We start from the raw sequence: 243793 nt of genomic DNA on the forward strand, positions 1-243793 counted from the left end.
TCGCAGAACATACCAAAAATAATTGCCTACCTTACGGATTTCAAACACGATTCAAGCAAAAACGATTCAAGCATCAACCTTTCGTGGTTTGATACACCATTTTATTCATAATTTCGCAAATAGATGATTCAATTAGTGTAAGAATATTTAGTTTTATCATCTTTCGCACGAATCCATTTCTCATTTAATAATGGAAAGATACAATGGATCGTATGTTTCATTAGATAAGCTTTCAACGTCATTTCATGTGAATAGGTAATTTCAAGTCAAATTACTTGACAAATACCTTCATCATAATTTAGATTTATTATTGCTTGCAAAAAGTATTTTGATCTGTAAAATGATACTGAAAAAGTATTCTTTCAACTCGGGAAGTTGAAACACGTGAGAGTTTTGAGAGGATTCACAACAGCTGATCGATATAGAGAGGAGTGGAATCAAACGCACGTACCAATCATGAAATTTCAATGCAGGCAGAGTTAAAAACAAGCATCCAATAATTGTATTTATGAATAATTGTGTAATAATATCAGGTAGTTGGCACAGTTATAACTGTTTATGCACAGTACAAAGCAAGGAATTGCCTAGAATAAGTTTTACAATTGGCTTTCATCAGTAGTGCGTTATGCATCATCCCCACCTAAAGCATTGTTTACGTTTTGGAAAAAAGTTTCTTTGAGAGTAACGCGAGAGCGAAAGCAACACAACTGCCATGGTTTCAACTAGCAGTAAATCTCAAAATTATGCGGCAGCCAATAATTAACGTATGCAATTTGTTTGAAGGCACAACATGAGGGCTAGAACTGCAGTTTTTAATACAGTTTTCATTTTTCTAAACTTCTTCACGCAAATATGGTAAATATTTGGGAAATAAACGATTCATATAATAGTTTTTTTTTTTTTTTTTTTATTGACTTTATTAAGGAGACTTTCAGCCCGAGGCTGGCTCGTCTCCGACATATAATAGTATTTTTGTTAGCATGTCCTTGGTAAGCGTTCTATTGAGGAAATCTGAAACGCACTCTCACAATCAGTGTGGTAGTATTTTACATGCAACCAATTAGAATTCACGCTCAATAAGATGATTTGATTTTCTCTGTTTGTTTGCATGCTGCCTTTATTCAACGCAAGTAAAATGACTGGTACTATAAACAGCAACCCATCTTTATCTCTCGTATGTTCGAAACCAACAATCACTCGCCCCAAGTGGGCTGAAAAAATATCCACCTGATAGGGACAAGGATGCCGACGTTTTGTCCATTTCTCTCGAGACTTTCGCTGGTTTTAATGAGATATTGCGGACATTCATCGTCGTTTTTTGCTATTTGGCGTCAAAACCAAATGTAAGCAAGCCGGCTGGTGGAATAATTCTGGTTGGAAATGCAATATCTGAAGATTTATAACAATAAATGTGCTCAACCGTAGCATAATGGGCCAAGGTTTGAGCCGTTACCCCTATATAATTAATTATTTAACTTTATTATAGTGATTTAATTAAAATTAGAGCTAAACATAAATTGAACTGATTCTGAAATAATAATTGAACTTTACATATTGTGGATTTACGTGACCAATGGATTCGAAGATCGGTTCAGTAATCTAGTTTAAACATTCGTTTTGCACCAAGGTTTGCAAAAAAATATTGTTCGGTAAATTGACTTGCTTCTTAGTCCTTGACTGTCAAACCCTTATTTCAGGTGGACCCCAATTACCCAATCAACACTGCACCCGGTATTGACTTCTCCTAGCGAATAGTAGTGTGCGTGATTCCGCAGTATTCCGCTCAACGTGTTTGTGATAGTTTTGCTGTAACTGGATTAGCACCCACTTTTATTTTATACATCCTACACAAAGACATTAGTGTTGATGACTCTGGCTTTGTAGAAGTAAATTATCAAGCCACATGTGTGAATCATAACTGCCGTGAACGCTATCACACACCCCATTAAACCGGCTGTCATCGCTGGAATCAAGATCAGAAGGTAAACAATAGTACCAATTAGAAGTTCGTGTTAAAATCTTGAAAGTTACTTTCTACCTTCCCGATTAGGGAATAAAGTTGACCCGTGCCAAAAAGTGAAGTGGAAAAGTGCGCCATTCGTTTCCTCAGCATTCGCAAGGACGTGGCCAGGACAGATCTCCACTATTGGATAGTGCATTGCTTCCATCTAAGATGTGGTGATTAGTCCTAAATCAACATCTGTGGTAACGGAAGAATGTGATGCTACTCTCATACAATAGTCTTGGCTTGTACCACCTACGAATTTGTGCGAATGGCCCAATTCTAATGCTAATGCTAAATGTCAATGGTCCGCATCTGGGAGCTGCGGATAGAGTCAAAATGGTTGTCAAAAAATCTCCACCGCAAGCTGTCAAAAAGTATCCATCGCATCGAGAGAGCTTGTGAGCATTTTGAGCAACGCTGGGAGAGTACTCGTGTAAATCCGCTTATACTAATTATACTTAATTGAGCATGAGCATGAGCATGATGACCGTGCATTTCGTAGTTGCTACTCCGTGATCGACCAGAACAATCGCAATTGCACAGGGAACCAATGGATGGAAGCATGGGATTTGCTCTCCAACCTCAATGTGCACAGTCCGAGAGCTCTAGTATTTTGGAAGGTCGATAACGGCGCTGGCCACGTCCTCACGGTCATCGGGGATGGGAAGGAATTGATGATGCAGTCACTCGCCTACTGCAAGCCGAGAACACCTCTGCACTCGCCACGAGTTCCTGCGGAATTTTATTGGAATTTGGGGGTTAGGTTTTATGGCAGAGGTTCGTCTTGGTTAACGGGTTGCCAATGTGATAGTAATGAAGGGGTGGTGAAGTATTGTAAATTGAATGCCGAAACGAACTTTTTTTCACTCATTTCGAATTCTAACAGTTACCTGCTAGAACTAATCAAGTTGTAGTTATAGAGGATAAAGGATAGAAACGGTATGAAAGCCCATTTCTAATTCTAGCGGTTGCTAGAACATGAGAAATATATGAAAAGATACAAAGTAGGAGAATGGAACGGGCCTGGGATTGAACCCACGACCTCCTGCGTATGAGGCAGAAGCGGTAGCCATATGACCACCAAGCCCGTTATTTATACTAATTATAGTTAATTTCTAACAAAACTCATTTTTCTGGTATCATTTTAAATCTATCGAGGAATTCTATAAAAGTAAACAGCATGGAATAATTTTACAATCGTCACAATAATTTATGCAATGCAGTAAATCGACGAATTCTTTGCAATTCATTCAAAAAAAGATAAACATAATAATAATTCAATGTGAGAAAACCGTAACGTGTACATAGAACACTGAGAGGAAATTCGCGGGTTTCAAGCAAAATATCTTGAAAATTAGAATCGATTGAGTCCGCAGCTCCCAGGTTCGCATTAATAACAATGTAATGCACTGATTAGTTGCGAAACAGAATGAGAATCCTGAAGTGAGAAGCCTAAAGTGAGAAATGAGTGAGGAGAGAACTGTAAGAAGTGAGAACTGATAACTAAGAACTGAGAACTAAAAACTAGTAACTGAGTACTGAATTGAATTGAGAATTGAAAACTTAACTGAGAACTGAGAACTGCGAATTGAGAACAGAAAACTGAGAACTAAAAACTTAAAGCTGAGAATAAACACTCAGAACTGAGGACTGAAAACTGAGGACTGAAAACTTAGAACTGAGAACTATGAACTCAGAACTGAGAACTGGAACAAATTTTTAAAATGAGAACTGCGAACTAGGAACCGGGAACTGTAAACTGCGAATTGGAAACTGAGAACTGAAAAATAAGAAATAAGGAGTGAGAAGTGAAAATGAGAAGTGAGAACCAAAAAGCTGGAAATAAAAAATTCGCAAAAAATTAAAAATGAGTATTAATAAAAGATAAATTTATCTTTATCTCTCTCTTTTTTATGGTCCTTATTTGTTATTCCTTCGTTCCCTTCCTTATTTGTTCATGTTCCTTATTCTTTATTCCTCTGTTCCTCTTACTTCTCCCTTCTTCCTTCTTTCGTATTCGTTCTCCTTTCTCTCGCATTCCTTCTTTCGCCTTCCTACATCTTCTTCCTTTTTCCATCTTCCATCTTCCTTTTTCCTTCTTCCTTCTTTCATCTTCCTTCTTTTTTCTTCGTTCATCCTTATTCCTTATTCCACTTTTCTTCCTTCTTCTTTCTTCCTTCTTCCTTCCTCCTTCTTCCTTCTTCCTTCTTCCTTCTTTATTCTTCCTTCTTCCTTCTTCCTTCTTCCTTCTTCCTTCTTCCTTCTTCCTTCTTCCTTCTTCCTTCTTCCTTCTTCCTTCTTCCTTCTTCCTTCTTCCTTCTTCCTTCTTCCTTCTTCCTTCTTCCTTCTTCCTTCTTCCTTCTTCCTTCTTCCTTCTTCCTTCTTTCTTCTGCCTTCTTCCTTCTTCCTTCTTCCTTCTTCCTTCTTCCTTCTTCCTTCTTCCTTCTTCCTTCTTCCTTCTTCCTTCTTCCTTCTTCCTTCTTCCTTCTTCCTTCTTCCTTGTGACATGATTCCTTCAGGATAAATCTTCGATATTTTTTGCTGATAATTCGGATCCTCGGAAGCAAACCAGATTTTAGTTAGATTAAGCACAAATTAGGTGTAGTAACAATATTTTAAGTCTTCACTTTCCTGTGTTTTGCTCAGTAACAGAGTAACGGTGGCCCACAAGCGGAGACATTCCCCTACTATAAATTTATTCTCTTTATTCAAAAATATCCATCGAATTCATTATTGCCATTTGTATTTGTCATTATCCGGATCATATTTATTATATTATATTTAATTTCATATTTAATTTATTGTCAATGAAATAAAAATTCTGAATCTTCTTATCAAACTCATCAACACCGGATTGGAAATCATAGGCCTTCGCTTGCTTTTGGAGACATTATATTAGCTTATATTAGCATTATATTTATGACCTATTCATCATATTCATATTCATCATAAATATTTCCCGGGAACAAAGTAAGTAATACTTATCATACAATACTTTCTATCTATTTTGTCAGATGGAGGCATTTTAAGTAAAGTAACAAATACGTTGGACCCGATCTCGCTCCTGATTTTTTATCTAACTGTCAATCGTTTGTTTGATTGTAGCGTCGCACTCTAGATCGATTGAGCTGATGGATTTCTTCTGAACTCATGTGCTATCAAAGGAAATGCTATCTCAATTTTATATATAGAAGAAAAGAAGATGATGATGATGATGGTCCCGCCACATACCCCTACAAAGGTTTGAGCTAGACGATTTATCTTTAAGATAATTAATTGAATGATAGAATAACAATTTAATCAGATTTGCAAAAACAAAACGATCTGATTACCATCACAGATATGAATTACATAACTTTTCATTACTATCCAGCAAAAATGTAAATTAAAAAAACTGTTGTTTTCATCTACAGATTCTCATAAGCATCGGTAGTGATACTTCGAGTTTATACTAAAATGCAAAACTTGTGATACCTCTCGCACAGATTTCAAAAGTTCCACCAAGAATCGCGTTTCATGTTTATACAAGACCACGTTTATCACTCGTAAGCATCAATAAAATTAATAATTTAAGTCGTCAACAAAACTAAAACTTGTGTTACCGCTCCGTCGATATAAAAAGTTTCGGTATCAACCACAGCAACAAAACTCTACCAGATTGCCCATTACTAATCCGAAAAATCATTCAAACAGTTGAAAATGCGCAAGTCTGTACATAAATTTTAAAAATCATCCATATTCGCTTTGCGCGCGAGACTCAAACTTTTGTAGACTACACAAAAAAGGTCAGATTACAATTACGTCAATATATATAAAATCCATCATCATCATCGAGGCGAACAAAACAGTTTATCATGGCCTCAATAAATATAAAATACAATTGTCCAAACAAACAATCCGTAGGTCAAACTTCGTCAAGATACAAAATTTATTGAATTATAAAAGTCAACTAAGTAGCTGCTTAAAAGGCAGCTTTACGTGTGAAACACAAAGTCTCTTAAACTGTGATAATGTCGTTGCATCGTTTGATATGTGTAGGCATCGAATTGAAATAATTGATACCTTTAAAAACAAAGAATTTTGTGAAGCTCCATGCAAAAAGTATGGTGTTCTTATATCTTCCGCGTTTCTAGTGTTATATCTATGAATGTCACTTCCTCTTTCAATTCGATCACACAAATATCGAGGCAGCAATCCGTTAATTACTTTAAAAATGAACACCATTGTCAAATACACAATTCTTTGCTTCACCGAGAGCCACTGCAAAGCATCCAACAAAAAAGTTGAGGAAGTGAATCTGTTACATCTCAAAATCAAACGCATAATCTTATTCTGCAAACGCTGCAATCTCGATATTTGTGTCTGATTTGCTAAAAACAAAATGGAAGGGCAAAAGTCCAAGTGAGGAGAGATGATTGATTTGTACAACTGTATTTTGCTAGCAATATTTAATTCGTTTTTCAGTCGACAGAGGATTCCATACTTCTTGGCTATTTTCTTGATGACATTGTCAATATGTTGGTCAAATTTCAATTTATCATCAATAATCACGCCAAGATATTTAATTTCCCGTACGCGATCAAGTGCCTCTTCATCAATTTTCACCGAGACATTATCAATTGAACGATTTCGCGAAATAATCATGTACTTTGTTTTACTAATATTCAATTTCAACTGTTTGTACTTCAACCATCTACTTAAAGAATGCAAATCTTCATTCAAGCGTTCAATCGCATCTTCTAAGTCTCTAGCTGCAATGAATAACACAGTATCATCTGCGAATAAGTTTATATCACAAAACGTAAAACCCGTCGCATGTCATTTATATACATAATAAACAAAAGGGCCCCAATACACTTCCCTGTGGCACTCCTAGGTGTTCTCCATGGGACGAGATACAGAATCATTAAAAGCAGTCCGTTGAGTTCTGTCAGACAAATAGCTTTTAAACCAATTGTATGCAGAACCTGAAATTCCAAAGCGCTCCAAAGTTTTCAACAATAAGGGCCTAGAAATTGTCTCAAAAGCGCGTTTAAGATCCAAGAACACAGCAACAATCGTATCTTTATGCTCTATGCTTTCTTTCCATTTAGCTAATACCAAGTTCAAAGCGGTTTCGCAGGAGTGACCCTCCCGGTATCCTGATTGTTCCGGTATCAACAAGTTATTAGTATTTAAATACATAAGTAGCTGGCCTTTAACAACAAGTTCTAAAATTTTCTCTACTGTGTGCAACATGTTGATGGGACGAAACTCTTCGGCTAATCGTTCCAGCAACTTTTGAATTGAATAACTAAGATTCCTTCCAAACTTGCGGCACGTGCCCAGTTTGCAATGATTCATTTATCAGGTCCAGCAGGTTGTGTCCGATGACATGAATGCAATCTTGTATAATTTTAGCATTAACATTATCAATACCAGTCGTTTTTCCTGATTCAAAACAAATCGTTTCAAGTTCGTGAAATGTAATGGGGTGAAAACCTTCGAATCTCAAGTTACTGTTAACTGGCTGTTTTATTTCGTCAGGTTCATCCACTAACTCGATAGATCGGTTAATGGTTGAAACGCTTTCAATAAAATAATCATTGAATTTAGACGCGATTACTTCTTCCGACTCTTCTAATGTGCCATTAAAAGTTATGGATCGCGGTTTACAAGAACTAGGTTTTAACAATGATTTTAATATTTTCCATAACTCTTTGCTGTTGTTTTGATGCTGATAAATTTTCCTCTGAATATATTCGCATCGAGTATGCTTTAAACATTGCGAATATTTATTCCGCGCAACCTGGTACCTATTCCAATGATTTTCATTATTACTTTTACGACCTTGCTTGTACTACTTATCTCTTTGGCGTTTAAGACGTAAAAGATCTAGATTGTACCAGCTGTTTGAATTATTCAAAGTTACTAATTTCTGTTCAACTAACTGATTGGTACAGGATTTTAAGACGCTCGTGATAACAGCTGCTCTTTGATCTAAATTACCAATATTTTCTCGAAAATCCACGTTTGTTTCGATAAGGCTCGTAATTGCTTGTTTCGAATATTTTCTCCAGCACTTAAGTTTTACCAAATCGTTATTATTACTACTGTCATCTGTAATGCTAATGACTAGTGTTTCATGATCGGTTACTTTTAAATCACAATTCGTAACACTAGTGACAGAATCAAAGTTAGAGTAAACATGATCAATCAAAGTTCTACTGTGCCGAGAAATACGCGTATACTCATTTACTTTTGTTTTAAATTAAAAGTCAACTAATCGCTTCAAATGATTCGAATTTGAATCGTCACACCACTTGGTATTAAAATCGCCAGCAATAACATTTAATTTACTAGGATCCATAAACGACTCTAACCAGTTTTCAAAAATTTCCAAAAATGCTGGTCATTAGCACTGGGAGAGTGATATAAAATACCGTAATTACCCAACTTCATGCCACGTACAACTGCAATGCCTAAGAACCAATTGCCATCGCAAACTTCGTTCAATTGAAGCTTGAACTGAACTGATTCTTTGACATAAATAGCAACTCCGCCGGTGTGTCTCGAATGTGATAGACAAGCAGCAACACTATATCCCGGAATACTATATTGATCAAATGCTTCTAAGTTAACAATATGAGTTTCAGATAGAAATACTAAAAGTGGACGTTTATCTTCTACAATCTTACGTAGTGCAACGTAGTTTGTAGACAAACCAGCAATATTCAAATACAAAATATCTAAATTATTCACATTTCTACTGGAACTTGGTTGCTATTCATTGAAACGTAAGCTGCTCTTTTTACGATCAAATAACCTTTTATAAACTTTACACTCAGTACTAAATGCTCCGTGGTTTACGTCCAGATTCATTTTACGTTCTTTATTCATTTTCAAACAATTGATACATTTCAAAGCAGTTGACGTGCAATCAGATGTTTTGTGACCTTCACTGCACTTAGAACACGCAATACTATTCTTACATTCCGTACTCATGTGCCCAAATTCTCCACATTGGAAGCATCTTAGAACACTAATTTCGGGAACTACAAGGCACCGATCAAACCTTATATTCACTTTCTTCGCGGTCAGCAAGCAACTATGAGTATCCTTATCGACTTCAATCACAACATTGTATTTGTTGTACTTGAAACGTGGATTTTCGTACGTCCTGATAACCTTTACTTCATTTATAGCGATGTCTTCATTTTGATTTTTAAAATCTCGATGAAGTCATCGGAGGATAATTTATCACACATGCCCATCACTTTAAGCCTTGGCACCGATGTGGGAACAACAGCATTGTAGCTTTCACCCAGATCGCTTTGAATGCCATCTTTCACAACATTTACATTGTATCCTGTTGCACACTCAGCAATAATAGAGCCGTCTTTCCCGTTCCTAAAGTTACTGATTTTGTGTGTTTTGGATCTAATTTATCGTTCAAAATTTCCGAGTAGCATCACTACTCTGGTTGGACTCTTTAGGTTTAATCACAATAACCGGGCGAGCCTTACGTTTACTTTTCGCTTCCTGCGTTACAGCAATTTTTTTCGTACTTTTAACTTTATTCCCAGTTTTACTTTTCACAACATCCGCGAAACTAACGTTTTCTGTCAACAAATTTTCCGACGCATCGCTAACGTCATCAAGAACCTTACGCTTTTTAGGTCTGGGATTCTGACCAGGCTCCGAAGCCGTGCTAGATGTACCATGCATTATATTCATTGCAGCTAAGCTCTTATTCGAGTTAAATTGAAAAAATGAACTTTTCATATTTTCCAACTCTTGACCAACTGATTTTTGGAAGCCACTAATAGCCTCACCCAAAACGCAATTCAATTTACTTGCCAATTGTTCCATACCGAGCTTCAACGCGCTGTCTATCTGGGCAGTAATGTGATCTCGGATGCCACCAATCGATTCGGAGAGAAGAAATTTTCTTCATCTCTTCCTCAAAACGGGTAACGTCCGACACCTTTACATTCTGTCCGTCGCAAAACCGACTCGACAGACAGTCCGAACACTTGAATAGCACATTTACGTTCTCCGTTATCAGCCTCGCTGCTGCCTTATTCTCGATAGGAGAACAGCGGGCGTGAAAGTGCTTATCGCACTGACAACAACGCAACGGGAAATCGTTGATAGCGATCCCACTTTACACTTTTCACATTCCATATCGTCGCCACACCGCAGTGGATGCAAACATGCAACGATACACTACACAGCACACAGAGACAAGCAAAAATAAAAGGTGTAAAACGACAACGACAGCTTGCCGCACGAAACTATAGGTTGTACTGTGACTTCGCGGGTTGCTGTGTTGAGTAATAAATTACGAAATTATATGAAAAATGGTCACAGAGGTATTATATCTCTTACTTATCCTGATTAAAAACACTATAGGCACACGTTAAATAGATTTTTCCCGTGGTACAAGCACAATTTTACACGAAATAATTAACTTTTTAATACCGCACAGAGGCAAACAAACTATCATGTCCACCATCACCACGTTGTACTCGATATACATATTGACTAAATTCATTTTTCAATTATATTGGCTATACTGCCTGTAATTGCATAACTGTCCCATATGAATAGGAAACCCAGCAAAGATGGGACAACTATGCGGTTACAGGTAGTATATTCGTTGTGCAGTTATTCAATTTTATTATTACACAGTACACTCATGAATATCCATTGCACTGGAAATATTCTTGGATTAGAGTAGTTTATTATATAAGGAATAGTTTATTATAAAAGTTTTGCTCTGTATTCTATTCCGAATTTTATTTGCAGACTCGATATAGGGAAAATTGAAAAAAATAATTCTTTCTGATAATCGGTCTTTCCGGAAAAACAAGCCACACAAATGCCTTTTTTTCGTGCGCAGAAAAAAGATTTTGAACTGAGCAATAACGGAAGCCTGCCCTTACGTTTTTCGCATTGACTTCCATTCATTGGTCAAAGTTATTTTGAACTAAGGAAACTGGGGTTGTTGATACAACGGAAAAACATACCAGAAGCTGAAGGAACGGTTGCGGAAGAAATTGTTGAAATAGAAGAAGAAATTATTATGAGCAGGAGGCCCGGATACAACTGGAGGAAAACTTCGAAGAACAGGAGCTCGAGATTGACGATGATTTCATCCAGCAGACCTATGGAATCCCAAACTGCTCGCAGCTGGTGAACGATTTTAAAGTCGCAATGAAAGAGAAGACACGGAAATTAGAAGCAAGCCAGCATCGGACCCAATTCGCCTCATCGGGGTCTAGCGAAAACGCTTCTAGGCGAAAAAGCTCTCGCCTAAACAATAAATAAATATTATTGTAATCATTCATTTATATTCAACGAATTCGGCTCTGTAAAGTTTTTAGAAAACATCTAAGCTTTAATAAATAAATAAAAAATAATAAAAAAAAATTAACATACTCTTTTCATACATTACATTCGTTTCTTTCGCAATTTTCATTAAATCATGTACAGTAGACGTTCGATAACTGCAAGTCATTTAACTGCAATGCTTTTTAACTGCAATTCGATAGTTGCAACAGTTTTGCAGTTATCGGACCGCTAAACTTCAAACTGATGTCAAACTCAATGACAGCTGCATTGCGCTAGAAGATTGCAACGATTTTTGTCTAAAATTGGAAATTATTTTGTTGGACATTTGTTGCAATGTCTCAATATTAGAAATTCTATGAAGTTCATTGGTACTATACCACGGAGGCAACTTCAGAATCATTTTCAAAATTTTATTTTGAATCCTCTGGAGTGCCTTCTTTCTGGTATTGCAGCAACTAGCCCATATTGGCACAGCATACAACATGGCAGGTCTAAAATTTGTTTGTAAATCAAAAGTTTGTTCTTAAGACAAAGTTTTGATTTTCTGTTTATAAGTGGATATAGGCACTTAATATATTTGTTACATTTGGCTTGAAGGCCTTCAATGTGATTTTTAAAAGTTAATTTTTGATCTAGCAGAAGTCCTAAATATTTAGCTTCGCTAGACCAATTAATTGGAACCCCATTCATAGTGACAGTATGTCTGCTAGAAGGTTTCAAATAAGAAGCTCTCGGCTTATGTGGGAAAATTATAAGCTGAGTTTTGGAAGCATTCGGGAAATTTTCCATTTTGCAAGTAAGTGGAGAAAATATCCAAACTTTTTTGTAATCTGCTACAATGACACGAAGGCTTCGCCCTTTGGCTGAAAGGCCCGTGTCATCTGCAAACAAAGATTTTTGACACCCTGGTGGTAAATCAGGTAAGTCAGAAGTAAAAATGTTATACAATATGGGCCCCAGTATGCTGCCTTGGGGGACACCAGCCCTTACAGGTAATCTATCAGATTTAGTACTCTGATAGTTTACCTGCAGTGAGCGATCTGATAAATAATTTTGGATCAGTTTAATGATGTACAGAGGAAAATTAAAATTCATCAATTTTACAATCAAACCTTCATGCCAAACACTGTCAAATGCTTTCTCTATATCAAGAAGAGCAACTCCAGTCGAATATCCTTCAGATTTGTTGAGCCGAATTAAGTTCGTAACTCTTAATAACTGATGAGTGGTTGAATGCCCATGGCGAAAACCAAATTGCTCATCAGCAAAAATAGAATTGTCATTAATATGAACCATCATTCTATTTAAAATAATCTTTTCAAACAGTTTGCTTATTGAAGAAAGCAAACTGATTAAGCGATAACTAGAAGCCTCAGCTGGATTTTGTCCGGCTTCAAAATCGGAACAACTTTGGCGTTTTTCCATTTATCTAGAACGTATGCCAATTGAAAACATTTGTTGAATAAATTGACCAAAAAGGATAAAGAGCTCTCAGGTAGTTCTTTTATAAGTATGTAGATAAGACCATCATCATCTGGTGCTTCCACGTTTTTAAGTTTTCTAGTAATAGATCTCACTTCATCCAAATTGGTTCCCAACGAAGGGTCAAAAACATTCTCTTGATTGAGAATGTCTTCGAAGCTCCGTGTAACCTGATCCTCAATTGGACTAGTGAGACCTAGACTAAAATTATGGGCACTTTCGAACTGCTGAGCAAGTTTTTGAGCCTTTTCGCCATTTGTTAATAAAATTTTATTTCCCTCTTTAAGCGCTGGAATTGGCTTTTGAGGTTTTTAAGAGTTTTTGTTAATTTCCAAAAGGGTTTCGAACTGGGATCCAACTTCGAGACATTATTCTCAAAGTTGGTATTTCTCAGAATAGCGAAACGTTTTTTAATTTCATTTTGCAAATCTCGCCAAATAACTTTCAACGCGGGATCGCGAGTTTTTTGGTATTGCCTTCTTCTCACATTTTAAGACGGATCAGTAGCTGAAGATCGTCGTCAATAATAATGGAGTTGAATTTAACTTCACATTTCGGAATTGCAATGCCTCTGGCTTCGACAATTAAATTTGTCAAAGAAACGAGAGCATTATCATTATCACTTTTGGTATCGAGAGGAATATCAACATCAAAATTCCTATCGATATACGTTTGAGAGAATCCCAATCAGCTCTATGATAATTAAAAGTAGAGCTGATTGGATTATAAATGGCTTCTTGTGAGATTTCAAATGTCACAGGAAGGTGATCAGAGTCAAAGTCAGCATGAGTTACCAATTGGCCACACAGCTGACTTGAATCCGTTAAAACTAAATCAATTGTAGAAGGATTTCGACTGGAAGAAAAACAAGTTGGTCCATTGGGATATTGAATAGTATAATATCCCGCAGAACAATCTTCAAATAAAATTTTACCATTGGAATTGCTTTGAGCATTATTCCATGAACGGTGTTTGGCATTGAAGTCACCAATTACGAAGAATTTTGATTTGTTGCGAGTCAGAATTTGAAGATCAGCTTTCAACAAATTCTTTTGCTGCCCATTGCATTGAAAAGGCAAGTAGGCTGCAATGAAGGAAAATTGTCCAAAATTTGTTTCAACAGAAACTCCCAAGGTTTCAAAACTTTGGTTTCAAACGAAGAAAATAATTTATGTTTGATACGTCTATTAATGACAATGGCGACCCCACCACAGGCGCTGTCAAGACGATCATTTCTGTAGATAAAATAGTTTGGATCTCTTTTAATGGAGAGTCCTGGTTTTAAATACGTTTCAGTTATAATGGCAATATGCACATTATGAACTGAAAGGAAGTTGAATAATTCATCTTCCTTACCCTTTAGAGAGCGGGCATTCCAATTTAGAACTTTCACACAATTATTTGGATCCATTGAAACGGAGTCCGATAACAATTTTTGTGTGTACTTTATACCAACCTGAACAGCTTCTGGTATGGTATTTGCTTTGAACATTGCATCAATCATGTGATGCAATTGTTCAGTTAAAAATCAAAATCGGAAGCAGTCATGCTACCTGAATCGGTAACATGACCATTATTTTCCGTTGGGACATGGGTATAAACCTCATTTTGAGAAGAGAAATTTTGTCTACCAGCAGCGATGTTTGCATACGTAGGTACATTGGAAAATTGGAATTTACTGAAGTGCTTGCTACCCGTTGACGAGCGGCAAAATTTGTTTGTGAATTGTGGTGAGTATGAATTGCTCGACCGGTAACCGGTTTCGAAATTTGAGCGTTTGGGATCCGATTGGAATTTCCCGTCATCAATTTTGCACGGGAATTCAAAACTTTTTGCGTGAAGGGCATTCCCAGAAATTGGATTTATGATTGCCCCCACAGTTTGCGCACTTAAATTTATTGGAATCTTCTCTCACAGGACATGCGTCCTTGGCGTGAGAGGTTCCACCACAAATCATGCATTTAGCATCCATGTGACAATGTTTGGTTCCATGACCCCACTTTTGGCACTTTACGGCACTGGGTAGGGTTTTGAAGTTTCCCCAGGCCTGCGGAAATGTTCCCATGTAACACGGACATGAGACATAATACAGGCCTTTTCCAACTTTTCATATTATTTAGTTCACTTTTGTTAAAATGAACTAAATAAAATTCTTGAGAAATGCCCCTCTGGGAAGTTCCAGAATGGGATTTCTTTTTTTCATCTTAATTACTTGGACTGGTGAAAATCCAAGTAATTGAGAAATTTCAATTTTAATCTCATCCAGTGATTTGTCATCACTGGGGAGACCTTTCAAGACGACTTTGAACAATCGCTCAGTTTTGTCGTCGTATGTGAAGAATTTATGGCGCTTCTCAGATAAATAGTGAAGAAGACGTTTGCGATCGTCAAAGCGATCCCGGCAAAACGCGGCAGTCACCCTTCCTAGCAATCTGAAATGAAACCTTGATCCCCTGAAGGTTACTCAAAATCTCATTCCGAAAGCCAGAAAACTCGGCAACAGATACCACAATTGGCGGAATCCTTTGCTTTTTCGCATGAATCGAATCACCTGGGCTAGAGGTAGATTCGATTTGCTCAATTTCATCATTAATCAAATCGAACTGATTGCTCAGTTCGATTGGAGAAGAATTATTTCCGATATTAGAGTTTGAAGGAATATCTGAATTCTCCAGCTTCCTTCTATTTTTTCCGCGCTTGGGCAGGACGGTCTTGAAACCTTGTTTCTTTGAAGGAAGTGGAGAATTCAGAGACTCTTCCTCTTGTTTTTGTTAATACTCATTGCTGAGCGTGGAGACGTGACCTTCTAAGAGGTTTTTTCCCAGAACGGTGTCCCTGCAGGATTACCACCGCTTGTCGGAATTTTACTTCCGCAAACGGGTCCTACGTAAAACGAAGGTACGGGTCCTGCAAAGATCGTAACGGGATCAGTGGGTACAAATAGCGCTAAGAAGCACCGTTGAAAATAAAATAGCTTCGGGTAGTATTAAAAACTTCCTTCCGCAAAGAGAGAAAGAACCGCACAGCACGAAAGCACGATGCGGTCTGATTGAATTAAGGTGTTTACACGTTCAGTTCGCGTTCGATTCAAGCGACTTGCTCAATTCACTTGCCTTGTCTAAACGTAGCATTAGATGCACTTTGATTGCATCTGACGTCGATTGACAACCGTTTGACGTCTAGAATGCATTGCAGTTATCGAACGGCATTCGTTAACTGAAAAGTAAACATTTTGCAGTTATCGAACGGCTACTCCTATTCGTTGGAAATCATTTTAAATATTATAACAAAAAGTAATGCAACATTCCACCATGTATTCCGACCGGAATAGAGAAGGATTCCAAAGATAATTCTTTAGTGATTTCGACGGATATGTTCCGAAGATTCCTACGGGATCCGAATGAGAATCTTCTGGAGATTCCGAATGGAATCCCCCAGGAATTCCGACGAAAATATTCCAGAAGCAATTGGCAATGTTCCAGGGATGTAGAAGCGAATCGTCGAAGGACTCTGAATTAATCCTCCAGGGATTCCGTAGAGAATGCTCCAGAGATGTTGAAACAAATCGTTGAGGGATTCCAAAGCATATTTCTGAGGGATTCCGAAGGTAATCATCGAAGGTTTTCAAAGCAAATCGTCGAATGATTCCGAAGCAATTCGACAAGGGATTCCGAAGTAAATCGTCGAAGGAGTCCGAACTAAATCTACGAGGAATTCCGAAGCAAACCGTCGATGTATTCTGAAGTGAATCGTTGAATGATTCCAAAGCAATTAAAGGATTTTGAAGCAAATCGTCAGAGGGATTTCGAGGTTAATCATTGAGGGATTCCGAGGCCAAACGTCGAGAGATTCCGAATTAAATATTCAAGAGATTCCGAAGCAAACCGTCGAAGTATTCTGAAACAAATCGTTAAAGAATTCCGAAGCAAATCTTCGAATGATTCCGAAACAAATCTTCAAACGACTCCGGATAAATTCCGAAGAAAATCAAGGCGAGATTCTGAAGAAAATCTTCCATGGGTTATGAAGGGTATCTCTCGCAGATTCCCGGGGGTATCCTTCAACGACACCAAAAAGAATCCAGTGTGAATTCTTCTGGATTCCGGTTGGCATACTTCGATGATTCTGAAAGGAGAATTCTTCTAGGATTCTGATGGAAATCCTACTCGAACGCTGATTAGAATTGTGGAGATTATCATGCTGCTAGGCACACGGAAGTCTGCTGATAAACTGTCACTCCAGTCCGTGATGGTTGACTACATGTTTTTGAAGGCTGTCGAATAATTTTTGGTGGCTCTCCGTTGTTATTCATATCAAGCTTACTTCGATGCTTTCAAATGAATTAGATATTGCCTTTTCATAATTAACACAAAGTGCAATCTTACTACCCCACATGAATCTTTCTCAGAAATGAGGCAAAAGCTCATTTGTCTTCTACCCATTTCATTAGGGTGAATATGGGAGATAACTTTAATGTCTTCAAACTTTTTCAGTAATTCATTATGCTATATGTTGAAACATACCAACTTTTAAAATCCTAGGGGGGCTATTTTTTTTCTAGGGAGGGAAACGTAGTGGAATTAAATGGAAAGTACTAAACTCGTCTTAGACAGTTGTTCTAAGGAGGACTAAGCACACTTGTATACGTATGCATTACTCCATTTAATCATCAATATATCAGGGTGATAATCAAATTTTGATTGCGTGAACGCGGCATGGATGCAGCTAAAAAAATCGCTTTGTGGACTTCAGCCCTTAATTGCATAACTTCTTACCGACCAATGCAACACAAAAAATACTTGCACAACAGAACAAAAACTGTAGAGTAGCAATATGAAAATCTTTCTTCCTGCCTGTAGCGGATATTTTCTGGAGTAAGCTGAGCAAAAACGACGAACCTCTTCACTAAATTGTGTTTAATAACCTACGCGAGTGTGCCAGCCGCTCACACAACAGGTCCTCGTTGCAATGTTCCTTATTCCAGCAACATGTGCAACAACTTCAACGCTGATGATAATTTCGAATCGTTTCCTGAACCTGCTTCCTTTCCACGTTAGTTTTCGAACCTGGTTAATCATCAACACACTCCATCGTGTGATGAGCTAATATTTCCTCGTCATTGCATTCAGCGTAAATGAAGGCGGTACCTGCATGAAGCATTTTTTTTCTTCAAAGCAAATAACATAAATGACTTCGAAGAACCGGCATCTTACTTGGTGCTATAAAAATCGAACAATTCTTACAACCCTGAAAATTTATAGAAACACCCAAAACAAATTTACCTACATTCAATTAGTTATTTCGCTCGACGAGAAGTGAGAGAATTTCGGGTGCAATTAGCGAAGTCAATTGAGTCCCTCCATCCTCCTGCTTGGCTATGAAGTGCATCTTTAAGTTTCTCTTATAGAACTATCTTCAAACAAGGTCACCTGTCCTTCTTTATGTCAGTGATCTTTACACTATTCCAGAGAAAAAAATGCTAAACAGTCGTAAAAATGTATTAGTCTCCAAATCGCCCACACCCGAACGTAACCGGTGAAAATGGACGCAGTTTATGGGGCAATGTGCTTGCAATGATTATGGTCCCGAAGCCTCCACGTTAGCAATAGGCAAAGCAACGAGAATCGCGCGTTTTGACTTTTACAGCGCTTCCCAACCCATGGAAGATTTACTACCCTAGATATGTCGGACGACGGATCGCTATCCGATTGGGACGAAGAGAAAACTGTGACCTGTGTGCTGCTGCGCATTATAGAGCTCCTAAGCTCCACACCATACTATATCGACATAAATTATGACCAGGTAGGCATTAATGGGATTAGGTGATCGCAAAATGGTTGGATAAAGCAAACAAAATTTTAACTTTCTTCGGTGTTTATGGGCTTGGGCTCTGCCTTTCTTGGGAAAGCTGTAAATATGCAAGATTATTGAACCTCTATATGTACGGCTTCACTGAAATTAGAACCTCATCTAGCATAATGGAGGCACAAGGGTGTATATTACGGTGAATTCGAGAGGCAACTTTAATTGTGGCACTAAAATTCTTACAATATAGAGAAAATCTGATATTTGTTAAATTTCGTGTTCATCTCTGTACCTTAAAATTCATTAAGGATATTTAGCATTTTTGTTGCATTATTAAGAAGTGTAAAATTAGAAGTGAGAGTTGAGTAGGGAGAATATACCAGAAGGCTATAATTACACTATGCCTACAAAAGCCAAATTTTGATAGGAGGCACGGAGATCCATAGTGTTATATACCAATCGATTCAGCGAGGCAAACTGAGCAAATGTCGGTATGTGTGTATATGTGTAGCCCCGGGAATTGAGAATGAGAAGTAAGAACCTTTAAAGCGTTCACGTGAGGGCCAAGTGCCACAGCCCGATATATCAAGCTCTATCTGGAATAAGGGCGAATGTCGCAAGAGAGGATTCTCTTCGTCGACTTCCCCTCTTTTAAATAAAAGTGACAAGCAGCTGATTTCTTTGTGGTTTATCACCTTAGAACAATAGCAAACAATGCGAACTTGCATTCAGAGGTGATAAACTGCAAAGAAATCATCTGCTTGTCACTTTTATTCAAATGAGGGGAAGTCGACGAAGAGAATTCTCTCTTGCGACATTCGCCCTTTTACCAGATAGAGCTTGATATGTAAAGACATAACATAAATACATTCTTACGAGTGAGCGTGAGGTGATCAAAAAGTGGCGGCAGCACTATCCAAGTAACCAAAAGTTCCTTTGAGTTGAGAGTACGTTTTACGCTTAAGCAGCTCTGTGAAGCTGATTAAGCGAAAAACATCATCTTAAATGAACTTTTGATTACTTGGGTACGAAGAGCACCTAATAGGCGATGTGGCAGACAACCTGTGGCGGTATAGTAACTAACCTGGGAGCACGCGCGCAGGACATACGACTTCCGGCTCCGAATCTCCAGGAATTCCAAGAGGAGATCGGCCGATTGAAAAACAACAAAGCCCCTGAAGTTGACCAGCTACCAGGAGAGCTGTTTAAACACGATGTTGAGGCACTGGCTAGAGCGCTGCACTGGGTAATTACCAAGGTTTGGGAGGATGAGGTTCTGCCGCAGGAGTGGATGGAAGGAGTCATGTGTCTCATCTAAAAAAATGGCGATAAGCTAGATTGTAGCAACCAAGGATGTTATCGATCATTTAGTAATCGGCCTTCGATCATTTAGTAGTTTGGCAATAACTCATTCCAGAGGCTAAATTTCAAAATGTGTTGTATGGTGGACTTCTAGTGCAAAGGTTTATCTACAAATCTGGCTAACAGTTAGTTGTTTAATTTTAAATAATAACGGAGCTGTAGCGCTAGTAGCAGTAACTTAGACTAAAAGATTGCATATTTTGTTATCATTTAGTATAAGTATGACAACTAGCACCGTAACTCCTTTAATAGTGGAATTCGAACATCGACCTGTTAACAAGAGTTGCAGAAAACCCTTCGCACAAAAAGTCCACCATACAATACATTTTGAAATAAGTCTTCTGGAATGCGTTATTGACAAACTACTAAATGATCGAAGGCAGAAAACTAAATGATCGATAACATCCTTGGTAGCAACTACCGCGCAATCACATTGCTGAATGCCGCCTACAAGATACTCTCCCAAATGTTATGTCGCCGACTAACACCAATTGCAAGAGAGTTCGTGGGGCAGCACCAAGCGGGATTTATGGGTGAACGCTCTACCACAGACCAGGTGTTCGCGGTACGTCAGGTATTGCAGAAATGCCGCGAATACAACGTACCCACACATCATCTATTTACGTACTTTGGACATCGCAAAACGCTCCGATCGAACAGAGTTCACCGTCGTATCAAACTGACCTTCCACAAACGAGCTGAATGGAGAAGACTTTTGGGCTTTTTATCACTCTCACTCACTCACTCAATATCACTCACTCAGTTACTCTTTTTCCTAAGCAATGGAGGGGGCATGTGCTCAACAGACATCCTGGGTTGTCCAGGAAGTGCGGGGTTAGGGACCACCTCCAACAGCAAACGAGGGAGGCAGGACTACATCCCAGACCCGCTAATCCGTTTCGATTGCCGCCAAGCCCATCGTCGCCCCTCGGTACAACCAGAAAGTAATGCTTCAAAGGGGGGCAGTGCACAACGCGCCCTCGAGGTTAGCTGCGTGTCCTTGCAGCATCGAACATCGTGACTCGCTTTTTTAGAAGAACACCATGGTATCGTGCCAGCGCATTGCCGGCTTTCCAGGTGGCCTTACCACGCCCTATGTCCTCGGAAGGTGGGAAGGGTCGACTTCGCGCCTGCTTCCCTCTGCACGACTGGTATGAAGAATGATGATGCCACGTGCACCCCAAATTGACCTCTCTGCGATAGGGTCTATTCACCAACACACACGTGGTGCCTACGCCTGCCCCAGCCTTGACGAGGACCCCTTTCCGTCCTCGGGCTCGAAACCCGCCCGGTTGACCGACACCGCGAAAGCGACGATACCATGTTGTTCTTCGCGCGACCACTTGGTCGATAAAAGGATCGAGTTCGACCATAGGGCATGACCAGCGGTATGACCCATGAAGTCGACTCCGATCCCTTGGACCACCTCTTATTTTCACCTGAACTAGCCATCCTTGAGTCCACGCGCCAACTTCTGTGTAACTCCGAGACGATTTGGACGATAGCCGATAAAACGGCGCTCCAGTCAACTTCATCTTTACACATCCTCCGAACTAGGTTGTCCGGGGTAGTGTCCAGACCACATGTGGCAAGCATGTGGTCACGCATTGCGCGAAAATGTGGGCACACGAACAACACGTGCTCGGCCGTTTCCTCTAAACCTGCGCACACCAAACACTCGGGCGAGGCCGAGCAAGCCAGCTGCGTTACCTGAAATGTGATTTTGCATCACGCTTAAACGCCGGGCACTTCGAACCCCCCATGGGGTGCTTGCTGTTCACAGCTTTGCTGGAACAAATCAAGCAATTGGGAGGGTTCGTGCAGCATTGTGCCTTATGTCCCTCCAATCCGTAGCGTCGGCAGATATTGCTTATGTCAGGGCCTTTGCAGTCCCATTGCTTGTGCCCCGGTTCCAGGCACTTGAAGCAAACTTCGGGTTGCACAAGGCACACCGACCATCCCACCTTGACGCTCCCTAACTTGACTACCTTGGAGGCTTTCACTGCAGATAGCCGAACCAATGCTACCTGCATCCCTGCCGGACCTTTCCGTATCCGAACGGCTGCGGTGGGCGTCTCCACTTCACACTGTCGCCGCAGTGCCGTGACGAGCTCTTCGACTTCGGTGATCTCGTCCAGGTCTTTAACCCTTAGATTCACCTCCGTCGTGAGTGCCCTCACCTTGACCGTCTCGCTAAGGACTTCCTCCGCCAACTTTTTGTAGGCGGCGCCCTTTTGCGAGACGCCCCGCTTCAGCTCGAGGATCATCTCGCCCATCCGGGTACGTCTTATTCGACGTACGTCGGCGCCGAGTTCACCGAGCTTGACGTCACTCCTCATCGCCTTCAATACGTCCGAGTACTTAGCCTCGTCCGTCGTGATGACTAGGGCATCGCCCCTGGAGCGATTGGCGCCTACCCTAGACTTCTTGCTACCCTCATTCGCCTGGGCCTTCGTTTCGGCCCTTGACGTCTTCGGTTTCCTCTTGTTGTTGACCAGGGTCCAGGAGGCGTCATCCCTCTCTATTTCCCTGGTCTGGGGCGGCTGAGAGCTCTCAGCCTGCCGTAACCCTTTAACACCGTCTTTCCTGGGTGGACGGACCTTTCCAGGTCCTTCCTCCCCCAGTTTTGGAGGTACCTGGCCGGGGTTCAGCATCTCAGCCCCACTACCCTTGTTCGGGGTAGTAACCCTCTTCGTTTTAGAGCGGCCCCCAGGGAGCTCATCCCCTGGAGACTGTCTCCCCCGTTTTTGTGTCTGCTCCGTTGGAGCAGTCACCCCCGACGTGCCCGCGAATACTTGAGCCTCAGTCTGGTTAGACTTTGGCACCACCGTCTTCACTGGCACGCCCTCGGTCGATTCGACCTTGCCCGAGTCCGCGAATCCTTGGGCCTCAGTCTGGCCTCGACTCCACGGATTTCACGGGTTTAGACTTGGCCGTCCCGACCGCCCTCTCCAGCTTGGCGTTCAACATCGACTTTTCGAAGTTTCAGCAAGCTCCTCTTGAGGTCCTTACTGATATTATGCTTCGATGACGCAAAGTCGATGATGGCGTCCAGCTGTTCCGTCGCCACCTCGAAGGCCGAATGCCCATCGCGTTTGCGAATCATCGCCTTCACAAGCCATGGGCCGTCCATAACCTCTACCGGCGTAGCCTGGGAGATGGTTAAGTGACCCACGCTGGCGCTGCGCACCAAGCTGCCGACTATTGCCTCTGGCCTCCTAGGCGGAGACCTGATCAACCCACCTCTTGCGAAGGGGTTGTCGCCTACACTACTACCACTAATTGAAGAATTGACTTGGTTTTCCATTTTGGTCCCACGACTTGCTCGGGAAAAGAGGTCAACCACGCCAGATTCCAGCATGACGCGGTAAGGGACAATTACTGTGGAGGGTGCCCAGGTACCCCAGAGGCTCCGTTAGAGGCCTAGCTCATTATTTCACCCCCTGGCCATGCATCCCCTCGGCACGGGTCGCTTAACGCCTTGGGATTAGGGGTTAGGGACGATGGTCCCTTTGGTCGCACCCTCTCACTCTAGCTGATGTCAGAAGAACAACAGTGCCCAGGCTGCACTGAATGTATGAATGTATTGAATGTATTTTAATATAATATATGCAATTCATTTATAGATTATGAAATGAAATTACATTGTTTATTGGATTCTATTGTTATGTGATGTGGACATATAAAATAGTGGATTGTGAGATATCTACATAAGCCATTTCTTTCTTTTCATGTGTTCTTTGATGAAGAAGATTGGATGCAGTGTTGGCAGAGTCATATTTTCTATCCGCGTTTCCCTTATTCAGGCCTCTAGGTAGGATTTGTTGAAAATAATATGGGGGACACACTTGTGGTATTCATACCATGGTACAAAAATCTTGAAATGAGTGCCATACCAATTATTGTCTTAATTAAAGATAGCTTTGAAATTATTTTCTTGTCGCCTTGTACCATGCGAGGTACCATGGTACGAATACCACAAGTGTGTGCCCCATATAATACTAAGGACACACCTGTGGTACTTTGTACCATGGTAGAAGAGAACAAGAAAATTATTCCAAGACTATCTTTAATAAAGACAATAATTGATATGGTATTCATTTCAAGATTCTTATACCATATGGTACTTAAGTACAATTGTACCACCAGTGTGTCCATAGACCAATACATAGACCGCAATGTCCAGTACAAAAGCATTAAAAATTCGGGCACCATGTCTTCTTCTTTATTTTGAGAAAAATACCCCTCGTGGGTGACGAATTACATTCCGTTACATTCAATTTACGAAGCCTTTGACTTACCCCTCTCGACGTTTTGACAGTTTGTTCGTTTGTTTTGCTCCTCTGCAGAGACGTTGTTTATAGATAGAGACCCGCAAACAGTGAAGCCGAAAGTACCAAACGAACCGTCAAACGCGGTACCAAACGAGCAAAGTAAACAAACATTACCAATCGGTACTAAATGCAAGATAGGTATTGTAATCAACATTATAGAAATCATAAAAAAGTTTGAAAAGTTCAGTATATGAAGATGTTTTCAGAGTTCTCATAGCATATTTATATATGGTATTTAATCATATTTATTGTTGAATATAAGGAAATGGTGCTAAAGAAAAATAAATATGTAGTTGGAGCAAACGAAATAACTGCTCACACTGAGAGTCACTTCAAGTTCTCACAAATTTTTATGTTGCCGATCGCACAGATTTTTTTGTCTGCTGGCCGTGAAGCCAGAAATGATTTTATTCTCTCCGCGTGTCTCTATATAATACCATCGTCTCTGCTCCTCTGAAGTGATGGTTCGGTTCGAGTTTGAAATAGCAATTTTGGAATTCCTCCGAATGGAAACTTCCGCTAGTGCCAATTCCGCAGATGCCTCCAGAAAGTAGGTGTATTGAATAAGATGTTTTCAGTGGTTTGCCACCTATGCCATCACTACCACCGCCACTATTGTCTCCAGGACAGCTGGGACGGCCACCGGAACGAAATAATGTTTATTCAAATGCAAGTTTCATGGACGGAGGATTCGCACTGTCAGCTTCAGAGTCTGAATAAAAAGGAACATCTGACATGCGACAATGCAAGTTTCATGAATGGAGGATTCACACCGTCAGCATTAGAGTCTGAATAAAAAGGAACATCAGACAGGCGGCATACCAAAACGCCACCTCATATGCATTATACGTCTCCGGATTATTCACCATCGACGTTCGTCCTGTATATAGATAGTAGAATCTATAGATGAGCGAATGCATGGCTGAGTCGATTTTTTGCCCGTGCACACGCGTATATGACGTCACAGCCCTTAACGTTTCCATTGAAATCGTGACGTCATGCTCGTTTGGAGACACGTTTGACAGTTCGTTTGGAGACAGAGGATTTATCTTCGCTCATCTATATATTCCACTATCTATAGTCCTGTACAAGCGCAAATCTACACTGGCGTGGTGACCATATATGACCTATTATCATCGGCACATCGACGTATGTTTTGATTCCATGCTCATTGCTTTCGATGTTTTGATCGGATAAGCATCACCAGCAGCAACTACGTCTGGAAGTGTTGCCTCTATCGGACCAGAAGCAACATCGTTAACAACAGCTGTCACATGGGGTCCCAGAATCGCTAAAGGAGGAACCGGATATAAAAGCGAAAAATCGATAATCAGAACAGCATAAGAAACGATCAGAACAGAAGCGCCGTCGGTGAGTTGACTGGCAGCAGCTGTAGCATTCTAAGTATACCGACAAAGCTCCAAGCAGAAGCATGGCTCAACACAACAGCAACAGCAAGAATAAATCTTTTAAACAAACATATAACATAACAAAAAATAAAATAAAAGCATGTTAGCTTAAAAAACCGACAATGAATAAACGTTATTTTATTAGGAGTTGCCTTTTTATAGTATACCTATTTCAAATATGCGCATTATCACATTTATTGATTAACCCTTAAAGGCGCAAGGCGATTTTTTTTAGAAATCGTCGGAAATATTTTTACGGTAAATAACCATTGAAATTATTAACATTAAACGTATTTTCGGTTTGTTGTTTTAAAACAACAATGCGCATTTAAGGGTTAATTGATATAAATAAGGTTTACTTGAATATAAAACAAAAACCCTGAGTAATCCACCTAGCGGTAATACTGCCTTTCTGATATATTATAAAACATAGTTTTTTGGTAATACTATATACATACTATTCGGTCATAATCATATACATATTTTGATCTGGCCTATTTTTAATAGGAAACAATGGATTCCCATTGGAGCTACCCAGATAAGTGCGAAAACAATTGTTGATTGATAATTGCGCACATAGATAGACACCACTTCAATTCGTTGGGCTAAGTTGATTAATATATAAATATCGGCCTTCCCGGCCTTTTATGACAAAACATCGTGTCTGGTCTGGAGTAAACATAATAATATTAATATTACAGACTTACGTTCACTTTAGATACACTCTGAAAAAAGTGTAAAGATCAGTTTAATAATGTTTCATTGTGGAAAAGAAATCATGATCACACGTGTGCTTCTTCTTTTTTTTTTATATTGGCATTACATCCCCACACTGGGACAGAGCCGCCTCGCAGCTTAGTGTTCATTAAGCACTTCCACAGTTATTAACAGCGAGGTTTCTTAGCCAGGTTACCATTTTTGCATTTGTATATCATGAGGCTAACACGATGATACTTCTATGCCCAGGGAAGTCGAGACAATTTCCAATCCGAAAATTGTCTAGACCGGCATCGGGAATCGAACCCGGCCACCCTCAGCATAGTCTTGCTTTGTAGCCGCGCGTCTTACCGTACGGCTAAGGAGGGCCCAAACACGTGCGCATTGATTCCGATTTGAAATGATGGACTTAAGGACCTTGATGATCTGACACGGTGGCCCGTGTTGGTGATGATAGAAATACGGATCAAGCGATTTGCATAGACTGATACGGAGTCTCGTTAAGCCATGAACGTAGGATTTCTCAATTAGCCCATATATTTCCTATAAAATCCTGCCGTTACCGTTGCATTCTATTGCATTTGACTTGTTCTTTTAGAATCTATAATTCCTGAATGCTAGAAACGGTTACTTCGAACGAGTGCGTCATGTGAGATCGATAGAAATTTAGGGCAAACGTCACCAACATGATCAACAAAGGGATGAGGACTATGCATACATGAATTGGGATCGTCAAATTTGAACCAGCACAGGGTGATGTAGCCCAAGTATTACACCACTGTATTAGCCTAAGCATATCAAGAAGGCCCATGCCGTCACAATGTACCAGTAAAGCTGCTCACAAGTGAAATGAAATTGTCTATCCTTAGAGCAAGCATGTGAACAACCAGGAGAGTGGTGCAGGTTGCGAAATTATTCAAAATACAATAGCGGTGTGCCCATAAAGTTGTGTTCCATGGCAACCATAACAGCAATTTATTTTTCTTGCTTATTTTTCACAAACTGGATTATAAAAAACACAGATAAAAATAACTTTTGATAAAACATAGTTGTTACAGTTCCACGTTGTTTGCAGGGGTTGGTACTTGCAGTGTTAAATTTGACTGAAATTAATTATAACGGTGAAACTCATTTCCGTTGCAATACCAACCCATGCTGATAACTTTTTTAAGTTTTCTTCTATCGATTATATTGAATTTAAACTCATTGTTTTTTTTAGTATGGGTAGACTATTAAGCACATATTATAAGCATTCGAGGATATCGATTTTTTCAATAAAACTATTCCAATAAAATATTCCACATTGTTTTTCTATTATGCGGGAAGGAGAGAGAAATCTTGAGAATCATTCAGCACTATTGTATGTAATTTGAAATTGTTTATTTATTTATAAGATTGTATGTCATACCCCAGAAACCCATTGCCCAGAAAGTGATTCCCCTGAATGCACTACTCCCCAGAAAACCATTCCCCAGAATACCACAATCCCCAGAAAGACATTCCCCAGAATGCCCCTATCCCCCGAAAGACATTTCCCAGAATGCCTCCATCCCCCGAAAGACATTCCCCAGAATGTCCTAATCCCCAGAATGCACCATTTCCTAGCTTAGTCTTAATACTTCGTAATTGCTTCATCCCGAGCAAATGCGTATTTTTAAAGAAGGAGTCATGTACTCTTTTGCCTTATTCCGGGCAAATGCATACTTTTAAAGAAGGAGTCATCTACTCTTTTGCTTCATCCCGGCCAAATGCGTACTTTTAAAGAAGGAGTCATTTACTCTTCTGCCTTTTCCTGGCAAATGCGTACGTTTGAAGAAGTAGTTATCTACTCGTTTGCCTTTTTCCGGGCAAACGCATACTTTTAAAGAAGAAGTCATCTGATATTTTGCATTATCCCGGGCAAATGCGTACTTTTAAAGAAGGAGTCATCTACTCTTTTGCATTATCCCGGGCAAATGCGTACTTCAAAAAAATGAGTGATTTACTCTTTTACCTTTTCCGAGCAAATGCATACTTTTGAAGAAGTATCCGAGCAAAGATGGAGAGCAAATCGATAACTAATTTTGTTGTTGTGAAACCGCCTAATTTTGATAACTCAGCATGATATCCTTTTGGTCGTTTTAACGGTTAAAATAACAAAATGTATAGCAGAAAAATCTTACTGTGACATCAAATTGAAAACTATTTCTGCTGTCGATGAGAGCAAATCGAAAACTGATAGGGGAAGTGTACCGGTTTTGGCCACCTTAGTGCCTAATTTGGCCAACCCTGAAAAACGAAAAATTTCCTAAAAATTTCAACCAGTTTCAACAGTGAAGAAGCATGAGGGATATATCTCCTGTTAGAGCTAATAAAACCCTCGAAAATTGCTTTATTTTTGGAGTTATGCGAGAAACTGGCCAAATTAGGAACATGGCCAAAACTGGTACAGTTCCCCTATTGATATTGGTTTTGGATAACGAAATAAGTAATCAGTTTAATATCAGTTCATATTATTCAGAAATCAACATCAATTTGATACCTAAATAAGTTATCAATCATGAATATCAAAGTTAATGTTTATGATGTGTTGTTTATGTTTATGTTTATGATATGATTTTTATGTTTATGATTAAGTTTATGATTTCAATTTGATGACGATATCAAAATATGTTTTCTTTTTGCTCTCATTATGATTTCAGGCTTTGCTCGGGTAGTTAACTACTCGTTTGCCTTTTTCCGGGCAAACGCATACTTTTAAAAAAAGAGTCATCTACTCTATTGTCTTATTCCAGGTAAATACATACTTCTAAAAATGGAAATCATATATTCTTACGACCCATTGCATTTCATACTCTTTTCAACGATTATGCCAAATGGTCATTATGCCAAACGGCATTATGCCATATGGGCTTCCCCCAATATGAACAACGAGTATAATGGATTATATGCTCCTTCGTATTATATGTGAGCCCTAACGAACATATCAAATGGGCTCCATTCCGGGCAAATGCGTGCTTTAAAATAAGGCAGCATATGTCGTTTTGTCTTATTCCGGGCAAATGCGTACCTCAATATAAGTATTTTTGCATAGAAATATAGTACCTATCTAGTATTTTTAATTTATAGAAATGACAGCGAAAAACATAGTTTCTTAGACTGATACCTTTTTCTGGGGAACGGGTCATTCTGGGTTTTTGGTTTCTGGGGAATGGGTCATTCGGGATTTTTTTCTGGGGAATGGGTCATTCTGGGGATTTCTTTTCCGGGAAATGGTGCATTCTGGGGAATATCATTCTGGAGAATTGGTCGTTCTGGGAAATGGAATTCTGGGAAATACCATTCTGGGGAACTGATTCTGGGGATTGGTATTCTGGGCATTGACATACAACCATTTATAATATATATTATTTATTGGTAAAAACAGTTTTGTAGCTCAAACAAGAATTTGTGTCAGTTGTACGACAGCCAAAAAGGAACAGCGGTCTCCAAGCGCCCGCGCCTCAAATCCGCATATGTTGTCCAGTGCATGCTGAGAACTGGTTGGAATAGTGAGGCGAGCAGTGTAGATGTTGCGCTTGCTCATTAACAGTAAGTCCAGTTCGTCGATGGCGATATGTATAGCATTCGGCTGGGCACAAGCTAATAGCCCATGATTTTCTGCCACAGGAAACGTATATCCCCTCCATCCAACTTTGATGCAATTCTTATGAGACAATTCCGGACATACTTAAAAAAATGATCACCTAGCTGCTGAATTATTTGAATCATAAAATTGTTCCGATCTTCAGACGGTATCTCCAACTTCCAATCCGCAGATGTCATACCACTGGCACAATCGATGCGTAGTGGAGAATTCTTGTTGTATAGATTGTGTTGAGTGCGCTTACGGTGTTTAGTTGTTTGGGTGTAGTTGCGGTCGAAAATTTAGGACCTCATTCTCCAAGGGTGACATGCTTTCAACTTCTGAAAAACATAGTTCAATTGGAATAAATAAACAGCAATAAAAACCAAAGATTATTAACTACTACCTGAGTTTCCTAGTTGTGAGGCAAAGTAATGCCATACGAGTTTGCAGAAGGAATGCATTTTTGTAGCAGACCAAGGACGAAGCCACCGGCGAATGCAGCTTGAAGAATCATTTCATTCGGAACTTCATTTGAAATCTTGCCTTTTTCACAAACGGGCAGCTTCTCTCGGGATCAACTTTTTCATAATCCAGAGCCGCAAAGCTGGGGGCCGGATTGGCTCAGGATGGCTATCTGTCGCTTTTTCCTTTGAAGTATCTTTTGTTCAAATGTGTCGGAACAAAGGAACTTCTTTGTGAATGATGTTAACGTTAATTCAATAACGTCTTATTGCTTCACTTTCTCTGGTGAACTACTGTATTTGTGGCTCCCGTTTACAACTCGCACAGACCGATTTTAGTTTCCACGAACACGAATCACCAAGTGAATTACACTTTAGAGCAATAACTACGCTGCACGAAGCGAACGCGAAACGCGAAATTATCTCCGGATTTGATAATTTCGATTCCCAACCAAACTGACTGAACCAGAACCAGAGGTAAACAAAAATGTGTAACTGACACTACTGTTGTCAAACTGACGCGGTTCGAACTGAGGGGCTTCTCAACGGACAAGTGGTTGTAATAATTGTAATGCTTCACTCCCCAGGGGTATAAAGTGGTGCCCGGAAAACTGGCCACCACTCCGTCTATGTATTGGTCAATGGTGTGTCATTAGATAAGTCACGCAAAAAATATGATCGATTTTTTCACACATCGCCCAAGCCTTTCAAAAAACAGAAATTAAATTACGCACAGCTCTATCTTCAATGACATTTCCTAACGTCAATAGGGTCTCGCCGACATTTCTCACCAACACGAACGCAGGTTCGTGGTTGCAAACAATCCCATTTGATTTTGCCGTGACAGCTGCTCGTGGTTGCAAACAAACCGAGTAAAAGTGTGAGTGAAACGTGCGTGTACGAACACGATCGCTGAAAGCCTAATAGCTGAAGAAAAGTGTCAGTGCGAAGTGATCCGGCTGATTCCGCTGATTCGGCTCGCTTCTTCGTTTTTGTTATGATTGTGTATCGTTTATTTTGCCGGGATATTTTTAGATTTGGTAGAGCATCCTGTGGTCAGTAAAAAATATGCATTTTACTATTAAGAACTTAACATTTTTCATTCTTTGCAGTCACTTCATCAGTTCGTTCGTTTAACATCATGGTAGATGCTAAATTGGAAGCAGTCCCGCCAGTGGAGATCGACGAGGGAATCTTCAAATACGTGCTGATCAAGGTCTATGGGAAGGAGAAATCTGATGGCAGCGAGCCAAGCAAAAACATTGTTCGGGGATTCGCTCGTGCCAATTGGCATTCGGATATCTATGATGAGGTGAGCTCCTCGCTCGAAGGACTGGGCCTGGCAACGGAGTGCCTTGGAGGAGGCCGAATTGAACATCGCGCCGACCGGAAATGGATAAAAATTTATGGATATTCGCAGGGCTACGGCAAGGCGGACCACCAGGAAGCGCGACGAATACTTTTGACTCAATACAGTGGATATGAAATTGAAACATCGGACGAGGGTTATTAGTCATAAAATAAATGAAACGGGTTGACTGAATCAATTTTAGACCATTTATTTAAACATGTTCCTATAATAATGTTTTTGGAAACTCATAAAGCTATAACCAAATTTGTTCAATATTACTAACAAAGTGTTCTCCTATGGTCGTTGAGAACTTGTTCTATTTTAACGATAAACCCGTCTATTTCTTCTCGGCTAACACCCAGAGCAGCACTCGCAGTTAAGTAAGGCACCGTCGTTTCATTGCGATGGGAGCCCCATGCTTTAAACGCGACACCGGCAATACATTTCTGTTCAATTCCACTCACCACCCGACAGCCCGATACTCCCCTGCGATGCAGCATTGATCCAATCAATTGCTGGTTACTGCCGAATGTTTTTAAAGTAAACGCAATAGAGATAGGATTCTTCCCCGACATGACTTGTTCGCCAAACTTCTCGGCTGTTTCAGTCAATCTGTTCAACAGATATTGATGCAGTTCTTTTCTTTTAATAACCAGATTTGTGTAGCCGGTCTTTCCCAATGACAGGAGCGTCATGAGCACATCTAAGGACTGCGAGCTTGATGCTCTTCCGGGGTAGAATTTAGAAACTCGTTCAACAATATCCCCATCAAACCCCGCAATAATAGCACCTCCCACTGGAACCAGTAAGTTTTTGTCAGTGCTCTGAATGAAAGCATCAACCCTACCGATTCGGTTTGCTTGCTCCAGTTGGTGAGTGAGATAAGTACTCTGTAACCCATAAGCGTTGTTAACCACGTGAGGAACGTCGTATTCTTGACATAATTTTCCTAACTCTATAATACTGTCACATGTTCGAGGAGCAAAACAGCTGGTTGTGGAAAGTATGCAGCAAATGTTGCAGGCACCTAACTCGACTATTTTATCACGAAAAGTACCAATGTCAGTTCCAAGGACACAATCTCCCCTTTCTTCTACCGGAACGGTATCAATTACAACCGGAATCAAACCAGATGATTGAACGCTTTTAAAGCACGATTGTTGGTCTATTCTGGACCATAACACGTACCTGCCCTGCGGTCGACCCGCCTTCAATGTCAACAACGTCATCAGCATAGCCATCCCGGTTGCCAATGGGACCAATATAGCTTTCCTGCAGTTGTTAACGCCTGCTTCCCGAATCAGATCCAGCAGCAAAGCGTTTGTCAGATTGTTCAGAATCGTGGATCCGGCTGCTTTGGGTTGGGCATCGGTCAAATTGCCCGATCTGCCGATACCGTGAGCAAAGTTATAATGACGTCGTTTGACTAGATCTGAAAGTATGTATTACGAATTACGCCCTGGTACTTCATATAATGTTAAATAAAACAACCGCAAATGACCCTGGCTTCCCGTTCCCCAACGCCACAGCGGCTCGGAAAATTGTTACTGTCCATCAAGGCTAGTTCGTTTACGAAGTACTCGATCGTTGCATTATCCCATCCATTTTGCGGTAGCTTTTTCTGTAGGGAGGACACATTAAATTTCATTTAAAGCACTGTGGGATCGCGATACGCATTTGGAACCAACCTTTTCCAGCAGAATCTTAATCTGTTTGTCCCGATTAACTCGAGCATTGTTGGCCACGGATAAATAATTTGCCGGTACTAAATCGGCCGCTATCGATTTTAAAGTAAAATCATTCATAATCCTTATAGAATATATTCATGAGTTTTGTAACCAAAAGTGTTTAAATATCTCGTAAAATTTATTTAATAAACTTTATGAAACTGAACTAAGTCTTCGTAAATTTCACATAATTTCATAGAACTGCATGTCAAAACAAAAGATATTTTAGTTACTAGATAAATATTGTCGCTGTCGTCGCTGTCCGGAACATCTTTTGCTGGCGAGGATAGGGGAGCTAAATGTCAAAGAAGGAAAATCCATACGATTTGACAGGTATGTACCACACATGTTTCGGACAGCAGAACAAAGGGAACCGAAGCGACAATCTTTATCTATAGATAAAGATTGTCGCTTCGGTTCCCTTTGTTCTGCTGTGACACTATACTCCATTGCACAGTGACGTCACGCATGACTTTTGACAGGTACTGGTCCTGTTGTTTACAGTCGATTCAATTTTAATTTTCAGATTCTTCTGTTATTCTCTGGATTACCTGGTCGATTATTATCAATAAGCTCATAAACGTTGTTGTATTTCAATGCGGAATGTGCAGAAAGTAACATCGTGAAATATTCATATTTCATTTGGAACAAAAAAAATCTAAGTCTGAAACGTAAACAACAGGACCAGTACCTGTCAAAATTGTGAGGTTAGGTTTGCCGCGCGCAATGATCTATAGTTACTATAGTAACTAAAATATCTTTTGTCAAAACCGTCAAAACAAAAACATTTTTTAGGGCTGTGCGATTTTTTCGACATCGCCGCTCTACTGTAGTCCGGCGGATATAAATAGAATATGGAATCTAGAGGCCTGAATCAGAGTGTATGTATAATTAAGAGTGGCGACACTGTCAGAATTGGAACAAAATTCATCTGTCATTCCCATACAAAATCGTGTTCCAAACGAGCAGGAGACCTGTCAAAAGCGGCACATGTCGCCACTCTTAATTACATACACTCTGGCCTGAATAAGAGAAACGCGGATAGAAAATATGACTCTGCCAACACTACATCCAATCTTCTTCATCAAAGAACAACACATGAAAAGAAAGAAATGGCTTATGTAGATGAAATCTCACAATCCGCTATTTTATATGTCCACATCACATAACAATAGAATCCAATAAACAATGTAATTTCATTTCATAATCTATAAATGAATTGCATATATTATATTAAAATACATTCAATTTTGTTTATTTAAAAATTGAAAAAATCGAATTTTGTAGTTTTCAGTATTTGAGCCAACATTTTGGCTGCTTGACAGGTCTCCTGCTCGATTGGCTGCTGTTTTTTGACGGTTCGATTGGCGGCACATACCTATCCGCGTTTCTTCCGCGGCCTCTAATGGAATCCAATTAAAATAATAGGGGTAATAACGGCTTTGGCAGGTTTTGTTCTATGGGCCTTTTCACGAGACGTTTTAAAACAGCTGATTTTACCGTCAATTGACAGTTCTTCTATGAAAGTGACAGCTTCGGGGTTGCGGGCCTGTTCAGCGGTTGTAAACAAGTGCAGTCTCTGCAGTGTCACATGAAAAGGCCTATTATTGTCAGGGGTTTTTTTTATGACTGATTATGCTCAAATTTGGCCCAAACATTCTTTGCATATCAAAGAATATTGTGGCCAAATTTCATAAAATTCGGTCGACAACAACCCCCCTGCCAATTCCCGGATAAAAATGTATACTATTGGTTCAATAGTGTTAACATTTGAATTACCATACAATGTACGGTATACAATAGGATACATTGTTTCTTGATGGTTGTACTATAGATTTTAGGGCGACTTGCAGACAACCATGAAAAGACACGTCTGATCAGTTGAAGAGCTTGTTTATTAATAATCAATGTTTGATGAAGACGTTACCAAGTGAAAAGTGATAGCACAGTCAACAGCTCCTTCGATTGCTTTTAACACCCCCTCTTGTTGACTTGCTTGAAATATTACAATAAACCGATCCTTTTTCGAAATTCTTGAAATATAGCTGAAGGCAAAGATTTGGTCAGCATATCTGCCTCCTGATCGTGTGTTGGCACGTAATTGATCTTGATTTTTTCTTGTTTCACAGCATCACGGATAAAATGATATTTTACATCAATGTGCTTAACTCGTTTCGTTTCTTCGGTTTTGGACATAGCAATTGCACCTTGATTATCCTCCGAAATTGGTATTGGAAAGATTGTTTTAGTTGGCAGTAAATCGTTCAACAGCCCTCCCAACCAAATAGCTTCACTGGAACAGGCACTCATGGCCACATATTCTGCTTCTGTTGACGACATCGCAACGGACTGCTGCTTCTTCGATGACCAAATTACTGTATTTCCATAAACCTTTAGTAAATATCCTGAAACGCATTTTCTGTCTACTTCATCACTTGCATAATCAGCATCAGCAAAGGCATGAACAATAGGCTGATAGTTTCTTTTGTAGTATGTTAGTTTCATAGTTTTAGTTCCTTGCAAGTACCTCAAAACACGTTTTGCTTGTTGCCAATGTGGTTCGCCAGCTGCATCTTGAAATCGAGCCAAATATCCAACAATATAACATAAATCAGGTCTGGTTCCCATCATTATGTACATCAAACCACCAATTAACTCGCGGTATGGATTTTTGCTGTTACCTTCATATTTGTTTAACTGCAGGTTTGGTTCCGCTGGGGTTTTGACTGGGTTACACTGCTCCATTCCAAAACGTTGTAGAAGTTTATCAACTTGACCCGTTTGAGAAAGTGACAATGAACCTGCTGCTACATTACGCTCAACCTTGATGCCCAAGAAATGATGTACTTCGCCCATGTCAGCCATTTCGAATTCTTGTTTCAATTTATCTTGAATATCTCGCACGGCTCCAGTGTCTTGTCCAGCAATAAGAAGATCATCAACGTAAATGATAAGATATACCGCATCTTTTCCTCCACTCTTCACATACAAGCAATAATCATGGCGGGAACGACGGAAGCCAAGGCTGATCAAAACTCGTTAAATCGATTGTTCCAACACCTAGATGATTGTTTTAGACCATACAATGAACGTTTCAAAAGACACACCTCTCCTGGAACTGCAGCTACCCCCTCTGGAACGGCCATGTAAACCTTCTCACGTAATTGGCCGTTTAAGAATGCTGTCCTGACATCCATTTGGAAAATTGATAAATCCAATTCATTAGCTAATGCCAGTAAAGTCCTAATCGTTGCAAGCTTTGCCACCGGAGCAAAAGTTTCTTCGTAGTCCAAGTGCTTTCGCTGCATGAATCCTTTCGCCACTAGTCTCGCTTTGTACCTCACAGGATTTCCATCTGCATCTGTTTTGATAGTAAAAACCCATTTACATGGAACCAGCGAAACAGCATCAGGACATCTAACGAACTCCCACGTGTTATTTTTCACAAGAGACATCAATTCCTCCTCAACGGCACGTTTCCAATGAATTTGGTTTAAGTGACCTTCAATTTCCGAATATTTTGACGGAATCTGTGAATCGTTAACAGCAGCAGAAAAAGCTCGATAGGAAGAAACAAAATCATGCAACCAACCTGGTCTCCGGCACTCCCGACCACTAGACCTCGGAACATTCTCCTCTTGAGAGTTCCCATTTAATTGTGGTGGGAGTGCATCTTGTTCTTCCTCGGGTACCGAGATATTTGCATCTACATATTCTTCGTCTGTAGGGACATCATTTTGCTGACCGTCTATCTCGTTCGTTACAATATTTACTACAGGAACACTTATTGGTTTTTGTTTCAATGTTGGAAATTCATCAGACACAGTTATTATAGATGGCCGCACATCATCTTCTTTGTATGGAAATGCTGATTCGTTGAACTTCACATCGCGGGCAACAAACATTTTTTGATTTTCACGATCCCATAGTCGATAACCGTTTGGAGCGTACCCCAACATTACACACCGTTGTCCTGTTGGATCGAGTTTTCCGCGTTTCTGCTTTGGAATCCAGGAGAATCCGAGGCAACCAAACACTCTTAGTTTACTAACATCAGGTTTCTGTCCATTCCAGTACTCCGCAGGCGTGGCCAGATCTTTCAAAGCTTCACAAGGACTTCTGTTGGTTACGTATACTGAATTCAAAATGGCTTCTCCCCAAAACGTCTTTGGCGCACCAGATGATACTAACATAGCTCTCATCTTTTCTACTATAGTACGATTGAATCTTTCTGCTACCCCATTTAACTGTGGTGTGTATGCGACTGTGGACTCCACCTGTACTCCTTGTTTTTCATAAAAAAATAACTGTTCATTTGAGAAATATTCGCTACCCAAATCACACCTCAGAGTTTCGATTTTCTTTCCAAATTTGGCAGTAACCATAGCTTCATACACTTTGAAATAATGGAAAACTTGATTCTTGTTACTCATCAGAAATACAACAGCGTAATGAGAAAAATCATCGATGAAACTAACAAAATATTTTTTATCGTCGTATGTAGGAGGTGTTATCTTTCCGCAAACATCCGTGTGAATTCTTTCTAAAGGTCGACTCGTCGCCGGTCTCGATCCATTAAACGGCAATCGCACCAACTTACTCTCCATACAGGGCTCGCAGAAAAATTCTTCACATTTTCTTAACGAATCTAGACCAACGACCATTGCAGATTTCTTCAGCTTTTCTAAGTTCTTGAATCCTAGATGTCCATACCTTTGGTGCCATAACGCAGTTTGACTTTCGTAATTCAATTTTGACATCAGAGCAGTATCTTTCTTATTCTTCCACATCCGAAAATAGTACAAATTTCCTCTAACTTTAGCTTCACCCACTAAACGATTGCCTTGCATCATAACTGCCTTTTCAGCTTGAAAATCAACCGTCACTCCAGCCTTCACTAGCTTCCTCAGTGATAAGAGATTGAACGTAAGATTCGGAACATACACAACTTCTCCTACTTTAAATGCTATAGTCTCTCCATGAATTACTGATCTTCCTGACACAGTGCCACCTTTTGTAGCCCACATGCTTTCACCATCCTTTGCGCAATCGATCTTCACAGGTTCTGGTAAATCTTCAAGTACATCAAATAAATCTTTTTCATTGACCATATGCCGACTGGCACCGCTGTCTATAATCCACTCCAACTCGTTTTCAGTTCCCGCTTTCTCGCTTTCTGTCATCATCAGTGCAACTTCCCGATCTATTGGTATCTCAGCTACATGTGCTCTGCCAGTTTTCTCAATCATTTTGAACATTCGAATCGCCTATGTCCAAATTCCCCACATCCAAAACACTTTCCCGGAAACGCTCTATTTTTACCTCTGTACAATCCAGACCTTGCTTCACCATGACCGGTTCCATAGTCTTCGTCTCTTCCAATTCGCCGTGACTTGGCGGCCAAAACAGCTTCACTATGCCGCTCATGAACCTCTTCTCTTCCAGCTCTCTTTTGCTCCTCCGCCAATAATCTAGCTTTCACAACATCTATTTTAAGTTCTTCGTCTTTCAGATTTTCCAAAGCAGTTGTAACTGTATCATACACGGCAGGTAGTGTCATAAACAGCTGACTGATAACATCCTTTTCACACATCTCCGATCCTGCGTTCTTGAGTTGGCGAATAAGTTCATCAAACTTGCAAAAATGCTCCTTCAAAGATCCTCCTTCTGGCATCTTGAGATTATGTAGGCAACGTCGGATGAAATTCAAGGCAGCAAATCCAGTTTTTCCGAAGGTCCTCTTCAAACTTTCCCACATCTTTTTGGCCGAGTTCATGTCCCGAACATGTTCTAGATTACTGTCAGCATTATAGGATACAATCGAGGCTTTGGCTTCTTCATCCCGCTCCTGGTAGGTAGCTTGCCTTTTCTTCCACCGTAGCTTCATGGTGGTTCGTCAACGATCGGCTTTTTACTCAATGCGCTGCCAATTGGGTTTCAACCCGGAATAGCCAGGTATCAAAACCCTCCCCAGAAAACTACGTAATTCCTGCGTTCTGAGCTGTAGACGCCACTTCCACTTCTTTAATCGGTACAATATGCTGGGCCCACAACCTATAGAATTTAGGGCGACTTGCAGACAACCATGAAAAGACACGTCTGATCAGTTGAAGAGCTTGTTTATTAATAATCAATATTTGATGAAGACGTTACCAAGTGAAAAGTGATAGCACAGTCAACAGCTCCTTCGATTGCTTTTAACATGTACAGATTGTATCAACACTGAGGATACAATACATCAACATATTTCTTTAATGTAACAATACTTGCAATTGTTTTTGAAATGTTTTTGTACATAAGATTCATACATTTTGATAACTTTTGAAACGTTTCTTTACATTGCATATAAACTGTATAACAATATTTGCCTCATAGCGCCAAATATGCATTTTTCCCTTTAAATTATATTGTTGAACAGTAAAGCTGTCACAACTGAGAAATCAAAAATCGTATTGTTTTACTATACAAATACAATACAATCCATTGTATTTTGAACAGTTTTGTTCGGATATTTCAACAATATATTAACCATAAACTCTATTGTGTGACGAAAAAAATGTATGGAAAAATCTCAAATTTTGTATAGTTACGATACTTAACAACCCGTACATTCTATTGCGAAAACTTCATTTACATTTGAGTAAATGGTTCTTAACAATTCATTCTAATGTATTTCTATGGTTTTATTTACAATATAATCTATTGCCAACTTATTGTTATAAATAGTAGTGTTACAATAAATTGTATTGTTATTCTACTGTATTTTTTATTCGGGAATAATAGAACAAAACCTGCCAAAGCCGTCTGTTCCCCTAATTGATTTTTCCCATCAAAAAATGTTATCTTATTTTATATCTCTGATGAATCTTTATTGTGGGAACCTATCGGAACCTTCTTCCTGTTCAGAACAAATCTTATCCTTCTATGCTTGCAAGAGAAAGATAATTAAACAAGAGCAGGCCTTTAAACAGTTTGTCAGGGTTTGCCAACACTGACTGCAGGTTAAGATGCTGATGGGATAGGAATAATTCGAATGTTACGCTAGATCGTTTGAAAATACGAACAATAACAAACATGAAATAAATTCCGTCAACAAAACTGCGTGGTCAAATTTATGCAATTTGTGTAACTAGAATTAATATCTGCGAGTATTTTTCATTAGCAATATTTAAGTTTGTAAAAATAGTTTCGAGGCTAAAGTATGTCACTCGTAAAGATAAAAGATGCCCCTACTGTTTGGAAGTACCTAAACGGGGTAGTCAATTTGTATAAGCCAGCAGGCCTCACGGTCCAACAAGTCCGCCGCACAATCATTGGAAACCTTTGCCGAGGTAAGTACATAATGATTCGGCACATATACTTGAATATTATATATTTTTGAATTTGTTAATATACAAGGATGTTTTCGATCATTAAATGATTAGTAATCAGAGTTTAATTATTTAGTAGATTGTCAACTCATTCCAGAAGCTTTGTTTCAAAATGTGTTGTAGGCCTGTGATTCTAATTTTTCTACAGCTCTGCCTAATAGTTCGTGGTTTCAATTTCACTAATAACAAAGATATAGCGCAAGTTGCAGTAACTTAAACTTGTAAAAATATGGCCATACATCGAATAAGAACACGTTCATCCATTTCAATTTTCCTTCCATTCCTCGATGTCTCCTTATCTCGATGGTCTTTTCAATATCGACATGTGGAGGGAGAGGCGACTGTACTACATGATCAAGCCCAGATTACTTAATGATCAAAAACAGGCTTGCAAATATGCGTATAACAGCAGTATATAAGTATAGGCAAATCTTAGTATGCATTACCTAATTAAAAATGCGACTTCCAAAAAGGTTTAAAAGTAATGACAATGCCCGTCCGTTACAGATCTCAACCAACTCACAGTGCGACCACCTTTGCAACGTATTGCCATCGAGAGTGGTTCGGATTCCGCTTACCATGTTCGCACCATCGAGGATCTCTCCGATAATGTTCTTGTGGTGGGACCGCGCTATCAAACAGACGACATCAGAATTAGGATGAGCGCCAACCACGGTCGGCTGACCAGCGGAGTTTTGGGTAAGTGCAGTTTTCCTGGGCTTTGTAGGAAAGAAATTTAGAAGGTATTCGGCGACCCAGCTTTAAAATCTTTTGGACGAACAGAATGATTTATTTTTGTACACGAAACAATTGTTCAGGGTTTGAGTAGGTTACCATCGGCGTGTGGTTTAAAAATTACCACCTCAGCATGAATCATTTAAAAAGTTTTTAAACTATAACGAACTCTATCGTTGCGATCCCAAACTGTCTAACCATCTATCATGTATATAAATACAACGGCTTCTATTTCTAATAAACAACCCTCCTCTAATAAATAGATTCCATAGCATTCTAGTGGATGTAGTGGTCTACCACAAGCCTCGGATAACTCGGATGGAATAAGTTTTCCACGTCATTGTCATGTTGAAAATTTAGACCAGTAGGGTAAACGTATTCCCTAGTGTCCTACAACATAGATTGGGGACGGCCCGGGGATGCAACCACGGCTTCTAAGCTGCGGAAGACGACGGAGGTCCTTCGTAGCTTAGAAGGGAAAGCGTACTGGTTTCGTGGGATCAAACCCCACCGAAGGAAGTGGTTATCCTCCAATACATTTTCCGAACTTAATCTTTCACATGTTGTGCAATTGCACAAATTGAGTTTCAGACATATTAATTTGTCTCGGAAGTCAAATATTTCATTTGGTTTGATCAAAATAGTTGTTCTAAAATCAGTGTAACGCCACTCTCCCATATAAATTGTTCAAAGCGCCCACGAGACGGTGGCCTTAATTTAAAAATAATAATTTCAGGTTTAATGAAGCAACTAGAACTTGACTAATTTTTGGAAATAATTTTCATCTCTAGTCGTAGGTATCAACGATGGCCTTACGCAGGCTTACCGAGTACAGCAGAATCGTCCCTTGCGAGTATACCGTGTTACCGGTTTCCTAGGCAAAGCTACCGAAACGCACTTTGGTGATTCGCGGATTATTGGCAAAGCGACGGTAAAGCACATCGGAAGCGAAAAAATCGAACGGTTGTTGGCCTCTCTGCAAGCGTCCCACCAGAAGAAAATGTTCGAGCTCTGCGGGGTGGATGTGCAGTCGCAGGCTGCTTACGATTTGGCTGTGAAAGGAACCATTCGACCGTCGGATACATCACAGCCAATGATTTACGGAATCCGGTTGGTGGAATTTAGAAGGCCATTTTTCATCATAGGTGGGGACTGGAGTTGGTAATTTATATCATCAATTGATTTACGATTTTCATGTTCCAGAAATGCACGCCATCAACGAAACGGAAGCCTACGTAGGGAATCTTATACATGAGATCGGCCTGAATCTGAAATCCGTGGCTCATTGTGTTGGTATTCGCTGCATTCGTCATGGGCACTTTGAGCTGAAGGATTCGCTGCTTCGGAAGGATTGGAACCTGCAGTGCATCTTGGATAGCATGGCTCAAGCGAATCAACTATTCAAACGGCACCCGGAAATGTTGCAGCAAACCAGTTCGGAACTTGTTGATCTTGCCCATACTGACCTGGACCAACCAAATGAGTTCAAATAAAGATAGGAACGTGTGAAGTGAATCTTGTACAAACTACGAGATAATTTATCACCTCCCTGCTTACCCAGACTGATTTACGATGGTCGTTCTTGAGGGTCAAACTCGTTTTTCCTTTTTTGGTGCGTCTCGATCTCGTGATGGTGGTGTTTTATGGCAGTTCGGTGTTTGCAATAATTGGTCTGGATATACACCTGCTTAGCAAGGGCCGATTTTCAAACAAAATGGTCAACTTTGACATGCTTTAACTTTGTTTCCCGATGATCGTTGCTGAGATTTTAATCGGGAACTGCAAATGGTCCGAGTTCTGCCAAATCGCACCAAGCGCCAACAAAAAAATGACCCACTTTTCTTCCGAGATTTCATTTAACATATTTATTTGATCACATGCCTCAAACGCTCAAACCCATAGCTGAGGAGTGAGGATATCCCAAAACAAATGTATGTATGAATTGATATGAAACAATTTATCGAAATATCTTAAATCTGTTCATCCTGGTGCGTTTTAGCAGAACCCCGATGAAATATGTTTTTTACTCATCTATGACCGCAGGTGGCCACCAGACGGCCTTCCGAAAAATCTGAAACATCCGTTAAAATAGCTATATTAAGTTCGTCCCAAATCAGCGCATTTTTTCTAAATTTTCCCACTTCTTTTTCAAATCATCCCACTGTGACATTGCTGCATCGCTTCTATTTAACACATCTACAGTTCAGAAAAAATATTTTCTTTTTAGTGGAATGTATTCAACCGTCTAAGACGAGTTAAGCACTCTCCATTTAATTCCACCAATTATTTCAATATCTTTGCAGATACGTATTTCGACCACAACTGTGTGGTCGTCTTCAGTGTCTTGTACTTGACTCGACTTAGTCGGTGGTGGAATTAAATGGAGAGTGCTTAACTCGTCTTAGACGGTTGACATCTACACTGCCGTAATCTGAAAAAGTGACGTATACGCCATTTCCCAAAAATGGTGTTAACGAGTACTACTCATCGAGCTTTTTAACAGAAAAATGGAAAAAAAAATGCATGTTGTAACATGGCTGTTACGTCACTTTTCCAGATTACGGCTGTACAGTTGTTAATTGCCAGGTTTCTTAACCAAGTTGTCATTTTTTACAACCGTATATCAAGATTTTAGTTCTTTTTATTTATGTTTGTGAATACCGCAAGAAATAGCTTACCGCCTGTGGTTTATTTTTTTGCCTTTCCCACCCATAAACTGATTCATGTGAAAATGTAAAATGAAATGAAATATTGAAAATGGCAGCTTCGGCAGGTTTTGTTCTCAGGTCTGGGGGTTTTCTAGAACTAATTATGCTCAAATTTGGCCTAAACATTCTTCGCATATCAAAGAGTATTGTGGCCAAATTTTATATAATTTGGTCAACCCCCTGACAATAATAGAACAAAACCTGCCGAAGCCGTCTTTTCCTCTATTGCTTTTTGTGTTTGTCACATGCCCTATTTTAACACCCCAAAATTCATCAGGGGGTGATAAAATCTGGATTATAACTGTACTACCAAATGGACGCATTCCACGATTCCATCCGAACGAAGTATATAGTTCTTTAACATATTTTTTCCCGAATAATTTACAACTATGTTCCGTTTTTTATCAACACGGTCCGTGAGTTTCAGTTGATAAAATCGGAACAGTGACAAAATCGGAATAATTTTATTTGACGATTTTTTTTAGCAAAAATTTTAGTTAAAATGATATATATTGCTGGAAAAATGTTAGATTTTCAGATTCTAACATTTTTAAATGCTAAAGGATTGTCTACGTGAACCACGTGAACATGTTAGTGGGAGGCAAGTGTTATTGACAAGATACTAAAATTATTATACCTAGGAAATGTATGTATATTGATCATCAATGGTGATCGGTTGAGGTTCCTGGCAAGTAAGGAGTGCATCAAGGGAACGTCCATAAATTATGTCACGCAAAAATAGCCTCAATACGAGGTGTTGTTCGAGTACAGTTTAAACTTTAAAGTACCTACTAGATCAATCATGACCATCCAATTCAAAAAGCATAGGACCCTAATTTCCATGAACATAAGATGTCCAAGGGGTCTCCAGTTAGCCTTGCGTGCATAGGCAGCGGATTGCCATAAGCCGGCCAAATTCCAGTTGGAAAGTAGAGCCATAGAAAAAGAAAAAGAAGATGTCCAAAGCCCTCCAAAATGAACCTTGAGTTAAGATCAAAAGGTAAGGACCCATTAAAAGAATAGTAAAATAAATTTTTTAGAATTATGGAGACAAACCTAAAAAGTGTTGCAACTGTTATTCCCTTTGAAGGTAAGCATTTCTCTTCTAGGTTTTTCAACCCACGACCAACCCCCTCCCCTAATCAAAATTCTTATCACTCTACCTAATCCATAGAAACCAGAGAAATAGAATGCATGCTATTTATCATATCTGCTCCTCACAGATGAAGTGATTTCGGACTACAAAAAAGGAAAAAAATAGCTCAATTTTTTACTCGTTTTCATTCATTTTATTCTTGTCAGTTCCCGCTGCTACGCAGATTGGTGGCGAGTCGCTTAGTCGACTTCCTCGATGGTTGGTCCGGATCCGGTTCCGGCACCGGGGGCAGCACCAGCACCGGCTCCTGGAGCACCGCCTGGGAATCCAGGCATGCCTCCTGGGGCACCACCAGCACTCTGGTACAGCTTGGTGATGATGGGATTGCAGACGGATTCCAGCTCCTTCTGACGGTGTTCGTATTCCTCCTTATCGGCCAACTGATTGGCATCCAGCCACTTGATGGTGTCGTTGCACTTGTCCATGATGAGTGTCTTGTCGCTATCGCTGAGCTTGTCCTTCAGCTTGTCATCCTCCATGGTAGCCTTCATGTTGAAGCAGTACGACTCCAGAGCGTTCTTGGCGGAAATGGTTTCCTTCTGCTTCTCGTCTTCGGAGCGGTATTTCTCCGCTTCGTTCACCATGCGTTCGATGTCCTCCTTGCTAAGGCGACCCTTGTCGTTGGTGATGGTGATCTTATTTTCCTTGTTGGTAGACTTCTCCAAGGCAGTCACATTCAGAATACCGTTGGCATCGATATCGAAAGTGACCTCGATCTGGGGTACACCGCGAGGTGCTGGTGGGATTCCGGACAGTTCAAACTTGCCGAGCAGATTGTTGTCCTTGGTCATGGCACGTTCACCTTCGAACACCTGAATCAGCACACCGGGTTGGTTGTCCGAGTAGGTGGTGAAGGTTTGGGTCTGCTTGGTTGGAATGGTAGTGTTACGCTTGATCAGAACGCTCATGACACCTCCGGCAGTTTCGATACCGAGCGACAGTGGGGTAACGTCAAGCAGCAGCAGATCCTGCACTTCTTCCGATTTGTCTCCGTGCAGGATAGCAGCCTGGACAGCTGCGCCATAGGCGACGGCCTCGTCGGGGTTGATCGATTTGTTCAACTCCTTTCCGTTGAAGAAGTCCTGGAGGAGCTTCTGTACCTTGGGGATACGAGTGGATCCACCGACGAGGACGATGTCGTGAATGCTAGCCTTGTCCATCTTGGCATCGCGGATAGCCTTTTCGACGGGTTCCATAGTGGAACGGAACAGATCAGCGTTCAGTTCTTCGAAACGGGCACGGGTGATCGAGGTGTAGAAGTCAGTTCCCTCGAACAGCGAGTCGATTTCAATGCTGGCCTGGGTCGACGAAGATAGAGTACGCTTCGCGCGTTCGCATGCCGTACGGAGACGACGCAGGGCACGCTTGTTTGTCGACAGATCCTTTTTGTGCTTGCGCTTGAATTCCTGGGCGAAGTGATTCACCAACCGATTGTCGAAATCCTCACCGCCAAGATGGGTGTCACCGGCGGTGGACTTGACCTCGAAGATACCATCATCGATGGACAGGATTGACACATCGAAGGTACCGCCACCAAGATCGAAAATCAGAACGTTGCGTTCACCGGCGGTCTTCTTGTCCAGACCGTAGGCAATGGCAGCGGCTGTCGGTTCGTTGATGATACGCAGCACGTTCAATCCGGAGATGGTACCGGCATCCTTGGTGGCCTGACGCTGCGAATCATTGAAGTAAGCAGGCACTGTCACAACGGCGTTGGACACCGTCTTGCCCAAGTAGGCTTCGGCGGTTTCCTTCATCTTGGTCAGCACCATGGAACTGATTTCCTCTGGGAAGAAGTTTTTGGTTTCTCCCTTGTATTCGACCTGGATCTTTGGCTTGCCCTCGACCGAGACCACATCGAACGGCCAGTGCTTCATATCGGCCTGGATGGCTGGATCGTCGAACTTGCGACCGATCAGACGCTTGGCATCGAAGATGGTGTTGGTTGGGTTCATGGCGACCTGGTTCTTGGCGGCATCTCCGATCAGACGCTCCGTATCGGTGAACGCCACGTAGGACGGGGTCGTGCGGTTGCCCTGGTCGTTGGCAATGATTTCGACCTTGCCGTGCTGGAACACACCGACGCAACTGTAGGTGGTACCCAAATCAATACCGACTGCTGGTGCCTTGGCCGCCATCTGTGGAAGTAGAATAAAGGATAGAGGCGCGATGAGTCAATTGACAACTGTTCTGTTGAAATGGTTGAAATGAACTCATAACATGATTCTCTGAAATCTCATTTACGTAGTTTTTTTTATTTGAATACGAACGACCGACTCGAAGTGAAATGTGCAAATATGTTCGTTCATGGAAGCAATCAAACAATCGCAAAAATAAGAATGTGGGTGTGTTACCACAATCAACATAGAAGCTGTGTGTTGAACATTACCATTTAATCTAAATCAAGTTCTAAAAAATCAAAATTATGTTTTTTTTCCATGATGGCTGATATCAAATTTTGCCTTCTTCTAACTTTCATCGAATTGTTTGAACTAAAAATCGCAATATTTGGCACAACTCTATGATTTCATTAGACTGCTAAAATAATCAATAATTCTGTGTTTAAGTAGTGAAATTATTTTAAAACAATCAAATTTTGGCTAGGTCAGGTGTTTTAGATTTTTTTTATCAAAGCTGACTCCTTCCTAAAAAATCTTTGGAAAAAAAGTCTTGAATAATTCTCCGATTTAGACTTATTTTCTATTTCATCATCCCAAAATTTAGCTGAGGGTGATAAAATCGGGATTCTACGTACACATTGTTCCCAAACAGATGCGCAGTATTACAACCTGTGGCTAACTGTAGAAAAAAAAAAGTAGAAGGTTGTATTGAAGACACAATCGCAAATTGAACGTAGAATTACGATAGTTCGATAGAGGATGCAAAATTCTATTATTTTTGCATGTTCATTGCGGATGAATATAGCCGAAATGTATGCAATTTAAAGTAAAAGTGAAAATCGGATTTTCAATAATTAAATGCATTGAATCAGTTGTTTACAATAGTTATGAAATCTTAGAGCTAACTGACCAAAATCATCAGAATCCGTTGAAAAACTGCTGAGTTATTGACTCTTACTTCCTGACCTCTTTTCGTGACGGTCCCAAATTAAAAATATCCCGACTGTCAATGTAGTCATTTACCCAGGAAGAAAGCTCCATCTGCTCGATACGGTTTTATAGAACCCGAACAAAAGTAAAATACAATAAACGTGAAAGACATCATAACCGCTATCTGTTTTTTATGTAGGTATTTTTAATAGGAAATGTGAATTTCTAGAACATCAATATGCATATTAAGCAATATTGCATCACCAACATTACTCACTTTCCACGATTGCACACTGTCAACCACATGGAACATGCAAAGCTAACTATTTCGACCCTTAACAAAGGCTGACCATATAATCGGTAATAAATTACCGACAGCAAACGCTTCCGCAAACCTTGTAATTCAACTGAGCATCATGCAAACCCATAGCAAAAAATCGTGATTCTTTACCTTCTCGAAACTACCCGTACCATCGCCATTTCCATAAAAGGGATTGTGACGATAGTGCAGTAGTTTTATCAAACCACATGGAGATTCATTTTATTTTCTTGATTTTACACAAGCAGAAATGCGAAGTTAAGTAAACAATATTAGAAAATGGTAATTGGAAAAATTATATAAGTTCAATTCGCTTAATCATTCACTTTTTTCCAGCCCGTCAATAATCGATTCTAACAAAATGAGGTTAGGTATTCCACCTCACAATGGAGGATGTTCCAGAAAATTCTTTCACGGAAGCATCTAAATCGATCCACGTTTGACAATATGGGATTTATTAGCCTCGATTACACTAATTTCGTGCAATTATGATAGAAGTCGAGACTTTCAAATAAAATACCTAAAAACACGCTTTTAAACCCTTACAGGAAGGCCATTTTGTTTCCATGCGGACAACACTTTGCTCAAACAGCAAGCATGACTCATTCAATTTCCCACTCCGGGAGTTCCTCGCCCAATCACCATAATCACACGCTGTCGGAAAAACTTACCTTTGTTTATTGATGTTTTTCACACGAGGAATCACTAAATTTTTTTTCCGGAATGAAAATCTTTTCCACACTCACTTCTTGGAAAATCACTATCGCACTTCAGGAACTTGGAACTTTCTTGACGAGCTGTTTGCTCTCGTTGCTGTCCAGTAGTATAATGTGAGCGAGTGGAAGGCGGCATCTGGTTTTATAAAACTGCTTTGTTCGAGACGTTTCCGTGCGCGCCGGCTGCGGCTTCGGTCCGCGGCGGAGCATCAGCGATGGAAAACGAGCGCGGGAAAACTTCCAGTGTCGGTGAGAGAAAATTCTCTTCACCGTCACACTCTCTCAATCAGAGCACGCTAAGCTGAAGTGATACAAAATAGTGTGGTATAGGTACACAGAAAAAAAATCCGTTTTAAAACCTGGGTGGTGCGGATAGAATATTGTCTATGCGAGTCATCGCTGGAACGTCGCTGAACCGTCGCGTCGCTCAACCAGCGAGCGCTTTCCAGTTTGGTGCTGCGGCGACGCATTAAATTTGCCTGCGTCGCTGGAGCACTTACTAGAAAGGGTCACCAGCGACCAGCGACGTTTCAGTCGAGCGACGTACACGTAAAAAAATAACCTTATATGTTATGGCAAAAAACCATTCGAAAATACTCTTCATTATGCCACCTAATGAATGACCCAATATCAAAAAGCTAATAACATTCATAAGTTCATGAAAAGTATAAAGAGCTGAGCAGAATGGATACGTTTGCGTACGTTTTGACAGTTTTCCCATGGTAAAACTGTCAAAACGCACGCAAACGTATCCATTCTGCTCAGCTCTTCGGAATGTATGTGACTAATGCGATGTATAAGTTTTTTCTTATACCTATTATTAAGCGCCTGCTTTGGCAAAAAGGTATTAGAAATATTAATAATAAATAACATTAAATTTTTTTACGTGTAGTTGAGACAAGTTCATACATGTTCTTGATTTCATCTGTATTGACCGTATTGACAATATCAAGGAGAATCGATTTTGGTTGTCAAAGTCAATATTTTCGTGCCGGAGCCAAACATTGAAGATTGTGGTTATGTTCTTTTTAGATCTTATATTGAAAAGTATTGTTATTATTTGGGGAAAAAATAAAAATAAACTTAGTTTGGGTTTTACATTCTTTTTAACAAATATATTCACATTATATTTCGAGTGGAAAATTAGTAGGAATGCAGGCTATTCGACATCCTATTGTGCAGCCCATCCCCAGATCGTAGCCAGGATGTCCTGGGCTATATATTTTTTTCAAACTGCGTTTCAATGATGATAGGGCGGGCTGTTTTTTTGTTTTTCTCCTTTGTTTTGGCACAGACCTATTGATCCATATTTGCCATATACCTATATTGCCATATACATATATTGTTGAGGTTGCAATTTCAAAAAGGTAGCCTAATGTTTTGAAGCAGAGGTTTAGGCGAAGACGCATCAGGACCATTATAAATACTTGTTCCTTTGTTAATACTGGCGAAAGTATCAAAATTCCGCCTTGGACGTACTCGTAGACTATCTTAAGCACCATAAAATTTGATAGTCCAGTAAAGTGATGTGTCTTATGGGCTAAACACAATTGATACGTTTGCGTGCGTTTTGACAGTTTTCCCATGGAAAAACTGTCAAAACGCACGCAAACGTACCAATTGTGTTTGACCCATTACTGTCATCTCCTTCAAAATATTTCAATTCAAACGGCCTTCCGTAAACATTCCGTCTGGATTTCGCTTGCACATAACCATTATTAACTAATAACCTTCATGTGGATTCTCCCATAGCGGGTGGTTATTAACGCACACATAAAATTTATTGGTAAATTTCTTTAGATTTTTGCCAATAAAAATGTGTGGATTTTTATTAGTGTACATTTTTATCCGGGTTTAAATTGGTGAAATCGGCAATATATTGTATACGAGGGGGTGGGGAATTCATAAAAACGTTTTTTTTTTGCGTTACGTAATATCTGAACAGGCCCTTAAGCCCCAAACGCAATACAACGGAACGGCGACGGAAACGGCAAATTTGACAGTTAGCCCATATGTTAAGGCTCCGTCAGACGTTGCAAGCAAATCACTCGTGCGAGCGAATGATTTCTGAGAGCACTCGCAATTGCAGTTACACGTAGCAATTTTTACTTTAAGCAAATGACAGATTTACTCTCATGCAAATATAAACAAAAACGAAAAACTTGTTTTTCGGCCACAAAATCTAATTTCATTGAATTTCATTCCTATTTTTGCAGTGCGACACTGCCATCTGAAAACGTTTTCACTTTTGCGAGCGAAAAATTTGCTAGTGCTGCACTAGCAAGCGCAATTTTGTTTCTGCGAGTTGAAAATTTTTAACGCTTAGCAGTCACACATTGCAAGCGAGCGTTTGCTTACGAGTTGTCATTTGTTTGCATGCAATCACTTTCAGTGTAGTCAGACAGGAAATTTTTTGACAGTTGTCACTTTCTGCGAGCAAAATGCTCGTTGCGAGTGATTTGCTTGCAACGTCTGACGGCGCCTTTAGATGACTTTACCCATTAATGGGTACTATGTTATTGTTGATATTATTCCCACCGTGAAAAATTCACCCATTTTCTTGAAAAAAGTCCACTACCCATTTTAATGGGTAGTGGACTTTTTTCAAGAAAATGGGTGAATTTTTCACGGGAATAATATCAACAATAATATAGTACCCATTAATGGGTAAAGTCATCTAACCGTGTTGTGACGAAGTCGACGCAGTCGTCACTGGAGTTTCGGGTGTAAGAGCTACTTATTTCTCCGTGTGAGGAGACGTTTTTCGCAAATGCACGCCGGCTTGGTGATTCCTCGAAACTACTTGTTTCTCCTGTTAGGGAGAGACCTTTTCGATCCAAGGAACCGGGTTGTGACGACCTCGCTGGACTGTCACTAATTTTCTGGGTGCAGGAGCTACTTCCATTGACGAATACATAGACCGAAAGGTCCGGTACAAAGCCATCAGAAAATCGGGCACCATGTCTTCTTCTTCATTTTGAAGAAAATACCCCTCGTGGGTGACGAATTACATAAATATTTTACGAGCGCTGACTTACCCCTCTTGACGTTTTGACAGTTTGTTTGTTTTTCTCCCTCACCTTGTGACGTCGTTTCGGTTCGTTTGTTGTTTGTTCGTTTCGTTACTCAGTTGGAGCGTGAGTTCGACCGTTTTGGTGCCATCAAAAAGATCGAATATAACAAAGGGGACACCCAGGCCTACATTCTGTACGATTCTATTGATGCTGCTACGGCTGCTGTGAAGGAAATGCGTGGATTCCCGTTAGGGGCACCGGATCGTCGTATTCGTATCGATTTTGCTGATAACGGAACAACACCATCGTTCTCAAAGCGCAGTGGAGGTTTTGAGGAAGGCGGTGAGTATCGTCGCGCCCCCGACTACGAATATCCGGAAGGTGGTGCATCATACGAGGAAAATTCATTGTACGGCTATGGTGGAAGCTCGGGTGGAAGACCGTTCCGCGGCAGAGGAGGATTCCGCGGGCGTGGTGGTTTCCGTGGCAATTTTCATAGTGATGGCCCACCGCACCACGGGGACAATGATGAATGGCGTCGATCAGGAGCCGATGGTGAATCCTAACGGACGGAAACAACGAAATAGTGGACAGCCTGATGAAGGACGAGGAAGGTAAACACCACCTTCGTATTACTCTGCTACTACGCCTCGATCAACCCAAGTTGGAAGATGTGCAGTAGCGCATATCGACGTCATCGTCGCACGCAATCTTCCTCGGCATGCCGGGATCGACGTCATCGGTAGCATCATCGGATGATGTCAGCGTTCAGACGCGTCCACTGCGTAATCTCGTGTCCTACCTGAAGCAGAAAGAAGCGGCCGGCGTTATATCCTTACTCAATAAGGAAACGGAAGCAACCGGTGTGCTCTACTCATTCCCGCCATGCGATTTTTCGACAGAATTGTTGAAACGAACATGTCACAACCTCAACCTCAGGAGGGACTGAAGGAAGACCATCTGGTAATCGTAGTGGTCCGAGGAGGAATCGCCTGAGTTGCGGATGAGGGCACAGATAACACATAAGGTAAGATGATGAATAACGAACTGTAGAATAATTAGAAAAAAGGTTTAATTTTAATTTTTGTTATCAAAGACTTTTTCGTTGCTGCAGCGTCTATCTACGGTAGTTTATTGTTTTTGCCATTTGATATAGGAGTGATCGGGGCAATATGGGCCACCCAAGGAAATCGTTCCGAAAAGCGCTGAAAAGCTCAACAAATCATCATTCAAATGTAGTTGACTTATACTAGGGAGTGTTACCTTTCATATTACGTCGATGAATGGTGAAAATGCGTTTGGAAATTGTTGGAATGCATTTTTGAAAATGTATTGATTTTAATGTGTGTTCCCGACTATACGGGGCAATATGAGCCACCATTTGGGGCAGTATAGGCCGCCCATCCAAAACGTGTTTTTAGGAGAGAAAAGTGTGGTAATATGGAAGGATATGATATTCGTACGCTGTTGTATATTCCATACCAAATAAAAATAATAAACCGCACAACAGCGGATCGAACCGATTTGCCACTATTCACCGTTTGAATAGCCATATTTTAATTGATCAATAGTCATTTTTTTCTGTTTCAATCGCAGTAATGCGGTGTTGTAATTTTTTCGTAATGAATCTTACATAGATGATAATATTCTTGTATTTGGCAACTGAAATTTGAACTTGTTCGCATATTCAGGTCTGATATCTTGCTCTGTGCAGGTATGCCCATGTTGCCCCATAGAGACTGGTTTTGTAAAAAAATATTTGTTTGTTAAATTCAGATTTGTATCAGTACAAACATGTGTGCACAATATTCAATTAAAATATGTAGATCTTTTTGTGTCAAAACCTTATTTATAAACTTCAAATCTTATAATAATTTTGCACATGCTGCAAAAATTTACATTTTCAAGTGTATTCTTAGGGACTCTAACAAAAGGCGGAAACACGAAAGGCGGAATCACAAAAGCCAGAATCTCGAAAGGCAGACGTTCTTATACGTGTAACAAAAGGCGGAATATATCATAAGGCGTAATTACAAAAGGCGGAAATACGAAAGGCGGAATTTCAAAAGGCAGAATTCAGTCATTTCTTAGTTTTACACAGGCACCTGCTTGAGGTAAAGGAGGACATGTTTTATTCTTTGAAGGCTCGCATCTGCCCGGTCTAAGTTGAAGGAGGATATGATTCCTTCTTTAAAAGCACGCCCCTCCGTATTTTTTTTCTATTTTATCAGGGTAGGGGACCAGGGTGCATTATGAACACCCGGGGCAGATTAGACACCCCCAATATTCTTGTTAATTCAATCAATTTTCTACTTTCAATGCAGCGAACTCTATAATCCTTTCATAAACAACTAATTTATAGCGTAGAAGCCATTGTTTTATTTTCATAGCGCATAAATTTGACAAAAAAGTTAGAATGTCTTCCAAATGATTAAAAATTATAAGTTTCACTTTCCATAAAATAAGCTTTACTTTACCATAGAAGATGATTTCTCAATTATTGGTCATCCCATAGCAACATTCTGTTATTTACAGTGCTCTGGCATGCATTTGTGACAAGTTTCCTTGATTTTTACAATATTTCCAACAGTTTTTAAATATGTTCACCTGTTGGGGCAAACTGAACACTCTATATGGGGGTAGAACTGACCCAAGTAACCATGGAGCTATATATGCTTGCAAATAATACAGCCATTAAAGTTGACTTAAAGTGGAAAAAGGCCCTTTTACGATTGAAATAATGCTTCATTACTTTGACATGTTGAAATAAAACATAAGTAATGCATTTCTGCATTCGTAACGCTGAACTAGTGTATCGTTGCTTGACAGGCGATGAATAAATGCATCTTTACATCGGTAAAACTGATCTAATGCAGTTAGCATTTAACATGCTGATCTGTGATTGATTACATGCATTAATTAATGCTTGGTGGTTACTTGGGGACACCTTAAAAATTAAAAACATAACCTCAAACTCATCGAAATAGGCTTTCATATCGTGTTATTTTTGTGTTATCATGGTGCGGAATTATAAATGGCTGTAAAAGTTCCAGTACATGAAATATATATACCATAGATGCATATATATACCATAGAAGTCGCTGAAAGTGCAACAAAAAAAGGAAGTGTTTTGTATAGATTTGGCAATCTCTTTGGGAAGTTGATCGGTACAACCCATTGGAAGGATTGGTTCAATGCCCATGGGCGTAGCCAGGATTTCGAGCAGGGGGGCGGGGGGCAACTTTTTGGGTCTTCTAATTCGTAGTTTTATAGTGGTTTTATGAAAACACATGAATATTAGTGCTTGGTACTATTTCCTTCTAAGTTCCAAAAATTTTGAAACGAAATCCACAACCATCAGTAAAGGCTGGATCACAATAGCACGTTGCGCTGGGCGTTGAAGTCAGCGTTTTGTACTAGAACGCAACGCTAATAAACGTGACGCATTCATGCCCACAATGCAACGTTCGCGATGTGCGTTTATTAAACAGTAAAGAGAAAATGCGATTGTCGCGAGAGCTCAGTTCGGTTTTCAACTGGATCTACAATAATGATATTTGAATTTCTAAACAAATCCCCTCTGAAATAATATTTATTATCAAAAAGGGAGAAAAAAAAACAATATGCAAGCTTCCTCCAGGAATTCCTTCGACAATTGCTCCAGTCATTCTATCCGAAGTTCTATCAGGAATTCTTTAAGAATGCCTCCAGCAACTTCTTCGGCAATGTCTTCAGGAATTTCACCATTAATTTCGCCGGGAAATAATCCAAAAATTTCACCATTATTTACTCCAAGAAATCTTACACGAGATCCTTTATAAGTTCTGCAGGGAATTCTTCCGATAATTCTTCGTGCTGTTTCTCATAAAAAATTCTGATAAATTGCACCGTGAAGTTCCTAAGACTATTCCTTGGAAATTCCGCACAACTGCCAGTAAACATTCCTGAGAATTTCGAAAAAATCTTCGAATTTCTGGTGTAAATTCCATAAAATTTTCCCTGAAAGTTTCAAATAATTTCTTGTGAAAATTTCAAAGAATTTTTCCTGGAATTTCACCGAACATTTATACAGAAATTATACCGACAATGAATTTTCGGAAGAGTTCCTAGATTAATTCCCAAAGTAATCCTGACAGAATTCCGGTGAAAACATCAAGATTTCCACTGGGAGATCCTCCAGGAGTTTCTCCAAAAACTCCTCCGGGAATTCTTCCAGGAGTTCCATCCGGCAGTTCCTCCAGGATTTCCTCCGAGAATTATTCCAGTAGTTCTATCGGCAGTTCCTACGGGGGTTCCTCTGAAAATTCTTCCGGGAAATTCTCCAGAATTTCCTCTGGGAATTCATTCAGGCTTTCTTTCTGGAATTCATTTAGTTTTCTTCAGGAATTTATATAGATATTCACCCAGAAGCTCCTCCGAGAATTTCTCTGGGAGCTCCTCAGGGAATTCTCCGAGATGTCCTCTGACGATGACGATGGTCCAGCTATATACCCCTTCAAAGGTTTCAGCTAGACGAGATTTGTCTATAAGATGAATTTTCCACGATTTTTTCCGAGGATTCTTCTGATAGTTTCACTGGCATTTCCTCCGGGGGTTCCTTTGAAAATTCTCCCGGGAGTTTCTTCTGAACTTGCTCCGGAAGTTCCTACGAGAATTTCTCCGAGAGCTCCTTCGGGAATTCCACCAGTAGCTCTGCCAGGAACTCATTCAGGCTTTTTTTAGAAAATCATTTAGGCTTTCTTCAGAAATTTAAATGGAAATTCTTCCTGAAGTTCTTCCGAAGTTTCTGTGGGAGTTCCTCCGGGAGGTCCTCTAGGAATTCTTCTAGGAGTTCCTCCTGAAATTCTTTCGAGAGTTCTTACGGGAGCTCCTCCGGCAGTTCCTTCGGGAACTCCTCCGGGAGATACACCTCAGAAGAGGAATTCCCAGAGTAATTTCCGGAGGAATTCCCGTAGAAATTATCAGAGGAATTCTAAGTCGCTAAGTTAACTAAGTTATTAGGAAATGCTAAGACAATGTAACAATAAAACCGGACTTAGTTAACTCCTTGATAGAGGTACAATATATGTAACCGAAAAGTCGGATAAAAACCCAGATTAAACCACCTAGCGGTGATGATGCCTTTCTCGTGCAGTAAAAAATAGTATTTTGGCCATAACTTCTGAGCCCATAGTCCGATCCGGCCAATTTTCAATAGGAAACAATGGGACAGCACTATGCGTCGAATGCAACTTGTTGTGAGCAAATCGGTAAAGGATAAGTGCCTGAAAAATGAGTGACATTTTTGCATAGTTTTGCGCACACACACACACATACATACATACACACATACACACCTTCGAGGCTTTCGAGGCCTTCGAGGTGGCGACGGAACAGCTGGACGCCATCATCGACTTTGCGTCATCGAAGCATAATATCAGTAAGGACCTCAAGAGGAGCTTGCAGAAACTTCGAAAGTCGATGTTGGACGCCAAGCTGGAAAAGGCGGTCGGGACGGCCAAGTGCGAACCCGTGAAATCCATGGAGTCAAGGTCTACCCAGACTGAGGCCCAAGAATTCGCGGATTTGGGCAAGGTCGAATCGACCGAGGACGTGCCAGCGAAGACGGTGGTGACAAAGTCTGCCCAGACCGAGGCTCAAGTATTCGCGGGCACGTCGGGGTGGCTGCTCCAACGGAGCAGACACAAAAACGGGGAGACAGTCTCCAGGGGATGAGCTCCTGGGGCCGCCCCAAAACGCGGAGGGTTACTACCCAGAACAAGGGTAGTGGGGCTGGGAAGCCGAACCCCGGCCAGGTACCTCCAAAACCGGGGAGGAAGGACCTGGAAAGGTCCGTCCACCCAGGAAAGACGGTGGTAAGGGGTTACGGCAGGCTGAGAGCACTCAGCCGCCCCAGACCAGGGAAATAGAGGGGGATGACGCCTCCTGGACCCTGGTCAAGAATAAGAGGAAACCGAAGACGTCAAGGGCCGAAATGAAGGCCCAGGCGAATGAGGGTAGCAGAAAGTCTAGGGTAGGCGCCAATCGCTCCAGGGGCGATGCCCTAGTCATCAAAACGGACGAGGCTAAGTACTCGGACGTCTTGAAGGCGATGAGGAGTGACGTCAAGCTCGGTGAACTCGGCGAACAAGACGTACCCGGACGGGCGAGATGATCCTCGAGCTAAAGCGGGGCGTCTCGCAAAAGGGCGCCGCCTACAAGAAGTTGGCGGAGGAAGTCCTAGGCGAGACGGTCAAGGTGAGGGCACTCACGACGTAGATGAATCTAAGGGTTAAAGACCTGGACGAGATCACCGAAGTCGAAGAGCTCGTCACGGCACTGCGGCGACAGTGTGAAGTGGAGGCGTCCACCGCAGCCGTTCGGCTACGGAAAGGTCCAGCAGGGACACAGGTAGCATTGGTTCGGCTACCTGCAGCTGACGCCTCCAAGGTAGTCAAGTTAGGGAGCGTCAAGGTGGGGTGGTCGGTATGCCCTGTGGGCATATACGAGCAACCCGAAGTTTGCTTCAAGTGCCTGGAACCGGGGCACAAGCAATGGGACTGCAAAGGCCCTGACAGAAGCAAGCTCTGTCGACGCTGCGGATTGGAGGGACATAAGGCACAATGCTGCACGAACCCTCCCAACTGTTTGATCTGTTCCAGCAAAGCTGCGAACAGCAAGCACCCCATGGGGGGTTCGAAGTGCCCGGCGTTTAAGCGTGTTGCAAAATCACAGTGCAGGTAACGCAGCTAAACCTGAACCACTGTGATGCAGCCCAGCAACTGCTGTGTCAGACAGTTGCTGAATGGGGGAATGAATGCTGAATCCGTCGGCATATAGACCAATATGCCTGCTTGATATGGCGGGGAAGGTGCTCGAGAAGATCATCCTCAACAGGTTGTTGATACGCACGGAGGGTGCGGATGGTCTATCGAGTAACCAGTTTGGCTGCCGAAAGGGTAAGTCGACCGTAGACGCTATCTTGTCGGTTACCAAATCCGCGGAGATAGCTATCCAGCGTAAGAGGAGGGGAGTTCGCTATTGTGCAGTAGTGACTCTCGACGTGAGGAATGCTTTCAATCAAGGTTGTTAACGATCATTCAGTAATTTGCGTTCGATCATTTAGTAGTTTGTCAATAACACATTCCAGAAGCTGAATTTCAAAATATCTTGTATGGTGGACTTCTAGTACGAAGGTTTTTCTACAACTCTGCCTAATGGTTCGTTGTTTGAATTCCACTAGTAACGGAGTTATAGCTATAGTTTCAGTAACTTAGACTAAATGATAACAAAATTCCAATCATTTAGTTTGAGTTACTGCAACTAGCGCTCTAACTCCGTTATTAGTTGAATTCTAATAACGAACCATTAGTCAAAGTTGTAGAAAAACCTTCACACTAGAAGTCCACCATACAACATATTTTGAAATTCAGCTTCTGGAATGTGTTATTGACAAACTACTAAATGATCGTTAACATCCTTGCTTTCAATAGTGCCAGTTGGGCAGTTATTGCAGATGCGCTCCTGCGTCTTGGAATTCCCGAGTACCTGTACAAGATTCTCGGAAGCTACTTCCAGAATCGAGTACTGGTATACGACACGGAGGCGGGTCGGAAGTGTGTTGACATAACCTCAGGGGTTCCGCAAGGTTCCATACTGGGTTCGGTGTTATGGAACGTCATGTACGACGGTGTCTTGAGGTTGAAGTTCCCGGTGGGCGTGGTAATCGTCGGCTTCGCTGACGATATTACGCTGGAGGTCTACGGCGAATCGATCGAAGAGGTGGAGTTGACTGCAGCCCACTCGATCGCAATTGTGGAGGAGTGGATGAGTTCCAGGAAGTTAGAACTGGCTCACCACAAGACTGAGGTGGTTGTTGTTAACAACCGAAAGTCGGAGCAGCAAGCGGTGATAAGGGCAGGCAACTGCACGATCACCTCTGAACGCTCAATCAAACTCTTGGGGGTAATAATCGACGATAAGCTCACCTTTGGTAGCCACGTCAATTACGCCTGCAAGCGTGCCTCCACAGCTATAGTGGCATTGTTCCGGATGATGTCAACCAATCAACCAATCAAGCAACCAGCCAATAAACAAGCAACTAACCAAACAATCAAGCTACCAACCAATCAGCCTTTCAAGCAACCAACAAAACAACTAATCAACTAACCAGCCGACCAACAATCAATCAACCAGTCAAGCAACCAACCAACAATGAAGCAACCAACCAAGTATCAACCATTCAATAGGTCTACCAACCAGCAAATCAAGCAGCAACCAACCAATCAATCATTCTACCAACTAACAAATCAAGCAACCAACCAATAATCATGCAACCAACCAACTAATCTACCAATCAAACAATCAACAAAACAACCAATCAGCCATTCAAGCAACCAACAAAACAACTAATCAACTAACCAGTCGACCAACCAATCAATCAACCAATCAACCAAATAACCAACCAATCAAGCAACCAACCATTCAACAGTTCTACCAACTAACAAATCAAGCACCAACCAACCAATTAATCATTCTATCAATCAACCAACCAATCAAGCAACAAACAATGAAGCAACCAACCAACCAATTTAGCAACCAACCAACTATCAAGGAACCAACTAATCAACAGTTCTACCAACTAACAAATCAAGTAACAATCAACCGATCAACCAATCAAGAAACCAACCAACAAAACAACTAATCAACCAACCATTCAATCAAACGGTAAAGCAACCCATCAACCAAATAACCAACCAATTAAGCTACCAATCAATGAATCCAGCAATCAGCCATTCAAGCAAGCTACCAATCAATCAAGCAATGAATCAAGCAATATAATCAACGCAAATTCTTAGATCTCATCCAAAGTTCAAATCAAGTGCGAGTCAAACACCACCCGACTCATGGCAGAGAGAATTGTGGACTTGTGGTTTGAATCATTGCTTGATTTCTACGTATCATTCTCCGTTGAATTAATCGAATTTACTTTCTTTGCTTAAAACATTGGAAAATAAATCCATAAGTAACATAAAATACGCTTCTATTGGGTTTTGGTTCTCTTTGAAGCGAAATCCTTTTTGGCGATTAAGCGGAACGATGCGATTCTGCATGCAAAACTCAAGCACGATGCTCCCCCCCCCCCAGAATCGCAAGCGATCTGAAATGGGACGCAATTTTTAATTTTCTGAGCAGATATCTATTCAGTCTCACCTGTTTGGAATTAAATTGGAACAATAACCGTGGACCTGATTCCTGAAGGCAAAAGCTTCAACCAGAATAGACTTTTAGGAAAATATGATCTAATTAATTAATAATCACAGTATCTACTTTTGTTAGGTATTTTAGAAATAGTTATTAAGGTTATTCAGGAAATTTTTTTCGAGATTCGATATCATTGCTTCTATCGCTCCAAAAAATTCTAACAAAATTCTGTACACTAGACGATCAACAGCTGAAATTCATTTAATTGCAACGCTTTTTAACTGTAATTCGATAGCTGCAACAGTTTTATAGTTATCGGATAGGTAACCGCTAAACTTTAAAATTATACGAAATTCCATGGCAGCTACATTGAGCTACAAAATCAACGTTTGAAGAAAGCTTTGACTTCTAAAATTAGTAGCCGTTTATCAAACAGTTAGCAAACTAAGCCTTGTCTTGTCTTGTCTTAGCACATGAACACTGCACAGCCAGTATAAAACAGTTAGCAAACTAAGCATTGCTAACAAACAAAAATTGAAAGATTTGACTGAAGCGTATTACTAAAACGTATTAAACTATGAACTTTTTTTTGTCCCGCGTTCACACAAAATTTATCTGGTCACATTATTCTATAATTAAGTCGAGAATTCAGTAAATCCACAAATAATTAATACGAGATTAGCAGTACCGCGATTTAAGATAATCTTTGGGAAACGCATACAAGTGAGAAGCTGCAGAAAATACTGTAAACATCTCATGAATATAATTCTGAATGAATCCGCTGGTTGTTTCCTCTCATGATTCAATTCTTTCACAATTTTTCCACGGTTGTGTTTCAAAACAGTAAACTTTTCAATAAGATTTTCGATCCTTTCAGATCAAACGAGTGCGACAACGGGCCGTGGTTGGAGGCAACAAATAAGAAGCTGCTGACCTTTTCCTTCCAGTCCAATCCTTTCATTTGATGGCTATGCATAGTGGTGCGAAACGTCAGCTTTCCTGGATTGTTCAACACTAGAGTACATCTGTGTCCTGTTAATACTACACCACAGAGATTATTCAACACGAAAAGTGTATCTCCTGATGTACGAATCCCCGAGATAGTAAAGTGTGAGAAATAAAACCGTATCGGTGAAAGTAGCCTTGGACCACTTGTTTGGGATTTGGAGTACGTATGATAAAAAAAATTAAGCCTGACGACGGATGACAAAAGCTATATTTTTCCCACGGGTCAAGGTAAGTTCGATTTAAAATATTCTATTGCTTTACATGATTATATATATTTGCTTCTATTCTAATCTTCAGAAAACGATTCAGAAATGGAAAAGCTCGTGCTCCTTGCTGACAAGGAATGGAAAAAAAACTCAACATTCTAATTCATTTTACTCCGAACGAGTCGATTCTGTATTGGCTACAATAATAGTCCGGCTGATGGGAACAGCTGATAGGGAACAGGCAGTAAGCATGATGGCGTTATGGTTACGAAGTTTAGTCAATGTAACTGCTGCTCAATCAAAGCGATCGAGAAATTATCAAGCAGAATGTGATCCAGAAAGAGAGCGACTCAGAGTCACATAAATAACCTGGAGATTCCAGTACTTTGAGCAGTAGGATAAAGGATTATCTTTGATAACTCTTCTGCTTCTACTGCAATCCATACGTGAGGGAGGAGCAAAGCAAGCGGACCAGTAACGAAATCTAGAAACTCCCAATAGCTGCCAACGAAGCCAATGGTGATGAAACGGGGGCCGGCGGAGGAGATCAAATCCCAAGTTGGGGCTCAGCGCTCTTGTGATCGAATTTGGCCCTCTATCGAAATCGAGTACTTTTGTTCCTTTGAATTGGTGTATGACATATGCTGATGCCAGTAGTCGTGAGTATGTGCACGATAGAGGAAGGCCTGTCCTGGTGCTGCTACTAAACTTCTTATCAAACTTGTTCTATGCACAAAATTGAAAGCCAACTTTATCCGGAAGAATAATGGAGTAAGTTTGTGCTCTTTGTTCATATTCAAAATATTCTAGCATTCAATATAAGTTACTAAATTAGCACTTTAACAACAGCGGACTAAAATAAAGTTGAACGATAAATGGCTCATTCACAAATTACATAACGCAAAAAAAACACAGATTTGAACCCCCACCCACCCCTCCGTGACTTGTTTGTAACATTTCCTCTATACCCACCCACCCCCATCTGTGACGCATAAAGTCTTACTAAGATTTCACATAAATGATAAATTGGTTTTTCAGTGAACTTCCTCTTCATTCATAGTACATAATAATACTATCAAATTTGAATTTAATTAGAAAATTAGTTTTTTATATTATTTTATTATCTTAAATGTTTACCCGTAACAAAACTAAACAAACCCACCCACGCCCTAGACAAACCGTATCATTTTGTAACGCAATATTGTGTACCCACCCACTCCTTGATGGGTTAGGTATTTTGTGAATGAGCCCAAATAGAGTGCAATATATTTTGATACCAACTTTGAAATATATTCCGCTTCTGTATAAGCAGTTGTCTGCCTGTAATCGCATAACTGTCCCATATGAATAGGAATCCCAGCAAAGATGGGACAACTATGCGGTTAGTGTAGGCAAAAGCTGTTTCTTTCAATTTCTTCATTATTGTTAATGGCAAATGCGTTAAGCTATAACTAACTTCGGTAGTGGTGTGGTAATAATCTAATTATTAAGCAAAGAGGTTTATAGCGCACCACAAGCGAAGTTGAATTTACGTATTAAATACGAGAAAAACCTTACTTCGTTAGTCTTAGGCCGGTTTTCAACTTAACTGAGTATATAACTTAATTTGATACAATTCAATATGATTTAATTTGAATTATACAGAGCAGTTGAACTACAACTACACCTACGAGTCCTGGATGTCTCTCTAAACATTCTTCTTCTTCCTCTAACACTTATTATGATTTTTTTAAATTTTAGATTCTGGTGGTGAAATATGGACAATCTCAGGACAATCAATATTTAACTTTCTATATAAGTTATATGAACGCTGAGTTTGGCCTAAAATGCACCCCGTGAGGTACCGTGAGAGAAAAAGCAGAGCGACTTAATATCTAAAGGTTTAAACATCTGTATTCTTTTCAATCCTATGGCAATAAAATTAATTGTATATTTGAACCTGTGTTTACACTATGATTATGCATTGAAATAATTTTATTTCAATTTGATTGAGATATAATGGATGAATTGTTGAAACGAACATGTCACAACCTCACCGAGGAGGGACTGAAGGAAGACCATCTGGTAATCGTGGTGGTCCGAGGAGGAACAATCCTCTGAAATGCCTTTTTTCTGGTATTGCAGCAACTAGTCCATATTGGCACAGCATACAACATGGCTGGTCTAAAAATTTGTTTGTAAATCAAAAGTTTTTTCTTAAAACAAAGTTTTGATTTTCCGTTTATAAGTGGATATAGACACTTAATATATTTGGTACATTTGGCTTGAAGGCCTTCAATGTGATTTTTAAAAGTTAATTTTTGATCTAGCAGAAGTCCTAAATATTTAGAATTCTGATAGTTTACCTGCAGTGAGCGATCTGATAAATAATTTTGGATCAGTTTAATAGCTAGTTGGTTGTTTGCTCATTGTTTGTTGGTTGATTGATTGGTTATTTAGTTGATTGGTTGGTTGGTTGATTGTTGGTTGGTAGAATGATTAATTGGTTGGTTGCTGCTTGATTTGTTAGTTGGTAGAACTGTTGAATGGTTGGTTACTTCACAGTTGGTTGGTTGCTTGATTGGTTGGTTATTTGGTTGATTGGTTGTTTGACTGGTTGATTGATTGGTTGGTCGGCTGGTTAGTTGATTAGTTGTTTTGTTGGTTGCTTGAATGGCTGATTGTTTGGTTGCTTGATTGGTTGATTGGTAGCTTGCTGGAATGGTTGATTAGTTAATTATTCAGTTGATTGATTGCTTGATTGGTTGGTTGATTAGTTGATTGCTTGATTAGTTGGTTGGTTGATTGTTGGTCGGTTGCTTGATGGGTTGATTAGTTGTTTTGTTGATTGCTTGATTGGTAGATTAGTTGGTTGGTTGATTGATTTGTTAGTTGGTAGAATGATTGATTGATTGGTTGGTTGCTGCTTGATTTGTTAGTTGGTAGAACTGTTGAATGGTTGATAGTTGGTTGGTTGATTGATTGTTGGTCGGCTGGTTAGTTGATTAGTTGTTTTGTTATTTGGTTGATTGGTTGGTTATTTGACTGATAGGTTGGTTGATTGGTTACTTGATTAGTTGGTCGGCTGGTTAGTTGATTAGTTGTTTTATTGGTTGCTTGGATGGATAATTGGTTGGTTGCTTGATTGATTGATTAGTTGGTTGGTTGCTTGATTATTGGTTGGTTGGTTGATTGGTAGCATGCTTGAATGGATGGTCGTTTGATTGATTAGTAATTTGGTTTATGGGTTGCTGCTTGATTTGTTAGTTTGTAGAATGATTGGTTGCTTAATTGGTTGATTCGCTGGTTGGTTGGTTGCTTGATTGCTTGGTTGATTGGTAGCTTACATTAATTGTTGGTTGGTTGCTTAACTGGTTGATTGGTTGGTTGCTTGATTGATTAGTCGGCTGGTTAGTTGATTAATTGTTTTGTTGGTTGCTTGGTTGATTGGTTAATAAGTTGATTGGTAGCTTGCTTGAATGGTTGGTTGTTTGATTGGTTAGTTGATTGATTCATTGGTTATTTGGTTAGTTGGTGTGTGGTGCATATTTTGCTGTTTGATTTGTTAGTTGGAAGAATGGTTGATTGGTTGGTTTCTTTTTTGTTTATTGATTACTTGATTGGTTGGTAATTTGGTTGATTGATTACTTGATTGGTTGGTAATTTGGTTGATTGATTGCTTGACTGATTGATTGATTGGTTGGTCGTCTCGTTAGTTTATATGTTGTTTTGTTGGTTGCTTGAATGGTTGATTAGTTGGTTGGTTGAATGATTGCTTGGTTGATTGGTAGTTTGCTTGAATGGTTGGTTATTTGATTGATTGCTATTTGATTTGTTAGATGGTAGAATAATTGATTGGTTTGTTGATTGCTTGCTTGATTGGTTGGTCGGCTGGTTAGTTGACATGTTGTTTTGTTGGTTGATTAGTTGATTCGTTGCTTGATTGATTGGTAGCTTACTTGAATGGCTGATTGCTGGATTAGTTGGTTGGTTATTTGATTGATGGGTTGCTTTACGTTTGATTGAATGGTTGATCGGCTGGTTGGTTGATTAGTTGTTTTGTTGGTTTCTTGATTGGTTGATTAGTTGATTGATTGATTGATTAGTTGATTGGTTGGTTGTTGCTTGATTTGGTAGTAGGTAGAATTGTTGATTAGTTAGTTCCTTGATAGTTGGTTGTTTGGTTGATTCATTGTTTGTTGGTTGATTGATTGGTTTTTTAGTTGATTGGTTGCTTGATTGGTTGGTTGGAAGATTGTTGGTTGGTAGAATGATTAATTGGTTGGTTGCTGCTTGATTTGTTAGTTGGTAGAACTGTTGAATGGTTGGTTGCTTCATAGTTGGTTGGTTGCTTGATTGGTTGGTTATTCGGTTGATTGGTTGTTTGACTGGTTGATTGATTGGTTGGTCGGCTGGTTAGTTGATTAGTTGTTTTGTTGGTTGCTTAAATGGCTAATTAGTTGGTTGCTTGATTGGTTGATTGGTTGGTTGCTGGAATCGTTGACTAGTTAATTATTCAGTTGATTGGTTGCTTGATTGGTTGATTGATTAGTTGATTGGTTGATTAGTTGGTTGATTGATTGTTGGTCGGTTGCTTGATGGGTTGATTAGTTGTTTTGTTGATTGCTTGATTGGTAGATTAATTGGTTGGTTGCCTGATTATTGGTTGGTTGCTTGATTTGCTAGTTGGTAGAAGGATTGTTTGGTTGCTGCTTGATTTGTTAGTTGGTAGAACTGTTGAATGGTTAATAGTTGGTTGGTTGCTTAATTGGTTGCTTCATTGTTGGTTGGTTGCTTGACTGGTTGGTTGATTGTTGGTCGGCTGGTTAGTTGATTAGTTGTTTTGTTGGTTTCTTGGTTGATTGGTTAATAAGTTGATTGCTAGGTTGCTTGATTGGTTAGTTATTTGGTTGATGGGTTGGTTGGTTGCTGCTTGATTTGTTAGTTGGTAGAATGGTTGATTGGATGGTTGCTTCATTGTTGGTTGATTGATTGATTGGTTGGTAATTTGGTTGATTGTTTGCTTGACTGGTTGATTGTTTGGTTGCTTGATTGGCTGGTCGGCTGGTTAGTTTATATGTTGTTTTGTTCGTTGCTTCAATGGTTGCTTGGTTGGTTGATTAGTTGATTAGTTACTTGATTGATTGGTAGCTTGCTTGAATGGCTGATTGCTGGATTAGCCAATCAAGCAACCAATCAACTAAATAACCAACCAAGCAACCAACAAACAATGAAGCAACCAACCAACCAATTAAGCAACCAGCCAACTATCAAGGAATTGGTTGGTTATTTGGTTGATCGGTTGATTGGTTGCTGCTTGATTTGTTAGTTGGTAGAATGGTTGATTGGTTGGTTGGTTGCTTGATTGTTGATTGGTTCTCAATCTTACCAACTAATCAGGTTATTTGGTTGATTGGTTGCTTGACTGGTTGATTGATTAGTTGCTTGATTGGTTGGTCGGCTGGTTAGTTCATATGTTGTTTTGTTGGTTGCTTCAATGGTTGCTTGGTTGATGATTAGTTGGCTGGTTGCTTGATTGCTTGGTTGATTGGTAGCTTGCCTGAATGGCTGATTGCTGGATTAGTTGGTTGGTTGCTTAATTGGTTGGTTATTTGGTTGATTGTTTGCTTTACTGGTTGATTGAATGGTTGGTCGGCTGGTTAGTTGATTAGTTGTTTTGTTGGTTGCTTGAATGGTTGATTGGTTGATTGCTTATTTGGTTGATTAGCTTGTTGGTTGATTGGTTGATTAGTTAGTTGGTTGATTGGTAGCTTGCTTAATTGGTTGGTTGCTGGATTAGTTGATTGATTGGTAGCTGGTTACTTATTTGGTTGATTGGTTGCTTTACTTGATTGATTGGTTGTGGTTATTTAGTTGATTGGTTGCTTGATTGGTTGGTCGTTTCGTTAATTGGTAAGTTGTTTAGTTGATTGGTTAATTAGTTGGTTGCTTGCTTGATTAGTTGGTTGGTTGCTTGATTGTTTGGTTGATTATTTGGTTGATTGCTGCTTGATTTGTTAGTTGGTAGTATGGTTGATTGGTTGGTTGCTTAACAGGTTGATTGATTGGTTAGTAAGCTGGTTAGTTGATTAGTTGTTTTGTTGGCTGCTTGGTTGATTGATTAATAAGTTGATTGCTAGATTGGTTGGTTATTTGGTTGATTGGTCGTTTGATTGGTTATTGGTTGGTTGCTTGATTGGCTGTTTAGCGTCCCACCTAACACCAGGACTTGGGCTTGTGCGCTTTGAGCGGCACACGGTCGCTTTGGAGCCTACATGCGGATACATGCAGCTTTTTATAGAGGTTAAACAGGGCCTACTGTCAAACCCCACCACATACTAGTCAGGCGCCATAACTCGCAGATGGCCTGGGGAGGGATCGTCAAGCCCTTGGACATAGTCCCTGCTGCCCCCGACCAACCAACCCATCAACCAAATAACTAACCAATCAATCAACTAACCAATCAAGCAATCTAGCAATCAACTTATTAACCAATCAACCAATCAACCATACTACCAACTAACAAATCAAGCAGCAATCAACCAATCAAGTAAGCTACCAATCAACCAAGCAATCAAGCAACCAACCAACCAACCAACTAATCAACCACCAAGCAACCAACAAAACAACATGTCAACTATCCAGCCGACCAACCAATCAATCAACTAGTCAAGCAACCAAATTACCAACCAATCAACCATTCTAACAATTATCAAATCAAGCATCTATCAATCAAATAACCAACCTTTAAAGCAAACTACCAATCAACCAAGCAATCATTCAACCAACCAACTAATCAACCAATCAAGCAACCAACAAAACAACATATGAACTAACTAGCCGACCAACCAATCAATCAACCAGTCAAGCAACCAAATTACCAACCAATCAAGGAATCAATAAAAAAGCAACCAACCAATCAACCATTCTTCCAACCAAGGATGTTATCGATCATTTAGTAATTTGCGTTCGATCATTTAGTAGTTTGTCAATAGCTCATTCCAAAAGCTGAATTTCAAAATGTATTATATGGTGGACTTCTAGTGCGGAGGTTTTTCAACAACTCTTCCTAATGGTTCATTGTTTGAATTTCACTAGTAACGAAGATATAGCTATAGTTTCAGTAACTTAGACTAAATGATAACAAAATTCCGATCACTTAGTTTAAGAGACTGCAACTAGCGCTATAACTCCGTCACTAGTGAAATTCCAACAATAAACCATTACGCAGAGTTGTAGAAAAACCTTCGCACTAGAAGTCCACCATACAACACATTTTGAAATTCAGCTCTTGGAATGAGCTATTGACAAACTACTAAATGATCTAACGCAAATTACTAAATGATCGATAACATCCTTGCTTCCAACTAACAAATCAAGCAGCAACCAACTAACCAAATAACCAACGAATCAATCAACTAACTAATCATACAACCAACCATTCAAGCAAGCTACCAATCTACTTATTAACCAATCAACCAAGCAACCAACAAAACAACTAATCAACTAACCAGCCGACTAACCAATCAACCAGTCAAGCAACCAACCAACAATCAAGCAACCAACAATTCAAGCAAGCTACCAATCAACCAAGCAATCAAACAACCAACCAGCTAATCAACCAATCAAGCAACCAACCAATCACCAATCAAACAACCAATCAACTAAATAACCAACCAATCCAGCAATCAACTTATTAACTAATCAACCAAGCAGCCAACAAAACAACTAATCAACTAACCAGCCTACTAACCAATCAATCAACTTGTCAAGCAACCAACCAATCAACCATACTACCAACTAACAAATCAAGCAGCAATCAAATAATCAACCAAGCAATCAAGCAACCAACAACTAATAAACCAAGCAATCAACAAAACTTATCAACTAACCAGCCGACCAACTAATCAACCAATCAACTAAATAACCACAACCAATCAATCAACCAGTAAACCAACCAGTCAACCACTCAAGCAACCAACCATTCAAGCAAGCTACCATACCAATCAATCAATCAATCAATCAAACAAGCAATCAACCAATCAAGTAACTTAGCCACTTAGTCGATTGATGTGTAACAATATGGATCTTCGGGCCTCTCAACAAAAGTTCGTTTTGAAGTGATCTTAAAATAGGTATGTATTCGTAATCATTACGGTAATTTATTACACATTACGGTAGTGTGGGCAGCAATGCGATTCACCAAGTTATGCAAATGTATCTCCGTAAATATAATCAATGATTCATATTGAATAAATGTCATCGTGTATTTCCGTCGTGCGTCCACAATGTGGTCCTTGAGGTCCGACAACTCAAGCAGATTAAAAATCTCGGCATGACGGCATGCCATACCGGAACCTCGACCGGAACTGCAATAGGGTTTCTGACGGTATGGCCGTTTGAAGAAAAACTCTCGGCTGGTACAAAGATCTGAAAAAAAATAACAAATCCTAAAATTACACTACACTGGATTCTGTTTTTACACGATTTATATTTTCTCAATTTTCCACTCATCCTAAATGTTTAACGCATATCAATTATCATGTGATTTTTCTTTGATTTATCCTGGATTTTTTAAAACATGTTGCGAAGTGTTTGGTGGTAAATTGAAGTTACACGATCAAAAACACGAGCGAAAAAAAATCGTGTAAAAACAAAATCCTGTGTATTCCGTTATAATTTTTTTACTAAATAACCTACCTTTCAAATAAAAATCTGCGATCCGATCGTTATTTCAGCAGCATATCAAAATAGCTCTTAGAACGAAAAATAATAACAGGATCCCATTTGTGCCCATGCCCTCTCTATGCTGAACGACTCCCGGACTTTTCCCGGCCTCCGTCATGGCCATTTCCTATAGATGACAGTTCCGGATCGGCAAGACCAGGAAACATACAAATTGAAATGAACGTAGGAAAGTTGTTTTTCTGTACATAGTTGTCCGGATGTTGTCGATGTGTGTTCGGTTGAAGCTTTTATTAACACACGGTATACCGCACTACTTTGTCACTCGGCCATGGGAATTTCGGGAATTTCGCAAGTTCCATTGATATGTTGCGTGCCGTCCGAAGTGCCGTCATTGTATGCACCATTGCAAGTGGTTGTAGGATGATGAACGGTTTTGTTATTTTGCTTTTTATCGGATGAAGCACCAATGTTTGCCTATTCTTGAGGAGTGCTAGAAGCTGCCAAATGGGAATTGATCGGCCATGCGCGGTCTCATGGGCGAAACTATGTCGATTCCGCTGCACTAGTAAAGCTTCATAATATGTATGTTTGAGAGTTTGGAATCAGACGTCACAATTTTTTGGTTATTTAATTCACAGAAATAAATATTTTTACCTTTCGTACGAATGGTCATCGTCACATTCCAATGATGTGGTTGAATCCCTTCTTATTAAAAAAGACCGAAGCCCCCGACGACCGAAAGTCGTCCTCCGATTCCGACTCTTCCTTCTAATTTTCAGCAGGAGCGGCAGCAGCACCAACGGCAGGAGCACAAGCATCGTCAGCTGGAGCGGCTCTACCAGCTGGTATCGACAAGAGCTTCTCGCGACCGGAGGCCATCAGTTCCTCCACCGACTTGCCCTTCAGCTCGTTGACCACCTTGGTGACGTGAGTTGAATCGGCCTCGATACCAACCGAGCTCAGGATCTTCTCGATGTCGGCACTCGATGGGCTGGCGTTGCCACCGAGGACAGCCAGGAGGTATACAGCCTTTATATTGTCGGATGCCTGACTATTGCTGCATTACTAGCAGCGAGGGAACATCATTCATGGCACCCAATGTCAGAACTGATAGAAGCAATTCCATTCCTATCAGCTTCTAATCTGTGAGGTGGATGAAACATCAATTGTAGCAAGCCCAGGATCACAACTGGGTGAACTTTTGATGGCAGGCAATTCCGGAACTGGTGACTTGGCTGAGGGTACTGTAGATGGTGGAAAGATTGATGGAAATGGAACAGTTGCGACTGACCGCACCGAGACCTGAAAAATATCAAAATAAATTCCTTATTAGGTATTTCATTAAATTGTAAAATTTCAACTAGGGTAAGACTGTAAGTTCAAATATTTTCACAATATTTGTTTAAAAATAATTATTTAATAACTTTATGAAAATACGGGAACTTAAACTGTTTTTAAGAAATGATTTTAAACGAGGTGGGCCAAAAATTGGGATCAGGGTGATTGTTGGGTGTTATACCCTACCTATACAACTTACCAATCCGTTGACAAATCTGTGATCCGGATGTTATTGAAACAGCAGCATTGAATAGCAGCTTTTGGTTCAAAAAGCAATAACAGCCTACCTGGCTCACGTTTCATTTCTCCTCTGTCTTGAGCTGTGCGCCGTCTGTTCTTCTTGTCGGCCACTTCCGGGAACAACAAGACTAGGCCGCAATCAAATTGTATCCAACATCGAAAAGATCTTCACGTTATCCGGGAATGATTTTTTACGTCCGGTTGGATCTTCCAGACCGGACCGCGCGATTTCATCGGTCTTGGTTCCATTCGTCTTAGGTGCCGTAAATGTTTGCACACGCACACCCTGTTTTTCTTATTCGTTAAAAGACCACTGGTTTACTGTTGGGCAATTGGGCCTGTCGTGTGGGAATCTGTAATATTCTTGGGACATCCGTGGAGCTCGGAATTGTAGAACTGCGACGGTTGCTGGCGGATTAATTGATTCCGTAGCTGGTAAAACTGCGACAGTTTCTGGTGGATTAATCGATTCCGTAGCTGGTAACTTTCGATAATGTCTAGGATCAGCGATTCGCAGAGCTGAGACAATACCCCACCGATGGTTCGGGAGCTAGTTTACCTTTTAGCCATCCGTCAATCGTCGCCTACGAGGTTGATGTCCGACAGCTGCTGATGCTGGTTTTGATTCTTCAGAAGTTCCAAACGAAAAGCTGTATATACAAAATCAATGGCATTAAAATATTGCAATTCTACTGAAATACAACAAATAATTACCTCATATCAAGAACTTCACTGGGAACTATTTATATATATTAATATTTGTCGACCGTACCTGCTTACACTGTATGGAGGATAAAACATTAAACAAACTCGCCTCGATTCATTGATTTTTGAATCAGAAACAGGAGGTAAACAAAAATGGAAATGACAACTGTTGTCAAACTGACGGGATTTGAATTGAGGGGCTTCTCAATGGTCGAGTGATTGTAATAATTGTAATCCGTCACTCCCCAGGGGTATATAGTGGTGCCCGAAAAAATGGCCACCACTCCGTCTATGTATTCGTCAATGCTACTTCTTTCTCCGGTTAGGGAGATGTCCTTCGCAAATGCACACCGCGAGGTTACTTTCCCAAGGAACTACTTGTTACTCCTGTTACAGAGCAACTTGTTTCGATCCAAGGAACCAAACCAAAAAGTCCTTTTTGATACTACTTGTTTCTCCTTTACGGAGAGACGTTTTCGAGTCAAGCAGGGAAGTTGAAGACCGGAGTTTCGAAATTCTAATTAAAGAATCAGGAGTAAAACATCGAACTTAATTTTATTTGAAACATTCACAGGGGTAAGGGTCTTACTTCTACATGATACATTAGTGATTTACAATTTAGAAATATTTGGGTCACATGTTTGCTCTCTTTTGGGCATTAGTGATTAATCTACGAATATTTTCTATTTCACTCATTACAACTATTCTTCAATGTGTGGTGATCTTCCACGTTGCGCCTAATGTAACTCTTGAATGTGTGGTGATCTACCACTTGTATAATAGTATTGAGCTTATTAACTAACGCCCATCCAGATCTGGTAATTATCCTTATTCGATTCTCTTTCGCTTGCTCTTACGGCCAGATCGGGAAGGGCTCACAATTTAAGGCGCGGCTTATCTTCTATGATTGCATAACATTAGCTTCTTAGGATTGAAAACATTTGTATCGTTCCTGCCAAAGGACTGCATTCTGGCAGGACGAAAGAGAAAGGAAAAATGTTTATTGCCACATGCGCCTACGCGTGGGCGTGTTTATCGCCTAATCTGTGTGCGATACTCGTTCCTAGCTGTCCTTATGTAAATTAGTTATGCCTTTTTCCGCTCTACTTATCACTTACAGTTTCTTAATATGACATCAACATCGGTATGGCTTAGACCAACGCGTTGCAATGCTGGGTGCAACGGCGTGATTGATTTTATGATGAACTAATTTTGTTCGCGCAGCGACATTCCGGAGCCCGTAAAACGCTAGGTTTACTCAAATTTGCTCATTAATCCGCGAAAATAAATTTGGGTAGAATGGAGCGCTGGGCTTGTCAAAATTTTCTTGAACGACTTCTACTTCGTGTTGCGGTGGATTTTCATTTTTATTATTTTGTGTTTCTGTTCTTTTCATAGCATTTCTATGAGAAAGAAAACTTGTTAAAGAATCCCAAAATGATGCAAGTAGTTGCCATCCCAAACCATATATGTCATATAATATGTGCCCGTGCATAATAGTGTCAATCGTAAATTTAATTATTCTTCCTATCATGTATATACCAATAAAGGTAGAAGTTATGTTTCCCAACCAGGTTGACCATGAGAGTAACTTAGACCAATATTTTTCAAAAACATTTTCAATCATCCGATCCGATATCAAAGCATCAAAACGGAATCCTTGAAAATCAGGTCGCTCTCCGCCCAAAATTTTCTGTAAAACATTAGATGCTGCTCTTTTATCACCCTGTTCATAGATCATGTTTCTCATCTTGATCACGCTTTCTGCGTCATAAACACCACTTTGTATTAGGTTTGGAAGATGAGTATAAGTCCACGTGGTTATTAAATCTGTAGTTAGCTTTAACGGCGACGTGGTTTCTCTTATCCGTCCGTCGGTGGTGTACCATCTTCCACCTATTTGAAACTTGGCCGGAAGAAGAGGTGTACAATCAATCTGTGTACCTCTATTTTGCAGTACGTGGCTTACTGGTGCTATAAACATGGAAAGATTGTTATAAGTTACAGGTATTTCCTGATAACAATTCTCGTCAGACCTGGGAGTTACATAAACTGGTTTGCATTCCAATACGTGCAAAACTTCTCCTGCCACCACAGCGGTGTATCCAGATCGTTTTATGATACTGGTTACAAATTCTGTAGGGTTGAGACGTGCCAGTGTTAATTTGGTTTCCATCAGTGTTTTGTCTACTTTACACATTTCGGTCATAACCGTGCTGTAAAGTTCCGACATGCTTTTCCCAATATAGTTTTCTACTAGGGTTATTTTGGAATTGAAATATGTAAATAAATCAAAGTTTCTACCCGTCGTAGATTTCCTTTTGAAAGGAGAGTTGAAGCCTACCACTTCAACAATAACGATACGAGGATGATCGGTCATAAAACCTAAGTGCCCACAAATTTTTGTCTTTTCTCTAGCTCTAATAGAGAACAGATGTGTGTCTGAAATTGTGCTATAGACGGCGTTTGAGATTTTGTTATGTTTATCCCTTTTTTCGTTTTGGGTTCGATTTACCAAACCCTCATAAATTACCTCGTATTCTGATTCTTCACATCCGTTGTTGGAGACGGCGTCCCATGTTATGTATCCGTCTTCCGAATCTAAACATTTTCCTTGAGAAAATCTGCATGTGAGACCGTTTCTCAAGTGTATAACATCATTTTCATGATCTACAACTGCCATGTAATCTCGCAATGTGATCTCATACTCGTAATAAACCAAGGCATCTTCCCAAGTATATTTTGGAGTTCGGTAGGTGCCTCCTTTACAGTGGCTTCCCCAAACTGATCCCACTATCAGTGCCTCTCCGCGAGTGGTAGCATTGCGTTTCAATTCGCGCAGTTGATGATCGTAAGCTAATTTAATTATGCCTAGCTGATGTGATAAATGACATTCTTCGGATGTGAACTCTTTCACAATGTATTCATAGCCGCGTTCATATTCTGAAGTGTGAGAATGCATTCCGCAATGCTTAATCCTCCTCTTGGCTATTACTTTACATTGATAGGCCTTGACTTCACTTTTAACACTCCTCTGCAATACTTGTATTTGCAATTCGCTTGTCGACAAGTTGTTCGAGGGTGGTATACATGAAGCTACATCTAACAGGGAGTAGCTCGTAAGATTGACCTCCGGATTTCCGCAATCAAAGGCTATCAATCCAGATCCATCGAAGGATATCGCGCTTCCCAAAAGAGCACATACAAAGTACAATATAACCATCATGCTTGTCCAATTTACGGCTCGTATCCTTTTCTTTTTTATCTTGGGCTTTGGTTTTGCGATAGCCGCAGCAATTTGTTTGACCCTTTCGATATCAACGCATTTTCTTTTACCGTACTCGTACCCTTCCGGTAATTTGTTAATTGCCCTGACAAATTTATTGCACTCAGAAACATTTTCAGAGGGCGCTTTCCTCTTATTTGACCTTTTCTTTTTCGGCTTGTCTTCGGAGGTAGTAACGTCATCTGGTGGTAGTACATCCAATACCGCCAGTTTGGCTACCGGACGAGTAAATTCGCCCGTTGCCGTTTTAACTACCGCTGATCGAATTTGACCTTCTTTCGATGGGTGGACTTTAATGATCATTCCCTTTCGCCATCTTGCCTTTTGATCGTCGTCAGCGATCATAACGATGTCGCCAACCTTAATGTTGTTAACTTCTTCAGCCCACTTTGATCTTTTTGGCCAGGGAGGAAGGTATTCGTGCAACCACCGATCCCAATAATTCTTTGCCATATGTTGTACCCTTTTCCACTGCTGTCGGTTCGCTTCAGGTTTAGAAGTATCATTTAATGATGGTTCCGCTCCACCAGCACATCCAATCAAAAATGGTTTGGAGTGAGTGGTTCGTCATCGGTTGCATCCAATGATATAGCGGTAAGAGGTCTGCTGTTTATGATACCTTCAATTTCGGTTAGCAAAGCTCTAAATGCGTATTCTGACATGGTTTCATTAGGTAAAAGGCTCTTGACTTCCTTTACCATTCTTTCCCATGCTCCACCAAAATGTGGTGCTGCTGGGGGGTGAAATGGCCATCTTATTCCTCTGATGCTAGTCTATGTTGGATTTTTGCCATCTCGTTATTAGCTCCTACAAAGTTGGTACCATTATCGCTATAAAGGAATTTAATTCGTCCCCTTCTACTCTGTATAGAATTCAGGCTTAGCAAAAAAGCATCCGCGCTTAGATTATGGGCAAGGTCCAAATATACCGCCCGCGTAGTCATGCAAGTAAACAAGACTCCCCATCTCTTTTCAGTACGTCTCCCAATAGATACGTTATAGGGTCCGAAGTAATCTACTCCGGTATGAGTGAAGGGTTTCACATATGGTTGTAGCCGACATTCTGGTAACGGTGCCATCTTTGGTATATTTATCTTGGCATTTTCGTTTTTGCAATGTTGGCATTTATTTTTATTCTTTTCATCCCAGAATCAATATTTACTATATGGTACTTTTGTTGTATGGCTGCCACTGCCGTTTTTGTTTTCTGGTGTTTGAATTCCTCATGCTTGTTTTTCAATATGAGGTCCGATACAATATGTTTAGCCGGTAAGATGTACGGATACCTGGCAGAATATGGTATGCATTCTGCGTTTTTGTATCGTGTTTCCGATTTCATGGTGCCATTCTTATCCAAGAATGGTGTGAGCGTACGAATCGGACTCGATTTATCAACTGTTCGCTTGGTGCTTAAATCCATCATTTCATTAGGGAAAGCTTCCCATTGAGTTTTTGTATAAGCAATATCTCAGCTTCCTCTAAGTCTTCAGCTGAGATGATCATATCAACGGTGACTTTTCTAATGTTGGCCTTTAATTTTCCCAAATATTTGAGTGCTCCACTCACGGCTCGTTTTAAGCGTGTCCAATCAGAGCACCATTGGATATTTATCCAATCCAGATCTGGTTTAAAGGTTTGCATTGTTGCAAGAACAGGACGTAATTCCTCATGGCTTAAATCGTCCGAGAAATCGTATTTAGTCACGTGTCCCCAATTTTCTTCCTTAAGCGTTAGAAATGAAGGACCTTTAATCCATGTTGTTTTCGCATTAGTAATTTTGGTACCTTCATCTGCGGGATTAGAATTCGATTTTATGTACTTCCATTGAGATCCCAGCGTACTCTCTAGTATCTCTCCTATCCGATATTGTACAAATTGCTTGTACTTGCGAGTTTCTGATTTTATCCAGCTAAGTACAGTTTTGGAGTCTGACCAAAGGGTAACACTATTAATCTCTACTCTTATTTCCTGTAGAACTGTATTGTGAAGTCTTGTTCCTAATACAGCCGCTTGAAGCTCCAAACGTGGTACAGACATAATCTTAGTAGGAGCTACCTTGGATTTACCCACGACTATTGTTACATCAATATCGTCGCGACATATAGTTCGCATGTAAATAACTGCTGCGAATGCGTGTAATGATGCATCGCAAAATACATGACTTTCGCTTCTGATGGGTTTTTAAAAAGGAGAGTAGCATCTTGGAATTCTGATGTTAGTAATGGAAGATAGTCTATTTAGCCAAATATTCCATTTTTGGATAAATCGTTTGAGATTTTATCATCCCACCCTATTCCGAGTCGCCAGATATCTTGCATTAGTATCTTCGACTCGATTGTTATATGTGCTATCAAACCCAACGGGTCGTACACACTCATTATAAATGATAAGACTTGCCGCTTCGTAGGTTCATTAGTGGGTTCACTAGGAAAGTTTATTCTGAACAAGAAGTTATCTTTCCGAATGTCCCAATACATTCCTAGAATTTTATCGTAGTCGCCTTCTTCATCATCTAATTTAATCTCCTTCAAAGGCGACACTCTGTCGCTTGGTAATTGATCGAGCAATGATTTTGAATTAGAAATAAAATTTCATTCTGAAATTACCTTCGTCATGAATTCTAATAACATCGGACACGATGTTTACAGCTTCACTTAAATCATCGAAACTGTCTAAGTAATCATCTACATAGTGATTCTTTAATATCGCGTCCACTGCTTTTGGACATTCGTCCTTATATTTTGGGCATGATTATTCTTTACGAATTGCGCGCAAGCAGGAGAACATGTAGCCCCAAATGACATGACTTGCATTTCGTAGAATTCGAGTCTAACATTGGATTTTCCCTGAGATAATTCTTTGGGACCCTCGATCCTCTTGTCTAATTCCAATGCGATGGAACATTTCTTGTATATCCCCTGCGACGGCAATGCTTCCTTCTCGAAATCTGATTTTTATCCCGAGAGATGATTCCGTCATATCGGGTCCAGAAAGTAACTGAGAATTTAATGATACGCCGTCGACTTTGGCAGCTGCATCAAACACCATTCTCGGTTTCGATTTGTTCTTATTTATAGTTATAAAGTGTGGTAGATAGAAGGTCTTACTATTCTCAATCATGTACTCTTTTGGACTCAACTTTCTTAGATATCCCTTTTTGATATATTCCTCAATTTTGTCATGATACCAGATTCTTAAATCATTATCACGCTCAAGTTTCTTTTCTTACTGTAAGAATCAACTTAAAGCTGTTTGAAAGCTACTAGGAAGTTTCACATCATCAGTCTTCCACAGTAAACCTATTTCATAGCCTTTATCTGTACGTGTGAGAGTGTCGTTCATAATGTTTACGGCTCTCTCATCGGACTTTGAAACTAATTCCGTCGATGGTACTTTTACCCCAAAGGCCTCTGTTGAGAAATATGCGGACATTATTTCTTTCATGGATTTTTCCTCTTCCTCCACCTCGTTGAGTACAAAGACATGGTTGAGAGCCGAAAAATTATTATTATTTGTGCAACCGTACAAGACCCACCCTAGTCTAGTATTGGATGCCAGTGGCTCGTTGAACTTACCAACTCTATCTTCGATGCTTCTAAAGAGATAAGCGTGTGGAAGCCCCAATAATATTGTGGGAGTTGCGTTATCGTAGGATTCTATGTCTAATCCTTCAATATGAGGATAACGTCCCTTTAATTGTTCATAATTTAGAGATTGCTTTGGCAGGGAAAGTTTTCTTACTGTGCAAAGATCCTTCAAAGTAAAATACCTCCCGTTTGATCCATTAACTCTAAGCTTGGTAATCTCACTATTATCATCTTCTTGAACTTCTCCGTTAGTCCAAGCCAAGGATATCTTCTGTTTTGAACCTTTCGCTTCTAATTCATCAGCTGTTCCCTGATGAATTAGACTAATAGAAGAGCCTGAATCAAAGAATATGTGAGTATTGATTTTATGCTCACCATTAGATAATGTAACTGGAAGTATAGGGTAATATACCTTTTGGGTTCTCCTCGAGTGATAATTTATATTTCCTTTCACAGTTTCGACTTTATCTTTACCCCTGGGTTTTCGTGAAGCAAACGATGGTGTCTAACAGCACATCCATCTATATTGCATACGGTTTTATTTCGGCAATCTATTACTCTGTGGTTCGGGCTGCAACAGGAGAAGCAAAGCTTTTCTCCACTGCGAACAACCTTCGCTTGTTCACAGGCATCTTCTTAAAATCGGTACAATCTACCAATTTATGGTTTTTGTTACATTTGGGACATTTCCGTGGCGGTAACTTATGGAAGTTTACACGATCGGATTTCCCGGTTTGTTGACTCCTCATTACCCTTCAACTTTTCCGCCAACAACATAGTGGCTAATGTTTCATGTGGTTTCAACCAATCATAGAAATCATTAAGGGTGAGTGCAACGTATGGGTTCATTAATGAAGACAATTCTTTTCTTCATTTACGTGCATCAACCACTTTTGATGCAAATTAGAAGGCAATTTATTTGCTAAGTCTCTAATTAACCGCTGATCGTTCAAGTATTCTGTACGATTTAATGTAGTCATGTTGACAACCAAATTTCCCACTGCGGAGATGAAATCAATCATAGTTTGGGGATTTTCAAATCTAGGATTTCTTGTCGTAAGAACATCCTGCAGTAATCCTGTGTATATAAGTTCTATATTCCCAAATCGGTTTTCAAGTTTATTGATTATGACCCCACATTATCGGGGTCTAACAAGAGCGCATTGACTGCACGCAATGCCTCTCCCTTTAAACTCTTTTGGAGCCGTGTTAGATTCTCCAAGTCCGAGAAGTTGCCCTGTTTAGTGGTCTCTAAGAAAATCTTCTTAAATCTGGACCAAGTCTTGTAGTTACCATCAAAATATGGTAACTCTATCATAGACTGTCTAGCAATATGCTTTTCGATAGCCGTTTGCCCATGGATGTTGATGTCGTTAACCTTTCGGATTAGAGCTTCAAAAATTTCTACTTGTGGCTCTATTTTATTTATGCCTTTCAACTGTTGGATCTGATCCTTCAGTGTTTGGATTTCTAATTTTATTTTGGCACATTTGGCACAAGACCAAGGTTCTTCTTTTAACGGTCTATGTTTTAAATTTACGCACATAAGGTGAAACCAGCGACTACAATCGTCGCAGGCCACCATTACATCCTTATCATCCTTACCCTGACATAAGCCACAATGGCCATTCTTGTTAATCTCAAATTGGAAATCCATTCCAACGTTTGTATATAAATTTTCTTTAGTTTGACTCACTTGACTCCTTTCCTGGTTAACGAATGTCCTCTTGGTTGGAACTTGATGGTCTGACGTGCTCCTTCCTTGTACCGTCCCAGACTAGGCCCTATCGGTCGGGCGGTTAGTCGACAGTATTGATGAGCTGGTCACACCGGTCAGCTGGCCTGCTCCGAGGCGGGAGCTGATCCGATGGTTTAAGGTGCGCACCCGTATAGCTAGCCTAACGCCGAGGCGGAAGCTTACACGGTTGCGGTTTTTCTTTCTATGTGATAACCACTATCGTCTAGCGGGCTGGCCTGCACCGAGGCGGGAGCCCGTTACTGCTACTATGTTGCGTGCACCGTACGACGGACCTTCACCTGAAGTGTCGTTAAGGATGCGGTTCCGACGGATTCCGAAGGCGTACTCCTCCTGTGCTTTTGTTCCAAGTGCACTGTTGTTCACCTTCTGGCCCAGCGAAGGGGTTTATACTTCGTGATGTTCTGCCGGTGTGTCCTTTCTTCGGTAGTCCCGGGCCACAATGTAATGGTGTATGTTCTTGTCTCACTCAGAACTTCTGCTGACAACGGTATCCGCATCCACCTTTGGTGCGCTGGAGTTTGTCTTACAAGACTCACTTGACGATCTATCTCGTTGAAATATTCGATCATGTAACGAACCTCGTCTTCCAACGTGGTCATTACTCGGTTCACTTGATTCACTTGGCCCAACTGGCCTACCACGGTTCACTTGGCTTACTGCCTACACGACTGATTCTTATGGCGATCAGTACACCGTTGGCGCGAAGCCTGCTTGGCTTATTGACTACACTTGGCCCAACTGGCCTTCCGCGGTTCACTTGGCTTACAGCCTACACGACTGATTCTTATGGCGATCAGTACACCGTTGGCGCGAAGCCTGCTTGGCTTATTGCCTACACTTGGCCCAACTGGCCTTCCGCGGTTTCTCAGTTAGATTTCGACTAACTGGAAGCTCTTGGCTTACTGCCTACACTTGGCCCAACTGGCCTTCCGCGGTTCACTTGGCTTACTGCCTACACGACTGATTCTTATGGCGATCAGTACACCGTTGGCGCGAAGCCTGCTTGGCTTATTGCCTACACTTGGCCCAACTGGCCTTCCGCGGTTTCTCAGTTAGATTTCGACTAACTGGAAGCTCTTGGCTTACTGCCTACACTTGGCCCAACTGGCCTTCCGCGGTTCACTTGGCTTAATGCCTACACGAGGCACGAAGCCGACACTTGGCACAAAGGCCTGTCACTTGGTTCACGGCTGATTCTTTTAGGTGATCAGCACACCGTTATTCACTTGTTGTTGATTCTTTAGGTGATCAACACACCGTTCTTGTGGCACAAAGGCCTACACTTTTGGCACACAGGCCTACCGCGGTGTCTCAGTTAGATTTCAACTAACTGGAAGCTCTCAATTCCTGACGATGATTCGCCCTCCGAGGTCCTCTCTGGAGCCACCAAAATGTGACGAAGTCGACGCAGTCGTCACTGGAGTTTCGGGTGTAAGAGCTACTTATTTCTCCGTGTGAGGAGACGTTTTCGCAAATGCACGCCGGCTTGGTGATTCCTCGAAACTACTTGTTTCTCCTGTTAGGGAGAGACCTTTTCGATCCAAGGAACCGGGTTGTGACGACCTCGCTGGACTGTCACTAATTTTCTGGGTGCAGGAGCTACTTCTTTCTCCGGTTAGGGAGATGTCCTTCGCAAATGCACACCGCGAGGTTACTTTCCCAAGGAACTACTTGTTACTCCTGTTACAGAGCAACTTGTTTCGATCCAAGGAACCAAACCAAAAGTCCTTTTGATACTACTTGTTTCTCCTTTACGGAGAGACGTTTTCGAGTCAAGCAGGGAAGTTGAAGACCGGAGTTTCGAAATTCTAATTAAAGAATCAGGAGTAAAACATCGAACTTAATTTTATTTGAAACATTCACAGGGTAAGGGTCTTACTTCTACATGATACATTAGTGATTTACAATTTAGAAATATTTGGGTCACATGTTTGCTCTCTTTGGGCATTAGTGATTAATCTACGAATATTTTCTATTTCACTCATTACAACTATTCTTCAATGTGTGGTGATCTTCCACGTTGCGCCTAATGTAACTCTTTTTGAATGTGTGGTGATCTACCACTTGTATAATAGTATTGAGCTTATTAACTAACGCCCATCCAGATCTGGTAATTATCCTTATTCGATTCTCTTTCGCTTGCTCTTACGGCCAGATCGGGAAGGGCTCACAATTTAAGGCGCGGCTTATCTTCTATGATTGCATAACATTAGCTTCTTAGGATTGAAAAACATTTGTATCGTTCCTGCCAAAGGACTGCATTCTGGCAGGACGAAAGAGAAAGGAAAAATGTTTATTGCCACATGCGCCTACGCGTGGGCGTGTTTATCGCCTAATCTGTGTGCGATACTCGTTCCTAGCTGTCCTTATGTAAATTAGTTATGCCTTTTTCCGCTCTACTTATCACTTACAGTTTCTTAATATGACATCAACATCGGTATGGCTTAGACCAACGCGTTGCAATGCTGGGTGCAACGGCGTGATTGATTTTATGATGAACTAATTTTGTTCGCGCAGCGACACGTGTATATTTTGACAGATTTTCCGTTTGATGGGGCTTTATTGTTTTTGGGTTCTTTCGGGTTTCAGTGTATATTTTTTATCGTATTTTTGTCCATCCCAATTTTTATTCATACTTTTTATCATTGGGCCGGAAGGAGAAACAAAGCAAAGAAATCAAAGCAAAAGAATCTGTCAAAAATGTTTCGCTCCACTCATTTCCACTGCTTTTTCATCTGTCTTCCTTCGTTATTTATCGTCAACTTCGTATGCACGTAATTCGACACAGTTGTTTCATAAGGGCCAATGTCGCAATGAGCTCGAATGGAGAAAAATGGGTTGGAATGTTCCATGACATATTTTCAATTATATTTCAAAGAGTAGATGTTATTTTAAATGTTAATAGTTTGCATGAAGTTCATCCATATCTAATCATTGAATCCACATATAAATAAAATTTACTTCGGATTTATTTCGATTTGAAAATATGATTAAAGAATTAGTCGTCCTTTTTTCTAACAGTGTACACTTGCGCCCTTCAGAAATGCGCCATAATGTTTTTGACAACATCCTTTTCGCCCAAATTCCACGCCCGGCTGTCAACCTGTTTGTCAGTATCGCCTGTTTGCATCGCCCCGTTGTGTTTTCAAAGTACCGTTTAGCCCTTTTGCTCACATGTGTTTTTGATGCAAGAACGAAGTGTCATAATGCAAAAATGAAACACAGTTTAGCCCTTTTGCTGCCATGGAGAAAACGGGGCGCAATCGCGCCGAGAAAAAAATTCCAACGGAAATGTAATATCGCCCTTCTGTATTTCTCTGTTTTTACAGCAAAAAAACAACATTTTGTACCATTTTGAATATGCTACATATAGTACATTTCCAGGAGGTTCGATCTATGACATAAACTCGATTTGTTTACATTTGCGACTTCGGCCCTTATGAAACAACTATGTCGAATTATTATTCAGTCGAATCGAAACCAAAAGCAAAAAAGTGTGCGTTGTTTCCCGAACTACAGAGGAGAGGAAACCATTGTCAGCAAAAGTACCTCAGCAACGATTCCTTATTTTCCGAATTCAACCCCCTAAACTGAATATTGAACGATGAGCAACTGACCGCCACCGTGAGCCATCACTTCCTGCGACGATGAATCTGCAATCCTTGTTCCAGGATTTCAATCCGAGGTGAGCCAGTTTTCTTTAGTATACTGATCTGTTTTTGCTGTCTTCGTGGTGGTGCCTTGCTTGCTGTTGCTGACGACGGTAGCTATAATGTATTTACCTCGGTGCGATGTGCACTTTTTCAAGGTTTAAACATCGATCGGTGATGTTCGAATTATAATTAACCTACTAAGTTTATGATAGATTGCGGTTGTATGCAACTGTCGCTATAGTACAAAGTAGAGAGCCATCACCGTTTGACGAATGGCATTTTGATTATGTTCCGATATTCTATTGATAAAGCTAATAAGTAGATACTCGAAAATCTAGGCTGATGGGTTCACGTTCCCGTAGAAAACCATGTCCTACTCAGGTTAAATGTGGAAAAACTATCACAGAGAGATTTGGGACTTCTCAAGACTAAATCGATGATCTTAATTTAGAGACAGACATATGATATCTAGGTTCAATATTTACGATATTAAATCAGTATGACAAGTCATAAAATATTATTTTTGTTCTTTTTGCAGTAAATTTGTGGTACATTGCTGTTTATTCACATTTACGGTCCTATTTTGTCTACGCTTAGACGAATTTATAGGCAAGTATAAAATTACATTTTTGAAAAGTAATATTTAGAACTAATATACGATTCTGTTTCAGACTGGCCCTACTGGGTGATATTCATACCGCTATGGGTATGGAAGTCAATAGCTACTCTGGGAGCAATTGTCGGAGCCATAGTATGGTGTCGATATCCACACTACAGGTGAGCTAAGTTGCTATTTCGCTGTATCTATACAACTTTCGTAATATATCCATCATTTATTTCAGAGTCGAAGGAGATTCCTATTCACATTTTAAGGCCATGTTGATATCACTATCGCTGCATCTGATACTGCTGATGTTCGAACTGCTGGCTTGTGATAGACTGACCTCCGGGAGACACTTGTGGGTGCTGGTGTTCATCCCGCTGATCTTCGGTAGCGTTGCCAGTGTAGGTGCCTGCGTGTGGGCCGTAAAGCACGATCGATCTTTTGAGGTATAAAACAAGCTGAGTAATAGCGAAACAAATCTTTCAATTGTTCTTTTTGAAAAAATATAGCTGGAACTGTTTTGTGCAGTGAACGCGCTGCAGTTTGTGTTTCTGCCACTCAAGTTGGACGGATTCGTTTCCTGGAGCTGGGAAGTGGTATTCGTACCGTTGTGGATCGTTCTGTGCCTTAGTCTGGTAGCAGTACTTTATAGTATAATATTCTGCGGAATTTTGCTTCGAACTCCGGAAGTTTCATCCCAGCAGAAGAAATCAGCCATCAATTCTGCGATCGGCAACTGTGCCACCGTGCTTCCAATCCTAGTGTTTCAGGTGCTGCTTGCCGATAAACTGGACGAAGACCTTGACTGGCCTTTCATAGCGGTGGCTGGACCACTGCTCTTGACGCTGTTCGTGTTGATCCTGTTGAGCTTTAATGCCAAAGGCGGCAATAAATGTAAGTACATATAAAAAGATCGGCGGTAGATCATTTGGCGTAAAATTGTCGTAACGTTTGCAAAATGTGTTGTTTGAGTCAGTGGTTTAAACTGTGATTGCTGATTGGCATACAATTGTAACTATCCAGGGGCTAGATATAAGTTTCTAAGATTTTAGAAACTTGTCTCTGTAGTCCATGCTTTTACAATCAGTTTGAATCCGGGGGTTACAAAGTGCTAGCTCTATTGTAGCCCCAGGTACCCCAGATTCTGATGTGGTGGAAATATAACAAATGAATGTTTTCATTGGTTGCAGAGCCTATGGTGGGAGTTAGGTCATGGACGCAATTACCTGCCGTAGCCCTAGTGAAACCATAATGAAACAATTTCACCAAACCAAATCCATTTACTGAGCACGCTCGATCCGTGTTGCGCTTGAGAATTCTAATTTCACACACGGTGCCGACTCTAGCGTTATAAAAAATATGAAGTAAAAAAAAGCTTGAAAAAGAATTTTGGACAATTTAGTCAAATGTCACGCATTGGTTGGAGATATTATAATTGTTCGAGTTCGATGGCAGTGTTCAGTGCAAGAGATGTCAGGGGCAGTCATGAAAGGATGTTGTGCTTTATTTTAAAATTGAAATTTCTAAATTATTTTAATGGATAAACGCGAAGAATAGTGACTAGTCGATAAATTAATCATATTCCTTTAATTCACCGGGTTGAAAGTGGTAACAAACACAAAAATAAAGCAGATATTGCACACTTTCATGCCCTGTCACGGGACAAATATTTTTTGAGATTTTTGTAGCATGCCATTCAACTTTCGCATTTCTATAGATATTGAAAGGGGCAGATATGTAAACATCGCGTGACATCTCTCATTGAAAATGAGAAATTCCAGTACTGGTCAGGAGTGGTACCACTTCCAGTGTGTCAGTGTAGATGAGAGCGTAGCGGAAATCGTCTGGTACTGCGAGACCTGTTTGGGAGAGGATAGAGAGGATCCTTTCCTCAAGGCAGTTGGAAACCGGATGGAGGGAGGAGCAAGAAGAACACTACTTCAAATAGCTAGTGGAGTTTTGGTACCAAAGCTATTGTTTGGAATCAGTTTTGTGAATAGCGGTAGCACCACAAATATGACAATGCTACAACCCATATATAATGCAGGAATACGAGAAGCAAGTGGAGTCTATCGATCAAGTCCCGTCGAATCGATAATGGCAGAATCAGGACAATTACCTTTTAACTATTTGGTTGTCTAAAAATCCGTATTCAAATCCATTCGTTTAATAGAAAGGGAGCTTCTTCTCGGTGACAGACGAATAACAGCGTAATAAGAGGAAGTAAGCGACACAGCTAATTATCCCTCGGTGTATAGGACAATATTGGATTACGAAAACCTTACAGGTAAACTTTTCCCAAAAATCGAACGCTGGGTTAGTGCAAGAGGAAGATCCTGGAATACTAAGAAACCAAGTATCGACTGGTCGGTAAAAAACGAAATTTACCTGCACCTGACGCACAACAGATACAAGCATTATAAGAAAATATTCACGGACGGTTCTGTCAACTCAGGCAATGTCGGTGATTGTGCCAAAAGTTAATGAAATTAGTTTTTGAATTTATGTTGCGAGAGCCACCCTAGCATGTGGTCACTCATTCTCGCAGTTAGAATGCCCGACGGTCACCGTACCGTGATCGCCTCACGATCGTCTGTTGCTCTCATCGACACCACCTCTACTGCGTAGAGGCAGCAGAACAGCAAACAGCTGATAGATAGTTAGCAATAAACCTCCGCCGCGATCGGTACTTTTATACGGAAATAAACACCGCTCGTACTTAGTTCCCCAAATAAAGTGTGTCGTTCGATTGCAATAAAGTGCAGTTTTGTATCGCCGTAAAACTAGTGTTTTCGTATTGTGCATATCACCGCGCACCTTTCAACCGGGTTGATAACGCGTTAATCGCTCTATGTGCATGAACAGTCGGTTTTGGCATTGCTTCCGAATCAAATAACGTTTCTATTGGGTTACCTAAAGAATGTTAAATTTTTTCGGCCGAAACAATGGCAGTTCTTTATGCTGTCGAAAACCTCATAGATGATAATGAGCATACGGTATTTTTTTCGGATTCAGCCAGTGTATTAGAGGCTTTGGAAAATGGTCAGTCTACACATCCTTGGATCCAACGATTGCAGTCCAAACTAGAAACAACACGTGTTGTGCTTTGTTGGATACCCGGCCATGTGGGTATAGCGGGGAATGTAAAGGCAGACACTTTAGCTAAGCAAGGAACTAATGCAGAAATAATGGATGTCCCAATACCAGGAGACGATGCCCGGCAATTCTGTTAAGATGTTCTTCGACTTCAATGGGAAAATGAGTGGCACCAAAATTCAAGTTTCCTCCGAACCATAAGAGCTTCTACACTTCCATGGTCAGATCGCCCTTCATCACTTGAACAGAGAGCTCTAAGTAGACTAAGGATAGAACACACGAATATAACACACAAACATATTTTTAATAGGGACTCAAATATCTGTGAAACATGTAATATTCAATTATCAGTACAACACATACTTGTAGATGGTAGGAAATACGAAGAAAAGCGAAAAGAGATAAATCTTAAGGATAATCCTTGTCAGATCCTTAGTTTTTAAAAATGTGAGGAAGATAAACTTATTAGATTTTTAAAACAAACAGATTTGATAAGTAAGCTATGATATAAAAACCCAGATTAATCCACCTAGCGGCGATGGTGCCTTTCTCGTGCATCATAAAATGTACTGATAAAATCACATAGGAAAGGTCAAAAAAGCACTTTAGGGGGATAGATCGCATATTTTCTATCATTTTGCATGTTTTTGCATTAATTACTATGCATTTCCACCATTCTTGAAAAAAAAAATTTTTTTCGATTTTGAAATTTTTTTCCAAGGGGGGACCCTTGGGAAAAAACAATGATTTTTCAATAATTCCGAAATGCAATGTCCGATCAGGCCAATTTTCAATAGCAAACAATGGGACCGCATTCCCCGTCGAATGCAACTTGTTGCGAGTAAATCGGGTAATGCTAAGTTCCAAAAAGTGTGTCTACAAAATTTGTACACATACACACATACACACACACACATACATACATACACACAAACAGACATCACCTCAATTCGTCGAGCTGAGTCGATTGGTATATAACACTATGGGTCTCCGAGCCTTCTATAAAAAGTTTGGTTTTGGAGTGAAATTATAGCCTTTACGTATACTTAGTATACGATAAAGGCAAAAATGTAGTAATGTAAAGATGTAATAACGAGAGGATAAATAACTTCAAAGTTAAAATTGTTCATTAAAAAAAAAAGAAAAAAAAATAGAGTGTCCGTACACCAATGGGTGTTGCAGGTAAAACAGATATATATACCCACTGAAACTTGAGCATGCTGGCAAAATAGAGAGTAATAGCTCGGGAGTCGGTAAGTCAGCTAAGGCGAATTTTACAAAAAGAAGTCAGCTGAGAAGGGCTCAAGCGCAGGAGGTCGAAAGATCAGGCGTACATATAGAGTAAGGCAAGAAGCAAGTGGAATGCGAAGAGAAAGATTTGTTGCATGCACTGACAGAAGTGTTAAGTCATTATCGTAAGCGTGTTTAGCGATCCGAGTCTGTTCCGGTTCAGAGAGCTAGTTGTGTTCGTAAGCGTGTGAAGAAAACTGTCAGCGCATCGACTGCAGAGTCGACTAACTCGGGCGCTGAAGGAGATAAAAGAACTAGACGAATGGAACCGTTTGGAAGAACTTGAGGAGGATAATCAATGAAATATACTCTTGAGCTACAGAGGAAGGAGATTGCTCGGCTAAAAAATTTGATGCAGAGACGTCTGGAATTGAAGCAGATAATAGAAAATGGAACTGGCAAAGAAGATTTGGGATTGAGCGGGGATGAATTTCCGGAATTTGTCCAAGAAAGGCCGCAGCTGTCAACTACAAATCTTTCGCATCACAGTTCGATTCGTCTACCAAAGTCCCAGAGCAGTCTGAGACCGTCGAATAGGGTAGAACGTTCAAGCCTCCCTAGACCGTCATTCGAGTCTCATACACAAAACTATAGTTCGCATTTCGACTTTGATGAAGAGGATTTCGAGCGGAGTTTGAGTGGTTTTGAGGAAGCTCCAACGCAGTTGCAGATTGCATCCCGCTAAGTGTTTCCTGAAGTCTTCCGAAGTTTGCCGGTGCTGCTGAAGAATGGCCAATGTTTATCAGTGCATACGAGCAGGCGAATAAGTCATGTGGATTTACTAAAGCTGAGAACTTGGTCCGTCTGCAAGAAGCTTTGCAGAGCAAGGCATTTGATGTAGTACGAAATCGCCTCTTACTACCTGAAAATGTGCCGTTGATATTCAAGAAGCTGCGGAATAGATTCGGGTAGGTATCCGGAGATTTAGTCGTCAAGATTGTCTAACCAGATAAAGGAATTGGGAGGACCCAAGGGAGAGAGCCTCGAGTCGGTAATCGAGTTTCGGAGTGCAGTTGAGGAATTTACGCAGCATCTCAAAGCTGCGGGGTTAGCCGATCATTTTAAAAATCCCATTCTCATGCAAAGTTTGCTCCAAAAGTTACCTTCGTACTACGCAATGGAGTGGGTGGAATACAAGCGACGCGCACAATCGGTCGACTTGAAAACGTTTGGAGCTTTTATGGAGAGAGTGTTCGAAGCAATTTTCGAAAAGACGGATGTGGATGAGAAGATCAAGAAGAAAGATAAGCCCAAAGCAAAGAGATTTTTTCACACGATGAATGGAGGGAGTTTTCTATGGAACTGTCAGTCCAGTCAGAAGGGTGTGGCGAAGAACCCGGATCAGTCAACCGAAGCACAACATCGGGACATGAAATGTTCCGTCGAAATTGTTCAGAGTTCGTGTCACAAAGCATTGAAGAACAATGGAAGACGGTTGAGCGGCTGGATCTGTGTCCGTGTTGTATGTACGACCACGTGAGTGGCCATGTCGTTTAAGAAAGCGTCATACAGTGGATGGCTGCCCTGAGTTTTACAATCCTTTGCTGCACAGTGGATCTGGATCAGAGTGTACGACGCTAGAGGTTCAATGCCACAGTCGTCGTTATCTGAATCCCACGGTGTTGCTCGATACAATGCGAAAGGGAAGGGGAGATTATTCTTTCTTTCAAATTACGCAATAGTTCGGGATAATAGAAAAGAGTTGATGATGCCTCCTTTTAAAGCACGGAGCAATGCAAAAGGGGAGATCATGCCTTCTTTTAAATTACGCGATTGCTCTGGATAATGATGATGCCTTCTTTGAAAGCATGCATCTTGCCTTCTTCATTAAAATATCAAGAAGTCTATGTTGAAGTCCAGTTTTAAGTTGCGTAAAGAATATAATTATTGAAAATAAGATCATTTTCATTGCGTTATGTCAAACGAACATTTTACCAAATGACCATTATGCCAAACGGCTTAATTTTTTTCGTCTTCTTTATTAAAGAGGCTTTCAGCTCTTGGCTGGTTCACCTCTGAACGGCTTAATATCAAATGACTTTATGCCAAACGCCCCAAAGCTCCCTTTTATCTATTGAAATCTCATCTCACAACTGAAACACCAATAGTCTCTTAGCTTAGTATCTATTAAGCACATCCAGAGTTATTATGTACTAGTCGACCCGGCAGACGTTGTCCTGCATAGTAGGCGAAAATGTGCGTTGTGAACTGCCCATACGAAAATTCCATACGAATCCTCATTTTAGTTTTTCACGATTTACTCCATCTTACCCGTGATTTTCGCATAAACAAATATCATATAAACCCGTCGGAAACTATAATGATCATATCTGCTGAAGGAATGAAGAAAATCCATCCAGCCGATTTTGAGTTATGCTGATACGAACACAGACCATTTCATTTTTATTATATAGAAGAAAGATATGATTTCCATGCTTCGGAAAGGCGTGAAAATTTGCAACCCAAAAACAGACCGTATAGAGATTCGATTATTATTTTCGAAATTTTCAGTCACCTTCAGCATGGTATGCTTCGTACAAAGCCATATGCCTTATTTCTGAGCTACGGAAGGTCTCCACACTAAACAACAAGAAAACATGCATCTGGCCGATCAACGACCAAAGTATATCTTTTTATAGCGAAAGGAGAATCACGCCATTTGATATGTTGGTTCAAAATGTTCCGCATAAGTTAAAACAGCCTAATCTAATGCAATTCTGCCTTTCGTGATTATGCCTTTTGTGATTCCGCCTTTCGTGTTTCTGCCTTTTGTATCGTTCTGCCTTTCGTATTCCGCCTTATGTGCTTTCCGCCTTTCGTAGGACACTTACTTACTTACTTATGGATCCTGTACACCTCCGGTGGTGCAAACCCGATCAGGAATGCATAACAAAATTATAACTCAATTCTATCAATTGTTGTTATTTAAAACAACGTGTGTTATAATTAGATAATTCGATAAAAATGTGTCTTCGGCCAGTTTTATTTCATATCAAAATTATAACAACATTAGTTATGAATATTTTCACAAAATAATTGACTACATTTTTTGTAGACATTGGAAACAAAATCTTAGGTAATCACCATCAGTATAACTTGAACCCGCTCGATATTAATACATAGCTGCAACAAAGTTAATTGCCTACATTATGGATGGAAATCCGGTGTGGAAGCGTACCAGATTTCTATCCGTGATGTAGGCAATTAACTTGAAAGTAGATTTTGGTACAGAAAAAATATATCAACGTTTGTTATAATGTTGATATGAATGTATCAACCTCTGTTTTAATTATGTTACGGCTTGAGGTATTTTTGTTATATTTTTTGTTATTTTAACAACTAACCAGCCAAATTTATAACACATTTCGTTACAATATTTTTCTGAAATAAATAACTCCCCTTGTTATAATTTTGTTATGTATTCTTGATCGGGAAGGGCCGACTTGAAAGATCTCCATCCTGAGAGTTGCCCGGCTATCGCTTTAACCTGTTGCCAGGTTAGATTTCGGTCGACTTCTTTTATTTCTTTATTGAGGCTTCACCGCCATGAGCCTCTGGGTCTGCCTCTGCTGCGATGTCCCGCTAGGTTCCAGTCTAATGCTTGTTTACAGATTTCGTTTCCGCCCTACGTAGAGTGTGGCCGACCCAGCCCCACTTCCGATCCCGAATTTCTGTTGCTATCGGCCTCTGGTGACAACGACGATGGAGCTCGTTGTTTGAGATCCAGTTGTGAGGCCACCAGGCCCGAATTATATACCGCAGGCATCTATTAATGAACACCTGCAGCCGTTGAGTGTTCTCCACTGATACACACCATGTTTCGCTAGCGTATAACAGCACAGATTTCACGTTAGAGTTGAAAATTCGTATTTTGGTGCGTTCACTTATCTGCCTGTTTTTCCGGATATTTCTTAAACTCGCAAAGGCAGCCCTTGCTTTCTTTATCCGTGCGATATTGGAAGCTTTCAACATTCTCCACTGGTTGCCCGGCTACTGTGAAACTGGAAGGAGTCACTGTGTTTACATCCAACGATTTGGTTTTGTTGACGTTGATGACTAAACCTGCCGAAGAGGAGCGCTCGGCAAGGTCGTTGAGCTTACTCTGCATATCAGAGCGCCGTTGCGCGAGGAGTGCAACATCATCCGCCAATGCGAAGTCATTTAGGTGCTCCATGGTTATAGGCTGCCATAACAGCCCGCGGTTTGGTTCACGGTCAATCGCATCTACCAGAATCTCGTCGATTACGATGAGGAACAGTAACGGTGATAGAATATATCCTTGCCTCACACCAGCTACGACCCGGATAGGGTCGGACAAGACCCCATTGTGCAGCACTCTACACGAGAAGGCCTCGTACTGTGCCTCGATGAGGCCGATGATTTTCTCAGGAAATCCCTTGCGTCTCAGGGTGCCCCACATATTCTCGTGATTGAGACGGTCGAAAGCTTTTTCGTAGTCAATGAATTCCAAGTAAAAGGACTCTTGGAATTCGTTGACCTGCTCCAGAATGATGCGGATCGTGACAATATGGTCTACACAGGATCTTCCGGCACGGAATCCGTCTTGCTGCCGCCGGAGAGATCTTCTCCTGAATCCGGGCTAGGATAATTTTGCACAGAACTTTGAGAACTGTACACAGCAACATAATGCCTCGCCAGTTATCGCATACAGTCAGGTCACCCTTTTTGGGCACCTTCACTAAGATACCTTGCATTCAGTCGACCGGGAAAGTTGCGGTGTCCCAGATATTACGAAATAAACGATGCAGTAGTTGAGCGGATGTCATGGGGTCAGCTTTGAGCATCTCGGCTGATATGCGGTCGACCCCTGGGGCTTTATTCGATTTCATGCTTTGGATGGCTGTTTGAATCTCTAGCAGTGATGGAGCTTCGGTATTGACGCGTGTTATACGTCGGATCCTAGGCAGATCATGCCGAGGTGGTGATGGCCTCTGGCACTTGAAAAAGTTGCATTCATCTTCGCCCCGCTTAAGCGTCGTGAGATATCGTAGAGGAGGCGAATGTCCTCGGTTGCGGCGGCTCTCTCTCCTTCGTCGGTAAGAGAGTCTGCCCACGCTCGCTTGTCCCGTCGACATGAGCGTTTTACACTGAGCTTAATTACCATCTAAATTGTATGTGCAATGCACATATATTTTTGCAATCAAGCTTTGCGAATAATTTTTATCAATCATGCATATAAAATTGAAAATTTTTTGGCTCTTCAATTTTATGTGCAACGCACACATAAAATAAATGCACATCTAATATAATTTATCTAACTTTTTCAATATTATCTAAATGCAACTGCAGATATATTTCGTGTGGGCAGCTTCATAAATCAAATGCATGCTTAGTTATTTATTATAAAATAAAATTCACCAATGAAACACAATGTATTAACAAAAATGTTTTTAATTTTCTACTTGATGAATAAAATGATAATGCAATAATTTAAGATGCAGCACAATTTCTATGATTGGCATTAGCAACCGAAAAAACTCGCCGTAGTAATCACTACAAGGCATCTCTTGTAGCTTTGGACGATGAATACTATCCACTGGTTGAGGACGGATATGGGTAATGCTACCTGGGCTGAACGGGAATCGACCTTGAAGGAGAGGTACCGTGGCGTCGATGCGTTGATGGTGGTCCGTGGTAAAATATAGATGGGAAAGGTACGGCAGGTGCAAGGAATTTTCCGTGTTGATATGTTTTGGTATCGAATTCGGTGGACATATCTTGGAGGATCCGATGTTTTCGGCGACGGATCATTAATATTCAGCAAGCTTCTTTCCGATACCGACGAAGTATCAGCGCGTTTCATCAGTGGCGATGACTCGCTCGGTGGCAACTGCGGCAGACTGTCAGGAGGTGGTTCTGTGTTTGGTTGCTGGAACTCTACTTACTGTACTTACAGATCAAACTTGATCGTTTTCTAAATTATCCACTCCAGGGTCTTCTCCAAAGGATGCGAAGTTTTCATGTTCAAACGGGCACCATCTTTTCTAAAGCGGCGCTCTGTCTCAAAGTTGACTTGATTCCGGATGCCGGAGTTTTCTGAATGCTGACGCTGATGTGGATAAAAGTGATAAAACTGTAAATCCATGATGATGCACACACACCTAAAGCAGGAATTAGATTAAAACTGGAAAATGGAAACTAATTAGTAGACATTTTGGATTTAAAACAAAATTTACTTACATTTTGCTGCCAGAGAAAATTTTCATCCGACCATCAACTTTCTATACCAGAAAAATTATCTATTAGAGTTCGCTAATGAGATTTATGTGCAGCTATAAATATTTATCAACTATCGACCATTGCACATAAAATTCATTGTTAGGTCGTATGGCATGTAAATAGACTACCTTTAAATTACATTTAGTTAGCTATCAAATATTGTTGTTGATAAATTAATTTCAAATGCTGCACATGAATTCGTGATAACTTCAGTCGAATCTTTTTTATATGATTCGCGCACATAAAATATAAAGGTGGTTTCATTTCAGTGTACTTCCTTCTCAAGAGCCGAGTATCGTTGACGGGCTAAGACTTTGGCTCCTCTGGTTTTCGATCGCTCTATCGCCGTTTTGGCTTCTCTTCGCTCCTCTATCTTTCTCCAGGTCTCATCGGTGATCCATTGTTTTCTCTGGGTGCGTAGGTCGCCCAGATTGTTCTCGCTGGTGGTGATGTAGGCATTCTTGATGGCGATCCATTGGTCTTCCACGCTGCCACCTTCCGGAATATCTGCAGCACGCGTCTTCAGTTCTTCATCGAAGGACCGTTTCACCATGGCATCTTCCAGTCGGCGTGTGTTGAATCGTCGTCCAATTTTTTCCTCCTGCCGACGAATCCGCGCAATGCGCAGGCGTATTTCGCCGATGAGGAGGTGATGATCAGACGCGATATCGGCACTACGTTTATTCCGTACATCAAGAAGGCTCCGTTTCCATTTTCGGCTGATGCAGATGTGGTCGATTTGATTTTCTGTAAAGCCGTCACGGGAGACCCACGTGACCTTGTGAACCGGTCGATGAGGGAAGAGCGATCCCCCGATCACCATGTCGTTATTACCACAAAATTCTGCGAACAGCTCTCCGTTTTCGCTCATTTCTCCGAGACCATAATGCGCTCATGGTTCGAGTTGTCGGATCCGATCTTCGCATTGAAGTCGCCCAAACAGATCTTGATATCACCCTTCGGAATTCTATCTACGACGGCATTGAGTTGACTGTAAAAGTTCTCTTTGTCTTGCAGATCGGCAGCATCGGTTGGCGCATAACATTGGATTATAGTAAGGTTTCGGACCCGTGTTCTAAATCTGGCAACTATTATCCTTTCACTTATAGGTTCCCACTTCATAACCGCAGAGTGTGCCTGAGCGTAGGACACCCTTCTTGAATATATTTATTGTTTGGCATATCTCTGACTCCCATTTATTTTCCACTGTTATGATTGATAAGCTTACTGTGTGCTTTGAATAGAGATGGAGGATAAAATAAGCCATCATGACACTGCAAAGTGCAAAAGCTCTATATCCAGCTTTCCACGGTAGCCATAATGGCGACTGCTATAAATAAATGTGACAGTAACTGCTTCCGACGCTAAACTGTAATCGACGCTCCATGTATCTTAGGAACCATTTTCACATTGTTTATTTATTGTTCTCAGAAAAGGCAAGACGCGAAGAAAATGGGGAAAATTAGTATATCAAACTTTCGAACGATTTTATAATACTTTCGCATTTTTCTTTTAGGTTCAAACTATCGTCCCATACACTATCAACTCACCTGTTGATGTGGAGTTAAATTTAATGAAAAAAAAAATGCAGCGTAGTACCGTATTACTGACATTAAAATATTATTATATTCAATTATTAGCTTTTGAATAGAAAAAGATCCAAGATATGTTGGCTTAAATTAGAAAAACTACTGCACTCGGCTAAGTTTTGGATGCCACGAATATTCACCCTGAACTGTTATAAGTTCATTGTATTATTGGCCCATCATCAGTTGTCGAGCCAATGCAATCGATAGCCATACGTTTGAATTCATGTTTTCAAGTTCATACAACGCGTAAGTAGATGATAAAACAAATACTATGAACACTCCAGTAGACGAATCATTGCTCGACTTTTTAAATTCTTTTACTTAGTTCTGAGCTTACGATTTTTGTACTTCTGGAGCTGAGAGAACCGTTTGTTTATTATGGCACTCAAAGGGCCCTACGTCAATTCGGCCGATAGTTTAGCAAATCAACTCCGCGATTTGCACAACTGGGATCGGTGAAAAAGTTAAATTTGAAGGATGTACTCATACGATAACATCGATCTAAGATTTGGCAAAGGTCCTGATGGTGATGGTGAATGAGCAATCGTTGACCTTGCGGAAATCAATTAACCCAAGAAAAGATAATCTTAAGCTAAAGGTTATGCTTATTAAATTTTGGATCTAGCACGAACATCTGCGTTTAATTTTTAAAAAATCCTGCACCTTCATACTTTAACAACACCTCAAATATCGAATTTTGCTGATGATGGGTGGGTGATGGCTATTAAGCTTGAATCAACACATAGGTACACCATGCCCTACGCAACGAAATAAATGAAACAACGGCAGCTTTTGTTTCATGGATCTTAGCATTATAGCTGTTTCTTGATATGGATTAACATCTGCAATCATCCACACATCTGATTTAAATCGGAACACATTACAGCTTCTCGCATCTGAATATGCAGTAGAACATCTCGTCGGAGTTGATGTTTGCATGAGAGTTCTGCTCTGCATATAGACATGCCTAGGTTTGGAATCTTCTTAAAGTTAATATCGACGTCAACGACCAAACGGGGAGAATTACTTCTACCTAAAATAAAAATACGAATTAGATTTGAAACAACAATAATTAGTTTACAACTAGTTGCAACAATTTTTTCTCCATTTTCCTCGTGTTTGGCCTTTTCTGAAAACAATAAATAAACAATGTGAAAATGTGAAAATGGTTACTAAGACAACAGTTTAGCGTCGGAAGCAGTTACTGTCACATTTATTTATAGCAACCGCCATTATGGCGAACGTGAAAAGCTGGATAGTTTCTATTCAACAAATATATAACCTTTTCATGTAAAAGTACGATTAAAGGAAACAATTACCCTTTATTTTGCAGGGTGGTTCGGCATTCGAAAGAACTTCTGTCAGTTCCTGCTAGGAGTGGTACCGTGCCTGCAGGAGTACGGTAACATATCATATCACACGGAGAGCGCCGGTCAAACACAACCACTGGACACGACGACCGCGCAGTTGGACGAATTCGAAAAGTACGGCAAAAAGGGCAAGAAGGCAGCGATAAGCAAAAAGAACGATCACCTTAAACCGGTGGTACCGATCATTAGTATCGACCTGCCGGATTAGCCAGCGGAATGGGTGAAGCTGTACGCAGACACCGTTGTCAGGTTCCTAGTTTTGGATTGCAATAGCTTCCCACTTCTGAAGCTAAATAGGCACAAATTCTATGGAAAGTGATTATAATAGTTTATAATGGAGTCGTATATGAAGCTAGGTGTTGCTTTGTATGTATCCTTTCGGTTCTGAAGGCGGAACTACTATTAGGCATATGTGTAAACCATTATGCCCAACCTATATACATATGTGATTTTGTGATCTGTAGGAAACTGATTAGTTCACATGACTTTGAACTCGCCATATTTTTTCATTACTTTCAAAAAAATCGTATAGTCAATACAATGGACCTTTACCCCTTCGAAATGATCATTTGAAAAATTTTATTCGACACTCGGAAATCGGATTCCGGTGTATTCATAGTTTATCAAATCACTCTATTTATTTAACCACCTAGAATTAAAAAGGAAATCTTTTCATATCAGCCAAACGACAGCTGCTGTGATCGCTTGATGATCGAGAATTATAGGATGCGTATTGAAAAAAAGGCTTTTAAATTAATTCTACTAGTATAGAATTTAGATAGATAATCCGCTGGTAATGAAATACATGAAATCCAGACGTAATAATGTGTATCATGTTTGTATTTCGTATACGTTGTTGTTTAAGCATCTTGGTGACAATATCTCTTTGCAAAGAGGAAGATGTAGGTATCTTATCGCAAATGCTAATTCGAAATGATTAAGGAAATGAGTGAATGAATGATTGGTACGCATATTGTGGCTGTTTGTTTTCATATTCATACAGTAAAATGTTAGCCACATTTGGTAAAACAAACTGCAGCGCAAAACAATGTTTAGCATGGAGCAAAGAGAAGTAAGTATCCACATTATGCGAAAATGTGAATAAAATTTGTAAATAAATATTAACATAAAAAACACATCTATCAGTTTGTTCTTGTTATTACCTAATTATTCATTTGGACGCAAATCGAAAAGACGCGCGATTTGTACTGATTGCGCCCACTGTGGTATGTAACGTAACAAGCGCATGGAATGGTTTCTCCTTTGAGATATGCACTCATCAACACTAGTGATAGTGAATCTCACAGTGGAGGAGGCTTAACTTGATGATGGTTTTATCTTGGGCTTATCAAATTACTCCCAGACTGCTTTCGAAATTGAATGATAGAAATATCGCTGGCGGAATTCAGTTAAAAAGGCACCAGAACTTCAGATTGACGACCTTCCGTTTATGGCTGATGCGATAACGATGAACACTCCCTTGTTTTCTACTGAATTTTCCTTATTTCGTTTCTCGAGGTCGTTTGCATAACAGATCAAGAAATGTGTGGTAGACTTGCTATCATGGCTATCGCCATTACAGTCGGCATCTGCGAACACATCAAATCAAAATAATCTGTACCAAGAATCATTATTTGTTCAGATTAAGGCCTGAGTGGCCTTTGTAGCACATAAAAGTCGTCTATATCCAGCTCGGACTATGGCTGCACGCCGCCAACCACTTGGTTTACGAAGGGTCCACAAATCGTCTTCCACCCGATCGATCCGCCTTGCTCACTGCGTACTTTGCCTTCTTGCGTCGGTCGTTTCACTATCTAGAACCATTTTCGGCGGGTTATGATCCGAAATTCAAGCAATGTGCCGACCCACCGTAGACGTCCGATTTTCGCGATTTGAAAATAACTTTTCAGTGTCCTCCACAGGTAATCCGGAAATCTCAATCGGCGCAGGGAGTCAGCAATAGCTGCCCAGCTAGCGTTTTTTACATCAAGTGTAATCAATGCGCAGTACCTAATACCTCGCCTGTTCAAACCTCTCGCTATCTTCGCCGTATCCGTTACCGATCGAATTGCTTCGATGGTAGAACGGCCCTTACGGAAACCTTACTGGTTGCTGGATAGGCCAACAGCACACTCTGTATAAGCCGACAATCTATTCAGGATGATGGAGGCAGCTCCTGAACATATCTGGATCAGCAAGAATAGCGTGTCTAAGGACCAGGATTGGAATATTAACCGGGCCTGGTACCTTGTTGAGCTTAAGTTTCCTTGCAGCTACGATAAGCTCCTCGTCAGTCACACGGGGTAGCGAACCAGTTCGATGATTCATAACTCGGAAACAACCCTTCGACTTTTTTGGCCAACATCTCCGGAAATTTCTTAGGTGGCGTGCTGTTAGTCCTAGCCATCACCATCCTGTATGCATCTCCCCATGGATTGTCGTTCGCCACCCTGCTCAGCTGCTCAAAGCAGGCTCTATTACTACATTTAATCTCGTAGTTCAGAGCTCTGCTCGCTGTCTGGAACGCCCGGCGTCTCTCGACCTTTTCAGCGTCTGTTCTGGAACGTCGCAACCTTCTCTTAGCTCGAAGACAGGTTCTACGAAGGTCTGCAATTGTGGTCGATTTTGTGATTTTGGTAGACTTCTTACCTGAAATCACTGTACATTGCTATGCGAGAAATTTTTTTTACCGTGGACAGCCCTGGACCAAAAATTCAAAATTCGATAAACTGCTCGACAGCACAAAGAACATGAAAGATAAAGATGCTGCAACTGCTCGACTTGGATATCAATGGATGCGAGTTTCATCTGTCATCCGCCGTCATCGCTCTGTGAATGGTGAAAAATCAATATTTTCGCATTTCTATTTACAGCATCCAATCAATCGCAGGAAACATACAATTTTCTCAAATTTGCGATTAAATATTCTCAAAAAGTAAATCTTTGTGCGAATACATTGGTTGGGATAAGGTAATTGCGCCTAAATTTAGATAAGACAGTGCACACATCACAATGGCATCGAAACAAAAAAAATCCAGCAACGCTCGAGATGGTAAATTACTTCCAACGCTCGTTTGCTCTTCATATAATGCCATAGTTCGATTTAATTATACCCAACAGAGGACCTATCGTCTGAATCGGTGGAAGTGCTCCGCGAGCGGTTGAACCAAATGAAGCGGTTGATTGCCGAACGCCAGAATACGACCCCCAGCGGAAGTGCGTCGGACCTGTGGTCACCCCAAACCCGGTCCAGCTGCAGTGGCATCATCGACGGAAACTTCCTCTCGATGGCGTTCGGCGGGGCGCTCATTGTGATCCTGTCCGTTTCGGTGTATGCATTCTACAATCTGTACCACGCCGTGCTGAAGAAGTTTCCCTCACAGCACACGGAGCTGTAAATACCTAACGATATACCAACATTCCATTGTGCACGAAAATAGTTTAATCATTAGATTGGTAATGGCATTTTTCTTAAGGCTCAAGACTCCATCACAATATTTTGAAAATTAATGACTGTATCGCTTGTTTGTAATAGTGAGGCAATTGGTACGGAAAAGTGCAGCAGCAATAGATAAATTTTGTTTACAACTGTGGTGGGTGGAAATGGGTGTTAAAATATGCCAGCTGATGCATAATGTTGCCAGACTTGACGAAATGTTTATTCTATATCATAACACATGTTCGCGATGTATCAATTATATGGGTATTTATCGGTTTAAAACATTTATTCACCACTTGGAATGCAACAGAAACTTACATAACATGTTTAAATATTTATTTCTGGTATATTTGTTCAGTCCGACAAACAACAATGACTTTTTTCAATAAATAAATCTGGCAACGGAGAGGAGATGATTATTTTCTTTTGTATGCACACCTTTGTTTGCGTGCTGGCTGGCGTATACGTTGTATTGTTCGGATTGAATGAAATTGCATCGCGTAGATTTTGTTCTCACCATTTCACTTATTGCGCTAGTGAATTTGAGTCTTCCGCATTTTATTGCATTTACAATACGGTTGTCAAATTTGTCTCTCACTTCGATTTTCAGAAAGCAGTTTTTGACAGTTTTTGGACGTGAAGTAAATTAATCGGTAGTCAAGATTGAATAAAAAGGTGAAACTCAGTTAGTGAATATGTTTTAGGAGTGATAAAATCAAGGAAACAGTGAAAAAAGATCAAGTGAAAAATCAAGTGCGTGTGTATGTGTTTGCTCCGAACGTTCGAAAAAATACGAATGCCGGCCCAGGAAAATAGGCAGTTTTCAGCGTTTTTTCAGCAATTCCTCAGTAATTGATAATTTAGATAAGTGAAAAATTAATATGAAAATGCAATGAATATGCTATGATGGAGGTAAGTCGGCAAATAGCCCCAAAATATTGAATTTAGTTCAAAACTTTATTAGTATTAGTGCGGATTCGAATAAAATCATCGTCATTATCGAATTGATTACGGTTTATAGAGCCTTAATGTGTAATCTCATTTTGAATCATTGATCAAATAAATTAGTCGCCTAGAGGTAGGCAGGTTGTTTTCTTCACCAATGAATTCTTATTGGAAAAAATATTCTAATGAAATGAATGTGTTTACGCTCGGGATGAATTTGAGTGAACGTGAGTTCCAGCAACGTTGAGCTCCGCTGAACGAAGAAAGAGGAACGTCAAAGTGAGAATCAAAACAGCATGCTTTCGAAGTTTTTGATACAGTGCGGTGTGCTTCGGAATGGGTTTAGTAATTTTTACATAAAATTTATAGTACTTTTGGTTTGAATCGGCAACACATTTGTAGTAATAGCGAAACATGGGCCTCACTAAACAATATTTGGCCTTCAAACCGGTGGCAAATTTTAACATCATCGCCAGTGGGCGTGCCAATGTTGCATTCGTTACCGTCGGTGGCGTGGATGGCCGATTTGTGGCCGTAGCTGGAGCTGAGCAGGTTCTGATTTGGAACACTAGGTGTGTAACTAATAAATGTAGTTCAGATGTAGCACTGTTCTTAATTTTCATTGCTTGCTTCAGACTTGGTGAAAAGGCGCTAGAGTTTTCGCGGGATAAACAGGAGGTAACCTATCTTCGACCGAGTCCCGATCGTAAACATCTAGCCGTGGGCTACACAGATGGCGTTATTGAAATATTCAGTTTTGAAAACAAGCAGTCGGTTTGCACATTCCCTGCCCATCGATCCGCGGTTAGCGCTATGAACTACGATCTTATAGGATTGAAGCTGGTCACCGGTGGGCTGGACAATGATTTGGTTGTGTCGGACGTAGTGGCCCAAAGTGGAAAATGTAGGTTGATGGGACACAACGGTGCGATCACCGAAGCACGTTTTATGGAGCGATTTCACGATGTGGTAGTGTCCAGCTCGAAGGATACTCAAATCAAGTTCTGGAACATTGAAACTCAGAGCTGCTTTAAGACTATCGTTGATCACAGGACTGAAGTTTGGGGGATCGTTTTGATGCGCAACGATGATTTTTTGATAGCGGGTTCAAACGATTCGCAGTTATCCGTTTATAAGATTGCAGAAAATACTTCCAATCCGGTGGATGAGCCAACTGGGGATTTAAGCAATTTGTTGCTCGAGTCGGAGAGTACAAGCCCGTTCAGATGCACACAGATTGGTAACATCCAGCGATCAGGATTTGGTCGAACAATGAATTTAGTTGTGGAAAACAACGGACAAATTCTGGGTTGTCACGGAACCGACAAAAAGATTGAATTGTTCTATTTCTATAATGTGGACGAGGCGTTGGCTCGATTGACGAAGCGTTTGAAAAAATTGGACGCAAAATCAAAATCCGAAGATGGCAACACCAATAACAGGACTGCCGATCGCCAGCTTTCGCTAACCGATGAGATCAAACGTCTTCCGACGGTGGCGGTTCCGGAGAAAGTAAAGTCGTTTGACTTGCTGTTGGGAAGCAATAACGAACTCAGAATATGCGTCACCTACGTAAAAAATTTCATCCAAATTTATACTCTAAATGTGGCTGAAAAGCATGCCGAGGCAAACGCTATCCATAACATACGCCAACAAGGCCATCCGTCCGAAGTTCGCAGCGTGGCCTTCAGCTCGGACAGCTTGGCAATTGCTTCTGGCAGTGGAGAGTCCTTGAAGCTATGGAGCAGGGCATCCCAGTCTTCGTTGAGAACGGTCGAAACAGGATACGTCATCAGTACTTGCTTTGTACCGGGGGATCGTCATGTTCTGGTTGGTCTGAAAACCGGCCAGTTACTTATCGTGGATATCGTTACGGGAGAAATTATTGAGCGAATAGCGGCCCACGAAAAGGAACTGTGGAGCATTGTTCTGATGGCGGACATGCGAGGTTGCGTTACAGGTGGTGGCGATACGACTGTCAAATTTTGGAGTTTCGAACTAATCGCAGATCCGACAAAAGACGATAAGAGTGAGGTCAAAGTTCTTTCCTTGCTGCACAAAAATGTCCTGAAGCTAGAAGAAACTGTCCTATGTATTCGTGTTTCTCATAACAGCAAATATATTGCAGTAGCATTGTTGGATTCTACGGTAAAAATATTCTTCCTGGACACGCTTAAATTCTATCTGTCACTGTACGGCCATAAACTTCCGGTCCTTTGCATGGATATTTCGTATGATTCGACTATCATCGTGACAGGTTCGACTGATCGCAGCATCAAAATCTGGGGTATGGACTTCGGCGATTGTCACCGATCTCTCATCGCGCACGACAATTCGGTTATGGGCCTTCAATTCATCCCCAAGACACATCTATTCTTTTCCTGCGGTAAAGATGGAAAACTCAAACAGTGGGATGCAGATAGCTTCGAAAAAATCATAACTCTTCCAGCACACGTTGGGGAAGCACACAGTCTTGCTGTCAGTCCCAATGGGAAGTATGTCGTCAGCTGCGGTTCCGATCGAACTCTTCGTTTATATGAGCGCACCGATGAGCCCCTCGTACTCCAAGACGTACAAGAAGAAGAACGAGAGGAGCTGGAGAACAACACTCTTGCCACTGGAGAAGATTCTGCAGTGCCTGGCCTTCCCGGTCTGAAGCTGCCTTCCAAGAAAACAATAGGATCGGAGAAGGCTGCCGAAAATATTCTCGAATGTTTAGAAGTGAGCAAAAAATTCGAAGAAGAGGAAACCAAGAGCATTATACCGCCGTTGATGTACGCCTACGATGCCACCAACACCGATGATTTTCTGTTGGCAGTGCTCACGCGTATTCGCGCCAGCGACTTAGAAGAGGCTCTTCTACTGCTACCTTTCTCCGCCGTGTGCGAGCTGCTCGAGCGGATTCCACAGCTCGCCGAGACCCGAAAAGATCAAACCGAAATCATATGCAAAGTAGTTCTCTTCCTGTTCAGAATTCATCAGAAACCGATTGTCAACAATCAAATTTTGCTACCGGTTATCCAGAATATCATTGATAAGCTGCAGGGAGCGATCGTTGAGCTTCGGAACATGATAGGAGTTAACTTCCACGGAATGCAAATGCTGCAGAGCGAAGTGGAAGCCAACCAGGGGATAGAGCTGTTCCGGGACGCCACCAAAAGCCGACGGCAAAAGGATATGCGCCGCAAGAGGAAGGAAGCGGCTGCCAAGCGAACGTTTGTACAAATAAGCACTTAGATAGTAATGATCGTTTTGGAATAAATGAAGATATCTAAGAGTTTAAGCACCTATTGTTCGCCCCTATTTTGCCGATCAAAGAAAACAAGATGAGGCATAAAGAAATTTCTCTCCTTCCTATCTCAAGTAATCCACCTATTCGCCTTGTACATTTTTGTAATTCAGATTACACACATCAGGAAAATATTAAAAATAATACATACCATTTATCGTCTCCTTCGATCATACTCGCGATCGTAATCCCGATCGCGGTCCCGCTCGTAATCTCGTTCCCTTCGGTCTCGATCTCTATCGCGTTCCCGATCTCTGTCGCGATCTCGCTCCCGTTCCTTTTCAACGTAACGTCGGTCGCGGTCACGATCTCGATCCTCCATTCGATCGCGATCATGCCGCCTCTGACGGTCTCGATCTTTCTCTCGTGTCTCCCGTTCCTTGTGGCGGTATTCTGCCGGAGGTCTGTAAAATCCCAAACAAGCATAAATTTGTGCAATAACCTAATGCGTCGCAAAATACTTACTCTCGTCGCTCGTAGTCCCGCTCCCGGCCCCTGTCATAATCTCTGTGTCGATCTGTGCCACGTTCCTTATGCTCCCTGCTGGATTCCTTCGCTTTCTCCGCCGGTTGTCGCTCTCTAGACTCCGACCGGTCTCGTTTTCCTCCACCGTCTCTAATTCGGATAGTTTCCAACTTCTTCTCCTTCTCCTTGGCTTTCAACGCTTCAGCCATCTCCTCCAGATTTTCATCATCACTCGGCATTTCCTCATCCAAATCGTCATCCAGTGCAGACACCTTCGGTTCCAGTTCGCTGTTTTCCTCCAATACATGACGCTTTTGAATTCGGGGCAAAATTATGTCACAAGACCGTTCCTCCCGCAGCAGTTCGTCGATGAATTCGTCCATGTGAACCAATTCATAGTGACCCATCCGGTTTTGCCTTCTCAACTTTCTGTTGTCGTTGTACAGTGGCTCCAGGTACTTATAGCAATCTAACGAAGACCCAGTCAACCGCAGATAGAATGCCCCCAGCGCACGTACGTACTTGAATTCTTCATTTTTGATGAACTCCACCACAATGTCCTTCTCCGGCTGGATCTGAAGCATCTTGAGCGTGAGGCATAGGAACGGCGTCGGCTTAATGTTGCCACCAAACACTCCACCTAGGTAACGAATGTCCATCGCTTTGTCCACCAGAAGCTCCGCCGTCAGAGCGAAACATTGCTCCTTCCAGTACTTGGAATCGTAGATGCGCGACCGGATGATTTTCTCAATCAGATACTGCGGATTGGTACCGTGTACGTTTTTCGCGTCTTTAACCGTACGGTTTGCCATCGCAGTCAAGCCAGATGGGACCGAACTTTAGTGTGGAAACGAAAGAAATCCGTGAAACTGCGAAACTAAAACCGGAAAAGTGTAAACAAATTCCTCGGAGCGGTTGACAGCGTTGACAGATTAAAAATAGCAGTGAACGTGAGTGGTCCGTAATGAGTGCCATGGGCTCTCAATTTGATTCTAGCGGCACAGTGTGATCACGCCTGAATAATGATGAACATGTTTACCTCGGGCGAAAAAGAGTGTCGACTTGAAAAACCGATCCCTTTCAGGCGAATAGTTTGACAGATTTCGAGTTTCAACAAAAATCTTCAAAATCAGTCGGCATTTAGGTGACGCTACTTTCGTGTGATACAAAAAATTGCGATTTTGACGATTATATTTAAATAAATTGTTCATTTCTGTGGATTCCGATCAACCCGGCACCAAGATGTCTCTCAAAACATATGGCGACCGACCGGTCAGCTTCCAGCTGGAAGAAGGGGGTGAATATTTTTGCATAGGATCCGAGGTGAGTACTTTTGTTATGGCTACCGTGGTATGCCAGTCGGGGGTGTTACGCCCTATGCATTTTATGAATTTCTTCCTCGTTTTAGGTGGGCAATTATCTCCGCTTGTTTCGGGGTGTGTTGTACAAAAGATACCCGGGAATGTTGCGTAAAACACTCACGCCAGAGGAACGCAAAAGACTTCTAGAAACGGGCATCAGTAATCAATTTTTGGCCAGCTCGGTTTCGCTGCTGAGGGCGTCGGAAGTGCAGGAAATTTTGGACGGTAATGACGAAAAGTATAAAGCAGTGTCGGTGACTACCACCGAACCGCCGGCTCCCCGTGAAAGCAAGTCCAGTAAGAAGCAACCACCATGGGTTCCAACCATGCCCAACTCCAGTCATCTGGATGCTGTACCGCAAGCAACTCCTATCAACAGGAACCGGGTTCACAATAAAAAGATTCGCACCTTTCCAATGTGCTTCGACGATACGGATCCTACTTTGAATATCGAAAATGCCGCACAAGCGGAAGTCCTGGTTCCGATACGCTTGGATATGGAAATTGAAGGGCAGAAGCTGCGCGATACGTTCACATGGAACCGTAACGAATCCATGATTACTCCAGAACAGTTTGCGGAGGTTTTGTGCGATGATTTGGATCTCAATCCGACACCATTTGTTCCGGCAATTGCTGCCGCTATCCGACAGCAGATCGAAGCCTACCCCAGCGAGCCAATTGTTCTCGAAGAGGGTTCCGACCAGCGAGTGCTGGTCAAGTTGAATATCCACGTCGGTAATACATCACTGGTGGATCAGGTTGAATGGGACATGGCCCAAAAGGACAACAATCCGGAAGATTTTGCTATAAAACTATGTGCTGAATTGGGATTGGGTGGCGAGTTTGTCACAGCCATTTCCTATTCCATCAGAGGACAACTTTCCTGGCATCAACGTACGTATGCCTTCAGTGAGGCACCATTGGCCACAGTGGAGGTACCATTCAGGGCTCCGAGCGATGCTGATCAGTGGGCACCGTTCTTGGAGACGCTCACCGATGCCGAGATGGAGAAGAAGATCCGTGACCAAGATCGCAACACGCGACGTATGCGCCGGTTGGCCAATACTTACACATAAGAATCTGAATGTCAACATTGATAATATTTAGTTTACGTAAGCATATTAAGGTAAGTGTCGATTTGTATGTTCTACATTAAGTGTGATGGAAACATAGTGTCTCTAAATTGTAGAATGGTTGAAGTTAATTATTCAATGCCGAAACCACCTTTATTTCAATTGTAGTTCATAAAGGTGATGCATAGGTTGCAAAGCGAAAAGCATAATATTATAAGGAGGACATTTTGAACGGCCGTTTCATCTACTGTTTCAAAATTCCCACCTAAGTAAAAACAGTCTAGTTGAATTCTGCTTTTCGTGGTTCTGCCTTTCTCTATCATAAGATACAAATAAACTTTCCTTCGCTAAACAAGAAGAAAAAGGTTCACCAAGTTCCGCATTCTTCCCCTGTAACACCATTTTGCTAGGCTGAACCATGAATACAAACGGTTAAGTAGTTTCTATTTTCAACGTTATTATGCCTTGCAACAAAATGACAACTTTTGTAATCATTTTCCAAGGCTTTCATAGTCATTTTCCAACTTTCATAGATGTGAAAAATTTCTACGCAGTACAAAAATCACCTGCTATCAAAGCATTCATCGCCACAATCTACCTCGTGGCGGCCAAATTTTGAAAAAATCAGTGTTTTTTTGCATGTATGTTTTCCGTATGCGGGACGTCAAAATCGTCATCGACGACACGAACGCAGGTAGGTAGGAAGGGAGGAAATGTATAGACCGGTCATCGGACCAGGTAGTCTGCACACCGTATCGAATGACAACTGCCAACGATGCATAAACTTCGCAGCCTCCCGCGGAATGGTAGTCCGAAGCACCTTTCCCCGCAAAATATCCACAAGGCCACATGGAGATCACCTAACCAAGAAACGGAAAACCGAATCGACCACGTTCTAATCGACGGTAAATTCTTCTCCGACATCACGTCCGCACTTACCGCAGTGCTAATATTAAATCCGACCACTACCTCATTGCAGTATGCTTGCGCTCAAACGGTGTACAACACGCGTCGAAGTCGGACGCCGCGGCTAAACATTGGGCGGCTACAAGACGGTAGACTGGCCCAAGAATACGCGCAGCAGCTGGAAGTGGCACTCCCAACGGAAGAGCTGCTAGATGCAGCGTCTCTTGAAGATGGCTGAAGAGATATTCGATCCGCCATCGGTAGCACCGCAACCACTGCACTTGGCACGGTGCCCCCGGATCAGAGAAACGACTGGTATGACGGCGAATGTGAGCAGTTAGTGGAAGAGAAGAATGCAGCATGGGCGAGATTGCTGCAATACCGCACTAGGGCGAACAAGGCACGATATAAACGTGCGCGGAACAGACAAAACACGATTTTCCGGAGGAAAAAGCGCCAAAAGGAAGATCGAGACCGTGAAGAGACGGAGCAACTGTACCGCGCTAATAACACACGAAAGTTTTATGAGAAGTTAAATGAGAAGTTTTATGAAGAAGTTAAGGTGTCGTGTGTCCCATCTACAAAAAGAGTGATAAGCTGGATTGTAGCAACTACCGCGCAATCACATTGCTGAACTCCGCCTACGCGGTACTCTACCAAATTTTATGCCGTCGACTAGCACCAATTGCAAGGGAGCTCGTGGGGCAGTACCAGGCGGGATTTATGGGCGAACGCTCCAGCATTGACCAGGTGTTCGCCATTCGCCAAGTACTGCAGAAATGCCGCGAATACATCGTGCCCACACATCATCTATTCATTGATTTCAAAGCCGCATATGATACAATCGATCGGGACCAGCTATGGCAGCTAATGCACGAAAATGGATTCCCGGATAAACTGATACGGTTGATCAAGGCGACTATAGATCGGGTGATGTGCGTAGTTCGAGTTTCAGGGGCATTCTCGATGCCCTTCAAAACGCGCAAAGGGTTAAGGCAAGATGTGTGTCTGGTATTCAACATCGCTTTGGAGGGAGTAATACGAAGGGCAGGGATTGACACGAGTGGTTCGATTTTCACGAAGTCCGTCCAGTTATTTGGTTTCGACGACGACATTGATATCGTGGCTCGTAACTTTGAGAGGATGGAAAAAGCCTACACCAGACTGAAAAGCGAAGCTAAACGGATTGGACTAGTCATCAACACGCCGAAGACGAAGTACATGATAGGAAGAGGCTCAAGAGAGGTCAATGTAAGCCATCCACCACGAGTTTGCATCGGTGGTGACGAAATCGAGGTGGTTGAAGAATTCGTGTACTTGGGGTCACTGGTGACCGCCGATAACGATACCAGCAGTGAAATTCGGAGGCGCATAGTGGCTGGAAATCGTACGTACTTTGGACTCCGTAAGACGCTCCGATCGAATAGAGTTCGCCGCCGTACCAAACTGACTATCTACAAAAGACCGGTAGTTCTCTACGAACACGAGACCTGGACGATGCTCGTGGAGGACCAACGCGCACTGGAAGTTTTTGAAAGGAAAGTGTTGCGTACCATCTATGGTGGGGTGCAGATGGCGGACGGTACGTGGAGGAGGCGAATGAACCACGAGTTGCATCAGCTATTGGGAGAACCATCCATCGTTCACACCGCGAAAATCGGAAGACTGCAGTTGGCCGGGCACGTAGCCAGAATGTCGGACAGTAATCCGGTGAAAATGGTTCTTGACAACGATCCGACGGGAACAAGAAGGCGAGGTGCACAGCGGGCAAGGTGGATCGATCAGGTGGAGGACGATTTGCGGACCCTCCGCAGACTGCGTGGTTGGCGAAGTGCAGCCATGGACCGAGCTGAATGGAGAAGACTTTTATGTGCAGCACAGGCCACTCCGGCCTTAGTCTGATAATAAATAAATAAGGAGTAGTGTCCTTTTTTACGGTTTTTGGCAAAGTTATCTTCCAAGATATATGGCGATCGGGAATAAGATGGGACGATGAGATACTGATAAATATTCTGGAGCATTGGAAGATGTGGACACAACTATTTGCAGAACTCGACACAGTGAGTGTGGTTCGTTGTTATTTTTCTGTTGCTAAGGAACCAACAGTAATTGAACTACACATGTGTTCGTGGATGCGAGTGAATTGGCCTACGCTTGCGTCGCCTACTTCAGAGCTGTTGTGGAAGGCACAGTGCAATGCACCTTTGTTGCAGGAAAATCTAAAGTATCCCCTCTGAAAGCAATATCGCTAGCAAGGCTAGAATTACAAGCCGCAGTTTTGGGCGTGAGATCGGCTAAAAGTATATGTGAGAACCATACATTGCGAATAAACAAAAGGTATTTCTGGAGTAATTCGCAAACGCTATTGGCACGGATACGTTCGGATAGCAGAAGATATCGACAATTTGTGGTCTTTCGCATCGGAGAAATCTTAAACAAATCCGAAGTTCAGGAATGGCGATATGTACCAACTACGTGCAATGTGGCTGACGATGCAACGAGTGGACCAAGGTACCAGCTTTTAACTCAGAGAGCCGATGGTTTACAGGGCCGGATTTTTTTTTACAACAGACCAATCCCAAATCATGGCCAATGGAAAAAACCCGACTTAATCCACCTACAGTGAACGCAACCCTTCTTACACTTTTGAATGGTTGTGTGTGCCCAGTGCATATTACAATTTCTATGCATATGACCTTCAATTGAATATAAAATAACTGATATTATCATGCTTTTATCGATTTCAAAATAAAAAAAAGGAATATTTCTGGAAATTGGCCAATTTTTAAAAAATACAAAAAGACTGCAGATTTGATTTGCCGCCTTAAATGGCAATATTACAGCTTCTGTTTAAGCTCAAAAGAGTTCAAATCGGGTCATAGACGGCTGAGATATTGGTGTGACAATTCTTCATTAGTAGTCTGAAAATATGTCTCATATTCGTATTTCACAGATATCTCTGAAACCGAATTTCCGATTGCAGAAAAAAATTAATGGGTCCAATGACATGAAAATAGCTTTCGTTTAAAGATAAAATCGCACAAATCGGTCCAAGGACGACTGAGATCTTGATGGGACATATTTTACCAATGTGTGAAGTTGATACGTCTAATGCTTTATGTTCGTATTTCAGAGATATCTCCGGAACCCAATGTCTAATTGCAAAAACAAAATACAATGGGTTCAATGGCAAAGTCATAGCTTTCGTTTAAAGATAAAATCATGCAAATTGGTTTACAGACGGCTGAGATATTCATGTGACATTATTATGTTAGTTTTCTGAAAATGCACTTCATGTTCGTATTTCTCACATATCTCTGGAACCAAATGTCCGATTGCAAAAAAAATTGAACTCGTACAATGACAAAGTCATAGCTTTCGTTTAGTGTTAAAATCGTGCAAATCGGTCCACGGACGGCTGAGATCTTGATGTGAGATTTTTGTAACGCACACACATACGCACACACGCACACACGCACACACACACACATACATACATGTGCTCAGTTCGTCGAGCTGAGTTGATTGGTATATACGACTTGGGTCTCCGAGCCTCGGATAAAAAGTCGGTTTTTCAAGCGATCTTTATACCCTTCTTAGGGTGTAAGAAGGGTAAAAAGCACAGTCTACGAAGGAGTCCCAGAAAAAATTAAGAGTTTGCTTTGTCCACCAGGTGAAAGATGCAAGTGAAGTAATCGATTGCAAAAGGTCATTAATAAAGTCTAAAAAAAAACTCAAATTAATCCACCGGTGACGGTGACGATGCCTTTCTCGAATTAATCAAGATATACTGAAGGTGGTAACTTCGTTTTTGCCTTTCTCGTACAACAAAGTTGTACCGAAAGGCTATCATTTCACTCCGAAAACAAACTTTTGAAAGAGTTCCGGAGACCTATAGTATTATATACCAATCGATTCAGCTCGACGAGCTGAACAAATGTCTGTCTGTCCGTGTGTGTGTATGTGTGTGTGTATGTGTGTGTGTATGTGTGTGTGTATGTGTGTGTGTATGTGTGTGCACAAAATGCTATAAAAAACATTAGCCAATTTTTCACATAGTAACTCTTAACCGATTTTCTTGCAACAAGTTGCATCCGACAGAGACTAAAACGCTGTTGATCACTATTGAATTTCATAACAATTGCGAATCGCATAAAAAAGATAATATTAAAATAGTGATGAGACATAGTCACATAGAACAATAATGTGGTATGAAAAATGCCTTGCATCTACGAATATTTTTGAAGTTTATCCGTGGCTTGCTCCCATTAAGAGTTTCATCGTACTATAAAGATGCTCATGTTGCACGCATTTAGGCGTAAGTATGCTCTTCGTTCAGTTTCATAGTACTATTAAATTGTCCGAAAGTCAAAATTCGAACATAGGAAATTCGAGAAACTTTTGGCAGCGCCATCTGTCGTCTACTAGTGTAAATTTTCTATCATAACATTAGACGGTGTAACTGTTTTGCCTTTCTTGTACATCATCGAGGTGTAAGCGTAAAGGCTACATTTATTACCTTTTTGCGCGAGAAAGGCGCCATCACCGCTAGGTGGATTAATCTGGGTTTTTTTTCCAATTCCTATCTACCAAAAATGTTGGCAATTTTGTTTTTCTGACAATCGCGAAATTTTCTTTCATCCATTTTTGACAGAGAATTTATAACAAAATTATTTCAAGTATTGTTATTTGTAACACATATTGATATAATTGTTATGACTAACTGGTCGGGTTGGTATATAACATCATGGGTCTCCAAGACTTCTATAAAAGGTTCGATTTCAGAGTGAAATGTACATGAACATTTTGAAAATTAAGCTAAGGCCGACTTAAATATGACGTCAAATACATTTAAGATAGATTATTCAACCAACGACACCCCCACCTCCTTCGCCAAGGCCCCGATGCCATTTTTGAACGATTCCTAAATATAAATAGAAGACAAACAAAACCGCATACATAATATAATATGGAAATAAGGAGATGTATAAAACGAAAACTATATTCAAATTTGCCCTTGAAATCACCCAAACTTCACCATAACTCCATACCACCCAAACCAAACAGCACGTTGAAGCATCAATGAAACCCCTCTTTTCCCCTTCCAATGTAGGTATGACACAAAACAAACGCAAATACCACCATGGCCACGAGCGTACGAACCAGCAGGTAATCGTGTCGTTATCGAGTGCAATTTCTGTTGCCAACGATGAAACTTACAACTGTATTGGTGCGAATGCTCCGATAAAGTGTAATGGCAATAGACCAATGCAAACTCTAACTTAACCTCACTTATTTTGACAGTTCACAGAGCTTGTTTACAAGGTGTTAGAAGAAAAATCGATGAAGGGAAAATTAAAATTCATATTTTTAGTTCGAATTTGCTGTGATCCGAATATTCAAGTATTATTCTTTGCATTCAGCATGAAATCAATCGCAAAGGACATCTACATGCGAATAATATGACGAAACAATTTTATCGGAAGCTGCGCCGGAGGCTAAGTCCCGGAGAAAAAGCTCTGTGAACTGTCAACCTACGTCATCATGCACTGGTCTATAATAGTCGACTCGCAATTTAGAAGCGCGTGCGTTGTTCGTCGAGTAGTTTTCGTGTTCAACACGTTCCACATTACAAGCTTTGAAAAGCTTTGCTCGTTGCGTTAGCGTTAGCGTTATCGATAGCGAGGATTCTAACCCATCGAGCGAACGTAATTTATATTATAGCATGGTAGCTGCTCAATGCTCGTAGTCCCGATTATATGGGAAAAAATGAAAAACTGCCTAAACCATTTTCCTTGTCAGCTGCGAACGCATTAATCAATCTTGATGAAATTAAATAGCATGTAATTAGAAGAGTGGCTCTGCGGAATGCAACTTGTTACGATAAAATCAGTTAAGTCTAAGTACATGAAAATCGTGTGAGTTTTTGAGGTTGAAAAAGTGACCATACAGACACACAAACATACACACACACACACATACATACACACACAGACATCACCTCAATTCATCAAACTGAGTCGAATGGTATGAGAAACTTTACTATCAGATGTTCCTGTAAAAAGTTCGATTTCAGAGTGAAATGATAGCCTTTCGGTACAACTTTGTTGTACGAGAAAGGCAAAAAGAGATTGCAAAAGGTTTTCAAAGTGGGAACGCATTTGGCGAACGATTGGATATGTCTATCGTTTTGTTACCAACTGCAAGAAAAAGTGTAAGAAAGAAGCAGGAATGAAGGGACCCCTGACCCAAAAAGAGCTTTGCTATTCTGCAAATTTTCTCTTAAGAATGGCCCAGAGAACTGGATATCCAGATGAAGTAACAACGCTTACACGTGAAACAGGTGTCCTAGAGAAATCAAGTCAGCTCTATAAGTTATCACCGTTTGTAGATGAGAATGGACTCATTCGCGTGGATGGGCGCATTGGGAACGCACCTACTCTGATGAAGGACACCAAGTTTCCAGTGATACTTCCAAAGGATCACGCCGTAACAGCATTGGTTTTAGACTATTCTATTACCATCGTCTTTAGCTGCATGCCAACAAAAACACAGTTTTAAATGCGGTACGACAACGTTATCACGTGTCAAAGCTAAGGTGACAAGTCGACGTTGTTAAACGTTGTGTTTGGTGCAGAGTATATAAATCGGTGCCGGTCGTACCGAGAATGGCATCCTTACCGGTGGTAAGATTGACTCCAAATGTAAGACCGTTCAGTTTCGTCGGTATCGATTATTTGGACCGATTCTTGTGAAAGTGGACCGACGTAACGAGAAAAGATGGATATGTTTATTCACCATCACTCGTTGTCTACGGCATCATGCAAAATGGCAATCAGGCGCTTCGTTGCCAGACGGGGTGCGCCGTTGGAATTTCCGGATATTCCGATAATGGAACTAATTTTCGTGGTGCAAATAACGAATTGCTACAACAACTGGATCAAAACGAAATCGCCGAAACATTTACCAATGCAAACACCAAATGGGTTTTCAATCCTCCCGAAGCCCCTCATATGGGAGTGATCTGGAAACGCATGGTTCGGTCGGTTAAAACTGCACTTGAAACTATGCCAGCATAACGGAAGCCAACCGAAGAAACCTTAGCGACCGTAATAGTTGAAGCTGAGTCCATTGTCAATTCTCGCCCGTTGACATATGTGCCGTTGGATACAGAGGACCAAGAAGCAATTAACCCCAACCATTTTTTGTTGCTCAGCTCTAGTGGTGTTAGGCAACCACCCAAAACATTTACAGAAGACAGAATGGGCTTAAAATGCGATTACGAGCTGGCACAGTGTGTGCTGGATTATTTTTGGAAACGTTGGACGCGGGAATATCTGCCTGATCTGACTCGACGAACCAAGTGGTTTAATGACGGAAAACCAGTTAAACCTGGAGATCTAGTCGTGCTTGTCGGTGAGAAGAAGCGCAATTAATGGATACGAGGTAGAGTTGCCAAAGTTGTGAGGGTGAGATATGTTAAGAGTTGGGCAATCCACGTTTAGAGTGCATTGATAACAGATATGCAAATATCGTATAACGATCCGGTTGTCAACACTAACTAGCAAATAGCAAGCCATGACTTTGCCTCTTCCCTCGTGGGACAACCAACGGAGTCGCACGCGCGATTAGTGAGCACACCCCGTGATAGCTCGTTCGGCAGAACACATTTGGCGATCCTGCCAGGTTGTTCCTGGTTGGAAATAATTATTTTGTAAGTATCCTGTGGGCGTGATTGGGACATTTTTTCATCGGTTTCGACTTATAATGCCGAAGACGCTCTGGAAGACCGTCGGATTGTAAAATTTGCTCATCGGTTTCGACTTGTAGTGTCGAAGACGCTCTGGAAGAGCGTCGGATTAAATTATTTGCACATCGGTTTCGACTTGTGATGTCGAAGACGCTATGAAAGAGCGTGGGATTGATAAATTTGCTCATCGGTTTCGACTTGTAGTGTCGAAGACGCTCTAGAAGAGCGTCGGATTAAATGATTTGCACATCGGTTTCGACTTGTGATGTCGAAGACGCTCTGGAAGAGCGTCGGATTGAAAGATTTGCACATCGGTTTCGACTTGTGATGTCGAAGACGTTCTGGAAGAGCGTCGGATTGATAAATTTGTTCATCGGTTTCGACTTGTAGTGTCGAAGACGCTCTAGAAGAGCGTCGGATTAAATGATTTGCACATCGGTTTCGGCTTGTGATGTCGAAGACGCTCTGGAAGAGCGTCGGATTAAATGATTTGCACATCGGTTTCGACTTGTCATGTCGAAGACGCTCTGTAAAAGCGTCGGATTGAATGATTTGTTTATCGGATTCGACTTGTGATGTCGAAAACGCTGTGGGAAGCGTCGGAATGAATGATTTGCTCATCGGTTTGGACTTGTAGTGTCGAAGACGCTCTGGAAGAGCGTCGGATAAAATGATTTGCACATCGGTTTCGACTTCTGATGTCGAAGACGCTGGATTGACAAATGTGTTGTTTCTCAACGTTTCTCTTACTTAAAAAAGTTGAAGGCGCTTTGGAAGAGCGCCAGCATAAATGATTTGTTTTCTCATCGGTTTCGACATGTGATGTCGAATGGATTGAATGTTCTGGCTTGTGACGTCGCAGACGCTCTGGAAAAAAATGCCGAAAAAAAAAGTTATTTGTTTTCTCATTGGTTAGACTTAAACGAGTTGAAATATTGAAAGAATTCTGGAGTAGCGCTGAAGCAAATGATTCGTTTTCTCATCGGTTTCCACTTGTAATATCGAAGGTGCCAGATTGAATGATTTGTCGTTCTTATCGATTTCGACTAAACATGATTTTTTTTCGGAATGAATGATTTGTTTTCCCATCGGTTTTCTGCTTGTGTTGTCGAAGGTGCTCTGGAAGAATATCGGATTGTTTCAGCTTTTGATGGTGAAGGTTGTGTAAAAGAGGGGCGGATTTTCGCGTCAAACGTTAATGCGGATCAGCAGAACACAACTATTCAAATTTGAATTTCGGCTGTTGTGTGAGAGTACCGGACTTATTGGCTTGAGCTTGAAGGGTATAGTATGTTTGGCAAACCACCTGTGTGGCCCAATTCCGCCGAACGAGCTATCCGTTGTGTGATCGCTAGTGTGCTGTATTATCGAGCACGTTTTAATTTTTCCCATTGGATATGGACTGCCGGATCGAATTCTAATGGTTTTGGGTTGCAATTCTGGAAATATTCACCCTTATTCTTGTTTACGGACGAACGATACTTTCGAACGAATGCGATTCGTTCGAACCGTTTCTCCATTAGATTTTGCTGGCGTAAACGAGAATGCGCTTCAACTTTCGTTCGAAAGCGCGTTCGTACGTAAACAAGAATATGGGTGATTTGCACAAAAAAAAAATAGAAGGAATACAGCTGGAGGATCATTAATCTGAAATAGTTGACATTTTCAGAATGTTAATAAAAGGCTGAATTGATTTGCTTAGTAAATATGTATTTGCGTATTTGTATGTGGACTTTGAATTGAAATATTGAACTTGGAATGTTTTTGGTATTGGTTTTCAATGAAATATTTGATTTTTGATAATGGGTGAGGTAACATGATTATTAGATTTGAAAATTGGAATTGGCTTGGTTGCAAATATTTAATATTATTTTAGAATCAACTTTTGGTTATAAGCTAGAGATTGTATTTGAAAGATGGAGTTGGATTAGAATATTAGTTGTGAAAATTGGATGGACAAAATACATAACCATGCAATGGCAGGCATAAATAAAACTTTCAAATAATTACTGTGGAAATGCTAAAGAACACATAAATAGTAAACCGAGAACTAGTTGTAATGCAGAGCCATGGAAGATGAGGAGAATGAAAAAAAAACTTGATCATTTTATATGAATGTTTGATTTTAGTATTCCATTATAAAAACGTTCCAATGTTGGTCTGGGAATAAAACTTTGCTCATGGAATAGGAATATTGGATTTGCTTTTCGGGTTCATTCATTGGATTTGAGTATCAGATTGGAAAATCGGGAAAATCACATTAAAATATTTGAATTCCAATTTGAATTAGGATGATTTTGAATATAGGAATTGAGTACGGACTGGATACTGGATTGTAAAATTAGAAAAAAAATGCGATTTAAATAGTTGTTTATGAAAATCCCACGTCAATGGTTTTTTTTCTTTCTTTTTTAGTAAGACAAGAAGGGGAATGTGAGGGTGAGATATATTAAGAGTTGGGCAATCCACGTTTAGAGTGCATTGATGACAGATATGCAAATATCGTATAACTAGCCGGTTGCCAACACTAACTAGCAAATAGCAAGCCATGACTTTGCCTCTTCCCTCGTGGGACAACCAACGGAGTCGCACGTGCGATTAGTGAGCACACCCCGTGATAGCTCGTTCGGCAGAACTAGGCCGCACAAAAGTGATTGCAGTCGTGTTAGACAAGTGGAGGTGCGGACGTCATCCGGAATTATGAGAAGGTCGGTTTTCCAAAGTGGCGGTGTTAGATGTTATTGGTAAAACCGGAGCCCCTGACCAGTGTTACGAGTCGGGGAATGTTGTAACGAAATGATAATGAAAATGCCCAATGTTAAACATTTGTTTGCGAGGATGCCCATTGCTTCGTTACCGAGAGCGAGGTGAACAGGAAGTGAAGAAAATTCGCCATTTTTTTATTTTATTCAAATCAATCTTTGTAAATGAGAAGTCGCAGTTAAGTTTTCAGTGCTTGAGGACGATTCAAGACAAAATTTTCAAAACGACCTATCTGCTTTTGTAAACAAAGATTCAAACGACGATTTGACGAATCTGATAGCTCTCCCACGCAAACTAACACCATCAACAGGAAGCGGAAACCTTCACCTACCTATTGATGGTGTTGGTTTGCGTGGGAGAGCTATCAAATTCGTCAAATCAACGATTGAATATTTGTTTACAAAAGCAGATAAGTCGTTTTGAAAATTTTGTCTTGGATTAAAATAGACTGTATGGAAGAAGGAACTAGAATGTAAGATTTTATTTGTAGCGTAATGTAACTATTAAACTATGTTATTTTTTTAAATGAAATATAGCTTTGAAGTAACTCCAACTACAATAACGAGTTTGACTAAAAGAGTTTCTTAAATTCCAACACTACATATGTATTATTATTGAAGTGTGAAAAAGGCAGAAATACATCAGTTCAAATTTAAAAGTTTATGTGTTTATACAGATTCTTGAAGCTACAGAACTATAATAGTCGCCTCTCCACAACTCGACGAAAAGAAGGAAAATTGAAATGGATACTAGATCCATAAAAGCTTATTGCTATGAAAAACGACAGCAAAACAAATGTCGCTTCCTGTTGTTTGTTTGTTATTGTCCAAAAATGGTCTAGTAGCCTAAAAATTTTAACATATCGATATAAAGAGAGTAATTCCTGAACAAAATATGATCAAAACCCATCGAGATAGGGAAGTTATCGAGATGTAGAAAGCCCAAATGTATGTAGATTGAAGGGACTGAGAACAGCCCATCGACATAGGGTAGGGAGAGATTTCGAGATATAGAACATCGAGATGTAGAGAGTCGACTGTATTTCTGATTCGTTTGATTTTCGATGAACGACTTTCATTTTGCTAACACTTTGCTAACCATCTTGATTATGATATCCATATATTATGTCAGAATACAAGATCTACGAAGCAGAAGCTGCTCGAAATGAAGAAAAAAAAACTATGTAACCCGAACACTGGACCTCGGAACATTATCCTTAAAAGATTTTCCTTTTTTGTCTTTTTATAGAGACTTGCAACCTGATGCTGGCTCGTCTATTAATGTAAATAACAAAATTACGGGTATTAAACGAATTATTGTAAAATATAATCTACATCTGAATATTCCTCATCAGTTCAATAGCAATTTGAAGCATATCCTAGCATCGTTGGTCAGTTGGATCAAGCTTCTAAGCTTGTCACGTTTTATCTTCGGAAACCAGGAAAAAAGCCTAACACAATTTTCACGCACATCGGAGTTTTCTGCATTTCAGTATTCCACAGGTTTTTTGTACTGTTGAGCATCTTCTCAATGCTAAATTTATTTTCATCATTCATGCGTTGATAGATAGCGGATTCTGGATAACACCTTGTACCCTCTCTATCAAAAGTATGACACCTAGTTCCGTTCCTAATATTCCATTCCCTATGGCGGTAATTTATTTATTAAACAGCTGTTAACAGCTAAAATATACGCAATCAACTAATTGAAGAGATTTTGACGGTAATATCATCGATAGGAACTCGTTTTCTAATTTGCTATGCGTTTTCTCATTAAAATGATGATTACATACTGTGAGTGTCGGCTAATATCAGTTCTGATTATTCTTCTAGTCTGATTGTTCTAACGTTATGGTAACATACCTACTATTCTTGCTATTAATCGTGGATGTCAACACAAACAATCTATTCAAGCGTTTTAACGGGAAAAAGCTAACCGCTCTATTAACTGTAGCTTGGTTCCAATTATGGAAGCGTTATCAAATCAGATTTCTCCAAACAACTGAATCTCAATCTCTCAATCTCAATCATTTCTTGTATCAACATTATTGTGGCCAGCAAAGTATTATCTGAACAATTTATTCACAAAAATTAATTTTATTTTGAACTTGTTATGTTTTGCCGAAAGTGGGTGTTTCATAATTGTGGAACTGAGGGTATAACACTGAAAAATGACTAGTTTTCTTATAATCATGCTTCTATCTTCCAAAAGCAGTGTTATTTATTCCAATAAAAATCGTTAAAATAAAATAATACCCATTCGGTTGTATTTTAAGGACCGGGGTGCACCGTAGTATTGCTTGGTACTCGCTGGCTCGCACTCGAGTTGTCATTTGCAGTATCGGTGCTTTGCTGCGACGGCGAAGCTGAAGCAGATGCCAACTGGGCCAAGTATTCACTTTCATCCTCGTCGACGAAATCATCTCCAGCTGTAGCCTTCTTACTGGCTAGCAGGCTAATGACATCCACCGCATCGAACGTCTCCGGTGGCTCCAGTTTGACTTTTTTGGTTGGTTGCTTTGAGTGCAACTGCTGACTAGAGGAGAGTGGCCGTTTTGGAACTACCGAGGAACGTGATGCGGACCGCGACGACGAAGACGACGACGTTGAAGGGCAAGGAGTTGTAGAAGACGTGCGTTGCAACGGTGGCAGTTTGGGTTGCTTAAAAAGAGCATCCAACAACGAGAGAGCTTGCGTTTGAACGGCGTGCCGTTGACGTGGATTAACTAACGTGCTTTCACGAGGCGGTCTTTTCGGTTTTCCGACAGATGGGTTAGTTGACTGTAGAACCATTTCAATACGATGTGTTTTAGAATGCGCTTCAAGTAGAAAAGAAATAAAATTATTTTCAAGAACGAAATAAATCTATCTAATTTACGATTACCTTTTTTGATTAATTTGGGTGCCTGTTCTTTGGCCTTCGATTGGATTGCTTCAGATTTTCTTCTAAATGCGTACGTCTTGATTTTGTCAAGTGTTTGTTGAAATGTGGATGGTATGGAGGTTGTCGGCGGTTCTAGGTTTTCCAACGCCGCTATTGATCCGGAAGACCTAGTTTCTATCTGATTTTCTTCAATCTGATCATCCTCGCCGTTGTATATAAAATAAGTTGAGGGAAAATTAGAAGATGTCATAGAAGATCCCATTAAGGAAGCCCCATCTTGTATTTCATCAACGTAATAAAAGCAATTCGACTCTTCGTCAAAAACTCTTGATGGAGTTTGAACTACCAAAGAATCAGTATCGGAATATAATTCTAACATAGTTTTTTGTGATGACACCGATGGAGATGGTGCAGGTGGTAGTTCTGGTTCAGATTCAACAACCGGTTGATTGGCATCTTGAGGGTTCAGAACTTTATATTCTTCAGATATTCGAAGAATTTCACTTGCCGTTTCAATTATTTTCTGTATTTGCAATGCCTCGTCGTCCTGAGTTTCTTGGTGAGATTCCACAATTTCTTCGGGCTCCATTTTGACTACAACTTCATCGTCATCTATTACAATAACCTCTTGCTTTTTTGGTTCAATCGCAAATGTTTCAGTGGAGTTGTTGAAATCACCTGACGTGAATTGTAATCGGAAAGGATCGCAACCATCCCACAGATTTTGATGTAAATCGACGTCGTCATCATCGGACTCTTCTACATGTACCCAGCGCCAGGCATGGGAGTCAACTATCTTAAGCTTGTCCGGTGGATCGATTAAAACTGTTTCTTGCTTTCTAGTACGACCGTAGGTTCTTTTCGGCGCTTTTACAATTTCCGATCTCCATTCCAACTCATCTGATTGCTGCGTGCTCAACTCGGTAGTTTTCTCAGTACAAGCTACTTCATCAGAACGTCCAACATTCGCACTTTGTTTTGGACTCGAGCAATTTGGTTCTCGGTCAGTTTCATGCAATTCTTGAATCACAAAGTCACCTACGCTAGTCACGCTTTTCACTTGGTGAGCAGGAGTCCGAACATCGGTAGAGCGATTCTCTGTTTTCATGAAGTCGTCATCATCGAAGCAGATTGATATCATAGAACTGCTAATATCAATTACCGGGGTCGAAAGGATCGGTTCATCCGCGTCCGAGTTTGGCAGTAAACTGTCATCCGAAGTTTCCATGACGGTGGATGCGTCGATTACTCTCGATTGGACGCTCGCTACCGAAGGTGTGGCGTCAACTGGGGTGAAGTTTTGTGAATCTACTACAGTGACCGGAATTGCATCTTCGAAGTCAGTTTGATCTGAACAATTTTGCGATTCGGTTTTGCAGATCGGCGTGGCGTTGTTGTTTTCCGATATTTTATCATTAGGACCATTGGGATCGCCGATACTGGTACCAATCGCTGCAGTCGATACGCTTTTAGCTGGTTCATAATACGTTGTCTCATCCGAAGGCTCTGAAATAAAAGTTTTATATTTTTAATTGTTCATAGGACCATATTATTTAAAAACAGTAAATATAAAAAATAATCCAATGGTGGCGGCAGCACTACGAAGGGCATCTGAATGGCAATGTGGTAGAAAATGAGTATGGTGACGAACCTGAGAGCACGCGCGCAGGACATACGTTTTCCAGCTCCGGAAATCCAGGAGAAGATTGGTCGGCTGGGTCAATTACCAAGAGACCTGTTTTAATACGGTGGTGAGGCATTGGCTATAGCGCTGCCCTGCGTAATTATTAAAATTTGGGAGGAGGAGGTTCTGCCGCAGGAGTAGATGGAAGGTGTCGTGTGTCGCATCTACAAAAAGGACGATAAGCTGGATTGTAGCAACCACCGCGCAATCACATTGCCGAACGCCGCCTACAATGTACTCTCATAAAATGGAAGGCCGTCGACTAGCACCAATTGCAAGAGAGTTCGTGGGGCATTACCAGGTGGGATTCATGGGCAAACGCTCTGCCACGGATCAGGTGTTCGCCATACACTGCCCACACATCATCTATCTATTCATCAACTTCAAAGTCGCAACTAATGCACGAACACGGATTCCCAGATAAACTAATACGGTTGGTCAAGGCGGTTATGTGCAAAGGTCGAGTTTCAGAGGCATTCCCGAGTCCTTTCGTGCCTGCTTAGGTTGCTATTCAACATCGCATTGGGAAGAGTAATACAAAAAGCACGGATTGACATAAGTGGTACGATTTTCACGTAGTCCGCTCAGCTATTTGCTTTTGCTGACTACATAGATATTATAGCACGCAACTTTGAGAATACGGAGGAAGCCTACATCAGACTGAAAAGAGAAGAGAAGCTAAGCTGATCGGACTAGTCATCAACACGTTGAAGACAAAGTACATGATAGAAAAAGGTTCAAGATTGGACAATAATGTAGGCTTTAGGGTTTTATACGATTTCTAAATGGCCGGGGTTCAGCCAAATCACACCAAGCGCCAACCAAAAATATCTCATTTTTCTGCCAAAGCGTTCGTTTAGCAGATTCAATTGATCACAAAGCGTATCGAATATCTCTCAGTCTTATAACTAAGGATATCCTACAATAAATGTAGGTATGAATTGACATGAAATGATTTCCGTTTTCTTTTTACAAACAAAATATCACAAGTCAGTCAAAAAGCCGCTTGGTGCGGTTTAGCTGAACCCCGACCAAATATACGTTTGTTAAAGTAACGTTTAAAACTTCATTCAAGCATATACAGATAACAAAGTAGCCAGGGATAACAAATTACGTAACGCTAAATATGATAATTTTTTATCCTACTATCATCTTCGTATACTACTTTTAATTTTGTTGTTGTATGAATCGTAACGCTCGGTCTGACCCACTTCCTCTCCCTACGCAACTTGTGAACAGGACCCCAGAAGAACTTTGAATATAGGAACTGTCAGAAGTGTAAAGGGAGCACGGTGCACGCAAGAGCAGATAACATTGTTTTAAAACGACGAGTGGGCTGATTACCAGGCTGTCTTCCGTTCGCTCGGCGGGCTACTACCCGGTATGCGGATGGTCTTCGAGCAACTCTGAGCCCAAGACAGAATATCAGTAAGGAACTGAAACAGAACTTTCGGATGCTCCGCCAGGCTGTTCGAGTCGCAACACAAGAACAGGACACGTTTATCAGGCGGGTGGTGGGAAGAGAAAAGGCTGACAAATGTACCCAAATGTACCTTTGAGGAGCGACTATGGCCCAAGAGGCGATTGATTTCGTCCTGACGAGCAATGAGGGAAACACTGCACCCAACCCGAAACGGCTCAGGCAGCAATCCGCCGAAGACGCTCATAGCAAAGCAAAACGAAGTGCGACCATAAAGTCCAATCTTCTGCTGAGCGGAGCAGATCGGGGTACAGAGGAGCCCGAAGGGCGTCGACCTGTAAAAGCAAATTCTCGGCCCAAGAAAGGCACCAACAGAGGCGTCGCGTCCACATGTGCAACCTGTGTACTGCACAGTAGGGTGGTTCAAAAAATCGATTTTGCTCCACAGTGCTCATATGATTCTTTATCATGTTCAGAGTGTCCTCTGAAAATTTGAGCTCATTTGGATTCAAACTGATTTTGTTTTGTCGTGTTTCTGCTCAGTAAGCAGATAGTTCGCGCGGCCGAGTGAGTAAACAATTGGTGCGTGATCGGACGTGTTTCAGGTAGGATTTAGAGCATTCGTAAAATCCGAGTTTTTGGTTCTGATTTTAATGTTCGGTGAATAAGTGTGCGGTTGAACGTGTTTTGTATATAATACGAAACATTTGTAAAATCCAGGTTACTTTGTCCTCCTTTGGACGGTTCGTAAGTAAATTGATGAATATATTTTAATACTGTTATTGACAAACGCTCTATATTGTCGAATAGAGCTCTCTATTATTCACCTTACCCACTAACAATAATTTTTCTTCCTGACACATCTATGAAGGTAGTATGGGTTCCCTGCATCTTCACTAGTAGATGTTGGACTAAGATTCCTTCCCTTCCTTCCGTGTGATTGTAAGGACGTGGTCAGGTATACAACCGCTACTGTATAGGAAAAGGTACTAATCCCAAGTACCAATTTGCGACAATATACAGTAGATTGCTAAATTGAGCATTGTATAGCCACCCACGATTTGTACAATCACATATGCTATGCTATGCTATGCTAACCGTATATTGGCCATATATGGCGATTTGGTGAATTGGAGTGCTTATTGATTACTTGGGTATGCTAGACGTTTGCGGGACACAACCCCCCGGATACCGTTAGATAGAGGATGTGCCAAGCGGTGGAGAAGTGGGACACAGTTTCGACTGCAAACACTCAGATTGCCTGCAGTTTACAGAGAATCTGGCGCGCCGAGTAGCAGTCGACAAGCATGATTGGCTAGTGAAAAGGGGTGAGTGAGTGGTCTGCACATGCTGAGGTAAGTGGAAAGTAACAGGGTGTGTCAGAGTGAGCACCCAAATAAGTCTCAAATTGGTGTGCTAGAGTGTAAATCAGGTGTTAGGGTGATCATACAAGTTAGTCACATGGCGCGAAAAGTGTGAGCACCCAAGTAAGACTCGTATATGGTGGTCCTCTCCCCTACATAAGTCACCGACCACGAGTTTGCTTCGGTGGTGACAAAATCGAGGTGGCTGAAGAAGTCGTGTACATGAAATCTCCGATAACGGTACCAGCAGATAAATTCGGAGACGCATCATATCAGGAAGGGTCTTCAGTAGCCTTGTGAGCAAAGGCGTAGGATTGCCAATCCGGAGATGGCGAGTCTGATTTCTCGACACCTTTGGGTATCCATTGTACTTGCCACATAAGGAATGTAGAGCCATTGAAGAAGAAGACCATAGCAGGAAATCGTACGTTTTTGGACTCTGCAAGGCGATCCGATCGAACAAAGATTGCCATCGTACCAAACTGTCTATAAAACACTCATTAGACGTCTTCTACGGACACTAGACCTGGACAATGCTCGTGGAGGACCAACGCGCACTTGAAGATTTCGAAAGAAAAGTGTTGCGTACTATCTATGAAGCACGAGTTGCAACAGCCAGTTGGGAGAACCGCAGACAGACGTTTATGTTCATACATTTGAATTCGATTTTCTTGTGTAAATTTTCAAATCTAAATACGTTGGAATTGCATAGCATGCTAGCGCCGCCTATGTAACTTATTGGTACATGAAAACTGACGTTTTGCCTTATCGCCTCGTCTTCTACCTTACCCGCGTTTGTCACCCACAGAATCAACAAAACAGAAACACTCAACGCAGAGCTTCAGATTCCCGCACGGCTGCAAAAAAAAGCATTTTTATTTGAATGACTTTATACAATCGAATTTTACAATGTAACTAAGCGATTCACTTTAATTGCAGTTTATGTCTTGACATATGTGAGTAATTCTCACTGAAACCGGGCCACTATTTGCACGAGGTTCTTCAAAATCTAAATTTATATTCTTTCGAAAGCTTTCGACGAGTATATTAAGAAACCAAGTTAAATTCTTCAGAAAGATAAACCCCTCGTTAGTTATACACGAAATCATTCTAATGGACCTCGATTTTTATCAATTCTTGACTCACCAAAACTGTCATAACTCCAACAGTTCTCAACCGATCATAGAGATCAACATATCGTTGGAGGAAGAGTGATCCTCAATTTGCAATAATAAAAATAAAAGCCATATTGAATTTGGCCGCCAATATTAGTACACCGATGGAAAGCTTAGCTTATATTGTACATTGTGTCCAAAAATCTCAGGTGTATGTTTTTTCTATCAAAAGTTATGTACGATTTACCAAATTATTTTTTGAAGGGCCATCTGACCAACGAACATAATTTTTATGGTTAATATGGTACTACGACGTCAGTTCCTTGATTTCATACACTATTCTAAGCCAAATATGTTTCAAAATTATAAAGCATATCTACAATAGTATTTTATTTGAAGCGCTCAAAAGTTTTGAGCATAACGGAGCCGTATTCAAGTTATTGTAATAAATAATTCAAGAATTTTGGTATTGGTAAATAGTACATAACTTTTGATAGAAAAAACATACACCTGAGATTTTTGGACGCAATACACAATATAAACTAAGCTTTCCATCGGTGTATTAATATTCAAAATCGGTGGTTGCGAACCTGGCAGAAAAATTGTTTTCAAAAAGAAATCCAAGATGGCGGCCAAATTCAATATGGCTGCTTATATTTTTAATATTGCAAATTGATTCACTCTTCCTCTTTCCAATGATATGCTGATCTCTATGATCGGTTGAGAAATGTTGAAGTTATGACAGTTTTGGTGAGTCAAGAATTGACAAAAATCGAAAATGATTTCGTTGCGTTGCGTTGCGTTGTAACGGAATATTTCGTAGATTGCATACTGGTAGCTGTCATGTATATTCTTTAACTTTCTTACCCCAATTGGAGGTCCAAAATGATAAAGCATGAAAACTACCATTGCCGGCCACGCCCATCTTCTCCGTTACTAGGGAAGGGAAGGAAATGATGATATGACATCTACTTAGTGAGAGGCCAGCGACTCACCGACGCCCTCATTGATGTCAAGGAGTTGGATGGTTGGTAGGGAATTTAGTTTTGGAATATTATCATAAGCAAATGATATGATAAGTATATTCAAACGTTGGGAGTGACCATGCTAAGAAATTTATGTCACTCCGTTTTCCTAGATGTTTAACTTCCTGGGATGGGACAAGGTATTAGACTTGCCCTGGCTAATAAGCCTATGTTTAAGCGCCATTGCTCGCTCTCTGAAACGAGAAGAGAAGAATCATATATGGAAAACCCCTCCCCGCATGTGCTAATGTTAAATTCAAATGTTTTGTTTTCCTCAACAGCTGACCTAAAATTGTATTCAAATGATTTTTTTACATTTCCCCGTTAAGTTCACCAACTGTTTATATATACAAACCTTGCGGATCCCAGAACGAATCGATTAAGAATAAAATCTTGCAAATCGGTCAACCCGTTCGCGAGTTAAATCGTCAGGAAGGAAACCTCAACTCATTTTTATTATATAGAATACCAAATATTATTGATTAAAAGATGATAACTGAAATAACCAAATATTTAGTTTATCGTTTTAAATAAAAATTGATGAATATAAAAATACACACGTTGAAAATAACGAGAAGGTATACTGCCGTTATACGCATAATTGTCCCATGTATATAGGAAATCCCAGCAAACATGGGACAAATATGCGTATGACGGCAGTATAGTCGAATTCAGTTGGCAGGATATTATTTAAATAAAAGTGCATTGTAAATTGTGAATAGTATGACGAAGAGGATATGTGAGGATATGAAGACCAATAACGATCAATAAACAGTGTGCTAAATCTCGAAAAATTTGCCACACAAAGGGTGAGTTCAAAATGAGTATTATCAATTCAGTGCAAATCCGAATTATAGCCGCTAACAAAGTTGGATTTTTCTCACAATTCGTACGTTAAACCTAACTTCGGAAGTGGTGCGCTGTTTTCATTTGGTGATGTGCTATACAGCGCACTACTTCCGAAATTAGGTTTAACGTATGGATTGTGAGAAAAATCCAATTTCAATAGCGGCTATAATTCGATTTTCTACTGAATTTATAATAGCTTCCACGTGACGTACCTAAAAGATTCATAAGTAACTTATATAAGAAATTCGTTACTTATCTTGTTATTTAGTCTTGTGCCAGCATCTTTCCCTTGATCCTCACAAAGCAATCGGCAGGTAACAGCCGGAGAGAAGTCTGGTGGAGTAAGTGAATTTAATTAAATATCCACTGTCGGACAGAAGCATGATACAACTATCCCATTTTCACATGTTCATCCTTGATCCGAACCGAATCGTCTTCTCAGATCGCGAAAATTGCAGCTGTTAAGTTATCTTTTTTCTTGGGTTTCTTGAGATTGGTAGTTATTAAGCTAAGATATTTTCTTGAAAACTTTGAAACTTCCACACAAACTCAATATAAGGATGCAGTAATACTTCTTTCATTATCCCTTCTGTTCACCACACTTCAAAGACTTTAGTTTATAAAATACTAATTATGTTAACATCCGCACAAATCCGCCAACCGAATCGTAAAGAAAAATGACATAAATCACAAAAATCGAAAATGATTTCGTGTACAATAACTAACGAGGGGTTCATCTTTCTGAAGAATTTAACTCGGAACCTTAATACACTCGCCGAAAGCTTTCAAAAGAATATAAATTTAGGCATTTTTAAGAACCTCGTGCAAATAGTGGCCCGGTTTCAGCGAGAATTACTCATGTAGTAAATGAATTGCAAAGCTACGTATATGATTTGTGAGCTGTTAGCATGTGTTCGGAACTTTCGCTTTGATTGTTTTGGATCCTTTTATATGCGTGTGAAAGAACCATTCATCGTTCACACCGTGAAAATCGGAAGACTGCGGTGGGATTGTGCCACGTTTGGCCTAAAGTCGTTTGGCCTAATGGTCTATTGGCATAATAGATACATGTAGGCGTAAACGGTTGAAATATATTGTTATATGAATTTCTTTTTGTAGGTGCAAAATAAAGCCATGTGCATGTGATCCAAAAGCGTAATACAAACTAACGTTAAAATATTGCAAATCACTTTTATAATACAATAAAACCAGGAATTTATAAAAGGAAGGTATACAAAACAATGAATCAGATATATTTTGGCAATGTCGACATATGAAAACAGTATAACTTCCCGACCAGAAGGTCATATCAAAATTATATCATCATATGTTATTATGTTACACAAAAATTTTATAACAAAATTTGTTAGAAATATGGTGCAGGATGTTGTTAAAATATCTAAATTTCTATCAAAAATTACACTACTCAAAACAAAAAAACTATCAAATTTTGTTACAATTTTATCATAAAAATATCATATTTTGTTAAAAATTTATAACAGAATCAGATACAAAATATATTGTTTATCGACATTCAGAAATAATAGTTTTTTTCTGAACAAAAATATTGTTCAAGAACATGAAACTAAGAACATTACAAATTAGACAACTTTTTCAAATTATATCAGCGTTTGTGACATGTATGGCAGGAGACTTTGCTACATCTATTTTAATTGCCTACTGTTGGGCAATTCAGTGTTAAGCATTTTTAAATCTTATTATGTTAAAATTTTGTTACAACATTTGAAAGATAATGGCTACTAATAACATAATTGTATCAAAATAAGTTATAAAGATCACAATATGTTAGAATTGTGTTAAGTTTTGGTTATGCTCTTCTAGTCTAGTCTTCTAGTCTAGTCTAGTGAAACAACTGATCATGCTTCAAAGAAGGCATCAACATTTTTGGAAAATGCTTGTCATATGCAATACCAAAGTAACATGCAGTAAAACTAGAAAGAACAGCTCATGCTTTAAAGAAGGTGTCAACCATATTGTAAAGATTGTATGTTACCTATACAATGTCAAAACTCAGACCTTATTCGATTTTGGCTCCGAACGTGATATATTTATGTTGCCAAAATCGAATGGTGTTTGTTTTCTTATGATACTTTAACATTTCTTCACTTTTTGTGACGCTAGACACACTGTGACCTTTTTTTACATTAAGATACTGATTTTTCTTATATTTATGTTGTATGTTGTATGTATAATGCCGTGAATCGCATATCTGTCCCATCTTTGTTGGGTTTCCTATTCTGCCGTGAATTGCATATTTGTCCCATATGAATAGGAAACCCAGCAAAGATGAGACAGGTATGCGATTCACGTCAGTATTCATATGGGAAAAATATGCGATTCACGGCAGTGTACTTCAGACAATATTCGGCTAAAATTGTGAACGGCTAAATAAGTGAATCCAAACTTTTAGCCGATGCATACTATGCACTTGAGTAAACATTTTGATTTTAAAAAATAAAACCATTTTTTTTCGCCTAAAAATAATCAACGTCCATCTAACTTTTCATTTCGAAATTATTAGTTTCAAAGACCTACGGTGCAAGATCTACTCAAAATAAATTCTTTGTATCGAGCTAATACTAATGACACACTGATGGTATTCGTACCATGGTACAAGTTGTACCACTAGTGTGTCACCTTGTACCATGCTGGTACAACGTGGAAAACCATGGTACAATATGTACTAGGGTATATAACCGTGGTACTTGTACCACCAGTGTGTCTTTAGTATAACAATACCCGAAATCGGATGTAAGACGGCGAAAATACGACTAAAAACTTTTGCCTATATTTTTTGAGGGTGAACCCAAACTTTTGGCCGGGAGTGTACATATCGTATGTGACTGACGATGATTATCGGATGATGTTGTTATACACCAATAATAGTAATGTGGATTTCCAAAAGTAGCATTAAATAAAATATTAACATTTTCACATATTTTACTACAAAGAATAATTTACATTTTTCAAATTATGCCAAACGACCATTAGGCCAAACAACCATTAGGCCAAACGACTTTAGGCCAAGTGACCTACAACCCTGCGGTGGTTCTCGATAGCGATCCGACGGGCATAAGAAGGCCAGTAGCGAGGCAAAACATGTGGATCGATCAGGTGGAAGACAAATTGCGGACCCTCCGCAGACTTCGTGGCTGGCAACGTATCAGCCATGAACCGAGCTGAATGGAGACGACTTTTATGTACTGATGCTGGGTCATTAGGCCGAAAGCCATTAGGCCGAATGGTCATTAGGCCGAACGGTCATTAGCCCGAATGGCCACTAGGCCGAATGAGAACTGGGGAGTGAGAAGTGACTAGTGCGAAGTGAGGAAGAAGTAGAATGAAAGAAGAAAAAAAGAAAAAGGAGGAAGAAGTTAGAAGGAAGAAGGAAGAAGAAAAAAGGAGGAAGGAAGAAGGAAGTAGTAAGAATGAAGAAAAAAGGAAGAAGGAAGAAAGAAGAAGGAAGAAGAATGAAGGAAGATGGAAGAAGGAAGAAGGAAGATAGAAGAAAGAAGAAGGAAAAAGAAAACAAGAAAAAAAGAAGGAAAAACAGAAGAAAAAAGAAGGAAGAAGGAAGAAAGAAGAAGGAAGAAGATAGAAGGAAGAAGGAAGAAAGAGGAGGGAAGAAGGAAGAAGGAAAACGGAAGAAGGAAGAAGAATGAGGGAAAGAGGAAGAAGGAAGAAGGAAGAAGAAAAGAAGGAAGAAGAAAGAAGAAAGAAAAAAGAAAGAAGGAAGTAGGAAGAAGGAAAAAGGAAGAAAGAAGTAAGAAGAAGAAAGAAGGAAGAAGGAAGAAAGAAGAAGGAAGAAGGAAGAAAGGAGAAGGAAGAAGGAAGAAAGAAGAAGGAAGAAGCAAGAAGGGAGAAGGAAGGAGGAAGAAGGAACAAGGAAGAAGTAAGAAAAAAGAAAGAAGAAGGATGAAGCAAGAAGGAAGAAGGAACGAGAAAGAAGGAACAAGGAAGAAGGAAAAAGGGAGAAGGGAGAAAGAAGGAACAAGGAAAAAGGTAGAAGGAGGATGTGTCAACCATATTGTAAGAAGAAAGAAGGAAAAAGAAAGAAGGGAGAAGAAGAAGGAAGAAAGAAAAAGGAAGAAGGGAGAAAGGAGAAGGATGAAGGAAGAAAGAAAAAAGAAGAATGAAGAAGCAAGAAGGGAGAAGGAAGGAGGAAGAAGGAACAAGGAAGAAGGAAAAAGGAAGAAAAAAGAAGGAAGAAGGATGAAGTAAGAAGGAAGAAGGAATAAGGAACAAGAAAGAAGGAACAAGGAAGAAGGGAGAAGGAGGGAGGAAGAAGGAACAAGGAAGAAGAAGGAAGGAAGAAGAAGAAGGAAGAAAGAAGAAGGAGGAAGAAGGAAAAAAGAAGAAGGAAGAAGGAAGAAAGAAGAAGTAAGAAAGAAGAAGGAAGAAAGAAGAAGGAAGAAGGGAGAAGGATGAAGGAAGAAGAAAGAAGAAATAAGGAAGATGAAAGAAGAAAGAAGGAAGAAGAAAGAAGAAAGAAGGATGAAAAAGAAGGAATAAGGATAAAGGAAGAAGGAAGCAGGAAGATGGATGATGGAAGAAGGAAGAAAGAAGAAGGAAGAAGAAGTAAGAAGGAAGAAAGAAGATAGAACAAGGAAGAAGGAAGATACAAGAAGGGAGAAGGAAAAAAGTGGTAAGGTGAAGAAATAACTTCTCATTTTTCACTTTTTGCTCATTTTTGCTAATTCGGCCTAATAGCCATTCGGCCTAATGACCGTTCGGCCTAATGACCTTCGGCCTAATGGCCTGACACCTTATGTACTGCACAGGCCACTCCGGCCTTAGGCTAAATAAATACCTAGTATGGAAGACAAATTACGAAAAAAGGTTACACCGCAACCAGAGAAGTGGCTAATTCGAGAACTAACCATGAAATAGTCTCCTCTCCCCCTGAGCTAGAATATGTTCAGGTGATCATCGTGCCCATGCTCTCCACAAAGACGAACAAATCAAAAATCATTCATCTGAAAAACTCAAATAACAGCAGTTTCACGAGGCAATCGTGACGAGATTATGTGGTGAAGATTTTCACAAAACTGAACAACCACACCAGTTTTAGGCGTGAGTGCCATGCGACACGACACTTCAGATCTAGCCACTAATGTCCCTTTTTCTCTTAAAAAATATTATTTTCAACTATTTTGTTCAACACCTTGGTAATCTAAATTTTATAAATATCATTTGGTTCAAAAACAGAATAAGATCTTACCTTTCGTGTTGCTCGATTCTCCAGCATCACTTGCCACTTCCCAACGATCATCATCATCATCCAACGGTGGTGTTGGTTCCGCAAATTCCTCTTCTTCCTTGGTGCCGTTATCGCAACCCTCCGAGGACAACTCATCTTGCGCTTGGTACAACTGATCGGCTAGCTGACTAACTTCGGCAACTGTTGGCGACTCGTCGACAATCGTCGTTGTTGTCGGTGGATAATTTTCCACGCATGTGGGCGATGACATTGGCGGTGCAACCGTATGCAAAGACGGTGCAGCTGGTAGATCTTTCGGATTGATGATGGTTATGTGTCCAACAAAATCTCTTGACTGTGGGAGTTCATTGTTTGTCGGGATTATAAGCGACACTACGGTGTTTCCTTGAACCAGCGGTACTTGCTCGTCTTGTGTATTCGATTGGTATGACGGTTCAGGCGGTGGAAGGGACGGTGGTCTGTGCGGTACAATCTGGGTAATTGTCGGTGGGTCGTTAAATTGATTGATATCGATTGATTCTAGGGACGTTTCGGTGATCCGTTTAACTGCAATAATCTGCATTTTTGAGCTGGTTACCATTGATGGATTGTAGTCGTTGCTCGTATCTTTCGCAGATGATGGCGGTGTCAGTTCCATTTGCTGCATACAGGTGGTTGCTTCCTCGACTTGTGTAGCAGTAATACAATCTCGTGCCTGTTTTTCAGTATTGCTATAATTTGTCAATTTCTGCTGATTAGCGTCTGATTCCTCCAGATGATAGACTGGCTTAGGCTGCTCAGCACCATCAACGATGGTTGCTTTATCTGGGTTTTGACGCACTAGCAGCATCGTCCAGTAGAACATCATACGGAAGCGATCGCGGAAGGTTTCCAGTGCGTAATGATAACCTGCCTCATCTTCCTCGTCCAACCGAATAGTTTCTTCGGTGTTTCTGGTTTTTGGATCATCGGGGTGAGTGGCATTCAGAATAACACCTCTTACGCCAATCATCGTGTTGTAGTTTGGAGGAAACAAGAAGCAGCTTTTTGCATCCTCTAGAAAGGTCATCAGCTTAGGATTGAACCTTATCGAAAGACTGCTGCGTAAAAGAACACGTTCGTTTGGGACGAAATGTTCCATGTAGTCACTGACGCTATCCAGATTCGTCGTACAATTCAGCAAATGAAACACTGCTTTATTGAGACAAAAAACTTTGTTATTTTGAATAGCAGATATCGGCTCCGCAAATCGATAATGAAATGTGTATTTCAACTTGTTATAAAAACTTAACTTAGTCTTACATTTGATCGTATCAACGAAAGGACGCGTTTCAATTCTTGGCCTTCTTTGTTTCTTTTGCGAATTTTTTTTTCTCTTCGCTTTTCCCTTACCAGATGTTGATGGTCCCTCTTGAACAGGTGGCGTTGTTTCTGGTTTAGGTTCACTCGCTGCATTGCGGATATTAACAAAAGTTTTCATCCAGTTTTCGTGCGTTACTGTTGACGATAGTTTCTTTTCTTTTCTTGGAACTTCGTCAAGCGTGGCATCTGGATTCTTCTCAAGGAACTTCTCAATCGTATAGAAGCGGGTGCGACAACTTAAGCGCGAGTGATTACCCAACGACCTGGAACAATCGGCCCAGGAGATTTTTTTGGGTCCTGCTTCGGTTATATTGTCCTTTATGTAATTCAAGAGCCGAGTGTCCTCTTCAATAGTCCATCCAGATTGTTTATCAGTGAACTTTAAGGTGTGGTTATAACGGGCCCAAACTTGTCGATTAGTTCTTCCGGGCAGTAAGTTTGAAGGGATAAACCTGAAATCATCACCACATTGCTGTACGTATGCCAAAATTACGCAGTCTTCCTCGGGGGTGAATTTAGCATTTTTTGTCGGTCTCATCAGTGTGAACATGTACCGATTATAGCACTGGATTTTGTTCCTGAGCGGCATCTTCTCCACCACCTTGTTCCAGATGATATTCGAACCGATTCTGTTGTCTTCTACCGCCTTCATCAACAGAGCATCCTCTTCATCCGTCCAACGCTCCCGTTTTATTTGAGCCAAATCTGAAAACGTCGTTTGATAGTGGACGAAACATTGGTAAGCCGATCTACCTGGTACCTCCGATGCAATCTGTGCCCAACCCTGGCGTTTGTTTCTCTCCGCAGCTTTTACCAACAAAGATTCTTCTTCTGTCTTCCATGCATCTCGCACTAACCCTGGAAGCATATAATTGTTCCACAATCCGACACAAGCAGATACTGAGTGCCGGCCGCTAATATCAACGTTCGAAATTCGCATCCAGTCAATCTCAAATTTCTGGCCCGGATATTCATTTGAAAACTTTTTCACTCGATCCCACAGATCCTGCATTTCCCGACGTTTTAGAGATCCCATCTCCAATCTCAAACGCTCTGCCTCCAGCCCGTTTCCTAGCTTTTTAATCTTCAAACGAGTCTCCCTCTCAATAAACTCAACAATTTGCCCCTTAACTCCTTTCAATATGTTCACCTTATCTTTAACCGTCCAGTTACTATCCGTTGTCTCAAACATATCCAGCGGAAAAAATTCCTTAAATGCGTTCTTCCTATGCAAGTAATCGTCATTATGTGGTCCCGGATAGAGTTCCCCATCCTTGAAGAACGGTTGGCCACAAATGTACCCAGACATCCTTGATCGTCTCACCAGTGGCTTTCTGTTGCTTTTGTAATCCTCGATCTGCTTATCGATTTCTGCCTGCCGTTCTTGACACTGACTCAGCAGTATTTCCAATTTGTTTTTCAGCATTTTCAGCATGTTGTGGTACCCACTATTCAGCTTAAGTGCATTTTCCGTCGTTATATTCACATTTTCGCAAATGATTTCCTTCGCAGTGGCTGTGAAATCCACTTCCTTCTGATCTTTTTCCTGAGAACAATACAGCACTCAATATTTGGATTGAAAATTCTTAAGTTGCATTCCATTCTGGCTACTTACGTCTCCCCAGGTGGAATCATGTTCGCTTTCAGACTCGGTTGCGAAGCTGGGACAACTTTCAGAATCCGAACTGGCCTCCGACATTCTTATAGAGTAATTTTAGTAGTTTTTGCACTTTTAAATACTTAGAACAATGAGTAAAACAGTTTTACATTTAAAAATAATTTGTTTATGAATGCTCATTTTGATTTCGAAGCAAAACAAACTTGATCCGCTGCCAAAAAACTGCAAAAGGCACTCGTCTGTCAGGTCGAAAACAAAAATTGTACTCATTTTTGAAGCGGCACACGATAGAATGAATCTCGATCAACCTATGATAAGGGCTAAAAGGCCAACAATGGTGATGAACCCGGGTGTTGCGAACAGCTGCGAAAAAAGATATTTTATTGCGATTTGCAAATAAAATTAGCATTGCAGACAACCTGCAAGCAACTTGCACAGGAACGAGCTGTCAAAATTCATGCTGATTCGTCTTTTTAGGCGTGTTATTCATTGGATTCACGTTAGTTTTAGCTTGATGTGTACATCAGAGCAGTGGTGCTATCAGTACTGAGATTTTCATTTTCATTGAGAGAGGTCACGCGATATTTACATTTTGTTCTCTCCCGCTTTCAAAGAAAACATAAACAATGAAAGGAATTCTGCTATATTTTCATGGATTTTTATTTCATGAAAGTGCATCAAACTATTGTAAACAAGCTGTTTCTTCTTCAATAATGTTACTTCTAACTCGAAAATCAAAAACAATACAATCATTTTATCGACTAGTCATCGTTATTTGCACAGATCTATTAAAACTATAAGCCATTTTATGAGACAGATTCGAACAGCTGATTGAAATTTTGAGTGGACGGCTCGGTCTTTGTTTTGGTAAATTTGCATGTAAATCATCATCATTTCGTCATCATCATCATCATTTCATTTCATTTTCGCAAATGTTCCTTGTGAAATGTAAATATTAGTGTTTGGCAAGGGGTGGGACGCTGAGCACAATGTTCCAAGCACACATTTGCTGGATTTGATTCACATGTGTGGCCCTTGGTGTGGCACACTCGGCACACTTTTGACGTTCGAATGATCCAGGACATGAAATACCGGCAACCTTGCCAACGCTTGTTTTCACCTGTGTTGACGTATAAGGCATTTTATGAGACGTTTCGCGGTGGCCCGTTTATTTACTTCTAATGTTTTGTTTTGGTATGATTCTGCGTGAACATTCCGTTAGGTCCTAACACAAAATAATGTTTGTAACGTTTTACTTTTCATTAGTGTTTTTTTCAGCATTTCATGCTTAGAATGCAATGGTATGAATTATCCAGCGATACATTTTAAGAATCATATGAAAAACTGTTCTAAAACCCTGGTAGACAAAAAGTAAAACAGACAGAATTGATGATGGGACCCATCGGAATGTTCGGTGCGAAATTACCAAACAAACGGGCTCCCACTAATTGTCAAAGTAGATAAACTTGAGAAAAACAGCTGTTTCGATCTGTCTCATAAAATGCCTTATTGAGATGAGTGACGTTTGGCGCACGCACACTATAACGTTCGATTCGTCATATACTGAGACGCCATATACGTTTGTTTTCCTTCTGTTCATAACCTCAAAATTGATCGATCATCACAATTATTAAAGAGGAGTCAAAAAAATATATGCAAATTAACCCATTTCAATTAAGTTTCGATGAGTTGCATTCGGACGTGAGAATGACAAATCGATTCATAATAGTAGATAAATATAAATATAAATCACACAGATATTCTCCGGCAGCGGCAGTTTTATCATAAAATTCAATTGAAACCCCTGCACTGGTGATATTCGAATACAAAACATTATTAAAATCGTTCCCTTTCTATCGGACGCTCCTTGATTCATATTCCCATTGGCATGAATGAAGTACTCATCAATTTACCGGATTTAAGCGATGTTCTAATGACGAGCTTTATGACTGTTTGACATAGAATAAATATAACCTGAATCAAATCCCTCGCTCAAACGGAATGTCTACTTTTGCTCCATCTAAATATCCTATTGTCGGCGTAGCACCAAGTTAGAATTCGGAAGTCGGGACTTCCGAACCGAACTTTCTTCCGAAGTTTTATTTGTCAAACTAATTGATGCGTTGTTTAGCGCATCTTTAGGCGAATCCAGCGCACTACTTCCGAAGTTGGGAAAGTTGCCTGTATCTGGAGAAAAAACCAACTTCGGTATAAAAAGCGGTATAAATTTATTCCGGATACACAATATCATCACATTTGTCACCACCGAACTTCCGGAATTCCGGATGCTGCGAAGTGAACCGCATTATTGCTAAATTCCTCGGATTGTAGTAGCGATTAACCCGTTATTCGGATGTGAAGAATAACACTCGTGTTGTACTTTTCATCCGGAACCAACTTGTTACCGCTGCTACAATCCAGTCCAGCTCAGAGATGCCAGATTTGAAGACATGTCTTCAATTTGAAGACATTTGAATCTCCGTGAAGACATTTATTTTGTGAAGACATTTTGAAGACTTTTCAAAATATGTGAAGACTTGTACACTTATTTGAAGATACTTGAAGACAATCAATAAGCCAGCGAATAGAAAATACAATTTTATTACTTATAAATTCTGCTACCTCTATATGTAAACTTAATAAATATTACATAAGTTATAATAGTGTTTGTCTCGAGCTTAGAATCTCAATATATTTAATATAAAAATACATTCACATTAGCCGATTGATAACTATAATGCATTTTAGATCTCATGGCGGCGACGTCTTTTTGGCGTGTCTGTGAAAAGGTATTTCGACCATTAAATCGGAACGCAATGACCGATCTAACATGCGGCGAACATAGACAGAATTCTTCTATGACTAGATTTTGTAGATTTTCTACGGTTATAATTGAAAACGAGCAGGTTTTACAGATAAATTTAATTTATTCGAACATTAAAACACGCGGTCGCGGCGAGTCGTTTAACTATACATTTTTGACACCTTACTAACAGTCAATACATGTGTACGTTCAGAAGGTACAACGATCAGCACTGATGTCAATCAGATCTCTTGCAGGGTTGGAAAATACTTCACCTACAGATTTAATCTATTCAACCGTTGAGCTGATTTTTTTTTCTAAATTCCTTCTGAATTCATCTGATCTTTTCGGCATTTCCATTCCATCATTCCACATTCCTCTAAATATCCGTCGGGAAACTCTTTGAATTTCCCGTGGATTTTTAAAAGAATTTTCAGTGAAAATTTAATAGAATTTTTCGTGTAAAATAAAAAGAATTTCCGATGAACTCCCACAAAAAAATCCTTTTCAATTTCCACAAGAATTTTGTCTCAATTAATTTCCATAGAAAACTCTAACAAATGTCAACAAGAAATTGAAATTGTTTTGGTGTTAAAAAAATATTTCTCAGGAAAGAGGTGAGCCAGCCTAGGGCTGAAAGCCTCTGAAATAAAGATAATAATAATAATATTTCTCAGAACTTCCATGGTAAATTACTACACGAAAATGTTCTTAAAACAAATCCCGAGGAAACTTGATACACGCTTTCGTAAAATTCTTCCTTGAATTCCTTTGGTAATTCTTCTATAAATATCTTTGGTCATTCTTCTATTATTTTCTCTGAGAAAAATCGTTCTGGTATTCTTTCTGAAATTTCTCCTAAAATACCTCAACGAATTTGTCCGGAAGTTTCAGGGATTTCCCCAAAAAATCCTCCACGAATTCCATTGGAATTTCCTCTAAAAGCTCCTCCGTAAGATCATCCACGAATTCCAGCGAAAGTATATCCGAAGGAAGATCCTCCATAATTCCTCCGGTAGTTCCTTCACGAACTCCTCCAGCAGTTGTTTTTAGGAATTCCTCCGGAAGTTCTTCCAGAAATTCTTTCGAAAGTTCCCCCAGGAATTCCCGTGGAAGCTTCTTTAGGGATCCCTCCGGAGGTTTCTCCAGGAATTATTCTGGAAGATTCTCCAAGAACGTTGGCGAATGCTTCTCCAAGAATTCCTCCGGAAGTATACTATGGAATTTTTCTGTTATTTAATCCAGAATTTCTTTCGGAAATTTCTGCAGCAATATCTCAAGAAGATCCTCTAAGAATTCATTCAGAACTACTTCCAAGGATTCCTCCGGAAGTTTGTTTAAAAATTTCTAAACAAGAAGGAATTCCTGTAGGAACTTCAGGGTAAATTCTAGAGGGATTTTCTGGTGAAATTCCTGAAGGATTTTCTTGATGAATTTCTGAAGGATATTCTTAGGAATTACTGAAGGAATTTCCGATGGAATTCCTGAACACCGGGAAATACTTCAGTAATTCCTAAGGAATATCCTTCAGAAATTCATCAGGAGAATCCTTCAGGAATTTCTCCAGAAAATCCCTCCGGAATGTATTCTGAAGTTCCTACAAGAATTCCTTTTTAAGTTTCTTCAAGAATTTCTCCTGAAAATCCTCCAGCAATTCCTCCTTTAAGTTCCTTCAATAAATCCTTTGGATGTTCCAACAGGAAATCTTCGGGAAATTTCGTCAGGAGTTTTAGAAGTTATTAGAAGCTCCATCCAGAAGAAATTAGTATAAGTAATAAGAAGCTCCATCAAGGATTTATCCGGAAGTTGCTCCAGAAATTTAGCCGGAAGTTCCTACAAAAAATCTCATGGTAAATTTTGAATCCGTACAGGATATTCTTTAAAAATAATTTGGAAGAATTCCACGTGGAAGTTCAGTAAAAATAGCCAGTGGAATTTGAACCAGACTCAATAAAAATTCAGCGAAACTCGTTATACACTATCTCGTGAAAATTTTAAATTAAATATAAATATTTAAATTATATTTAAAAAATATTCTCTAAAATTCTAACAATTTAAGTATTAAAAAATAAACATTATTCCACATCAATAAAATAAGGACTTGATTGAATTTACAGACCTATTGGATTTTGAAATTTTTCGCTAATATTCATAATTTTAATATTGAAGACATTTGAAGACATTTTTAAACGACTGTGAAGACATTTGAAAATATCGTCTGGCATATCCCTCCAGCTTCTCCCCAAGCACCAGTTTCCGATTAAGCCCCAGATACTTGAAATCAATTCATCGAGCCTACCTGTGCACGGCGTTTTACGATCCTCCGTTGCATTAATTAGATTCGCGTCGCATGCTTGGTCGCATATGTTCATGATTTTGTTGTTTTTTTTTTCAATCGCGGCAAGGCAAGAGGCAGCTTGATGTTGACATTTGGAAGTGTTGCCGAAATTTCCGATTGTCAAAATGACAAAGTGTCATACATAAGGTGAGGCACAACTTATGGCACAATGTGGCACAAGCTGTGGCACAATAGTCACAAAGAATAAAATGAACACAAATTTAATTGTGCTCAGCGACCCACCCCTTGGCGCACGCACACTATAACGTTCGATTCGTCATATACTGAGACGCCATATACGTTTGTTTTCCTTCTGTTCATAACCTCAAAATTGATCGATCATCACAATTATTAAAGAGGAGTCAAAAAAATATATGCAAATTAACCCATTTCAATTAAGTTTCGATGAGTTGCATTCGGACGTGAGAATGACAAATCGATTCATAATAGTAGATAAATATAAATATAAATCACACAGATATTCTCCGGCAGCGGCAGTTTTATCATAAAATTCAATTGAAACCCCTGCACTGGTGATATTCGAATACAAAACATTATTAAAATCGTTCCTTTCTATCGGACGCTCCTTGATTCATATTCCCATTGGCATGAATGAAGTACTCATCAATTTACCGGATTTAAGCGATGTTCTAATGACGAGCTTTATGACTGTTTGACATAGAATAAATATAACCTGAATCAAATCCCTCGCTCAAACGGAATGTCTACTTTTGCTCCATCTAAATATCCTATTGTCGGCGTAGCACCAAGTTAGAATTCGGAAGTCGGGACTTCCGAACCGAACTTTCTTCCGAAGTTTTATTTGTCAAACTAATTGATGCGTTGTTTAGCGCATCTTTAGGCGAATCCAGCGCACTACTTCCGAAGTTGGGAAAGTTGCCTGTATCTGGAGAAAAACCCAACTTCGGTATAAAAAGCGGCATAAATTTATTCCGGATACACAATATCATCACATTTGTCACCACCGAACTTCCGAAATTCCGGATGCTGCGAAGTGAACCGCATTATTGTTAAATTCCTCGGATTGTAGTAGCGATTAACCTGTTATTCGGATGTGAAGAATAACACTCGTGTTGTACTTTTCATCCGGAACCAACTTGTTACCGCTGCTACAATCCAGTCCAGCTCAGAGATGCCAGATTTGAAGACATGTCTTCAATTTGAAGACATTTGAATCTCCGTGAAGACATTTATTTTGTGAAGACATTTTGAAGACTTTTCAAAATATGTGAAGACTTGTACACTTATTTGAAGATACTTGAAGACAATCAATAAGCCAGCGAATAGAAAATACAATTTTATTACTTATAAATTCTGCTACCTCTATATGTAAACTTAATAAATATTACATAAGTTATAATAGTGTTTGTCTCGGGCTTAGAATCTCAAAATGTATATTTAATATAAAAATACATTCACATTAGCCGATTGATAACTGTAATGCATTTTAGATCTCATGGCGGCGACGTCTTTTTTGGCGTGTCTGTGAAAAGGTATTTCGACCATTAAATCGGAACGCAATGACCGATCTAACATGCGGCAAACATAGACAGAATTCTTCTATGACTAGATTTTGTAGGTTTTCTACGGTTATAATTGAAAACGAGCAGGTTTTACAGATAAATTTAATTTATTCGAACATTAAAACACACGGTCGCGGCGAGTCGTTTAACTATACATTTTGACACCTTACTAACAGTCAATACATGTGTACGTTTAAAAGATACAACGATCAGCACTGATGTCAATCAGAACTGTTGCAGAGTTGGAAAATACTTCACCTAAAGATTTAATCTATTCAACCGTTGAGCTGATTTTTTTTTCTTAATTCCTTCTGAATTCATCTGATCTTTTCGGCATTTCCATTCCATCATTCCACATTCCTCTAAATATCCGTCGGGAAACTCTTTGAATTTCCCGTAAATTTTTAAAAGAATTTTCAGTGAAAATTTAATAGAATTTTTCGTGTAAAATAAAAAGAATTTCCGATGACCTCCCACAAAAAAATCCTTTTCAATTTCCACAAGAATTTTGTCTCAATTAATTTCCATAGAAAACTCTAACAAATGTCAACAAGAAATTGAAATTGTTTTGGTGTTAAAAAAATATTTCTCAGGAAAGAGGTGAGCCAGCCTAGGGCTGAAAGCCTCTGAAATAAAGATAATAATAATAATATTTCTCAGAACTTCCATGGTAAATTACTACACGAAAATGTTCTTAAAACAAATCCCGAGGAAACTTGATACACGCTTTCGTAAAATTCTTCCTTGAATTCCTTTGGTAATTCTTCTATCAATATCTTTGGTCATTCTTCTATTATTTTCTCTGAGAAAAATCGTTCTGGTATTCTTTCTGAAATTTCTCCTAAAATACCTCAACGAATTTGTCCGGAAGTTTCAGGGATTTCCCAAAATCCTCCACGAATTCCATTGGAATTTCCTCTAAAAGCTCCTCCGTAAGATCATCCACGAATTCCAGCGAAAGTATATCCGAAGGAAGATCCTCCATAATTCCTCCGGTAGTTCCTTCACGAACTCCTCCAGCAGTTGTTTTTAGCAATTCCTCCGGAAGTTCTTCCAGAAATTCTTTCGAAAGTTCACCCAGGAATTCCCGTGGAAGCTTCTTTAGGGATCCTCCGGAGGTTTCTCCAGGAATTATTCTGGAAGATTCTCCAAGAACGTTGGCGAATGCTTCTCCAAGAATTCCTCCGGAAGTATACTATGGAATTTTTCTGTTATTTAATCCAGAATTTCTTTCGGAAATTTCTGCAGCAATATCTCAAGAAGATCCTCTAAGAATTCATTCAGAACTACTTCCAAGGATTCCTCCGGAAGTTTGTTTAAAAATTTCTAAACAAGAAGGAATTCCTGTAGGAACTTCAGGGTAAATTCTAGAGGGATTTTCTGGTGAAATTCCTGAAGGATTTTCTTGATGAATTTCTGAAGGATATTCTTAGGAATTACTGAAGGAATTTCCGATGGAATTCCTGAACACCGGGAAATACTTCAGTAATTCCTAAGGAATATCCTTCAGAAATTCATCAGGAGAATCCTTCAGGAATTTCTCCAGAAAATCCCTCCGGAATGTATTCTGAAGTTCCTACAAGAATTCCTTTTTAAGTTTCTTCAAGAATTTCTCCTGAAAATCCTCCAGCAATTCCTCCTTTAAGTTCCTTCAATAAATCCTTTGGATGTTCCAACAGGAAATCTTCAGGAAATTTCGTCAGGAGTTTTAGAAGTTATTAGAAGCTCCATCCAGAAGAAATTAGTATAAGTAATAAGAAGCTCCATCAAGGATTTATCCGGAAGTTGCTCCAGAAATTTAGCCGGAAGTTCCTACAAAAATCTCATGGTAAATTTTGAATCCGTACAGGATATTCTTTAAAAATAATTTGGAAGAATTCCACGTGGAAGTTCAGTAAAAATAGCCAGTGGAATTTGAACCAGACGCAATAAAAATTCAGCGAAACTCGTTATACACTATCTCGTGAAAATTTTAAATTAAATATAAATATTTAAATTATATTTAAAAAATATTCTCTAAAATTCTAACAATTTAAGTATTAAAAAATAAACATTATTCCACATCAATAAAATAAGGACTTGATTGAATTTACAGACCTATTGGATTTTAAATTTTTCGCTAATATTCATAATTTTAATATTGAAGACATTTGAAGACATTTTTAAACGACTGTGAAGACATTTGAAAATATCATCTGGCATATCCTCCAGCTTCTCCCCAAGCACCAGTTTCCGATTAAGCCCCAGATACTTGAAATCAATTCATCGAGCCTACCTGTGCACGGCGTTTTACGATCCTCCGTTGCATTAATTAGATTCGCGTCGCATGCTCGGTCGCATATGTACATGATTTTGTTGTTTTTTTTTTCAATCGCGGCAAGGCAAGAGGCAGCTTGATGTTGACATTTGGAAGTGTTGCCGAAATTTCCGATTGTCAAAATGACAAAGTGTCATACATAAGGTGAAGCACAACTTATGGCACAATGTGGCACAAGCTGTGGCACAATAGTCACAAAGAATAAAATGAACACAAATTTAATTGTGCTCAGCGACCCACCCCTTGGGAGTAAGAGCTCATTATATTTTGCTTAAATAGAATGACAAATCATAACGACTTCAATTAACACAAGGGGCACGACACTTCCGCTTTTTTAGAAAAAATCACCAAAAAACTAAACACTTTTTTAAATATCCTATCAAATTCGTCTAAGTGTGTACTTTCATCGCCTATCCTTTCATATCTGTTTCTAACCGTTTATATTTCTGATATTCCTTCCAAGCATATGTCAAAATTTGACCAATCAACTCAGATATGACAAAGCAAAACGATGAGATGAAACGATACAAAAGAGATACACAAAAACAAAAACAAACATGAAAACAAATCTCGCTTAACTTTTCAAAAGGACCTAAGTAACATTTTTTTCATGAATTAATTTGAATAGCGCAATTAACAGAACAACATGAAAGCTATTGATTGCAGTATTCAAATTAAATCATGAAAAAAATGTTATTTAGGTCCTTTTGAAAAGTTAAGCGAGAAATCATGTTTGTTTTGTATCTCTTTTGCATCGTTTCATCTCATCGTTTTGCTTTGTCATATCTGACTTGATTTGTCAAATTTTGACATATGCTTAGAAGGAATATCAGAAATATGAACGGTTAGAAACAGATATGAAAGGATAGGCGATGAAAGACGAATTTGATAGGATATTTGAAAAAGTGTTTAGTTTTTTATGATTTTTTCTAAAAAAGCGGAAGTGTCGTGCCCCTTGATTTATATACATGATGGTCAAAGCTTGGCTCAAAGGTTATGCTATTTAAAAACACTCGATTTGAAGTAGCACTGACCACATTTTAACCATTTTCTTATAAAATAAATATATAAAAACTTATTTCTGTTGGTACGTAACATCTTTTATGTTACGTTTTGACAGGGCAGGTGAGTTGAACATCTCAGTTGAATTCAATTGACTTGCCAAAAGATGAACATGTTCAACTTTCTTTTCGTTCAAGTGAATTGAATTAAGTAATGTTTATACCACAGACAAACAGACATAACACTCGTCAAATTCACATCGTTCACTAATTAACTGGTCAATTCGAATAATCATTAGTTGGCCAATCGATCACCCGTGGCGCGCGCATCGGATTCGTTCTAGTTTGACGTTTGCTCACTACCGCCATCTGGTTCGTGATTTGCCCAACTAACTGAAATCAACAGATGTCGTTAGTGTTTGAACGACGATGAATTTGATGAGTTAATGTTGAATGTGTTATGTCTGTTTGTCTGTGTTTATACGTTTAGTTCACGTTCGATTCAAGCGACTTGCTCAATTCACTTGTTTTGTCTAAACGTAGCATTACGGGCCGATGTCCACGTAGCGGTTATTTACGCTGCGTGGACGCCGCGATCACGCAAGGTACCCAGCATCAAATGGAGTAATGCACACGTAAACGTGTGCACGACTGCTACTTGCGTGGACGCGGCGTTCACGCAGCTTGAAAAAACGCTACGTGGGCATCGGCCCTATATACGGTGTACGCGTGAGAATCGGGCATGGGCGCGACCAGAGTGTATGTAATTAAGAGTGGCGACATGTGCTGCATTTGACAGGTCTCCTGCTCGTTTGGAACACGATTTTGTATGGGAATGACAGATGAATTCTGTTCCAATTCTGACAGTGTCGCCACTCTTATTTACATTCACTCTGGGCGCGACGTGCAAGTTTTAAACCGCTGCGTGGGCATCGGACCTTAATGATGCTCGTATTAAATTTTTCGTTCATATATTTTTCCATGGGGTTCTACATAACCTCTGAACAAAACAAAAACAATGTGCAAAGTTCGGTGCCTTCGATCGTGTGCGGGGAAGTTTCAACTCAACGTTTAATAAAATTTAATACAAAATTTAAAAGTAAATTTGGATCCTTACAAAAACTAAAATGAAAAGGTTAACAGCTAAAGTAAGTGTTACAAATCTTAATTATTTATGATTATGTAAATAAGATGGCTTATTACATTACAGAAACAAAAATTACGGGAATCGGTCACAAACTTCGAACAAAACGATGATTACGATTCAATGATCGAAAACGGAACGGACGAGTACTCTGATGATGAGCGGAATAACGAGTTCCAGCAACAAGAAGGTAGCGACAGTGGCCAAGAAAGTGGTGGACGTTTTGTGCGGGCGCCTATCGTGGAAAGCAAGCAAGAATCTAAACGGATAGGAAAGCGCAAATCTACCAGCGATAGTCACGATGAGGAACATCTGAAGAAGATTAAAGCCATGAAGCAGCTGTACAAAGCCCCTACGGTGGAGGAAATCAATCGTTTGAAGGAAACGGAAAACTTCTACCACTCGAATCTGTTTCGGCTGCAGGTGGAGGAGATACTCAATGAGGTCAAGGTGAAGGTGAAGGTATTGAATTACGTGGAGCAATGGTTAGGAGACTTTCGCAAGTTTCTACGGACGGTCAAAGATTCGGTCAGTGATCGATCGCTGAACAATTTTGATTATGAAGGAATCAGTTACCCGTTGGAAACATCCAACAGTGAACACTTGTTAGACAAGGAAAATTTCAAATTTATCCAACAACGAATCGTCCATCAGATTGGGTCCACTCGTTTAGGCACAAGCTATGGAAAGCCGCTGATGGTGGATTTGCTTCTGGAAATCCCGGACAAGTGCTTCCGCAAGCATGACTACCTCAATATGAGGTATCACTACAAGAGGGCACATTTTCTATGCCATTTAGCGGAATCGTTGGGAAGACAGTGCAAATATCCTTTGGCCTCTAAGATGCGCTTCGTACCTTTCAAAGGAGATGCTCGGAAACCTGTGCTGGAGCTGACGCCGAATGACGAGAAGTTCGCGAAGCGAGTGCTTTTTATTCTGCATGCTGGACCGATGGGGAAATTTTCTACGAACAGGTTAGTGAAAGAACTTTATTTACCTTGGTCTCAGTGAATCAGTCATTATTATAGTCAAGTGGTGTATTCATCTTGATTGTATTAATTCCATATATTCAACTAAAAATGTCATATCATTTCATAATTTATTGACAATAAATGAATTTTCTGTCCATCTTTTAACAGAAAATAATGACCGGTGCTGCTGATTCAGGTAGCATTTCTTTGCAATGTTCAAAGCAAGTTTAGCAACAGCTCATAAGGTGCATTTTGCCTTTGTAACCGAATCATATTGAAACCTTGGACTCTCCACCAAAAAACAGCCAAGTTACTATATTTATCAAAATAATTGCCTTGACAGTGATCGCATCTGCGTATTGATAATGAGGGTCAAGTTCTACAGGTTGATCAATTGGAAAAAATCTGATTCGGATAGGCACCCCCAACCAATGGGGTTTGATAAAACGCGTTGTTCTCGCACATTTCATGTTGGGGACCATATTTTTTTTCGCAATGTTAGACTCGTTTCTTTCGGACCTCCTTATAGAAACGCCGGTTTGTTTTTGCGTATCTAAAGCTGTTGATTAGGTTTATTAGTGTGAATTAGATGAGCAAATTTTAGGTTGACTTACATTTGGTCGCCTCTTGAGCTTCTCAAGTCCAACTAATTCAATCCTTAAAGAAGGCGATAGGTCTATAATGAATTCAGTTTTGTTCATAAGAATTATGATCCTGACGAATCTTCCATAACTTAACTTACAGGGCCAGTTTGTCTGCCGAGGGGTAGAAATGCTCTTAACTGCTACAACAAATTCCTAGGAATCTCGTTTACCCACTTATGAGGTTATCTAAATATGCACAATGGATCAATGAATTTACGGTTGAAATTAGCGATATGAAACTTACGATGTGATTCGTAGATTAGTTGAGTTTTAACGGAATCACAAATTCAAGCAAGTATAATAATAATAATTGGTAGGATTTTATAATAATAATCAAATATTCTCGAGAGATGAATCCACGTTCTGAGGACATTAGTTTGTTGTCATCTGTTATGTCCTTTATCTCGCATTCGTAATTCAAAAGTGACCGCTGTCGAAAGTGACGGGTGACGTTTGCGGTATACCATGGTTGTGAAAGCCGGATTGCCGGAGGGATATCGGCAGTGCTGCCAGTGGCCACGACACGCAAAGCTGTGTAAAACGAATTGAAATGCATCATCAGAACCGGTGCCCCCGCAATTGGGGCTTAATTAAAGAAATTTATCATGGGTTGTTGCAATAGAGGTAATAAACTATAGAGGACGATTGTCGCTGCGGTTCCCTTTGTTATCGTCCCCAAACATGATGGGTACTAGAGGCCTGAATAAGAGAAACGCGGATAGGTATGTGCCGCCAATCGAACCGTCAAAAAACTGCAGCCAATCGAGCAGGAGACCTGTCAAGCAGCCAAAATGTAGGCTCAAATACTGAAAAGGGCCAAATTCGATTTTATGCCATTTTTCAATAAACTAAATTGAATGTATTTTACATTAGTTTGCAATAATATATGCTAGTCATTAATAGATTATGAAATGAAATTCCATTGTTTATTGGATTCTATTGTTATATGATGTGGTCACATAAAATAGCGGATTGTGAGATTTTATCTACATAAACCATTTCTTCCTTTTCATGTGTTGTTCTTTGATGAAGAAGATTGAATGCAGTGTTGGCAGAGTCATATTTTCTATCCGCGTTTCTCTTATTCAGGCCTCTAATGGGTACCTATCTGTCAAAACGTTCTGATTTTTCCTTTGTTGACATTTAGTGCCCTATCCTCGCCAGCAAAAGATGTTTCGCCAGTGACGACAGCGACAAGCGTCCTCTATAGTTTATTACCTCTATTGTTGTTGCCCCCCGAATCAGTTCATTATCAAAACAGCTACCGAAAAACGTCTCTCACGGTATGCTACCTATCGGGAGTGTATACAGACATGATATTATAAATTCAGTAGAAAACCGAATTATAGCCGCTATCGAAATTGGATTTTTCTCACAATCCATACGTTAAACCTAATTTCGGAAGTGGTGCGCTGTATAACACATCACCAAATGAAAACAGCGCACCACTTCCGAAGTTAGGTTTAACGTTTGGATTGTGAAAAAAATCCAACTTTGTTAGCGGCTATAATTCGATTTTGCACTGAATGGATAATACGTAAGAGATTTTCTCTTTCTCCTTTGGATTCCAAAAACATCATCGGAAACCGACTATTTCTTACTATTTCGACATTCAGAAATGGGAGAAAATGCGATTGTCGCGAGAGCTCAGTTCGGTTTTCAACTGGATCTACAATACAAGAGAGGACAATGTTGTTGTCATTGGCAATGTTGTTATTTTACATTCCCTGGTAAGGACTGTATAAAAAATAAGTTATCTATTTTCAAAGTGTTACTACTCAAAAGATAAAGGTATTAGTCTGTTTTATCCTGCGTTTGATACAGGGAAAAGTGGGGCAAGACAGCCAACGTTGATTATTACTTAAGTGAGCATTATAGGGCACTGCACGGAAACATCTCTTTCTCCTTCGTTCCTCATAAATTTTGACGTTTACTGGCCTTGTTGTTTTCTAATTTCTATGCAGCGAGAAAGAGACAAAGCAGTCCGTGCAGTGCCCTATATTCATATTATTATTACGAGGGATGGTTAACAATAATGTAAAAGGGCTATACAACTGAAAAACGCATTTTGACAACCTCAATTGTTCTTAAAATATGGATTTTAATATGGTTTAGTTGAAATGCTAATTTTCTTATAATTTTGTAGTTACATAATTTAAGGTTTGAAGCCCAAATTACTCATTTTTCAGCACAAATTGATATTTACCAAAGCTTCTGTATGACTATTATAGCCTATCTACATTAATAATTTGAGGAGATTCATAGTAATTATGATCGAAAGGATATAAATCTTTGGATATTATGTTGACTTAGTGCGGTATTGCCAACTGTATTTGGAACAAGGTCATCTCCAGGATTCAGAGTCGGCTACCCTTTAAATGCATTTCAAAAATCATCAAAATCGTTGAATTGCATTTTTTTTTTACAATTTTCACAATTTTCCTAAGTCTGATGTCTGTGGCGCCATGAGTTTTCATCACAGAGAGTTGAAATTTTGGGAATCTAGGTTTGAACTATCTGGCTATAAAGTAGAATACAAGACACATCATTAAAAGAAAGACATTTTTTCGGTACTCATTCAAAGTGATTTGCCTATATGCCGGGTATTAAGCCACCCGGAGTGGAAATTAACTACTATGTCTGAAACTCGAATATGCAGGTACAAAAAAAATTAAAAAAACTTATATAACTAAAACATATGGTTAATCCGATCAATTTTGAAGATGGACAATTTCAACTGATTCAAAATCAAACTAAACCCAGCATGGAAATTATGAAATTATAAATTTTCATGAATTCGAACATTTTGATGATGTTATCATGTTGTAATGTGTATCAGATTCAGGTATTAGGATATCTAGAACTCGCACACCTTCGATGCATCAGGAGGATACAAAAAAATGTGAACTCCGGAATATGTTAAAAAAATTTGGGAAAAATTTGTAATGGTTTTCCCAAAATTTCACAAAATATCCCTATATTTTTAAATTTTTTTTAAATTTCTTTATTAGTGATTTTTTTTAATAATAAAGTTCATCACTGAATATCTCTATAGAATCCAAAGAGTATTTGGGACCTTCCGTAGCTCTGGAGGTACTGGAAAGTCTTAAGGGGCTGTCCACAAACCACGTAGACCGAAATTTCACTTTTTCAAACCCCCCCGTCCCCCCTAGTAGACTTTCGTAGACTTTTCCGAAACCCCCCACCCTCTACCATGAAGTCTACGTAGACTTTTCCAAATTTTACAAAACATCATATGCGATTAAGCAATTCAGCTATTCAATTCCATTTCCATATAAACATTACAGCAAAATTCGAATTTCAAACATGTCAAACTGAACAAAATCCAACAAAACAAAAATCAAATTGAAACGAAATCAAATTTAATTTTCTGTCCATAACTCCTGAAATCAAAACTCAAAGCCAATTAATTTAATTACTGCTGAATTCAATTCCTCCTAGAGATGTGCGCCACCATCGCCGACACTTTTGCATGGGCACGCCACTGATCAAATCTGTCACGCATCTGACCTATAATTGAACCGAAAATGAGATTTTTATATATTCTGAATCCTCGGCCAAAAATACGTATTCTGGCAAAAAAAACGAAAAAAAAAATTTTTGTTCAGGAATGTATGATTTTTTTTTCGTTTGTTTGAGAAACTACATATGTCCACGTACTTTGAAGAGCAATTGTGGAGTACTGCTTACATTTTTTGCACTGAAAGTGCCCCAGGGTGTTGAGTTTTGCCGAAAACTATTGATCTGTATCGAAGAAATCGGATTATGGGTTTGATCACACTTGCCTAAAAAATTCGAATAAATTTTCGTGAAAATTAAAAAGGCTTTTTTAAAAAATTGCAAATATTTTTTTGTGGAAACTCAAACTGTTTTTGGTGGGAAATTCGAATAATTTCTCGTGGAAGTTTTCAACAATTTATTTAGAAATTCCGTTCTGTTTTCTCATTGCGTCCGTCTCGTCGCAACCAACTTGGCTGCCTCGGAGAGAACAAAGCAGAGAAAAGCACTGCTGCTGTACCGTCGACAGTTCTGTTTTCTGTTGCACAGTTCTGTTGCAATAAAAATCCTATTCGACTAAATGCTGATGTCATATTAGAAATTTGGAGACAGTACTCGTCGATAGAAAATCCTTCCGCACGCGATGGCATATGAGCAAGTCAAACCACCTTCCTTTTGCCAGTGGAGATATATCAGCTTCCACACTGATATTCTTCCCTCCCCCTTCATACGGGAGCTTGGCAGAAGGAAGGTCGTGTGATATTTGCCATCACAAATATTGCCCTCCGCTCGCTTTCAAATCGACTTCTATAAAAACATTCTTCATGCCTGCCGTATCCTAACGGAACTATCAATTCTATACTTTCGCCTCTAATTCTATCATGAACATGTACGTCCAAGTTTGGAAGATGATATTGTCTGTTTCCTTGGTAACAAAACGCGCCGACCATTTTTTAGGCACTATCAAAATCGTCGCCAACATCTTTATTCTAAAATTATGTTAGTTTTATTAGAAAACAATGTCAATCTGCATTAAAAACAGGGCTCAATTTTGGGAAATAATGTGATTATTGAGTATATAAAATTTTGTTCACAGTTGATTTGACAGATCTTATGGCCATTTCTGCTGGCGACGATTTTGGCGTCAATTTGTTTTGCGACGATTTCAAATCGTCGCGGCCGATAAGGTGGGAAATTGATAATATTAGCATTTCCATATCATCAACGTAGATTTTGTTAAAATAACACTACCGCAACTATAGGAACACCCACGACTATCGGATCTTTTGAACTATTCGATAACTTTTTTTCTTTCCCGCAAAATAATTTCTCGGTGAAAATATGCATGTGAGTGAGCATCTTCTGCTCGTGAGTATAAGTGAGCACTACTATCGCTGGTAGCAGTCATGAAAAAAACTCTTTCAGTTTCCTGGACATACTACTCTCAGTGGATCAGATTTGCTGGATAGTAATGCGTCATCCGTTTTTCTACACTCAATTCCACGCACCAAAAGCAGAAAAAGGTTGGAATTAAAAGTCTAATAGCTAAATATGACAATCTCATCTCATCACTTGCTTCCCATACTGTCAGACTGACAAGCCAGTTAACGTTTTCTTATTTCAGAGATCACCTAAAATACGCGTTATCTTTTCCCACAGATTTGTAAGGACGTGGCCGTAGCTTTTGTTGATGAATGAAATACACAATTAAAATGCAAGTTTCAATGTAAAAATGGTGAATTAATCTAAGCAGCTGACCATATGATTTAGTATGCGCTTTTATATATAGCTTTGAAAATATGCCATCCTTTTTTTCCCTCGTTTGTCGGGTGAAGATCACTGCGTCCAGATTTTAGGACTATTGTGATATACCCTTTTGCTGTGAAATACGCAAGTTATCTCAGTAACATGTTTGTCACTGAGATACCTTGGTATCGACTGAACTCAAGACCATCTATTATTGATGAATAGAGATCCTGAGTTACAGTATGTGACTCCCCATTCTGGCGAGACTAGCTTTATGAAGCCAACCACGTCCTTGGGGGATAAGATCCATATGTAAGCAGGCCCTAAAAGGGCTTGCTGAGAACTTTGAACCTACGTTGGGTGAGTGCACTGCAATAGCAGAGGATGTGTTCTGATGTTTCTCTCTCCTCGTCACAGAAGCGGCAATTTGAGGTTTGGATTGCTCCGATCTTTTGTAGATGGTATCTGCAGGGGCAGTGTCCAGTTATTAGACCGGTGTAGATGTTGAGATCCCTTTTGTTGAGACCTAATAGTTGTTGGGTTTTCTTGGGGTTAATCGTTACGAGCCTTTTGGATTGGCTCGCATGGGGAAGTGCATTCCAGTTTGATGTGATTTGACTGACCATATATTTGTTCAGTTCCATTTTTACAGAGCAGTCTGAGATCCCGCAGAAGGGCTCAGGGCCAATGAACCTTTCATTAGATCCATTCCTGGCTAGCTCATCAGCAATCTCGTTTCCCTCTAGACCCGTATGTCCTGGGATCCAATATAGGTAGACTCGATTGCGTATGGATAAGTTTTTCAAAGCCAGAATGCATTCCCACACTAGCTTTGAGTTACAAGTGTAGTTATTAAGCGACTTAAGTGCCGCTTGGCTGTCAGAGAAAATACATATTTTTGCAAATCTATACTTTCTCCTCAGGCATAATAACACGCATTCTAATATTGCATATATTTCCGCCTGAAATACTGTGGGCCACTGTCCTAAGTGGACAGACATTTTTGTTGTAGGGCCATAGATTCCGGATCCTGTCAGATTATTCATTTTCGAACCATCTGTGAAGAAATTTATAGAGCCTGTTGGAACGCTGGTCCACCTCCTTCCCACTCCTGGCGGGAAGGAATGAACACATCGTAAGGTAAGTCATAATTGACTACCGTTTCCATCCAGTCACTACAAATTCCTATTGCGGGATTTATGGCAAATTCATTTAATATGCTGAGGTGACCCGTAAGGTCTCCCGACAGCAGTGTTTTACAACCTTAGAGCACTTTTTTCCGCTTCCAGCTTTATGAATTGATCTAACCGGGGCAGGTGAAGCATTGCGTCTAGGGCCAAAGTGGGTGTACTACGAACTGCACCAGTGATGGCTATGCAAGCGGTGCGTTGGATTTTGTTGAGCTTAGCCCTTGCAGCAGCCTCATTAGTTTTAGGCCACCAGACAAGGGAAGCGTAAGTTGTCCTGGGACGGACAATGGTTTTATATATCCACATGATCATACTTGGTTTTACGCCCCATCTTTTACCAAGGATTGTGAACAAACCCAAAGTGTATTGACACCTTTCTGCACAACTGATTGGAGATGAGAGTTCCAATTAAGCTTTGCGTCGAGTATGACACCTAGATATTTTACTTCACTTGAATAAACTAATTGTGTTTGATTCAAGAAAAGGGGTTTCAGTTGTACCTTTCTCCGTTTGGTGAAAGGGATAATGGAAGTTTTGTAGGATTTATGCCTAGTTGATACTTTTGACACCAGGAAAAGTGTGATTTAGGCAGATTGCATTCTTTCCACGATAACACTTTCGAATTTGCCTCGTACAATAATGACAACGTCATCAGCATATCCAACCACTTCGAAGCCTCTTCTCTCTAAGCTGTCTAGAAGCTCATCCACCACCAGTGACCACAACAAAGGAGAAAGCACTCCGCCTTGCGGACACCCCCTTGTTGCTTTAACAGTGATGTATGAACCGCTAAGCTCAGAGGAGATTTTCCGATTAGCTAGCATAGCATGTACCCAGGTAACAATGCATGGGTCGAATTTTCTCCTCAACATTGCTGACCCTATAGACGAATAAGAAGCGTTATCGAATGCGCCCTCAATATCAAGAAATGCTACAAGAGCAATTTCTTTTGCATTAAGTGTTTTTTCGATTTTTGAACTACCGTATGTAGTGCCGAGATCGTAGATTTTCCACTTTGATAAGCGAATTGGTTTTTTGACAAAGGCATTGCTTTCATAAATTTGTGATTTATGTACTCGCATAGTACCTTTTCCATAATGTTTTGAATTTTTGAACTGTTTTGGACTGTTTTGAATTTTCAGACAGAATTCACATGTTTTTTTTCGTAGTTTTAAGAAAAAAAAATCGGAATTTACACTGGAGATGTTTTGTTTTTTTCATTAACAATTTGTAGCAAAATTTCCAAGCAAAATTTTTCAGAGGGAATTGTTCAACATTCTGAATGCCAGCACTTTATCAGGATTGTATGAAGTAATGTCAAAGTTTTTACAGGAAATTTCTTTACTGGATTTTTCCTGAATATCCACAAGAAATTCTTCAGATGTTTTTTTCTTAGGATTTTTTCTTGGAATATTTTAAAAACATGAACATTTTTCAAAATTGTAGCTGCAGTCCGCTGATGCAAAAGTGTCGGCGGCGTTATGCCAAAAACCATTTGCGGCGGAATTTTTTTTAAATATTTTTCCACTTTTCCTTCCCAAATTTTTTTTTGTGGAAATTGAGACTGAATCGCAACCTGTTTTTTCGTTTATTTTTTTATGGAAATAGGATCTAAGGCTAAGATGGTAGAATAACGCAGATATGCATCGGCGTTACGACCGACGCTGCGTTACCGATTTTTCTCGATGCACACCTACGTTTTTTTAACGCTGAGTTGAAAAGACGCTACGTGGGCAACGGCCGTAAGATGCGCTTTGCGTTTAATGATTAAATCATTAAATTTTAATGATTTGTATTTTCTACACCGCTATTGTTATTCACCAAAAGCTTTCCGTGTAAAAAAACCACGTGGTTCGAGAGCAACACCCCCCCCTCCCCCCATGTGGCTTATCGTGGTCATTTTCCAAACCCCCACCTCCCCCCATGATCACGTGGTTTCTGGACGGTCAGTACTTGGTTGGCATTTGTACAAAAATACATATGAGAGAGTTAGTTCTGAAAATGTATTGCGAGAGTTTGGCTGGTGCCCGGTGCTGGGAATTTGGTTTCATCAGTACCGTAATCCGGGGGAACATTGATCATTTTTTTGATTGTTTTGTAAATATTTCCCCCGTAAGTGAAATTATAGCACCTGTCTGGCGTACTGGTTTCGTGGGATCAAACCCCACCAAAGGGGCGGTTACCCTCCAATACCTTTTCCGAACTAAATCTATCACATGTTGCGCATATGCATAATCGAGTGTCAGACATAGTAATATATTTTTTTATTTTGGCCACCACTTTCCCCATAGTGCACCTCTCCAAAGATTTTTTATTTAGTTTTTTCGATTTTTGGCCACCACTTTCCCTATAGTGCGCTTCTCTAGAGATTTTTTATTTAATTCATTTAATTTTTAATTTTATTTAATGATGAAATGCTTATGTTACCCGTCATTGAAAACGCACTCTAGAATTTTAGGCATACTCAAAACAAAGGAAATAATGATGAAGATACTTACAGAGTTTTTCTAACAACTTGCACCAGTTGAATACATGTGAACGACAGTCTTGTAGATATTTTTCGGTGTCTAGAAAAAATTGAGACATTAACACATTTGCTTTTCCTGTTGACCATACATAAGCTCTTTACTGTTAAACAATTTGTAAATTCCAGAAAATGCTCAATAAAAATAGAAAACTAGTCCCAAGCTTCAGTTATTGATTTTCTGTTCACCGGCGCTAGTTCTGGGAAACCACAAAATAGCTCTAAGAATGAATTTACTTCAAACATTGTGTTGCTGGTTGTAATGAAAAGAATTCATTGGTCTTTGACTCACAATATGAGTCACAATGTATATTATGCGCAACAAGTTTCAAAATTCAAAAAAAAATCATTACTCTATCAATAACTTTTTGATATTGTAGTGCAACATCCGCAATTACGTATGTTCGTGCGAGGTACCCCCTGAGGTCAGCGAATCCTCAGGGGTAAATGTACTCTAGGTAGAGAACCGCTGCCCTACATTATGGATATGAAACCATCGTTTGTAGCGTATTGAATTTTGATCCATAATGTAGGCAATTCCCGACCAAGAATGCATAGCAACATTATAATAAGGAGAGCTATTTATTTCAGAGAAATATTTGAACAAAATTTGTTAAACCGTCTAAGACGAATTAAGTACTGTCCATTTAATTCCACCAGTTAATTTTCGTTATCTTTGCAGATACGTATTTCGACCACAACTGTGTGGTCGTCTTCAGTGTCTTGTACTTGACTCGACTAAGTCGAGTCAAGTACAAGACACTGAAGACGACCACACAGTTGTGGTCGAAATACGTATCTGCAAAGATAACGAAAATTAACTGGTGGAATTAAATGGACAGTACTTAATTCGTCTTAGACGGTTTAATACATTCCACTGAACGAGCTTAATATATTTTTCTCAAAATTTGTTATAAAGTTGGCTGGTTAGTTTTCAAAATAACAAAAATTATCACAAAACAAAAATCCCTCTAGTCGTAACATTATACCAGTGGCTGATACCCTTCTATCAACATTATTGCAAACGTTGATATAATTCTTCGGTCCAAAGATCTACCTTAAAAGTAATTGCCTTCATTATGTATAAAACTCAGATTCTGTGGCTATTCACGGACATGAAGCGTGGACGCTAAAAGTTGCAAAATCACGGGCTGTTTCAAATGTATACCAAGAAGAAAATATTGTGAATTGTATAAAATACGGCAGACTTCAATGGACTGGTCATTTAATGCGAATGTCTGATCCGTCTCAAAAATGCGAAGACAATATCAAAGACCACTCGCTTGCTGACAGATTAATAAAAACCTTGTACCTAGTGGTACCAGTGGTACAGGTGTATCAGGTTGCGATAAGCTTGTTTTCATGACTTGCTGTGAGATATTAATACCTTTTGAAATTGTTAATTGTCTATCATTATTAAATTAAGGCAAATTCTATATAAACCCTGCTCATGTTCGATAATACACTCGATATTCGATTCAAACTTCATATTGGCATGGCATCACTGTTAGCTGTTCCAGTAACACATGCGTATCAACGGCGATGTTAATCAAATTCGAAATACTTCAAAGCATGACCCTCTACAGTAGCTATATATGGAACCAGATATCAGTCGATGCTGAAATCGTTTCCAAACGCGTCATAATGGTTTTACAGTATCTGTTTGTTGTATCTGCAATGTTGGCCTCCCTTCGGGTTGACGGTCAACTCCAACGCCCTACGTACGATACGGAACCGTTGGATTGCGTGCGGATACGTAGCGCCAACATGCAAAAGCTTATTTACGGAACGGGTTTCTTATACAATGGGAAGGAACGCTTCATGGCTATATATAATCATCATACTGTGCCGCACAATTCGGCATTTCGGATCGAGAAAATCAAACCGTTCAAAGAGCCCCTGTACTACATCCGAATGATTAACGTTCAGGAGTTCGTTTACGGAGGATCGTTGGATACGGCGACGCACGCTAGTCGGGTGCCGGTGTTTTCGTACGCGCACTCAGCCAACACAACTAAGGAAAACGAAGGAGTTTGGCTGTTTGAGAAAGCCATCAAGAACAACAACTGGCTAGGGAGTTGGTATATCAAGAATGCGTATTTCAATCAGTACCTCATTGCGTCGACAAAAAACTCCGAACCACCACCGAGCGCCTCGGGGGCGAGTTTCAACACGCTTAAGATGGATAGAACATACCAGCCGGAGCTTACCACTGAACATCAGTTTTTTATTGAAGATTGTTGAAGTTGTAGAATATAGCAAATAAATATATTTACTCCGAATGATGAACATTCACATTTCATTATGAGACGCGATGTTAGGGTACAATGAGTCCTTACATAATATATTACTTAGTGATGTCGAAAATAAAAATTGCAATCGTACATATAGTGAAACCCTGTGAAACCTATACTGCCGTTATACGCATAACTGTCCCATGTACATACGAATCCCAGCAAACATGGGACAAATATGCGTATTAGGGCAGTATAGCTAATATATTAATAAGCATTCTTATATTTCTTTGTTTGATTTTCGCGAATTTTTATGAGTAGACAGTTCACGTTTTATTATGTTTTCTCGAATTTAACTTAATATTGGTAATGCCAATCATAAAAATCGTTTGAATTTTAAACAGTTTCTAAATTACGACATAAATCTGATGATAATCTTTCCAGGGACTTTTGAAGCAGGCTAATATGAGCACACACGGAACTGAAGCAAACCCTACTTTCGACTTCTACTGCGCCTTATTTAGTTAATTTGGAACTATTTATTTAGCATACTTCAGCATTTTAGTATTTATCTATCATACTACTAGTTGTCAACCAATTTTCAGTCTTTCGATACTATCAACCTGTTGATAGGACACGGATTCCACAGGAAATTCTTAGGAATTTCAACGGCAAGTTCAACGAAATTTCCACAAAAAGTTAAAAGCAGTTTTGAAACGGACTCATATGAATCTGACTCATACTACTGCGTAGAGCTATCATAATTCAGAGGTAATAATTTGAAGGCTTACTATTTTCAATGAAACGCCAGAATACAGATTTTATAACCTTTTTAATCTTACTATTTCTACATTTTCCTCTTCAACATTCCTCAATAAAAAACATGTGTTCACTGGTCAATGGAACCTGCTGTCTCCGATCTAGTTTTAGTGTTTTGAACCGCGCGTTCATTGCCATCGGCGGTGGATTGGCATGCTCGGTGGACGCGATCATGTAGTAATCGTAATACACGTTCTTAATGTACCAAGCTCCTTGCCAAACTCGGTTCACGTAAACCTTTTCGAAGGCCCAAACTCCGTCATCACTGCGTGTTGCGTTCACTTTGTGGTGATAGGAAAATACCGGCAGTCGGCTGGTATCCGGTGACGTTGACATGTACCCGCCAAAGACGTACTCACGGGAACTGATTAGCTTGATGTAGTACAGTGGTTCCTCGTACTCCGTGATTCGTTCAATGCGGAAGGCCGAATTCCGGGGAACGGTGGTGCTTTCATGTACCGCCAGAATACGGTAGTAGAGCATGTTGTGAAAATATCCCGTTCCAAAGACATGTTTCCGCTGAAATACACTCCGAAAGCGAACGCAGTCCAGCACACCGGAGCCGACGTTCACGCGATCGCTGCGGATATCAGAGAGTGTGATCAATATGGTAGCGACTAGTATGTATGAGTGTATAGTCGACATTGTGTGTTCTTAATAACTGGGTACGATCGGTTTCAATTTGTGTTATTTAAAACTTGTTTATCTTAAGTACGCCGTCAAAAATTTGATTTGATTAGATTTAGCTGTGGTAAATCAACCGATTGCCACGCTGCTCGCCTTGAATTTAAAATCAGATCGTATAACATGCTGATACCTATCACTATCGCCAGACGAGTTCCCATTGCCGGAGTTAGGATTGACCTTTTTTATAGCAGCCGTTATTTTTGTAGACGTTTAAACTAAATATAGTTTTTAGGAGTTCATGGTTTTATGGTGGATATTCTGCTGATGACTGGCCCTACCCATTAAACACTCTTTGGATCCCTTGTCATGACGAGTTTGTACAATTCCATTTAATTCCACCACTTAATTGTACCTTGACAGATACGTATTTCGACCTCAACAGTAAGGTCGTCTTCAGTGTCTCGTACTTGACTCGAGTCGAGTGTACACTTTCTTCCTTCATACTGCCTCTCTTCGATGTTCTACCTGAGTTCTGAGACCTTTGGTTCCCTTGTTGTTGCACTTTTGATCATTGATGCTTCATGTTTGTGCTAACGAGCACATGAAGTCATTTGGTTCTCTTTCTCATGCCATTCAGCACCACTAAAGTTTTCAGCCCTGGATAGTCACCGGATCTATCCTACTTCCCACGGGAAGTCCCTCTGCGGCGAGAGATTCCCTAAAATTCCCTGACAACCCGTGTCTGTGGAAGCTTCTTTCGTAAATATTTCACCAGGTTCGCATATTCATAGCTCAACGAGCAAGTCTGAAGCTTTTTCTCACTTTAACGAGAAACCGGTTGAGTGCCGAAGTTGGTCCAAAGATTCCGGATGCAGCATAGCGTCCGGTTTGATGGGCTTCAAGAACCCGAAACCGGTATCATTACGCGTCGCGATCTGCTCGGCTTAGTCGCCGGCAGTGGATCTAGCCTACTCCGACTAGATGCTATTCGACGGCGGAACTTCCCCGGAACCAATCTGTGATAATCGAAAACATTCAGCCACTTCAGACGGCCTCACAAGCTGTACGCATGCACCACTATCAAGATTAGCCAACAGAATGTCGATCCGTCGCTACATTCAGAAAAACCGAACCTCTACGCAACTGAGTGAATACCAACACTGCCTATGATCGCATAATTGTAACGTTTGCAAAAACACGCAGTCGAGAAAATGACGATTTAATGTTCACTTCCAATAATGACTCTTCACGAGTAATTTCAAAAGTTTAAACAGCCCGAGATGAGCTAGCCTAGGGCTGCAAGTCTCGTTAATAAAGACATAAAAAAAAAGTTACTAATAAAACACATCCACACTATAATATATTATATATTCAATGAGATCAACAAATTAAAAAAAATCAATTATTATTATCATTAAGATTTTCGTAATGTTACGTTTATACAGTCAAACCTCCATGAGTCAATGTTCTATGACTCGATATCTACTAATGGAGGCAAGGTGTGTCAAATTAAAAAATATTTAATGGGTTACTGCGATGGTCCCTTCAAACAGCTTTCCAAAGATATTCTCTACCACATCTCGATATTTCCATTAGTCGATGGTCTCTTCAATATCGACTCATGGAGGTTTGACTATATGTGGTATTTTTGTGCATTTATACGAATGATCTCATATCAGTAACATGCCATTCTTTGATGGCGTTGCTTATTATAGTATAAAATTTGCATCCACGTTTACGTTTCCTGGTGATTGGATCCACCGAATCATCGAAAAAGCTACCATCACAATCTACATAATCTTCTACTGATATTCGAAGCCTTTCGTTTTCCATATACATAGGGCATAAATCTTGCTCTTTGAATTCTACAAAATCGCCCTCACTTCGAATGGAGCTGGTACTCGGGTGACACTCCTGAGGGTTGATGCTGTAAACTTCCTCGCAAGGGATGTCGTCCTCGGAACTTTCACCGGTGTAAAAGGCGGACTGGATTAACAATAGAGGTAATAAACTATAGAGGAAGATTGTCGCTGTCGTCACTGGCGAAACATCTTTTGCTGGCGAGGATAGGGCACTAAATGTCAACGAAGGAAAAATCAGTACATTTTGACAGATAGGTACCCAACATGTTTGGGAACGAAAACAAAGGGAACTGCAGCGACAATCGTCCTCTATAGTTTATTACCTCTATTGGATTAACTGGAGTGCAAAAGATATCGCGACATGTTTCTCGGAAGCCAATGTGAATAAACTGACAACGGGACTGATTTGCGATTTGGGCGTAACTTATTTTGTAAACAAACATTGAAAGGTGATTTCCTGCTAAGGCAAGCATTTAATACTATCGACAGACATATGATTTCCGCACAATGATTTTCGTATCACGCTGTACGCGTACAGTGACAAGATGACACACATCTTTTCTTTCCACCGTTGTATCTATTTGTCAGCTTGTTTTGAAACTAATTCTACAGCTTTCCAAAACTATATTTTTCATCAAAATATATAGAAATCATAAACTGTTACTATGGTTTTTATAAGTATTGCACAATATTTATCCATATTTTTTAACAAATTATGAATTCGCGTCAGCAGTTCATTCATCGATATGAAAACGTCATTGGTTTCTAATTCTTCGTATAGGTATTTTAGCAGAAATATGCGAGTTCTTGCAAATATTCCGCAAGGCAATTATTTCTGCGGATGTTATTCACTCTATTCTATGGTTTGGGGCGACTTCAGTGCAAACGGCACTGATCGTTTAACTCATTTGAACATTTTGAAGTATAAAGCCAGCATTGTTCAATTGGGTCATAGATCCTGTAAGGATGTTTTACAACCCCCCTACCCCCATGTAAGATTTTTCCCATACAAATATTTTTTTATTTATATGGAACGTAAGAAAATGGCAGACCCCCCCTTTCCCCCAAAGTGCTTACGTTAGTGTACGACCCCTAACAGGTTTATTCGGACACGGAACTCCAGGTTTTTCAAACACTTATTTACTTCGCGCTGACTACCGTTTATATCTGCACTCCACTCTCACCTCCACGAGATCCTCCTCTCCTCTCCTCCCTCCCTCTCCAAACACTACAGATCTAATTTTGAATTTGTCCAAAACAACGGTACAAAACATTCTTCCCATTTAAAAAAGTAGATTCTGACTAATGGCAAATCAAAGAGCCCGCATCCTTCCCAATCCTTAGACCTCATTCCAATTAAAACCCATGGGATCTTTGAACAAAATGTTCGAAATCACACGATACAGAACTCAAACCATTGAATATCATGCAAAAGTGACGGTAGATCTTTCCCGGGAACAACACAAGAACTGGCAAAATCAATAGGAAGACATCTTCAGCGCGTAATTGTAGCAAATAATGGGCTTACGAATAATTATTTTGCCAATGTTGTGAAAAATATCATCCGGAATTGCAGAAAAACGAATTTTACTCAATCAGCTTGCAAATGTTTGTTTTTATTTCATATGTCAAACGGCGTATTTGACATTTCAAAACAACAAATTATGTTCTGTTTCGTACATTACAACGGTCGCAGGGCAGGGTACGGAAATCATCGTGCTATCGTGATACCAGCGTGATTCCGGGTGACAGACATATGATTTTATGCTGTACAGTGATATTGGTATCATATATGTGTCACAAGTATAATGAGAAAACCACGGTACACACCCGTTTCACAGAAAACTACGGTACACACGGCAATACAATTTCACTCAGTCTCTGAGTGATTTGAAAAAAAAAATGGGTCACACTTTCATGCAGCCGTAGAAGCTCGCATGCGGCGAAGAACACCTGTTATAACTATGGATGATTTTCAGACAGCAGTTTCAAATGCGAAGAAAAGAACCGATGTTCTAGGACTGATGTCAAATGATTTGCTTCCGCCTTCGTTGAATGTTTCACAATATACACTAAAAAATTGCACTCCTCGTCCGTACATCGATGACATTAGGAAAGTTGTCATTAAGGCTTTGATCCGATTCACGAATTAAAATCAAATTGAACTTAAAGATGACAGTTCAATAATTTGTTGATCTGGGTAAAGGCTGCCTTACACCTCAGGAAAATTTTCCGCCAGATTTTGGTCCCCGTGCATTTTAAATGGGGCCGGGATTTTTATTTTCCGTGCTCAAATCCCGAAAACATCGCATATGCAAAAACACATGGGGAAAAAATCCGCGGATCAAATTCCCGAGGTGTAAGAAGGGCTTAAAGGCTGACTTACACCTCGGGAAAATTTTTCCGCCGGAATTTGGTCCCCGTGTATTTTAAAGGGGGCCGGGATTTTTATTTTCCGTGCCCAAATTCCGAAAACATCGCATATGCAAAAACACATGGGAAAAAATCCGTGAACCAAATTCCCGAGGTGTGAGGCTACCTTAAGGCCACCTTACACCTGGGGAAAATTTTCCTCCGGATTTTGGTCCCCGTGCATTTTAAATGGGGCCGGGATTTTGATTTTCCGTGCCCAAATCCCGAAAACATCGCATATGCAAAAATGCATGGGAAAAAATCCGCCGACCAAATTCCCGAGGTGTGAGGCTGCCTTTAACACCAGCCATTCTTATGAGTGGGGGATTTCATAATCTCCGAACTGTCACCTTTAAGTTTAATTTGATTTTAATTCGCGAATCGGACCGAAGGCTAAGAGGGGATCGTTGATGTTCCAGTACAGTAATGAAGTTCGACCCAAGCAACACTCGTAATCATACATAGGTTTACTAGATCTATTTATTACAAACCTGAATGCCTGAAGATTGGCTTAGGCACTTCTGTATAACTTTTTTAAAACGAAAAAAGCGCAAGAGGTGGAGTCTATATAAAACATATTGAAGTTTTATTTGGTTAATTTTTGAAACATATGTGTAACCAATATAAAACAATCATCGAAATGGATCTTCCCAAGCAACACTCGTAATCATACATAGGTTTACTAGATCTATTTATTACAAACCTGAATGCCTGAAGATTGGCTTAGGCACTTCTGTATAACTTTTTTAAAACGAAAAAAGCACAAGAGGTGTAGTCTATATAAAACATATTGAAGTTTTATTTGGTTAATTTTTGAAACATATGTATAACCAATATAAAACAATCATGGAAATGGATCTTAATCTGCAGTAACACACAACATCGAAGCTTTGAAAACAATGTCTGTTTTGAATTATTCATGAAAATAACTACAAACAATATACATGTTTATGATTTAAATTCTGTGTTTCTATAATATAGTTTTGTTCTGCGGTTTTAAATTTATGACAAACTTGAACATTCTAGACCTGTATTTTTCAAGCGCTACTTGGAAATCATTATACTGACGCATTGAATTTTATAATTTTGATTCAAATCGTAAAGCCATATTGGCTACCAGTCTCCATGTCTAGGGTTGCCAAATACACGATAGAAAATGTTTGAGTGATCTAGCTGGATTCAAAGGTGGTCTTTATAAACAATTTTAATACTGCAAAGGAGCTATTTGAAACTTGAAAAATAAGAATACGATAATTCAAACATGCTATGCCATATGCAAACTATCAGTCTATAATAGTAAATATATAAAGAAACTTGTTGTTAAAAAAACAAGTTTCCATTCAGTTCTAAGTATATGTAAAAGCTGTAGGATCACTCCAAAACGAAATTTCGATAGAAGGCGTGGAGACCCATAGTTTAATATACCAATCGACTTAGCTCGACCAATTGAGGTGATATCTGTATGTGTGTATGTATGTATGTGTGTGAACAAAAAATCTGGGACACACTTTTTTGTACTTAGCTATTGAAAATCGTCCCAATTCCATCCCGGAGTTATTTAAAAAACATTGTTTGTTCTCCATTTTTCCCAAAGGTGACTGCATTTAAATCTGACCACATTTGTCGAACTCATAGTGCAGGTGTTATTAAAATGATATAACCTAACATAACTATTGCAGATTGGACGTTACTACGAATCGACACTTCTTGCTTTTCAATAAACCACAAGCAATGATTGAATTCCCACCAACATATATGCACGGAAAGAACTATGAAGCATCAATCGTCAGAAATTGTGAAAGAACTAGGAATATTTCTTTCTGCTACTATGCCTACCAAATATTATTTTGAGCATCATTGTAAGGAACCTAAAACTAGGTATTTGCAATGCAATTGCAATTTGTGCTTTTGGAACTTGTATATTGGAGAACTAACTTAAATATGTGGTTAAAAGTATCAATTAGAGGGAAAGTTTCAACTTTTTTAAGCAAAGAATAAAGCTTGTTGCAGATTGTTTAAAACAATACACATGATGAAATTATAATCATTTATGTTTTTTCTCATTTATGCACATTTCTCTGCATATGGGAGCCCTATTTGTGCCTTCTGATATTTATTTTGTTATGTTTTATATAAATATTGAGAGACACTGATAAATAACAGTCGAACGATGACAGCTATGATTGATGGTAGTAAATAAGTTATATTAGAGTTTGTCGCCAACAATAACATATCGACAGCTGAAAATATTTTTTTTAGTCCAACCACGGTGAAGCAGGAAGAAATTAACTTGTTTATCAGATACGTTTATGGTAAGTAAGACAGCTAATAAGTTTTATTATAAGTATGTTTATCCGACTGCTGGTTAATTCTCAGGTGAACAAGGAATGGAAGCGGTGCCGACCAGATACCATTTTCACCAGCATCCTATTCAGGATGAGGATGCATACATCTTTCAGGATGAAATAAAATTTCTCATCAACTTCTGGATTACTTTTTATGTGCTTTTAAGTGCTATTTATTAAGCGAAATCTGTGCTTTGAACTCAGTTCATCAAACGATTATAAACCAGTGAAATAAATGTAATATGTACTTGTTTGGCAATTTCAACTGTTTTAACAAGGTTTCAAAATTACTTGAATGTACCTTACCAATTATTCCTATGATATTAACGAGTTGTTAATAAGTGGCAGTTATGGCAATAAGAAACCAAATGTTTTTATTGGGTTAAACTAAAACATTGGTGATAATGTTTATAAGAAGAATATTGGGGACTGTTTTATCACTAATATAATACTTTTAGTCACCACAAATCCTAACTATAACTCATTAACAACCTATTTCATTATTTTTCTAATATCATAATGTTGCATGTGCTACTTGGGGAACTAACGGTGAAATCGACAGCTGCAATTTGCTTTCGAAAAAGCAACAACGAGTCGTTCTTGCTAACAAATTCAATCTGGAGAGGATCATCTAACTGTGGTACAGTCGAGATTCGCTGGTTGGGATTTTAATACTTGGGTCACTTTTTAGTTGGGCCTCCGCTGGTTGGGTCATGGCCCAACTGAAAAGCAACCATCTGTCAAAATTCAATGTAAACACGGAAAACGAGATTGGGCGGCACTAGACATCATTTGTGATGTTCAAGTCGAAACACACGTGTTTAAATGGCTGTCAGTTGACCCAACTAAAAAACCGAATATTCGTTAGTTGGGTCGAGGTCGTGGCCCAACCAGTGAATCGGGTCTGTATAAAATTGAAAAGAAAAACCCAGATTAATCCACCTAGCGTTGGTGGTGCCTTTCTCGTATTTAGTTAAGACACCAACCTTATATGGGGTTTATATGGTTCAATGTACCATTTTCTTCATAACTTTAAAACGCAATGACCGATCGTTATAAAATTCAATAGTGATCAACAAGGCTTTGTCCCCTGTCGAATGAAACTTGTTGCGAGAAAATCGGTTAAGGATTACTATACGAAAAGTTGTCTAATGTTTTTTATAGCTTTTGTGCACACACACACACACACACACACACACACACACACACACACACACACACACACACACACACACACACACACACACACACACACACACACACACACACACACACACACACACACACACACACACACACACACACACACACATACACACACACATACACACACATACACACACACATACACACACACACACATACATACACACAGACAGACAGACATTTGCTCAGCTCGTCGAGCTGAGTCGATTGGTATATAATACTATGGATCTCAGAGGCTTCTATAAAAAGTTCGTTTTCGGAGTGAAATGATAGCCTTTCGGTACAACTTAGTTGTACGAGAAAGGCAAAACGCTCTACTGCGAACTATATTACCTTTAATCAAACACGAGGATAGGAAGTATTGGGAAGAAGTTCCTGAAATTTGATAACAGATTTGAATTTGTCGTATGAAGTATTTAATACTGTCTTAATTATTATTTTTTGATTACGTGACCTTGAGCCTTGATGGTCGAACATAAAATGAGTCGGGTACAAGTTGATTTATCTGTGCTTCTTGTCCACCCACGACGACAGGTTCAGAATGAGCTAACGGGTCTGATGTTTTGGTTGTGTTTTCGTAGTATATATGCAGTCTCTTTTCTTCTGCTTTTCGTTTATGGAACTTTCCCTCCCGTGTCGTGTCCCGTGTCCCGTGTTCCTACTGTCGCCGCTACATGGGGCGGTATCGCGCATCTCGATTCGAACGAAATTCTATCGAGTCAAACGTGTTTGGCATTGCGGCTTTCGAGTATGCTCGAGGAGGTACAAGAATATCGAGATGTTCTGGCCTTTTGGATTCTCAGGCTCTGTCTCATTTGGAGAATTAAACTTAAAAGTGACAGTTCAAAAATTAGCAAATAACCCAGTCATAAGAATGGCTGGTGCTACCCAGCAATTCCAATAAGACATCGATGCTAAATGATTCGATATCTGTCAAAAGTAATCTTGCTCTGCGAGCAGGGTTATTTGATAATTATTGCAATGTCACTTTTAAGTTTAATTTCAGTTTAATTCTCCAAATGAGACAGACCCTCAATAACACACTGGAAAACGACTCAAGTTGAATGAAAAACTATCGTCATCTTTATAGCTTTCCACACACCATTCGAAATCTTGTAAGGTGACTGAATGAAATCGAACGAAATACATAATGACGCAGTTTTCTCGAAACGAGAGCAAAATGTACGAATCGAGTGATTCGATTCGGGATGCGCAATGCTACTCCTTGCCACTTACCCATCGAATCGTTTCACGAAATGTCTCGAGCACCGGTCGTTCTTTGTAGTCTTTGGTAGCCTATTAAAAGGAGGCTTCCGAGCCTCTTGAAATGAGGCTTCCGAATCTTTTGTAATGAGGGTTCCCAGCAAAAAATTTTGGCTAGATTTTTAGCAGAAAAAGACTATTTTTGGTCGAATAAACGCGTCAACGAATAAAGGTTTTCGAACTCGAGTCTTTTGAAAGGAGGCTTTCAAGTCTCTTGAAAAAAAAAGGCTTCCGAGTCTCTTGGAATGAGGCTTCCGAGCCTCTTGAAAGGAGGCTTACGTACCTCATGAAAGGAAGGCTTCCCAGCCTTTTTAAAGAGAGTTTCCGAGCCTCTTGTAAGGATGCTTCCGAGCCTCTTGAAAAAAGGCTTACGTTCCTCATTCATCGTTGTTGTTTAGAGGGGTTCATTCTTTGGCATGCATTGTAGTAAAAATTATGCTACAGTCGGGATTCGCTGGTTGGGATTTTAATACTTGGGTCACTTTTTAGTTGGGCCTCCGCTGGTTGGGCCATGGCCCAACTAAAAAGCAACCGTATGTCAAAATTCAATGTAAACACGGAAAACGGGTTTGGGCGTCACTGGACATCATTTGTGATGTTCAGGTCGAAATACACGTGTTCAAATGGCTGTCAGTTGGCCCAACTAAAAAACCGAATTCGTTAGTTGGGCCGAGGTCGTGGCCCAACCAGCGAATCGCGACTGTATTTTTTTAAATAGCGCAATAAATAATTATTTTTTTTTAATTATTATTGACTGAAGTTCATTTCTTTCAAATATCCATTCTATGGACCGTTATTCGGCTAAATGTATCAAGATTATTCATTCGAAAATCCGATTTCGGTCAAATGTCCATTCGACCAAATGTACGAAGATTCTTTATTCTAAAATTTGATTTCGACTAAATGTCCATTTGACCACATGTCAATTCGACGTAGTGTCCCACGTCTCTAGTGATTAAAAATCATTTTCGATTAAATGTCCCTTCGACCATATGTCCATTCGACGTTATGTTCTTTCGATCAAATGTCATTAGACTAAATGATATAGATTCCTGTGTTGGTTGTGGTAGGCATGTTTTACTAGGCTTTGATTTACTGATCACCATGCATCTTATTCTTCTTCTTCAATGGCTCTACATTCCAACTGGAACTTGGCCTGCTATTCAACTTAGTATTCTATTAGCATTTCCTTAGTTATTAAATTGAAAGCTTTTCTATGTCCGCCATTGCATGAGTATGTACCTATCTTGTGTGGCAAGTACAATGGATACACTATGTCCAGGGAGTCGAGAATGTTCCCAATCCAAAAACATCCTAGACCGGACCGAGAATCGAACTCGCCATCTTCGGATTGACAATCCTTTGCTCGCAAGACTACTGGAGATCCAATCACCATGCATATTATGCACGTATTAAGTTTCAGCATAAAAAAATCAACAATTCGGCACCAACATTTCAAAAGGGCGAAACTGCTTTTGTAAACTGCTAAACTGCTTTTCTCACGTCGCTGGTGGGTTCACTTAAGCTCACCCACGCAATCCAACTCCACTGAAAGAAGCAGCGAATGCTCTTCTTTCATTTAATGGCGCTGGATTGCGTGGCTGGGCACGAACAAAGCAGATTCCGCTTTTGAAATTGGAATTATTATACATCCTCCATTACGCATTTTTGTCCGAGGTGTCCATGGGGCCGGCGAAACCCCAAGGGGTACTAAGTACCCCAGGTTGAGAACTGCTGGTCTATAGATAGTCTATGGCATTCACAGTCTTTCAACAGTACAATTATGGGAGCCATTACTACTATGACGCAGACCGCTTTCATCGGTATGGGCCGAAACATATTCTCTTCAGTCCCTGTCCCTCGTGTGTTTCATTTGGCATCGAAAAAAATCCCATACATTTCATTGGCACCCTAGTGTGCATTACTCCAATTGATGACGGATACCTTGCGTGGACGCGGCGCGCATCCTGCTTAAAACAGCTACGTGGACATCGGCCCTTTCAATCTGCGTGCACGTGGCGCTGAAAAAACTTATGTGGCCCTAAGGCCACGCTGGCCACTGCGCAGTAGCGATTTCATCTACTCTTTTGCTTCTTGGCTGCTTCGACGACTATCCGGATTGCGTCAGTTGTGGACCTACTCTTGCGAAGCTCAAACCGCACCCTTGATCATCTGTTTTCGCATTCTGTGTAGTTCGCCAGCCTGTTACGGATAACCCTCTCAAGGACAACCCTGTGTCTAGCAGAAAAATAGGCCTGAATGCCGATAAATGCTCAGGTGGCTTATTCGGCTTCGGCAGCAGTACCACTTTTTGTCGCTTTCAGCGATCCGGGAAGTTTCCTTCATTTATGTACTCTTGCAACTTGGCACAGATTCTCCTGGAATGTTGCTTCATTGCTTCATCATTGAGATCGTCCCATTCCACCAGTAGATTGGGATATATTTGGGGAATATAATACTCCATGATTAATTACCCTTAAAAAAGTAGGGATGAATAAATGACCTCAAATAACTAACCAGAAACCATTTTAAAAAAGCTTCAGTTGTAGGGATACCGGTGCTGATGAAGTGTTTTTACTTGTTTTATAAAGTTGTGCGAGAAAAATGTTGGTCCCCAAGATTTGGCAATTGGGCGAAAAAAAAGCGTTTTATCATAACTTTTTTGGCTGCTTCTCATATTATATTTCCTTCACATTTGTTTTCATCGCTTGTATGATTAAGAGAGGTTTGTTTACGATAAGCGTCGTTCATTATCAGTTGAGAACGAATTCTTCAATCCTTGCTTGTACTGCTCCACTTTTACATTTCTTAATATTTTTCCACACGTCTAAATACTATGTCCCTGAAACTCAGTGCTTGCACTTTTCTCTTCACATAATGTGAAGGATTTTTCAAATTATTTGAGCAAATGGCATTAGGCCAAATGACAAACATTTCGAAAAATAGTTTTATAATCTCTGCTAAAAAGATCCACATTTCTTTTATCAGATTTCTTCCAGATAAAAATAACGTTCGACCAGCTTTGATTGAAAAGGAGGTGACATCAGAACTGTGCCCCACTCCGCACTACAACTCGTCTATTTTGTGTGATATACGATTGCTGAAGAATCAAGAAATATTGGACAGCATTCTCCAGGCCGAACAGGTTCGCCAAGCTATCATCTTGCTGAAAGTGTGGATTCACCAACGAGGCTTCGATGCAGGTTACTATGGCTTTGATGGTTCACTGGCGACATTCTACATCGCGTACTTGATACAGACGCGTAAAATCTATAGTAGCATGAGCAGTTACCAGATTATGAGATTATTCTGGAATCAGCTTGCCAATAGTCATTGGGATACAGAGGGAATCACTATGGAATCGAGTGCCGATCTACAGCTGCATCGTCAGACGTGTGAAGTCGTATTTCTTGATGCATCTGGGATTTTAAACATCTGCGAAAATCTGTCCGGAGATTTATACCGACGTGTGAAGCAGGAAGCTGCAGCAGCAATCAATTTACTGGATAATCAAAAAGACAACAGCTTCATTCCGTTGTTCCTCAGTAAATACCCTCCTCATACGCAGTACGATCACATATTGAGCATTGGGAAACCCGATCTGATACGATCCGCTGTGGACACCTTTGGCTCTGACGAAGATAAGCTGAACTTCTTCGGCAACACATATGCTCATTTCCGTAAAATGGTCCATCAGCTGTTGAAAAGAGGACTTGGATCACGGGCTTCGTTGATTGTACCGATCGTGGTTCAGGGCACAGCGGATCTCTCATTAACATTCGGTATTCAACTCAATCCCCATGAAGCGTTCTCCGTGCTGGACAAAGGTCCAGAAGCAATCGATAAGGCTGCATCCGATGAATTCCGCGAATTTTGGCGCGGTAAGTCTGAGTTACGTCGTTTTAAAGATGGTTCCATTACGGAATCTGTCGTTTGGGGGACGAGCTCAGATCCAATCGGAGAAAAGCGACTTATTTGCAAGAAAATTGCGCTATATTTGCTGAATGCACATTTTGATCTTCCGGAAATAAAACTAACCTATCTAGCGCAGCAGTTCGAGGTTTCGGTCAAGCCGTTAGAAAGTGAGTTACATGAAACGGTTGAGGAACGCTCGTTGGCATGTATCCGGGCATTTGATAACTTCAGTAAAATCGTAAAAAACTTGGATGGACTCCCGTTGACGATCAACGCGTTAACCGGTACCGATGCGGTGTTTCGTTATAGCGATCCAGATCCACCGAGTCCGACAGCGAAGGCACTGTTAGTTAATGGGCAGTTGATGTTCCTCTCGTCACATGTTGTAAACGCGACGATCCAGTTGGAGTCTAGCGGAAAGTGGCCTGATCAGTTGGATGCGATTAGAAAGTTGAAGGCTGCCTTCTATTTGCGCATTGCCGAATGTATCCGGACGTACGCTGGAGCGAGCGCAGAGCTTGTTCCGCAGGCTTGTTTCGACTACCTCGACGTTATGTACGGTAAGTACGGTCCTGGCTGATCATTGTACTTCATGTTGCTCATCACCGCTTTCAAATAGTACTTTAAAAATTAGAAAACGTGATGAGTATATTTCATTTTTTTTTTCAATCTAGAAAAATTCCTCTTCCGGCTGCACATCATTCACCAGCGAGAGATCACCCTTCAACGTGAATATCTCTCGGAGAACAAAGTTACGAAACTGTACCGCGATTCGGACAAAAGCGTCCAGCTAGAAATGCAAGCCACGATTCTTCCGAAATTGACCAGTATCCTGCACGGCCTCCACCAGCAGTACTTTTCGTTCGGCTCGGTCGCAGCCATGGCCAAACGATGGCTCTACTCGCAGCTGATCGATCCGTTCCTGTGGCCTGACGAGTGTACGGAGTTAATCGTAGCGTCGCTGTATCTGAAACAGAATCCCACCCTACAACCGCAAGCCGGATTTTTGCGATTCTTGGAATATTTGGCCAATACGGATTGGAACAAGGAGCTGGTGTTTCTTAACTTTAACGACGAAATATCGGAGGAAAAGCTAGAGGAGTTAGAGAAGCAGTTCATTGATAAGCGAGATAGTTTTCCACCATTGGCAATCGTTACGTCTTGCGACTCCGAGAAGTATGGGTTGTTCGCTAAGCGTGCGCCCAGCCTAGAGGTTTTGAATCGGGTGGTATTCCTGGCGAAAAATGTAGTAGATATAATTGGAAGTGACATCTATACTATTCGGAATAAGGTTCATGTGAGTTTAGTCGCCCGTTTGTACGATTGCATTTTTTTAACGAAAGAAATATTTGCAGATTTTCTACCTGCCATCATATGAAGGGTACGACTTGATCATCCACTTGGATTCTACTATCATCCCTGCATCGGGTATAACCAGTGTGGAGCACTATACCAAAGCCAAGAGGGAACAGCTGATAGAAGAAGAAACGAAAAATCCAGCGGCTGGATTCAACCCCGTGCAATTTTACCTCCAGGAGCTTAGAGAAGGATATCGAAACTTTGCCGTGTTTTTCTACGACCATTGTGATGGCGATCGAATTGCAGTCCTATGGAGACCAGATGCTCTCGAAGAAAAGGCTTTCACGGTAATGAAACTACTTTAAAACTGCAGTGCATCGCGAAATTCTAAATTTATTCTTACGATTTGATTATTTACAGACTAGCAACATTAATGGTCGTATACTTACACAAAAGGAAACCCTTGAATTGAATAAGGAAGCTCTCATAAGAGACTTTGAAATCATCGGGAAAGGATTAGTACTAAACATTGAAAGACAATCTAACTAAAATATCAATAATATAACGTTTACATCGATCAGTTACACAAAAAGGTATGTAGAATCTTTATATTACAAAAGCTCTCCGAAGTCCTTTCCTAACTATCACTATATACAACTGTCAAACTATCTCGCCACTTATCGCATTTGGAACGTAGTCTTGATGAAGTATGGTAACGTATCCATTGGTGCCAAATGGTCTCGCAACCATCGGCCTCCTTCATACACCTGGTTCGTGTTTCCATCGCGCCAGGTACCTTTCGGTAGGTAAATGTCCCGTTTGGTGGCGAATTCCGTCAAAACCGGAGCCACCAGAATGTCCTCGCCCAGGAGATATTCTGAAATGAAGGACACGCGCTGCATCAGTAATTTGCATTTGACCAATCGCCAAAATAGAGCCTACCATCACTGATCTTCAGTGCTACCTCGTCGTCGGGATCGAGCCACCAAATAGGAGGATTCACAGGAATTCCTCCGGCCACTGTTAGGCGCATCCGCTGCAAAATGTAATCGGCGAATTCCTCGTGCAGCAAGGTGAATCGTTTTGCGATTGATACAGTCTGGAAATGAAAAATTACAATTAAGCTAGACAGGTATAATAAGTGTTGAGTCAAACTATATTTTTTCATTTTTACTTCAACTATACGTGACTGAGAGTGGAAGAACTACAACCCCATAAATGTCTCTATGAAAGTCAACGTGTTTCGAATTGTTATCAGGAGCAGTGAAATCGAAAAAAACACCTTTCCTTTGCCTGGCTTTGTCGTTTTTGTTACTCAAAAGGCACATCAAGGAGATAGAATCCATTCCCTATTACAAATCCTTTCTAGTCCACGCAAATTTCTGCCTCGTAATTCCCATGGATCATCCTGACATAAAATCAATCCTTTCAAATATCTCCCAAATTCCCATTCATATACGACAAAACCCTTCGGCCGATCAAATCCACCAGCACTTCGTCGGAGCTGCCAAAGGTGGAGCGAAACAGTCCAGCAGCCGACTGGCAACAGCCGAAGCACACTGGCCCACATTGCTGCTCAAAAACGAATACAAATTGCTGTCTCAAAACCACAAAAACCGACTAGAGTTATGCGAGGCCATACATAATTTCGAGCGACAGACAGAAATGTTAGAACTCACAGCGCAATAATTTGCAAGCTACTTTCGTTCTCGAAGATCGGATTGCCCGCTCTCTTAGCCACAGTCGCACCGGTAAGGTTGTCAGTTTTGATCTTTAGAACACCTTCGATCGGGTATGCCATTCGTTTTTGTTCGGTACCATGTCGTTGCTCGGGTTCAAAGAGGAGCTCATCACTCTTCTTGCGAGCATAGCCAGCCGGGCCACATTCCGGCTGCTTATCAATGGGCAGGGCGGGTCCGCGACGTTGGGCATAAGTACGTTAGGCATAATTTTGCCTTGTTTATGTCATAGGCTGTTCTGTCGTCTCCACCAACTATTGCTCTCGAACAACTGAAAACGCGAAGCAATGTACTGCCGTAATCTGAAAAAGTGACGTATACGCCATTTTCCAAAAATGGTGTTAACGAGTACTACTCATCGAGCTCTTTAACAGAAAAATGGAAAACATGCATGTTGTAAAATGGCTGTTACGTCACTTTTCCAGATTACGGCAGTGTAGCTCCTGCTGAAAACAGGCGGCAAATCCGAAAAAAAACTTAGTGGCGTAGGTCAGAAACGTTTGAAGAAACTAATGGATAGTGCACAGGGAAACAGACATAACACTTGTGAAATCCTCATCATTCACTGATTTACTGGTCAATTTAAATTCTCATTAGTTGGCCTATCGATCACTCGTGGCGTGCGCATCAGATTTGCTCGAGTTTGACGTTTGCTCACTACCGCCATCTGGTTCGTAGTTTGCCCAACTTAGTGAAAACAACAGATGTCGTTAGGGTGTGTACGACGATGAATTTCATGAGTGAATGTTCAATGTGTTATGTCTGTTTGTCTGTGGATAGTGGGTATAGTCGAATGGAAGCCCTTCAACTTGTCCAATTGCCGTTTAAAAAATCTGATCTTAGCAAACGCTCAAGGAACTCTGACTTGAACGGATCAAATACGAGCGGCAATCCAACACCCGCAAAAACAGCTCGTCAAAACCAGGGCTCAAGAAACCCTTCGACAAGAAATAACTCCGTCCAACATCGCATAGATGAAATTCGATCCGGAAACTCAGTCCATCCCCAAGCAACCAAAAGTTCAGATTTTACTTAAATTTGTTCCTAACCGAACCAATTGGTTCACTTTTGGTTCACATTGAGTTTCAAGCACCTTAACGGAACTTCAAAGTTCACTTTTGCGCTCCCACCATACAAAAAATTACTTAAAATGCAAGCTGATTAAGCCAAAACATCCCCTCTTATCCGAATGTATCCGCTTGGGTCGGACTGAACATGAGAATAGGATCAAACCATCGTACAGAGATGTGGCCAATTGCGTGAAGCTAGGCGTCCTACCAAAAGGATATCCGAATGTTGAGCTCACAACTGACAGAACAACTGGTTGCTACACAAAAAGCTGTCCTAGCAAAAGTAACGGGACAACGTAAAGAATCGCTGAAACCGAAGTTTGGTTCCTGCGTATTCAAGTCTGGTTATTTAATCATTGTATGTAAAAATCAACAAACTGCAGATCGGTTGAAGAACATAATAACAAGCAAAACTCCCTGGATAGGGGCAGAACATTCGGCGGTAGATGAAAAGGATATCCCGCGACCGGAGATATTAATTGGCTTTTTTCCGTGGAGTGCAGAAGACAGTAATGAAGAGATTCCGACGCTCTTGGAAAGCCAAAATGATGGTTTGATCGTTGAAGCGTGGAGGATACTGCAGCGCAACTTAAGAAACCAAAAGCATGTTTGTTATATTTCGGACTGTTCAATAAAACACGACTGAATTCTATTAATACAACTTCAGAAGAGAGCGAATGTATTCCACGACTACTATGATTAGATTACATTTTAATAATTCAAATATCTGCAATCCCTTTTCATTTAGGTAACGGCTACCCGTTACCGATCCTACATTCCTTCCTTTTCCTTCATGTTTCGAACAATATTCACTTGAAAATCATTTAAATACCTAGGCTGCCGAAGAGCTCGTTGAGGTCTCTGTTTGAGAACTACTGTTTCTGAACTTGAATCTCCTAATGTTGTTTCCGGAGCTGCTTGGTTGCTTGATATTGCTTCCGAATCTTCAGTAGTTTCTTGAGCACTGCTACTGCCTTGGTCCGTTGTATGATAACCAGATACAACAGGTTTAAGGTGAGACACGTTCCGATGTAGAATTCTTCCAGACTCTTTTGATCTTACTGCAACATCGGAACCAGTCCGATACAGCACTTCTAATTCTTCGGGACTGAAATTACTGGATAACTTATTGGCCTTAATCATACGCTTAGCAATCACTGTGTTCCCTGCTTCAATTTGACTCGGTTGGGCATGTCTGCGTTTGTCTGCATACTCTGCCTCTTTCAGCTTCTTTTCACGGTCGCGGTCCATTACGTCCTCTACCAACTTGGTTCCTAACGTACGCATTTCGGGAAGTTTGTCACGGAGAACCCTTCCAAACATTAACGCCGATGGAGCTACTCCAGTGGTGGAGTGCGGTGTGGAATTATACATTAAAAGGTACATTCTAAGATCCCATTTCCAATCGGGATTTGACATTTCTTGACTGATTTGAAGTCGCTTTTTGAGTGCCCTATTAGCTCTCCACTTCTCCATTAGCTTGAGGCCAATATAGCGAGGTTTTCATTAAATTAATTCCAAATTCTTCACAGAACTGATCCATTGCTTCACTCACGAACTGCGGACCATTATCTGTCTTCATTGTTTCCGGTATTCCATAACGGCAAAATGTTTCATGTAGTGCTTGAATCGTTAGCTTTGCTGTTATTTCTCGCATGATAACTACTTCAATGAAGCGACTAAAGTAGTCAACAAGAACCAACAAGTTATGGCCGGAAGGAAGTGGTCCCATAAAGTCAATAGCGATGTGGGTCCATGGTTTATCCGGCATTTTAGTTCGAATCAATGGCTCCGGCGGAGATAAAGAGGATACCAGGGTACATTCTTTGCAGCTTTTGACAAATATTTCAACTTGTTTATCCATAATGGGCCACCAGACTTTTTGTCGCAAGCGCCGTTTCATTACGACAATACCAGGATGTCCTTCATGTGCCAGATTTAGAATGCGATCCTGTAGAGAGTGTGGAATGACGATCCTCTCTCCCCTTAACAACACGTCTTCTGATACGCACAATTCCGTCATATAAGGCTTGAATGACTTTGCACGTTCCGTTAAACATTCTCCGTTAAGCGCTAATACGACATCACGGATTACTTCATCGTCTTTTGATTTGGATTTGATTTCTTCGACCTTTATAGCAACTGGTGACGAAGCCTTGGTTAAAAATTGTACGTAATTTTCATTATCATTGTCAAAATGAGAATTATCTGCTTGTGACAGTCTGGATAGTGCGTCGGCCAAGTTAGTGCTTCCAGGTTCATGAACTATCTCATAACTGTAAGACTGTAGTCTCAGGACCCACCGTTCTAACCGTGCACATGGCTTGGATCGAGGACTAAACAAAAATAGCAAAGGTTTACAGTCGGTTATTAATTTGAAACGATTTCCCTGTAGATATAAATTAAACCTATCGACTGCCCAAACCAAAGCTAAAGCTTCCTTTTCGGTTTGAAAATACTTGCGCTCCAATTCGTTTAGCGATTTGCTAGCATATAGGCAATAATCCACTTTGAACCATTGGCATTTTCTTGAAGTAAATCTGCACCAAGACCTGATGGACTGGCATCTGCAGTCAAGATCGTTTTGTCTCGGGGATCGAAAAATCCCAGATGACTTATATTACAGATCGCTCGTTTTATGTCCTCAAACGCTGATTGCTGACTTTTGTCCAAACAAATTTGTTTCCTGCTCTTAACAACACGCGAAGAGGATCAGATTTGGTCGCTAAATGGGGAATAAAACGACCCACGTATGTAACCAAACCAAGAAAACTTCTCAGTTCCGCAGCGTTAGCTGGTTCCCGAAACTGCTGAATTGCCAACACGCGACTCTGTATTGGTTTTATTCCTTGAGGTGACAGTTCATGGCCGAGAAATTCAAGCCTATCAACGTTGAACACACATTTCTCCAAGTTCAGATGGACCCCATATTCATTCAATCTTTTCATCAAGGCTTCCAGACGCTTGTCGTGTTCTTCCTGCGTACCACCAAAAAGCAAAATATCGTCCAAATAAACTACAACACCTTCCAATCCGGCCAAAATTGTGTCCATAACCTTTTGAAAAAGTTCCGGAGCACATGAAATTCCGAACATAACGCGCTTATATCTAAAAAATAATTGAGAAGTGTTTGGAGTATTTGTGGTTTATTATTTGTTGGTTCAGTTCATTATTGTTACTGTTGCTATTTAACCTACCTGAATAGGCCATACTTTGTAATGAAAGTTGTTATTGATCGTGATTTTTCCGAAAGTTCAAGTTGATGATAGGCCTCCTTGACGTCCAGTTTAGTAAACTTTTTGGCCCCTCCTAAACCTCCTAACATTTCTTCAATGAGTGGTAGTGGATGCGACTCTCGAAGGATAGCCTGATTGGCACGTCTCATATCCACGCAGATTCTTACTTCGCCGGAGTTCTTCACTATTGGCACCATCGGGGAAACCCACGCCGATGGACCATGAACCTTTTCTATTATGTCCTTATCCAGTAGTGACTTCAGTTTATCAAAAATTTTCCCTTCCAAAGCAATCGGCGCTCGTCTGTACCCTTGCTGTACTGGTTGGACAGATTCGTTAATGGGAATCTCAACAACGACACCCTTAACCTTCGGAAAACCGGCCGATTCGGCATCATTTACTGACGCGACGTCGAAACCAACCTTCAGTACTCCTAATTGTTTTGCTGTCTTGTCGCCGAGTAAATTACGTTGCCCCTGCTGTGCAATGTAGAACCTCGCATCCGCTTGCTTCTCTCCTGCTCTAACAACCGCGCTGAACACTCCTAGAATCTCGATTGGCTTGTTGGTCGCATACGCTACTAGTTTACGATCTACCTCGTGTGTGTATTCGGAAAACTCAATTCCCAAATGGTTCATCTTCACCCATGTTTCTTCCGTAACAATATTGGCATCGGCACCGGAATCAATAATCATCGGGATTTTTACGCCACCTATGTCGAATTCAAAAACATTCTTCCCCATTGCATAAAAAATTTCGTCCGCTGGTAGCTCAGATTCTTCGATCATTCGAACCCTCTTAGCTTTAAAATTTGATGGACCATTGTACAGACTATTGCTTGGTCGCTTGAGACAACGATTTGCAAAATGACCAACTTCATTGCACTTAATACACTTCGCATTCTTAGCCCGACAGATTAAATCTCCTTTCCAATGACCCCTTTGACCACACGCAAAACAAGCTCCTACTGTGCCTTTACCCGGTCTGCCAAAACTCTGCTCTGAGCGATTGACCTTCGCGAAAAACTTCTTACCAGTTGCGCGCATAGAAACCTCATTCAGGTTCTGCTGAAAATTCATGAGATATACATGTAAATACCTATCAACTATTAGCTAAAGATATTGCCTACCGGCTCAAATGCAGCAGGAACGCGATTCATTTCTTTCACCTGCTGCTGCACATCTGCTAATGTCGCTCCGAGAATCGCGATTTCCTCCAAAGACATATCCCTAGCCAATATTTGTCGACGAAGTTCGGAAGATTTACAGCCTTCAACAACTTGTTCGATGATTCTATCATCACCTTCTCGAGCATCATACCGATCAAACTCACAACGTTTCGCTTGAATGCGCAAACGAAGAATAAAATCCGCAAACCTTTCGCTTTCCTTTTGAATTACTTGTCGGAACAAATGGCGTTCATAATTCCTCCTACGCATCGGTTCAAAATGCTCATCAAGACGTCGAATCGCTACATCGTAGTAAGGAGGGTCCGCCAAAACAAGCGGAAACTCATCTACGCCTGGCAAATGGTCGAACACTTCCTGTACCTCCGGACCCGCCAAATGAAGCATTTGGGAACGCTTTTCCCACTGAGAAATGATGCCGCTTGCATCGAAATATCGCTCCAATTCACGCTTCCATTTTTGCCAAGCGGTAGGTAGTTGTGACCTATCCGCAACGAAGTTAAACGGCCGCACGCGATGCATCGAATCCATCCTGATTAAACATTCAAGATATAGCATTTGATGCCAATTTAAAAACGAATGGATGGAATAAGCTCATTGTCTTAAAATATTTTATCAAAACCCATTCATCAAATTCCGTTAGTTCAGCTTGATATTCCCACACGACAGTGATCAAAGTTAACGGAACATCAGTTTTTCTCTCCAATCCTAAATTCTAATAAGAATTTTCATCTGATCATTATCACAACTGGACACAGAAGTCCGTTTCAGCAATTAGTCAATAACAAAACATTTCGGTAACATAAACCAAGCATGAATACTCCTTTTATTTGATATCATGTTATGACTGCCTACTCACCCTTTTTTTCAGAGCACACAGTTGCTATCACATTTAGCACACGGTTGCTATTCCGTATTCTAATGGCACACGGTTGCCTCTTTTTTTTTTATTTTGTTTTTCACTGGCACACTCTTGCCATCATTCCCAGCAGCACACAGTTGCTTCTCCAATTGGCACACAGTTGCCTCAACACGTTTACTCTTTTTCAACGAATTTTCACTTACTCACCGCACACAATTATTATTTTCGTCTATGATTTCATAAATTCCTTTCCATTACACACTCTGTTATTAACTGTTCTTCCCATTTCCAATCATAACAAAGAACAACTGTCAATTGGCGTTCCAATAGGATTCCAAATACCCCATTTCAATCAGAACCCAATGCAAAAAAAACGAACTCTCATGTTCCGTTACTACCACCAGGGTTGTCATGGTAACATGTGAAGAGTATCGTGAGGAAGTATCAAGCAATTTATTTTTCTTTTTTTTTTTGTGACGCTAATTTTAAATGATGATAAATTAAAATCTCACAAGTTCCTCACTATTTTATCACGTAATTTTTTTTAAACATTTTATGCTCTTATATCCTGTCCTGCTTTTTTTTTTAACAGCTTTTTCCATCCATCGTTTTATTTAAGCGAAACACGTGGCATCGCTTCTGAATATAGTTTTTTTTTCACTTACCTCCAATCACTTGTTATATACAGTAAATCTTGAATTTTTCACAATTCTTAATTAGCCTTTCCGAAGCACACCTTTTTCCGCTGATTTTTCCTATCGTTAATTAGCCTTTCCGAAGCACACCTTTTTTTCGCTGATTTTTCCTATCGTCGCCAATGTTATATTTCGGACTGTTCAATAAAACACGACTGAATTCTATTAATACAACTTCAGAAGAGAGCGAATGTATTCCACGACTACTATGATTAGATTACATTTTAATAATTCAAATATCTGCAATCCCTTTTCATTTAGGTAACGGCTACCCGTTACCGATCCTACAATGTTGAGCTCATCTACACTGTCGATGGAGTTTCCTTGAACTCGATCAAGAAGCGTGAATTCATTTTAGATTTCATATTTGGAAATGCCCACATTAGGAAAAAGTCCAAAACAGAAATCATTTGGATGGTAGCGAAAGACCAGAGAATTGGAATGATTGCAACTCTGAATGAACCCACGTTGGCATTGGCGATGAAAGGATGATCGTAGATCAAACTGATGAGATCCCAGGACCTAGTGGGGTTAAAAGCGCAAGCACAACCCAACCCAAGAAACCTCCGGCCACACTACAAATACAGTCGGGAATCAGATTTGTACTGATACACCGCCAGAAAAAGGATCGAAACCAGGATACAAAGATTGAAGAATCCAACTGGAAAGAAATTCAAGTGAAGGAGGCCGCAAAGCCAGAGCTGGAAAGAAATTAAATCCCAACATAAGCGGCAAAGTACAACCTCCAGTTCAACAACAATAAAGTAACAATAAAAATAATGTAAATTTCGTGTAAGTGAATCTTCATTACGCGAAAAGAGCAACTGCCGTACTTTGTAGAAGATTCACGAAGAGCAAACTAGATATTGCTCTTATGCGGAAGCCATGGACAAACTACAATAGGATATTAGAAATTCCTACAATGTCTTTAGTTAATTTACGATCAATTGTAGCTCCTAGAGCTACAATTTTAGTGAATGGCAAAAAAAAAAAACATTCCAATAACAGAATTTATAAAAAGAGACATCGTTGCTGTGTTGATGGAAACTCCTACAACTCATGGGAAGGAAGAAGTATATGTTGCTTCTTGACTTGGCGGATGTGCCTCTACTCGAAGTAGCAGTGTTTGTTTCATTCTGCAAATCAAGGAATAAGGCGTTCATATTTGGTTGCGATGCCAATGCTCCTCATACAATATGGGCCAGCTCGGACATCAATAACAGGGGTGAGTACCTTCTAAACTACATTACCAATAAAGAAATTGATATATGTTATAGGGGAGATGCGCCATCATTTATTACGCAACGCAATTAGACAGGTTCTGTTCTGGATTTAACACTTTGTAGTCCAAGAATCTCGGAAAAATTAAAAATTGGCATGTATCAGATGAAAAATATCTCTATTTGATCACAAGCAAATTCTATTTGAATATGAGGCTGGTCAGCAACTCATTCAAAATATAAGAGATCCCAGAAAAACAAACTGGGAGCTATCCCAAGTAACATTTCAAGTTTTATGCCGCTCTAGAAATGGTTTTCAAGATCGAATTACAAGAACTGACAATAAAACCCATTACTACAGGATTACCTTCTGATGATCACTATAAGAGTAAGATATGTCCAAGTGGCCCTCTCTAGATTACCACTATAAACCTCTTATAAGAGTATATAAAAATCCGTTTCAAGCCGCCCGCAAAAAAAGGGAATTTGGCTGCGGCAGCTGTCAAAAATTTGCTTTGAAAAAAAAAACAAAATCTTGCAAACAAATAATAACAAACTAAATTGTTGATGAAAATTATGATGAGGATGATTACAAAATAATACTTTTTTAAGTTTTTTCTCCAATATACTTTCATGGAAACGAGGTGCGAGGTCGATTTTATGGTGAAAGCTAGTGCAAAAATGAGATTAAGCACTACGCGCCCGCAAAATAATATAGTTTTGGGCAATGAATTTAAAATTATTATAATATCAATAACATAAATCTTCACTAAACTAATTGATATTACACCCAGATATGTTTGTTTTTTATATCCTTTACCAAAAACGTGTCTTTTTGCGACGAAAACACCGTCTAATCATAAATTCCAGTGATAAATTTCACTGACTTGAGGATGGTTCTCCATTTCCAATATGGCCATCATAGATTTCGATCAGAAAAATGTTGCTCTTATTAAACACCGTTATAAACCCTTTGCAATGTAAATATTCTTATTGGGGTTATTCATTTGACCACATTACGACCCAAATCGATTCGTGATCGATTATTTTTTTTATACGGAGCAGGAGTAACTGGTCCAGGAATAGACGTATCAATTCCTATGGGATCATCAGTCCATTTATATTGGGTTTCTGGTATTGCATTTCATGAGAACTGTAGTACCGAACTGGGATAATGTTCCTAGTCATTCGATGACGATCTCTAATAATAATAGTGATACATCATTATGGCTCAGCTAAAAAAAAAGCGGAATGTATCACAATAGATCAATAAACTGGTCTCAGTGATGAAGATACCTAACAAGGAATAGAAAAAAATGCCTATCGTCCGTTATGCCTGACGTCCATTATGCCTAACGTACTTATGCCTAACGGGGTATACCCTTGTACTGTACGATTGTACCTCCATCCACAGATATGCAGACTGGAATGTAATTTACTGGGGGGCAGGGCCGTGTTACTCCCAGTACTGGTGTGACCCTCTTCTATAAGAGGACGACGCCTCCCACTTCTCTACCCAAGTAGCACACGCAAAATCTTCCTAAAAGCTGCTTGTTCCTATTCAGTTTCATTAAAGGCGTTGAAAAAACATCAAAGTACGAAAAAATTGCATCAAGATGTCAAAAACGTTCTAATTGTAGCGGAATTTTGCTCTTCCTGTCAAAAGGAGAAGATATTTTCAACATATTGATTCTTTTTGATATCTAATAACAAGTTCTGCATCCCCTCTTCACGATACATACATAAAACACTCAAATACACGACGTTATTCGTTAAAATTTACATTTTAAAGTCTGACTGAATTCGCCCTATAGTAGACCCCCTGGGGGTCCATAATAGGAAATTGCTTCCCTATAGTCGACACTTCATTTGATTGTTCCGTTTTGAGTTGTTCTGCTTCCCTATTATGGACCCCGCAAAATATTCCTATAATGGACAGTCTCGTGTTCATTTTTTATAGAATTGTAAAAAATCATCTAATTTTACTTTCCATAGCATTTCCAATGCATGTAATCAAATCATAGAACTGTAAGGTAGGTTCTCCCGATGGAATTTCAAAGCAAATTGTTTACATTGTGCTGTAATACTGCAAAAATGGCTTGAGTGTCCACTATTGGTTGGGGGTCCACTATTGGGCACTTTACCCTACTTGTTTGACATTTGGAAACAAACAAACACTAAGAATATTACACTTCATGTTGCAAACACGAAACAAAATCATTAAGTTGCATATTTTTCACCATGTAACTTCAATGCGTCTTTCAAAATTTAATTGTTTGTTTAAATTAAGTTGCAGATAAGTTGAATGTGTCTTCATGTTAAATTTATCATCGTTCAACGTTTTGACAACTCACATTTTTTTCCTGTGATGGTGCAATCAAGTAACAGGAAACCTGAGTACAAAACTTCATAATCGTATAGTTTTTTTTTGCGAGTCAACATGCAGTCCCTTCGAAGTGTTGAATGGTGCTGTGGTAGAGTGAAGGATCCATAAATCGAATCCAGTTTTATATTTTTATTTTATTTTTTTCTGCTGTAGTAATTTGCAACATTATTGCAATTTTACTGCAGTCGAAGGATGTTTCCGTGGGCTCCACCTCTTGCGCTTTCTAGCTTGCAAGACAGTTGTATTTGATGGCACATACGCAAAGATTGTTTTTTTTTTCCGAATAGTTGCAACACAGTGAAATTTTCAGAAGTGAAACAATTTGTGCTGCTTGGGTACCTCCTTCCCTTTCTTACTTCCTCACTTCTCCCAACAGTTTCTTCGTCGTTCATCGGCGCCCCGCGCATTGCTACTCCGCTACCTGGCGACTCGCAGGCAGGGTTGCCAGAGAATATTTTCAAATGTCTTCACAGTCGTTTAAATATGTCTTCAAATGTCTTCAATATAAAAATTATGATTATCCGCGTGAAATTTTAAAACCCAATCCAGTTTTCCGCGAGCGGTAATGGCCGCCAGATTGCCTGCGGGTTAGTTTCTGATTTACCGTTGCTGGAGGTCATTTGCACCCACTGTTCCAAGCATTTTGATTAATGTGATATATAAGAAGGCTCGAATTCACTTTATCAGCACCTTCTTATATGCTTCTTATATTATTGGTCAGAATGCTCTGGGTGCAGTTGACCTCCAGAAACGTCAAATCATAGACTAATCCGCAGGCAAGCTGCCGGCCATTACCGCTCGCGGAAAACTGAATAGGTTTCCGCGGGTGTATAGTACACTGTACTGTAGGGTCATGGGTTCGAGTCCCATCGAAGGGAAAGTGGTTACCTCCAATACATTTTCCAAATCAATGTCTTCCACATAACGTACATATCAGTTCACAGCTTCATTTCAGAGCGAACAGACGTGTTTTCTCTCTATTATCATAAATTCTATTGTTCTGTATAATCGGCTTGCTTCCTCCATTTTGAAGTGGTTACCCTGCGTCATTTTAACGGTTTTGCCTACTTGGTGGCGGATATTCCGGTTAGGTTTTTGTTGTTAACGTGAACTTTCCACACCTGTCGTCGCGAGTGATTATTTTTCGGCTAGTGCGCGAACCTCCAACTCACCTCTCTGGTCGATTTTTGTAGTTCGGTCCACCGACAATGTCGGCACTGGACCGTTTTCCACCTTTCGATGATACCGGTGGGGGAACTTCTGTACGCCCCATATTGAACACCCTTAATGGATCCTATGCCGGCCGTACTATTCCTACGTGGCTCGACCCGAACAACGATCATGGTCAACTTACAATTTTGAAGATGGAAGGCGTGGGTGGCCCATTACCGAACAGGCCATGTCTTCTTCGCACTTCCGTAGAAAAGTGGATAGGAGGTAAAATCGTCGGTGGTTTTCCGGAAGGACGAGGTATCTCGTACGCTCTTAAGATACGGAACCCAAAACATGTTGAGAAACTTCTGACAATGAAAGTGTTGGCTGACGGAACAAACATCAAAATCAGCAAGCATCCTAACCTCAACAAATCTAAATGTGTTGTCAGCTGTTTCGAAGCGAAAGATACGAGTGATCAGGAACTAAAGGAAAATCTTGCTCCGCAAGGTGTTACTGATTTCCGCAGAATCAAACGTAGGATCGGACACGAACAGTATGAGAACACTGCATCCATCATTCTCACTTTCGATGGCACTGTTATACCAGATCACGTTGATTTCGGTTGGCTGCGTTGCAAGACAAGGCCTTATTATCCGGCTCCAATGCAATGCTTTTGCTGTTGGAGTTTCGGACATACCAGAACACGATGTAAGCAACCACAATCAACATGCGGTAATTGCTCTCAGGATCACCCCTTCGACGAAACAAACAAATGCGACAACGAACCATTCTGCAAACGCTGCAATATGCATAACCACAGTCTCTCGAGCAGGAAATGCCCAACGTACGTCGAGGAAAACACAATACAACGAATCAGAATTGACATGGGAATATCGTATCATTCAGCGAAAAAAGTGTTCGAGCAATCCAACAGTTCCCGGACTTTTTCAGCAGTAACATCGGCTGGTAAGGATGAAAACATTGCGAACCTAAGTAAAAAAGTTGACCAACTTTTGCTAGAGATGACAAATAAGGACAAGCGCATAGCGTCCCTTGAGGCAACCCTAAACAACAAAGGGAAAGAAAGTTCTCGACTCGACCTAGTACGGCAACATGGTACTATCGAAGATTTGATTACCGAAGTAGTGAAACTAAAATCTGATTTAGCAATGAAAGATCGAGAAAATTACCTCCTCCGAGAGTTATACGGGAAAAAAGTGCCACAACCAGAAGAACCTATCTCACCGAAATCAACTAACTCTATTTTTTCTCAACAATCTACCCCATCACCTGAATATGAGCCAATAATGCAGAACAACGAAGAACAAACACGCAGCTGGCTGCAAAGAGCTCAGCCTTACGCAGAGAATCAAGAACAAGAAGCCGTCATCCTCCGTTGAAAGCGAATGCAGTACGCTCATCCTTAGCCTGGATTTAAAAGAAAAAACATAAAAGAGAACACACTTGCCAACAGATTCAGACGATTCAACCGGTCGCTCAAAAAGCAAGAAAATCGCTAACAACAGCATAAACATATCTGTCATCTCCTTAGGAGAAGAAGGTGCTGATATGGAAAGTTGAAGGAAGAATACCTACATGCATATAAGCAATCATCCTCTATGAACACTGCTTCTATAATTTATCATTTGTTAATGATTATAATTTTCGATTCAAAAATTAGCTTTACAGAGTCTACCAGTCTAGAGGATACGATTGCTATCAACACAACTCACGACATTTCTACTAGCACGCTCACGAGTGACGGGTTTATTAAGCACACCCACTCCAGTACACATCACCGCCCAAATAATACTGAAATTCCTAGTGCATCAATAGACAAAAAATATAAACTAAGACGATCAGCTCGCATTAAAGCAAAGAAAGACCTAACACCACTGGCATCGGAAAAAGCATCAACGAACAGTTCTACACTGTTGCCAGCAGCGGCATGTGGTGCCACCATATATGACGCCATTAATCTACTTCGACATGGAACCAGTCCCCCACAGCCTAGTTGTTCATTATTAACGCCCCCCTTTCAAATTTCAGCTGACCGTCCACCTTCAGCGACATCAGCAACTCCTATCATACAGCAGCTCGCATCTCAAGCACTTCCACGTGAAAATACTACTACAGGTACCCGGTTTGCCATCCAGTGGAACATCAATGGCTTCAATAATAATTTAGCAGACATTGAACTACTCTGCCAGACCAACCCACCTATTGCTCTAGTATTACAGGAGGTCCACCGCACGAGCCACGAAAGAATGGACCGTTCATTATCCGGCAGATATCGCTGGACTTATAAATGCGGTCAAAACATATACCATTCAGTAGCTATTGGAATTCTAGCTCATCTACCATTCACAATAATCCAACTAGACACCGACCTTCCGATAATCGCAGTTCGACTCGAAACTCCGTTTCCAATTTCCATTGTAAGTATGTACTTACGATGTGGTAAAATAGCAAACCTGAAGGAACAATTCACTGAAATCCTGGAGCAAATTCCTGAGCCAAAACTTATCCTTGGTGACTGTAACGGTCACCACCCGATCTGGGGTAGTATATCACCTAATTTCCGAGGTACAACCATGGTAGAAATAGCTGAAACCACAAACTCCATCATTCTCAACGATGGTTCCAATACGTTCATCAGAGGCGAAATAGAGTCTGCTGTAGACATCTCCATGGTAAGTGCAGCTGTAGCAAATCGTTTCCTATGGAATGTTAGTGATGATCCCATGGGCAGTGATCATCTCCCAATAACGATCTATCTCAATGATCAACCACCTACAACCTCTCGGCGTCCACGTTGGATTTATGACCAGGCGGACTGGGAAACCTTCCAAACACGAATTGATGCTTCCATCGACGTATTAGAGCCAGTCACTATTTCCCACTTGGTAGATACTGTGTTCGAAGTAGCTTTAGAAACTATCCCAAGAACAAGTTCTAAGCCGGGCCGCAAAGCACTTCACTGGTGGTCCCCTGAAATAAAGAAGATTGTGAAAGCAAGAAGGAAAGCGCTCCGGTCTGTTAAACGACTCCCAGACGACCATCCTGAGAAAGAAGAAGCTCTTGTCGTCTACAGAAAATAAGAAATGATTGCAGGCAGGCTATTCGAGATGCAAAGCAACAGAGCTGGTCAAAATTCCTTGACAGCATAAATGATCAACAATCCTCTGCTGAGCTATGGAAAAAGGTAAACACATTAAATGGGAAACGAAGATTTGCTGGCTTGGCTATACACCATCAAGGGGTCACTTCACGTGATCCAACTACTGTTGCTAACATTCTTGCGGATCACTTTGCTGACATATCCGCCATCCATCAATACGACGATGCATTCATACGAGCCAATAACGTAACATTGAACTCAATAAGCAGCTTTCAGGTCCCTCCGGATACTCAACATGAGATCAATCTTCCCTTCTCACTGTTGGAACTCAACATTGCACTTCAAAATGGCAAAGGTAAATCCGTCGGTATTGATGACATCGGATACCCGATGCTAAGGCAACTCTCAATTAAAGGCAGACTCTCCCTCCTACGCCTGCTTAATAAAGAATGGTCCAATCACACTTTACCTGCCGACTGGAAACACAGCTTAGTGATTCCCATCCCAAAAACTAAATGCTCCAATGAACCAGAAAACTTTCGACCTATATCACTCACAAGCTGTATTTCAAAAGTCCTAGAAAGGATGGTTAATCGCAGATTGATACGCTACCTCGAAGATGGAGAATATCTGGATCATCGCCAACACGCCTTCAGGCCTTGTCACGGAACAGATACCTACTTTGCCACGCTAGGACAAGTTTTAGACGATGCTTTGGCCGCGGGTAATCATATCGAAATAGCAACACTTGATCTTTCCAAGGCCTATAATCGCGCTTGGACGCCTGCTGTTCTTGAACAATTATCATCATGGGGCCTCTCCGGCAATTTATTACATTTCCTCAAAACTTTCTGACTGGTCGAACATTTCAAGTGCTCATCGGCGATCACAAATCAAAAGTAAATGAAGAACAGACAGGAGTCCCGCAAGGATCAGTTATTGCGGTGACATTGTTTTTAGTTGCAATGAACGGAGTATTCCGATCCCTGCCGAAAGATATTTATATATTCGTTTACGCAGACGATATTGTGCTCATAGCTGTTGGAAAGCATCCGGTGGCAATTAGACGAAAACTACAGGCAGCAGTTAATGCTGTTAAGAAGTGGGCAGATTCAGTCGGCTTTAAATTATCTGCCGCCAGGTCTCATATATGTTCCAATAATCACCGTCCTCCAAAAAAAGCCGTTACGGTTCACGGTATTCCCATACCTTTCAAAAAATCACTACGAATCCTCGGGGTAAGAGCAGATCGCCAACTTTCTTTTAACCCTCACTGCGATGACGTGAGACAGGAGTGCCGTACAAGGCTGAATTTGTTAAAAGTCCTTTCCGGAAAACATTCTACAAACAACCGCAATACGCTCCTAAAAGTTTCCCGGGCAATAATCGAGAGCAAACTCTTATACGGTTCCGAACTAACGTGTAAGTCTTCTGACAATATTAGTGTTAAACTTGCCCCTGTATATAACAAGGCCATAAGAATCGCATCTGGACTTCTACCCTCAACTCCAGCAGAAGCAGCATGTGTTGAAGCGGGTGCCATGCCCTTCTATTACGTACTAGTAACATCAATTGGAAGAAAAGCCGTAAGTTTCCTCGAGAAAACTCGAAAATGCCATACAGAAGTCTATATCCTCAGAGAGGCTAACAGACTTCTAAGAACGGTAGCCAATACATCACTCCCCAGTAGCCGAGATTCATTGGGCAGGAGCAAGAAGTTGGCGTTCTCCTCAGCCTAAATTAGACCTCTCAATCAAGAACAATTTCAAAGCAGGTGAAAACACTACAGTACTCCGATCCACTTTTGCGCGTCTTCTTGCAACGAAATACCAAAACCACACTCAACGTTATTCAGATGGTTCTAAACTTCATGACTTAGTTGGCATTGGCGTATCAGGCTCAAACCTCAACATATCACACCGTCTCAATAGCATATGCTCAGTATTCTCGGCAGAGGCCGCTGCATTGTTCCTAGCAGCATCCGAACATTCCGAAGATCCAATTGTAATATTCACTGATTCTGCCAGCGTTGCACTCAATTCGTCATCATCTCGCCACCCATGGATCCAAGCGACCCAATCGATACTCGACTCAACAATAACATCACCTTCGTTTGGATACCGGGACACTGTAACATCTCAGGCAACGAACACGCTGACCAACTTGCATCTGTAGGAAGATCAAACAGAAATGTCTTAACAAACGAAGTTCCGGGAACTGATGCTAAAAAATGGATTACCCATACCGTACGTCTGGCGTGGTCACAGGCTTGGTACAATAAAAGACTGCCATTCATACGAAAAATCAAAGGAGAAACCTGCAAATGGGTTGACACGCCCATATCTAGGGAGCAGAAAATTCTATCAAGACTCCGCACCGGCCATACGAGATTATCGCATAACATGTCTGGGGATGGCGAATTCAAGAGAACATGCGAAAACTGCGGTATTCACAACTCTGTTGAACATTTTATATGCGAATGTCCAATATTTGACTACTTGCGAAAGCTCTACAACATTGGCTCCATAAGAGACGCCCTGAAGAACGATACCACCAGTGAGACCACCACACTATGTTTCCTGAAGGACGCAAATCTATTCAACGATATTTAAGAAACTGTGCTACCTGAAAGAACGCTGTATTACTTTTGTATAAATTGTATTATATATAATAATTGTAATATATCCAGGAGGCGTATTGTGCCTCCCTTATGTATTTATAAGAGGTGAACCAGTCTCCGGCTGAAAACCTCTTAAATAAAGCTATAATAATAATAATAACGTACATATTCACATATAAGTTTCATAACATTGTAAAATGAATAGTTACAACAATTCATGTTCTTGTTTTATTGATGTGGAATAATGTTTATTTTTTAACAGAGTAATTCTCGCCGAAACCGGGCCACACGAGGTTCTTAAAAATGCCTAAATTTATATTCTTTCGAAAGCTTTCGGTGAATATATTAACGATCCGAGTTAAATTCTTCAGAAACATGAAACCCTCGTTAGTTATACACGAAATGATTTTAATGGACCCCTCGATTTTTGTCAATTCTTGGCTCACCAAAACTATCATAACTCCAACATTTCTCAACCGATCGTAGAGATCGGCATATCGTTGGAAAGAGTTGCGAAAGTGGTTGCGAACCTAGCGGAAAAATAGTTTTCAAAAAGAAATCCAAGATGGCGGCCAAATTCAATATGGCTGCTTCTATTTTTACTATTGCAAATTGAGGATACACTCTTCCTCTTTCCAACGATATGCCGATCTCTAAGATCGATTGAGAAATGTTAGAGTTATGATAGTTTAGGTGAGCCAAGAATTGACAAAAATCGAGGGGTCCATTAAAATTATTTCGTGTATAACTAACGAGGGGTTTATCTTTCTGAAGAATTTAACTCAGATCCTCAATATACTCGCCGAAAGCTTTCGAAAGAATATACATTTAGGCATTTTTAAAAACCTCGTGCAAATAGTGGCCCGGTTTTAGCGAGAATTGGGTCTTAAAGCCCTACCTCGTTTGTGGTTGCAAACGATAGTGCATCGGTCAAGAATACTTGTACCGTTGTTATAAAAATTCTGGTGAAATTCTAAATCAGTAAAAATAATATATTTGTGTTTAAGACATTTTAAGGCAAATTTTGGGCTGTGCAACATTTCAGAACGAATGAACCATCAGCTCAAAACGTCAGCCCCATATATTAACTGTCAAAGGTTGAGTCAAGTGCCCTGCGGTGTTTTGTTAGTGCGTTTGAATCCGTACGTCAAACAAGACCGAAAATGTCGAGGAAGCATTTTTCATCTATTTTTCAATTTCAAATTAAACAATGTTCTTTTCGATTTTTGAGTTTAAAGAAAAACTGACACGTTTAGAATGATTATCTTCATCGTTCCCTGAAAGAAAATCGAATATCGATTCTTCATTTTAGGACTCAATTACTCAACATTCAAATTGATAGAATTGGGTCCTAAAGCCCTACCTCGCTTATGGTTGCAAACGAAAGTGCATCGGTCAAGAATACTTGAACCGATGTTATAAAAATTCTGGTAAAAGTCTAATTCAGTAAAAATAATATTTTAATACATTTTGAGGCAAATTTTGGCCTGTGCAACTTTCAGAACGAATCAACCAGGGGGGGAGTAAGCCTGTCATCCACGAACAAATCAAGCCTACCTAAGATGTATTATCCGGGCCTCGCCGCTTGGGAAAGGCGGGCCACCCTGGGCCACCCCGCTTGGCAAGTGTAACATTTTTCGAACTGGAATCTTGTAGGATATTGGTTAACCTACACTACTGCTGACTAACGAAAAACTTGTGGGATTGTTTATTTACATTTGCTTCATACTACATGCAGAGGAGGCGCGATGCACCGCATATTACCCCCCTGGAATCAACCATCATCCCAAAACGTCAGGCCCATATATTAACTGTCAAAGGTTGAGTCAAGTGCCCTGCGGTGTTTTGCTAGTGCGATTGAATCATATTATTCCGTACGTCAAACAAGACTGAAAATGTCGAGGAAGCATTTTCCATCTATTTTTAAATTTCAAATTAAACAATGTTCCTTTCGATTTTTGAGTCAAAAGAAAAACTGACGCGTTCAGGATGATTAACTTCGTCGTTCCCTGAATGAAAATCGAATATCGATTCTTCATTTTAGGACCCAATTCAAAAGAATATTCTATAAAATTTTATCGAGATAGTGTATAACGAGTTTCCCCTGGATTTGATACTGAGCCTGGTTGAAATTCCACCGGATTTTTTAACTGAATTTCAATGTGGAATACTTCCAAATTTATGTTAAAAGAATATCCTGTAAGCATTCAAAATTTACCGTGAGCGAAATTTCTGAAGGATATTCCTGAGGAATTACTGAAGAAATTTCCGGTGGAATTCTTGGAAGTAGCTCTGGATGAATTCTTGGAGAAGCTTCTGAGATATTGCTGCAGAAATTTCCGAAAGAAACTCTGGAAGAAATACCAGAGAAATTCCATAGAATACCTTCGGGAGCATCCTTGGAGAATCTTTCGGCAACATTCTTGGAGAATTTTTCAGACGAATTCGTGGAAAAACTTCAAAAGGAATTTATGCGGAAACTTTCGGAAGGATCACTGGAGGAGCTTAAACGGGAATTTTCGAAAATTCTGGGGGAACTTTCGGAAGAATTTCTGGAAGAACTTCCGGAGGAATTCCTGAAAGAACTACTGGGAAATTCGTGAAGGAACTTCCTAAGTAGTTCAGGAGGATCTTCCGAAGGAATTCTTGTATGTATTTTCGCTGGAATTCTCGGATGACCTTACGGAGGAACTCCTAGAAGAAATTCCAAAGGTATTCCTGGCGGATTTTTCGGAAAAAATCCTGAAACTTCCGGACAAATTCGTGGAGCAAATTTAGGAGGAATTTCAGAAACAATACTAGAACGATTTTTTGGAGGAATTCATAGAGGAATTCTCAGATAAAACACTGGTAAAATGTCCAACGATATTTCTTGAAGAATTACCAAAGGAATCCAAGGAAGAATTTAGCGAAGATGTGTAATTAAGTTTCCTCCGGATTTCTTTTAAGAACATTTTCCCGTAGTAATTTACCATGGAAGAGAAATATCTATTTAACACCAAAACAATTTCAATTTCTTGTCGACATTCGTAAGAATTTTCTATATGGGAATTAAGTGAGGCAAATTTCCTGTGGAAATTAAAAGGGATTTTTTGTGGGAGCTCAGTAGATCTTGTGTAAATTAAGAAGAATTTCCCGTTTAATATTTGGAGTATTTCCTTTATTTATAAGAAGAATCTTAACGCAAATTGTTATAAATTTCCACAATAATTTTAACTGAATTTCCAATTTCAAATCTCTTAAATTTAGACAAGAAATTTCTCATCGGAAATTCTCCTTATTAAATTCACGAAAAATTCTTTTAAATTTTCACTGAAAAGTTTTTAAAAATCCACGGGAAATTCAAAGAGTTACCCGACGGATATTTAGAGGAATGTGGGATGATGGTATGCATATGCCATTCAGAAGGAATTTAGAAAAAAAACTGGTTCTAGCTCAACGGTTGAATAGATTAAATCTAGTCATAGGAGAATTCAGTCTATAATTGCCGAAAATTAGATAGGTCATTGCGTTCCGATGTAATGATCGAAATACCTTTTTACAGAATGCTGCCATCGGGAATTTTTTCACCAGCGCACAGCTCAAAGCAAAGTGCGTATGAGGGTTTAAAATGCGTTGCAGTCATCAACCGGCTAGTGTGAATGTATTCTATGTTTGAGATTCTAAGCCCGAGACAAAGACTATTATAACTTTTGTAATATTCATATACCTAGTTTACATATAGAGGTCGCAGAATTTATAAGTAAGTAATAAAATTGTATTTTCTATTCGCTGGCTTATTGATTGTTTTCAAGTGTCTTCAAATAAGTAGATAAGTCTTCAAATATTTTGAAAAGTCTTCAAAATGTCTTCACGAAATAAATGTCTTCACAGAGATTCAAATGTCTTCAAATTGAAGACATGTCTTCAAATCTGGCATCTCTGCTCGCAGGCCCCAAGCCTCTGGCCGTTGACTCGTTTTGGCTCATGAATTCCGCCACATGCTGACCACCCAGTTCGCCACCCAATTCGTCACCCCCATGGCCGCCCATTCGATGTACTCCACGGCATCCCTGATGGTGAGTAGCGGTAGCACTGTTGTCCTTCCATGGGGTAGTGTAGTGTTGACTGCGTTCATGGATTGTGCGAGTAGTTGGGACGTTTAACTTTCAACAACTACAAACGTTTTCTTATTTTTAAACAATTAAAACGAGTACAACAAAACGCGAAAATCTCACCAATCTTGTTACAAGAGCAAGCGTATGGAAAGGATTTGCTTGTGGCATATGTGGACGACATCAGCGTCGTTGTTACAACAGAGGCACGGATAGGAATGATCCGTGAAATATTCAACCGTTACGATTTGCGGCCGGCGCAAAGTCGTGAATATGCAGCGAAGATAACTTCAACGATGGGTACGATCCTTTGGAGGGAAATACTTTATCGTTTGCCGATTATGCAATTGGCCCGAAAAAGGGAACATGACGGTTCGAACTTATACATTTCGGCCGTCCAAAACCTTCAATCCAATTTTGAACAGAATCTAAACGAGATCGATAACCTTTCCTACTGTAAGATCCCATTTCTTCCATGTTAATTTTCGCCCTGCAATCTCAATAGATCATGCTGACATTAGAATAATCCTATCATGATTATCCCAAATCCCTTATCAAACAAAACCCTTTCACCGATCAAATCCACCAGTATTTCGTACAACAAACGGAATGGCTTAAGGTGAAATAAAACAGTCCGATGATTGACTGACCATATGGCATTCAAACAACTAGCTATCTTGAAACTGCACCTGTTCGTGTTCCATTCACAACTGATCCTCTGCCCAGTTTTATCGTTGATATTCTTTCTTTCCTTTTTAATTGGTATGCGATGCAAAAATTATTTCAAAATGAATCAACATTCTCAATTCGATACATTCAATAAGTCCCAACCTCACCTACCTCCAAATCGATATCCCACGGGGCTTTTGAGAACTGCATACTCGGCATAAATGTGTTCGCTTGTAACCATCGGATAAACAGCTCTTTCGTGAGGATATCGTTACCGTACATATTACCACCGATCATGTCGGGTAAAACGAACGGATATCCATTCAAATTCATCTGCAGCAACGTCGGAATCAATGACTGCAATCCATTGTACTTGCCCCAACGAGTGTCAAAATCCAGCATCCTTACAAAAACCGGAAGATCCTGGGTAGCCCATCCTGTGCGGATCTCGATCATAGGTCCGAATTCGGCACACATTCGCACGTAGCTGGTGGTAAGACTGGCCGGTAGCAATGCTTTCGGGCCTTGAATATCAGGGTCTGCTGGCGCCCAACTCGTTTCCCCGGCATCGAATTTGAAACTGTCGATGCCTTGCTCGCGCAGTTCCGCAAGCCTCTGACGGAACCAATCCACGGCTGCCGGATTGTTGAAGTTGATGTATGACGCTTCGTTTTCTTCGCTGTTCCACCATTTCGTGCCGTAACCGATACTCTCGTTGTGAGACTTCACCAAGAATCTAAAAATAACAAAAGAAATCATCAGTTCAATGTAGTCCAAGCGAATCGTTAGCAATACCTTTTAGTCAACGCTTCCGTGTACCATGGTTGACAATTCTTGTTGATGAATGGATGAATCCAAAGTGTCACTCGGAAGCCCATTTCTTTAAGCTGCTCTGTCATCTCGGTAACATTTGGGAATGTTATGGGATTGAAAATCAATGATCCGTAGCAGTTCTCCCAGTAGTCGTCGATGTCAAGCTGAGAGTTTTTAAACCCATAATCGTTGATTTCCTTCGCAAAGTCCAATACAGTTTGCTGACTAATTGGCTTTTTGTAGCGTACCCATGTCGACCAGATTGGATGCCGTACCATCCGTTCGTCGGGAATGCCTACCGGCTTGTTCAACACTTTATCGACTGCCTTCAAGTGTGCTTCCTTGACATTCTTCGCCACTCCGATCCGATAGTTGAACACAAACGTGTCGTCGTAAGTATAATACGGAAGTTCTTTCTTCGCCGTCAACCGTAACGTTTGATCATCCTGGTCAATGAAGAGCGGGACCTCCTTTTCAACGTAGACAAATACGCCAGCGGAGTTAACCCAATAACGCTCTGTAATTGACGCACTGTGCAGCTCCTTCGGCAAGTAGGCGTAGTCCTCAAAGTGCAACTGCTGCACCGGATAGAGCTGTTCCATCTGTTCGGGTCCACCGTACCACTGAACCGGACGATCGGTCAATTTTTCACCGGTGTGGACAATATCCGACACGATTTGACCTTTGCGGAGTGTTCGCGTTATGCTGATCATCGAAAAGTTCGATGTGTCTTCGATATCTTTGAGCTCGATTCGTTGCTCATTGCCTTCCAGTAAGAGCCCCTGAGGAGTGGCTTCGATTTCGGAATCATCGGTGAAATCGTGGTCAAAGGTGATGCGTTGGATCGAGGCGCCATCTGAAAGAGAAGAAATGTGACAATACTTAGTGAGATCTGACTGCAAACCAATGGAATGTATTGTCTATCCGGAACAAAATGAGTACGCTTTTTATATCGAAGGTGATTTTTGATTGAACTTACCCAACTTCGGAAGTAGTACGCTAGATTCGGTTCAGAAGTCCTGACTATCGAATTATAATTTAGTGCTACGTCGACAATTTGATGCATTATAAATGTATCTGCAACCCAGTTTTTTTTTTAATTAACTGGGTGTCCTATGTTTGCAATAATTGAAAATATTTAAGGTGGTTATACAACAAAGCTACAAATCGGACATTTTGGAAACCTCGTGCTTTTTTCAGTCGATTTTCAAGAGCACGGATTGAGACAACCATAGCACACATAGTGGTGATTCAATCGTAGAGTCATTTGCTTACTTATGCTATACAATCGACTTCAGTTTCAGCACTGTATGAAAAGTATTATGTCGTATTTTATCTATTCAAGATGGGAATGGAAAACATGTGGTGAATTTAAAATTCACCACGGCACCGATTGTATAATCACCCTAATGTCACATCAATTTGATGAATCCTTCTTAGGTCCGTTTTCTTCACCTCCGCTTAACTCTTAAGCGGTGACTATCCATACGTTTAAACCTGGTTTAGGCACCAAGCGGAAGTGAAGAAATTGACCCTTAGAGTTAGATGAAAAATGCGCTATTTACTAATTTCAGCTCAACAAACTAAGCCTATGTATGTGCTTTACAAGAAAAAAAGGTCACATCAATTTGAACTATTTGATGAATCCTTCTCAAAGTTAGATAAAAAAAGCGCTTTACAACCACAAATGGTGTTTTACGGCAAAGGGTGGCCATCTGTCACTGAATTTGGCTCGGTTTGAACAATAAGTTGCTAAAGGGATGATGATGCCAACAGATGTGGACCTATTTCGACATCGATGGCTAAATTACTTGATGCTGGGTCATTAGGCCGAATAAGAAGTACGAGGTAAGTGAGAAGTGAAAAATGAGAAGTAAAAAGAAGTGAGAACTACGAAGTGAGAATTAAGAAGTGAGAAGTGAGAAGTGAAAAATGAGAAGTGAAAAGTGAAAAGTGAGAAGTGGGAAGTGAGATGTGAAAAGTGAGAAGTGTTAAGTAATAAGTGACAAGTGAGTAATGAGAAGAAAGAAGGAAGAAAGATGAGAAAAGAAGAAAAAGAGATGGAAGAAAGAATGAAGAGATAACGTAGTAAGAAAGAAGAGAAAAGGAAGAAAAAAGTGTGAAGGTAAAAAGAAAGAAGACAAAATGAAGAAAGAAGGTAGAAAGGAAAAAAGGAAGAAAGACAAAAAAAATAGAAATAAAGAAAAAGGAAGAAAAAAAGGAAAAAAAGAAGGAAGAAAGAGGGAAGAAAGAAGGGAAAATAAGGAAGTAACAAGGAAGAAAGAAAGAAAGAAGAAAGAAAGAAGGAGAAAAAGGAGGTAACAAGGAAGAAAGAAAGAAGAAAGAAAAGGAAGTAACAAGGAAGAAAGAAAGAAGAAAGAAAAGGAAGTAACAAGGAAGAAAGAAAGAAGAAAGAAAAAAGTAAGAAAAAAGAGAGAAGAAGGAAAGAAGAAAAAAGGAAGAACAAAGGACAAAAAAAGAAGAAAGAAAGACAAAAAAGAAGAAATAAAGACAAAAAAAGAAGAAAGAAAGAAGAGAGAAGGAAGAGATAAGGAAAAAAGCAAGAAGAAAGAAGGAACAGATACTTGATACTTCTGCTACACTCGCTTTATTAAACCGGAACTGCTCGACGGGGATCGTGAGGGTTATTTGCCCGAATTCCGCTTGGCCGAATAGTTGAAATTTGTTTCTTTTTTTAAGTGTGTTATGTGAGCAATGAGAAGAGGAATGTTTGATGTGAGAAGAAAGAAATGAGAATTGAGTAGTAAAAAGCTGGGAGGGAGAAATAGAATAAAAAATGTGTATGTCAAGCCGAGCCGAAATGTATTTAGCTATCAGAGTGAGCAGAAAACAAAACTGTCGGCAAGCAAGTTTTCTAAGGCAATATAACAAAAATAACACAGATGTGATTATGTACTTCGTATGGAAGATTTTGATTGGAAAAATGTATTGGTGGTAACCACTTTCCCTTCGATGGGACTCGAACCCACGATCCTCAGTACGCTAGACTGGTGCTTTAACTGGTGTAAAGGCTATAGGATCACTCCAAACCCGAACTTTTGATAGAAGGCTCGAAGACTCATCTCGATGAGGTGATGTCTGCATGTGTGTATGTATGTATATGTGAGTGTACAAAACAATTTAAGACGCACTTTTTTGTACCCTGATCTGATTCGGTTGCAATCGACGTGGAATCCTGTCTATTTTTTCGCTATCGGCCATTGCGTTCTGCAGCTATTAAAAACACATTGTTTTTTCCTCCATTTTCGCCAAGGGCCCGCTTAGAAAAAAATCAAAATCGATTTTTTTAAAGCTTCTGCAATGCATTCAAATGAACGCAAATAAATAAATAAATTTATCTATCTGTGTGTAATTTACTATCGTCAATGAAAAGAATATTATTGGAAGAATTTAAAAAATGAAATATTTTTATTTTGAGGCATTGAGTGTTCGCCTATCCTACCCTTCTGGGTGACTTTCGACAGTGTAATTTGCGTAATTTGGCGGTAGTTGCAACCCAGGTTGTCGCGTCCTTTTTGATGATGGGACACACGGCACCTTGCATTTACTCCTCTGGTACAAACCAGGGATGGGAAAAATCAAATTTTCAATAATCGTGGATGAACACCACTCTCACACGATAACATATGCAAATGATCAATTGATAAAAAATCGTTAGCGAGTAATGCTACGTTTAGACAGGGCAAGTGAATTGAACAAGTCGCTCGAATTGAACGCGAATTGAACATCTAAACACCTTCGTTCAACTCACTTGAATGAAAAGAAAGTTGAACATGTTTTTAAACACTAGTCAATTGAATTCAACTGAGTTGTTCAATTCACTTGTCCTGTCAAAACGTAGCATAAGAATCGTTCGATAATTGTGTCTTGATTTAAAGCACTTACCGTCACTTTTTGAACTTTTTTTACACGTAACATCAAAACATAATGCCAAACATCATATTGAACTTGACATCAAATTTATTTTGGTAAGGTTTACATTTTAGATGATAATTTTGCGTTTATTACCAATTGATTGAAAAATTTGAAAAGTTATCGTCAACGACAATACACCTACTTTTCACACCTGCGAAGTTATCCGTTTTATTTGATATAGGTGCCGATGACTTTGTTGCACTTTCTCTCTCTTGCTTAGATCTTGCTTATTAAATTCACCTCCAAAAACCATAAACATCGTATTCATAAACGCAGTTTTGCCAATACTGTCTCCTCACTGTATGATTAATTACTATCTAAGATATGAATATTTCATTGCAGTAGTTTTTCTTCCGCTGCACGCATCATTTGTGGTCAAATTTGTTTACGCTCGTAAATTAAGTTCCCACTCCATCACTATTTCATCCGTTCCGTGCTCATGATCCTCCGCTCAACCCTACATCTAATATACGCGTGCCAACGACCGGCTACCGCATCTTTGTTGAACGTTGGCAGTTGGCACATATTTATTATATTAATATTTATGTTTACGAACTTTTCAGTATACGATGCCGCTTTGCCTTTCAAAAGGTTTCCAAAATTAACGCAAATATATAGAACATGAATATTGATCACAGGCAAACGGATGCAGCGCATTTAAAGATTTCGTAAATTACAAGTTGTAAATAAGTGTAACTCTATTCCAGTCCAGCCCGTCGCATATGCATACCTATAAAATAAACCGTTTTTGGCAGCGATCAATGTTCTATTGGGAAACCAATAAATTTCTCCAACTTTTCCTTTGATCCACATTTTTTGGCATCGTATTTTATCCGTCCGGCCACATTTCTGTGCAACGACCCGAGTAACATGGCGACAAGATCAGTCAGCAATTGGTGATCTTGTAATCTTACCCCTCAACCAGCGCCATAGGAACGAAAAATTGTTCGTAAATAAAATGGAACAGGTCGAATTGCGAAACACTTTCATGGGCAATTTTCCTCATATTACCGAGTTAGAAGTGTGTATTTTATAGCTATTGCTTTACGAGGAAATGTGTTTTACTAGTCGTTCGGGCACATGGGATGGGAGATGGGACTACATACTGGTTTTGGCTAGCTCATCTAAACGTTTTTCTCTTCATCGTAGAAATTTATTTTAAGTAGAATACAATCAGTGCTGAGTTGAAACTATTTTTCCGCATACTAATTTCCATACAAACTTGAAACGCTTGTGCTAAATCAATTTTCATCCAAATCAGTTCAAATTTTCGGAGGACAATCAGAACATGAGACAGAATCAGATGATTGTTGTGGAGCAACCCTAAGGTACGTTCATTTGGAAATAAGTACAGTAAGCCGTTCGATAACTGCAACATGTTAACTTTTTAGTTAACGATTGTCGTTCGATAACTGCAACGCATTCTAGACGTCAAACGGTTGTCAAGACAGGTGAATAATTTCTGTTGGAAGTATATTTGTTTATGTTTACTTTCAAATTAGATTGTAACGGTTTTATTGAAAATTTCTAAAAATGTACGCTAAAGAAGTGGTTACTAGTTTGTTGCTCGCCCAGAAGACGCCGAATGAGATTACTATGGTGGTAGGATGTCTTTTGGCCACAGTTGCTTAAAACGGCTCTGCAGGATGGGTCTAAGCAGCGGAAGCCGGGAAGTGGACGTCCATGTTTTGCACATATGCCAAACGTGATCAAATCGGCTCGTGGAAAGATTGTTCGCAACCTGGTGCGTTTCATCAAAAAATTGCCAAGGAAGTCAAAATTTCTGAGAAATCCATGCGAGATCCATCAAAAAAGACTTGCATGTATCTTCCAGAGCTTGAGTGAAACACCACTTGATTGCGGACCGGGTATAGGAACTACGAATGACTCGTTCAAAAAGATTGCTTTCTTTGTTGAAAAAGGAAAAAAATATAATTCTGTTCTCCGACGCGGAACGCTTTTCAGCATCGATGCTGAAACCAACGGCCGCACGGACCGGTTCATTTCACTGAAGAAAATTGGGAATGTTCTGGAGAAAATGATGTTTAAATTTCAAACCAATCCGGTCATGATGTTTGGCTTGGTGGCCACAACGGTTTGAAACTGCCGCCTGTTTTCATTTATGTTGGGTTTAAAATCAATACCGAATTATTTATCGGTATTTTAAAGGACCAAGTGCCTCCCTGGGTGAAGGCCATATTATCATAACGTTGTACTACGGCAAGATGGAGCGCCATGTCATACATCTAATCGACCCAACAATAGCTGAAGAACAAAATGAAATTTTGGTCGAAAGATTTGTGGCCCCCTAGCAGTCCGAATCTTAATCCGTTGGGTTATACGATTGGGGCGTATGTTGAAGCACGAGTCTGTAAACTATCATACCCTTGTGTGAAGACCCTAACGTCAGCCCTAACATGCACATGGCAGTCGATGACGGAGGATTATGTTCGAAGGGGGTGTTTTAGCTCCGGCGTCGTCTTGAAGATATTATTAATAAAAATAGAGCACACATGCAGTAAATTTGTTTGATAGGGCCTTATAATGATAACCGAACTCGAAAATGTTTATATTATTGCTTGGAGCATTCAAATGGGATTTAAAAGAAATAGAACCAAGTTTTGCATTATTTTCTGGCGCACCCAAACTATCCCGAAACCGACGCCAACCATCCCAGTGTCAAAGTCAGTTCAGCGATTCCACGTTGGAGGATGGCGTCCGGTTTACTGGTGCCCCAACGACTCGTAACTGGTTGTATTTCATCGTCTTCTACTCGGCGATCCCCGGCGGTGAATCTAGTTTACGCCGACGGAAAACTTCCCCGCGAAAGATGTTCTTCCGATACCGATGCTCTTTGATCGTTACACCATTTTTCTCCAATTCGAATAAACTTCTAATAAACGACTATTCTGTCGACTGCAATCCACGTTCTTTGCTTTCAACACATTTATTCAACACTAGCAAACCCGACACCCTCCCTTTCCAAAGGGAGGATGTCTATAATGGTCAGATAGACATATTTTTAGGTATATAGATTTTCCTTCGAACTGCATTAACATATTGGACATTTGAAGACCACGTGCCCCCTCGGCATTCTCGCGCTCCGGGCATAACGGTTAAACAGCGTGCCCGTATATACTTTCTGAAGCAGCAGTGACCCGATAGGACTGTGTCAGATGAACGTTTATTTCGTCATGCTTCCTGTTCATCCACGGCAACAGGTTTGGAATGAGCCGGTGGGTCCATTCTCCATACTGTCCCATTCATGCCTCCACCTCTCCATTGAATGGATTCTCATAATGTTTTTCACATTTCTGGTGTATTTCCGCCGATAGCACTCGATATTTTCCGCCAGCGCAATGTAGATTGGGACCATCCCGGCAATACCGCATACCGCCTTAGACGATATCTTTTGTATGCGCTCGCGACTCGTATGGCCATGAGCCAGAATGCATTGTGTAGCCTTCTAGTGGTCCGCTTGGATCTCCAGCACATTACCCCAAGCAGGGACTCCATACCGTAGTATCGATGAAGAGACACTAGCTAGCAGTCGCCTCGTGTTACTTCTTGGACCGCCGACTTTTGGTTGGATCTTCGCCGACTTTTCGTAAACCTGTATAAGAACTGGACATATGCGAAAATGCTAGATTCTCATACAAATATTGTATGAGACCTTACAATTGTGCATGCATGGGTTCTGGTCAGGGTCGGCGCTCATTGCTTCAGAGGACACACGGTGTTTTTTAACTGGCTAGAGAAACTTAGACGGGCACATAATATCTAATTAGAGTCTATCTCAAGAACAAAATCAAACATAGAAAAGATATTTACTTGGGCATACGTATATTTAAAGATATAAGATACATTGAAAGGGAGGGAGGGATTTAAGAGGGAGGTTCGGTGTGGTCATTCGGGAACTGATGGGGCTCATGCAGCATAGTCAGGGAAGAGAGAATCCAAAGGCTTCGTACCTTGAATCACCGGCTGGCATTTTTCCTCGATCCAAATGGACATAGTTCGATCAATTTCACTAGTCAACAGTGTTTTACTCCCTTCAACCATTTTCAGTGTACTTGAAAGATTTTTCTTCGCTGAATTCAGTCACGTACTCAGATTTTTTGTAACACGTCCAGTTTTTGAGAAAACGGGTTTGAATTCACAAAACTACGTATTCCTATGAGAATTTGGTTTATCTGGCCTGTAAAGCTGTTTTCGGTTTATAACTGTAAGTTTTCGGTTTATAACTTTGAGAGTGAGGTTTGAATTATAAAGAAGAAATCGTACATGATCCAAGTAAATGGTTGAATCTTATTTGACACGTTCATTTGTTGTAACAAACGGAATTTATTTCACATAAGTACGTATTTTAATGGAATTTTGGAATCTCTGGTCTGCAAAGTTCAATTTTTGCTTCTCACTTTGAGAATTAAGTTTGAATATCGTAGAATAGGCCTTGCAGAATGCATATGGTTTGTTGGATTTTATTTGGCACGTACATTTGTTGCTAAAAACGGAATTTAATTCACAAAAGTACGCATTTTCAAAAAAAAAATTGTATTCTTTGCTCTGCAAAGCAGTATTTTGGCTTCGCACTTCGAGAATTTAATTTGAATATCGTAGAAAAGGCCTTGCATAATGCATATGGTTTGTTGGATTTTATTTGGCTCATACATTTGTTGCTAAAAACGGAATTTAATTAACAAAAGTACGTATTTTCAAAAAAAAAATTGTATTCTTTGCTCTGCAAAGCAGTATTTTGGCTTCGCACTTCGAGAATTAAGTTGAAATATCGTAGAATAAGCCTTGTGGAATGCAAATTGTTTGCTGGATTTTATTTGGCACGTACATTTGTTGCGAAAAACGGTTTTAATTCACAAAAGTACGTATTTCATAGAAAATTGGTTTCTCTGCAAAGCTCAATTTTTGCTTCTCACTTTGAGAATTAAGTTTGAATATCATAGAAAAGGCCTTGAAGAATGCATATGGTTTGTGAATTTTATTTGGCACGTACGTTTGTTGAGAAAAACGGAATTTAATTCAAAAGTACGTATTTCATAGAAAATGTGTTTCTCTGCTCTGCAAAGCTCAATTTTTGCTTCTCAATTTGAGAATTAAGTTTGAATATCATAGAATAGGCCCTGAAGAATACATATGGATTGTTGGATTTTATTTGGTCCATACATTTGTTGATAAAACGGAATTTAATTCACAAAAGTACGTACTACCATAGAATTTTGGCTTCTCTGTTCTGCAAAGCAATAAAAATCCTTTTTTCACAACTAATCTATGCGCCAAATGGAATCCAACCAACCATATGCATTCTGCAAGGCCTATTCTACAAAATTTAAATTTTATTCTCAAAGTGAGGAGCCAAAATTTAGCTTTGCAAAGCAGAGAAACCAAATTTCTATGAAAATACGTACTTTTGTGAATAAAAATGCGTGTATCCCAAAAACTGGACGTGTTACAGAAAATCTGAATACGCATATGAATTCAGCGTAAACAAATCTATTGAGTACATTGAAAATGGTTGAAGGGAGCGAAAAAAAAGTTCAATTTTGTGGGACAGTGTTTCCTGGCGTTCCACGCGCTCGCATGCGGGGCCATAGAACATAAGATATTGGAATCTTGCAAGCGGGGACTAACCACGCGGACCTTGCAAGACCCTCACTGCCATAGCTTTGACTATAACTGATTTGATAATTTGACTTGGCTCGTAAGTCACCAGCACGGGACTCACGGGTACTGGGGATCACGATCGCGATCCCACACCGGGATTACATAAACGTCCACCCGTATCCATTTTTCTCTGCCGGCTAAATCACCGGAGAATTCACTGACGTTCATCCCGCCCAATTGATCACTCCGGTCTTTTTTCTTTCCCGATCTCTACGTCCTCTTCATTCGGCTATTTGCCACCTTCTCCTTTTCCATATTTTCTCCCTTCCATAACCAGTCCAGATTTTCAGCTTTACTTCTCTCTCCACTCTTGTATCTGTTGCTCTGCTCTTGCCTCTTTCGTCGGACATCTATTCCAGGAAGTCAATCCTGGCAACTAATTTATAAGGTTTTTATGTAAGTTAATATGTTTTAGTTAATTTTTTTGAGTTTTTTCTATTCAAAAATCTATTTTAATACAAAACAATTAATTATCTATCTATTAAAAAAATGTGTAAATCTGTTGTTTCTAAGTTGTTGGTAACAAGCTTAAATTTTTTAACAGAATCTAATAATTTCGCATATGCCCAGTTCATACAGGTTTTGGTAGGTTCTTATACAGAATTGTTAGAAAATCTAACAGTCGCTGGTTGGCTGTACTTATACCACCTCCGCCTTATACTGGGCTATCTGCAGCTTAACTGCGTTCATCCAGCTCTCGATCTTTCCTATAGTTCCTCTTCGCTCATGTTTGGACGCTTCTCAGGAATCTCGAGCACTGCCCGAATTGGATCCACCATAGATACTCCTTTACGGAACCCAACTTGAATTTCTTACAACCCTTGCTCAGCCTCTGTACATTAAGTCTGCCTATTTAGGATAATCCTCTCTAGGAGCATCCCAAGTGTATCTAACAAGCATATAGGCTTGAACGAGGCCGGAATGCCCGGAAGCTTTCCTGTTTTTGGCAGCAACACCAGCTTCTGGATCTCCCATTCTGAGAAGAGGCCTTCGTGCAGCCACATGCGGACCGGAGGCTTTCTTCGCCTACAGGCGCTTTGCCACTTATGCAAGTTCGTCATTGGACACTTGTTGATCCTCAACGTTTGTTTCTCTTGTCTTGGGCACTATTCCGACGCGATCTCGTCTAGATTCTTGAACAAAATCACCGTCTCTAGAGTTAAGGCTTTAACTTCCGCTTCTGCGCCCAACGATTTTACAACGCCCTCCTGAATAGCTTGATTATGAACTGCAGGATCCTTTATTAACTCGAAGAGCATCTCTCCGGTCCGGTTTGTGTACGTCTGGCCTCACCACGTTCTCGTCCAAGTCCCTTAGCTCCGGATCTTCGCTAACCTACTTGACAAGCACTGCATACGTCATAGCGTCGTTAGCTTTGACAAGTTAAGCTTCCATTTTTGGCAGCTTCTGACGAGGCGGAGGCTTTCCTTTCTTGTTATGCTCAATTTTTCTTGCCTCGTTTCGTTTCAGCTATCTTTTTCCCTTCTGTCCTTAGGATACTCCATCCGTCTTTCTGTGAAGTAGCGTCTGTCTTTTTAACAGCGACAGAGTTCCCCGCGTCTGCTTTTTGAGTCCGCCTGGCCTCCCTCCACCCGTCGTAGTTCTTGCCCTTTTGGGTGTCATGGAGATTGATGTACTTGGATGTACTCTCCACCCCAGAAAATGTCTCATTTTCACCCAAGGGTGGAGATTACTTCAATGTAAAAAAAAAAGAAATATTACTAACTTATAGGTAGATACTAAAAAGCAATGTAGTGCCACGAGAAAAAAAAAGATGACCGACAAGTTGTTTCATGTGTCCCAACAGCTAGTAAAACACATTTTCTCGTATGTCAATAGATTTGAAAGTGCATACTTCTCGTTCAATGATGTGAGAAAAACGTTCCGCGAAAGAGTTTCGCATTTCTCATGTAAGCGCTAGGGGAGATTGGAGCAACATGCCCTAGCTAATCAATTATTTTAAAGATGGTTACTTGTACAATGGACACTAGAGTGATTCAAATTTTGACTTTTTTGCTCCCCGATTCTTAAACGATTGCATTTGCTATTTTGATAATCCTCCTATTTTTTTTTAATGTAATTTGATTGTGCACACGTCATTTGAAGTTTGCGTGGAAATTACTGTGAAAATCGACCCTTATGTAAAAGATCGTTCCGTGAGGTTGCCCATGAACTATTTAATGGTGATCAACACGTTGACCACATAGAATACTTCCCAAGCTGAAAGGCTGCTGTTGTTGCGAAGCGATTTGTCGTTTGGAAGTCAAGTTATGGAGAAAACATAAATGCTCATTATTGATATTGATATTATTCCTTTACGTGTTGAATTTTCTTTCTCTTTTACGTGTTGAATTTCCTACGATTCAATATTTCCTTAATAACTTTTCTTGCAAGCATCAAAACGTTTCGCAACAAAGACGATCTGCTACACGGTTAGAAAAAAGTACCTAATTTTAGGTACTTTTTTTCTCTTGCATCTCCCTCACTCTTCCCTTTGTTGTCATAAAATGAAGAGCAAAACCACTCAACAAGGGTATTAAAGTGTGGAAACCCAACGTTAAGTAATCTCTTGTTTACAAAAGTTGTGCGAAATTTACCTAACTTTTGGTTAGTTTCTATTTAAAATTAAGTAAATTTTACTTAATATTAAGTGAATTTTACTTAATTTCAAGAAAAAAGTGCTTAATTTTGGGTTCCCGCACTGAACTCCCGATTTGAGTGGAAAGTACCTAATATTAGGTACTTTTTTTCTAATTGTGTACCTTGTTAAATTTCCTATGTTGTCAATGTAATCATATATTTTCAGAGTTTAATGGGAAGCGTTGGGAACGGTTTTCCACAAAAGTTACTGTTTTCAAAGGGATTTTCATACAAATTTCAAACTGTTCGTGCTCACTCAAATTATGTCCAAATTAGCTAAAAATTTGGGAGGATCATTAAAATGGCAAGTGTAATCGTTTAAGCATCGGGGAGCGAAAAAGTCAAAATTTGAATCACTCTAATGGACACAAAAAATTAAAAAATTTGCCATAAGTAATCTATTTAAATTGCAAGATATTGCTTTATGAACGATGATTTTGGATTCAAGTTCCGCCCACCGACGATGCGATATCAGGATACTACGAATATGAAGTGCCGATGATTTTTATTTTTTTTAAACAAACCCATTTTATTTAACAAAAGCCTAAAGCGTTAATTATGAGTTCCAGTTCAGTTCGCTGAGTATATTTCTGGATAACCGATGATCAATATTCGGGATTTTCGAGACACTGAAGGCGGCCTTACTGTTGAGGTCGAAATACGTATCTGTTAAAGTTACAATCAAGTGGTACAATTACATGGGATAGTACGAACTCGTCCTATGACAAATGAAGATATTCCACTAAAACCTCAAGATAATTTTCTGTTTGTCGTAGTTTTTGGTGAAAAACATCTTTTCCTTACACCTCTTTTTTCTAAAACGAACCTGGAAGATAATCGAAAAACGTGCCTACTTGATTAAATTATTTTTTTGCTTCATCAATTTTATGCCTAACTCACTTTTTGCGAGAATTTTCGGAAACCAATTATACAAAAAATTAGAATAGAACCTAGAACATCAACAAAAATGGAGTTGAGATGCGGTCACTCTAGCCATACCATCTTTTTGCAATTGGTGGATGGTACGAAAAGTATGACGGAAGAGAGAAAACGAGCAAATCAAGGGAAAATGAGGGAAAAATGGTTAACTCTCGTCATCAGACTTTTTTTTTTCCTTTCCCACAACACGATTTTTCGGAGAAAATCTGCGTGAGTAAGCATTCTCTGCTCGTGAGACTGGCAAAATGCAAATGATGGCAAAAACGGGTAGTACTTCATTGACACATGGAAACGCATTGTACATTGCATTGCATTCATAAAATCAATTCTTATTTGTACCAATTGTTCTTTTTTCCAGTGAATTTATATCACAGGTGACCATTAATAATACAATTAAACTATTTCCATTCAATTGGTAGTGGTTTGTACCAAGAAAGCAAATAATTCAAAGATTTTACACTTACCCCAGTTATCAAACACTGCGGGAGAAGTGGATAATGTTCTAATTACGCAATTTTTTCTTCTCTCCAGGGTTTATTTCGATAGCTATGAATCTTAATATGTTCCTTCTTTGTTATCATTGTGATTCCAGTGGTGATTGGACTCATATACATGAGAAAATGCCTGATTAATCCACCTATCGGTATTGATGTCTTTCACATGTTCTACATATGAAAAAGTTAAAAATAGCACTTATAGGTAAATATATTGTATAATTCACATTAATTTTTATTCATAACGAGTTTCGCCGTTGAATGCATTTTTTTGCGAACAAATGGGTTAAGGACAAGTGCTTAAGAATAGCTGATAATTTTGTACGTGCTTTGCGCACAAACATACATACAAATACGCACATACAGACATCATCTCAATTCGTTAAACTAAGTTGATTAGTTCATAACCCTGTAAGTCCCATTTGTCCTTTAAAAAGTAATCTTTGGGGCGAATATATAGACTTTACGTACACTTAGTGTTCGAGAAGGCAAAGCCAGCCCTCCCCTAGCTATTACGAGAATTCCTTGAGGATCTATTTCGTTAAGGTATGAAATTATTCTACAAAAGATACTCAGAGCAATTATCGTATTGATTTCAGGTATATGTAACTACTTATCACTATTGAAGGTCAAGGTAACATGGGTTTTCCACTTACCCCATCCCACTAGGGTAAGTGGAAAACAACTCCTAATTTTGAAATCTATTTCCATAAATTTCAAGCGCCTAAAATTGTATGAATTACCGCATAGTTGGTGCAAAATTGACTGTTTTTGATAGCCCATTTTGATTGAACGTATTTAAATCATTTAAACTGGTTTTACACTAATTCGAACATGCACTATCGAGTTTTCCTTTTTCACTTCCCCCAGTGTACCTTACTTTTTTTTAGAATTAGTGATACACATGTAAAAAGGCGTTTCCCCCCTTTCAGGCGCTATGGCACATCTTCCCCAATGGCTGTTTAGTTTATTTATGAACCATTTTCTGTTTCCATTAAATATCACTGAGGCGAAAGATCGCTGGCTTGCCAATTGATGGCTTTCCGTGTCGCCATGTTCATGGGCCGTTGAAATAAAAGGGGACAGGATTGATGGGGATGGATCAAATTCGCTGCCAAGAAATGTGGATCGAAGTGAAAGTTGATGAGATTTATTGATTATCTAATGGAACGATGATCGGCGCCAAAAGTTAATGACCAGGAATTGAACATTAATCGTCACTAACGACCCAATGATGTATTCTATTCAAATTTCTGAAAAATGTCTGAGGTCACGCATAGCTGAATCTTCTACAGGAAACAAAGTGTGCTTTAATTGCTTTTTTTTTTGCAACTGTCAAGTGCATTTTGTTTTTGTAAAATGTTTACCTCTGGCTTCGAATATATTAAACCCGGATGTTTTGGGAGAGGCATTTATTGAAGCTGATCATGTTCAAAAGTGAATCACATTGCTGAACGCCGCCTACAAGGTACTCTCCCAAATATTATGCCGTCGACTAGCACCAATTGCAAGGGAGTTCGTGGGGCAGTACCAGGCGGATTTTATGGGCGAAGGTTCAACCACGGACCAGGTGTTCGCCATTCGCCAAGTTCTGCAGAAATGCCGAGAATACAACGTGCCCACACATCATCTATTCATCGACTTCAAAGCCGCATATGATACAATCGATCGGGACCAGCTATGGCAGCTAATGCACGAACACGGATTTCCAGATAAACTGACACGGTTGACCAAAACGACGATTGATCGGGTGATGTTCGTAGTTCGAGTTTCAGGGGCATTCTCGAGTTTCTTCGAAACCGGGATTGATCGAAGTGTGCCGCGCGCGACGGACGGACGTCAAAAATTTTCAAGGTGCTTTTTTGTTCCGTTTCGGTTGCCGATAACTCGCAGGAAGATAAATGGAAATCTGCTTCTGTGTCGCGGAGTTGTTCCGATTGTGAAGGATAGCATCGCAAGTGGTCGTAATTCTTGATGAAATTTTTGTATTGGGGGTTTTCTTGTTTTTGATATTGTTACAGCATGCAGGTGGTTAATATCAGATATACGCCGCAACACCCGGGTTATGGACGTGTGTAGATTTGTGATTTTATAAATAGTGACGTAGCGATCGGACACTGATGAAATTCAACGAAGTGGCTAATTCGCAGACCCAAATTGAAAAATGAAAATAAAAGGTGTAAAAAGGACTCTAAGAAAAAAAGTGGATATAAGTTTAAAGTGGATATGCAGGATGTAAAGTGAAAATCTTAAGGTTAAAATTTTATGATGAAATAAAATGAAATATCGCACAAGACCAAAAATCGTTAAGGGATTATTTATCATTTTTATTAAATGGTTTCTTTCAATAAACAAAAGATGAGAAGTGCAAAACTCCAAAAAAGAAAAAAAAACGGTGGACTTTTTGAATATGTTTGGTGTTCACGAGTGGAGCCGTTTTTTCCGCGTCAATTTTTTTCAATACGCCAATTAGAAATTTCGGCTAGTTAATTAATATTCGGAACAAATGATTCGAAAGCGATATTAAAACTCGCTGGAAAAGCCGAGAATAATTCTGGAGAGTCGCGTCTCAGAGGAGCGTCGGAGTTCTACACTAGCTACATCCAATAGGCGCGGAAGTAGATCCATCCGGATTCCGATAAGTCGTCGAAGTTCATGAATATTTCGAACAGCTTCGTCATCGATGTCTTTTAACGGAATTGGGACTTCCGATCTTTCGCAGTGCAGCCGCCGGCGAAAACCGAACAGCTGTCCGTCTGTTGTTGCCGAAAAAGTTGACAAGGTACCCCTTTTCTGAGGGTGCTGGAGCCGTCACAGAGCAAAGCGTCACAGGTCCAGGTGGAGGCGTAGACGTGTGGGATTGCAGTTAAAAAGCTCACATTTAGGGAATATGATGTCCAGGAATGCGATTTTTCGGATATGGACGGTAGGTCAGTTAACATCAGGTTGAGGTAAGTTGCTTCAAACGAAACAGAAAGGTGAGTGCAATTTCACTTAACTTCATCATGAAGTGGAACAATAGCTCGAGATACATGCTCTGGTTGGTTTGGTGCATCTACTTTTATTGACTTAAAGTGGACAGTTTTTACTGAGCTATGCGGTCACCATACTTCATTTATATTACATACCATGAGGCTATTGGCTATCAACTGCATATGATTTTTGTGTTTAAGCACATCTAATGGTACCATCAATATATTACACTGTCCGCAAATTTTATTTAGTTTATCCCCTTACCTGTAACTAATCGTAGCAAAGTTCACAAATTTATAAATAATTTAGATATTTTCACATATATGGATGGTTCATTCCCAGTTATTTATATTGTTATGCTAGAGAAGACATACACTTTTGCTTATTTTCCACCTTTATCACTGCTTTTAGCCTAGTCGGATATAGTCGGACTAGTCAGGATATTAAAAACGAACGGTTGGAAACTATTCAAGAAACATGTAGAACATAATTTTTTTTTTGCGAGCTGCTTAAGAATGAGCAAAGAAATGTTATGGGTTGTATTAAGAATCTGCGAAGACCTCTAATAATGCTGGCATTTTTGGAATGGGGTGATGACATAATTTCAATTGGGATCGCATGAGGGGAAGGGAAAATTAATATATTTTATATTCTTTCTCGTTTCAGAGAGCGAACAATGACGCTTAAACCTAGGCTAATTACCCGAGCAGCACAAGTCAGACTAAAATGGTTGTTGCAACTTGATAGTGACCAAATCTAGTCGCATATCCGTTGCAGTAATCTATGTGGGACATGTGTGCTACTTGGGTAGCCAGGGCAAGTTTAATAGCTTCGCCCCATCCCAGGACAATTAACAATGGAGTGACAAAAATTTCTTAGCATGGTGACTCCCAACGTCTGTTTAAGCGCATTATATCATTTGCTTATGATGATATTCCTAAACTATATTCCCTACCAACCATCCAACTCCTTGACATCTATGAGGGCGTCGGTGAGTCGCTGGCCTCTCGTTAAGTAGATGTCATATCATCATTTCCTTCCCTTCCTTAGTAACAGAGAAGATGGGCGTGGCCGGCAATGGTAGCTTTCATGCTTTATCATTTTTGACCCCCAATTGGGTTGCTATTAAATCCCAAATAGTAATCCATAAGCAGTTGGGGTAAGAAAGTTAAAGAAAATACATGACAGCTATCAGTATGCAATCTACGAAATACTCTGTTACAACGCAACGCAACGCAACGCATTCTCGAGTTTCTTCGAAACCCGCAGAGGGTTACGGCAAGGTGATGGTCTTTCTTGTCTGCTATTCAACATCGCTTTGGAAGGGGTAATACGAAGAGCAGGGATTAATACGAGTGGTACAATTTTCAATAAGTCCGTCCAGCTATTTGGCTTCGCCGACGACATAGATATTATGGCACGTAACTTTGAGAAGATGGAGGAAGGCTACATCAGACTGAAGAGGGAAGCTAAGCAGATTGGACTAGTCATCAAGACGTCGAAGACGAAGTACATGACAGGAAGAGGTTCAAGAGAAGACAATGTGAGCAACCCACCGCGAGTTTGCATCGGTTGTGACGTAATCGAGGTGGTGGAAGAGTGTGTGTACTTGGGCTCACTGGTGACTGCCGAAAATGATACCAGCAGAGAAATTCGGAGACGCATGCATAATGGCTGGAAATCGTACGTACTTTTGACTCCGGAAGACTGCGGTGGGCCGGGCACGTAGCCAGTGTGTCAGACAGTAACCCGGTGAAAATGGTTCTCGACAACGATCCGACAGGCACAAGAAGGCATGGTGCGCAGCGGGTGAGGTGGATCGATCAGGTGGAAGATGACTTGCGGACCCACCGTAGACTGCGTGGTTGGAGGTGTGTAGCCATGGACCCAGCCGAATGGAGAAGACTCTTATATACCGCACAGGCCACTTCGGCCTTAGTCTGAATAAATAATAATAATGTTCAAAAGTGAATATCTGCGTTGATATTTAGGAGATTTAGCCTATGGACATAAATATGGACATAAGACATTACATGTTCATTTTTTAGCAAATCAAATCTGCAACTCTTACGATTGAAAATTTTGGATTGCAGTATGATAACATTTTTACTAATGAATTATTAATATGGTTTCAGAATTTCAACAGAAAAAAATCGGGGGAAGAGGCATTTAATATAAATTACTTTCTTTCTCGTTTCAGAGAGCGAACAATGGCACTTAAACCTAGGCTTATTATCCAGGGCATGTTTAATAGCTTAGCCCCATCCCAGAGAAATCAACAATGGAGTGACATAATTTTTTTATCATGGTCACTCCCATCATTTGTTAAAACTTTTAATATCATTTGCTTATGATGATATTCCTAAACTGTATTCCCTACCAACCATCCAACTCTTTGATATCTATGAGGACGTCGGTGAGTCCCTGGCCTCTCATGGGGTAGATACCATATCATCATTTACTTTCCTTCCCTAGTAAAGGAAAAGATGAGCATGGCCGGCAATGGTAGCTATCATGCTTTATCAATTTTGACCTCCGATTGGGTGTTATTAAATCCCAAATAGTAATCTATAAGCAATTGAAGTTAAAAAATATACATGGCAGCTATCAATATGCAATCTACGGAATACTCCGTTTCAACGCAACGCATATTCGAACAAATTTTAGTTATAATAATAATATATAATAATGAGCGTCTCATGAAAACTCTAAAAAAAACTCGTGAAAAGTTTGAACAACTTCTCGTGAAAATGCTACAATACTTACCGAAGAAATCCCGATGGCTTTGTACTCGAAATATGGAGACTATTCTTGGGAGATTTCAGAACATTCAGAAATCACGAAGAACTTTCCTTAGAACTTCCTATGTGTTCTCCAGAGAAAATCCGAAGTTTTACTCGTAGCCTGTCCCGTACAAATTGCCTATCCCGTACAAATTAAAAAAACTGCCTCAAAGTTGGAAATTAAAATACGTAGAATTTATCGTAGAAATCGTTAAGGAGAGCCTCCGCGTTTGGGGCTGCTGTTGTTTTGCTTTGTTAACAATTATCTAATCAATGTCACATTGTTTCCGAATAAGATCGACATTGAAAACTAAAATCATATTATCCATCGTCCATCGCTGGTTCCTAATTAGCCAGGAACAAGTCCCACATCAATCATGTTAATTAAAGCAAAGAGGCATCCCCCAACGTTGTTAATTGTCCGTGCTTGTTTCGATCGTGCTGAAGTTCATAAACGCTTGCCAAAATATCTAATTAGAATAGCAATACACGGAGTTAAATGAAATCTACAACTTGGGGGTCGTTCAAAAATGATGTCACAGGTTTGAGGGGGGAAAGAGTCTAAGATTTTGTGACAGTACATATACTAGGTATACAAAAATCATGACAGTGGGGGAGAGGGGTCTAGAAATCTCAAAAAGTAGTGGATGTCATATTTGAATCGCCCTTGTAAGAGTTTTAAGGTTTGATACATGTACTTCGATCCCAAATTTGTCAATATTTTGAAAATATTTTGTAATTGATAATGTTAATCATTTTAGGCTCCGGGAGTAACTCTGGAATAAATGATACTGTAACCAGAACCTTAAACAACACGATTTACATAAAAATTATTTAAAAAAAATTAACTAATCAAAATATTTACATTACACAGTGATGATGTATGTTGACATTCAAAACAAAAAGAAAAGCATAGTGAGTTGAGAGTTGAAGATGAAAGACAGAATACCCATAAATACACTGGGTACAAAATTGCACAACATTTAAAGGGAAATTATATTCAACACAAAATTCTTCTTAATTCCTTTATTGACTTGGTAATACAGTATCTTGACTAACGTCTTGCTCTTTTCAAATAATTTAAAAACATTAAAGTACTTCATAAAGCATAAAAATTCCAAAAGAGCACAATTCTTATTTTTTTAGCTTGTTTCAACTGACATCATCGCGCGCTACCTCCAAATCTATATATGATTCCATTTTTTCATTGAACCCAGGAGATGTGATGGCGTGGTTATAAATCTGGTCTGAATTCGTCCAAAACACAAACATCCATCAATCATCCAAACTGTGAATACATACATCTAGAACATGCTCATTTATGATGATCTTTTCCTCCATCTACCACACGTCTCTGCTCTTGATGTGCTACAGATTATCCTTGCCAGACCCGTGGCCAAGACATCATTTAGCTAGTCAGTCAAAATCATGTCTCCCAGCTAGGGTTGATGGCGCACGACTCTTGATTTCGACTTTTTGCTCGACTATACACCGCAAAAATGGAAGCCACCAAGTCACGTTTTTTGACAAGTGAAGAGCATCCATCCATCACGCTACTATTGCGTTGAAGAAAATGCATCTATCCTTCGGATTTGGCGAAGTGCAGAATAGTGCACCGCGCGTTCGTACCGGTACCATTATTGCTGCACGGTTGCGATCGCACAAGATCATAGTGATGAAAGCAATATGGTTCCGTTAAATAGGGGTTTCCTCAAACATCAATTAATCTTGTCAGCAGCGGTGCATTAACAAGGTGAAATGGTTTATATTTACTGGGTGTGTATATGCAGCGAAAAGTCACAGTAGTTGATGGAAATCTTCGTTTGTGACTGACCTACATCGGCGATGAGTTTCCTTGAAACATTAGTGTTCTTGTTGAATGTGAGAGAATTATACTGATTTTTTTTTCATGACACAAGAGCAAGTTTTTCAAGCCTAAAAGTTTTTCTATTTTCCAGTTGTGAATGACTGCCGAAAGAATCAAATTAACAAGGCACAATTAACCAATGATATCGATTCGTTTGCGTTATTCGTATCAGTTTGATAAGATTGAACGAGAAACCTACCCACAGAATTTTAGCAAACTGATTGATTCAGAGGCGTCGCACTGCACAGGTAGCAATTTTGTCCCTAACATTTAAACTCTCGATAGATTTTTTGTCATTCTTATACAAATATATATTTGGATTATGTGCATTTGTCATATGTTTAGTACCAATTTAACGATTAGGTATAAATACATAATCGTAAAATATGCACGGATTTTTTACAGGCGACATGAGATATGAGGCAACCGAAATGCTGCGATGGGGGCGCGTTATATATTCTCCACGATACCGAAACGACGCACCACCACATGTTGTCCAACACGTGCACTTTCAGCAGAGAACGATTTGCCATGTATCATTCGTCTTCTTCTTCTTATTGGCATTACATCCCCACCTTGGGATAGAGCCGCCTCGCAGCTTAGTGTTCATCAAGCACTTCCACAGTTATTAACTGCGAGGTTTCTAAGCCAGGTTACAATTTTTGCATTCGTATATCATGACTCATGAGGCTAGCACGATGATACTTTAAGCCCAGGGAAGTCGAGACAATTTCTAATCCGAAAATTGCCTAGACCGGCACCGGGAATCGAACCAAGCCACCCTCAGCATGGTCTTGCTTTGTAGCCGCGCGTCTTACTGCACGACTAAGGAGGGCCCCGGTTCTAGTTCTGACTGATTCCGCCAGTGCCATCGCTGCGCTACAAAGTGACCACCCGAAACACTCATGGATCCAGGCCATCCTCGTTTGCGAACAACAGTCTACAACCTTCGCCTGGATTCCCGGGCACTGTTGGGTGCCAGGAAACGTCACTGCGGACATTCAGGCTGGAGTCGGTCACCAAGGCTGGCGTTTCATAACATCGGTTCCCTCGGCTGACGTTAAAGCCTGGAGCAAAAAAGTCGTCAGCCAGGATTGGGAAAACAAATGGGTGGCTTCCATAACCACGCAACTGCGAAAGGTCAAGGTATCCACGGTAGTCTGTAACGACATGCCCAGTATCAAGGACCAGCAAGTCATCTCCCGTCTCCACACCGGCCACACCAGATTCTTACATAATTTCGGTGGAAGGCCGTTTCGGACCATTTGTGACATCTACGAGGTACAAAACTCAGTGGAATATGTAATCTGCTAATTTCCAAAGTTTGACATTTCTCGCTCCAGCTACGGAACAAACATACGAGATGCCTTAGCCGACGATACCGCTAGCATATCTGTCCTCATCTGCTTCCTCAAAGATGGAGGACTGTACCATCAGATCTAGATCCTGGACCTTCCGGGCACCCCAACCCGGTTATAATGTGGCTGGTCAGTATGCCCAGTAAGCGTGCTCCAGCCACCTTCAGTGGACAGGTGCTACCGGTGCCTTGAGTCCGGGCACAAGTCTTATGACTGCAAGGGCCCAGACCGAAGCAAGATGTGCCGTCGCTGTGGCGAGGAGGGACACAAGGCGCAGGAATGCGACAAGGCACCTAAGTGCCTCATCTGCGCCAGTAAGAAGCAGGCCCGGAACCATGCTATGGGCGGGCCTGCGTGTCCCTTCGGAGATGCCAATAGGAAAAAGCCGTGCAAGTAACACAGCTGAACCTGAACCACTGTGCATCTGCCCAGCAACTGCTATGGCAGTCGGTCTCGTAGTCCGACCCGTAGGACGTACCTGCCGACAATGGCAACTGGGTGGCGGACGGGTCTAGATCGGCGGCAATCTGCACAACGGGAAGGTACCCGATTCAAGAGGTTGTACACTCCTCCGCGGAGGGTGTCGCGATAGCCAAGATCAATGGTGTGTTCTATTGTAGCTGCTACGCCCCACCAAGGTGGCCAATGGAACAATTCAACCAGATGATCGACAGGCTATCGTCCGACCTAGCAGGTCGGAGACCGTTCGTTATAGCGGGAGATTTTAATGCTTGGGCAGTGGAATGGGGCAGCCGCTGCACCAATCAGAGGGGACAAGCGTTACTCGAGGCACTTGCAAAACTCGACGCAGTGCTTGTTAATGACGGAGCCAGTAGCACATTTCGTAGGAATAGGGCCGAGTCATGGATAGATGTAACGTTTGTCAGCTCCGGTCTGGTCTCTGACCTGGACTGGAGAGTAGACGAGGGCTACACCCATAGTGATCACTTAGCAATTCGCTTCAAGATCAACCATGGTGTGCAGCATCCGAGGGCGGGTGATCTCTGTCAGATCCGTGGGTGGAAGTCCAATCACTTCGACAGCGAAGTTTTCACCGCGGCCCTGGGACTGGAGGCCAACACCGACAGTCTAGGTGGGGATGCGCTGGTAGCTGTTTTATCACGCCCGTGCGACGCTACTATGCCAAGAAATGGCAGACGCCCGGCATACTGGTGGAGTGCCGAAATTGAAGCCGTACGATCAGTCTGCCTGAAGGCTAGACGTAGGGCGCAACGAGCCCGCACCGAGGAGGAAAGAGCGGTCCGCCGTGAAGTGTTTCGAGCTGCGAGACTGACCCTCAACAAGGCCATTAAGAGCAGCAAGAGAGCGTGCTTCGAAAACCTGTGCGAGGGTGCCAACCCGAATCCGTGGGGTGACGCCTATAGGATCGTTATGGCCAAGACCAAAGGGGGCTCTTCACCCCCCGAACGGTCACCGGACCAGTTAGCGAGGATTATCGAAGTACTTTTCCCATCCCGAGCCACAAGTCCCTGGCCTCCTGCGTTGCAAGTCGCTGGGAGTGTGGCCGAATGGTGGCTCCGGTGACGAACGAAGAGTTACTCGCAGTGGCTAATTCCCTTGCGATGAACAAAGCTCCAGGGCCTGATGGAGTCCCAAACAGTGCATTCAAGGCAGCGCTCATAGCGAACCCAAACATGTTCAGGCTAGCTATGCAGAGATACCTAGATGAGTGTCGTTTCCCTGAGAGATGGGAAAGGCAGAAGTTGGTACTGCTGCCGAAGGCCGGGAAGCCTCCGGGCAACCTATCGGCGTATAGACCAATTTGCCTGATCGACACGACGGGTAAACTGCTCGAGAGGATACCTAGCAGCACAATTCACGTTAATTTAGTTGCAATAACTTATATATGACCAAATTTGGTCATATATGAGTATCATAAACTGATTTACAACATATGTGTTGCTCGGGATCATCCTCAACAGGCTCACCCTGGCCTGTCGAGCAACCAGTTTGCTTTTCGGAAGGATAAGTCCACGGTGGACACTATTGCTAAAGACTGCAGAGGTAGCGATCTAACGGAAAAGGCGATGAATTCGATACTGTACGTTGGTGACGCTGGATGTGAAGAACGCATTCAATAGCGCAAGCGGGGATGTCATCGCGCTCTCGTTACACCGGCATAGCCTGCCGGTGGGACTGTACCGGATCTTGGAAAGCTACTTCCAGAACCGTGTGCTGCTATACGAGACCGATGCCGGTCAGAAAAGTGTTCCCATTACTGCATGAGCCCGGTACTATGGAACCTGATGTATGACGGGGTTCTGAAGCTAAAGTTCCCTCCTGGTGTGAAGATCGTCGGCTTTGCTGACGATGTAACCCTAGAGGTCTACGGGCATACAAGTCAGACTCACATGGCAAGATAGAGGTGAGCATACAAGTCAGACTCACAGGGTGCGACAGAGCATGTAGGGTGTGTTAGAGGGTGCAATAGAGCGAGCACCCAAGTAAGACTCGCATGGGACGTGTGTCTGTGTGAGCGAGAATGAGCGAGTACGTTAAGTACTGCCACCCCCAGAAGTAGTACTGGGAGGTAGTTCCTGGGGGAAACGATGGCGGAGCTCAAGGGAGTTTAGTCGGTATTACCGGTACGGTCGAGTACACTTCCGTGTGGTAGCTTGGCAACTACAATGTACGTGTGCTGGGTTAGTGTGTAAATGCATTCTCCCTTGTAAAAAAAACGGGTATAAGCCCCACTCACGGAGATGTGCGGGCCTGCCTAGTCTTTCCAGGGCTGTAAGTCCCCACCCCGCTCAGTGACCAGGTAACTCAGGCATCCCAAACCGGGTCGTAAGTCCTCTGCTCGTCAACCATAATCTCAACAAGGTCAGCTGCGTTTCCTCCCCAACTTCGCTAAAATCGTCTCCTAATTTCGATACCAACCGACCAAGTCCTGTGCAGCAGGAATACGAGCTCTCAGAGTAAGCCACGCTCTCTGCTATTTTTTTCTCTTTCTTTTGTTTTGCGATCTGAATATTATCATCGTTTATCTGACGTTCTGATCAGTTTTATTGCGGAAATCCTCCGCTCCGAATAGTTTCTTCGCTATGAAAAAATTCCCCTTTCGGTCGGTTTTATGGATCGATGTTATGCGCTAAGGTTGGGTTTCCTATCTGGCTGCAGTGATTGAACTCCGGAGAACAGCGCGACTCAACCATTGGATAATCATTCATTAATATTTAAAAAAAAATATCGATGGACACTCCCACCGCGGAAGATAACTTCCCACTTTGTGAGGGAGTAGGGACTCCACTGCCTAGCAGCTGGGCCACTCCATTCATACGCCCCAGTTCAATGATTGATAATACCCTGAAATAGAGTCCTATAAGAAGAGCTGAGACGAGACCGGCAAAGACAGCTTCTTTTTCCCAGCCCCCTGAAACGGCTGTCATCTGCATTCGCGAAGTCGAAGCAAATTCTGCTCTTCCCTCCTATGGGAAATCCCATTGCTATCTGTCAGAGTTTGAGTGAAACATGGCCGCCATTTCCTTCTCTCTGTTGCTCTACTGTAAAAACCCATAAAGAACTGTCAGTGTTTGTGTGAAGAATTTTGCTTCGACTTCGCGAATACAATACGTGATTGAAGCCGAAAATTTGGTGCTAAACTTGGTGCTAGCTGTCAAACTGTGGCTTTAAACACGGAACACAGTGACGCATGCGACAATATCGCTCGAGGTTAGATTTAATTCGAATAAAAAATAAATAAACATTTTTTATTTTAGGCTCGATTTTAGGCTGTTGCTAAAAGAAAAAGCGCATTTTCTAAAGTATGTTTCAAGACTTTATTGCAATTAGGGTATCCAATCATGGTTTGAACTAGTGAAAAGCGTATCATGGTTTGAACCATTTTGAAATCAATAGAAATTACCATCTCATTGGCAGGAAATAAACCTAATACAGTATGAATGGCATATTTAGGTATACTGGAAGTGATAAAGTTTATATAAACATTCGTACGTAATGTTTAAGTAATAAAATAAAGCGATAAAAACATCCTTAATTTGCGCTAAATCTCCCCCACCAGTAGCATAATTTCAAAATTCTCGTAAAGCACGCATTTTATGACACAGGAGTGAGATCAATATATATAAAAAAAAACGTTATTTTTATCTGTAATCGATTGAAATCATCATACAATTGAGAAACAGTTTCAAATAGTTAAAATAAGTAGTAACATTTATACAATGTAAAAACTGATCATGGTTTGAACTAAATTCGTACCATGGTTTGAACTTGTAAATGCAGTCATGTTCTGCTGCTGTCCGCTAGGAGCGCTGCATGCGCCTAGCTGGAGCATTTTGTTTACATTTCCAAGATAAAAAAGTCGCGAATTTCATATTGATAATTTAGACGATTTTCAGAAAAATATATTAAGCTCTTTTAGTGGAATGTATTCAATCGTCTAAGACGAATTAAGTACTGTCCATTTAATTCCACCAGTTAATTTTCGTTATCTTTGCAGATACGTATTTCGACCACAACCCTGTGGTCGTCTTCAGTGTCTCGTACTTGACTCGACTTCAGTCAGTACTTAATTCGTCTTAGACGATTGAATTTAGACGATTTTCACACGTTTCGAGTTACTAATCTAATGCAAGAAGATGAATAGTAAAACAAATTTGCTTTTCTATAGATTTCCTCAGCGTTTCATGCATGTGATTAGTATTATATTTAGGAGCTGCTGGCTGCTGCAGTAGTTCAAACCATGGTACGATTTTAGTTCAAACCATGAACAGTGTAGTTCAAACCATGGTACGAATCAAAGTTATGTAATTATTAAGTTTTTTCAATGATACTAAGCATAAATATGTGCACCCAGGATGTTTTTAGAAAGATAATGAACTAAGCTTCCATATAAACTAGAAATCGCAGTTCTAACATGTCCCTTTAATGAAATAAATCAACTTTGTTTTGACGGCTCATCTGAAACCCACCATTTGGTTCAAACCATGATTGGATACCCTATTTCTATAGCTGATTCGTTCATTTCATATACACATGTTTCGCTATAGCGCAGTTATCATCACTGTCTTTGTCGCAATTACAAATAGCAAATTAATAATAATAGCAAATTTGTCAAGTCTGCCTATGTCGATATCTAAACAGTTTGATAGATGTTTGAAATAATTTGTCAAATATTTGGCATTGTGTTAAAGAGTTGGCCTTTAATTCCTAATGCATCTTTCTGTTTGAAAACCAATTTTTTGCAAGTAGGAAAAATAAGACTGCAAACCAATTAACTGATTGATCAGTAGTGATGCATTTTTCCTTCAAATTTTAAAACACTATACTCGTTGGAATCTGAAGCAAAATATTGTTTAAATTTTGTTTAAATAAAATAATTATCTTGTGCTCAGAAATGCCGCGTAATTGCAATGCACAATGCACATTGATCCGAATTCCGTAGTTAAAATAACGCGTTCAATCGTCAAAACATAAAAAATGTGAATCTCGTGATTCAATCTGCAGAAAATAAAATGTAACAAAGCTATGCAACAGTTTTGAGCTTTTGAATCTGCACTTAAATAATCTAGGGCAGCTGCTGAGGGAATGCATGTCTTAGATTCATATTAAAAATAAATGCACCAATTTAAATCACTACTAAACTGATTTATTTTTTAGGAATCTTAAGATTAATTCATAATCGACAAAAATTCAAATGTTGCGACAAATTTGCGACATGGGCAGTATAGTTAGGTTTCTCAGCTAAAAAAACTGTTTTCCGGTACATGATCATTGGCAGCTCAATAGTTTTTATTTTTAACTAGTTGACCCGGCAGACGTTGTCCTGCATAGTAGGCGATAAAGTGCTTTGTGATCTGTCCATGCGAAATTTCCATACAAATCATAATTTTAGTTTTTCACGGTTTACCCTACTTTACTAATGATTTTCGACTGAGGAAGTATCATATAAACCCGTCGGAAACTATGGTGAATGTTTCTCCTGAAGGAATGATGAAAATCCATCCAGTCGTTTTAGAGTTATGCGGATACGAACACAGACCATTTCATTTTTATTATATAGATATCCCGATTTTCAGTCCATTCCAAAAACTACTATTCTGCCAAATGTCAATGAAGGAAAAATACAGACGATTTGACAGTTTGGTACTCAACATGTTTCGGACAGCAGAACAAAGGGAACCGAAGCGACAATCTTCATATTATAATTAAAATATCTTTTGTAGAGACAGTTGAAGTTTGACTTGTGTCGTTTGACACAAAAACGATAAGTTTCCATCATTGGCGCAAAAAGAAGAAGAAGCCGAAGGATGATATTTGAAAAAAAAAAATAAAACTCTTCTTAAAAATTCTAGAAGTATACGAAGTAGAAGTGCTCCTTTAGTGGAATGTCTAAAAGTGATTTGATTTAAAACGGAAACGGGGTTGGATTCTTATGCTGTGTATCAAGTGTAATATCTCAAAATTAAATTTCAAATCTAAAAAAAAAATTATCGTTCGACTTCTTTTTCTTCTTCATGCAACCTTTATTCGTAAATTATGTTAAATTCATGAGGATTATGATGATCGCTGCGAGTTATTGAAATTTAAGTTTTCACGATCGATTAATAATCAAATAAATATTTTCCCGAGCGAAATGTAATCGGCGCAATATGAACTGAGCTTTAAACTTCAAGAGCAGCACTAGCGCCACACCAACAAACGGTGGCTTCAAGAACTAGTGCTTGTTTCACGGGGTTGGTTTCACCTAAGCCCCGGGTGGACTCCTCTGAGCTCAATAAAAGTGTATCCAATTCACGAATTAGTAAATTCATTTTCATAGGTATTTTTATACCGAGAACAAAACCCAAGTTTCTAACTGATTATTAATAACCTAAACGGATGATTTGGAATACTCGTTTAAGTGAAAAAGTTTTCGTAAAACAAAATTCATGCGGAATATTTTATTTGGGATACCAATACTTTCACACAAAAAGCTGCTGGCTGCACCTGACAGTTCGTGACAGCAGTTGACTGGCAGCAGCTGAAGTTACATTTTTTCCTCTTTGCAAGTCCCGTCCCAGAAGAAGAGTAACGCCATGTGCCACGTTTGACAGGTCTCCTGCTCGTTTGAACGCGCATTTGTATGGAACTGACAGACGATTCTGTTCCAAATCTGACACTTGACGACACTGTTATTATAGTCTTTGATGGGCTACAGCTCTTCGATGAACCTACGCCGAATGGAGTATCCTTCTCCACTGGACTCGATCCTGGGCCAATCGCTTCCAGTCGCCCTGAACATGAAGCACCCTCAGGTCCTCTTCAACTGCAAAAAGCCATCGTGTACGCGGTCTTCCACGAAGCATGCGGTCTCTTCCGGGTTCTCTACTAAATATTATCTTCGCTTGACGTTCTCCCGGCATACGAACAACGTGACCAGCCCACCGTAGTCTGCCGTGTTGTATAAGCTAAATAATATCCAGCCCTTTATACACCTGGTACAATTCGTGATTCATGCGACGCCGCCAGATACCGTTCTCCTGTTTACCGCCGAGTATTGTCCGCAGCACCTTACGCTCAAACACTCCGAGAGCTCTCCGATCAGCCTCCTTTAACGTCCATGTCTCATAGCCGTATAAAGCCACCGGAAGAATCAGAGTAGTATACAGCGCGAGTTTTGTTTTCGTTTGCAGACTACGGGACTTAAGCTGGTTACGAAGTCCGTAATAAGCCCTATTTGCAGCTGCAATACGCCTTTTCACCTCGCGGGTAACATCATTATCGCACGTCACTAATGTTCCAAGATACACAAATTCTTCTACCACTTCAAATTTTTCACCATCCAGCACTATTTTGCTACCACCACCACTAATGAACCCACGTTGCCAGCGACCATGTACTTCGTTTTGCTGGTATTGATCGTTAGTCCAATCCTCGCTGTCTCCCTCTTAAAAGGCGCAAAAGCCTCTTCCACGGCACGGCGATCAATTCCGATAATATCGATATCGTCCGCAAATCCCAGGAGCATATGCGATTTTGTGATAATGGTACCGCTTCTTTGCACACCAGCTCTCCTAATCGCTCCCTCGAGCGCTATACTGCCCATGATCGCATATTTGTAACATTTGCATTGTGGTTGATTTTGTAAATCGCTTGTCACTCCTCCCCACTAACTCAATTATTTCCAGCATACCACAGACAAGCAAAATAGTAAAGCCTATTTTACTGTTGTGGGATTAGATGCAGTAAATTGAGCTTTTTGAGCGATTCACAGGCTTTTTACAAAATAAACAAAAATGCGAGTGTTACAAATATGCGATCATGGGCAGTATATTGAACAGTAGGTTCGAGAGTGCATCACCCTGCTTTAATCCATCTAAGGTAACAAATAGTCACTGTACCCTAAAAGTAGGCAATTACCAAGGATTGGAACGCGCTTCATAGGGAATGCATGATGCATGAAAGAACTAAAATTTTCAATAGTTTGGCGTTGATAATCAAAAGTTTCGATTCGATACTACTGGCAAATTGGTGGAGAGTTTGAGAATCGATTGATATATAAATCTTCAAAATCCATTGAAAGTTAAAGGACCTATTAACGTTACAAATCTTACATGATTTCGTGACGGTCCCCAAATTTAAAATTTACATTTTACACCCTGTATCCGAGTCTTTCCTTTAGACGTAGTTTATGTAAAAAAGGTCAGCTGTAATTACATAGAGGACCAACTCAAATGGAGTTTGGGACTAATATCATCTTCAATTGAATTGGTGATTTGGTAACCTAAAGATAAGCCGTATGCGAATGCAGGTCAATTAAGGAATGGGCTGGAGAATATTGACATGATACTCGATTTGATAGAAGCCGACGAGTCGTTTGCACTTCCCCGAGAAATCACTGGGATGTTGGATATATGGGTAGGAAGTGTGGCAGGATTCGTTTTGGTAAACGGTATACCGTGTAAAGCGTGAAGTCTGATCGATGAAAACAAAACTAATAATTTTAATATAGGCTGGACAAAGCAGAATAAAATTTCGTTCTGCTTACTGAAGAAAATATGTCTGGACGCGATCTAAACTTTTACTTTCTAGGTAACTAATTCACTCACCCGCATAAATAATAACATCGCAGGAATTGGCAAGCAAAAACCGAGCAGAATAATACAAACAGCCAGCGGCTTGTTTAAGGCAATCACAATCGACGAGGTTCACCGAAATACTCTGCTGTTCCGATTTAACGGCAATCAGTACGCCACTACCTCCACGGAGATAACCAGTAGAACCCATTTTTAGTTTTAGTGATTGGATATTCTAAGAAAAATATCGCAGGATTCATAATCAAAGTTGTGTTGAAAACTATCATCAAGACATGATGCACAAAATTAGTTCTTCACCTTTGTCTTATCACGTGGATATTAGCTACAAACCGAAATTCGGGAGTGAGGTTCATTCACTTACCTCTTATTAAACTAAGCACGTATCGATGGTCGGGTTGCTCCTGCAGCTGTAACACTAAATCACTGTTTGCGAACTTGTAGCTCTGCATGATCTCTTCGTCGTCTCGCAAAATTAGAACTAGCACTGCTGTAATCACTGCAGCCCCAATAATCACTGCCAGTACAGAATAGATTAAACATTTTCGCGTCACATTAAGCGCCATTCTACCATTGCTTCACACGTTCTCTTCGATCGTGCCAATCACAATATACAGATTCTGGGTTATGAGGTTACTCCACAAATAAGATGTCACTACCGATGTTGAAAATTTTAAAATACAACAATCACTATCAATCAACACGCGCGATCACCACGCGACACCGTGCCCTACCTTAGAAGTCGAAAGCAAAATGTTTCCGTTTGTTGGACTTGTTTGGATCGAACGTGGTGCCGCCAGGCTGCAACCTGGTGCGACTGATGGATGCTGTTGAGCGATGCCGTCCGTGCAACCGATCGCAGGATGAATGTACTTTCGCCAACCAACTCACCGCACACTGGCGTGGTGGCGGCGGTCGATATTACCGGAGACTATACTGAAGAGATGAACCGTAGGATTACTCTCGTTTGGGGCGGTTTGTTTTTAAAAATAACCTCACCTCTCGTTCAAACAAACAAAATGCCATCGAACGCATATATAGCCAACTAGAACTGAGGGTGGTCAAACGGCCGACATCGGTATTTCACTCAAAAATGTACGGTAAAAATTGTTATGAGCAATTAGAAAGACAAACAGACGATGTAAATGCGGCGTTTTTCGCTCCCATTGAAGTGTTCCGACTATTCTCTCTTTGTCAGACAGAAGTCCGGCTACACAGCTACATCAATATGGTTGATGAAACTAAATGGTTAATTAGACGAGTTGTCAAGGCGAGTGATAGGCGAATAATATTTTACTGAGATTCTGTGTATGTAAAATGTCTTGTTGATATCTAGAGAAGTCTCAGAAGTATGAGATTACATACGGGAAAAAGTTGAGTGGTGTAAGAAGTTGTAGAAGGTCACTTTCCAAAATGATATAAAATATCAAATAACCCTAATTGAAAATTGAAAAATGTTTTTGAGCATAGTTTAGTGGGATCACTTTTCCAGACTACAAAACGAGTTAGAACGTTACTTTACTCGAATGTTAAGTACCCACGAGTTTCGTTCCTTAGATGGACGCTTTGTCGCTAAGCTGTGAAGGACCTACCTACGTCGGTCACCGTAGCTACATGAATCGATAAAATTTCAACCAAACACACATGTCCGACACTTCAATCCAGTCCTGATTCCAGTGCAATTTTTGTGCAAGGTTGAACTCGGCTCTCAATGGGTACATGCATGCTTGCTAACAACATTTCCTCCCCATTGCATTGCCCAAAATTGGTCTGTGTTCTGGTGGTATGGCAGGCGTCGATTTTTGATCATCCAACTAATAGGGGAACGGTTCAGCACTTCATCTCATAGCTCCTATGTCCATTTCATCAAAAACAAAGAAATGAAAAGGTGTTTGATTTGTTTCTTATTTCAGTAGTGAGCACGTTAGCAAAAAGAAGCGACGTGATTGGTGCTGTATTTATTTTTTTTTTGCCATGAGATGAATATATGTTCAGCGAGATGGTAAACGGAGCAGTTCCCCTATATTGCAAGCGCGATCTGGTGTCAGGCCATTAGGCCGAAGGCCATTTGGCCGAAGGTCATTAGGCCGGATGGTCATTTGGCCGAACGGTCATTAGGCCAAACGGCCATTTGGCCGAATTAGCAAAAATAATTTTTCTTTTCCATCTTCTTTCTTCCATCTTCCTTCTTCCTTCTTCCATCTTCCTTCTTCCATCTTCCTTCTTTCTTATTGCTTTTTCCTTCTTCCTTCTCCCTTCTTCCTTATTCCTTCTGCCTTCTTCCTTCTTCCTTCTACCTTTTTCATTCTTTCTTCTTCTTCTTCCTTCTTCCTTATTCTTTTTTTCCTTCTTCCTTTTTCCTTCTTCCTTCTTCCTTCTTCTTTTTTGCTTCTTCCTTTTCCCTTCTTCCTTTTTCCTTCTTCCTTTTTTTTCTTTTTTCCTTCTTCCTACTTCCTATTCCCTTCTCCCTTCTTCTTTCTTCCATTTTCTTCCTTCTTTCTTCCGTATTCCTTCTTTGGTCTTTCTTCTTTCTTCCTTTCTTCTTCTTTCTTCCTTCTTCCTTTTTCATCTTTCCTTCTTCATCCTTCCTTCTTCCTTCTTCCTCTTTCTTTCTTCCTTCTTCTTTCTTCCTTCTTCCTTCTTCCTTCTTCCTTCTTCCTTCTTCCTTCTTCCTTCTTCCTTCTTCCTTCTTCCTTCTTCCTTCTTCCTTCTTCCTTCTTCCTTCTTCCTTCTTCCTTCTTCCTTCTTCCTCCTTTTTCCTTTTTTCTTCTTCCTTCTTCCTTCTAACTTCTTCCTCCTTTTTCTTTTTTCTTCTTCCGTTCTACTTCTTTCTCACTTCGCACTAGTCACTTCTCACTCCCCAGTTCTCATTCGGCCTAATGGCCATTCGGCCATTTTCGACCGGCGCGCCACTGAAATTTTTTGGACCACGCTGCCAGTGAATTTAGGGGGCACCGTTGAAATAACTTCAGTGCCGTAGCCTGGGGAAGGTTATGGGAGTTCATCCTCCCTCTCCCAATTTGCTAGAAGATAAATTTTTGTTCAAACCATTAGATATTAGATAATTTTGGCTGCGCCCCTGAAAAGAACGCGTCTTTTTAAACTACTTCTGATAGCACTTGTTGGAAGGACGCAAAAAGAATTTTTGTTCAGATTAGGGTCTGTTCACAAATTACGTAACGCAAAAATCCAAGTTTTTGACCCCCTCCCTCCCCCTCGTAACAAAAAGTAACATTTTCCGCACCCCCTCCCTCCCCCATATAACACGTAACTGAGAAAATTTCAAATCCATTTTTCTATGAAGCATGTGGGTTTTGGTATTTATTGAAAACTGTTCGAATAGAAACGACACATGATTAAAACCAAGGATATTAAGAATGCAGCTAGTACAAACTTAAATAGAATTGCGAAAAAAATAAAAAATCGACCATTCAAATTTTAGTTTAGCGGGACTGTTCTGTCGAGAAATATTTGCTTTGTTATTCTACGCATAACGGTCCCGCTATGTGCTTGATTTCGGTAATGACTAAAACGATAACGATAGACAAATCATTTTTAAATGGGACTGTTTATGTGGTTGAGCTTAGATGCAAAATTGCTTAGAATGAAAATGCTTCGAAATTTAACAACAATTATTCGAACAAAACTTGTTGTATTTTAGGATTCCCAAAAAAATATCAAAATAGCCTGCACTGATAAGAAGTAAAAAACTACAAGGACTAGCATGGGACAATTATGCGTAGTATGATAGTAAAGAGGAAAGGTTGATACGTATTCGTATTAGCAATTGCTTCAATCAGTGATTAAAAAAACCCTCTAAGATAAATTTTTATTCGCGTTATGCGAAACATTTGCTAGTACCCACCCCCTCCCCCACCTTTTAGTGTAACAAAGTATAACGCAAGTTGGACCTCCCCCCTCCCCCCAAAAGCGTTACGTAATTTGTGAACAGACCCTTACTTGTTTTTCACTTAATGATACATTAATCCAAAGACACAAACTAAAATAATTAATGAAATATGTTATCGCCACATGTTTCAGGTATTCCAAGAATTTTCTGGAATTAAGGCTTTCAGACCTCCATACATAAACTAATATCTTCCGTCGTTATATATCAATATTCCTAACGAATCATGAATCAAATTGGACATACCTTCAACATGTGTTCCCAGGTAAGCCAAAAAATTCGTGGGGCAGCAGGGACTGTGTACAAGGGCTTGACGATCCCTCAGGCCAGCTGCGAGCCATTTGGCCGAATGCCGTTTTGCCGAATTGTTGAAAAAAATCCTTAGATTGTGAGTAAAGAAAAGTGAGTAATAAGAAATCCTTCTATTTCTTTTCTCTTCCTTCTTTTTCCTTACTTCTTCTTTCTTTCTTCTTTCCTTATTCTTCCTTCTTCCTTCTTCCTCCTTTCTTCTTCCTTCTTCCTTTTACCTTTTTTTTAATTTTTCCTTTTTCCTTCTATCTTCTTCCTTCTTAATTTTCTCTATTTTTTCTTCCTTATTCCTTCTTCTGTCTTTCTTCTTCCTTCTTCCTCCTTCCGTTTTCCTCTTTCCTTGTTCCTCCTTCCTTCTTCAATTTTCCTTCGTCTTTCTTCCTTCTTCCTCCTCTCTACACCCTTCTTTCTTCTTCTTTCTTTCTTCTTCCTCCTTCCTCCTTTCTTCTTCCTTCGAACATCTTACTTTACGGGGAAGGGCCGTTTGGCCGAATGCCACTAGGCCGAAAGTTGTTTGGCCGAATATACCATTTGGCTGACTGCAGGACGTTAAAATCGTCATCGGTGACATGAACGCACAGGTAGGAAGGGAGGAAATGTATAGACCGGATTACGGCTAACGATGCATAAACTTCGCAGCCTCCCGAGAAATGATAGTCTGAAGCACCTTCTTTCCCCGCAAAAATATCCACAAGACCACATGGAAATCACTTAATCAAGTAACGGAAAACCAAATCGACCACGTTCTAATTGACGGCAAATTTTTCTCCGACAGCGCGAATTTTACCGCAGTGCGAATATTGAATCCGACCACTACCTCGTTGCAGTAAGTATGTTTGCGCTCAAAACTCTCGACGGTGTACAGTCTGCGTTTTAGTCGTCCGCCGCGGCTAAACATTGGGCGGCTACAAGACGGTAGACTAGCCCAAGAATACGCGCAGCAACTGGAAGTGGCACTCCCAACGGAAGAGCAACTAGGCGCAGCGTCTTTTGAAGATGGTTGGAGAGATATTCGATCCGATTTGAAGCACCGCAACCGCACGGTGCCCTTGGATCAGTGAAACGACTGGTATGACGGCGGATGTGAGCAGTTAGTTGAGGAGAAGAATGCGGCATGGGCGAGATTGCTGCAACTTTGCTCGAGGGCGAATGAGACGATATAAACGGGCGCGGAACAGACAAAACTCGGTTGTTCGGAGGAAAAGCGTGAGGTGACCCAAAGGTGGCGGCAGCACTACGAAGAGCATCTAAATGGCGATGTGGCAGACAACGGTGGTGGTTTGGTGATGAACATAGGAGCACGCGTGCAGGACATACGACTTCCGGCTTCGAATCTCCAGGAAATCCCAGAGGAGATCGGCCGGCTGGAAAACAACAAATCTCCTGGAGTTGACCAACTACCAGGATAGCTGTTTAAACACGGTAGTGAGGAACTGGCTAGAGCGCTGCACTGGGTAATTACCAAGGTTTGGTAAGATGAGGTTCTGCCGCAGGAGTGAATGGAAGGTGTCGTGTGTCCCATCTACTAAAATGGCGATAAGCTGGATTGTAGCAACTACCGCGCAATCACATTGCTGAACGCCGCCAACAAGGTACTCTCCCAAATTTTATGCCGCCGACTAACACCTATTTCAAGAGAATTCGTGGGGAAGTACCAGGCGGGATCTATGGGTGAACGCTCTACCACAGACCAGATGTTCGCCGTACGTCAGGTATTGCAGAAATACCGCGAATACAACGTGCCCACACATCATCTATCTATCGACTTCAAGCCGCATATGATACAATCGATCGGGACCAGCTATGGCAGCTAATGCACGAAAGCGGATTTCCGGATAAACTGATACGGTTGATCAAGGCGACGATGGATCGGGTGATGTTCGTAGTTCGAGTTTCAGGGGCGTTCTCGAATAGAGTTCGCCGCCGTACCAAACTGACTATCTACAAAACGCTTATTAGACCGGTAGTGCTCTACGGACACGAGACCTGGATGATGCTCGTGGAGACGCACTGGAAGTTTTCGGAAGGAAAGTGCTGCGTACAATCTATGGTAGGGTGCTGATGGCGGATGAAACGTGGAGGAGGCGAATGAACCACGAGTTGCATCAGCTGCTGCGAAAACCACTCATCGTTCACGTCGCGAAAATCGGAAGACTGCAGTGGGCCGGGCACGTAACTAGAATGGTTCTCGACAACGATCCGACGGGAACAAGAAGGCGAGGTGCGCAGCGGGCAAGGTGGATCGAT

At 40.4% G+C, this 243793-nt stretch overlaps 12 protein-coding genes and 2 long non-coding RNA genes across 19 annotated transcripts; 8 read left to right on the plus strand and 6 right to left on the minus strand.

The window, feature by feature from the left end:
* Positions 1–31415: 31415 nt before the first annotated feature.
* LOC134226247 (sex-regulated protein janus-A-like) lies at positions 31416–32061 on the plus strand. The gene is made up of 2 exons (XM_062706892.1): positions 31416–31573; positions 31631–32061. The coding sequence occupies exons 1-2, from the start codon at positions 31516–31518 to the stop codon at positions 32029–32031; spliced, it is 459 nt and encodes a 152-aa protein (XP_062562876.1). The 5' UTR covers positions 31416–31515; the 3' UTR covers positions 32032–32061.
* LOC134226246 (O-phosphoseryl-tRNA(Sec) selenium transferase) lies at positions 32062–33795 on the minus strand. Its single transcript, XM_062706891.1, has 3 exons — positions 33558–33795; positions 33361–33490; positions 32062–33301 (listed from the first exon to the last, which is right to left on the minus strand). Exons 1-3 carry the CDS (start codon positions 33672–33674, stop codon positions 32148–32150), a joined length of 1401 nt encoding a protein of 466 aa, XP_062562875.1. The 5' UTR covers positions 33675–33795; the 3' UTR covers positions 32062–32147.
* Positions 33796–40639: 6844 nt separating this feature from the next.
* On the plus strand, positions 40640–43216 carry LOC134227380 (pseudouridylate synthase TRUB2, mitochondrial). The gene is made up of 4 exons (XM_062708798.1): positions 40640–40927; positions 41474–41665; positions 42493–42846; positions 42905–43216. Exons 1-4 carry the CDS (start codon positions 40798–40800, stop codon positions 43192–43194), a joined length of 966 nt encoding a protein of 321 aa, XP_062564782.1. The 5' UTR covers positions 40640–40797; the 3' UTR covers positions 43195–43216.
* A 2455-nt stretch (positions 43217–45671) lies between these two features.
* On the minus strand, positions 45672–49772 carry LOC134226245 (heat shock 70 kDa protein cognate 4). Its single transcript, XM_062706890.1, has 2 exons — positions 49606–49772; positions 45672–47703 (listed from the first exon to the last, which is right to left on the minus strand). The coding sequence occupies exon 2, from the start codon at positions 47701–47703 to the stop codon at positions 45745–45747; it is 1959 nt and encodes a 652-aa protein (XP_062562874.1). The 5' UTR covers positions 49606–49772; the 3' UTR covers positions 45672–45744.
* Positions 49773–63781: 14009 nt separating this feature from the next.
* On the plus strand, positions 63782–64999 carry LOC134226248 (uncharacterized). The gene is made up of 2 exons (XR_009983435.1): positions 63782–63832; positions 64802–64999. It is a non-coding gene; the product is annotated as an uncharacterized LOC134226248 (long non-coding RNA).
* Positions 65000–71153: 6154 nt separating this feature from the next.
* On the minus strand, positions 71154–74114 carry LOC134227677 (uncharacterized). Of its 2 annotated transcripts, XR_009983726.1 has the most exons (5): positions 74021–74113; positions 73266–73956; positions 72383–73030; positions 71741–72299; positions 71154–71470 (listed from the first exon to the last, which is right to left on the minus strand). It is a non-coding gene; the product is annotated as an uncharacterized LOC134227677 (long non-coding RNA). The 2 variants fall into 2 exon arrangements; XR_009983725.1 differs by having other exon boundaries at positions 71741–73030; positions 74021–74114.
* An 11966-nt stretch (positions 74115–86080) lies between these two features.
* LOC134225333 (transmembrane protein 185B) lies at positions 86081–101620 on the plus strand. Of its 2 annotated transcripts, none has more exons than XM_062705306.1 (6): positions 86081–86327; positions 86834–86904; positions 86967–87072; positions 87138–87345; positions 87409–87793; positions 100448–101620. In XM_062705306.1, the coding sequence occupies exons 1-6, from the start codon at positions 86290–86292 to the stop codon at positions 100690–100692; spliced, it is 1053 nt and encodes a 350-aa protein (XP_062561290.1). In that variant the 5' UTR covers positions 86081–86289; the 3' UTR covers positions 100693–101620. The 2 variants fall into 2 exon arrangements, with proteins under 2 accessions (XP_062561290.1, XP_062561291.1); XM_062705307.1 differs by lacking the exon at positions 86081–86327 and adding an exon at positions 86702–86767.
* Positions 101621–103305: 1685 nt separating this feature from the next.
* On the plus strand, positions 103306–103953 carry LOC134224544 (uncharacterized). Its single transcript, XM_062703923.1, has 2 exons — positions 103306–103536; positions 103605–103953. Exons 1-2 carry the CDS (start codon positions 103497–103499, stop codon positions 103880–103882), a joined length of 318 nt encoding a protein of 105 aa, XP_062559907.1. The 5' UTR covers positions 103306–103496; the 3' UTR covers positions 103883–103953.
* A 1200-nt stretch (positions 103954–105153) lies between these two features.
* Positions 105154–108151, plus strand: LOC134224541 (WD repeat-containing protein 3). The gene is made up of 2 exons (XM_062703920.1): positions 105154–105440; positions 105504–108151. Exons 1-2 carry the CDS (start codon positions 105283–105285, stop codon positions 108103–108105), a joined length of 2760 nt encoding a protein of 919 aa, XP_062559904.1. The 5' UTR covers positions 105154–105282; the 3' UTR covers positions 108106–108151.
* A 92-nt stretch (positions 108152–108243) lies between these two features.
* LOC134224543 (pre-mRNA-splicing factor 38) lies at positions 108244–109552 on the minus strand. The gene is made up of 2 exons (XM_062703922.1): positions 108623–109552; positions 108244–108561 (listed from the first exon to the last, which is right to left on the minus strand). Exons 1-2 carry the CDS (start codon positions 109432–109434, stop codon positions 108312–108314), a joined length of 1062 nt encoding a protein of 353 aa, XP_062559906.1. The 5' UTR covers positions 109435–109552; the 3' UTR covers positions 108244–108311.
* A 164-nt stretch (positions 109553–109716) lies between these two features.
* Positions 109717–111174, plus strand: LOC134224542 (SWI/SNF-related matrix-associated actin-dependent regulator of chromatin subfamily B member 1). The gene is made up of 2 exons (XM_062703921.1): positions 109717–109945; positions 110031–111174. Exons 1-2 carry the CDS (start codon positions 109865–109867, stop codon positions 111057–111059), a joined length of 1110 nt encoding a protein of 369 aa, XP_062559905.1. The 5' UTR covers positions 109717–109864; the 3' UTR covers positions 111060–111174.
* A 13476-nt stretch (positions 111175–124650) lies between these two features.
* LOC134225030 (uncharacterized) lies at positions 124651–141258 on the minus strand. 3 transcript variants are annotated; one of them, XM_062704773.1, is made up of 5 exons: positions 141014–141258; positions 139339–140944; positions 138058–139227; positions 125359–126864; positions 124651–125293 (listed from the first exon to the last, which is right to left on the minus strand). In XM_062704773.1, exons 1-5 carry the CDS (start codon positions 141095–141097, stop codon positions 124746–124748), a joined length of 4914 nt encoding a protein of 1637 aa, XP_062560757.1. In that variant the 5' UTR covers positions 141098–141258; the 3' UTR covers positions 124651–124745. The 3 variants fall into 3 exon arrangements, with proteins under 3 accessions (XP_062560757.1, XP_062560756.1, XP_062560754.1); XM_062704772.1 differs by having other exon boundaries at positions 138058–139230; XM_062704770.1 differs by having other exon boundaries at positions 138058–140944; positions 141014–141257.
* A 10762-nt stretch (positions 141259–152020) lies between these two features.
* On the plus strand, positions 152021–181331 carry LOC134223659 (nucleolar protein 6). Its single transcript, XM_062702845.1, has 6 exons — positions 152021–152167; positions 152230–153137; positions 178514–180000; positions 180115–180737; positions 180796–181086; positions 181160–181331. Exons 1-6 carry the CDS (start codon positions 152147–152149, stop codon positions 181286–181288), a joined length of 3459 nt encoding a protein of 1152 aa, XP_062558829.1. The 5' UTR covers positions 152021–152146; the 3' UTR covers positions 181289–181331.
* Positions 181332–181407: 76 nt separating this feature from the next.
* Positions 181408–238246, minus strand: LOC134223660 (myogenesis-regulating glycosidase-like). 2 transcript variants are annotated; one of them, XM_062702847.1, is made up of 6 exons: positions 238065–238246; positions 237695–237985; positions 205588–206461; positions 204964–205528; positions 181682–181838; positions 181408–181616 (listed from the first exon to the last, which is right to left on the minus strand). In XM_062702847.1, the coding sequence occupies exons 2-6, from the start codon at positions 237894–237896 to the stop codon at positions 181417–181419; spliced, it is 1998 nt and encodes a 665-aa protein (XP_062558831.1). In that variant the 5' UTR covers positions 237897–237985; positions 238065–238246; the 3' UTR covers positions 181408–181416. The 2 variants fall into 2 exon arrangements, with proteins under 2 accessions (XP_062558831.1, XP_062558830.1); XM_062702846.1 differs by having other exon boundaries at positions 237695–238246.
* Positions 238247–243793: the final 5547 nt, after the last annotated feature.

This window comes from Armigeres subalbatus, chromosome 3 (genome assembly GCF_024139115.2).
Source record: "Armigeres subalbatus isolate Guangzhou_Male chromosome 3, GZ_Asu_2, whole genome shotgun sequence".
In the NCBI taxonomy this organism is placed as follows: domain Eukaryota; kingdom Metazoa; phylum Arthropoda; class Insecta; order Diptera; family Culicidae; genus Armigeres; species Armigeres subalbatus.

What these genes read in the sequence shown, in the direction of transcription:
- LOC134225333 (XM_062705306.1), top strand. Translation starts at nt 86,290, where the DNA reads ATGAATCTGCAATCCTTGTTCCAGGATTTCAATCCGAG. An exon ending in ACGCTTAGACGAATTTATAG is followed by an intron (nt 86,905 to 86,966) that starts GCAAGTATAAAA and finishes ATTCTGTTTCAG; the next exon opens with ACTGGCCCTACTGGGTGATA. An exon ending in TGCCAAAGGCGGCAATAAAT is followed by an intron (nt 87,794 to 100,447) that starts GTAAGTACATAT and finishes TTTATTTTGCAG; the next exon opens with GGTGGTTCGGCATTCGAAAG.
- LOC134224543 (XM_062703922.1), bottom strand. Translation starts at nt 109,434, where the DNA reads ATGGCAAACCGTACGGTTAAAGACGCGAAAAACGTACACGGTACCAAT. An exon ending in CGGGACTACGAGCGACGAGA is followed by an intron (nt 108,562 to 108,622) that starts GTAAGTATTTTG and finishes GGGATTTTACAG; the next exon opens with ACCTCCGGCAGAATACCGCC.
- LOC134225030 (XM_062704770.1), bottom strand. Translation starts at nt 141,097, where the DNA reads ATGTCGGAGGCCAGTTCGGATTCTGAAAGTTGTCCCAGCTTCGCAACC. An exon ending in ATGATTCCACCTGGGGAGAC is followed by an intron (nt 140,945 to 141,013) that starts GTAAGTAGCCAG and finishes TATTGTTCTCAG; the next exon opens with GAAAAAGATCAGAAGGAAGT. An exon ending in AGAATCGAGCAACACGAAAG is followed by an intron (nt 126,865 to 138,057) that starts GTAAGATCTTAT and finishes CTTTTATTTCAG; the next exon opens with AGCCTTCGGATGAGACAACG.
- LOC134223660 (XM_062702847.1), bottom strand. Translation starts at nt 237,896, where the DNA reads ATGGCGCTTAATGTGACGCGAAAATGTTTAATCTATTCTGTACTGGCA. An exon ending in ACGGAAGCGTTGACTAAAAG is followed by an intron (nt 205,529 to 205,587) that starts GTATTGCTAACG and finishes TGTTATTTTTAG; the next exon opens with ATTCTTGGTGAAGTCTCACA. An exon ending in AGCACTGAAGATCAGTGATG is followed by an intron (nt 181,617 to 181,681) that starts GTAGGCTCTATT and finishes CCTTCATTTCAG; the next exon opens with AATATCTCCTGGGCGAGGAC.
- LOC134224542 (XM_062703921.1), top strand. Translation starts at nt 109,865, where the DNA reads ATGTCTCTCAAAACATATGGCGACCGACCGGTCAGCTTCCAGCTGGAA. An exon ending in ATTTTTGCATAGGATCCGAG is followed by an intron (nt 109,946 to 110,030) that starts GTGAGTACTTTT and finishes TCCTCGTTTTAG; the next exon opens with GTGGGCAATTATCTCCGCTT.
- LOC134224541 (XM_062703920.1), top strand. Translation starts at nt 105,283, where the DNA reads ATGGGCCTCACTAAACAATATTTGGCCTTCAAACCGGTGGCAAATTTT. An exon ending in GTTCTGATTTGGAACACTAG is followed by an intron (nt 105,441 to 105,503) that starts GTGTGTAACTAA and finishes TGCTTGCTTCAG; the next exon opens with ACTTGGTGAAAAGGCGCTAG.
- LOC134226245 (XM_062706890.1), bottom strand. Translation starts at nt 47,703, where the DNA reads ATGGCGGCCAAGGCACCAGCAGTCGGTATTGATTTGGGTACCACCTAC.
- LOC134226247 (XM_062706892.1), top strand. Translation starts at nt 31,516, where the DNA reads ATGATTGTGTATCGTTTATTTTGCCGGGATATTTTTAGATTTGGTAGA. An exon ending in ATTTGGTAGAGCATCCTGTG is followed by an intron (nt 31,574 to 31,630) that starts GTCAGTAAAAAA and finishes CATTCTTTGCAG; the next exon opens with TCACTTCATCAGTTCGTTCG.
- LOC134224544 (XM_062703923.1), top strand. Translation starts at nt 103,497, where the DNA reads ATGGCATCGAAACAAAAAAAATCCAGCAACGCTCGAGATG. An exon ending in ATCCAGCAACGCTCGAGATG is followed by an intron (nt 103,537 to 103,604) that starts GTAAATTACTTC and finishes TATACCCAACAG; the next exon opens with AGGACCTATCGTCTGAATCG.
- LOC134223659 (XM_062702845.1), top strand. Translation starts at nt 152,147, where the DNA reads ATGAAAAGGTTAACAGCTAAA. An exon ending in GGGAAATTTTCTACGAACAG is followed by an intron (nt 153,138 to 178,513) that starts GTTAGTGAAAGA and finishes TTCTTTTATCAG; the next exon opens with ATTTCTTCCAGATAAAAATA. An exon ending in CTATTCGGAATAAGGTTCAT is followed by an intron (nt 180,738 to 180,795) that starts GTGAGTTTAGTC and finishes AAATATTTGCAG; the next exon opens with ATTTTCTACCTGCCATCATA.
- LOC134226246 (XM_062706891.1), bottom strand. Translation starts at nt 33,674, where the DNA reads ATGAATGATTTTACTTTAAAATCGATAGCGGCCGATTTAGTACCGGCA. An exon ending in TTAAGATTCTGCTGGAAAAG is followed by an intron (nt 33,491 to 33,557) that starts GTTGGTTCCAAA and finishes TCCTCCCTACAG; the next exon opens with AAAAAGCTACCGCAAAATGG. An exon ending in GGAAGCCAGGGTCATTTGCG is followed by an intron (nt 33,302 to 33,360) that starts GTTGTTTTATTT and finishes ACATACTTTCAG; the next exon opens with ATCTAGTCAAACGACGTCAT.
- LOC134227380 (XM_062708798.1), top strand. Translation starts at nt 40,798, where the DNA reads ATGTCACTCGTAAAGATAAAAGATGCCCCTACTGTTTGGAAGTACCTA. An exon ending in CATTGGAAACCTTTGCCGAG is followed by an intron (nt 40,928 to 41,473) that starts GTAAGTACATAA and finishes CGTCCGTTACAG; the next exon opens with ATCTCAACCAACTCACAGTG. An exon ending in AAGGCCATTTTTCATCATAG is followed by an intron (nt 42,847 to 42,904) that starts GTGGGGACTGGA and finishes TTCATGTTCCAG; the next exon opens with AAATGCACGCCATCAACGAA.